Consider the following 288,358-nt stretch of genomic DNA (forward strand, 5'->3'; position numbering starts at 1 on the left):
GGTGGTGCAGTGGTTGAGAATCCACCTGCCAATGCAGGGGACACGGGTTAGAGACCTGGTCCGGGAGGATCCCACATGCCACGGAGTGGCTAGGCCAGTGCGCCACAACTACTGAGCCTGCACTCTAGAGCCCGCGAGCCACAACTACTGAAGCCCGTGCGCCTAGAGCCCGTGCTTGACAACAAGAGAAGCCACAGCAGTGAGAAGCCTGCGCACTGCAACAAAGAGTAGCCCGCGCTCGCCGCAACTAGAGAAAGCCCGTGCACAGCAATGAAGACCCAATGCAGCCAAAAGTAAATAAATAAAATAAATTTATTAAAAAAAGAATAATTCCTACCTCATATCCCAGCCACAAAGAATGAATGAATGAGCCATTTACCACAGAATTGTGAAGGACCAAGATCCTCTCACATTAAACATAAGATGCAGACAATGATATCATCTCGTTAGAGATTTCTGGAAAGGACATTTTGCAAGAGCGCTTTATGCAAATACCAAGACTTGTTTTATAAGCAATGATCAGCATCCTCATTAGCTCCACCTTTGTGGGGCCAGTGATCATAAGGGATGTTTACATAACTCTTTCATATATTCATTTTACTTAATCAGCACAACAACCCTATGAGAGTAGAGACCAGGAATTATTACATTATTAACCATTTTACATTTTTAGGAAGCAGGGATTCAGAATAGGGAAGTGACTTGCCCAAAGTAACCAGGCTGGTCAGCAGCAGACTCAAAGCTGGATCTTCTAATGTCAGATCCCATCTTTCCACCGCATGCCCTACTTCTCCAAGTGAGCTATGTCAAAGGCAGGCTTAGGCATTCTACAAGACGAGAGAATTAGAGGAAAGGAAGGAAAGCGGTGAGGAAATAGAAAGGGACAATGAGAGGGGAAGGAGGTGTTTTATTAGGAAGTGAGTCTAACCACTTTCAATTGCCCCAAATGCCCCTTAAGTGGCAACAGTGCCACAAGTTACCGTTCTCTAAATTAATTCTATGCCCCAGGGTCTACAGCTACTGTTGTTTTATTAGTTGAGAATCATGTTGGAGACTTAAATGTCTAAAACGAAGCTAAAGATTTTTCTCCTCTGAGGTTCTGACAGCCGAACTTAGCCCCTCCCACAAAGGTCCGTGGCCCCTAGATCTCGGTCACATTAAACGCCGTGGGGACCGAAGAAACCGTGAGATGTGGGGAAATGAAGGGAAGAGGGTTTGGGTTGGGGGAAGGGGAAGAGGTTGGGCTAAGGAGAGGGGGAGCCTGCGGTGGAGCTGTGGTTGGGGGATTTGGGCTTTTGTGGCTGAACTCGAACGTGGGGTAGGAAGCCAGGATCAGAGCTGACAGTCAGGGTAGAGTTTAAAGGTTCAGGAGAGCATAGGGGAGCTGAGGAGTTGACAGGACCAGAAAAAGACCTGGGAGGGTGCGAGGCTCGGTGGTCTCCATGGCGCGAGAACCGAGGCGAGGCCCCTCTCGAATGTCTGTGATTGGATGCTCCCTTAAGTCCTGCCTCCCCGGACCCCTCTCCACTTAAGCCCCGCCCATGCCTCCGGGCGCGCGCCTGGGGAGCGGGGAGGGGGACGAAGCTTGCGAAGGGGGGAGGGGGGGGATAGGAGAGACTCGTGCACGCGCCCCACTCGCTGCGGGTGCGCGAGCTGCGCGCCCCCGCCGCCCGCGTCGCCATCTTTTCCCCCTCCGTCTGTCTGTCTGCTTTTGGCTTTGTCCGTCTGCAGCGCCGCCCCTCGGCTCCCCGCCACCAGCTCGGCCCGGAGCTGCCCTCTGCTAGCCGGGGCCCAGTCCAGGAGAGCCCCGGCCCGGCCGGCCCGAGCTGCGGCCCAGGGCCCATTGTCCGGGGGTCCGTCTGTCCGGAGGCGGGGCCCAGGGACCCGGAGCGCCGCGGAGCGCCGAGGCGCCGGGTAAAAAGACCCCCGACTCTTTCCCTCCGGGACCAGGCTGAGGATGCAGGGGCTCCTCGCCCCCTCCCTTGGTCGCCGGCTGTCGGTCGTTTTGTCAGTCTGTGTATGGGGAGGGGAACAGGGGCTCGCTCTGGCCTGGGGGGCGGGGGCCGCCTTGGCTCTGACCCTCCCCCTGCCCCGGGTTCCCGCGACGAGGCCGGACCGGGCTGGCTCCCCACAGCGGCTGTTCCACTTTCCGTCCCTCTGGAGGTCTCGGGCGCGGGAGGGGCGTCCGCGTCGCCGCCCTCCCCGCGTGGGCCCAGGTCGGGCTCAGCCGGGCAGCGCCGGGACGGCCCGGGCGTCTGACAGGCTGGGCTGGAGCTGGGGGAGGGGGAGGATGGGCGTGGGGGCGCCGACCCGGGTGTCAGTCCCGAGTCGCCTTCTCGCAGGGCTTCTAAATTTAGATTTCTGAGAAGACTGTATTGTCTGAGGGTTTGAGCCGCCTCGGAAGACCTCTGGCTCTTGTCTGATAATTCCCGGGAATCTACCTGTGGTCATGCTTCAGGAAGCCAGAGGGACCGTCTCGGCTGGTTATACACCAGGGAACAGGGTGAACTGTGAGGCGGCTACGTGACCAGCTTTCCTGTCCTCTCCTTTTTGGCAGATACAGATACCGGGGATTCAGGCGAGTTTACTTTGCTCCGTGGGAACTGCACCAGAACTGGAGGTGGGAGTGCACCCTCTTTTCTTAAAGCTTGGATTTCACCCGTGTTTTCTTGCTAAAGTCTGTGGTGTGTCCTGGAAGCTGCAACCTAACACCTGTGGGAGAGCAGGGACAGTGTTAAGGGGAGACGTTGGCCCCGCTCCCAAGTATTCTTAACCTCATTCTAAAGATGGACAAAACTGGGCTTCTCTGGTGGCGCAGTGGTTGAGAGTCCGTCTGCCGATGCAGCGGACACAGGTTCGTGCCCCGGTCCGCGAAGATCCCACGTGCTGCGGAGCAGCTAGACACGTGAGCCATGGCCGCTGAGCCTGCGCGTCCGGAGCCTGTGCTCCGCGACGGTAGAGGCCACAACAGTGAGAGGCCCACGTACCGAAAAAAACAAAAGATGGACAAAACTGCCTCCCTTTTTAAATAGAATCCCTTGTAGACCTGAATCTCACCGGTTACCTTTCTTCCCATCCTGTTTTTCTTCCAGATGGTGATGTTCAGGCTATCCATTTACATTTTTGTATCGGTTTCAGATTCAGGCTTGGGAACTGAGGCAGTGTTGAAAGTAAAACTGAGTTAGTGAACTTTACGGCAATGTGTCTATGGATTTTATTAGCTTTTACTGCTATAAAACAATTGTTTAACCTCTGAGATCTTGTTGTGCAGTCAAAAATGTTATCTGCTAGTGCTAGTTTTTTATTGTTAATTAATTACATAATTAATTAACTTACTTAATTTCAAGAGTCCACGACCCCACAGGCTTTCTTTTTTTGAGGGAGGAAGAGTATTTGCTTATGTTTTCCCCTTAATCCCTCAGGTGTGAAGTCCCATTGGGTACCATCTGGTTGGTTCCCCATTTGGCCACTAGGAGGATTGTGAGATGCAGTGGACACTGGTGCTTTAAATATGCCAGATGTTGATTTCTGTTTCTGACTTGTAGCTTTAGTATTGAGCTGTTGCCTCACCAAGATGATCTGAACAGAGCCTGTGTCATATTATTTGGCCTTCATTCAGAAGGATCTTTATTACCTTCATCTCACAGTTTCAATTTCTGATCATAATAGAAAGAAAATTTAAAGATTAGTTAAGGTTTCATTTTCTTCCTTATACAATAGAGAGCTATAGCTCTGCAAATTTTAGAAAAAAAAATGATAGGCAACCTGCATTTCATTCAGCTTTCCACTTTGTGATTCCACAGACTTATAGGAAAAGATCCAAAGTGTAATATTCATTCACTGCTTCAATTTGTAAAATAACTACTTGATTAGAAAGAAATGATCTACACAAACAGAACGTAGAGAACACGTTTCATTAGCATTAGCACTCAACATACTACCTTAAAATTGATTTTTACTGTATACATTTGGAGTTTGTTTTTTTTTTTTTTTTAATTAAAGGTCTGAAAAAGAACTGTGTTTGATATGCAGATATGATAGAAGACTGCCTGAAAGCTGCTTCCTTTGCCACTTCCTGTGGAGGCCTGTCTTTGCCATTTGCGGTTTCTTTCTTCTTTTGGTAAGGGGAGGCAGGATCTGATTACAGGTCTGAGGTCCTTTCTAGCTACATAGAGGAGTTAGTTGGCATAACAGGAGGTGAGTCTTCACTAACTGGAGTGCAAAGTGTAGATGGTAGTAAGTAGCCTCTCATAATGCCTCTTAAGGCAATAAACTACAATTTTATATTTGCTTATTAGTGTGAGTACAATTTGAGAAGGCAGGAACTGAAAGAAAAGTTAGAGGGTGACCAGATCCATGTTCTCATCTTTGGTAGGAAAGAGAATATCTCCTTTTAATCTATGTCTGTTTATTCACTCTGTCTTTCAAAGAAAATTCACAGCTTCCCCACTACTAATCCATTTCGGACTCTCTAACAACACTTAATGCTGGGAAAGCCTTTCTTATAACTAACCAGGAACCTCTAGGCTTAAGTATCTGTTCTCTCCTATTTCAGGGAAGCAGGTGCATGTCTCTGCAGCACTTCTCATTTGGGGACCTTTTCTCTTTGTTCTTCCCACTCTTTGCTACAAGAGGCTGGATTGAGAAGAGGCACTAAAGTTATTAACTTTGACCACCACTCGGGAGCATGTGAGCAGGGTCAGGTTGATGTTCCACATTGAGGTATTGAATTAGTACCCAACAATGTGTATGGCACCTGGCTCTTCTGGTAAAAGCCCATCTTCAACATGAAGTCTGATTTGCTTTAGTGCCCTGTCATCCACAGTGCCTAGCACTGTGCCTGCATCCCTAGGTAGAGGCTCTATTTCCCATGTTTCATTTACAGATGCCCAGAAGTTTTGAGATATTTCTTGTCTCACAGGGATGTGGTGCCTTCGTCACCTCTAGGAGAGATAACTTCTTGAAAAAAACATCTGGAGGTTCTCATTGGTGCAGATTGCAGGGCTTGACTTCCAGAGGGCATGTGACATATGAGCTGCCACCCTGTTTAGCTTCCTTTGCTTCCTTTTACAATTCATGAGGGTTATCCCTTTGAGCCCATGGTGCTTCTAACGCTGGTTGCCTGAGTTTTTTTGCTTCCTTTTCTACCCTCTGAGCTTCATCATGAACACTTAACAGTATTATGGATTCCAGAGTTGGATTTAGAGTGGAATTCTCTAAATCCTTTGGAATTCTCTCTGAAACTTCTTGGGACCTTAAAGTGTGCTAGAGATTTATTCATTTCTTTCTTTCTTTAAGAAGTTCAATGATTTATAACTGGTGAGTTCTATATATACTCAAAAACTATTTTAAAAAGTCTCTCATCTTTTAATTGTGTATAATGTATGAGCAAAATGACATGTGCTAACATTATCCTTTTTTTTGTAGGTCAGCACCTTGCAAGGAGGTAGTAACATCCAGTCGTGAAACTGGGAAAAGCCAGAGCTCTTGGATCAGGGAAACATGTCCCGTCGGAAACAGACAAATCCAAATAAAGTTCACTGTGAGTACTGGGCTTTTTATTCTGGAACCTGAGAACCCTGAGGGTTGGAAAGGAAGTGTAATCTGAATTTAGGTGATCGACTCACACTAATTTGTAAAGAAAAAAGGGTTAAAGGTGTCAAACATGATGGGTTTAAAGTGTTTCTATGCTGGAGGAGGTCTTAGAAACCTGTCTTAGGAATAGGTGCTCTTGATTCATCCTTAGTATTCACATTAACAAACATTTATAGGATTCCTACTCTGTGCAAAGCCTTGTGCTAGATGCCAAGGCCGTAAAACAATATAAAGATATATAAGACTATAACGTAGCCACAGATATATAGATAGATAGATAGATAGATGGGCATATAGCAAGATAATATATGCTAAGTGCCAAATAGGGATGCTGCAGACTGTGTGTACTACAGAAATTAAGAGGAGGGAGAGGGACTTGCCTTGCGGTCCAGTGGGTAAGACTGTACTTCCACTGCAGGGGCCACGGATTCGAGCCATGGGTTTGATCCATAGTCGGGGAACTAAAATCCCACATGCCCTGAGGCCAAAAAAAAAAAAAAAAGAGGGAGAGAGCTCCATGGACTGAGATAGCCAGGGAATGCTTGATGGAAGAGGCCTTAGACTATGAACTTGAACTGGACCTTGGAAGGTAGAAAGTGGATTCTTTAAAAAAAGAGGAAAGGAAGGGTAAAATCAGGTAGGGGAAAGCAAAGAAACAAAGAGGGAATGCACATGGTATGCTCAGGGGACAAGGAGACTTTGTATGAAGCAGAAGTTGCATTTGTCCAGAAGCCATAGAACATGACATTGGAGACGTTTAACTCTGCATTGTAGAGGCCCGAAGGCCAGGCCAAGTTCACGCTTCATCCTGACTGTAAGGAGCTACTGAAGGTTTTTAAGCAGGGAGAATGGAGTGACATTCAGAATACAGTGTTTTGGGACTACAAAATAGTGTGTGGGATGGATCACATGAAGAAGAGACTGGTAACAAGAACCAGCTATGCACTATTGCCTTGCCTTATTTCTCAGCAGGTTCATATATATGTTTTATTTTAGTAATTGAATTGTAAATTTCTGGAGGGCAGACACTATGTCCCATATATAATTCCTGCTATCCCTCTCTACTTCTAGCACTGCTCATAGTGGGTTTTCAAAAGTGCCTTATTAAATTAACACTAATATATCTATGTAGATTTGAGACAATTAACCAGTTTCCCATGATCTGGGGAGATAAGCATCCTCATTCAAATGTAAAAAAGAGACAAATAGCTCCGTGTTCTTATGGAGGACTGACTACAGCAACATTTGAAGGGAATTCAGTGGTATAACATATGAAAGTTTTTTTTTTTTTTTAAGGAAAAAAACCTACATTTGAGAGGATAGATCAGTCATGGAGTTAATATAAGAGGATTAAAATTTATTAAAAACATACCGTATGCCAGACAGTATGTACCTTATTTTATTTTATTGGGTAATTTCAAAAGTAGAAGAGAAAACAGTAGGTTCAGAGGAATTAAGAGGACTTCAGCATTTTATAGATTAAATGAGATTAGGGTAGCAAACTTTCATATACAATTAATTCTTCAAGTCCTAGAAAAGTTTTATAAGACAGCGCTAGTTGGATACTTCTAGGAGTGTATTCTGGAGTAGGTGGATATGGAAGGCTGCCTAATATAAAGGTGAGTGGTTCAGGAAGGATTTAGAAACTGCTGCTAAAACAGTGAAATTTAGTGGGCCTGAATGTGAGGATTTTCAAGAGAGATAAAATGAAGTATCTTTACCATAGGTAATACAACACAGAGGTTCAGGAGGATTGTCTTCTCCTCTCTGGTTGAAGGTGGATATTGAGAAGAGACACAGATGTGACCCCAAGAAGGCAGGGCAGGAAAGGAACTCTTAGTAGAGTGATGGGTTCACAAATAAGGCAATCACTGGAGTTGGGCATTTACCTCTAAAAGCCACCTGTCCAAAGAGACTGAGGAAAGTAGCTGGTGGGGATGATACTATGATCAGGTACAGGGAAGCTAGTAAATGCTTTTGTGGCCAGTGCCTGCGCCCACATAGCATAAGTCGATAGCTGCATCTCCTCCCACCGTAATCAGTCAAAGCCAAGATGAACTGGTACTGGAGTTGGAAAACAGATGGACAAACAGACCACAGAGAAGGAGGGAATATCATATCCGCAGCTGCAGAAATGCAGTTTCTAGAGTTGAGCTAGTGAAGCTTGTAGTATTGTCGTGGACCGGGTGGGACTTTGCAGTGGTGACCATTAAGAGGGCCGTGAACAGAAATGTTCGGTGCAACTAAAAAGCAGACCCACAGGGAGGGGCTGTTTTCAGTGATGCATTTGGGCAGGGAATTGTGAAGGCATCTCACATGATGGACTAAGAAAGAAGAAAGACACTGAGATTTGCTGGTCTCTGAGGACCTTCTACTTATTTACTATTTGGGGACTGAAGCTGGTCCTACATTTTTTGCAAGGTCATCTTCTCATTGCCCACAATAATGCCAAGTAGAAATAGGTAATTTCAGTCTTCTGACCACGAGCGTCTCCTAACCCCTTGCAGTGAAATAGAACCAATCAAATGTATTGAATTTAATGCTGCTCATCTATTTAAAGTAAACAGAATGAACTCAAGGTCTGGGAGGCAGGAAGGTCTGCAGAAGCTTTGCTTAAATGTCAAAGCCAGTGGCATTTGAGCAGAGTAATGGCTGAGCTCCATTAGATCTGCCTTCTGGGAACAAGAGGATTGTGTAGCAGGCAGCTCCTAAAAGAATATATTAAGAATCCCATTGCTGTAGCCTGGCAGCATCTGTCAGATCCACTTTAGAAGTCAATGGGCAGGCTGCTCTGGTATATACTTGGCTTTCCTCAGGATTGTCTCTGTATCTAAATTACCGTCATGATCTCTCCTTTACCCAGAGTCGTCCAGGCAGACTCTTGTGTTTTGCCCAGTTCCTTAATAGACTTGATGCAGAGCTTTTGGAATAAAAGTCCAGAATTGTTAGTCACAGAGGAAGTGCATATGGGTTGAAATCTCTGTAGACCTCTTCCCTCCCTCCTTCCTCATCTCACCCCCTTCTGAATACAAATTTCTGTAACTGTTTCTAGAGAGGTTGAAAATACAATCGTTTGCACACTTTCATTTGGTGCTTTTGTACCAAGCAAACCACTAAGTAAAGGAAAACTTCCATTTCTTAAGAGAATGTTGTTTTCAGATTATATATGAGACTAAAAACTTTCAACTTCAATTAAAGTTTTCAGCTTTTACAGAGAAGTAGGAAAAAGAAGCCTTTAAAGTCCCTTCTCTTCTAAAAAGTGCAGTTTGTTTTGTCTTCATTCATTGTTAGCATCCTTGTGAGGTAAATGGTTCTGTTCCCAATATGTGATAGCACCTCGGATTACGGAGACTGTCAGCTAGAAAAGGAATCCTAAGTGCCTCACTCCCAGTACTAGCTCATTTTATTCTGAATTAGGCATCTGCTCTCTTAGAATATGTCTCAGCTGCTTTACTTAATTTAAGTCAGCCAGACATTGCATTTATTTAACTGCACCAAAGACTCAAGAAAGAGAATTGTAAAATCTTTGTCTTCCAGTAACTTTCATCTCAGGCTTCTCATCTGTTCTACAGGCTTGTTTGCATGGCTTTGTTCTTACCTGGTCTAAAAAACCTTAGCCAAATCAGACCAACAGTATCTTGATTTCATACCACAAAAAGGAGAGGTAGTACCTTGCTTTTTACTGTTGAACTTAGATGACTTTTTTTCAACTATTAATAGACAAATAAATACCCATGTTAAAGAAGATGGTTGCCCTACATTAATATCTAGAAGACAGAGGATTTTTTTTTAACCTACTCCAACAGTCTCAAGATAGAAGGAAATAATACTGCTACATTGTAAAAGCAGGCAACTGTATAACACTTCTTAATCACTAGTATCTCTATGGATCACATTATACTTGAGTTAATATGACATACTTTTAGCAATTATCACTACCTTCTTATGAAAGGATAATTCTGGACAGTCAGATTTAGGGATTAGGTGAATAGTGACTACTGGGAGATCATTCACATATCTTTTTCTGTGAGGTCTGCCAGAATCCCTCCTTATGGTTTTTATATATTTTGCTTTATGTTGGTATTTAAATAAGAATAGCCCTAAGGAGTAAAGTTTACCTTAGCCTTTTTCCCAAGTCAGGAATGGAATAAAATAGAAGAGCATAGCTTTTCTTTCCAAACTGCCAAAAAAGGAATAGCCCAACTATCCTAGGTGAGAATGCTCCCAAAAGTCCTAGATAGGGCAGCTGTATTGAACAGACTCTTCTCTGTTCTGTGAAGGCTGAAATACTTAGACAGCTTCAATAGGAATAAATTTTTAGCTCAAGTTTGATGGAGACTAGACTGAATTACTAGCTGATCTTGAAAATTACATATCTTTATAGATGTCCTTCTAATACAGTGGTGATTCCCCATTAAGAAAGGGGGGGGGGACTTCCCTGGTGGCACAGTGGTTAAGAATCCACCTGCCAGTGCAGGGGACACGGGTTTGATCCCTGGTCTGGGAAGATCCCACCTGCCGCGGAGCAAACTAAGCCCATGCACCACAACTACTGAAACCCGAGTGCCACAACTACTGAGCCTGTGCTGTAGAACCCGCGAGCCACAACTACTGAATCCCGTGCGCCTAGAGCCCATGCTCTGCAACAAGAGAAGCCACCACAATGAGAAGCCCGCGCACCGTAATGAAGAGTAGCCCCCCCTCGCCACAACTAGAGAAAGCCCGCGCACAGCAATGAAGACCCAACACAGCCAAAAATAAAATAAATAAATTAAAAAAAAAAAAAGAAAGGGGGGGAAGTGTAGATTCTTAGTATGTTATAAACCTAGCTGGTTTCTGGATAGGTTTCTTTAGAGATGTCATTGATGAGAATGGTCTGCCCTTGATGATTATATGCTGGTACATAACTTGTTCCTTAGTGTCATATCTGCCCACAGCCACCAGGTCCAAAAACATGCATTTACCCAGAAAAATTCAGTAACTATTCCAGTTAGCCATGGTCTTGTGGTTACAGAGGAACCAACGTGGAGAAATTAAATATTTTACTCCTGCAAAGAGGGAAGAGGAGGCGCTATAACACGGAATTCATTTTTTGCTCTCCCTAGCGGTAATTTATATCCAGTGTGTCATCCTGAATATTATGAAAGTGGACTTAAAGCAGGTTATTTTTCATTTACTTGAGGGCTGGGTGGCTAGAAGTACACTTGGACTCTTAGCACCTCTATTCCCACTCATAGTGTCAGTCAGAATAGCCATAATATTACTCTAACCCAGGCATGGTAACTCATCACATGGAATCAGAACCATAAAAATGATGGTTCCTTCCGTCAGTCTTGGCCTTGAGAACATTATTTTGGTATTTGAGTTGTATATATCAGTTTCTGATGGTAGGAAGGTAACACACTAGGATCAGAGCTATTCTTGTCACACAGAGACAAGTGTTTGTTTTCAGTAAAATTGCTCTAATGAACCCCTTAAAATTCTGTTTACAACTCTGCTAGAAAGCAACTGAAAAATATGGTAATTAAGGGTTGGACAGACTGGGGTCTGAATACTTTGTTCCACCATAGACCTTAGTTTTCTCCTAAGTAAAATATGGATAGTAATACGTACCACATAGAGTTTTGCAGAGAATTAAGGTGAGGTAGTAACTATAATGCACTTAACGTAGAGCCTGGAACTAGGAAGTGCCAAATAATCACTATTATTAGCATTTGGCACTTAGCATATAGTAGATGTTCAATGAATATTTGCTGAACAAATACCTAAATGAATCACATGAAGCCTACTTCACATCAGTTCTTTCACTGCCCAAGGACTAGTTGTACAGGTCAACTGACCAGTTCATTCCTCCTACATCATTGTATCAGCCTCGGAACCTGAGCCTGTTTAATTTCCTCTCTCTCTTCATTAAGAAAACGCCTGGTCTATTGTCAGACATTTCACTAGGGCTTTTTATTATTCTCTCTTGGTGGCTGGAGAATGGGGACTGTAGTTTCCACTCTGACTGAGATAATGGAAACCTCAAGAAACCCAATTCTCTTTTCTCCTTATGCCTGGCCTCCTGGAAATAAAAGAGCACTTAAATGTTAACTCTTCAATAACCACACAGATCCCAGGCAGAGTTCCTCACAGTAAATGCATAATCAAGGATGGGTCCAGGGCTTTTGGATACTGCATACAAAGAAGAAAAAAGAAAAAAGACCACACTAAACCAAGGAGACTAGATGAAATATTACCTGTTGCAAATTGGTTGGCATGTTTCAGGAAGTTTGTTCCTCAGCAGAAATGAATTCACATATTATCTGTTTTCCTTTTAATCCATTATTTTTTATTTGCTCGTGGCTAATTCTAATAGATGTGAGAGAGTAAAGGAAGAACTTCTAGAGTACGTCTTGTAAGGAGAATGGATGAAAGATGGGGTCATAGATACTGTTTCAGTTGGATTATTTGAAGCACTTGTTTATAGTCAGAGGCAGACAGAATCAGGACCATATTGCTAATACATTGAGATTCAGAGATTGTGCCCAGATTTTTTGCCCCATCTTCATTCCATCACTTTGCCACTTGCCTCTGTCTCCCCGGTCCTGATAGAAGGTTATAAATAGAATTGAGATTTTGATGTTAAATTGGTAAAGTAGCAATTGATCACCTTTAAAAGGAGTCAATATTAGGAGGATTTAAGAGAAGCAAATGATGCTTTCTAGAGCATCTGGCTTGTTGCCCAAGAAGAGTAGCTGTGCCCGGAAACCACTGGAGGCAACAAGCTGACTTGGAGATGAATGACCCCACCACAGGGTACCTGCCTGTCTCCTACCTTTGAATGGTCTGACTTTCCAACCAGCTTGCCTGGGGATGTACTGCCCAGTTGGTGGCCTGACTATTTTTCCTTGTGACCACCAGGGGATCAAGTATTTGCTGGGCTAGAAGAGCAAGCCCGCCAGGCGATGATGAAAACTGATTTTCCTGGAGACCTTGGCAGTCAGCGACAAGCTATCCAACAACTAAGAGATCAGGACTCCAGTAGCAGTGAGTTCTGCACCTTCTGGTAATGACTCAGGGCAATGGGAGAAGAATTATCAGAGTGTGTGTGCTCTGGGGATTATGCATGGGGGTTGGGAGGAAGACATGAAGAAGGAGATTTGTGGATCCTCAGTGTTCCCAAAGGTGTTCTAAGGTGTATGGGCATATGTTTGTCCAGAGAGAGAACAGGTTTTTTTAACTCAAGGACTGCAGTACTTGGCATAGTGCCATACACAGATAGATTTGTGATGACTGTGATAGACAGGGGCATAGGAATAATGAGTGCTCAAGCAGCCCCTGGGCTAGGTCAAATGAAAAGAAAAAAATCCCTGTCTCTTAGGATCTGTTTATTCATAATTAATAAAATGTAAGAGTGGTATTAACGAAAGTTTTGCTTGAGGACCCAGTTTTAATGTTTTATAAGAGGACTTGCTTACCAGTGAGATTATGCAGCATGTAAAATGCTAATGTCGAGGTCTTCCCACACCAAGTCCTGAGTAGATCCCTTTGGTTAAGAGATTGAAAAGACAGTGGCTGGTAACTGGTTGAGCCTCATGGATTGTCTGTTCTGTGACTTGCTTGAACAAATACACTTTGAGATGTGTTATTTCCTAGGATGATTTCCACATCTGATCCATCTGATATTGGTTATTATTAGTGTCGATTCATATTGACATTTCTGATTTTTCTCCATGTTCGGGGTTGTAAAAGAAAGAAGAGGCAGAGAGTTCTGTACCTTCCAGGAACTACATTTTCTATTTAAACTAATACTCTAGCAATAAAAATAATAATTTAGCAAGTAATTGCTCAGGTACAGAAAAGTGAACCAAATATTTCTAGAAAATCTGTGGGAGCCACCAGTTTGAGTAATAGGTAGGAATGGCAATATCTATAGAAGTCTGATAGGTTTCCATTCTGGAAAAGTTGCATCATCCCTCTGCATGGCATACTTATTCTTTTTTTAACCTTTCTAGTAGAGAGATATATTTGGATTTTTGATGAATTACAAAAAGTGTTTGATACAGTGTTGTCTTAGACTACAAGTATTCCAAATAAGCTGGTGAGAAAATATAGTATGATTTAATCTGTGCCAACCCTTATTACTGAGATGGATTCACACTAAAGCTTTGGACCAAGGAATAAGGCGTACTGTAGATCTTTCCAGGGCCCAAATCCAGTCCACCAACCAAGTGAAGTATCTAACAGAGACACATGTATCTACTAGCAGATGATTTGGTTAGATTTTCTTTTGAAGAAAGGGAATGTAACCAGTTTTGCCCAGTTCTTGGTAGATTTAGAAATTATGTAAGGGACAGTAGAGAGAAGATAAGCAGCACACTGTTAGCTAGGACAGCTGAGTCTCACTGCTGATGCTGAGAGCCTGGTGAAACTCTATCCTGTATTTCTCTTGCTGACAGTCAGGCCCAGGAGTCCAGGATCTAGGTGGTGTTAGGATGGGACTGGAGTCTGACAGCTTCCCTAGGTTTGGCTTCCTCTTGTGATCTTCAAAGTACTAGCACTTTTTTTTCCTTTCAGAAAGAACTCCCTATGTTATTGTGTTTTTTAAAAATCATTTATTTTCCAATTTTATAAGTAACAGAGGAAAGAAATCAGCACACACAAACCTTGCAGATCCCCTAGCCACAGGCAGACCTCTGCACGGCCACATCTTGCACCCTGAACTAAAACAAATCAATTCTTTCTTTAGCCATGAGAAATTATATTTCATCCTAAAGTAAAGAATGTCCTGTTCCCTCCGCTTGATGCATTCAATAATCCATCAGATAATCCAAAGAACCAACAGAAACAATGGACTTATTTAACGTAGAATGCTGAGTTACTAGCAGGGTAAGAACGCTGTGAGTCAAATACCACGACAGAATGCCCGAGGTTGGTTGCTGTGCTAACTTTTCCACTGTACTGAGCTTTTTCCCTATAAAGTGACATTTTTACCTAATTTCCTACTGCCTCCTTTATTGATAAGAGGAAAGAAAAACTTGTTGGTGTTTCTGTAATCATGCCTTGGGGTTTGTTGGGAGAGAACAGATTAGTGGGTCTGAGAATAGAATAGTGTATGTGACACCATGGAGAAATTGTGCAGGGAGGTTATGGAGAAAAGTAAGTAATAAAGTCAGTGATAAGCATTGGTAAGTCAGAAGTGGTGTGTTGGAATGAGCATGGTGTGAGGTGCTTAGGAGGTGTGATTTGAAAGTGTGAGATATTTGGGAACGCTGTGTAAGAAGTTATCATTTTTATGATAATATACAGGACCTAATAACCATTTTCCAATACAGTTTTGCCTCCGATTTTCTCTTTAGTGTGTATATGGTAATATAAACAATTATAGCTGGCTTCCACTTAATGTGATTTGTACCCAAATAAGCCCTGATACAAACTATATTATGGAAGATCTGAGAATGTTTTCCATTTTAGCTGCAAACTTTAGGGTGGAAAGCAACGTAAGATGTATTCATGCAAAAATCAGAACAAGTGACCAGTTTGTGTGTTCCAGGTGACAGTGAGGGTGATGAAGAGGAGACCACACAAGATGAAGTCTCTTCCCATACATCAGAGGAAGACGGAGGGGTGGTCAAAGTGGAAAAAGAGTTAGAAAATGCAGAACAGCCTGTTGGTGGGAACAGTGTGGTAGAGCATGAGGCAAGTGACAAATGGCTCCTGAGTCCGGGAACCTCCTTACCCTTCTACTCTGCCCAAGATGCCTCTCTTCCACATGTAACATTCTTGCCTCTGAGGGTCTCCTGGGCTTCATATGAAGCCTGTCTTCCTTCCCAACATGAGTTACCCAAACCTCAGACACACAGTTCTCTTCACACCCAGCTTTCCTTTTCCACCCACATATCACTTCACTCCCACACAGCTCTTCTTCCTAAAGCTCCCCACTTCTTCCCAGCAGCACATCCGTCTTTGCAGAACTATTAGTTGACTTCCTCGGGTGTACTCTTGAATATGCTTGCAAATTTCAGTCAAAGTATTAACTGAGGTGCCATCTTTTCACTAAACTGTTTCCTAAGGATTCCTGCAAGAGGCATGGCAGTAGGGAAAGCTGATCTTCTCTCTACAGAGTTTACCTTAGGGGAAAAAAAAAAAAGATAAGCTCTCTCTGGAGTAATACTGTGTCTTCATGGCAGGAAGCCTTGGAGAAAATGAAGATGGGAGCAAATTTAATTCCCTTTCCCCTATCACTTTTTCCTTCGACCCACAATGGGAACCTAATAATAACATATGATAAGAGGTCGTGTTCCTTTTAACAGGATACCCTTTTAAAAGAAGTAGGGGCAGGGAAGAGACTGGTAAACTGTGTTCAAAGGGGCAGGGAAGAGACTGGTAAACTGTGTTCACGAATTGCCTCCTTGTTAAATTGCAGGTCACGGAGAATTTGAATTCCGACCCCTCACTTGGACTCTGCCGGTGTCCCCTCTGCCAGCTGGACTGTGGGAGTCGGGGGCAGCTGATTGCGCATGTGTACCAGGTATGGCGTGCGGAGCCGCATGCTCCAGAACACGGGCGCCAGCAACTGGTGTAGCCTTTGCCTCCAACCCCGGAAAGAACCTTGGGTTGTTGCTTCCACCAAGACTCCACTCCAATCCTCAGAAAATTGTAGAGAATAAGTGGGATATGTTGAGTGAATACGTGCTGGGTTCCCAGGCAGACACACTGTGAAAATTAAGTATCATTTTTTTTCTAAATTACTTAAGACATATTTAAAACAGTGAAATAGAAACTGGGCTTTGTTTTAAAGAAGAAAAAATGAGTTAACATAGGTGTTTCTGAAGTATTGGAGAAAGATAGTGTAAACCAGGGGATCAGAACTAGACAAACCTTTGTTTCCTTTTTTTTCCCGACCCAGTCGCAGAACATGTGCCTTATGCTCTGTATTGAACAGGCATCAACACACATGGCAGCCTGAGTTTTACCATAAAAATAATTGGTTCATGAGGAGAAGCATTTCTTCAGGACACTGATTTTAAAAGACTGAAGAAAAGGCAGTGCATTTAAATACCTTTTGGATATCAGTCTTTCCATCCAGCTTCTAGACTTGACCTTCATTGCTCCTTTAAAATGCACTTGTGGGCTTCCCTGGTGGCGCAGTGGTTGAGAGTCCGCCTGCCGATGCAGGGGACGCTGGTTCGTGCCCCGGTCCGGGAAGATCCCACATGCCGCGGAGCGGCTGGGCCCGTGAGCCATGGACGCTGAGCCTGCGTGTCCGGAGCCTGTGCTCCGCAATGGGAGAGGCCACAACAGTGAGAGGCCCGTGTACCGCACAAAAAAAAAAAAAAATGCACTTGTACCTACACAGCATGTGGCAAGCAGGCCGTGAGAAATTATCCTGAGCAAGAATTCTTCTCAGGCTATGGAGTCCCATTGTCCCCCAAGCCAGCCACGTGTCCCAGTACGTAGTCAGAACTCAAGCTAATGAAATCTGAGTGATGGTCTGGATGGCCTTGCCCTTCTGAAGGCCCTTTAACACAAGAGACTCTTACTTTTCCAGGTGCTAGATAGGGAGAATAGTTGCAAGTCCTTGTTCTAACACTAAGGAAAGGGGACATTTCCCAGAAAGTAGTTCCTAAGTGGGTACAGATTGTCCTGGAGCTGGTGTGAGTTGACAGATTAAGGCTCTCTTTTACAGCACACTGCAGCAGTGGTGAGCGCCAAGAGCTACATGTGTCCTGTCTGTGGCCGGGCCCTTAGCTCCCCCGGGTCATTGGGTCGCCACCTCTTAATCCACTCGGAGGACCAGCGGTCTAACTGTGCTGTGTGTGGAGCCCGTTTTACTAGCCATGCCACGTTTAACAGGTTAGCCGGGCAACTGACCCTCTGTGCTGGGAACAAATTACTGGGTGTGGGTTCTGCTTTCCCAAGTCGAAGTGAAGGTTAGAGATGGGCAATGCAAAGGGAACTGACTCTTGACTCTTTGTAAATACAAGTAATGAGGCTAGTAAATATGTCCATTCCATTAGACATCCTCAAAGGGAAATGAATTCTTATTTCTTTCCTCGATCAGAATATCTTCAACTAGAAAGAGATGTGGGGAAGACCAAGACCATTCATGAGAAAGAAGTTACAAAAAAAAAAAAAAAAAAAAAAGAAAGAAGTTGCAGGGTGCTGAGAGGACCCTAATGTGAGGACAGAGTCTCCACTGTGTCCCAGGAAGACTGGAACTGTGTAAATTGTGTCTGAGTCCCATTTGCTAGTGTACAACGCAGGGTCGGCTGGGAGGAGGTGGAGCCAGTGGACTGGACCTCCCCTGAAGGCAGCCTCCGCCTCAGGGAGGACTGCCCTGCACAGTTCCTACAAACACCATCAGTCCGGCTTGAATGGAACTGCACATTGTAAGGGCTCATCCGATTTCTGGTGGCTTGCTATGGTGGTTGGCTCAGCCCCTAACTCCAGGTGGGCTTTAAGACTTGGTAGACAACCTAGCCCAAAGAAGGGCAAGGGTGGAAAGGTAGAGGAGGTCTCCCAAGCACTCATACTGACCCCTAGTGGTGAACTTGGAGCAGCTGGCCTGGTAGGACAGAGTAAGTCAGGGCTGGATACCCGAGCCTTGTTAGACCGTGGCATTAACCATTTAAACTTTTTGCTTTCCAGTGAGAAACTTCCTGAAGTCCTTAATATGGAATCCCTACCACCAGCCCACAGTGAGGGCCCCTCCAGTGCTGAGGGGAAGGACATTGCCTTTAGTCCTCCAGTGTACCCTGCTGGAATTCTGCTTGTGTGCAACAACTGCGCTGCCTACCGGAAACTGCTAGAAGCCCAGACCCCCAGTGTACGCAAGTGGGCCCTGCGTCGACAGAACGAGCCTTTGGAAGTCCGGCTGCAGCGGCTGGAACGAGAGCGCACAGCCAAGAAGAGCCGGCGGGACAATGAGACCCCCGAGGAGCGGGAGGTAAGGCGCATGAGGGACCGAGAAGCCAAGCGCCTGCAGCGCATGCAGGAGACAGACGAGCAGCGGGCACGCCGGCTGCAGCGAGATCGGGAGGCCATGAGGCTGAAGCGGGCCAATGAAACCCCGGAGAAGCGGCAGGCCCGGCTCATCCGGGAGCGGGAGGCCAAGCGGCTCAAGAGGAGGCTGGAGAAAATGGACATGATGTTGCGAGCTCAGTTTGGCCAGGACCCTTCTGCCATGGCAGCCTTAGCAGCCGAAATGAACTTCTTCCAGCTACCTGTGAGTGGGGTGGAGTTGGACAGCCAGCTCCTGGGCAAGATGGCCTTTGAAGAGCAGAACAGCAGCTCTCTGCACTGAACCACACCCTCCTGCCTGCCTTCCCACTCAGCCGTCCCCAGGGTCCTGTCCTTGCTGCTGGAGGCAGGCCCGAGTTTGTTGCAGGTGGACCTGTGTACCCCTTGCATATGGGAGCAGGATGATGGGGTCAGGAGGGACCCAGCTCAAGGCAGCTCTGGATGAGGGAGCAGGCACTCCAGACACCTTGACTCCCCAGCCCACTGCTGCAGGGCATGAGCATAGGACTCTGGGGCCCTAGTGTGGCCCACACCCACCCCACGGAGTTGTGAGGGCTAATAAATTAATTTTATCTTTACTGGCCCTTTCCTGCTTTTCTCTCGACTTCATTCTAGCAAATCTAGGAGAGACATGGATGGAAGTTTTCAGGCAGGGACGTCTAGCCATTGTCTTTTTCCGAGGGAGGGTGCTCCTCACCAAAGGCTCTCCCGGCAGAGATCCCTTATTTGGCCCTTCACAAGTTAATGACATTAAGGAAGAACCGATGCTGACTTTGTGAGGGTGCATGCCCACAACACTAATGAAGATCACCTGTGGTCCCAAGAGCTATTTCAACCCAGCTTCCTTTTCCAAACTCAGAAGTAGACGCCTTTCCTCATAACTGGCATTTCTAAAGAGGATGACGCATTTGGACCAGGTACCAGCTACTTTTCCCAGTCTGCCAAACTTTTAAAAATTCTACCCTAGACAGCACTCAGTTGCATTCAGGAATACATTCATAGAAATAGCTGCAATATTAAGGTTCATAGTGCCGAGGAACTCATGTTTGAGAGAAGAGGTAAAAACCCATCTTTTTATTTATTCCTCAGAGCCAAGGTAGGATAATAAAACCCACTGAGGAAAATCCAGAATTAAGGTGCCATGAGAGCTCAGGTCAGTAGCGGTCAAGGCCAGAGCAAAATAACGACTCTGGCAGTATGTATGGCTGCCAAACCATGGAGGAGACGAGCTGAGGTCATTTCTAAAAAGGTTCTGTGATGGTACACAACAAGCACAGAACTTTCCTTAGCCTGCACCAAAGGTTGTATCCAGTTTAGATAATTACAGATCTTGAAGTCCAGAAGGAAGTGCCCTAGTTAAGTTGTAGCCAGAAAAATAACTATGCCAGGAATGTGGACCTCTTCCAATATCGTAACGAGGAAACTTGGACTCCTCTCTGACCTCCACAGGTTCAAGGCTATTTAAGAGTGTTAACTGACCCCCCACCAAACCAGGGTTAATTCCCACCAGGCAGGCCGAAATATTTGTCTTGAAAAATACAAAAATATTAATAAGCTTATTACAAAATACTGGACATTTAAAAGAAAATATTTAACTGAGCCAAATGGCTTTTTCTCACAGAGCCCACATGGAAGTCCTACTTGGGATGTTTCAAAATGGTTGAGCACTCATTATGTGTCAAAGATTGTTCTGAGCACTTTTGTGGATTATCTCATTTAATTTTTACAACGAACTGTGAGTTAATGCAAACTCAGGAATTAGGTGCCTGGATTTAACATTCTGTACTGCTAATTAATAGCTGTGTAACTTTGGGTCAGTTACTTAAACCTCTTGGTTTCCCCACCCACAAAGTGAAAATAATAGTACTAGCAACAAATGGTTATTAATATATAATGCACCTAGGCTATTTTGTGGCATGTAGCAAGTGCTCAATAAATGTATGAGTAACTATCATGTATCTGAGTGCTTCACCTCTTACTAGTGGCAAGCTAAGTTCTGGAGCTGACTTATTCCAGAAATTTCTGGCAGTATTCCTGAGAAAAGAATTGGAGAAAAGGCCAGCAGTGAGGGCATCTACAGGTCCTTGTGACTGATTGTGCTAGAACAGTATCTGAGTCTACAGGTAGATTTCTGGGTCCCTGAAACACACACAACAGAACACACAGACCATGCTTCAGGACTAGCTCGTGCAATCTGCCCCCAGCCCACCACATGAAGATGGGCACCATTTGCTCTCTATTTCAAGCTCTGCCGCATAGGCCTTCTATCCCCCACCCCATGGCCACCATCTAAGGCTGGGATACGAAGAAGGCGCAAACACCAAAAGGAAAAGCTAGTAGTTTATATAGATAGATATATAGATATATAGATATTGATATATATTGTGTTTACATAGTCCACAAGTTAAATGCAGGTATCCATAAGAAGAGCATTAACAATAAAAATACAATCTGTGTGTAGCCAAGTACAGAGACTTAAAATGGTAAAACAGCAAAAAGGATCTCACAAAAGTACAAATATACAGTACAAATTGATTTATTTAAAACAGTTACAAAAAAGCACAACAAAATAGAGATTATCCTTAGAATTATTAATGCTTTGTTAAAGATCAGGTAGGATTAGAGGGTAAGAAATGGTATCGGGTGGGGGGAGCACCTGACTAGTTCTAAGGCTTTAGATACAATGCAGTTGATTACATATTAATTTAGCCATTACATACTGGGGATAGTAGTTGGGGGATCAGTAATTTATCTACAGGGAACTCCTACACAAATCAGATCCATCCATCAGACCTCCCCAGTGCCATCCTTCTCTACTACTCCTGAGGACCCTAAAGCCACCTGGATGACAACATTACCATCCTTTCTCCACCCCATTCCCTATCCATATATTCTTCCCTCCCCTAAGGTGCTGTGCAAGCTGAGAGCAGTCTGCTCTCTGCAGCTGGAACATATACTGTTTTGGCTACAGGGATCCTGTGTGTGACTAGGAAGGTTGTAGGGGACAGCCTTATTTTTAATACTTCAAGTTTGCCACGAGTCTCTTCCCCAACACAAGCTTCTCCTGAATGCGAGTGTCACGCAAATGAGGGATGAACCCTGCCTTCAGCAACATCAGCAATGCACTAACCACTCACAGCTCACAACTATGTGCATACTCCCTGTCTGGGGAGTGGGTGTAAAACCACTGTGTCATCAGCTTGTTCACACTCGCGCTCGCTCGCTCTCTCTCTCTGAAGAACCTCAGTCCCCATGACAGTCATAAAGACAGAAATAAATGCTTGAAAGTTTGACAATAGGTAAAGGCACATGGGCTGCCGCCACACACACTGTAGACAGGAACCCAGTTTGAGGCCATCTTCACTGCTGGGCATTTGCAGCAGAATGGCTTGGGGGTCACACAGACTTTGAATTTGCAGTCTACCAGGGGAGGATCTAGGCTTAACAGGAGAACGAATAAAGAAACCTTAGTGTGAAAAGTGCATTTATTACTACTGTTCCTGCTGGGGAGGCTCAGCAGGGTAAACCGCACCACCTCTCCTCCTTCCGCCCCAGGCACTGTGCATAGTCTGCAGGTAAGGAGAGAGTGCAGTCAACTCTAGCATCTCAAGGGCCAGTGTCATCCTAGGCCCAGACCAGGATTCTGGCCCAAAGATGGATCCTAGAGTTGAAAGAGCAACTGACAGCTGCAAGGACCCAGATGCTTATTTTATTATTGCATAATGTGGGAGGACTTCCCTCTCCCAGGGATGCTGGAGGGTGAAGGCTTCCCGGCAAAGGGCTAACAGGTTCCTGGTCAACATCCAACCTAACACGGTTCAGCTCTTCAACTGTAGTGTACACTTTTTCCCATCTGGAAAGTATTGTAGCTTCAGTGTGGTTTAGTAAACAGCCCTAGGAGGCCAAGAAGTCTCCCTAAAACTTGGCCTCTGCCCTATTTGCTTTGTTTTTAAGACTGTGACTTAATCTCCCATGGCCAATTCAACCAACCTGGTTATCTTTACTCCAATGGACCCAAGCCCTTGCCCAGTGAACCCACGTCCACCCTTTTTCTCCAGTGTGATCACTCAACTCTTCAACATGCCTGCTTGTTGCAGGTTTAAATCATACCACCACCCTGTGCATCTTCTATGGCGCCCAGTGGTAAAAATAAAACTAAACCCCACCTGAGGGTCTATTTCAAACTTCAAACGCTCCCCCAACCCCAGAATCCATTTAACTGGAGCCAGATGAACCTCCCTGGGATGCTGACACAGGCCCTAATCTGGTTCCCCATCATTTAATTTTTAAAACAGGACACAAGGTATCATAAAGGAAAGCAGTTAATACAAAGAAAACACCCACTTATAGGACCTGCTTGTCTCTCCCTCAAGAGAGTCAGATATTTGGAGCCAAAGGGCTCCCAACAAGCACTGAAGCCATATCCCTTTGGATTCACCAGCCCACCAGCAGCATTTCATACTATCCCTACTCAAGATGACTTTGTTATAAAGTAACCCTTGCACATGTAAGGATGGACAGGATGCCTGGATTTCACCTATATGGCCAAAGACACAGAAAGACAGAGAGCTATAAAGGGCAGCAAGCAGGACAGTGAATAGACAGCAGCAGTGGCAAAGCAGCACAGACCACCTGGGACCAAGAGTGTAGAAGGGTCAGTCCAGATCTACTGGGGTCCCTCCCCCTTGGGTACGAGTGCTCAGCTCTGACCTCCCAGTCTCCCCTTCCCCCATGCCACTCCCCCTCCTCTGTGTACACTAATCTTGATAGGAATGATGATCCAAGACGGATGTATTACCGTCCTTCACCTGGTTCCCCTACTCCCAAACTGGTATAGGCATTTCTATTTAATGCCAGAGTTAGCCATCTTCCTTTCTACCCCTAAGCTCTGGGACTGTCCTACTAATGACATTGGCCTTCTTTAACTGCCCATTCCCCCAAAAGCTGACAGCTTCCCTCCAAAATGCTGTCTCAAAACTGCTCTTACACCTCTTATAATAACACTTACGAAATCTTTAAAAGGAAGAATGGACACACCATAGGTTACTCTCATTCCTCATGCCTGGAAGAAAAGACTGAAACAGAGGGAAAAGGTAAGGGGAATACCTCAGCTCTGACCAAGATTTAGAGCACAGCTTCTTCCCCTGGGAGAAGACACCTCTGCAGCACAACAAAGTCAAGTATTAATATATTACATACGCATGGCACAGTATTACAGGAAGTGCTGGTGCTGCTCCACCAGCAAGAGACAGAAGAGGAACAGCAGCAGAAAGTTCAGGGCCCAACTCGCCAAGGTGCACAAGATTTTCTCTTTCCAGGATTAAGGGGAAGTTACCAGGCTGAGCAGTGAGGGTTTCTTGTATTTAAACTACTTGGCCTGTATCTGGTTAGATACAGGTTTGTTCCCATAAGGAGGAAGCTCGGTGGGTGCCCTTGGTGGATATTTCTTTAGTGTCCACTGTGTGCCTGTCGCTATATTCAGTTGATGAGCCTTCCTAATGAGGAAGGATGTTTCTGAGAAACCCGTGCATGAGAAACTAGGAATGAGTTGCTCATGGAACAGCCAGAAACAAGGCCTTCTCCGAGGGCCGTCCTCTGAGAGGATTCCTCAAGACTCAGCCCCACAGGCCCCCAACTGTGGGAAACAAGCCAGAGAAAGCAGCATTCAGAGAGATAAGGGGACAGAGAAGGGAAAAGACATGATCCCAAATGTGTACAAGGTTGAGTGTTCACCAGACACGGTTGGTATTTGGTTCTGAGGTGAACTGGAGACTTACATACTTGTGGTCAGGTCAGCAGCTTCCTCTGGACGGGCCTCCAAAAGCTGACTGACCAGGTAACTGCTCTCAAGGAATGAAACAGTGGAGTGTAGGGCTTGCAGCGAACAAGCCAGTCTCAGTCACTTTGTTCCCCCAGGAGAACAACCTTTAGCACCTGAACACTAAGAAGGACTCCATTCTCAGAACTCCCCCTCCCCCTAGGAGGTAGGTAAGATTATTTATCCCCATTTGGCAGCTGGGGAGGAAGTGAAAGAGCGAGAGGTCACAAGGCTTGTCTAAAATCTCTGACAGAGCAGAGATCAGACCTCAGAGGTTTGGGACTCCTGACAACAGGCTAGGCCTTGGCCAGTCCATCTTGAAAGGAAATGCCAGGGTCATACCCCAGGAGAAGCCTCATAAGAGAGCTGAGTGGACAATACCCTGAGTTGTTCAAGAGTCTAAAGACCCCCCAAAAAACAAACAAAAAACCCACCCACCCACCTGAAAGCTGAGGGGGGAAGCCTAATTCTCAACACCCACTGGAATCCCACAGTCCGAGGTGATGCTGAAAGTCGTGAAGAAAAAGTGGGCTTAAGATACAGGGGGCAAATGCAACTAAGATTGAAAATACTCTTTGCAGAGGAATACTCTCCACCATGAAATGGAATCTAGGAGACTTTTCAGGTATTGAAACATTATCAAGACTATTCTAGGGAATTCCCTGGCAGTCCAGTGGTTAGGACTCTGCGCTTTCACTGCTGAGGGCCCAGGTTCAGTCCCTGGTCGGGGAACTACGATCCCACATGCCACATGGTGTGGCCAAAATTTAAAAAAAAAGAGTATCCCAAAACCTTAGAGCTGGCTATGGGAGGAGACAGCCTGGAGAAGCCTGAATGCTGGGAGGAGTGGAGTAAGATGGGAGGGACTCTGTAAAAGCGCAAGGATGGGCACTGCCCAGCCAGCTGTACTGGTCCCAACCCGGGGCATAGTTCCATTCGTTTCTCCACCAACTGGTTCAGCTGCAGAAGAGGAGAGGACATGATTCTGAGTTTTTAAAAATAGAGAATAGAACTGAAAGGGAAACCAGAGAGACCCCTACACACCAAGAACTAGAGGTCTTGGTCAGAGTGGACAAAACCAGTTTTGCAGAAGGGGAAAGGCAGTGCAGCTACAAATAGGCCCAGGTCAAGACACCATGCAGACAGGTTAGGTCAGCAGAAGGGTGGGGGCAGTGCAGGCACTTAGGCACAACATAGACAGACAGAGGACCAGGTGTAGGGGCCTAGGGAAAAGGGTCCACTGGTTCTTTCAAAAGTCACCATTACCAACTAGAGATTCAGTACAATTTCAAAGTGGGTCTGGCATGCTGAGTAGGAGGAGCCTTGTTAGGTCAGCTACCTTTCCAGAAGCCCTGCCTACAGCCCGGTCAGTCTGGCCATCGGGTCTTTCTCCCAAAGTCCCGTGACTGGGTCCCCGCCAAGGCAGTACTTCACTGAACCCTGGAGCGGCTTCTCTCTCCTAATGCTAGAAGCCTTGTGGGAGGAATGATGGGGAGAGATGGGAAAGGGCTGAAGCAGAGGATCAAGCAGAGTCCCCTGCACACCCAGCCTTAGACATCTGTAACAAAACTACCCTTTAAAGTGCACAGCTCTCAAAAGAAGAGTTCTGGGTGGGAACCCTCTTATTTCCAAGCATGGGGCCTCCTGCCCTCCCATCACAAAAAAGAAAGGAAAAAAAAAAACAAAAACAAAAAACTTCAGATAGCTGAACTGCTACTATAAGCTGTGGATCATCATTTTTGGCTCTTTCTTTGCTCCCTCCCTCTGCACCTGCTCCCAAAGCCTGACCCTCTCCTTGCAGGAGCTAGGGATGAGGAGGAAAGAACAGGGAGGCCCTGATATTTGGAATGTTTCTTATCCTGCGTGCACCCCCTTCCTTCCTTGGCCCGGGCCTGCTGCTCCCCATCACAGCACCCTCTGGGGCTGTTCTGAAAAGATGCCATGGGGTAATGGGCAACAGACCATGCCTTGGGAGGCTGCCTTCACGCCTTCTCTTCCCCACTAACCTCACTGCCAAGAGAGCCATCCCCTGCTCGGCATGTGCAAATCCTCTGCTTGCTCACGGTGAGGCCCAGCTCTGGGGTAGCATCCCAGTCCAGGTCTGGGAGAGGTTCATTTTCCTGCATTGGAACGCCCTTCAATGGACAGCTTTACCTCCTGTGGAATGAAAGAGGGACGGAGCAGCGCAGCCCGTGTCTCCTCCCCTTGCATGCCGTATCTTTGGAAGCTCGGGGCTGGCCAGCAGGCCTGAGCACCAGGCTCTGGCTGCAAGGGCTCTACCATTCGGGAGCCCTCGCCTAACGGCTGGCTTTTCCCATCACTGTCACATTGCTCTCGGGGTCCCAAGACTGTCCTCTCAGGCCTTTCTCGGGGAGGAGCCAGCTGGCCAGGGGGAGCACAGCTGGACTGAGAAACTGAGTGACTGTTCAAGCTCTGTAAACTGATAGAGATGCAGACATCTCCCACCTGTAGCCGATGGCAGGGCAGAGAGAAGAGCTGTGCAGTCCGCCCAGGGCTGCAGGAGGACCAACCCTGGCCATATACAAAGAAGGGGTGCTCGGGGGGCACCTCGATGCTCACTTTGCTCTGCTGCTCACCCACCACAAAATGCAACAAGACAAATCCAGGCCACCGGCTCTCCTGAATGTCCACGACTGTGCTAGAGTCAATCTTCAGCCCCCCGCTCACTTCGGCACTGCGCACAAAATCCTGGGTCTGGAGGTCCTCCACCCGCTTCAGCTCCCCTGTAGCCAGCTGGATGATGGCGCCTTTCATGAAATGGGAGGGCAAGTGGGAAGAGGTAAAGGGGGGTGGCGTTGACTCCTTGTCTGGGAAGGCGGCTCTGGCCTGCATGTCCAAACTTGACGCCACCAGGATCTCCGAGCCCATGGGTAGCAGGCCTGGGTCAGTTCCAGTGGGCACCAGGTTGCCATTGGCTACAACCATTGCTTTGGGTAAAGGTCTATGTTTCAGGGGCTCCTGATGGGATTGAGGGTAGAACCCTCGGGCCTGATTTTTCTCGGCCATCTCTGCTGCGTTCCGGGCTGACCCTCGCCCCTCACCCTGATGGTCGGGGTTATGATGGGACAGGTTGAGGGGGCTGGGCTCACCCTTCCTCTGAGCTGCCACCACACGATAGTCCTGAGAAGCTAAAGCACCAACCACCCGCTGGACCTCGAGGTCGGTGTCTGGGGTCCCTCGGTGTGCTGGCACTGCCACCTCTACCCGCGCAGTCTGAGAACCTGAAAACAACTGTCCATCCACCACACATTCTACCACTGGCACCAGTCCCTGGCCCTCACCCTTGCTGTTGGGGGAGTCGAGGGCTTCGCTTTCCCGTCTCACTAAATTTCGCTCTCGTTGTCTCTGTCCATTGGCAGCGGCTGCTTCCAGAGCAGACTGGCCCTCCTGAGGGGTAAGAACTGGGCTGGCACCTGCTGGAGGGGTTTCATGCATGGTGTACCCAGCAGGCAGCCTGGACATCTGATAATAAATGGGCATCCGGCCTGGAGCGAGGTCCAGTGGCTGAGTACTCGAGTGATGTGGCAACTGCCCAGGTGGGGAGGTGGCAGAGGGGGCTTTGTTGAATGAACGGGCCGGGGATGAAGCCTGGGGGGGAGGAGTGGCTCCTTCTGCCAGGAGTGAGGCATATGGCACAAAGTGTGGAAGGTGAGAGGTGGCGAGGTTGGCAGAAGGAGAAAGGAGGGGACTCGGTAGGAAATTAGGTGGCACAGCATAGGGAAGGCTATAAGGAGACCCGATAAACTGCAGAGAGGTGGACGGGAGCTGAGCATAGTGGATTGGGGGATAGTGGATTCCTGGATGTTGAATCAGTGAAGACGCTACATTAAATGTGGGGGGCAAGGGGCTCATGTTCACCACAGACGGGAGGCCAGTTGGGGAGAAGGTGGCAGGTGGCACAGCCACCTTATACAGCATGCCATACTGGTCCACCGTCAGACCAGTGATGGCCTCAGCTCCATCACCCCCCAGGCTGACTCTGGCTCCTGCCTGGCTCTGCCCGGCCACCACCACCCCTCGGGACCATTCAGAGGCATCACTGGAGGGTGTGTGGTTAGTTGAGCAGCTGGTAGTTCTCCCCATATCCTCGCTGGTCACGGGGAGGTCTCGTTTCTTTGGTGGAAGGCATTCCTGACTCCTCTCATGAACAGGTTTCATATTGCTTTGTGGTGTTCCTGGAGCCTGGAAGGGGTCGGCTTGCTCCTTGGGGCATCAGAAGGGGCTTCTTTGTGGCTCCCCTGCACCCCTCTCTGCTGCTGGCTGGGGCGCCCACATCTGCTAGGGAACAAATCAGAGGCAAAGAAAAGTAACCTAGGGGTAAACCAAGTCAAAGGAAAGAGCAGGAACTGTGTCCACGGAGGAAGATGTAACAAAAGGGACTGCTGGAAAAAAAGAGGAATGAGAAAGGAGCAGACAAAGATGCTACCCTTCTCGCTCATCCAGCCTAGGACATGAAAGAAACAATCACGGAAACCACAAAGAGGTACAAGGACAAGCATTCAACAATGCATAAATAACCTGTGGGCTCCACAACCCCAGGGAAACCAACAGCTTCATGATTAGCTGTTCCTCTGATGGGGACCTTGACTATTCTAAGCCTTTTCCCTTAAGGGGGATTTGAACACGTGGTCTTTGCTGCTGGTTCCTTTTCCTAACTTTCTCCTTTTGCCACCAAACACTACCTTGCTATCTTCTTTCCTGAACATATGATCTCATCTTTGCTTCCTTTCCCCAGCCTAATTTGGGTTATTATCTCACCTATCCCCATCCCCCCCACCCCAGGCCTGCCTAAACTCTCATCCTCCTTTGCCTCATATCACCACTACCCCAAGGACCCAGGGGTCAGTCAATAGGTCCTGAGGTCTGCACGTCTTGTTTTTTTTTTTTAGAAACGTTGTTCCCTAAACATGTTATGAAAGTATCTTCTTCACCCCATGAAATACTACATTCAAACTTGGGCCCTATGGGGAGGTGATTGTACTGGTGTTTTCTACAGTTTATTTATTTCTCCTCTCCAAAGGGCAACAAAACTCTTCTGACCTCCCATAGATTTTGTGTTCCCTAGTTTGGCAAGACTTCTTTTCTTCCCATTGACCACCTTCAATTGGCCTTCTTCATGCATTCCCTTTCTTTTTTGTTTTGCCAATGGCTCCTTTTCCATTGTAGGTCTGCTCTAGGCACCACTTCTTAAAATTCTGGTTCTATTCCTCCAAACATGCCTGTTTATTGCTATCTCAGGTCTATATGATTCATAAGAAAGTTCTCTCTCCCCTTTCTCTATCACCTTTCACACATGCTTTTGTCCATTTTCATAAAGTATCTTTCTGGTCTGAACATTTCAACACATACGAAATTTTTCACCTATTTCTTCCTATCAGGCTTCAGTTCTTCGGATCTGAAATGAGATTTCTATGATATTACACTCTGTTCTGTTTTTCCACTGCTGAATTCCAGATGTTTTTCCACAACAAGGTATCCAAAGCGCCTGTATTACCTGAGCTTCCAGTGGTGCTTCTGAGCAGCTGTAATAAGAAGCAGTGTCCTCCCCACTGGCTTGGGAGCCTAGGAGACAGAAATAGGAATAGAGTAAGCAGGAACCTAGCCTCTGATCCTCCCCAGGATCATCAAGAAAGGTAATTCCAAAACCACAAAGACATTAAAGTCCAGGAGTCCCTGCCTCCTACTCTTCTCCAGAGGTAACAACACATTAAATTCTAATTTGTAGGACAACATCTCTGGAAAAAAATTTCCATGTGTCAAACTTCATTGTTTTCCTTAACATCATATTCTTCGTTCTCTACCTGTACCTATTCCCCAAAGGTTAAATTTACTTCCAATCCCAATTTCAGGTAAATGTACAAATAAACGTGGAAGACTCAACATTGTCCCCATGTGAACAAAGGGAAGCAGGAAAAATCAGCCTCACAGATTTCACTTTTATTCAGGGCTGATGAAAACACAGATGTGGAGGTTATTTAAATGAGATAAGAGGCACTAGAGGAAAAAGAACAATTATTTATGTTTCTGGGGCAGAAAAAGAGGTCAAGGGGGAGTCACTCAAAGGGAAGCCTTATTAGCAGATTTCCAGGGTAAAAAAACAGGCTCCTCTGTGTGTGTGTGTATGTGTGTGTAAAATTTTCTAAGTGACAACTTTGTACCACGTGCTGAATCAGGTGTGACAGTAACTGAAAACATTCCCTTTGTCCTCATGTAGCCTACCAGTGGGAAACAAAACTCATGCTAAACTGTCAATATCTGAATCTACACATGCCAGAAACGTTAAGCACTGAAGAACAGAGCCTTAATCTCTAAAAACAGAGAAAGTACTACTGATCAGTAGTCAGAGAAACTACTACCCACTGCGCTGTCCAAGTCCTAAAGAACACTGCACGCCTCAAACCAAACTGAAGACACTTCCCTCTTAAGATCAGCAAGGTGCAGATGTACAAAAAGAAAAAAGTGACAAGATAGGAAAACAAGGTGGAAAGACAAATTCTTGGTTCCATAAACACAAATTTACACAGTGGGCACAAGTCTTGCATCCCTTCTTTGCCAGCAGTTCCAGTGACTGAAAAGCAGTTAGATTTCTCTCTCATTCCCAACTGAAAATGGGGTCACAACTTCAATTTCAGAATGATACTTGCTTCTCACAACTAAAGCATTAAAGAAAACCTGCCTCTAGGTCACAGAGGGGTTAGCCAAACACAGGCTAATAGAAGGACTGAAAGAGGCAAAAGGTCTGCAGGAATAACAAAGAGCCAAGCCTGTGCACTAAGTTCCCACAACGCAAAACACATTTCGGAATCTGAAACTTCGGCCTCTGAAGAGGCTCAATGAGGATTTCTCCAGGGGAAGACGCAGCTTGTGACCCCAACCGAGCTAACGGGAAAGGAGGACCATTCCGGAGAGCTGCCAGCGCTGGCAGCACAGCCCGGAATCAAGAGGGTGAACCCAGCCTCGGACTCGAATTCGCTGAGGGCGAGAGGTGCGCCCGCCAGAAAGACAGGAGCTTAGAAGAGACGGGGGTTATGGCTTCCCTTGATCCCGCAATCCTTGCCCCAAAGGGGGTAGGGCCCGAAATTGGAAACTCTGCATTTAGAGAGTGGGGGGTCGACCTTTCAAGCAGAGGGGTAAGGGCGAGGCCCCGCAGGCGCTGCTTCCTTGTTTGGGGGCCCCTTCCCGCCCCGAGGACTCGGACACCCCGGCCCGCCAGGACACAGTCGCGGGGGAGCAGGAACCGGAGGCCTCTCTCTGGGCCGGGCCGGTGAGAAGCGATCGGGGGTCTAGGCGCGGCCTCTTTCGCTCCCTCGGTCCGCGGGGCAACGGGCTCTGGGGGGCCACTTCCTCCAGAGCTCCGAGCCCAGGCCTGCTTGGCCCCAGTGAGGCCGACTCGGCGTCCTCCATTCCCGGCGACACTCACCGGCCCATCTCACGGCGCTCCCTGGGCTCCTCCCGCTGGTCCCGGAGCCGCCGCAACGGCGGCCGCCGCCATCCCCGGCCCCGGAGCCGCCCCACACCCAACGCCCCCCCAGACGGGCGCCCGAAGATGGTGTCAAGCGCGTACCGCCCCCGGCGCGGGGAGATTGCGTCACGGCCCTGGGCCGGAGAGCGACGCCCAGGAATACCCGGGAGAGGACTGTGCAGGCTGTCCGACCGTCGCCCCCAGCGCCCCCCTCTGGTGGGAAAACGAACTCCTCTCCCTGGGGCCGGGTCACGTAAATAGGACTGGGCCCGGCCCCCTCACCCTGACCCCACAAGGACCCTGATATCTGTCTACTCCAGTAAATTCTGGGGGTTCCCAAACACAGCCCTGAGGCGTGCCCATCATTTCCTGGACTTCGGGACCTGACTTTGTGAAGACTTCTTTGGGGGACCTCGGAGAGCTCCAAGGCGACCCCGGCCCAGGAGGGTAATGAGATACCCCTAGAGACCCAGGATGGAGATGGAGCTCTTTAAGAGTTGAGAAATCGCTCTGAGGGGGATGAGAATGGGCCGGAACCAGGACCTAGGGGAAAGTGAAGCTAGTGTCTTGAAAGTCTGTGAGGAATGAGAGGATGGGGATTAGTACAATGGGAAGCAGCTTAGTTTAGAGGGAAGAGGGCTTGACTACTTGATGAACTATGAGGTCACCATTCATTGCCAATAAACTAGCTGACTTTATTGTAATATGAACATCTGATTAACTTAAAGGAAAAAAGGGAATTCCCTGGTGGTCCAGTGGTTAGGACCCGGCGCTTTCACTGCTGGTCCCGGGTTCAATCCCTGACCAGGAAACTAAAATTCCACATCCCTGCAAGCCCCACAGCTCAGCCAAAATAGAAGAAAGAAAAAAAAAAAACTAAGTGAAAAAAAATGAACACCAATTGAATTTATGCTTTGATTACAACTATGTTAAAAAGTAGTTCTGCATACAGACAAAAACTGAACTGAGAAAAAAGTAACTTTAACTATTGGAGAGATTGGATTCTGAGCAGATTTTTCCCTTTTCAGTTTCTGCAAACTTTGTTCAATAAATAATCATTGATTTTTGTTTGATTTTGAAAGTACTACTGGCTGGGCTCTAGCTATCCAGCCTTTGGAAAATCGTTTTACTACTTTATACTTGGGTTTCCACTTCTGTGCAATGAGGAACTTGAACTGAATGAAGGAGTGGGGGTGAAATGTAGATAGGAGAGCTCTCAAAACATTTTAAGTGAAAAAATAAGCACATATATACAGTGTGAGATCACATATTTGTTGTTAAAAGACATGTAATATTACAGTTGCATATATTTATGTATTTGTAGAGAAAAGGAGTGGAAGGATATGTAACAACTAGCTAACATTTGTTATCTCGGGAGAAGAAAGTGGAATTGGGTGGTGGCCAAGAGGAACAAAAGGGACTTATGTTACTGTTTGGATTTTTTATGGAGACTATTACCTTAGAAATACTAAAATGAGTAAGTTAAAATACAAATAAAGTATATGATCTCTAAGATTCTTTCTAGAGAACCCTTAGACCTCCACTTTGATATTTTCTCACTTGGGTGGGAACAGAGACTTATCAAAATTATTGAACACTGCACAGACACACGCACCTTGCACCAGTGGGTAAAATATAGTGACACTACTGATTTGTAGCCATCTAAATCAACAGAGAACTTTGCTTTGTGAATATTAATATTATTTATAACAGTTGTCTTCTCAGTTTGTCCAAGAAGGAAGTCCTGTGGTCGCTCAGTGGCCCCATTTTAGTACTAACTGGCAGAATGGTTTCTAGTTCATTGCTTAGCTCACTAAACCGGCATTAAAACTGCCAAGATAGAGACCATCCAGGTGTATTCAAGGATAACCAGTTTCTCCCAGATCAAGATACACCCTCAGAGAGCTGGTTTTCAGGCAAAGTTGAAAGAGCAGACACTGGTAGATGCAAACAAAAAGTTTTTTGGCTACCAGACATTAACATCACTTGGTGCAAAGGTGTGTCTAATTTTTTTAAAAAAGGATGTTCTGATTGGTGAAGCACTGGTGACTTCCTGGTTTGGTGCTGCAGTCCCAAAAGGCTGGGTCATATCTTCTGTATCCTCTTCTAGAACTCTTTACTCTAAGCCATCCGCATTTCTTTGGTTGTACATATTGATGGTAGGAAGCCCCATAGTGACAGTTTGACAGGAATGTTAGTGACAAGTAAACTAATACAGTTTTAAATTTAAGATACTTAAATAACCCAAAGTTACCTCACTTCTCTAAAAATCTGTATTATTCTCTGGAATGTGGACAATTCCCTATTAAAGTTTTTTAAGTCAACCTAGGGTTTAAAAAACTGTAATTGGCTCAATAAATAGTCGTTGAATGAAATTTCACAAAGATATCCCCAAATGGGAGACTTCCCTTGCTAATTCTTTTGCTCTCATTTCCTCGTTTCTATTCTCATCTATTTTGCCTATTGGCTTTTTTTAGTCTCATCTGAAAATCCTTCATTTCTTTCACAGCTTTTTTTTCTTAAATTTCCACAGAATTTTAAGAACTGATGCAGTGAAAAGAGATTTTTAAAAGGTATTTGGGACATTTGGGGACTTAAAAATTAAACTTTAGTCTGCTTTGTCCACGTTTTCCGTTTCCCTGGATTCCTATTAAATTTCTTTGATGTGTGTAGGTTGAATTTGTATGATGAGAGAGCTTGAGCTACTCTGCTGGACAGAAAATAACAAGGACAAAACCCTGCCATGCTAGTTACTCTGCCTAAAAGCAAGCAGGAGTTTCAAACCAGCTCTATGTTTGCTTAGTTCCTAGTTGGCGATTTTTCTAGACATGTAGTACAGGCAGGGTAAGCTCAGACAACTATCCAACTTTTTTTGACATTAAGGGATCAAACCAGAGAGAAGTGCTGTTAACTTGGGAAACCATGTGTGTCATAAGAGGAGTAGGTGGCTTTTTTCATACTGTCATGTCTTCCTGCTTGTGTGCTTTAGCATGCCAAGGTGTCATTTTAGGAAAGGAACTTTTGTCTTTATATTATTATTATTTTAAATTTTATTATTATTTATTTATTTTTGTCTGCGTTGGGTCTTTGCTGCTGCGCGCGGGCTTTCTCTAGTTGCAGTGAGCGGGGGCTACTCTTCATTGCGGTGCGCGGGCTTCTCATTGTGGTGCTTCTCTTGTTGCAGAGCACGGGCTCTAGGCGCCAGGGCTTCAGGAGTTGTGGCGCACGGGTTTAGTTGCTCCGCAGCATGTGGGATCTTCCCGGAGCAGGGCTCGAACCCATGTACCCTGCACTGGCAGGTGGATTCTTAACCACTGTGCCACCAGGGAAGCCCCTGGAACTTTTATCTTTAGATCCAATGGCGGAAAAAACAACTAATCTCAAGCATACATTAAAATTATAGAAATCCTTAGCAGATTTAGCTTTCCCTAGAAACGTGTTGGTTCCTGGTATTAAACTATTTTTCAAAAGTTTTCTAGCTGGCCAAATATAGGAATGTGCAATTTTCAAGCTTCTGTTTTATCTACTTCTCTGTGTTCTCATTTGCATATGCTTTTAACGTTATGCAACCTCTCCAGATTCCAATGGGGATTTCCCTTTCAAATTCATAAATATTTTATTTAGAAGGAGGTTTTATAACTTCTCCGTAAGTGACTATTATGTTCGTTGGGGAGGGGAATCTCCCTCTGTTGTCTACTTCCTCAGACACTTGCCAAAGACTTTCATTTTTGTCAGAAACTTCCTGCAGAACTCTCAAAAGTTGCAGTAAAAACACTGACAATTGGAATAAACTGAGAGAGATCTAACCCTTATTTGAATCACAAGAGTTGTATCTGGGGAACTGGTCCACAGAGAAACAAGTGCATTAAGGCCAGTACTAAGCAGCCAGGAATTCCTTACACGGGATTTGTTGAATAAATAACGTGGATGTGGAAAAATTAGAGCCTCTGATAACTCTCTTTGGCTGGGGAACTTCTCAGCAAGGTGATTTGCGAGCTGCTGTGCCTTGTGGTGAAATCATTTCAGCTCTTCCTTCAAAGCTGATCCCCTTTGCGTCAACTTGCCACTGGTTGTCAACCGCTTAAAATTCCTGGAAAAAAAAGATAAATGAGTAAATTCTCCAGGCAGCACAGCAAGCTGCCTCTCAGATTCCTGTGCAATCCTCTGTGCCACCACCTCCCAGCCCCATGACATATCTCCTAAGACCTTACTTAGCAACTCTGGAATTTAAAGGAGTGTTTCTGAATTGTGGGAATGATTATTACAGTGATCAAATCATTTAAAAGTTTCCAAACACAGTTCTGTATCTTGACATTCTGTATCTTGACAGTTCTGTGTCAATACCAGTATCTTTAGTTTTGCAAGATATTACCACCAGGGAAAACTGGGTAAAGAGTACCCTGGGTTGTTCTGTATTACTTTTTACAAACTGCATGTGAATCTACAATTATCTCAAAATAAAAAGTTTAATTTAAAAAGAGGTTTCTAGGGAATTCCCTGGCGGTCCAATGGTTAGGACTCCATGCTTCCACTTCAGGGGCCACAGGTTCTATCCCTGCTCAGGGAACTAAGATCCCGAGTGCTGCCTGGTGCGGACAAAAAAAAAAAAAAGAAAGAAAAAGAAAATGTTTCCAAAGGTTTAAAATGTAGCATTATGTCCAAATTACTGGATTTCTCTCCACCAAAGCATAGAACTTTATCTAGCCAAGCCTTTTTAGATGTGCAGTAGCTATTAAGTTTGAGCTCCCGGGCAAATATTTCTGAAAGAGCTTCCTTAGCTTTTTTCAAACACACACAAAAGATGCTATTTCTTCTATCACATGACAGCTCAAGTAGTGTCATACCCATGAGCAGGAGTAGCTGATGCCTGTTGTCTTCTTGCTGTAAGTCCAACTTATTTTATGTTGCCTTTTTCTCTTTCCTTATTCCAATGGATCACATGTGGGATGGACCCCTCAATAAACTGAGAAACATGATCTCTGATTATGAGGAGGGTTCAGGTGAAATACGTATTTCATGTAAACACAGTTTTCCTAGTGCTCCGTAAATAGCACTATTTATTATTGAATTACTATAGCCTATTATAGTAGTAGAGAGGCAGATGTTACCCAAACTTCCAAACTGATTTTGGGGCATTCTTTAGCCAAATCTTGCAGAGGGTGTTTGTGCATTACTTAGATAACAGGAGCCTAAGGAAAGTACCCAGAACAAATGAAATTTAGGGAAAACCAGTGGTACCCATTATGGTTACCATGAACAAAGAGGATGACATTGATGGTGTACATAGAACTTGTGAATTTTAAACTGCATGCCCATGTGTTCTTTTATTCGATTTTGACAATCAGGGATACATATTATTATTCAGATACATTTTATCCCCTTCTTACAAATAGAGAAATTTAAACATGGAATGCCTGAATGATTCAAGATAAATAAAGCTAATGAGTGCTCTCTTAACTAAATATATTCTTTTTTAAAGGGAGATGATAATCTTGACCTTCTATCACTCCAGGGTTCTATTTATAATACAGATTATAACCTGGGCACCCAATAAATGTTTGCCAATATTAGCACTTGTGTAACAACAGTTCAGCATTTATCTGAAACAGTCCAGTTTTACTGTGATTCCTCTTCTCTGTGATGTCCAGGGCAAAGGCCATTTTCGTACTTTGAACTTAGCTAAGCAACCTTCCAAGTACTGAGCTTTGCATTTATTTCAGATTCAAGTACAGTCTCATGTCAAGATTTTTTGCAATGAAAGAGTAACTCTTCTATTCATGATTAGAAGGTGAGCATCACTTTTAGGGTATGGCAGACAGGCAGAGTGTATGATTTGCAGGCTCAGGTTTCCCCGACTCATGAAAAGCCTATTTCCCCAGGCTCAGTCATCAGTTGATAGCTCAAGGTAGTAAGACTTCCCTTATCGCAGTGGATTAATCTGGGACAGGTTACATTTGTTACATCTCCAACATGACTTGACTTGTTCATTCTATGGCATAATGTGGTAGAAAAGCATAGGAATTTGCAGCCTGAAGATTTAGTTTTGAGTTCCAATTTGACCAGTTACTCCTAGTCATGTGAACATGGGCAAGCCATTTAATCTCTCAGAATCCCAATTTTGTCAGCTGTAAAATGCAGATAACATGCAAACCTCACACAGGTGTTACTCAGATCAAATGGAACTGTATATAAGAAAACATTTTTTAAAATGCAAACCATGACGTGCACTCTCATTTTGAAAATAACTACTCTTTTTATTACAAAAATAATAAATGTTCAATATGGAACATTTTAGAACATAAAAGTAACCTGGGGCTTCCCTGGTGGCGCAGTGGTTGAGAGTCCGCCTGCTGATGCAGGGGACACGGGTTCGTGCCCCGGTCCGGGAAGATCGCACGTGCCGCGGAGTGGCTGGGCCCGTGAGCCATGGCCGCTGAGCCTGCGCATCCGGAGCCTGTGCTCCGCAATGGGAGAGGCCACAACGGTGAGAGGCCCGCGTACCAAAAAAAAAAAGAATTTTAATATATTCCTTTCAGTCTATATGTCTGTATGTATCTATGTGTGTGTATATATACAGATATATACATATAGGTTTGTATTCTAATTTAAGTTTTTAAAAAAATTTTATTTAACATTATATTTTGAGTATTGTCCGTGGGGAAAGAGGGAAACATAAAGCTCTGAGATTTTTATGTTTCCTTTAAGAAACTGGATTCTGGTCTGTCTGAATCTGTATCTACACTAATCTGGGTAGCTTCTCACCTCCAGTCAGAGGTGCCTGAGTTGAAAATAGTTGTTTGACTGTTTTTAACTGCCTGTGTCATGACATAGGTGAGGGTATCACTAGTATTACTTGCTTGGTGTTTTAGGATTAATTGGAGGATCCTTTTTTCTCCTAAGGGTTAACCAAAGAAGTATTTTCTTCTGTTGGTCTTTAAGTGAAAAATACTTTTTTTAAAAAAAAAAATGGCAATGGCAACAAATAAAACAAAACTTGAAAATGGGGGGGGCTTCCCTGGTGGTGCACTGGTTAAGAATCCCCCTGCCAATGCAGGGGACACAGGTTCAAGTCCTGGTCTGGAAAGATCCCACATGCACAGAGCAACTAAGCTCGTGCACCACAACTACTGAGCCCACGAGCCACAACTACTGAAGCCCATGCGCCTAGAGCTCGTGCTCCACAACAAGAGAAGCCACCACAATAAGAAGTCCGCGCACCGCAAAGAAGAGTAGCCCCCGTTTGCCGCAACTAGAGGAAGCCCGCACCCAGCAACAAAGACCCAACACAGCCAAAACTAGGTAAATAAATAAATTTATAAAAAAACAAAAACTTGAAACTGGGTTTCTTTTGTGAGGGTTGGGATGTTATAATTTATCAGGTGTTTAGAAATAGAGATTTTAAGTGTCACATTTATCAGATACTTAAAAGCAAAGCACTTGTTTTATTGTTATTGTTGTTCTGAAGCTAATAGAACATAATTCCAAAGAGGTAACATGAAATTAGTTTTGCTATTTTGGTGGTTCTTCATCTAAAGCAAATTTGCCATAACTTGATGAATTTTGCCTTTCTTTCTTTCTTGGTTTTCTGCAGGTATCTAATTGGCTGTGTAAAAAGTACAGCTGAGAATTATGGTCAGCTGTGTCAAAGCAATGAGATTGGAACTGTCAGCTCTTGGGTAGTACCATTTCCAGAGACACACATTATTTTTTAAACCAAGAAGTCTGGGAGAAGCAAATATGAGCAAACTCAGATCATATAATTTTGTACAGACTGAAAGATGTTTAGAAATAAGTTTTGCATTAGAGGCAGCACAACTTTGAATAAAGCTTTTGGACTAGAAAACTCAGATCTTTATCAAAAAGCTAGAGTCAAGAAAACTGAGCTGATTTCTTTATTAAGAAAGCATACATTTTCCTAAATGTAACTGGCCTATAATATGAAGGAAGTTAATCCAACTTAGAAGTTTCAACTTTTGAACATCTTAATCATGACCACATACATAATTCAGACAGACATTCAGTTGGGACACGGGCATGTGGCCACAGTAGTTGTTTCAGGCTGGTGGACACTCTCATCATTCAGGGTGTCCATTCTGATTGGATAGTGCCTTGTTGAATATGTTGACTATTACCTCTGACATAATTCAAAATGTTTATCATGAAATCAGAATTCTTACCTCAAAATATTTTTTCTTGTTTTTATACTCTTCCTCTTATTCTACTTGGTTCCTTTGCCCTAGGATAGGCTGTCTTATGAAACAAGCAGGGCCCCTCCTTGTTGTTGCTAAATTACACATCTTTTAAAAATTATACATCTTGGGACTTCCCTGGTGGTTAAGAATCCGCCTTCCAACGCAGGGGACGTGGGTTTGATCCCTGGTCAGGGAACTAAGATCCCACATGCCACAGGGCAACTAAGCCTGCGCGCCACGACTACTGAGCCCACGTGCTCTGGAGCCTGCACCACAACTAGAGAGAAGCCCAGGTGCCACAAGAAAAGACCCCGCATGCCACAACTAAGACCCGACACAGCCAAATAAATAATAAATAAAAAATAAAATAAAATAAAAACAAATTATACATCTTACATAACAGAGACTAGAAAAATGAAGTACTATGATTCAAAAGTGAAAGACCACTTAAACCCTTTTTGTTTCTTATGCTCTTTATTTTGCAGCTAATGTGTAAATTGAACGTAAACACTCTACCCCAGGTTCCAGTGGAAAAGTACCTAATAGAAATGGCTAAGAACTATAATGGCCCGTATAAATCCAAAGCAACCTTTATGGTCAGTACTTTCAAGAAGAGAGAATTGACTTAAAGCAGAGATTCTTACTGTGCACCAGAAGATTTTTTAACTTAGGTATGTGGCTTCCACCGTAGCTCTGGCAGGATTGTAAACAGGTGACATCTGCACCTTTTCTCCACCCACATACCTTTTCTAGCAGAGCTGGACTTCTGTGGTCAGATAACCCTTTTAAGTTGTTAGCAATAGAGTGGAAAACAAAGATGAAGTTACCTGGTGTTATACCTAGAAGCGTATAAAATGTTTTTAGTTCTTAAGATCTCAGCTTTATCCGAGGGTTATTTTGCATTTTAATAAAGAGCTCTTGGAATAAAGGCTACAAGATCCAAAGGCACAAGGCACCATCATTTAGCCTTGTTTCACAGTTTGAGTTCAGTAGTGAAACAACCCATATTCAGATCCTAGCTCCGCCATTTATTAACTGTGAGACTTCAGGCAAGTGGCTTACCCTCTCAAAGACTCAGTTCTCTGGACTGTAAGAAGGGGGATAATAACAGTTAAGAGTTACTTAAAAATCTCATAAATTTGTTGAGATGATTAAATGAGCTAATACGTACAAGGAATTTATATGCAGTACCTGGCACATAGCAAATATAATCAAGTTTTGCTTTTCATGCTCATCATTATCACAGAGGATGGATGAAGCTTCCAAAAGTGGTCATGAATTGTTTTAGGGCAAGAGAAATTTCTCCCTAATGCCCTCAAGTTGGCAGCAGGTACCATGTTGGATTGTGATTAAGGGCACACCTGTCTTTTCTGATGCTTTGCTCTTGATGGTTTCCTGAAAGGGACTCTTTTTTTCTTTTCCAAAAAGTATGTGGTTTGTTGAAAAATGACGTGTTGTAAAAAAAATTTAGACAATACAGAAAGGGACTAAGAAGAAGTAAAAGCCACATGAAATGCCACCAGAGTTGTGCCTAAGAGCTCAGTCTCTGGACCACTTCTTCCCTATTCTCTAGGTGATTTCATCCAACATTGTAGTTTTTAATCCCATCTTTGTGGTGAGGACTTCCACATGTTTATCACTAGCTAAGGCCTCTAGGCTGATATGAAATCCAGGCTGATGCATTCACCTGCCTTGTTTTTTCTTCGTCTTCTTTTTGGCCATGCAGCATGGCCCGTGGGATCTTAGTTCCCCGACCAGGGCTGGAACCCGCGCCCCCTGCATTGGAAGTGCGGGAGTCTTAACCACTGGAGCGCCAAGGAAGTCCCTCGCCTGCTTTCTTGATATCTTCACTAGGATGTTTCAGATGCATCTCAAACTTACCATGTCCAAAAGTGCTCTCACCCTTTCCAAGAACGTACTCATTCTATAGTTAGTGGTAATTCTACGCTAGGGGAAAATCTTGATATCTTCCCTTTCTCTCAACCCCTAGCCCAACCAATCTTAAACAAATCCTGGTTACTCTACCTTCCAGATTTCTGTCACTTCTCACCATCTCCACTGACAGTACCACGATCTAACCTGCAATAGTCTCTGGTCTGAATGATTGCAGTACCCTCTTAACTGGTTTTTCTGCTTCTACCCCTTTTCCCCATTAACTGATGTTCAATGCAGCAGTCAGAGATCTGGTTAGTACCTAGGTCAGATCATGTAAGTCCTCTGCTTTTAAAACCCTCCAATGGCTTTTTATTTCACTTAGGATAATAGGCAACAGCTTTCCTATGACTGAGGAGGCCACCCACACCTACTGTCACCTCTTCTCTCTCGCCTCACTCCCTCTACTCTCCGTGTGTTTACTCTGCCTCAGCCACACTGGCCTCCTCGTGCTTCTTCAAACACACACCTGCTCCCTCCTCAGGACCTTTGTACTTTGGGACTCTGTGTTCTCTAGCTCTCCGCCTGGTCCCTCCCTCACTTTCTTCAGGTCTGTATTTGAGTGTTCTCTTCTCTGCAAAGCCCTTCCCAGCTACCTTCTCTTCCCTCTTCACTGTTTTATATTTTTTCTCTATCAATCTTATCTCTATCTAACACATTGTTATCATTCACTTAGTGACCTTGTTTCTTATCTGTCTCTCCCCCTGCAATATCAGATCCACGAGGACAGGGACTTTTGTCTGGTTTGTTCACTGTGGCATTCCCAGCACTATGCCTAGTTTATATTACAAGGTCAATAGATTTTGTCAAATGAACGGATACATCCAGAGTTTACCACTGCTTAAAGTATGATAAACTTTCTTGTAGACATATCTATGCATATTGACATCTAGCTCTTTTTTTTGACATCTAGCTCTTAATCACTGGTGTACCACAGTGTCTGACCTCATAAGCACTCAAAACACAGCCCTTGAAACAGAGAGAAAGAAGAAGTATGTGGGCCAGAAAGCCTGAAGTTTGCTGTAACTGTCATTGACTTACCCTGGACTCTAAACTTCATGAGGGCAGAAAGCACGTGTCCTTGCTCGCTGTTTCTTCCCCCGGATTTCCAAGAGTGCTTGGAGTGTAGTAGGTATGCAGTGAACAAATGTGTAGTAAATTGAGAAGCCAATGTGATTCTTGCCTCAGGCTGAAGCCCCAGCAGGCCCGGTTAATACTGAATTCACCGAGGATGTCAAGAAAAGTGCTCTTTGCAGAGGAGGTGGAACTGTAGCAGGAACGGGTGATCCATTTGGGGCATCGCCAGTATTAGCAGCAGGGCCCTCACCTGTGTCATCTCCAGCCCCTTATTTCTCACCCCTTTCTCCTGAAAGACAGGTCAGTATGGTTAGAGAAACTGAATCTGGAATGGGACTCCAAGCAGCGCTAGAACATATTTCTAAATGGGCTTTTGAATAGTAAAATGATCTTTGTGAAGTTTTTTTTAAAGCCAGGGAGCATATTTGCAATCATTTAGCTGATATTTGATGTGTTTTTATGATGAATTCATGAGAAAATAGGGCTGTAGTCTTATATCTACCTCTTGACAATACCACAGTGTAGACTGCAAAGAACATTTTTAAGAGCTGGTCAATTTTGAAAGTCTTTAATGTGTAGTGATTTAGAGTAGATATATTTAATTACTATGTAGTGAAAACAATTTTCTCTTATGTTGAAAATAGTATAAAAATCTCATAACTTTGTGTACATAATTCTGGAGAAGTAAAAAAAAAACCTAAAGAACCATATGCATTAATTATTTTTACTCTTTGTTCCTTCGGTATGAAGTAAAGAGAAATTGTTTTATTCTTTTCGCCTTCCTAAGCATTTCTGACCTCGTGAAGCTCTTTTTTAAAAGATTTTATATTTCAGACATAATTTTTTTAAATTTATTTTTGGCTGCGTTGGGTCTTCGTTGCTTTGCGCGGGCTTTCTCTAGTTCTGGCGAGCGGGGGCTACTCTTCGTTGCAGTGCACGGGCTTCTCATTGCGGTGGATTCTCTTGTTGCGGAGCATGGGCTCTAGGCACGCGGGGTTCAGTAGTTGTGGCACGTTGGGTCAGTAGTTGCGGTTCGTGGGCTCTAGAGCGCAGGCTCAGTAGTTGTGGCGCACGGGCTTAGTTGCTCCGCGCACGTGGGATCTTCCCAGACCAGGGCTCCAACCCATGTCCCCTGCATTGGCAGGTGGCTTCTTAACCACTGTGCCACCAGGGAAGTCCTCAGACATAATTTGACTCTGATTTTCCTTGCTGAAATGTTTGTCTGAACCACCTTGTGTATTGCTCAGCTTCTAGGTATTCAAGTCCTCTGCTTAAAAATAAAACAAAGAAAACTTTATTATGAAAAATTTAAACATATACAAAATTAGAGCGAATAACATAATGAACTTCCATGTACCCACCCCTCAGTTTCAACAGTTATCAATATTGTGCTGCTTTTATTTCATCTACCTATCTCTTCCTATTTTTCTTTTGATACAGAAGGAATTTAAAGTAAATCTCAAACATTATGCCTATAATTTCATCTGTAAATACTTCAGTATATATGTGTAACACATACCTTTTACTTTCATAATATTAAACAATGTCATTATGGTTCTGAGGAAGTCGATTTTGAAACTCTTAACCGAGACTTGAAATGCTGATGAAACCACCTAATTCCTTAGTCCTGGATTGACTATTTGTTTGGTAATCAGGGCTCTTGGGCACAAATTTTAATATGGCCACCTGTGTGTGGGTCTGTAGTTTTCTCATTTACAATATCTTTCATCTCCTAAACTTTATGGTTCTCTGTCTGCCTCTCCTTGGGATAAGGCACCACACCCTGGCACCTGGCATGTGTGAATAGCTTGGCAGAGGAGTTTGGTGTTCTCCGAACTGGGTACCAGGAACTGGCTGCCCCAGTTACTGCGAATGTCCCAACACTTCTTGGACTTCCCAGGCTAATTTTTTTTTTTTTTTTTGCGGTACGCGGGCCTCTCACTATTGTGGCCTCTCCCTTTGCGGAGCACAGGCTCCGGACGGCCCCAGCCACTCCGCGGCATGTGGGATCTTCCCGGACCGGGGCACGAGCCCGCGTCCCCTCCGTCGGCAGGCAGACTCTCAACCACTGCGCCACCAGGGAAGCCCCCAGGCTAATTTTAAAGCAACTTGTAGGACTGACTGATTTTAAAAGAACAAGGATGGGGCTATGTACTTAAAGGAAAAGTAAACCATTTTACCGTGAATCCTTCCAGGGAAATGACAGTGCACATACTAAGGAAATAAAATAACTTGAGTAGGAAACAATGAGTCAGAAGCCCTGCTCTGTTTCTGGATGGTGCATCCTTCTCTGGTGGCCTCAGTTGTTCTTTTTCTTCCAGTTTATCGAGATATAATTGACACACAGCACTGTAGAAGAATAAGGTATACAGCATAATGACTTGACTTACGTACATCATGAAGTGATTATCATAAGTTTAGTGAACACCCATCATCTCAAATAGGTACAAAGTTAATTTTTTTTTCTTGTGATGAGAACTCTTAGGATTTATTCTCTTAGTAACTTTCATTATCATGTTGTACATAACATCTCTAGTACTTATTTATCTTATAACTGGAAGTTTATACCTTTCGACTGCCTTCATTCCCCCCTCCCCTAAGTCCCCCTCCTCAGTTTTGTCTTCCTAAACAGGAAACTGGCACCATTTCCTCAAGTTAGGGTTTGAGGTGGTTGCAGTCTCATATCTGGTAAGATTTTTCACTCCAAAGGTGCCAGCATAGTATAGAATCATTTACACACGAAGTACAGCTACTCTAGAAAAAACAAAATATTGTGACATAGAGACTTCCCTGGTGGCGCAGTGGTTAAGAATCCGCCTGCTAATGCAGGGGACACGGGTTCGAGCCCTGGTCTGGGAAGATCCCACATGCTGTGGAGCAACTAAGCCCGTGAGCCACAACTACTGAGCCTGCACTCTAGAGCCCGTGAGCCACAACTACTGAGCCTGAGTGCCACAACTACTGAAGCCCGCACACTTAGAGTCCATTCTCCACAACAAGAGAAGCCACTGCAATAGAGTACCCCCTGCTCGCCACAACTAGAGAAAGCCCGTGTGCAACAACGAAGACCCAATGCAGCCAAAAATCTAATTAATTAATTAATTAAAAAAATATTGTGACATAAAACATCTCAGATGGCCTCTTTTTTTTTTTTAAACAGCAGGTTCTTATTAGTAATGGGTTTCCTCTTTTTAAAAAGTCTTTAAAAAGCTAAGAGGAAGCTTGTCAGAGCCTCATATCCTCTGGGCTTTGGTCTTTACTTTGAAGGAACATATAGCAGATTTCTAATGCTCTTGGTAGGAGGCCAAAGAGTGTATGGAGTTAGCTGTTGGAAAATTAATTTTTACATCATTTCTGGGTTTTGTTACAACTGTAGGATTGATTCCTAAAGCCTTTTCTCAGGCCAGGATAAATTGTGCTTAGGGGCCACCCTTAAAAGAATTGTAAAAATGCTTTTTGTGCAAACATTACATAGAAAACAGAGGGACTAATTTTACTCTGTCTCTCAGGCTTATTTATAGATTCAGGTGACTCAAAGGATAGCAAAACGGGCCAGTGGAACTGCCTCTTTGACTCACGTCAGTGTATTTCCTCCAGGGTTGCATCCCTGCTTTCCTTTTCTTTCTAGGCTGAGGGCTCTGGCACGTGGAGAAGCAGGAGGAGTTCCTTGTGAAAGACGCTGACCACGTTTCTGTAGTGAGAGCTTTCCCCATGCGCTGCAAAGATCATATGGCTTCAGCTGCTGATACTGAGTCACTTAAGAATCCTGCTGCATCTAGGCCCAAGAGAACAGGTCCCCTTCTAGTACCACAGATTCCAACTGACATGCCATGTCTTCCAAAAACCATCTTTCACTGCTCTGGTGCCCAGTGACCTCTCATATTTCTGATTTTGGGGAACTAGGACTTATCCGCTGAGTAATAATATCACTGATATTTTTCTGGATTAAAAAAAATCCAGTTTTCCTCAATGAGATTATAATTATCTTCAGGGTAGCGACTGTCTCTTTTGCATTGTCTATTACATATTCTGTGCACCCAGGGCAGTGTGGTGTAGTGGAAAGACTCAGGCAGTACATTCATTGAATGATTACTGTATGGACTAAAAGTTACATTCAAAGTTGGACGATCTAGATTTGAATCTGATCTCTGCTGTTTGAAGCTGTGACAAATCATTTAATTTCCCTGACCTTCTGTTTCCTTGTATCTAAAATAGGGATGATAATATTTATCCTAAAAAGAGCTAATGTCTATTGAGCCCTTACTTAGTGCCACCTGCTGTTTCTAAATACTTTACGTGTATCAGCTCATTTAATGATCATATCAGCCTTAAGATGCTGATGATACTTTTTTTTTGGCCATGCCACGTGGCATGTGGGACCTTAGTTCCCCAACCAGGGATCAACCCCATGCCCTCTGCAGTGAAAATGTGGAGTTGTAACCACGGGACCATCAGGGAAGTCCCAAGATGCTGGTGCTACTATTAACTCCATTTTACAGACGGGTACACTGAGGTTCAGAAATGCTCAGAGATGTTAGGGAACTTGCTGAAGGCCACGCAATGAAGAGAGGAAGAGCAAGTTTAAATCCAGGCAGTCTGGCACCAGAAAACAACACTTTTAACTACTATGCTATAGTGCCTGCATAGTTTACAAGCTCATGGTGGGTGAGGAGCAAATGAATCAATATATATGAAAATATTTTTGTAAATTGTAAGACAGAACACACTACTGCACCAGTAGTAGGCAATCAGTAAATGATTTGGTTGAATTGTGAGGTGGCACAAAAAGTGTTTATACTTATATTCTCATGATGCCTGATACTTTTCAAAGTGCTTTCACACATTTGATCCCTCTGGATAAAGCCACTTAGAATCCATTTTGGAATAAAGCAAGTCATAAATAAATATTGGACAGCCGAGGAAACAGGTTCAGAGATATTAAACACTTTGCTCAGCGCACAAATTCAGTTAAACCCAGCCAGGACTGACATCTGAGTAGTCTGACTCCTGGAGATGCCTCTTCAGTTTGTTTTTGGTTTTTGTTGTTATTATTTGTTAAATTGAAGCATACTAGTTATCAATAATAAACAAAACCATAAAAACAATGATCTTTTTTCCCCAACCATTATCTATTGCTAGAAATTTGTTGAATCCTTTCTGGTTGTTGCTGTTTTCAAAACAAAAATCTGGGACTTTCCTGGTGGCACAGTGGTTAAGAATCGCCTGCCAATGCAGGGGACATGGGTTCAAGCCCTGGTCTGGGAAGATCCCACATGCTGCAGAGCAACTAACCCCGTGCGCCACAACTACTGAGCCTGTTCTCTAGAGCCCATGAGCCACAACTACTGAGCCTGTGTGCCACAACTACTGGGCCCGTGCCCCTGGAGCCCATGCTCCGCAACAGGAGAAGCCGCCACAATGAGAGGCCCGGGAACCGCAACAGGGAGTGGCCCCTACTTGCCGCAACTAGGGAAAGCCCACGTGCAACAACAAAGACCCAACACAGCCAAAAATAAATAAAGTAAAATAAATTAAAACAAATAAAAACAAAAATCTCCTTTAGTATTTGGATCCATAAAACTACATTATCTTATAAGGACTTTTTCCCCCCCAAAATGTGAAAGTCTTTTTTTCCAAGTAAAAATACAGTATACTTATTGCAAAAAACAAAACGTAATAAAGAAAATAAAAGTCCTCTATAATCCCACCATCCAGATAATCATTTTTACATTTTAGTTTTATCCTTCAACATTTTTTCTGTGTATATATACACTTTTTACAAGCTCATTTTATTTTATTTTATTTTTTGCGGTACGCGGGCCTCTCACTGTTGTGGCCTCTCCCGTTGCGGAGCATAGGCTCCGGACGCACAGGCTCAGCGGTCATGGCTCACGGGCCCAGCCGCTCCGCGGCATGTGGGATCTTCCCAGACCGGGGCACGAACCCGTGTCGCCTGCATCGGTAGGCGGATTCTCAACCACTGCGCCACCAGGGAAGCCCTATAATACTATTTTTTAAAAATTTATTTTAGGAGGGACATGGGTTCGTGCCCCGGTCTGGGAAGATCCCACATGCCACGGAGAGACTAGGCCCATGAGCCACAATTACTGAGTCTGCGCGTCTGGAGCCTGTGCTCCACAACAAGAGGCCGCGATAGTGAGAGGTCCGCGCACCGCGATGAAGAGTGGGCCCCACTTGCTGCAACTAGAGAAAGCCCTCGCACAGAAACGAAGACCCAACACAGCCAGAAATAAATTAAAATTAAAAAAAATTATTTTATTTATTTCTGGCTGCGTTGGGTCTTTGTTTCTGCGCGTGGGCTTTGTCTAGTTGTGGCGAGCGGGAGCGACTCCTCATTGCGGTGCGCGGGCTTCTCATTGTGGTGGCTTCTCTTGTTGTGGAGCACGGGCTTTAGGCGTGTGGGCTTCAGTAGTTGTGGCTCGTGGGCTCTAGAGAGCAGGCTCAGTAGTTGTGGTGCATGGGCTTAGTTGCTCGGCAGCATGTGGGATCTTCCTGGACCAGGGCTTGAACCCGTGTCCCCTGCATTGGCCGGCAGATTCTTAACCACTGCGCCACCAGGGAAGCCCTATAATACTATTTTGTAATATGTTTTTAAAAATCTGCCATACCCTGCTAATAAAGATAGAGGTGTAGCTTCATTTTTATTGGCAGCATAGTATTCTACTTTATTGATGTGCTGTAATTTAATTTGAGGTTATGTTTGAGTAGATGGGCAGTAAGTTTTCCCAAACTTTAATAGCCAGCCACAGAAACCAAAGATCCTATGATAATAATGATTATGCTATATATTGGGTCAATTGCTTTTAATTTTCAGTTGCATTATGAGAGGAGCTTAGTAATTATAAAGATAAATATAAGTAAAAAAATACATGAAGAGGATTTACATTTTATAATGTCTGTCATTTTCTCTTTAATGTTCTGCCACTTGGCATGGTAGAATCCAAGCTCCTCCCTGTTTCTTAAGAAGATAGTTTAACTTTTCTTTTGTGGTTTGCAATGGTAAACACTTAAATTCGACTTCTAAGCAAATTTTTGTGACTGGCGAACAGAATGCTGTAGGTAACTGCTTTGGAACCTGCAAACTCCTTACTTTTACGGGAGCCCCATACTGTACTTTAGCATGTATAGCTATACCTCAGTGAAATCTGCGTTATGGCATTATTATGGTGTTCTAGTTTTACACTTTACTTGCCCTGTGATCAAGAGCTGTACTATACAGTAGCGCATGGAGGGAATATGAAGTGACTGAATTCCATAAGCATTCTGCTCCCCAAATCATTTGCTCTCGGTTGATACCACTCTGAGTGTGGGGGAGGGTGAGTAGGTACCTACAATTTTCTAACTCCTAAGGTGGTACCACATAGATGAACCCCAGTGGGGGAGGAGAGAGGGAGGGTCGTTTAGCAAGTTACAGCTTCTCTGAGCCTCAGTCTCCTTATTTGTAAAACTAAGTTACTTATGCTTATCTAGTCTGACTCAGGAGGTTGTCACGAGGGTCAAATTAGATTACATATACGAAGATGCTTTTATAAACAATGTGATATCAATATTTGATAATGAAAAATGATAATTACTATTATTACGCCCTTGGCCTCCTTTCTTTACGGCCACTTGGCATGCCCCAGTAGTTCAAGAACGAAATTGTACAGGCGGGCCTACTAAACTCAATTTTTGTAAACTGTTTTGAAATCCCCTGCATGAAACCCGCAAAGTAAAAAAGTACAACCTCCTGCTGATGACAGGTCCTAAACTCAAGATTTGTGGTTAGTTCAGTTCTCTTTGTCATCTAGCTAGGTGCTCTGCTTTATTCACTTTCAGGGATGCTTTATTGCCATTTCATCTGAAGGAATGGTAGGTCACCTTTCATTTAAACGGGCCAAGATATCTTGGCTCTCTTTACATAAACATGGAAAATATTCGTGTCAGGTGTTAGTGATTATTTATCAAGCCAGGACCTGTATGGTTGGACTGTTTTGGCTCAGGTCATTAGTGCATGGAATCAGTCAGAAAGTCCATTCTGGAATGGTTTTAGCTATCACTAGTCCAAATCCTCTCTTTTTACATTTGAGGAAATTGAAGCCCAGAGAGTTTAAGTATCTTTTTCAATGCACAGGTTGAAAGGTGATACTGGGCTTGGAATCTATTCTTCTGTGTCATCCTTTTTATTTTTATAAAATACATTGCAAAGATGCCATAAAAACCTCAGAATCCAAGACCACTTGGAGCATGTTCCTGAAGCTAACCTGAAGAGAAAGCTAAGGTCTCAAACTTGATGGGTGAGAATTTGGGGTTCTGGTGGGTTAGGACCGACACAGCCTCTTTCAGTGCTCTCCGCCCCCCTCTGCCTCGCCTCCCCACTTCCTTCGCTACCTTGCTAGCCCCACCCTCTTCAGGTGGCCCCGCCACTTCCTGGTAGCCCCCCCCAGCCCCCCACCAAAGCGGAACCAATGTCCGTGGGCTCTGGGGTCGACCGGATCTTTCTCGCTCAGACTCTTCGCAGCGGTGACTCGGCAGCAGCGTCTCGCGTCATCAGTGACAGCCCCGATTCTTGCTACGCTTTGCGTCGCTCTGCCAGGAGCAGTAACCTCCTCCTTGGCAAATAGTTCTCGGTGGGGTCCGAGTTCTTGGTTATTAGGAGAGGGGAGGCACGAGAAGTTGCGGTCAGGGGACGCGGGATCGACAAGCAGAGGGAGATAGGGACCGAAGTTTCTGCGATAGTGTGCAAAGTTAGTTAAAAACTCCTTCCGACCTACGGATCCCTCCGCCTGCAGTAGCGGTGGTGAGGCCGAGGGAGCCGCCATTTTGGATGTTAGGTTCCTGCTGCCCCTGCTGCCACTGCTGCCGCCGCCCCCGGAGCTGCAGGTTTCGTTCGAGGTTTCGGGCCGGTGAGTGTCACTCGCGGCGCAAAGAGCATATTGCCTTTTTTACCCCGCGCCTGCCGGGAGCGCTCGGCCAGAAGCTTCCTGTCAATCCCAGGTGTCCGGTCCCAGACCGTGGGGGGTGAAGAGAGGACAGAAGCTGGGCCAGGAGGGGCCCGGAGCTCAGGGGTTGTTACGACTTCTTGAGCGCCGACCCCGAAGCGTCGGACCGGGAGGGTCCGCGCGCGGCTGCGTTCCTTGCTGTGGCGTTGCCCGGCCGGTGCGGGCCTCCTTGGACCCATTGATTTTCTCAGCCTGCGCTCCTCCTTTTGGGGCTCATTCAGAGAGCCTAGGGTTTGCGGGGCGGGTCTCACCCCCGCGTGTATTCTTTATGCCACGTATCAGCGTTCTTGTATCTCGTACCTGGGTCAGGTCTTCCGTGGAACTCTCCTCAGCACTTCCAAATGCTCAGTTGAACGTCGTCTGCACCTGCATTGCCGTTGTTTTCAAACTGGACATTGGCCTCGCTTTCTCTCTAGCCTTCCGACCAACTTCTTTCCCAATTTTCCGGGCTTTTTTTTTTTTTCCTCTCCTCTATTTTCTTAAACTCACCTGCGAATACACTGCTTACCCTTCTCTCAAACTCCTGATTCTGCAGGCGTCGATAACTAATAATTCTCCCGATCTTCTTGACCGCTTGACAGAGTTGGGACGTTGGTTGTGTTTCCTTGTTAGGTGTAGGAGATTCGTCGAACCGCTCGCTCAGAGTGTACTTCAACAGTAAATGTTTATAAAGTTCATTAAAGGGCTTTGGGGGGGGAAGGTGGTAGGCAGAGGCTGTCAAATGTTTTCTCATTTGTGGATTCCCTTTTCTATGCTGAACACTTAGCTTTTGGGTACTTTTTGACACTTAGTATTTTTCTTGATGTATATCCCTAACCATGGAAATCTGCCTGTGAAAAAGAATTTTTATTTTTTGAAAAAGAATCTTAATCTGACATTGGTAGAAAGGAAAGTAACTTTTTTGGCTGCTGTAGGGATTAGTTAACAGAAGAGAGGAGTGAATGAAAATTTCTTAGTGATTTTTAACTTTCAAGTGGTTTGTACAGTAGTGTTCTTCGTTGACTAACTCCAAAAAAATACTTGGATTGACTTCGAGTATCGGATTTTTCTGGAGATAGTTGGATTTTAAATACTTATTTTTACTGTTCTCCATAGTGCTTGTCAGACTGTATACCCCTTAACTTTTGTTTTAAAAATACAGACTCTCCAGGTACCCATAATTTCACCACTTTTATTCTACTCTTAACATATGTTTTGCAGTATAGCATGCTTGAATAAAAAGCATTTCACTGCAATTCACTGATTATTTCTTACATTTCAAGTTAGGTGTGATTGAGTCACCTCTATTTCACCTCAGCCTGCGTTTTAACATCTGCAAAAGAGAAATAACTTATTTGAGATTGTAGCCTAGTGACTGCTGAAACTTAAATTTATAACTTGAACTGGATCAAATCTTTTAATACTTCTAATCCATGTATAAGTGCGTTGTTCTTATCAGGTTATTATCAGGTAGATAAATTCCTGTACTAGTCTTATGATGTCTTAGTAGAAAAGTGAATGTTTTCATTGTAAATAGTGTTCTTGTTATTTGTTTTAAGGAGACTTTTCAAAAATATATTTACTATTTGTGTATTTACTCTGAAGCTATGGAGTTTTCTCTTTTGGTTTAAAAAACTGTCAAACAGAACATGTATGGAATCCTCACTCATTTACTAAGTATCCCCTTGTAGTTGTTACTGAAATGTTCCATTTCTGAGATACACTTTTATATATTTTTAAAATTTTATTTATTTTTAAAATAAATTTATTTATTTATTTATTTATTTCTCTTTGGCTGCATTGGGTCTTCGTTGCTGCGCACAGGCTTTCTCTAGTTGCAGTGAGCCGGGGCTACTCTTGGTTGCGGTGTGCGGGCTTCTTATTGGGGTGGCTCGTCTTTGTTAAGGAGCACGGGCTCTAGGTGTGTGGGCTTCAGTAGTTGTGCACACGGCTCGCGGGCTCTAGAGCGCAACCTCAGTAGTTGTGGTGCATGGGCTTAGTTGCTCCACGGCATGTGGGGTCTTCCCAGACCAGGGCTCGAACCAGTGCCTTGGCAGGTGGATTCTTAACCACTGCGCCACCAGGGAAGCCTCTGAGATACACCTTTAAAACAAGGTATTGGAAGAGCTATCAGATAGGTGTTATTTACTCAGTTCATTTCATGGTATTATGTACTGGTATTTAAATGTCATTCATTCTTAGGTAGTTTGCATTCAATTGGAGAAAGCATCCTTTGCCTTGCAAATGATAAGTAAAGTGTTTATTTTAGTGCACATTTAAAAATTTTTTATTATTATTTATTTTATTTATTTATTTTTGGCTGCGTTGGGTCCTTGTTGCTGTGTGTGGGCTTTCTCTAGTTGTGGTGAGCAGGGGCTACTCTTCGTTGCGGTGCGTGGGCTTCTTATTGTGGTGGCTTCTCTTGTTGCAGAGCATGGGCTTCAGGAGTTGTGGCCCGCGGGCTCTTGAGTGCAGGCTCAGTTGCTTAGTTGCGTAGTGCAGGCTTAGTTGCTCTGCGGCATATGGGATCTTCCTGGACCAGGGCTCGAACCCGTGTACCCTGCATTGGCCGGCAGATTCTTAACCACTGCACCACCAGGGAAGCCCCTATTTTAGTGCACCTTTGATTGATCAGCACATACTTGAATGTCTACTTTGTCTGAGGGGTTGTTGGGATTATACTTGAAATAAACATTGTTTAGGAATCCTCAGTTTATTTTCTTTTGGAGCAGTTACTTGTTCTTTGATCTGTTTCACTGACAGCAGTTCTAGATTTGAAGATGAATTTTAGAGTGAAACTATAAAGTACAAAAATTGTCAGCAATGCCTTGGTGATATTTCATCTCACTATTTTTAAAGTAGTCTTGAAATCAGTCGTGTACAAAAACAAAAACTCAAGTTTTTATGTGATTTGTAACAACTCTATGCCAATTGAAAAAGTTGAATATTTTCCAAAAGATTATTTTTTAATTAAAAAAATTGAATTGGGAAAATACATACCAAAACAGATTTTCAAAATGCTTAATCCCCTTATTTGCATTTGCTGAGAATTTAAAAATTTTGTGTATACAGCAGGATTTGATATAAAAACTTTAAAACTCTTATTTAGATTTAGCTTCAGAAAATCTAAAACTATTACCTTTCTTCAAACTGCAGCAACCTGTTTATCTGTTTTAGGTGCTTATCATTCAAGTCTTGCTTTATGAATTGTTCTCAGTTGATTTTGGCGTTCTTTCATCCCTTTGTTACTTACATTCAGTTTCTTTCATGCAGGATTGTATTAAAGTAGCAGTTTTAAAATTAAGGGAACATACAGATTTATCTAAGTTCTTATGTTTCTTGGTTTATAGGTTTTGAGAATCATCTTTGTTAAAAAGTATTAGGATTTTTCCATTTGCTTTTCTAAAAAATTAATTTATTTTTGGCTGCATTAGGTTTTCATTGCTGCATGTGGGCTTTCTTTAGTTGCATCGAGCGGGGGCTACTCTTCGTTGCGGTGTGTGCACTTCTCATTGTGGTGGCTTCTCTTATTGCGGAGCATTGGGCTCTAGGTGCGTGGGCTTCAGTAGTCGTGGCACGTGGGCTCAGTAGTTGTGGTTCGCGGGCTCTAGAGCGCGGGCTCTAGAGCGCAGGCTCTGTAGTTGTGGCACATGGGCTTAGTTGCTCCGTGGCATGTGGGATCTTCCCGGACCAGGGCTCAAACCCATTTCCTGCATTGGCAGGTGGATTCTTAACCACTGCGCCACCAGGGAAGCCCTCCATTTGCTTTTTGTATAGAAAATTTTGTATCAGTAAAGGCGTCATTTCTACCTTCAAAGTACATGTAAGGTTTTTCTTCACTGAAGGAGTAACATAAAACGCTTAATTTGCCATGAGTTCTGCTTACTGGAACAATCTCTTGTCAAAGTTTGAAGAGTCCAAAAGTGGAAGAAAAAAACCCCCACACTTGCCAAACTTGTTGAGTCAGTATTAACTAACACTTTTGTACAAAAAAGGGCAAGGGTTAGGATAATATGATTAAAACGAGAAATGCTTTTTTCACTAGGTACTTGGAAATTTTGCCTTTTTTGGGGGGGGGGGCTTGTTTTGGCCTACTCAGACCATTGGAGAGAGAAAATTAATGAGTTATAAGTATTACCAGTGAAAAACAGTCTTAGAAGGAAAAAAAATTGTTTTTTCTTTTTTTAAAGATGGAGAAAACATATGTGACCTTTGTACTTTATTAATAATTAAAGACATTTTAAAGGCAAGTAGTTTTTACCCTCCTTTCTCTGTTGTTACAGTGCAGAAGTCACAGTGTAACCTGATATGCAGTTGCTTTGCTCACTCCAGTTTGCATGTAGCTGATTGTGTTGGGCTGAGCATCCTAGGCTTTGCAGCTTATCTGGCTTTGAGGTTAATGTTATGGATTCTTGGGAAGAGCAAATATGAGAAAGACATGAACTTAGATCTTTGGAACTGTAAAATATTTGCACTCCCCTCCTTATAAGCCTTTGGGTTAAAATTAAGACTGTCAGAGCATAGATGATGTACACTACTTGGTTATAAGATGTAACTTTTGTAAATGATCACACAGTTGAACAACTCAAATTAAAAGAAGTTCCATCAGTGTTTTTGCAGCTCAGTTTAGTAGCTACTTACTAAACCTCAGTCTTGGGAAATTGTTCAGTTTCAAGCTGAAGAAAAGGAAGGGAAGTTATTTTTTTTAATTCCTTTTTAAAGTCTGCATGAAAGATTCCCTTCCCACTTTTTGAAAATTTTCATAACATGATACTTTTAAAATATGGTGAAAATACTCGTTTGAAATAAATGGGGAAACTAACTGAAAAAATAGGTACACTGTGTAGAGTTAATTGAATCTTTGTAGATATTAGGGTTTTTTGGGTATGATTACCGAAGAAAAACTGTTGTAAGAAGAAGCAGTCTTGAGCTTTCTCTGGTGGTCCAGTGGTTAAGACTGCATGCTTCCATTGCAGGGGGTGTGGGTTCGATCCCTGGTCAGGGAACTAAGATCCTGCATGCCACTGTGTGTGGCCAAAAATTTAAAAAACAGTCAACCAAACAAAAAAGAAAGAGTCTCTTTTTCTTTTTCAAAAATATTTACTTATTTATTTATTTGGCTGCATGGGGTCTTAGTTGCGGCATGAGGCTCTCTGTTGCAGCACGTGGGATCCATCTCCCTGACTAGGGGTGGAACCCTGGCTCCTTGCATTGGGAGCATGGAGTCCCAGCCACCGGATCACCAGGGAAGTCCCTGAGCCTCTTTTTCTGATAGTACTCAATAAATATATTTGATTTTTTTAAATGTGTATTTCTCTCTGTCAGTGAAGACATGACCTCTGTATTTTCTTTAGAAACTTTACATGATGAAAGCTTAATAGATGGTGTTGATTATTTGAGAAAGTAGAATGAGGAAGTTGCTTACAATTTGACTTTACTAGCACTTGGTTGTATTATTCTATTTACACACACTGAACTTTTTGCTGTTCCTTGAATACTCCATGTTCTTTCATTCATTGTACCTGTTCTGCTTATACCTGGAATGCTTTTCTTTCTCCCTTCCATCTGGTGAACCTATTCTTCCTTCCTCTCTACACCAGGCAAAGGAGTATAGTACTTTTTTTTTTTTTTTTTTAGTATTTGTTGAATTGTTTGCTTTTCCTGAGCTTCAGAGGACAAGAACTATCTAATTGATGGCATCCCTAGTACATAGCACAGTGCCTGGCACTTGGTAGCTACTCTGCAGAATAGATGATATGAATGAAAATAATATGGAAACATGTTCAGGTCCTCAGATATACGGTAATTGGTCAAGCCAAAAGCAGTCAGGGTCCTAAGTGAGCTATGGAAGTTTACTACAGGTCATTTACTTGTGACCGACAGAGTTGATGTTAGTGAAGTTTATTTTCAGGTTTAGAACATATACAAAACCTTATCTCCGTGTCTTTGAAAATATTATTTAGATGTTTAATTCTAAAATTGATATTATCCTTTCCTCTTTGCAATTTGTTCAGACTCTTTCTTATGCAGAAGCTTCAAGTGACAGCAAAGAAATCTACTCTTCCTGCCATCTTTTTTCTTTCTTTTGAATACCTATTATGTAATTCATTATACTGAAGAAACTAATAGTAAGTTGAGAACTTCAGTCTTTTCCCCCAAAATGGAAATATGTTGATAGTTCAGTGATTTGTTACTGACTCTCCTTTTGTGTTTTTTGTTTTTTAACATCTTTATTGGAGTGTAATTGCTTTACAATATTGTGTTAGTTTCTGCTGTATAACAAAGTGAATTTTTTTTTAATATTTATTCGGTTGCACTGGGTCTTAGTTGTGGCATGCGGGCTCCTTAGTTGTGGCATGTGAACTCTTAGTTGCGGCATGCACGTGGGATCTAGTTCCCTGATCAGGGCTTGAACCCAGGCTCCCTGCATTGGGAGCAAGGAGTCTTAACCACTGCGCCACCAGGGAAGTCCCTCTCCCCTTGTGTTTGAATAATCTACTTTAATAGTGCTGAGGATTTTTAGAAGTCTTTAATTTATTTAATTTACAACATCATAGAGGTCCATTGTAATAAATGAAAAAAATCTAAAGACATACTTCTAAAAAAGCTGTTCATTTCCCTAATCCCTTTGTTATTACTGCCCAGCCATTTTACCAGGTTATGGGTATACTTCAACATTTCTCTCCATGCTTTGTTAAGTACTATATATACAACATAAATGTGCATATATAGGGATTCTTTGTCTTTACAAAAGGTAGAGCATACCTTTTTTTTTTTTGACCATACTTTTTATGTTACCGTGTAACAAGGTTTTCTTAACACATCATAGTCAGTAAATATAATTCTATCTTGTTCTTTTAAATATCCCTATTATGTCTCATAGTATGGATGTACTCTACGTAACTTATTCAGTTATTTTCTTGTGGACATTTGGGCTGTTTCTAGATTTTGCCACTACAAACAGCGCTACAGTAAACATCCTTGTACATGTCACCTTATTTGCTGATGCTATTATTTCTACAGGCTAGAATCTCCAAGGTGGGATTTCTGAGTTAAAGGAATTATATTTTATTTTATTTTATTTATTTTATTTTTTAAGGAATTATATTTTAAATGTTATTATTGCCAGATTACTCTCTAAATAGGTTGTCATAATTTCCATCTCCACTAGCAGTGGGTTCTCCATAACATCACATCATTAGACGTAATTACTTAATTTAATTTTTGCTGCTCTGCTAGTTGGTAAATGGTTTCTCAGTTTTGTCTTAATTTTATTTCCTTGACTATTGCTGGAGCTAGCCTCTTTTGATATGATTTTTGGCCTTTTGGATTTCCTTTACTGAGAATTGTCTATGTCCTTGGTTCATTTTTCTTTCAAGTTATTTTTCTCCTTATCTTGTAGGAACATCTTATGGTACATTAATTCTTTGTTGTATAACACATGCGTTTATTAATCTGGAGTTAATTTTTATATAGTGTGAAGGGATCTTATGGTTTTCCTTTGTATAAAGAGCCAACTATGTCTAGACTAAATAAACCATCCTTTTCTCAATGAATTAAATGCCACCTTATCATATGTAAAGTTCCCATATATGTTTGCTCTATTTCTGGATGTTCTGTTTTATTCTTCCTGTACCATTATTTTACTGTTTTGTATATCATAACTTTATAGAAACTTACACTCTGTTAAGAATAGCTCCTGTCACTGTACTTTTCCATTTTCTTGACTGTTCTTAAACATTTATTCTTATATCTGTATGGGTTGGAAATAATTCTGTTGAGTTCAGAAAACCTCAGAAAAGCCCAGTGTTTTTTTATTTTTAATTAATTTTTAAAAATTTATTTTATTTATGGCTGTTAGGTCTTCATTGCTGTGTATGGGCTTTGTTTAGTTGCAGTGAGTGGGGGCTCCTCTGCAGTGCGCGGGCTTCTCATTGTGGTGGCTTCTATTGTTGAGGGGCATGGGCTCTAGGTGCACGGGCTTCAGTAGTTGTGGCATGTGGACTCAGTAGTTGTGGCACGTGGGCTCTAGAGCACAGGCTCAGTAGTTGTGGCAGACGGGCTTAATTGCTCTGCAGCATGTGGGATCTTTCTGGACTAGGGCTGGAACCTGCGTCCTCTGCATTGGCAGATAGATTCTTAACTACTGTGCCACCAGGGAAGCCCAAGCTCAGTGTTTGGAATTGCACTGTATTCATATATTAATTTTGGGAAGCCTGACATTTTTTTTTCTGACATTTTTTAATGAGGATAACTTTTCCTTATGATGTTTCCATTTATTGAGGTCTTATTTTAGTTTTAGGTTCTTCAGTAAAGGTTTCATAGATTTAATACCTGTCTTCATCTAGTTCATGTACCTTTCTTGCTAAATATATTCCTAGATATTTTATAGTTTTCGGCACTGTTGTAAGTGGGACTTTCCCCCCCTCTATTTCTGACTAATGTCAAATATAGGTTAAAAATGAATCTTTCATTTCTTACAGACCAGAGCCCCTCATCCCCACCCCCTTCTTGCTATCCCAAATTAACAGAACTTGGATTCATGAAGAATGTGCTAGGGAGAATTTGTTATCTTAGTATTAAATCATTTTCTCATAACTTTCTAATGTCACTGTGTAGAAAAATGCCCATAGATAACTGTGACTCTGTCCTTTTAGGATGAATACCATCTTATTATTTTGAAAGTTTGCAGTTTTGCTTTATTTATCCATTCTTGTAGTTTTTGTTAATTTGTTTGGCTCTTCAAAGCAAGAATTCTCAAATTATGCATGTTCATTATATGAAAGATATCAAAATATACAGAAGTTAAAAATGCATCTATATTAACACTAGGCACAGATATTTCCCTTAAAATTTATCTTATCCTTTGGAGCATATCTTTAAGAAAATTAAGATTTTATTTAGAATTTTGTGACAGTTTTTGATAATTGAGGACTCTAGGATATCTTTGCTAAAATCAGGGTTAGGAGAGTGAAAAATTGCTTTTTATTTTATTTGTGTCAAATTTGATGTTGATCATGTTCATCTATCATTGTTTATTGGGCCTTTTTAAAAAATGAATTTATTTATTTATTTTTGGCTGCGTTGGGTCTTTGTTGCTGCATGCGGGCTTTCCTCTAGTTGCGGTGACCGGGGGCTACTCTTTGTAGTGCCCGGGCTTCTCATTGCGGTGGCTTCTCGTTGCAGAGCATGGGCTCTAGGCCCACGGGCTTCAGGAGTTGTGGCGCATGGGTTCTACAGTGCAGGCTCAGTAGTCGTGGCACACGGGCTTAGTTGATCCACGGCATGTGGGATCTTCCCAGGCTAGGGTTCGAACCCATGTTTCCTGCATTGGCAGGCGGATTCTTAACCACTGTGCCACCAGGGAAGCCCTATTCGGCCTTTATTGCTTTTCATGTGAATTAATGTGATCGAATCGTTCAGTAGACATTTGCATTTACATACATCCATTTTTAAAATCTCAGTTTTGGTTATGGATAATTAAGCATAAAAGAAGATTCCTGTAACACTGTGGCATTTTAGGGAGAATTGAGCTTAAGATCTCTCAGAGGGATGCCGACTGGCTGCCTAGACAGGGTGTGGTGGTATCTTAACGTGGTCACTCGTTTCACAGCGTTAGCCTTGAAGATCCAGAAATTCCATTTCAGTATTTCACCTTGGAATGATTTATCTTGATTGAACTCACTGATGTGTAAGTTAAAATAACAGTGTTGTAATTCATAAGGGGTTATGCTTTTCTACTGAATTACCTGTGTCTACTTTCCAGGACATTCTTCTGTTCCTTGTATGGAGGTGTTTGGGAGGCAAGGTACTTAAGAAGGTGATTAATAATCAGAAAGCTGCATTGTGAGCCTGAAACCAGAGCATATAAAGTTGGCTGGTCTTGAGTGTTTCATCATTCTAGGCCAGTGTGAAACTTGATGAAAGAACTGTCCCTGTCCCACAATGGTGTTTGCCTCTCCAGAGACCAAAATACTTATCCCCAGATTTAATCTCTTTTATTCAAACAATGATGTACTAACACTGGTCTCTCCTTTTTCTTCACTCTGTAGAACATTCCCTTCTATGAACACATTCTTCATACAGGAGAAATAGATGTGCACTGCCTCCCCCTCCCCGCCCACTTTCCCCAAAAGAAAGAAAACCATAAAAACACAGTGAGAAAGCTAAGTCATATTAATGACAGGTGGTGTCTGTAAGATATATTGGAAAGTAAAAGTCTGATTGAAGCATAATACTGTTGATCAATTTGGTTTAAGTTTCTTACTATTAAGCATTCTTACTGTTTTGGTCATAGTATTTTGCAAGTTTTAAATGCACTAAAGCAATTCAAATATACATACAAGATAAAAATCTGAAATAGAGGTTCTGAGGGGAGCATAATTTGAAATTATAGGCCATATGGAGAGTATGAGAGAGAAAGCAGAGTAACTTCTTTTGGAGGGTTTTGCCCAGTATTAACTTAGGTCCCTTGAGTATTTTCAGCCATACTTAGAAATCTGTGACTGGATTGTTACACAGTAATGAGTGGTAAAGTTAACTGAGATCTAATTTCTGATTGTTTAGCAAGAAAGACTTCAAGTATAGTGAGTGGATAGAAAAGGAGATAATTTTAATATTGAAAATCGCTTTTAATTTAGGATTTCTTTTTAGATTTAGAGCTCAAATCTAAGCTTTAAGTTTAGAGGAAGAAGGACCAAATAGCAAGCAGGAGCCCCAGCCTCTTGGTTATATGCTTTTAAAATAATAAATAAATAAATTAAATAAACAAGTACATTTATTTTTTTATGGCTGCGTTGGGTCTTCGTTGCTGCACACAGGCTTTCTCTAGTTGCGGCGAGTGGAGGCTACTCTTCGTTGCAGTGCGCGGGGTTCTCATTGCTGGGGCTCTCTTATTGTGGAGCACAGGCTCTAGGTGCCCAGGCTTGAGTAGTTGTGGCATGCGGGCTCAGTAGTTGTGGCGCACGGGCTTAGTTGCTCTGCTGCATGTGGGATCTTCCCAGACCAGGGCTCGAACCCATGTCCCCTGCATTGGCAGGCGGATTCTTAACCACTGTGCCACCAGGGAAGTCCTGGTTATATGTTTTTGACTGTTGGCTCACAGCCCGGGAGTGAGGTCAGAAGTAGGAAGAAAGTTAACTGAGCAGGGTAGAATAGAGGACTGGGTTGAGTCCTTTCCCATAGGTGTTAGCAGCCAGTGCACTTTATTTTGTATGCTTTGGAAAGGACAAGTGTATTTTCTTTAGATAAGACTTCTAGCCTTTAGAATTCAATAAATACGGTATTTAGTGAGTTCCTACTCTTTTAGGCAAGAGGAATACAAGGATGAATAAAACAAATAAGGATCAGGCTTCAGGGAACTTACATTTGAGTGGGAAAAATAGGTATTTCAAAGGAAAAAAAGAGGAGATTATGGCTTGGAGGTGGTATTGATGTATGAGGAAAATCTTTATCCCACAAAGGGATTTGCAGAGATTTTGGAAAATAACAATTTTCTCCATTTGGGGGATAAAATTTAGGAGAATTGGAACATATGCAGTCATTTTTTTTTTTTCTGGTCTCTTATACTGTTTAAAATTTTTCTTTCCTATATGAAGCATTTATAATTTTGATTACTTTGGGTATGTAAAGTAATCTAATTTAGTTTAAGCTCCAAAACCTAATTTTGTTTAACCATTTTGGATAGAAATTTTTCCAAAATGAATTTCACACTTCCTTTTTTCTCTATATTTTTCATCATTATTTATCATAACCATTAATTAAATAGAATATATTTAACCACAGTCCTTGTACCTTAACAAGTCAGACTTTTAATTTTTCTGTGTTTCCTTTCTGTCCTTGTCCTAGTGTTTTACTTTTTATTATTAGTTTTATAAAAGATGACAAAGAAGGACATTTTATTTTGAAAAAGTGTACAAGCATGTACATATAAAATATATAGACATTTAATCATTGGCTGAAACCACTGAAATACTAAATGTAGGTGGTTAGATGTAAAAGGAGAAGTTGACAGGCACATAGTCATGGTAATAGACTTAAATATATCTTTCTCAGCCTTTGATGGGTCAGGTAGTTAAATTAATAAGAGCAGACTGTATCTGAACTACATAATTTTTAGAAATTGGTTATTCAGTGGATACTCTTTATTTTCATGTAATTGTTACCTTTATTTTTTAAACAGCTTTATTGAGGTATAATAGACAAAATTGCACATATTTAATGTATCATTTGATGAGTTAGGATATAGTTTTATATTCAGTTTTTTCTGCCTTCTACTTTAAATGTTGATCTTTGTGAACCATTCCTTGATGAACCAGGGCCTTATTATAAAAATGGATTATGGTACTGTTTGTAATTTGTTAATACCCTTAGGACTATAGGGAGACTTGAAGACTTTTTGCTAGCACACTTAAGTATCATCAGACTACTATGCTCTGTGTGTGTGTATGTGTGTGTGTAAGATAAATACTTTAATTGAGGATATTTTTTAAAAAGCTGTAAATTAAGGTAATTATTGTGGAAGTCAAAGGCAGAGATTTTTTTTTTTTTTTTTTGCGGTACGCGGGCCTCTCACTGATGTGGCCTCTCCCGTTGCGGAGCACAGGCTCCGGACGCGCAGGCCTAGCGGCCATGGCTCACGGGCCTATCCGCTCCGTGGCATGTGGGATCTTCCCGGACCGGGGCACAAACCCGTGTCCCCTGCATCGGCAGGTAGACTCTCAACCACTGCACCACCAGGGAAGCCCCAAAGGCAGAGATTTACCAGTGATTTGATCTTTTCCTTTTTGATTAATCATTTAACTTCTTTTAATGGTATAGAAGTCAATCAAGTAAGGGCACAAACTTTACTTTTTAAATTGTGGTAAGAATGCAATAAGAGCTATCCTCTGGACAAATTTTCAGTTGCACAGTATAATATTGTATAGGCACAGTGTTGTTATAGCAGATCTCTAGAATTTATTAGTCTTGCTACTATGCTTTTGAATGCTTTTTTCTGTTATATGTAAGTTTTATTTTTTTGTTTTGCTACCGTTTTTGTTTTTTCCCTTGCTGTTAGGTGACACTTTAACTACCATCAGTGTCCTTTCCCAAAACAGCTTCTTTCTCCTGGCCCCAACCTCTTCAGTTGCTCTAGTTTTCTAATTTGTTCTATTCTGGAAAAGGCTGAATAAGAACCTGCAAATACAGTAAAGTAGATATTCTGTGTAGATGTGTGTTGATGTGATGCTCTCTATTGGCTGCACGAGATTGTGAAAATGTGTTTTGGATTCTCAGCTATGTTCCATATAGCTGAGTCATTACTATATACATTATATTCTTACAAATTTTTTTAAAAAGCATAAAGTTTATTGTTTTTTATGATAGGTGTTTAAGCTGTTGTATTTTAAGGAATCTCATGGTTTTTGAGTATTTTGAAAAGCAAGTAAAAACTTTCAAAAAATAAGGAAATCCTCAACACTGTAATAAAAGTATGTTACATAGTCTGCAACATTCATTACATAGATTAGATGTATTTGAATCTAATTTTTAGAAATGTTTCAGATATAAAGCATTTGGAAAATAATAAACCTTCACTTACCTGCTACCTAGTCTAAGAAATAAAACATCACTAGTATAGCTGAAGTTTCCTGTGTATCACTGCCCCTGATCATATTCCCCTCCCTCCCAGATGTGCCGCTGTGTTGGATTTGATCGTTATCTTTTACATTCATGTTCTTTCTTATTCTCTTACTGCATTTTTAAAATTGAAGTATAGTTGATTTACAGTGTTTCAGGTATACAGCAAAGTGATTCAGTTATATATATACTCTTAATGCATTTTTGTAGTATCTCTAAAGAATAGGCACTTTCATGTGTTTTAAACCTTTATAAGTATTGATACTGTGTATCTTTCTTCAACTTATTTTTGCTCAGTTATTTTATGCAAGAATAATTTGTTCATATAGCCAACATTATGGCCAACATTTGTTTAGTGATTACTGGGTGCCAGGCACTTTTCTAAGAATTTTACATGTATTCTAATTTAATTCTTGTAACAATCCATTGAGGTAGGTACTTCACACACACTCCCGCCCCCCATTTTGCAGATGAGGACACAACTCTGAGAGGTTAAGCCATTTACACAAGGACACACAGCTAATAAGTGGTGGAGCTGGGGTTCAAACCTAGGTAATTTTACTCCAGGGTCATCATTTTAAACAATGACAGGGTCATTGGATAAGGATAAGGATGCACAATCTCTTAACAGTTCTGAAATCCCCAAAATACTGAAAACCAGATGTTCTTCATAATTCTTTTGGTGTTAAAGTCTGATCTGACCAGATATGAGGCTGTTTATAATATTTATTTCTCTCATTTGGTGTGAATATTCTTATGTGTTACTGCAGAAATATTGTTTGATAATGGAACTATGTCTGCTGCTCCAGACATAGTGGGCAAATTATGACATACAGTGTCATAATACAGTGTAGGTACTGTATTACCTTTCTAAAATTCAGGAAGTTCTCAGTTCTCCCTAAAAGGTTTTGGATGAGTAATTGTGTACTGGTACTGTGCTACAAATATCTTTCTGTATGGGATTTTGGATTTGTTCGGCTGAACCAGAAATCACTAAATTTCACAAAAGAAAAAATTTCTAATTATACTGAGTTTGGCCATGACAAAATTTGGCTTATACAATTTTCTGTTCTGTCATTGATTAGCAATTTCTGCTTTTTATTGTGTGGCTGGAATTTAAAAATCTGTTTTCCTCAGTAGACTGAGATCTTAAGGACAGAGACTGTGTCCTTGCCAGTCCCTAGCACCTATTGCAATGCCTGGCATAGAGAATGCTCAGCAAATATTTGTTGAATGAGTGATTGGCACTTACTGGTATAACGTGTTTCCCTTACGTGTTACTTAGGTCATCTCTGGGGTAGTGTGACTAATTGAATTGAACAAGGAGGAAAACGAAGAGGTGCATGAAGCTAACTTCTGATTCCAAAGTTTTTACATTCTCCCTTTCCAGTTTGAAATGGATTTAAATGATGCTAATGTTGATGTCATTTATGATGTTGTATTCTCTGTTTTATAACTGTAGTCTAATGGGCCCTGAACTGTTAAATTTTTTTTTTTTTCATTTTCATTTTCTGATTAAAGACCTTGATCCTGCTGCTTTCTGAATTCAAGATTTTCAAACTTAATGGCTGTATTTCAGTTAAGTATAGTATATTTTGCTCCTTATTGGAGTTTGGTTTAGTTTATTATCTCCTTGTACAGAGATGCCTGTACAGATGCTTTGACTGTACAAACAGTCAAATAAAGGGAGTACCTTTGATTTATAAATAATGATACTTTTAAAATTGACAAACTGAGAATAGGATGATATGTAATGTGATCATCAAATATTTGTTCTCATAGATTTTTTTTTTTGAAAGAGTTGTGAACTTTCTCCAACAGCCCTTTTTTTTTTTTTTTAATTTATTTTTGGCTGCATTGGGTCTTCATTGCTGCATGCACGCTTTCTCTAGTTGTGGTGAATGGGGTTACTGTTCTTTGCGGTGTGTGGGCTTCTCATTGTGGTGGCTTCTCTTGTTGCGGAGCATGGGCTCTAGGCAGTTTCAGTAGTTGCGGCATGTGGGCTCAATAGTTGTGCCTCGTGGGCTCTAGAGCACAGGCTCAGTAGTTGTGGCACACAGGCTTAGTTGCTCTGCAGCATGTGGGATCTTCCCGGACCAGGGCTCTGACCCATGTCCCCTGCGTTGGCAGGCAGATTCTTAACCACTGCACCACCAGGGAAGTCGCCCACAGATTTTTAAAGCTGATTCGATACCCTTATTTTTTAGTTGATGGAACAGAGACTTGGAGAAGTCAGGCGGTTTTGCCCTAGGTAGCTTGGCCGACAATGGTGGTTGATTATTAGGATCTTTCTTTTATTGTTTTGGTGCTAACATTTCTTTTAAATATGTTCTTTGTAGAAACAGTGTCTGAGGGATATTCAACATGTTAAGAGTATGTATTTGAAAGATTTAAGAACTTTGTCATTCAAAATCTTCATTCAGAATATAAAACCATAATCTCTAAGGTTTATTAATGTAAGAAGACTTGGGGAGGAGGCCAGAGGAGAGGCTACCTTACTAGGCCCAATTCTGTAGCCCAGTGATTTTTCCTTCCATTTGTTAATTCTTTGACTTTAATTGCTACTACTTCCAATGCATAGTTCCTGTGGTGTGCCTCCCTCCTTTCAGTGATTTGGCCAAAACATAGACACAAGCTTTTTTTTTTTTTTAATTTTATTTATTTATTTTTGGCTGTGTTGGGTCTTCGTTTCTGTGCGTGGGCTTTCTCTAGTTGCGGCAAGCGGGGGCCACTCTTAATCGTGGTGCACGGGCCTCTCACTGTCGCGGCCTCTCTTGTTGTGGAGCACAGGCTCCAGACACGCAGGCTCAGTAGTTGTGGCTCACGGGCCTAGTTGCTCCGCGACATGTGGGATCCTCCCAGACCAGGGCTCGAACCCGTGTCCCCTGCATTGGCAGGCAGACTCTGAACTACTGCGCCACCAGAGAAGACCAGACGCAAGCTTTTTGATTTTCTCTTTTGCAGGATTTGAAATGGCTGGAATTTTAGAATAGACTTTCTTACATATCTAAGGTAGAAATATAGTTTTGTTTATTTATGTTTGGCTGTGTTGTGTCTTTTTTGCTGCACGCGGGCTTTCTCTAGTTGCGGTGAGCTGGGGCTACTCTTCGTTGTGGTGCACGGGCTTCTCATTATGATGGCTTCTCTTGCTGCGGAGCACGGGCTCTAGGCCTGCAGGCTTCAGTAGTTGTGGCATGCGGGCTCAGTAGTTGTGGCTCGTGAGCTCTAGAGCGCAGGCTCAGTAGTTGTGGCTCACTGGCTTAGTTGCTCCGCGGCATGTGGGATCTTCCTGGACCAGGGCTTGAACCCGTGTACCCTGAATTGGCAGGCGGATTCTTAACCACTGTGCCACCAGGGAAGCCCTAAGGTAGAAATAAAGAGAAATACAAGTTCTCAAAGATTTGTCATTGTCCCTCTCCATGTAATTAAAGCATTATCCTCTTTTAGTCTCAGTTCACCTGTTTAGAAGTCCAAAAGGGATATAGCTTAACAGGCTTAACAGACAGCTTTTCTGACCTGCCTGTGTTTGGAAAGCACTGCGTTTCAACATGCCACTCAGGAACTCCTTTCTAGACAGCTTGACACCTTCACAGCTTCATGGGGGTTAGCTCAGTAGAGCACCTTTTAGTTCCCTGTCACCCATCCCTACTTTACTGGCAAAGAACATGACTTCATCTTTCAGGTGAGACCTGCCTTCAGCCACCCCTTAAATAAGTGTTTGCTATTATCTTTTATAGGCTGAACAGTTTTGTTTCATTAGCAGTTAAATGTGTCTTAAAGCAGGATGGAACAATTAGTAACTTTCTCACTAGCCTACTTAATATCCCAAGTGTATATTATTATACCTGGTCAAAAAGGTCTAAATTGTTTAATTGAAGGCTTTTTTGTTTACTTTTTAAAAACTCTAATTTTTTAGTTAACATACGGTAAAATTGACCTTTTTTGGAGTGTACAGTCCTGTGAACTTTAACACATGTATAGATTTATGTAATAACCACCACAATTAGCATACAGTTCTATCATCTCAGAAAAACTTCCACAGGCTGTCCCTTTTTAGTCTCCCCAACCTTAACCTCTGGCAACCATTGATCTGTTCTCCATCATTATAGTTTTGTCTTCTTCAGAATTTCATATAAATGGAATCATTCAATATGTAACCTTTTCTGAGACAGTTTTCTTTCATTAGGCATAATACCTTAGAGCTGTGTAATGCCATGTAGCAATAGTTTGTTCCCTTTTAAATTGCTACATAGTGTTCCATTTTTATGGATTTACCACATTTTATTTCCAGTTTTTGGCAATTATGAACAGAGCTGCTATAAACATTTATGTATAGGTTTTTGTGTGAACAAAAGTTTTCATTTTTCTATGATAAATTCCAAGTTGTGGGATTGCTGGGTCATATGGTAAGCGTATGTTTTAAGTTCATAAGAAACTGTCAAACTGTTTTCCAGAATGGCAGTACCATTTTGCATCCCCTCCAGTGGTGTATGAGAGTTCCATTTGCTCTGCATCCTCCCCAGCACTTGGTGTTTTAGCCACTCTAATAGGTGTGTAGCAGTATCTTACTGTGGTTTTAATTTGTATTTCTCTAATGCCTAATGTAGTTGAGCATCTTTTAAATATGCTTATTTATTATCCTTATACCTTTCTGGTAAAGTATCCATTTTAATCTTTTGCCTGTTTTAAAAAATTGGGTTGGTTTGTTTTAACTGTTGTGTTTTTTTTTTTTTTTTTTTTTTTTGCGGTACGCGGGCCTCTCACTGTTGCGGAGCACAGGCTCCGGACGCGCAGGCTCAGCCGCTCCGCGGTATGTGGGATCTTCCCAGACCGGGGCACGAACCCGTGTCCCCAGCATTGGCAGGCAGACTCTCAACCACTGTGCCACCAGGGAAGCCCTAATTGTTGTGTTTTTAAGAGTTCTTTAGGGCTTCCCTGGTGGCGCAGTGGTTGACAGTCCACCTGCTGATGCAGGGGACGCGGGTTCGTGCCCCGGTCCGGGAGGATCCCACATGCCGTGGAGCGGCTGGGCCCGTGAGCCGTGGCCGCTGGGCCTGCGCGTCCGGAGCCTGTGCTCCACAACGGGAGAGGCCGTGACCGTGAGAGGCCCACGTACTGCAAAGAGTTCTTTATATGTTCTGAATACATAACATGTCCTTTGTTGATATGTGATTTGCAAATATCCCAGTCTCTGTAACTTGTCTTTTCATTTTCTTAGTAGTGTTTTTCATAGCACAAAAGTTTGTACTTTTTATGAAAAAAAAAGTACAGTTTTATCATTTTTTTCTTTTGTGGGTTGTGCCTTTGGTATAATGTCCAAGAATTCTGCCTAACCCCAGGTCATGAAGGTTTTCTCCTATATTTTCTTCTAAAAGTTTTATAGTTGTATGTTTTACATTTAGATCTATGATCCATTTTGAGTTAATAGGTGTGAAATTTAGGTCAAGGTTCTTTTTTTTTTTGGCATATGGATGTCCAGGTGTGATGTGCATTGAGTTGTTCGTACTATTACCTAATTATCCTTCTAATGTTTGTGGTGATATCCCCTCTTTCATTCCTAATAATTGGTAATTCGTATTGTTTCTGTTTTATCGTCTGGTCAGAGGTTCATCAATTTTATTGGTCTTTTCAAAGAACCAGGTTTTGGTTTCATTGACTTGATATATTTTTTTGTTTTTAATTTAATTGATTTCTGGATTTTTAAAAATTATTATTATTTGCTTTTTTTTTTAGTTCGTTTAGGTTTATTTTGCTATTTTTCTAGTATTGGTTTTTGTTTTTTTTTTTTTGCTGCACCGCACAGCTCACGGGATCTTAGTTCCCCGACCAGGGTTGACCACGGATGACCTGGATTGAACCCGCACCCTCAGCAGTGAAAGCTTGGGGTCCTAACCACTGGACTGCCAGGGAATTCCCTCTAGTTTCTTAAAGTAGAACCTTATATTGTCAGATTGTTGACACGTTTCTTCTGTTCTTATACAAGCATTTAATGCTGTATGTTTCACACTAAGCACTGCTTTAGTGTATAACTCAGATTTTGATGTGTGTTTATGTTTTTGTTCACTGTATTTACGAATTTCCCTTGATATTTCCTCTTTTACCCATGGATTATTTCGGAATGTATTGTTTAATTTCCAAGTACACAGAGAGTTTTACAGTTACCTTTTTGTTACTGATTTCTAGTTTAATTCCCTTATAGTCAGAGACCATATTTTGTATAATTTCCGTTCGTTTAAATTTATTAATGTTTTTTTGGCTGCGTGGCTTGCGGAATCTCAGTTCCCCAACCAGAGATTGAACCCTGGCCATGGCAGTGAAAGCACCGACCCTTAACCACTGGACCGCCTGGGAATTCCCTTTTTTTTTTTAATGGCCCAAGACATGGTCTATCTTGGTGAATGTTCTGTAATTGAGAAGAATGTATATTCTGTTAGATATTGGTTAGATATTGGTTAGATCCAGTTAGTTGACAGTGGCATTCATGTCTTTTACACCTTTGCTGATACTCTGTCTATAGTTGTATTCTTAGAAAGCATGTTGAAGTCTCTAACTATAATTGAGTGGTGGTTTATTTTTCCTTTCATATCCGTCAATTTTTGCCTCATGTATGTTTTAGCACTACTGTCAAATATGTTTGCAATTAGGATTGTTGTATTTTCTTGGCGAATTCACCCTTTATCAAGCAGTGGGAGGATAGGGAGTGACTTACGCCATGCTCTTAGGATCACAGCTCCTCTGGTCAGAAGAGCAAAGTCTCCCTTTCCCCGTTTCTAGGTGCCTGCCTGGCTGTTACTGCCATTGCTTTTCTGCCACAGCCAGCACCGTTGCAGTATTGCCTAGGGGCACGGGTGGAGTGAAGGACAAAACTAAACAAAAGAGAGCCTTTTCTTCCACTGTCGTTTATATTTCTTTCCCTGCTCCTTGGACCAGAAAGAGAGGGTTTTTCTTAGAGTTCCTTCTCTGTACCCAGTGAGCACTTCTGGGTTTTGGGCTGCCCTTGGGTACAAGCTGGGCAATACTGGAGGAAAATGATAGATTTTAGTCTGCTTGCTGTCATTTATTTTTCAGAGTCCTCAGGTAGCTGTGGCATGCATTTTGTCGAGGATTTTAGTTGCATTCAGAGGAGAGAGAGGCAGGAGTCTCCATGGAGTGTTGTTTATACCCATCTTCACTGGAACTAGAACTTTTTGTTTAGTTTTGATCTTAGAATATATTCTGAAATATACTAAATATAAACTAAATTCTGTACTATGTAAATAAACTTTTGTTTTTCATTCATACCTATGTGGACAAAAAAAAAATGTTGCCTGCCATTTCAGTAAACAAAGAGCGTTTCCAGCCATCAAGCCATCAGCCACTGTTGCCCCTGCAGCCCCTCAGTGGTGCACCCTGAAGGGAATTCAGGATGGAGAAAAACAGGATACCAGCCCTCAGTAGTTAAGATGCATATCAAAGGAATGATTTCAGTAAACCTAGACTCTTGCATTTTCCCATACATAGAAAAGCACTAAAATCATTAACTTAAGATGTTGTTTTTTGTGATTAACATCTTTTTTTTTTTTCTTTTTACGGTACGCTGGCCTCTCACTGTTGTGGCCTCTCCGGTTCCGGAGCACTCTGGACACAGGTTCAGCGGCCATGGCTCACGGGCCCAGCCGCTCCTCGGCATGTGGGATCTTCCCAGACCAGGGCACGAACCCGTGTCCCCTGCATCGGCAGGCGGACTCTCAACCACTGTGCCACCAGGGAAGCCCCTGTTGAGGCTTTTTGACTTTTGAAAAGCTTTTGTTTATGAACAATTTCTAATACACATGAAAATAGAGAATAATATAATATACCATCATGTATTTATCGTATACCTTCATCAGTGATCAATATTTTGCCCATTTTGTTGCATATTTTTCTCTCCTATTTTCCTTCCTCAATATTTTTTCCCCCGGGAGTATTTTCTTTTTTTAATATTTATTTATTTATTGCTGCATTGAATCTTAGTTGCAGCACTTGGGATCTTCATCGCGGCATGCGGGATCCTTCTTTGCGTGCGGGCTCTTTGTTGCAGTGCTTGGGCTTCTCTCTAGTTGTGGCACACGGGCTTAGATCCTCGACCAGGGATCAAACGTGCGTCCCCTGCATTGGAAGGCGGATTCTTAAACCCTGGACCACCAGGGAAGTTCCTCCCTCGGGAGTAGTTTAAAACAAATCCTAGCAATCATATTATTTCATGTATATATAATGTTTATTTATTTATTAAAAAAAATTTTTTTTTTTGGCCTCACCGCACGGCATGTGGGATCTTATGTCCCCCTGCATTGGAAGTGCTGAGTCTTAACCACTGGACTACTGGGGAAGTCCAATATAATGTTTATTTTTGAAGTATTGGGAAGAACTCTTGGAGTTTTAATACCAGGTTCAGGTGCTAGCTCTGTCAGCTACCGCCTTTGTGACGTTAAGCAAGTTGAATAGTTGCTCTAAGACCAAGTTTCATCAAAGGCAAAGTGGGGATAATGATTTTCTGCCCTTACTTCAAAATGATCTAAGGAACAAATGAGATGATGAAGATAATAAATGTAGAAGTGCTTTGTAAACTACAAACGCTAGACCCTTGAATAGTTCTTTTAAAAAGTAACAAAACAGGGGCTTCCCTGGTGGCGTAGTGGTTAAGAATCTCTCTGCCAGTGTAAGGGACACGGGTTCGAGCCCTGGTCCGGGAAGATCCCACATGCCGCGGAGCAACTAAGCTCGTGCGCCACAACTACTGAGCTCTGCACTCTAGAGCCCACGAGCCACAACTACTGTAGCCCACGTGTTTAGAGCCCATGCTCTGCAACAAGAGAAGCCACCTCAATGAGAAGCTCGCACACTGCAACAAAGAGTGGCCCCTGCTCACCCCAACTAGAGAAAGCCTGCAGGCAGCAACGAAGACCCAACACAGCCAAAAATAAATAAATAAAATAAATTTATTAAAAAAAAAGTAACAAAACAGCCTTATACAGGTAGTTTTGCATAGTTTAGGACACACAATCTTAAGAGGGCCAATATACCAGAGCATATCAGTACCTAGGGAACTTTTCTAAATTCCTAATGTACTATCCCTACCTTGAGGATTGATACCATAGTGAACTGATTGGAGTGGGACATCCTCCTGGTATATTAGATTAGAACAACATTGAAAATCATTGGTTTAGGATTCCACAGCTAGTATGTACTGAAGGTGATTGTAATGATTATCTAATTCTATCATTTTTCTTAACTTTGAGGTATAATATGTATAAAATAAAATGCAACTGTTTTAAGTATACAGTTTGGTGAATTTCAAGAAGTGCATATATCCATTTCTATCACCCCAGAAGATTTCCTTGCATCCCAGTCCAGTCCCTGTCTTTATCCTCTCAGGTAATCATTGATCTCTTTGCCATCACTGTAGGTGAGACTTGTCTTTCTTAGAGTTTCATATAAGTGAAATCATACAACATGTACTCTCTTGTTCTTGTTTCTTTTGCTCAGCAGAATGTTTTTGAGACTCTTGTATGTTGTGTATTGGTTCTGTTTTATTCTGAGAAGTATTCTTTTATAGGGGTATACTGATTATGATTCACCTGTTTATGGACATTTGGGTTGTTTCCAGTTTGTGGCAATTATAAATGAAGCTTCTTTGAACATTTGTGTACATGTCTTGGTGAGAATATATATTTTCATTTCTCTTGGGTAAATACGGAGTGGATTTGCTGAATCATATGCCAAGTGTATATTTAACGTTATATGAAGTTGCCAAACTGTTTTCCAAAGTATTTGAACCATTTTACATTCCCATGAGCAGTCTGTGAAAGTTCATTTGTTCTATATTTTTGCCTACAATTTTAGCCATTCTAATGGTGTGGAGTGATATCTCTTTATAGTTTAATTTGCATTTCCCTGCTGACTGATGATGTTAGCATCTTTTCATGTGCTTACAGCCATTCATATACCTTCTTTTGAGAAGTGTCTATTCAAATCTTTTCCCCATTTTTAAGTAAGATTGTTTTATTTTTGAGTTGTAGAACTATATATTCTAAATACAAGTCCTTTGTAGGATAGGAATTGTATTATTTCTCTTTCTGTGGCTTGCCTTATTTTTATAATGACATCTTTTGAAGGGTAAAAGTTAAAATTTTTTATAAAATGCGAGTTATTAATTATTTCTTTTGTATTTTTTGCTTGTGTATGAAATGATTGCTTAAACTTACATTTCCAAAGATTTCCTTCTGTGTCCCATTTTGAGTTAATTTTTGTATATTGTGTGAGGTTAGGGTCCAGGGTTAATTTTTTTCTTCTCATGTAGATATCCAGTTGTGCCAGCACCATTTGTTGAAAGACTATCCTTCCTCCTATTGAATAACCTTGGCCCCTTTGTTGAAAATCAGTTGAACATATTTGTGTAGGTCTATTCCTAAACTTACTGTTTCGCTCCATTGTTCTCTGTCTGTCCTTAAATTAAGTTCCACAGTGTCTGGATTACTGTAGCTTTGTAGTATTTCTTGAAATTAGGTAGTGCAAATTCTCCACCTGTGGGGTTTTTTTTTTTCGTAATTGTTTTGTCTATTATAGGTCCTCTGTTATTATTATTACTTTTAAAAATATTCATGAGAATATGACACCAGTAGTCTTTTGGACAAAAATTTGTCACCTGCCATTTCAGTAAACAAAGGATGTTGTAGCTGTGAAACCATCAGCCACTGCAGCTGTCCCGCATGGTGCACCTTGAGGGGAATTCGGGATGCAGAAAAACAGGATACGGGCCCTAGATAGTTAAGATGCATATCAAAGGAATGATTTGAGTCAGCCCAGACTCTTGCATCTTCCCATACATAGAAAAGCACTAAAATCATTACCTTGAGATGTCTGTTTTTGTGATGTTCAACTACATGTTTTTTTTTTCCACAGCAAAACCTCCTGTATATCCTGACTTCTCCCTTACTTCTTTGGAAGAGCTATCTGAGATGCTGTATCCTGGGCATCAGTAATGCCCTGAATAAAACATAGTTCTCAGCTCTTAGGTTGTGCGTTTTTTTCAGTTGACAGTTTTGTATGCTGAGATCAGTTTATTATTTTTTTCCTCGTCACATTTTCAAAGAGTACCTAGGATACTGAGATGATTATGCTTCTTGGAAAGGTGTTTAAATCTGATATTTGGTCTTTTCTCCTAAACTTTCATTTTGTTGAATTGAGCTTTAATTATGATCATATTCAGTATTTCTCTGATACTTTGTTGAGTTTAACAACAGTTGAGCAGAAAATATCTGTCTTCTTAAAGGTTAGGCATAGGCCTTTCCTTAATTTAAGGATTGCCTAAAGATTTGGGTTGAGTTAGTTCCTAAGATAGTTTGATATTAGTGATAGGCTTTACGTCATTGGTGTATTTTATGTCTTATTTTGCTTTAGTTAATACTTAACATTTTTATTTGTGTTCTTTCCAGAGGTTTAATGAATTGAGGGGTTTGTATGTAATAGCTTTGCTGGAACTTTGTGTTACTGGACTCAGCAAGTCTTAAATTCTTAAAAATCAGAAATATGTGTGGGAAGTTGTGTGAATGGTTTTGGTAGTAAAAAATGTGAACGTCTTTATTTAATGTCTTTCCATATCCAGAGGATGCCAGCCCCCATCAGATTGCGGGAGCTGATCCGGACCATCCGGACAGCCCGAACCCAAGCCGAAGAACGAGAAATGATCCAGAAAGAATGTGCTGCAATTCGGTCATCTTTTAGAGAAGAAGACAATACATACCGGTGTCGGAATGTGGCAAAATTACTATATATGCACATGCTGGGCTACCCTGCTCACTTTGGACAGGTAGGCTGGGCTGAGACCACATCTAGCAAGGGTACTCTTATTTTAATGTCAATAGGTCAGGGATTGTTAGTCTTTCCTGTTGGGGAGGACAGGCTATTTTTGATGTCCTTGTAGTCTGATTATTGTGGACTGAGGGTAGAATTGAGAGAGAAAGCTGCAGACCTGGGAAGGCATGATATTACCATCAATTCCTTTCCATTGGGAATCTCTCATTATGTGGATTAGGGTATGTTTTAATGGTGGCAGTGAGTTTAAAGATTGACTGGGATTAACCAGTAGATTGTGATTGTTCTGACAGAGGGCCTGGACTATAATGAGTATACATTTAAGAAAAGTTTGCTAAATGTTTTCTTATTTCCTCAGTGCAGTGATATTATGAGGAACACTCCAACAGATGTTTTTAAGTAAAAGAAATTAGGTGGTTGCCAAGTAATAGGATTTAAGGATTTTGTCCTAATTACCTCATTCCTTGATAGCTATAACCACTGTACAGGTCTGCCTCTTGATTTGCTCCCACATACAAACACATACAGCCAGTCTGGGCATGATATTCTTGGTGATAAGTGCTTTCTTCTTTCCACGTTTGTATGTGGTAAGGGAAATTGAGTCACAGAGAAGGGTATAGTGGGTTGCTTTTTAATTCTTATGAATGCTATTAAATTTTATTTCACTTAAGAATTTAATTATATGCTAAGTAGTCTTTTTATGGAAAAGACTGCAAAGTCAAAAGAAGCAATGTGCAATATTAGGTACAAGTAGAAAAAAATACTACCCATTATTCAGAGATAATGTTGTTAATGTTTTGATGTATTTATCAGGAAAGATGGTCATCAGTTTATCTTCTGTTCAGCTCATTAACTTCAGTGGAAGGAAATTCCCTCACCCTTAGGTTAAAACAAAAAAGTAATGGGATTGGGCTTCCCTGGTGGCGCAGTGGTTGAGAGTCCGCCTGCCGATGCAGGGGACACGGATTCGTGCCCCGGTCTGGGAGAATCCCACATGCCGCGGAGCGGCTGGGCCCGTGAGCCATGGCCGCTGAGCCTGTGTGTCCGGAGCAAAAGTAATGGGATTGAATCTTACCAGGCTGACCTGGGTTACTTTTATGCTCATTTTGGGGCAGGAAATGAGATCAGCCTCTCTAGAAATACATGGTTGAGAGTGGGAGAGCATTAATTCCCCAAAGGAAAATTGAGGCGTTAATATCAGAGGAAAGGACCAGATACTAGGCAGTCAAAAACAACAGCTGTCTTCTATAAATAAACGTCATATGCTTTTACTATATCAGAAATGGATCTAGGTGTGGTTATGCATGTAGTATGTGACATAATTAGTATAAAGCAAGTAGATATTCATATATTCTTTTTGGTTGATTTTAAGTAGACTCATTAAGTTAGATAGTCAAGTGAAGGGAAGACTCCTGATCCTTCCACTCAGAGTGTACTGCTGTTAACATCATGGAAACAGTAGATTTATATACTCCAAAGGGTGTACTTTATTTATTTATTTATTTACTGATTTTTGTGATACGAGGGCCTCTCACTGTTGTGGCCTCTCCCGTTGCAGAGCACAGGCTCCGGACGCGCAGGCTCAGCGGCCATGGCTTACAAGCCCAGCCGCTCCGCGGCATGTGGGATCTTCACAGACCGGGGCACGAACCTGTATCCCCTGCGTCGGCAGGTGGACTCTCAACCACTGCGCCACCAGGGAAACCCCAAAGGGTGTACTTTAAAGACAAACTCTTGAATTTAAAATCATAGGATAGACTTTGGTGATATTTCATTTTGTAAAGGAGCTTTCTCTATATATCTCTAAGATTTATTTTTATAACATGTTTAAATAAAACTGCTTTTCAGGTCTGTCTAGGTGTTTTGGAACTTAATTAGATAAAACATTTAAGTCTTAGGCGGAGAGTGTTCACATTCAAGGAAAGTTTTGATACAAAAAAAATAAAGATTTTTCTGAGTGGGAATAGGAATCATAATTTTAAGGCCCTCATTCTGTTTGGATAAGGGAATAAGGGAATTCAGACATTCCCTCTGAATAAGTCACGGCCCTATCCGTATCAGTAATTTGGTACCCTACCCATTGGAATTGCCTTTATTATGTACCCATAAAAAGGTTCCTATCAAGATTCTCTCTCCTGCATATATGAATCACAGTGTCATTTTCATTTAATTATGTGTAAAAACAGCCAGCCTTTAATTACATGTTATTTGTTAGATGTGCACTGTTCATTATGATAGCCACTAGTTGTGTAGCCAGTGGTCTTTGGAAATGTGGCTAGTTCAACTGAGGTGAATATTAAAGGAAAATAAATTTGGGGTGGGTACTTGATGCAGTTATTGGAAAACTTTTAAATATGTTTTAAAACTTGGGTATGTGAATCTATTTATCAGTTGTGAGTTTTATGAAATCTAAATACAGTTCACATATTTCTGATGGATATGTAGTGTACAAATTAAGATGTGCTGTAAGTGTAAAATACATACTGTATTTAGAAGCCTTAGTACAAAAGAAAGATGTAAAATAGCTAACAATTTATATGCTGATTATATGTTGAAATGATATTTTAGATATATTGGGCTGAATAAAATATATTATTAAAGCTAATTTCACCTGTTTCTTTTTCACTGCAGTATCTAACATGATACTGTACAACAGAAATTAAATATGAGCCAGATGTATAATTTAAAAATTTCTAATAACCATATTTTAAGAGTCTTATTTAAATTTTGCAATAAAACCCATGAGGTAGATAGTATCCTCATAGTACAGATGAGGAAACTGAAATTTAGAGTTTAAGTGACTTGTTTAAACTGAAATTTAGAGTTTAGTGTTTAGAAATTTAGAGTTTAGACTTAAGTGACTCAACCTTGTATAACTCTAAAACCTATTCATTCTTTGTGTTTAGTTTAAATCTATAAATAGCTATTTGTATTAAGTTAATTATTTTAGCCCTGCCTTGCAGTAAAAAGGATTTGAGATGGCCTATGTTACCAGCATCTATTTAAAAGGGAAAAAGAATAGTAGAAGGTAAGAGTTAGGAGAAGGAAGAATTCAGAACACAAGGCCTGTGTAGTTGCTGTTAGGGAGGCAGCTCAGGCAAGAAAAAAAAGATTCAGTTATGTGGTTGTTATTACTAGAATTTAAGAGCACAGCTGCGGGAACCAGACTACCTCGATGTGAATTGGCTTTGTTACTTTGCTCTCTGTGTGGTTTAGAGCAAGAACCTATTAACCTTTCTTGTTTCCTCATATGTAAAACGGGGATATTCGTGATACTACTTTATAGGGTTATTCTAAAGGTTAAGTAAATTAATAAATGTTAAACATTTATGTTTTGTTCTTAAAAAACTGTCAGACATTACCAATTTTACCATTTCCTAAGGGACAGCAAACAAAATTTAGGAAAAGTACTGAATTCTAAAAGGGATGTTCTTTCGTGGGTCTTTTATTTAGGGCTCTTTTAGTAAGGTAAGAGACAGTATCCTCAACATTTTTACAGCAAAAGCAATGATAGATTTCCTGTAGGGTGTGTAACCTTTCACGTATCTGGCTTAAACACAACCCAGAAATAAAGTTGAATATCTGAAGAAGTGGGTAGATTGCAGGAGTAGAAAATGGTGACTCAGGGCCCAAATTCTTCACAGATGTATTTTGTTTGTCCTGCACAGTACTTAAAATTGTTTTGAGTTTGCTGCCTATGTATAAAAATCAAAGAACTTCTCATGGAAATCTGGATTTCTAGTTTCTCTGGGAAAGTCAGAGGATTTGGCAACACTGGATCCACATTTTCACATGGTAGTAGTAGGCTAGGGACCTTCTCCAGGCTGGGCATGCATTCTGTTTCTCCCCAGTTCCATCCTGGCCTGCTGTACCCAATTACCTGTCTGCAATAGTCTTCCTCTCCATCAATATAGTATAGTATAGCATTTCACTTCCTTAGGTTCTCTAATAAAGTTTTACAGTATTCTCCATAAGGTCTTACACATCTTTGGTGAAACTTATTGCTAGGTTCCTTGGAGCTCTTGTTCCTATTGGAAATAGCATTCTTTAAATTTTTTAATAATTATGTTGTAGGTATATAGAAATATAATTGATTTTTGTCTATTTATCTGCCTAGCAACATTACTTAGTTCTAAGAGTCCCTGTGGACTCTGTTGTTTCCATAATGGTCAACAATACTGTCTGCAAATGATGGCAGTTCCCTTCCTTTTCCATCCTTAAACATTTTCTTATTTCCTTATTATACTGTACATGTAGAACAATATTGAAAAGAAGAGGTGATAGTAGGCATCCTTGCCTTGAGCACACTTAAGCTCAGATTGTGGTCTCCAAATACCCTTTTATTCTAAAAGGGTCAGGCCCGTTAGAAAGATGGCTGATCCCAAATCTGGGGCAGGAAATGTACAAAATAAGCTTGAACTGTTGTACTGCACCAGAAGTCAAGAAAAACTACAGAGATCATTTTAAAAGGATATGGTAGCCACAAGAGGAGGCTGTCATGCCTCAAAATGAGAAAGTTTGAGCTTTTAATAAAAGTAATAATTGTAGTTGAAACATACCAAGTAAGTTTATATCAGTGAGTTCATAATAATTAAAAAAATTTTTTGAAAACTTCATTGGTCATCTTTGGAGGATACTAGGGAACTGACTCATTATTTTGGAAACTGATAAATGAAAGAAACAAACATTTATCATGCCTTTCCTTACCAGTAGTTCCTTGTAAAGGAATTATTGCTAAGTTCCTTCTGAAGGAACTATTGGTGATCCAATGGTATACATAGAGAAATTGCTCCTTAGAGGAATAATCCAGCTAATGAAGAAGGAATGGAAGAATTAGGATATTACCATTTTGCAATTCCTGATGATCGTCGGTGCTGCTCATGTCACAGGAGAGACAACCACCAGAAATAATTATATGCCTCCTGATGAAAGTTCATACCACCACCTGTGAATTATATTTGCTAAATCAAAACAAAAGAAAAACTGATAAACCTGAATCTGATCAAGCCTCCTTGTCTGTTTAAAAAGAGACGTTTTATAAGTGTCCATTGTAGTTTTGTTTCTGTTAGGAAAGCATTGGGAACAATCTGTATCTCCACAAAAAGAGTAGGTAAGTTGGGCTTCCCTGGTGGCGCAGTGGTTAAGAATCTGCCTGCCAATGCAGGAGACATGGGTTTGAGCACTGCTCCGGGAAGATCCCACATGCCACGGAGCAGCTAAGCCTGTGTGCCACAACTGCTGAGCCTGCGCTCTAGAGCCCGTGAGCCACAACTACTGAGCCCGTGTGACACAACTACTGAAGCCCACGTGCCTAGAGTCTGTGCTCCACAACAGGAGAAGCTACGGCAATGAGAAGCCCGCGCACCACAATGAAGAGTAGCCCCCGCTCGCCACAACTAGAGAAAGCCCACGTGCAGCAACGAAGACCCAACACAGCCAAAAATAAAATAAATAAAATAAATAAATTTATTTTAAAAAATGAATAGGTAAGTTGTATATTCATACCTGGGATACTCTATAGCAATGAATATGACTGAATTAGAGCTTCTTGTCTGGATGTGAGTAGTGCTCAAAAGATGTTGAGTGAAAAGAGCAGGAATACAATATGATACTTTGTGTAAAGTCTAAAACATTCAGAAACAATTGTCTCTACATGTATAGCTAAGGACATGACATGACAATGATCAACAGCAGTTTTGAGTTTTGGTCAGTCCTGGGATAGAGAGAGGGATATTCAGAGGGATTCAGTTGAATTTGTAATATTAAATTTATTAAAATAAATAGGGTAAAATGTTAAGATTTGATAAAGCTCGTTGGTGGGTCAAATTTTTGAGTAAAATATTTCATGATAAATTTTCTCAAGAGAAAAAAAAAATGGGATACAATAGGAATGTTAATGCCAGAAGAATGAAAAAACAGGCTCTGGTCCATATAGATTTTATGTTGCCAAGCTACACAGTGGTAAAGCAGTTATAATCTTGTTCTTCAAAAATTGTGTGTGTGTGAGTGAGTGTGTGTGTGTGTGTGTGTATGTGTATAAACTGGAAAGTTATTTCTGAGCATTAAAATGAAATACAAGTAACTAAGACCTAACCAATCAATTGCAGATTGGTTAATGTTTACAATATTTTAATTGCATCTTTTCATCAAGATGATTGTTCACATCATAAAGCTCAATGTTAAATTAAAAGCAAATGTATATGTGCATTTGACCTTTTGGGAAATTGTTCTAAAAGCTAACAAAATGAGTGCAGCTTTTTCTAAAGGGCAACCAGATTAAATGCTGATAAAAGGCAATATATTTGTACTTGTACAATATATTTGTACTTCAGAAAAATGTAACAAGGCCAGAAACTTGGTAAAGTTCTCCTATTAAAAATTGCTTTGAAATTCAAGGAAAATTGGAGCATTGAGTCATCTAGGAAAAGTATGTAAAAATTAAGTTGTTAGGCTTTCTCTCAAATCTACTCCATCAGAATATCCTGGGGGTGACATATATATATATATATATATATATATATATATATATATATATATATATATATATATAAAAATCTTAGAACCCTCCCAGGTGATTTTGATTAGTGATTTTTAAGGCACTGTATTTGTTCTAAAGGAGGCTGATAACTTCAGTCCCTTAAGGCTTGTTGCTTATGGCTTTCTGGAATGCTTCTGCTGAGAAAATATTCTGAGAAAAATTCAAGGATCAGCTGGAGAGAATTAGGGACGATTTGCCTTGGAAGACATGGAGTGTAGGACAGCTGTTAGGGCGCTGTCTTCCATGATGTGGCTGTTACCTAAGTGATAAAGAAACTAGGCCCAGATTGTTGAAATAACTCACTTAGGTCTCTTAGCTAGAACCAGGATAAGAGAGGCAAAGCTCCTAACTGGTTTCTTTCTGTTCCACTAAGTGTTATATAAAGAGATAGAAACCTTTCTCAGATGTTTTCTTAGTTTCTAACCTGAATTGGGTGCCCTTCCTACTTTGTTTTCACAGTAGCTTGTGCATGACTGTCACGGTATATATCTATCATATTTTATGATAAATATTCAAATGCTGGTTTTCTTTTATGTGTCCTTCTGTGTGTCAGTGAGAATGACTAGCACATTGGTTTGGACACAGCAGGAGCTTTCTAAATTAAAGGAAAACCACAGTGTCTCAAAACACTTGGAAAATAAATATAAAAAAATCAGTGAGTAGCAAAGAGTTACCACAGTCAACCCTTTGGGATGTAGGTGGGGGGAGAGGGAGAAGGTTGCTGTGGATAAGCAAGTATCAATATATTAAGACCTGTTGTTAAGGAAGAAATCGATAGTAGGTGAAGAATACAAAATAACTGTCAGCAGAAAAGAGCACAGCCCTTGTGGGGAATAGAGATAAGAAGGGAGCATACTACTTAACATGTTCCTACGGCATCGCAGGTATGATAGAATAACACAGTAATTGCTCATTATGAATTTAAGTTATCTTTAAAAGGTAGTTTCCATTTACTGAGTTATATTTTCATATGATTTTCTTAAATTTTTCAAAGGCTTTTTCATGAAATGATTCCAAGACTCAAATGCTTTTTTGCTGTTTCTTGAAATATATGTTTAACTTTGGAGGGGGAACAAATTATTTCAGTTGTTTTTTTCCTTTTTAATTATAATATTATTGTATTAACTTTTCTAACTACAAGTTAGATGTAAGTTCTCTTTATTCTGCAGTTTTTTCTCTCCCAGCCCAATATTATTTATCTTTGAAATAAATAATGACAGTTCATCGATGCAAAATTTAAAGGATACAAAAGGATATATGATGAAAACTCTGCTTTCTATCCTCTTCCAATCACTTAGTTTCCTTCCTTATAGGCAACTTGTGGTATTCATTTCTTGACTATACTTCTAGAGACATTTTATACATCTCCAGGCAATGGACATGTATATTCTCGCCTCTTCGAAAAATATATTGTAACATACTGTATGCACTGTCCACTTATTAATCTGTCTTGAAGATTAACCCATACCAATATATAAGCTTTCTTGTACTTATTTTTTTCCAACTTTATTGACATGCTCATGGTAGTAAATACAGCATAATATTCTGTTACATGTGTGAATCTATTTAACTGATGTCTTATTAATGGACATTTGTTTCCAATCTTACTGTTTAAAGTAATACTACAATGGAATAATATCCATTATTTTGCTCATGTGTGAATATAAATGCATTGTAAGTTCCTAAAAGTGGATTTGTTGAGTCAAAGGGTATGTGTGTTTGTAATTTAAATAGACCAAATCTTTCTTACTGCATCTTGTGCCAGTTTATACTGCCATTACTAATGTCCTTGCACTGTTACGACAGTTTTTTATCTTTGCTAATATAATAGGTTAAAAAGTGGTATCTCAATACGGTTTTGATTTGCATTTCTTTTTCTTTTTTAATAACTTCATTGAATCATATTTTGCATATCATATATCACACCCTTTTCAGGTGTACAGGTCAATGATGTTTTAGTTAATTTTCCTAGATGGGTTTGCATTTGTTTTATGAGGAGACTGAACTTCATTTTGTATGTTTGAATTATTTCTTAGTTTGAACTGTCTGTTCAAATTCTTTGACTTTTTATATTCGTTGTTGGTCTTTTTTTGGCGATACGCGGGCCTTTCACTGTTGTGGCCTCTCCCGTTGCGGAGCACAGGCTCTGGACGCACAGGCTCAGCAGCCATGGCTCACGGGCCCAGCCGCTCTGCAGCATGTGGGATCTTCCCGGACTGGGGCACGAACCTGTGTCCCCTGCATCGGCAGGCGGACTCTCAACCACTGCGCCACCAGCGAAGCCCCATTGTTGGTCTTTTTAAAAATAAGTTTGTAGAATCCTGTTGTATAGGATTTCGTGTCTGTGAAATGAGTTGCAAATATTTTTTCCAAGTTTGTCATTTATCTTTTGCTCACAGAGTTTGGGGTAAAAGCAAAAGTTTTCTGTTACCTTGGTGGTGGACTGTTTATGGTGGATTTAAAGCCAGATTTGTGGGTTAGCAGTGTTTCAGGTGGCAGTTTCAAGTAGCTTTAAAGTGAGGAGCAGTAGTACTAGATGGAAGTTGAGGTTGTTGTCTAAGGGGTAGATACATTTAATTGGTTACTATTTTTTTTCTGTTCTGTAACTCATGTAAGTGTTGAGTTGTGTTTTTAGTGATTGCTGCTCAAAAGTGGATGCCCTCTCCTCACATTTACTGACATCCCATTGTATTCTCCTCCAATCATTTTCTTTTTCAACATTTGAAAACCTTGATAACACTTTTAATGATGACACGTAGTACAGTCTGAGCTCTGTTTACTGGCCACTGTAAGTGTGAAGTGTGATCAGAGTTAATCCTTCACTGGAGTATGTATTTCAGAGGCCATTTCCAGTATATAATCTTGTATTTTCCCTGCAAATTTGTCACCTTCAAAAAAAAACAGCAGCTCATTCTTAGAGCAAAGTCACTGTACCAACAGGAAATATTAGAAAAGAATTAATTTAGTATTTGTCCCTTTAATTTTAGTTTTTCTTTTGGCTATTTAGTTATTAGGTAAGTTTTAACAGCTGTCACAAGAAGCAACAAGTTGTACTCACCAGTCATCAATGACTTTTAGTGTGACTGTCTTAAAACTTGGCCTTTAAAAATATGAAGTAAGGGCTTCCCTGGTGGCGCAGTGGTTAAGAATCTGCCTGCCAATGCAGAGGACACGGGTTCGAGCCCTGGTCTGGGAAGATCCCACATGCCGCAGAGCAACCAGCCCCGTGAGTCACAATTACTGAGCCTGCGCGTCTGGAGCCTGTGCTCCGCAATGGGAGAGGCCACGATAGTGAGAGGCCCGCGCACTGCGATGAGGAGTGGCCCCCACTTGCCGCAATTAGGGAAAGCCCTCGCAGAGAAACGAAGAGCCAACACCGCCAAAAATAAATAAATAAATAAAAAATTAAAAAAAAAAAAAAATGAAGTAATATTAATGCCTGAGTGTCCTTCTCATTAGTTCACCTTAAGAAAAAAAAATTTGGATAGTTTGTGTAATGCTTGCTGTTTGCCTGAAGCATGATTCAGTGAGGATGATAAACATTTCAGTGATACCTGATTCTTAGAACATTTTCTTCTACTGCTAAAATATTTATTTATAGAATGATTAAATGGGAAGATTTTAAAACCTTCAGTTTGAAAAAGAGAAAGATTTTTCTAATAACATTTTAACTTGTGATTTTCTCATTCACCTCAGCAGTAATTTTTCTGCTGACATTGTAAGAATGACTATAAACATCTTCTATTTCAGAAGTTGTTTTTGAAATTTAAATTGAATGTGTAGACGGAAGGGAAGGGTTGTTAGATAATCTTTGTTGATCTCAGAGGCATTTCAGTTTTCCTTGGGATCCTGGTTATTCTCCCTTTGAGGCTTCTTTGACTTGCTCATGATGGTGTAGTCATCCCACAACCTTTAGGTGTTTTCATTGTAGGTACATTGAGAGAGCAGTTTTTAGATAGCTCGAAACAGGTTTATTTGTAAACTCTTTTACATTTCTCAGTTTGACTTTCATACTTACAGGCAGATTCGTATGGGAAGTAGTCTCATGTGATCTTACATTCCTGTCTACACCAGTCTGCATCTGAGCCCCTTTCCTTGGAATACAGTGATTCTAAATGGGAGCATAGTTTGAAAAACCCCTCTTGAAGAGTCTAACTTGTGTATGCCCTTTGTAAACCACTGCCCGAGAGGGAATGTTTGGCCTCTTCCATGTTAGTCAAGATGGAATGATCAAGTATATCAGAGTGACTGTGATGTTCAAGAAAGGCTAAGTAGACAAACTGTTTAAATACAAGGACTCTTTTTTTTTTAATTGAAGTATTCTTGATTTACAATATTGTCTCAGGTGTATAGCAAAGTGATTGAGTTTTATATATATATATATATTTTTTTTTTTTTCAGATTATTTTCCATTATAAGTTATTACAAGATATTGAATATAGTTTCCTGTGCTATACAGTAAATCCTTGTTCCTTATCTATTTTATGTATAGTAGTTTGTATCCGTTAATTACTCCTAATTTATCCCTCTCCCTCTCTCTTTCCCCTTTGGTAACCATAAGTTTTCTATTTCCTGAGTCTGCTTCTGTTTTGTAAGTAGATTCATTTGTATTATTTTTTAGATTCCACATATAAGTGATATCATATAACGTTCGTCTTTCTCTGACTTACTTCACTTAATATGATAATCTCTAGGTCCATCCATTTTGCTGCAAATGGTACTATTTCATTCTTTTTTATGACTAATATTCCATTATATGTATATATACATATATATTTTTATACACATACACACACCACATCTTAAACCAGTCATCTGTTGATGGGCACTTGGCTTATTTCCATGTCTTAGCTATTGTAAATAACTACACGGATTCTTAAGCTCTGAGGATTGTGTAAAGAATTATGTAAAGAAGAAATCATATAAAACATTTTAGGTTAATTCCATTACTGGGTTTTCCTCTGGCTTGTGTGTGTTTGTTTACTTCTATATTTGATTTCCAAAACCTCACCTCTCCATAGTACTTGGTTCGAGCCCTAAATGTAGCACTTTCCACATTATGTTAAAGTTAGTTATTGTCTATCTCTTCTTCAGTTTACATTTCTGGTGTTTAGGACACTGTTTGGCACCTCCAGTTAACTGAGTTTTTGATACTCACAATAGGAACCAGACGTTAAATACACACATGAGCTTGGTGCTCGTTTAATATAACCTGGGAATTAAATTAGGAATTAGGTTTATTAAAACTTTATGACAACACTTTAGTAGTTTGTATGAATATGTAGATCTAAGGTAAACTTCACAGATTATTTGGATGGCAGATACCATAGGACCATGACAAGATGATCTATTCCAGAACTTGATTATTATGATCAAGATATTGAACGATCTTAAACCTTTGCCTTTTATTTAGGTGGTTTGATGATACAGGTTATAACTATGTACTTTAGCTGACCATTGACTCTGGGTTAAAAACATTGCTTTCCTGATTATGGTAGCAATTTCTTAGATTTTTTTCGTTTCCTTTTTTCTTTCTTTCTTTTTAAAAATTATTTATTTATTTTTTATTTGTAGTTGGAGTGCCTCAAGCTTATCGCCTCTCAAAAATTCACAGACAAACGCATTGGCTATTTAGGGGCAATGCTGCTGTTAGATGAAAGACAAGATGTCCATCTTCTCATGACCAACTGTATCAAGAAGTAAGTCTTAATTTCTTTCTTCCAATAACTACTTTGTACTTTTAGGTCTTTTTATAATAAGACATAAAAAGCTTCTATTTATTGATTTTATATTTATTGTCTAGAATGTATTTGAGCTGCTTTTGGTTCTATAGCTTATATGTAAAGAGGCTAAGCAAAGGATTAAAACTTCTGTAGGGGATAATTTAACTGAAGGTATTGCTGTACATCTTGAGTCATAACAACTATTTAGCCATGAATAAGCATTTGGACTTTCATAGAATAGAAAGAGCATTGGTAAATGTGAGCTTTCTTATCATATATTTTTTTGAATACCATGAGTAATGAAACACTGTGTTTATTAAATAATTACCAGTGTATATTCTTAATAAATACCATTTAAAGGTAAAAAGAGAGGTCTTGTTTGTCAGCAGTCTAATCCCAGATTTCAGTTGCTGGGAATTATATTTAGCCCTGTGAATTTTTGTGTATAAGTCCTTTTTTCTCTAATGGGTGCTTTACTGATTTACTAGTCCAGTTATGTGTTTAACTTACAAAGCTAATGCTTGCCATTCTGGAGAAATTAGAGGACCTGTGAGTAGGGAATTAACAGTTCTCAGTATCTCTCTCTTTTTTTAAATTTATTATTTATTTATTTATTTATTTTTGGCTGCGTTGGGTGTTTGTTGCTGCACGCGGGCTTGCTCTAGTTGCAGCGAGGGGGGCTACTCTTCGTTGCAGTGGGCGGGCTTCTCATTGCAGTGGCTTCTCTTGTTGTGGAACACGGGCTCTAGGCACGCAGGCTCAGTAGTTGTGGCTCGCAGGCTCTGTAGTTGTGGCTCGTGGGCTCTAGAGCACAGGCTCAGTAGTTGTGGTGCATGGGCTTAGTTGCTCCGCGGCATGTGGGATCTTCCCTGACCAGGGCTCGAACCCATGTCCCCTGCACTGGCAGGCGGATTCTCAGTGACTGTGCCACCAGGAAAGGCCCCTCAGTATCTCTCTTATAATAAATTTCTCTTAGAAAGTTATGGAAGTTTTAGGGTTTCCCTGGTGGCGCAGTGGTTAAGAGTCCGCCTGCCAGTGCAGGGAACATGGGTTCGAGCCCTGGTCCGGGAAGATCCCACATGCCACGGAGCAACTAGGCCCTTGCACCACAACTACTGAGCTTGCATTCTAGAGCCCGCGAGCCACAACTACTGAAGCCCCCATGACTAGAGCCCATGCTCTGCAACTAGAGAAGCCACCGCAATGAGAAGCCCACACACCATAATGAAGAGTAGCCCCTGTTCGCCGCCAACTAGAGGAAAAGCTCGCGCGCAGCAAAAAAGACCCAACGCAGCCAAAAATAAATAAATTAAGTAAATAAATTTAAGAAAAAAAAAGAAAGTTATGGAAGTTCTGATGGCCATATTGATTAAAGGTACTTTTTGGTTTGTTTTGATTTGGTTTTGATTTGTCTATTGGTTTAATCTCCTTTTTTAGATTTCTTTTTCATTTATAGTATTTCTGTATTTGACAGAAAGTAGAATCAGGAGGGTATAGGTAATCAATTTGAAGACACTGAACTCATGTATTTTGCTGTGGTAAAAATTATAATTTAAAATTTCCCAATGAATAATGAAAAATTTCAAAATGAAAATTATGATTGCTTGTAAATATAGAGTGTGTCATGTAAATACATTGACTCTGTGACTTAACTTGGGAGAATCTTGTTCTTTTTGCCCTTGAAATAAATATTAATAATGAAAATACTAAGTTGATTCATTTATTCAACAAATATTTATTGTATACCTGTTGTATGCCAGGAGGTGTTATGAGCTTTGGGGATGGAGAATGTAAAAAATGGACATGAATCCTTGGTGTCATGGAGGTTACATTTTAGATGTTTAATGTGACTTTACATATTTATTCTGGACAGGCCTCTGAAAGTTTCTTTAATTTTTGTTCTTGCATGCTCTGTGCCCTTATTGTTCAAGCCTTCAATCATATGTTGATAATTTGGCAGTTCTGCCTAGCAGCAAGTTCATATTAGAGACTTAATACCAAACTCAAGTATAGGTTTGTAGCTTGATGAAAATTGAAGAATAGGCATACAGGCAAATAAGGAATCTTCATGTTTAATTTTCATGAGACCCAGCTAAGCCCCAAGTGAATTTAGGAGAGAGCTAATAATAGTTGGGAATTGATCTGGCACTTAAGTTTAAGCTCAGTTAAAGGGCTTCGGATAATTCATTTTTTTTTTTTTAATTTATTTTCTTTATTTTTTTGGCTGCGTCGTGTCTTAGTTGCGGCACGTGGGATCTTCGTTGAGGCATGTGGGATCTTTCATTGTGGTGCGGGATCCTCGTTGTGGCGTGTGGTCTTCTCTAGTTGTGGCCTATGGGTTTTCTCTCTCTTTCTCTCTCTAGTTGTGGTGCATGGGCTCCAGGGTGCCTGGGCTGTGTTCTTTGCGGCATGTGGGCTCTCTCATTGAGGCACGCAAGCTCAGTAGTTGTGGTGCATGGGCTTAGTTGCCCTGTGGCATGTGGTATCTTAGTCCCCCAACCAGGGATTGAACCCGCGTCCCCTGCATTGGAAGGCGGATTCTTTTTTTTTTCTTTTTTTTTTTTTTTTTTTTTGCGGTATGCGGGCCTCTCACTGTTGTGGCCTCTCCCGTTGCGGAGCACAGGCTCCAGACGTGCAGGCTCAGCGGCCATGGCCCACGGGCCCAGCTGCTCCGCGGCATGTGGGATCCTCCCGGACCGGGGCACGAACCCGTGTCCCCTGCATCGGCAGGCGGACTCTCAACCACTGCGCCACCAGGGAAGCCCATGTTTTTTTTTAATCTGTTAATGAATGGGTCTTTTTATTTGTGAGGTTTTTTGCATTTTGCTTATGGGGCATCATATGTACCAATAGTTTTCTGTTTAATGATGAATGTTTACCTCATTGTTCATTGGCCTAGAAAAACTCTGACATTAATTATCTTGGAATTAAATCTTTAAAAATTAAATATAATACTTTAAGAGCTTGCATTATGCAAATATTCTTAATCATTGAAAAATGAAGAGTCAACTAAGTACTCTTGGGAACTAGGACACTAAATGGTAAAGCCATAGTTAAGTTAAACTTTATCAGTAATTTTTACCTTAAATACTCAAATTGGTAGACAATAGCAAACCTGACTGATTGACACTTTACCTTCTGTTTCCTTTCCTTTCTTTGTTCTTCAGGGAAGCCTAAAACCATTTATTAGTTCATTTAAAATTACACCCCCCAAAATAAATAAAAATAAAATGACCAGTAATGAACCCATTACAATGTTAACAGAAATAAATTTTTTTATGAAAAACTATTTTTCAGAACAAGAACAATTTCAGTGAGAAGAATGGCATTATTTTACAATTTTGTAAATCTCTTTAATATCTAACCTAATGGAAGCTAGAAGCTAGATGCTCATATTTGCTTCTGCATTCAGTTTCTTATGTTACGTTTTGATTAAGTATATGAAGAAGATCTAGCCTTTCACAGATAATGTAGTTTAAAAAAGAAAGAGGACTTTAATAACCTTTCAGATTAACTATGGATAATGTTCTATGATAGTATATCACAACTCCATAAGTGGTAGTTTCTTTAGGGTTAATTACAATGTGGAGTCTGAAACCATATCAGTGAAGTTTGGTTCTTTGTTATATTAAAACCCATTGGTCTGTCTTACACTTTGAATGAACCTTTTACTCTTGCATGCTTTTTAAACATCATGCTTAAAGCATTTGGAGAAAATTGGTTCACTGAGTTTTAAAGTATTGATAGACTGTCAGGTTCATGGTGGCAATAAAAATATTCCAAAATTCTAATTTTCACTTCAAAGCTTAGATTTTATCATTGGCAACAAATATTGTCACTTGTTGCTCTTGAAGTGATAAGGTTACTTGGCTCTTCTTCAAGAAAATGTTTGGCAAATAATCACATCTTAATAATTATAGTTGTCAGTTATTTTTCAAATAAGAATGATGTTCATTTTAAAAGTAGCTAGTTTGTAGTTTAGCTTGCAAATGAAAGAAATACACAAGTGCTTTTCTCTGAGATTGCCACTTTACTCCAGTATGCATCAGAAGTACTTTATGCATACTTTCCATTTTGTCACGCAGAATGTTAAAAAATGTGCACTCAAGAGTCAAGGTATATGGGAGTTCCCTGGTGGCCTAGTGGTTAGGATTCTGGGCTTTCACTGCAGTGGCCCGGGTTCAATCCCTGATCAGGGAGCTGAGATCCTGCAAGCCGTGTGGCGTGGCTTAAAAAAAAAAAAAAAAAGAGTCAAGGTATAATAAAACTAATCATTTTTACTGCTTTGTCATGAGCAGTATTAAGTGAAACTCCCTCTGTCCCTCCCTTCTTTCACTCTAAGTGTGTGGCAGTGTATTCAGTGACTACTATTATTTGGTGCCTCTGCCCTGATTTGTGCTAACATTGCATAGTTTTTCCCACCATTGCCTTTGCACTGTCAGTGCAGGTGTCAGTAAAGCTGACAAATAATGAGTTAGTATTGTGAAAATAGTTTGTATCTCGTGGACCCCCTGAAACAGCCTTGGGGACTTCCAGAGATTCTTTAATCACAGTTTGAGAACCACTGAGCTAAACGATTTTTAAATGCTCTTGAAGCTGGTGGAAGTAGCATAACTCAATAATTCAGCTTCTGAATGGTAAGAGTTGGTTATAATATATAAATGAGTTTAGTGGTTCAAGCTTTTAATATTTCAGCTTTTCTGAAAGTATACTTCAGGCTGGTTTAGAAATAATTTTGTACAGTAATCAATGCCTGTTAGAAATAGAATTTTTTGTATCTGTATCACTAGATACTGAGCCTCACTGTAAACATCTAGCTTAGTTTATGATGGTTTAATTAGCTATCTTTTTAGTTACTAATTTTTTCTTCTTTTGAATAAATAGTGTAAAAATTAATGTAACATCAAGGTTAATACTATATCATAAGATCAGAGACCTTATGGTATAGTATTTAGAGTATACAGTGTTTAAGTATAGAGTATATATTTATTTATTTATTTTTGGCTGTGTTGGGTCTTCGTTTCTGTGTGAGGGCTTTCTCCAGTTGTGGCAAGCGGGGGCCAGTCCTCATCGCGGTGCGCGGGCCTCTATCGCGGCCTCTCTTGTTGAGGAGCACAGGCTCCAGATGCGCAGGCTCAGTAGTTGTAGCTCACGGGCCTAGTTGCTCCGTGGCATGTGGGATCTTCCCAGACCAGGGCTCGAACCCATGTCCCCAGCATTAGCAGGCAGATTTCTCAACTACTGCACCACCAGGGAAGCCCCAAGTATAGAGTATATAGTATAGAGTGTTTCTGTTGTGATGTTTAAGTCATCTTAAATGCTCTAGCAGTAGAGATTGTTTTCTGATTTTTTTTAAGGTTTTGGTTACTGTATTACTTTTTTTTGTGGTTAGTAATAGAGCATATTAAAATCTTTTAAATATACAGTTGTGCTTCGTATTCTGTCATTGCTAGTTTTTACTTTCAGTGGTTTGCTGAGTTTCCTAAAGAGAGTTGTCTTTTAACATCCAACAGATAGCATGTTGTCCAGTTTATGTTGCTTTGGTATTTGGAAACATTGGGTTGCAAGCATGTAGAACAGAATGTCAGTCAGTTTCTTGTGTTGTAATTTGTAATAAAGTTAGAATAAACACTTTTTGCAAAAATAATCCTAATAAATATTTTCCATATTAGAGAAATCATGAATCGTTCAGAGCTACCTCGTTAGATTGTGAAGCTTCTTCATGGGGAGCACCAGGCAGGGCATGTTCATTTCTGCCACCTTCTTTCTTTTGCAGTGATCTTAATCATAGCACGCAATATGTACAGGGGCTAGCACTTTGTACCCTCGGCTGCATGGGCTCCTCAGAGATGTGCAGAGATCTTGCAGGAGAGGTAGAGAAACTCCTGAAAACCTCCAACTCTTACTTAAGAAAAAAGGTAACTTTCCATGAAACCGAATGTATGCGTTTGGATTAGGGAGTATTATGGAGATGAGAAGGCAGATTATTCATATTTGAAAGCTCAAATGATAATATAACTTATCTTTCCCTGTGCAGTAAATGTATTTTAAATGATTATATATGAATCAGTTGTTTATAAATCAAAATCTTTTTTTTATACTAATTTTGGAGGTGATTTTTTTTTTTTTTTTTTTTTTTTTGTGGTACGTGGGCCTCTCACTGTTGTGGCCTCTCCCGTTGCGGAGCACAGGCTCTGGACGCACAGGCTCAGCGGCCATGGCTCACAGGCCTAGCCGCTCTGCGGCATGTGGGATCTTCCTGGACCGGGGCATGAACCCGTGTCCCCTGCATCGGCAGGCGGACTCTCAACCACTGCGCCACCAGGGAAGCCCGGAGGTGATTTTTTTTTTTTTATTGCTATTTAACTCTCCAATTAATAAGTGATTGTGAACACTTTAATTCTCTTAATTCGTCATTTTTCAAGGAAATGATTTATAAACAAGCAAATGTTATTGGACCCTAGATGGCATACCTAATTACTTCCTAAGTTACCTGATTCTAAACAGTATTAAACAAAGTGATAATGAACAGATCTTTACAAATTTATTTTAGTGCCCATGTCTTTGTATTAGGGCCTTTGAATCTTGGAAGTGCAGTTCCATTGGGACCTAGATAATTATTAGGGAATGATTTAGAACATACTTCCTAAAACTGATATATCTAAATGGAATAGTAATGGAAGACAGTGATCTTATTCACTTATTTGCTTTTATTTGTTGATATAAACATTTTGTTGTTATTTCATTGTGCTTGAATCCTAAAACCTTCATAAACAAAGGGTAAAATTTAGGACTTTAGAAGTGAGTCACATAATATTGTCTGGTTGGTGTTTATTGTGCCTCTGTATTAATGGTGTGAGACAAAGCTGTTGAAAGGGCCAAGCTGTTTTCCAGGATCATGTACTGTTAATGATGGCTATAGACCAAAGCCAGTCTTTTCTCTTAAAAAATGTGTGGGCTGCTCTTGTTCAGAAAGATTAAATAAATATTAATAAAGATTAACAATTATTAAATAAAATAATTCCTACAGATTAGGAAAAAAATTGTTTCCCCCAACTGTAGCATGGGAAGAATTAGCTGAAATCTTTTCTTGTTAATGTATCTAAACTTTTATGTTATTCAATTCCAACAAATAGTAGTTATGGTTCCTTTTGCCAGGGGTGGGGGGGTTTAACCAAAATCAGTCTTTGAATGCCTTTCTTTCCTGTGAACAAGTTTCTTCAGTAGAGACTAGCTAACTGAGAGGCGTTTAACTAAGATCCTAAGTAACTTTCAAATGATTTTCTTGATTTCAGTAGAGAGTGAATTGGGGAAAGTATAGGTATTATTAAAAGCAGCAGCAGATTTAAAGCATCTGCAGTATATATATCTTTCATTTGCATAATGTTTTTATAAAACCTTTTGGTCTTTTTACTCAGAAGAATGATTATCACAGATGGAAGTCTTTATTTTTTACTTTGCAAAACTCCACATAAATTATGTTTAGCACGTTTGATAAGTTTGTGTTTAACCATGGTCTAGTCGAGAAAGCTTTTGTCTACTTATTTGGTAATATATGACCGAAGAGACAGGTGAGTTAGAAGTTCTCGTTAATGCAGTAAGCATAAGTTGGAAAGCCCTAACCAGTTAATAACTAATAAGTCTGATAATGATAAATAATAAATCTGATACCTAAGTCCTTTCTTTTTTCATGTAGGTGAACTAGTTGATAAGGTTTTGTTGTTTATAAGATTGGTTGTCCTGACTTAATCGAAATAAATCTTCTTTTGTCCTTTTTATGTTTTTTATAGGCAGCACTTTGTGCTGTTCATGTCATCAGGAAGGTTCCTGAACTTATGGAGATGTTCTTACCAGCAACAAAAAATTTATTGAATGAAAAGAACCATGGTAATGTGATTTAGATGCACTCATGAAGTACTGAGGGAGAAGGGGAAAGAGAACAGGCTTCAGGCAGTGTTGGCCTTCTGTCTCATGCAGTGGACTCACCTTTCTACTGTGCTTGGACACTTTTCCAGGAAGGGCTAATGGGTTGAATCTCTCTTCTACTCCCATATCCTAGTTTTTGTAATTAGAGATTGATTCCTTTACAGTAAGCTTGTTGTTTTTCATTTCTGGTCCTCTTTTACTATATTAAAAATACTATATTAAGTAATAGTGTAATTACAAGTGATCCTAGCCTTGATTTTCATGTGTAAAACCCTTTGATTTCCTGGCTATTTTATAATAGAAGAAAAAGTTATTTTTTTATTGCTTTGCCATAGTAGTGTAAGAGTTGTGAAACTACTTTTAGGTTACTTGTAACAGGAGTTTGTAATGGTTACCCAGATATATTTTTATAAAGCTTGAGAGAAATTAAATGAAATGTGGCAGTTCTTTACTGAGCATTTTATTCTTATTTTGAAGTCAGTGAAACAAGTTCTGAGTGAAGAAAATTCTTGTGTCCTAAATGCTAAGAGAAAAAATGTTAACGTGTATTTAATTTGATTAATGCAGTCCAGTGCCTAGAAGACTCAAAATATACTTGTTGAACAAATGAATGTTTAGGGTACTTATTTATTATTTAGTGAAAAGTATGGTGTGATTCTTTTCACTCACTCTTGACCAAGCAAATTTACTTTGTCATTCACAACTACCTTGGGTTTTTCGTATATTTTATCTGGAAATTTAAAATCTTAGTAAGATTTTTCTTCTTGAAATATCTATCAAAACTCAGCTAAGAGCTTATTAAGTCTGGAGCAGGTGATGTCCAGTTTATATTGACTAGGAGCATGTCTTTATGGATATTCTCAAATGTAGAGACATGTGTATTGGTTCTCATTTTTTAGCAATTATTTTGGTCATATAACTTTAGAATATTCTGTTTTGATTGACATCACCAGTATTAAATCAGGAGGTATCTATTAATACCTTCTTTGTATTCACCTCAATGCTTAGATTCTTTGAGAGATTAAAAAAAAATAGCAGCTATCCTTTTGGAATTGACCTTCAAAACTCAGAGCCCTGTACTATGAAGTTGAATAATATAGCCTCATTATTAGTTTTCATTGGTTCTTTTCTTTCAGGTGTCCTTCACACTTCTGTAGTCCTCCTCACAGAAATGTGTGAGCGAAGCCCAGACATGCTTGCACATTTCAGAAAGGTAGGTGCCATTCTGTATATCTAAGCCTTTCTTGATTGAAAATGGCTTTCCTGAAAAGTACATGATTTTCTCACCTATGAATTTTCTTTTGAAAGAAAGCTGTGGAGCTGAATAAAGGACTTAAACAGCCCTGCTGTGTGGTAGGGCTGGAAGCCAGATTTAGGCATATAAGAACTGGCAATAGTGCAGTGTTTTCCCTTTCATAATAGAAGTCTTCTCTCATTGTTGGCAGACACACCAGTCTCTCATGTGCTTTACCTGCTGTTTTCACATTGAAGTTAGGAAATGTAGCCTGAGGTCAAATTACACACAGGAAGTGTGTGTGTGTGTGTGTGTGTGTGTGTGTGTGTGTGTATGTGTGTATGTATGTAGTTTAAGGCAGGTAATTTTTTTTTTTAAAAGGTGAAAACTGCAAACTGAAATTTGACATTACTTTTACCTAACATAGGGTCCCCCACTATTCATTTTACGCTGTGGTGACTCCAGTGATGGAAGTCTCTAGCTTTCTTAAGTCCCTCCCTCCCTTTCTTAGAGCATTCTAAAGTGGAAATTTTTTTCTCCACTTATGTTTAGAAGGGACTAGTAAGGAGGACTCAGAGAAAGACTGTTCTCTGGGTAATTACATGCATTTCAGTTCCTTTTATAGGGTGCTGATCACTCCATAAATTGGGCTTACTTTGTACTTTAGATCTAGTGAAGCTCTAATAGCAGCTCTTTTTTGGGGAGGCTTTTTTGCCCCCTTAGATGTTCATGTATTGATTAAATTATTATAAAATAGTATGAGGCCCGTATCTGTCCCTAATGCTTGCTTTGTATGTTTTGTTCCTGTTGTCTGTTTGGAATCCTGCTGTATGTTAGAATGAAAAGGTAAGAATTAACCCTCTTTTAGATGGTGCATGCTGGCATTAGGTCCTTAGTGGCTTTTGTGTATCCATCCACAAATGTGGCTTTTAAAAATTTACTAATGCTGAAGCTGTGCTTAATACTATGTAATTTGTCCTAGCATTTTTGGCTAACTTCCTAGTCCAGGTTTTGTCTTGTCACTTAAACTCCTGACTCCAAAGTCAGCCTTGGATTTCAGTTGCAGCCTTTCCTGATTTGTAAGCCTCCTTCTCTGCCTTTCCTTTGTCTTCACTTGAGAAACTTTGAGCAGTTTCCCATTGGTGATGGCAGTTCCAGATTAGTTTGGATCCTTGACACCAAACACTGCTTCTTCTTGAAGCAGATATTTTAGAGCCGTGTGGGTAACCCCATGCTTTAAAAAGCTCCGTACGTACTTCTGAACTTTCAGTTCAGACTTAGAGCTTTAATTTCCCCCTTACTTGCCCTCAATCTTGCCTTGAAGTTTTGGAATATTAAAATTTTTTTGAGGTAGACTGGGTGGGCATCAACTGATTTTCATGGCTGCAGCCTTTCCCTTTGTCATTTTATTTTGTTTGTCTTGTCATCAGTTTTAGTAACTTGCATTTTTGTCGGAAAAATAAAGCTGGGTTCCAGGAATTTGTATGCAGAACACTTAGACATTTGTGCTTTTTGTCCCGGGGTGCTCTTATGTGGTGTGAATTTAATAGCTGAAGGAAAAAGGACTTCTCTGAGAGAGAAACCAGATTTTTAAAAAAAAATAATTAATTTTTTTTGGCTGCGTCAGGTCTTAGTTGTGGCACGTGGGATCTTTCTTTGTGGTGCACTGTCTCTTCATTGTGGTGCATGGGCTTCTTTCTAGTTGTGGTGTGCGGGTTTTTCTCTCTCTAGTTGTGGCACGCGGGCTCCAGGCTGCATGGGCTCTGTAGTTTGTGGCATGCGGGCTCTCTCATTGAGGCACGTGAGCTCAGTAGTTGTGGCACAGGCTTAGTTGCCCTGCGGCATGAAGGATCTTAGTTCCCTGACCAGGGATCGAACCTGTGTCCCCTGCATTGGAAGGCAGATTCCTTACCACTGGACCACCAGGGAAGTCCCCAGAAACCAGATTTTAAAAAGTAATTGAGGATATGGGTAGTACAAAAAAGGAGACCATTGGGAAGTATGCAAGGCGAGCTACTTTTTGTGCAGAGCTTGGTAATTAGATGATCCTGGTTTTATTACATTTTAAAGCAGTTTATACAGTTATATTATTCTGACCTCTAATATGAATCTGTCCACAGTTGACAGATTTAATGAGGATTCTGTTTAGAATTTACAGGTCATTATAGCTTAGATTTGTTTTAATCTTGGAATTGTCCAAATTAGATTTTTGTTTAGGTGACTTATGAAGTGCTTAATTGAAGTGTTATGGCCAAACTTATTTAAATTCCCACAGATTATGTTGTCTTGTATTTAGCAATAGACTTAGTGTTGTAAATGTTTTGAGTGTGTACCTTGGGCAGAGCTTGGCTTTTGTTTCAGTCTTGATCCCCTTTTAGAATTGGAGAGTAGGGAGGAATCCAAATACGATGAGAAAAAAATAATTGAGTTGCAGCAAAGTTGGGGCTGTTTTGACTGCCTCCAAAAGAGATAGGATTCAGTTTGCTTTGGACACTTCTTAATGTTAGGTGATTAGAATTGTTTATATAGCTAAATTGAGTTTGAAGTTAGAGACTGGAAATGTTCTTATTGTGGAAAACATTTTGGAATAGGGTTTTAACCTTAAATGATTGATCAACAGAGTTTGAAATGAATGATAATATTTAAAGCATTTTTAAGTTCAGCTTGGCAGTAAAATTGCCTCTACTATGTGCTGTCAGTCAGTCTAATGGACAGAGTAAAAAGAAGAAGGGCAGGGCTTCCCTGGTGGCGCAGTGGTTGGGAGTCCGCCTGCCAATGCGGGGGACACGGGTTCGAGCCCTGGTCTGGGAGGATCCCACATGCCGTGGAGCGGCTGGGCCCGTGAGCCATGGCTGCTGAGCCTGCGCGTCCGGAGCCTGTGCTCCGCAACGGAAGAGGCCACGGTAGTGAGAGGCCCGCGCACCGCGATGAAGAGTGGTCCCGGCTCACCGCAACTACAGAAAGCCCTCTCACAGAAACGAAGACCCAACACACCCAAAAATAAATAAATAAATTTAAAAAAAAGAAGAAGGGCATTCTGACCATAGGGAATGTATAGTTTCATCAGTGAGATAAGACAGGCAACAAATGTATAATTAGGTGCTGAAATTAAATTTTACCTAAAATTGTGTCATATGAGTTAAGAATAGGAAAAGGACGTTATTCATGGCCTTGCTGTCTTCCTAAAGTGAAGGATACAATTTTTCATGTGTCTTTTCCACTTAGTCAGTGTTGGAGGCTTTTGTATTCCCTGTTGTTTGTTCAAAAAGGATATAACTAGCCAAATATTAAGAGGGGAGAATTTTTTTCTCTATTTGAGATAGTTTGTTTTAAGACTATAATTTTAATAAAATCACCAGTATTTTGGGTGTGGTAACATTTTATATCCACATGTGTTGAATGTATTAAAAACTGAATATATTTGTGCAACCTTGGTGTGTCAAGTCCTATAGAAGTAGAAATGCAATATGCCCCATAGGTACCTGTTTTACTTGGTTCTCAGAGGCTTTCTAACCTACTGTTATTTATAGTACCTTTGCATGTATAACTCTGGAGTAAAAATATCTGGTTTGTTTTTAATTCAGATATTCCTTCTTGAGTTCTTGGCCAAAATGCTCCTAAGTTATATTTATCAAACATCAACAGTATACTAGTATATTGTATCAGTAGAATTTGCTTGGACTCAGACCCTTGCATCCTTTTTCTAAGTCAAATTACCTGCCTATTCATGAGAAATTCTTTGATGTTCACTGTTTTTTGATGCATCTCTCTTCCCCCCAGCTTGTGCCCCAGTTAGTTCGTATTCTAAAGAACCTCATCATGTCCGGATATTCACCAGAACATGATGTTTCTGGGATCAGTGACCCCTTTTTGCAGGTGAGGTCGAAAGAAAGTTTTGGATAAATGATATATTTTGGAATAGATTTTTCCTTCCTCTTATGTTTGTGTTGGGTAGAGATTTGGTAGTTAATTGATTAAACTAATTACATTAACAAATGAATAGTGACACAATTCTGTATGAGATTAATAGGGTAAAATTATAGTTGTAATAGTCAAATCGTATACTACATGGAGACTTGATTTACCAATATAATACAGCTCTGCAGGTGGTGGTATCCTCTGGCTGTGAAGTGTCAAAGTGTGGGTTGTCTAATAACTTCACTAAGACATAGAACCATATATAACTTCTCTAAAGATAATGTTTAAATTTCTTCTGTTTGAATTTTACCATTTCTATTGGAATCTAAGACTTCATTTAAGTTATTTGAATTTCATATCAAGCAAAGTTCCTTTGTGCCAGGCGGAATTTGTTGACATTTGTCGTATTTTGCATATTAGGTACGAATTTTGCGGTTATTAAGAATTTTAGGACGAAATGATGATGACTCAAGTGAAGCTATGAATGATATATTAGCACAGGTGAGTACTTAAACTTGCATTTAAGTAAACACTCATTTTAGTAAAGCAAGGAGTAGAATGATTGTGAGTATGTGGAGCAGTTTTTATTTGTGTTTTCTCATTGGTGGCTGTAATCAGTCACAAAATGTCTCCTGTTACCTCTGGATATTTTTTGGAAGCATTGTTTTGTCACTTTTGTAACACCCTCTGTGTCTTTTCAGGTTGCCACTAATACGGAGACTAGTAAAAATGTAGGAAATGCTATTCTTTATGAAACGGTTTTGACTATCATGGATATTAAGTCAGAGAGTGGACTGCGAGTAAGTCTTTTTAATCTTTTCTTCTCTAAACGTTTTATTTAAAATAATTGACTTGGATTTTGGAAATGAATTCCATTTGGAAATTAACTTTAGTAAAGAATGATGCAGAATGTATAGTGCTTTTTTTTGGTATCTGAAGTATCATTTTCTCCAATGAAGGCTTAATATTGATTATAATAGAAATTGGAAGAGCTTAGGTATGGTTAGATACATAGACAATGTTAAGTGAAGGAAAAATTTCTTTCTTTCTCTCTTTTTTTTTTCTTTTTTGACCACACCATGTGGCATATGGGATCTTAGTTCCCCGACCAGGGATGGAACCCATGTCCCCTGCATTGGAAGCGGGGAGTCTTAACCACTGGACCGCCAGGGAAGTCCCAAGGAAGCATTTCTGAATGAGCTTTTTTTAGAGCCATGATTTGAGTTGGGCTCAATCACTTCAAATAAGACATGATATTTGAGTTAATTCATTTCTCTAAATTTTTATTTGAGAAATAAACACAAAGTAAAAGAATTCAAACAGTACAAAAGGTATGCAGGGAGGAAGATGTCTGTCTGTAGCTTTCACGTGTAGACTCTCAATTTTTCTAGTGGGAAATACGGTTACCATTTTCTTTTTTTTTTTTAACATCTTTATTGGAGTATAATTGCTTTACAATATGGTGTTAGTTTCTGCTGTTTAACAATGTGAATCAGCTATATGTATACATATATGCCCTCCCTCTTGTGTCTCCCTCCCACCCTCCCTACTCCACCCCTCTAGGTGGTCACAAAGCACCAAGCTGATGCAGCTGCTTCCCACTAGCTATCTGTTTTACATTTGGTAGTGTAAATGTGTTAATGCTACTCTCACCATTTTCTAATGTACTTTTTTTTGGAGATATTTTATCCATATTTAAATGTGTCTGTACATGTGTATTTCTTGTCTATCCCACTTTTAAAAACTTTTTATTTAAAATAATTTTAGACTTACACAAAAGTTGCAAAAATAGTTCAGAGTCCAATATTACCGTTCACTCAGCTTCCCCTAATGTTAGCATCTTGTATAACTGTAGTATAATTATCAAAACTAAGAAGTTAATATTGGTTCAGTACCGTTAACCATATTACAGACCTTATTCAGATTTCACCAGTTTTTCTACTGATGACTAATCCTTGATCCCACATTGCATTTATTGTCATGTCTCCTTAGTCTCCTCCAATCTATGACATTTCCTTCGTCTTTCCTTCATTTTTGTGACTTTGACACTTTGAAGAGTACTGATCAGTTACTTTGTAGAATGTCCCTCAATTTGGCTCTGATATATTCTTTTTTTTTTTTTAATATTTATTCGGTTGTGCCAGGTCTTAGCTGTGGCATGCGGGCTCCTTGGTTGTGGCATGCGAACTCTTAGTTGTGGCATGCGTGTGGGATCTAGTTCTCTGATTAGGGATTGAACCCGGGCCCCCTGCACTGGGAGCACGGAGTCTTAACCACTGCACCACCAGGGAAGTCCCTGATATATTCTTTTTTTAAAAATTTTTTCTAAATTTATTTTTTGGCTGCTTTGGGTCTTTGTTGCTGCATGCGGGCTTTCTCTAGTTGCGGCGAGCAGGGGCTACTCTTCGTTGCGGTATGCAGGCTTCTCATTGCAGTGGCTTCTCTTGTTTGGAGCACGGTCTCTAGGCACGGGGCTTCAGTAGTTGTGGCACATGGTCTCAGTAGTTGTGGCTTGCGGGCTCTAGAGCGCAGGCTCAGTAGTTGTGGCAAATGGGCTTAGTTGCTCTGCAGCATGTGAGATCTTCCTGGACCAAGGCTCGAACCCGTGTCCCCTGTATTGGCAGGCGGATTCCTAACCACTGTGCCACCAGGGAAGTCCCCCCACCCCGATACATTCTTTTTTTTTTTTTTTGCGGTACGCGGGCCTCTCACTGCTGTGGCCTCTCCAGTTGCGGAGCGCAGGCTCAGCGGCCATGGCTCACGGGCCCAGCCGCTCCGCGGCATGTGGGATCTTCCCGGACCGGGGCACGAATCCGTGTCCCCTGCATTGGCAGGCGGACTCTCAACCACTGCACCACCAGGGAAGCCCCCGATACATTCTTATAATTAGTTTGAGGTTATGCTTTTTTGGCAAGACTACCACAGAAGTGGTGTGCCCTTCTCAGCTTCATATCAGGAGGTACCTGCTATCTGTTTGTCTCATTACTGGTGATATTAAGCTTGATCTTTTGGTTAAGGTGGTGTCTCTCCACTGTATAATTGTTTTTTTCCCCTTTGTAATTATAATATTTTGGAGGAAACACTTTGACACTATGCAGATACTCTGTTCTCCTCAGACTTTTACCCACCATTTCAGTACCCATCAGAGGATCTTGTCTGCAACAGTTACTAGGGTGGTGTTCTAATGATACCTTTCTATTTCCCTCATTTTTTCCTCATTAAATAATTGGAATTCTTCTATAAGGAAAAACTCTCCCTCAAGAATTTATTCATTCTTTCAACCATTTATTAGTATAATAATTGCTAAGCCATAGCTTTGTAAGAAACAAATTTACTAACTACACTACAGTATTTGTGTATAGTTCTTTTTGTCATCTGGGTTGTTCTGCACCTTACACATTTCATGTTAAGTGAAAACATTATGTTGGAGCTAGTTTATATTCATGTATAGAGACCATTCTCATTTTTAAAAAGGTTGTAGTAGAATATTCATAACATAAAATTTATCATTTTAACCATTTCTAATTCTGTAGTTCAGTGGCATTAAGCACATTCACATTGTTTTGCAACCTACACAGCCATTTATCTTCAGAACTGTTTGGCCTTCCGAAACTGAATCTACGTACCTATTAAACAATAACTCTCCCTTATTGCCTGTCCCCAGCCCCTGGCAACCACCGTTCTACCTTCTGTCTCTATGGATTTGCCTGTTCAGGACATTTCACATAAATGGAATCATATAATATGGGGTGTTTGTGTCTGGCTTATTTCACTTAGTATAATGTCTTCAGGGTACATCCATTTTACAGCATGTGTCAGGATTTATTCTTTTTAATGGTCGCATAGTATTCCGTTGTATGGATGTGCCATAGTACATGTAGCAAATTTGCTATTAATGGACTCTCCTATCATTTGTGATTATAGATGGTGTTGCAGTAGATTTTTGTGCATATGTACAAGTACATTTGTCAGCTAAATTCCTAGAAGTGAAATTGTTGAAGCAGAGGATACAGTTTCATTTTGTAGCTTTTATTTATTTATTTGGCCGCACCATGTGGCATGCGGGATCTTAGTTCCCCAACCAGGGATCAAACCCATGCCCCCTGCAGTGGTAGCATAGAGTCCTCATCACTGGACCACCAGGGAATTCCTCATTTTAAATATTTATAGTTACTGCCAGGTTTCCCTCCAGTGAGGCTGTAACAATATTATTTTTCTGCTAACGATATAAAAACTTTAAAACAATCTTTCAGCAGAAGTAAAATATGGTTTTAGGAGTTTACCTTCAGAATTTTTTTTTGGCTAGCAATCTATAGAAGTACTAACTAAACTACCACCTTTAAATAGTTTGCACCTATCAGAGGCCAGAAAGTGACCCTTAAACAATATAGATATTTGATTTTCCTAAATTTTTAAGTTATGCTGTTTCTCTGTAGGTCCTAGCCATAAATATCCTGGGTCGTTTCTTATTGAACAACGACAAGAATATTAGGTAAGTCAACTGAAAAACGTCTTGTATCTGGCTATTATAAACTCAGTGTACTCAAGAGTGACTTTGCTCAAGATCACACATGTATTGAGTGACATATCTAGAACTTCAACTCAGGATTTTTATTTTTAGTCTGGTCTTAAAACCGTTTTGATAAGAATTTAAGTATTTGCCTCATGAGTTAATTTTTAGTCCTCTTTATACTTTAGCATTAGGAGTCAGCAAACTTTTTCTGTAAGGGACCAGATAGATGGTCAGTATTTTAGACTCCATGGGCCTTAAGGTCTATTTGGCAACTACTCACCTCTGCCTCTTGGTGTGAAAGCAGCCATAGACTGTGTAAATGATGTGCATGGCTGTATTGCAATAAAAATTGATTTACCAAACCAGACAGCAGAGGGCTGGGTTTTTGCATATAGGATGTAGTTTGCTGACCCCTGCTCTAAATTAAGAAGAAAAATATAACATTTCAGTTGCAAACCTGGAACATGTTTGTGAACTCCAGCTACTTTTTTAAAGTGGATGAATTTATCAGTATTACCTTCTATTCTTTCTTGTCATGTTAACGATTGAAAAAATGTGGAAATAATCATTATGGTACCCTAAATTATCTTCTCCTTCCAGAAGAATTTTTAAATACTTGGATCATAAACTCAAATTTTTGCAGGGGCAGTTTTGGTACTGGTATCAAACAAAAGCAGAGGAAATATAAATGGTAAAATTGAAATAATTTCCTCTTGTGTTTTGGGGCTCAGACAGCCTGAAAAGGCATACTATATACTTATTTTGTTGTACTATTTGAAAGAGTTTGGAAGAATCAAGTCAGTCACTTTTAGAAGTTTAAATGGAATTGACCATGAATACAAATCTAAATCCAAGGCTTCTGGTTGCCACAGCTTTAGATTATGGTATTTTTTATGGCTTTACTGTGTTTCCATTTTACTCACTAATCTGTCTTGTCTTTTAAATATTTAACAATGTATGCTTTCCCTTAGTCATTGGACATCTTCTTTGTTGTTAAGCAGAGAATTATCCTGAATTTTACATTTTAATTCTGTTCTTCTGCAACTTTATGTCATCCAGATATGTAGCTTTAACATCTTTGTTGAAGACTGTGCAGACAGATCATAACGCAGTACAGAGGCACAGAAGTACCATTGTGGACTGTCTAAAAGATTTGGATGTCTCAATAAAACGGTAACAGATTATTGAAAATTCTGCTCCCCACCCATCACCTGATAACTTTGTAATAGTTTTGAGAGGGAGAATGTAGACATTTATGTATTTAGTCATTATTTTCACAGAGTAAATCCTTTTTTTCGAAAGGATTGGCAGGGAGAAGTTTAGATTAATGAAAGAGGCCAGTACGGAATACTGAAGTGCACACTGAAGTTGTCCTTGGTTCTTTGATGAGTAAAACAGGTACAGATAAGCTGGGCATATGTTTACTCAACAGAGGTACTGTGTTCTGTGTGTTGGAGGATGAAAATACGGAGTGATCCATCGGCTGAGTGTTTTATCACAATGCTGAAACTCAAATTGCTGACAGCACACGTTTTCTCACAGTACTTCAAGATACTAGAGGCGGCCGTGTTTCTTAGAACAGTGCATCTAGGAATGACTTCTAGGCAGCACATAGGACTTAGAAAAGGCATGTATATTTTTTCCTTGATGTAGTAATTCTACTGGTTCTCGTCTTAGAATAACTGTAGTTGTTTGTAAAACCTAGTTATAGTTGGCCTCAGTGAACTTTTGGTTTACTGTTCAAACCAGAAAAAATTAGATTTGAAATGATCTCTGAAACTATTCACTTAACAAACATTCATTGATAATTGTGTTCCTTTTATTTGCAGAGAACAGGTGCTAAGTGCTTGGGCAAACTAAAGATAAGACCTAGAGTCAGTAATAACAACTTTTACATAGTGCTTTGCAAAGAATTTATAAGCACTCTCAGTTGGTTCTCAGAGCAAGCCAGTAAGAGAGACTAGGCAATTACTTCCATCCCCAATTAACAGATTAAAATACAGTACCAAAGGAATCAAATGACTCACTCCAAACCTTACCCCTTGGACATGGCAGACGTGGGAATAGAAATCAGACTTTCTGACTTCTATTGTGTTGTTTCTGTATAGCTCATGACTGGGCTTTGCATTTCAAAAGTAAAACCTGGGTCTCTTTGACAGGCTATATAACAGTAGGTGCTTAGACTCTGGAGCCAGAAAGCCTCATTTCAAATCCTAGCTCTGCCCTTAATAAACTTTGTCTAGTTACTTAGCTTTCCTGTGCTTCAGTTGTCCCATATGCAAAATGTGGATACAAGAGCACCCACTTCAAAAGGTTATGTGCAGGATTAACTGGATTAACATATGTAAAGTACTTAAGCACTGTGTAAGAATTAGTTATTATTGCATTTCTGTAAGGATTGAGTTTTTGTTGCTTGTAGATTAACTAAGATGAAAGTATTATTAAATTGGGATTTTTGAAAGTTAATTATATGCCATGTTTGACATTATTGACCAAATGTGAAAAGATGCCTGTAGTAACCTTATAACTTTTATATGTAAAACATGTCCGTATTTGCCTTCATTGCCAAATTTGATAGGCGGTTTTAGAAACTCCTATTTGCTCTCATAGCACATACCCTTTTTTTCCTTTTCATGGCTCTTATTCTCTTTTTCAGTTTTTTTTCCAGCTTTATTGAGATATAATTGTGTAAGTTAAAGATGTCCATCACATTGACTTGTCACAGTTATCTATTGCAAAATGATTATCACTGTAGCATTAGTTAACACCTGCATCCTATCACATACTTACCATTTCTTTTTCATGGTGAGAATATTTAAGATCTATTCTCTTAGCAACTTTCAAGTATATAATACATTGTTATTAACAATAGCCATCATGCTATACATTAAATCTCCAGAACTTATTCATCTTATAGGTGGAAGTTTGTGCTCTTTGACAAACATCTCCCCATTTTTCCCACCCCTCAGACCCTGGCAACCACCATTCTAGTCTCTGTTTCTATGCATTCAGCTTTTTTTAGCTTCCACATATGAGTGATACTGTACAATATTTGTCTTTCTCTAACTTATTTCACTTAGCTCTCAAGGTTTGTTTTTATTCTACTCTTCTATGTACCTTTTGATGTAAACTATGTTACATCATCTTTGGACTAAAGTGGATGTAATAAAAGGAGAGTATGGTGACTATATATCATGTTTTTAATGAATAATGCAGAGGTATTATCATTGGGTAATAATTTTGTTGCCTCTCTTTTTGAGCCTTTTAAGTATTCTAAATTTCAGCTTCATAGAATAGATTGCTGAAGTCAAACTGCATTTTTGGTCTTTAGTAGTATATCTCTTGGGGATTTTTGAAGAAAAGTGTTTAATGAACGTTCAAAATAAATTTGATAACTTTGGTTATCTCATGTGCAAAGATTGGGATGATAAGATCATGCAAAGACATCAATACATCCACTAGTGCTTGGTGTTCAAAGACAACATACTGGGTCTTTGTTTCATTCCCACTGTAAATATCATAACTTTTTTTCCCTCCCCCCTGCAAGGCGTGCAATGGAATTGAGTTTTGCCCTGGTAAATGGGAATAATATTCGAGGCATGATGAAGGAATTGCTTTATTTTCTGGATTCATGTGAGCCAGAATTTAAAGCAGACTGTGCATCTGGAATCTTCCTTGCTGCAGAAAAGTAAGATTTAATTTTTATATTCATTGGTAAAAAATGCTTGGAACTTTTTGGAAAGCATCTTTAAAACATGGGGGAAATGTTGTAAACATGTTTAAACATGTAACATTTATTTCAGGCTTCCCATTAGAAATTAGGTTTGAGAAGGCCATTCTAGCCAGTATCTAATGTTAAGCATTATGCTAAGACCAAAATAATCCCACTTTTATAAAATCTCCTCTTTTATCTGTTCTTTAACCTCTCATCTATGATGTCCTTTTGATGAAAAGAATAGAAAAGTTACAGCATCTGGATGGTGGTTCTGTGTAAAACTTTTAGGAAGAAGTACCTCAAGATTTTGGTAGTATGGTTGTTTCACCTCTTTTCACTGTGAATTTAAGGGAGCAAGTTTCTAGTCCTGGTGTGCCTGGGTCTCGGAAGAGTCCCTTTTCTTCTTTCTTCTCTATCCTCTCCTGTCCTGACTTTATGATTTATTTTCTGAAAAACTGGAAACAGAGTCCCCAGTTCTCAGCTCAGCAACTCCTATCGCATATTACATGGAACATCTGAATTTGACTATGTACCACTTCATCACCCTTTGAAATGGGAATTGCTGCTAGTTTTGAAGGTGAAATGGGTCCAGATATAATCACTTAACCTGTGAACCTAAAAAATGCTGTAGGACAGGATTTTTGAAAGTCACTGAGCAGAGCTTAGTTTATAGGTTCCAGTGTTTTCACCTAGTGCCATTATTTTCTCAGGTATGCACCTTCCAAACGGTGGCATATAGACACAATTATGCGCGTTCTGACAACGGTAAGTAGTGTTCTTAAGTCAACATATACTAAGGGCTGGATGTGTCGATTAATGAGTCAGACAAAGCCCTTGTTCTCATGAAGCTTATATTCTAGTGGGGGAGGTAGGAAATTCATGGGGAAATATGTAACACTCTCTTGTCAGGCAGGGGAAAATGCTATGAAAAATACTAAAGTAGCATATGGGACTATATTGATGGCAGAAGAGGATGGGATATGGGGCAGTGGGCCAGGTGTCTTAGGTAGAATAGGGCAGGTCACTCAGAGGAGGTAACATTTGAGTAGAGAACTTGGTTAAATGAGGAGCTGTGCAAAGATTTGGGTGAAGAGTGTACAAATCAGAGGGAGCAGTAAGTGTTGCAAAGCCCTAGGGTAGCAAACAAGCTTGACCTGTCTGGAGAGCATCAAGAAGGCCAGTGAAGCCAGTAGAGTGACAGAGGCAGAGAATGGTAAGCTTGATGCAGGGGCTAGATTCTATAAGGCCTTACAGGAGTTAGGATTTTATTTTGAATATGATAGGAAATCATTGGAATGTTTTGAATGGCTAAATTCTGGATTTTAAATTATGATTTTATAGAATATCCTTTCTTTGGTAGTCTTCCAGAATTTTGGAGCTTCTCAGTTGATCAATTAATAGACAGGGATTAGAGATTTAAGAGTAAAAATGAAAATGTAGTGGCATAACTATCTATGTCTAATTATGTCACCAGAAGTAAAAAACGTTGACAGAGTTGACCACATTAAAATTTAAAACTTGTATAGCAGAAGGGAAAAAAAATCTACAAAGTTAAAAGATGACAGTTAGGGGAAAGACCATTGTAACATATGACAGTGTGTTAATATTTTTAATCTATAAATACTTTACAATTAATAGGAAAAAGTGAAACACTAAAGGAAAAACTGGCATTTGAACATACATTTGACAAAAGAAGAAATGACTAGTTAACAGTGAAAAATACCCTTACTCTTAAAGAGATAGTAAATAAAATAAAAGTGAGGTGTCATTTTTCACTTGTCATACTTTTTAATCTAATTCCTAGTGCTAGTTAGAAAATAGAGAACAGGCAGTACTTTATTAATTATGTTTTTAGGACTTTCTGCTGGAAAAGTAAAAGGACACTGTACAAAAATGTATATTATAGAAGTGTTCATCCTAATCTTATTTATAATAGGGGAAAGCTGGAAACAACCAGGAGTCTCCAAATGGGCATGGGTTAAGTAAATTATGAAACATCTGTAGGAGGGAATGATACCATTGAAATTTAAAAAATTTCAATTAAATAGTTTACCTACAATGAATTAATTTTGTAAAAGTTTAAAAGTCAGTATACTTAATTGGGAAATTATATTCTAACAAAAAATACGATGGTTTTTGTAAGGCTCAAAAGAAGGGAAAAATTAGAGCTCCTGAAGAAAAATGTTTATTGAAATCAAAACCTTTTTTAAAAAATTGCTCCAACTTTTCGGTTTTCCAATCAATGTTCTTTTTATATGATCATATGATTTTTCTTCTTCAGCCTATTGATGTGCTAGGTTAAGTTAATTGATTTTTTTTAAAATTATTTATTTAATTGAAGTATAGTTGGCTTATATTAATTGAATTTTGAATGCTGAATCAGCCTTCCATATCAGGAATAAATCCCACATGGTTGTGACATATAGGTTTTTTAATGCATTATTGTTGTATTTGATTTTCTAATTTTTTTAAGGATATTTGCATCTGTGTTCATGAGAGATGTTGGTCTATAGTTTTCTGTTCCCGATGTTTTCTTTGATCCATGTGTTATTTAGTAGTGTGTTATTTAATTTCCAAATATTTGGGGACTTTTCAGCCATCTTTATATTACTTATTTCTAGTTTAATTTTGCATGATTTCTATTCTTTTATTTATTTATTTTAAAATATTTATTTATTTATTTTTATCTTGGTCTGCATTGGGTCTTCATTGTGGCACACGGGATCTTTTTGTTGTGGCACAGGGGCTCATCATTGCGGAGCTTGGGCTTCTCTCTAGTTGTGGCACAGAGGCTTCTCTCTAGTTGTGACGTTTGGGTTTTTCTCTCTCTAGTTGTGGCACGTGGGCTCCAGAGCATGTGGGCTCTGTAGTTTGTGGCACTCAGGCTCTCTAGTTGAGGTGTGCAGGCTCAGTAGTTGTGGTGCGTGGGCTTAGTTACCACGCGGCATGTGGGATCTTAGTTCCCTGACTAGGGATCGAACCCGTGTCCCTTGCATTGGAAGGCAGATTCTTTATCACTGGACCACCAGGGAAGTCCCTCTGTTCTTTTAAATTTATTTTTAATGGCCCAGAATGTGATCTGTCTTAATGAATGTTCTGTGTGAGCTTGAGAAGAATGTGTATTCTGCTGTTGTTGAATGGCGTGGTCTATAAATGTCAATTAGATCATGTTGATGAGTTCTCTTATTTAAAACACTCTGCTTGTGCTTCCCTGGTGGAGCAGTGGTTAAGAATCTGCCTGCCAATTCAGGGGGACACTGGTTCGAGCCCTGGTCCAGGAAGATCCCACATGCCATGGAGCAACTAAGCCTGCGAGCCACAACTACTGAAGCCCCCGCGCCTAGAGCCCGTGCTCTGCAACAAGAGAACCACCGCAATGAGAAGCCCGTGCACCGCGACGAAGAGTAGCTCCCCACTAACTGCAACTGGAGAGAGTTGGCTCGCAGCAATGAAGACCCAATGCAGCCAAAAATAACAAATAAATACAATAAATAAATTTATTAAAAGAAATAATAGAACAAAACACTCTGCTTTTTCCTAGTAGGGAAGAATGTAAATATCTAAGTCACACCACTAATTACCTGCTTTTTAGCTTCTCACCTTTCCTTTTTGACCATTTCCCTAAACTTCTCCCTCTGTCTTTGTGTTTCTTTTTTTTTTTTTTTTTTTTTTTTTTTGCGGTACGCGGGCCTCTCACCATTGTGGCCTCTCCCGTTACGGAGCACAGGCTCCAGACGTGCAGGCTCAGCAGTCATGGCTCATGGGCCCAGCTGCTCCGCGGCACGTGGGATCCTCCCAGACGGGGGCACAAACCCGTGTCCCCCTCATCGGCAGGTGGACTCTCAACCACTGCACCACCAGGGAAGCCCTGTCTTTTTGTTTCTTAACAGGAGTGGGTATCCCAGCCACCTAGGATTTTTTCTTTGTCTTTTTACTCTCTAAAGTACACATGGGTAGGCCTGGTCTCAGTCTTGTAAATCCGATCAACTCTTCTGTCCAGTAATGGGAGATTGACCAAGGTGGGCTGATATTAGGCACAGGTTCCACTGTTTATATGTCCTTTGCAGCCTGGTTATCATCATGCTCTGATAAGGCCAAAATTTAGTTTCCTCATAGGTTAAATAGCTGTATTTTGTTTTTGTGGTTGTAAATCTCAAGATTCCACTAGTCAAGAGGACAATAAAGAGATCAAGGTTTTCTTTTTTTTTTTAATGTGGATAATTAAATACAAAATATTTCCTATTCCTGGGACTACTTATTGGTTCTATATTTATAAACTAGTTTTTAAAGGAGTGTGAATAAACTCAGGTATTTTATTTGTTTGCTTATTTATGTATTTATTTGGCTGCGTCGGGTCTTAGTTGCAGCACACAGGATCTTCTTGAGGCACTCGGGATCTTTCGTTGCGACGTGTGGGCTCTTCACTGTGGTGCAAGGGCTTCTCTCTAGTTGTGGTGTGCGGGTTTTCTCTCTCTAGTTGTGGCACGCAGGCTCCAGAGTGCGTGGGCTCTGTAGTTAGCAGCATGTGAGCTGTCTTGTTGAGGCACACGGGCTTAGTTCTAAGCCCTGCAGCATGTGAGGTCTTAGTTCCCCGACCAGGGATCGAACCCACGTCCCCTGCATTGGAAGGCAGATTCTTTATCACTGGACCACCAAAGAAGTCCCCTAAACTCAGGTTTTTTAAAAGTTACTATTTATTTCAGTCTCATCTTATTTAACAAGCCTTTTTGAACTGTTCATGTATACTCCTTTCTCCATCCCCCAGAGTAGCGTGACTATTATAGCTAGCTCATGTGATTTTAACACCTGTGTTGGGGAGTTGTGGGAAGGGAGAGGTTGTTGTAATTAAGTTCCCAGTGAATGTATTTCTTAAATTTTTGTAATCGTAGACCTTACCTGTTTTGAGTAGAGAAGGCTTCTTAAATTTTAAACTTTTTTTTTTTTTTACTTTGGACAAAGAGAAGTTTTTATTTTTTATAAAATCTTAAAACTTTAGAATATTCATTTAAATAAGACTTTAAGGGGGGAGGGATAAATTGGGAGATGGGGATTGACATATACACACTACTATATATAAAATAGGTAACTAATAAGAACCTACTGTAGAGCATAGGGAACTGTACTCAATACTCTGAAATGGCCTGTATGGGAAAAGAATCTAAAAAAAGAGTGGATATATGTGTATGTATAACTGATTCACTTTGCTGTACACCTGAAAGTAACACAACATTGTAAATCAACTCTACTCCAGTAAAAAAAAAAGACTTTGAAGTTTGAACTGCTTATGAACATGAGAATTGGAAACGACTTTATCTTTGAGGGTGTTTTGTAGTAGTCTCCTTTGAACAGCAACAATACTAGCTAACATTTCTTATTATTACTGTGTGTTTCTAGGGGTAACTGTCCGCATTTCCTTTTAGGCAGGAAGCTATGTTCGTGATGATGCAGTTCCCAACTTGATCCAGTTAATAACCAATAGTGTGGAGATGCATGCCTATACTGTCCAGCGCTTGTACAAAGCAATTCTTGGTGATTATTCTCAGGTAAGTACTTTCACTTTTGGGGGGAAATTGCCCTTTATTTTCCTGATATGCTCTTACTACTGTCACTCTAGAGGTGCCTCAGTTTTGACCTTTATGATGAGATGACCTGTGATTTGTATTAATCCTTTAAAGGACTGAAATCTTTGACAAACGGTGACTTTCTTTTGACAGCAACCTTTGGTGCAAGTAGCTGCCTGGTGTATAGGTGAATATGGAGATCTTCTTGTGTCTGGCCAATGTGAAGAGGAAGAGCCTATTCAGGTACCCTTTGTCACTCTTGGTTAAGGAGGGGGAAAAACAATGTTTTTGGTTTTAAGAGAGTAGTGTTTAATCAGTTGAGATTGATTCCTTGAAAACCTTTTTTTTTTTTTTTTTTTTGCGGTACGCGGGCCTCTCACTGTTGTGGCCTCTCCCGTTGCGGAGCACAGGCTCCGGACGCGCAGGCTCAGCGGCCATGGCTCACGGGTCCAGCCGCTCCGCGGCATGTGGGATCTTCCCGGACCGGGGCACGAACCCACGTCCCCTGCATCGGCAGGCGGACTCTCAACCACTGCGCCACCAGGGAAGCCCCCTTGAAAACCTTTTAAAGAAGCAATTCCAGAATTACATTGGAAAACCTGCTGATTTTTGAGTTGGAACTTACTGGGCCATTGTGAGATATTAAAACTGCGTTTAGGACCTACCCTCCATCCCATCAGACTGACTTACATTGTTTCTCTTACCCTCTGGCTGATAAGAAATGAGAGTGTATCCATGTTTCCATTTGCTCATTAAAGGACTGGATTTCAGAGAAGTTGTGGCAACAACACTTTAACTCTATGTATCTTTTCCCTTTCTTCCTCTCCTTCTGCCTTTGAAAGTCATAAAATGCCTCTCAGCCCCCAATGGGTATTTTCCATCCTTTTTACCTCCTCCTACATGCTTCTGGTTGGTGGGTTAGGTTGTACAGTTACCCTGACAAAGCACAGATTATGTTAGAAGCTTTGGTAATGATGATGGCAGGATTGTCTTTCTAGTGACATCCTGTGACTTAATATCAGATGTAGATATTTACAGTTAAAATTCATCTTACATTGTCTTTTTTTTTTTCTGCACAGGTAACAGAGGATGAAGTGTTGGATATTTTAGAAAGTGTCCTAATCTCTAATATGTCCACCTCAGTGACACGAGGTTATGCCCTCACTGCCATTATGAAGCTTTCTACTCGATTCACCTGTACTGTAAAGTGAGTATGGAGAAAAAGTAGGGTGAACATGTTGTTTTGTAATTTTTAAAAACTTTATTATGGAAAATTTCAAGCAAAAGCAAAAGTAGAATAGTAAAATCAATTGCATATACCTTTATTCCTCAATAACAATCATCATTTCATGGTTAATCCTTATTTTATCTATACTTTGCTCCCTGTCATCCCCCATGCCTGTTTTCTCTTTTAAAGTAGCGAAGTTATTTTCCCATATAAGGGTTCTGGTTTATTATAATATTTTGAGATGTCTGAATAGGAAGAAAATTGTGAAGGTTTTGGTGTTTAACTCTTTAAAATTTTGCTTTTTTTTTTTTTTTACTATTTTGACGAAAAGTCAATTCTTGGATCAGTCTCCCAGCCAAGCATATTTAAACTTAGTTCTCTTAGACCTTCTGCTTTAATTTTTTTTTTTTTTTTTTTTTTTTTTTTTGTGGTACGCGGGCCTCTCACTGTTGTGGCCTCTCCCGTTGCGGAGCGCAGGCTCAGCGGCCATGGCTCACGGGCCCAGCCGCTCCACAGCATGTGGGATCTTCCTGGATCAGGGCGTGAACCTGTGTCCCCTGCCTCGGCAGGCGGACTCTCAACCACTGCGCCACCAGGGAAGCCCTCTGCTTTAATTTTTAATGTTAAGCCTTGTGAAGAATGGTATTTTTTACTATTTAAATTGTGAAGTAGAAGAATTTGGTGTCAGGTAATGACCTTTTGTTGAAAGAAGTCTGATGCCATGACCCATTTGTTGATAAAAGCTTATTTTAAAGTTATTAAAGAAGAGAGTGAACACTATAAATTTATTCTTTTGTAGCAAATTAATAATCGGTACTTTTGTCTAGCAAATTTTAGGGTATGAGATATTTAACAGACAAAATCTAGTATTACAACTAGAATAAGTATGATGGTAATAAGTATGATCGTCTTGAGCTCTATGTCAGATGAATGAACATAAAGGAAAAGTGTTTTGTTTTTGAAAAGTTATGTACATTAAGAAAAGAGCATTTCAAAATTGTAACCAGAACCCTCTGTTTCAAACATTATTCTCTCTGCTTGTTTATGAACTTTCTTTTGGGTATTTGAATTTGTTTGTCATTTTATCCCAAAGCCGAATTAAGAAAGTGGTTTCCATCTATGGAAGCAGCATTGATGTGGAGCTCCAGCAGAGGGCAGTAGAATATAATGCACTTTTTAAGAAATATGACCATATGAGGTAAGTAAAAGAAAGTAAACAATGCATGTGCCTCTTAGCGTCTCAAACAAATTGTCACGATAAACCGGTAAAGGAGATTCATCCCTCGTGCTTTATTAGCTGGACTTCACAACTCTGTTTAGTTCTAACTGCTTGGCCCCTTGTGTTTTGTCCATCTTCTATTCTGCCTAGCCTCTAAAGAAATAAGTGAACTATGTTCCTTTAGTCCCCTTCTCACCTTTCTTTTGGTAGAGAAAGTTTGCTTCATTTTCCATTTTATTTGGTGAAGAAGTGGGAGTTGTTTTTTTCTCAAGAGAATCGCATTCAGATATCATTACTATTAACATTTTGGTGTGCAGTGTCTTCCGTTATGCAGTATCTTTTTTCCCTCTTCTGTTATGCAGTATCTTCTTTTTTTTTTTGCGGTACGTGGGCCTCTCACTGTTGTGGCATCTCCCGTTGTGGAGCACAGGCTCTGGACGCGCGAGCTCAGCGGCCATGGCTCACGGGCCCAGCCGCTCTGTGGCATATGGGATCTTCCTGGACCGGGGCACGAACCCGTGTCCCCTGCATCGGCAGGCAGGCTCTCAACCACTGCGCCACCAGGGAAGCCCCAGTATCTTCTTAATTGGAAACTTCTAATACGTACTTATTTGCTGTTCTTTCATTCCAATTTCTCTATTACTGAGAATTCCCAGTGTCTCGGGATTTAGAGGGACAGTTTGTCCATTCATTGTTTCTTGCCTGCCCTTAATCCAGCCAGGAATTTGGGTCATGTATTCTTGTAATCCAGCTTCTATTTTAGTGTCTGTGTTGGGATGTGGGGAGGGGAGATGTCTCTACATGTTTGGCTCCAATATAGTTACAGTGATTGTTTTGGGTAGGGAAGCTAGGTTAACTGCCTAGAATTTAACCACTTCAGATTCTTTCAGGTCTGCTCTGCTTGAGAGAATGCCTGTCATGGAAAAAGTAACCACAAATGGCCCTACTGAGATTGTGCAGACAAATGGAGAGACAGAACCAGCTCCTCTAGAGACCAAGCCACCACCCTCTGGGCCACAGCCCACCAGCCAGGTAGCTTTTCCCTTGCTTATCTGGGGATCTTCATGATCTTATAGTTCCTTAGAACCTATCTCTTAGCTGATACCTTTCAGTGTTCCTGGATTGATTGATGGTTCTCTTCCTTATTTTTAAGTGTTGAAAGGGCTTTGCATCAGATACAGATAAGGCAATGACTAATGAATAAGACTTTATTTCCTTGTTTAGGCCAATGATTTATTGGATTTGTTGGGAGGAAATGACATAACACCCGTTATTCCAACTGCACCTACAAGCAAACCAGCTTCTGCTGGTGGAGAACTTCTTGATTTGCTGGGAGACATCAACCTTACAGGTGAGGCCAGACTAGAGTTATTTCATGCTTTGTTAGGGATAAGGGCCTTAGGGAAAAACTGTACTGAACATAGCCTTTCTATCTAGCACATGAAACAGTTGAAGATGGGAGAGGCTAAGTGAAAAGCAAGAGTCTTCACAACATCTGGGATATGTTGCCATACTAATACTCTGGAGATAATTAATAGGGACTCCTTAAAGTCTAATTTTTGATTTTTTGGAGAGTAAATTACTCATAGCATTTTAAGATAGAAAGGACTGTCTCAGGTTAGAAAAGAAATACATCCCAAGAAATACATTACTTTTTCTAGGTTTCTTTCTACTCATGGTTAGTTTCCAAGAACTGTGGCCGTTCGTAGAGAGTGGAGAGATGTCAACTGTTTTCCTCCTTCCCTCTCTCTCTCCGTCTCTCTCCTTGGTATTAAAGCAATGGAAGGAGAAAGTCATCCATGGTTATAATATTCAAATATAACTTTTCATTTGGGAATATCTTTTCTTATCTTTATTTATATGTAGTAGACATTTGTAATTAATGTGTTCAGAGATATTGTGAACACAAGAGTTCAAGAGAGTCCAAGAGGGCTTCCCTGGTGGCACAGTGGTTAAGAATCCGCCTGCCAGTGCAGGGGACATGGGTTCGAGCCCTTGTCCGGGAAGATCCCACATGCTGCAGAGCAACTAAGTCCGTGCCACAACTACTGAGCCTGCGCTCTAGAGCCCGCGAGCTACAACTACTGAACCTGTGTGCCACAACTACAAAAGCTCACATGCCTAGAGACCATGCTCCACAACAAGAGGAGCCACCTCAATGAGAAGCCTGTGCACCGCAACAAAGAGTAGCCCCCGCTCACCGCAACTAGAGAAAGCCTGCGTGCAGCAATGAAGACTCAACACAGCCAAAAATAAATAAACTAAAGAAAAAAAGAGTCCAAGATTATCACTGTAGCATATAATTTCTATCTTAAGTGACTTCTTTAAAAGTATAATGGAGAGTTACAGCATACATGACCTTACGTAGAAAACAGCCATAGGATAAAGTTGTTGAATGCTCATCTAGACTGGCTATCATAAGCTAAATGAATTTTTTCCTAACGTAGCAGCCTCCCAGAGCTTATGGTTTATATTTGTCTTAACAGAATTTAAAAATGTTACTTGTCATGTACTTAGAGCCATTTACAAATAGTCATTTTCAAATCTTGAGATGCCAAAGCTATCCTAGATATCTGGAAAAACAAAAACAATCCCATGTTTAAAACATAGTGTATGGGGAATTCCCTGGCAGTCCAGTGGTTAGGACTATGTGCTTTCACTGCTTAGGGCCTGGGTTCAGACCCTGGTCAGGGAACTAGGATCCTGCAAGCTGTGCGGCATGGCCAAAACAAACCGTAGTGTATAGATGATATGCTTTATTTATTAACATAATAGCCTTTCCATGTTAGTACATAATCTTACCAATTATAATTTTAAATGGTTGTCTAATATTTCATTAAGTGTGAACCATTATTTATTCAGTTCCTTACTATTGGGCGTTTTGTTTGTTTCCAGATTTTTCTTATCATAACTGATGCCTCAACATACCGTTATTACATAAATTTGTCCAAATTTATTTTGGGTTTACATTCTTAGGCTAAGTTAAGTTAGGCTTAATCTGTCTGAATCTGTTTAAAGTAAGAAGGATAAATACTTAACGTCATAGGGTATTGTGAGGAACAGTGACTTAGTACATGCATGACACATAGTAGGCACTTGGTAAATGTTATTTATCGTTTCCTCAATGTATATGGCCATGAGTTTCACTGTATAGTCATAAATATTATCATCTTTTTTAAAAAGCCCTAACAGTTGAAAGATTGATGCTATCATTTTGTTAATTTTTATTTTTTCATTCAAGGGAATGTTTTATATTTATCCATATGTGCATTATACATGAATTTCCTTTTCGTACATTCCTTTTGTATCCTTTAACTCATTTATCATGGGGTCTTAATGTTTTGTTTTTGTTCTGACTTTCTTGTTTTTCTAGTCTTAAATGAAAAAGTAAAATGATAAAATGTTAAAAAGTCTAGATTTTACTTTCCTTATTCATAATGAGTTTAAACACGTTTTCCCATTTTTTTAATTTTTAAGTAAAAAAATTTTGAGTTCTAGATTCTGTAAGCCATCATTACAGTCATATCGCAATGCACAGTAATTTAAATCAGTAGAAAGTAGGAAATAAATTTAGTATGAGCTTTTAGACGAACTGGATCAGTGAGTTTCTGTTGTTTCTCAAAACTACGTATTGTACCATTGCAGGAGGAAAAAAGCTAAAATTTGGAGGACTTAGGGACTCATATGTTGCCTGTGTGTCTTGGGTAGCCTGTGATTTTCCATGGGAACACGTTTCTAAAATTGTTTTGAAAATGGAAATTGTGGGAAAATTACTAGATTAGATTTATAAAAACTAGGATAACTATATGAGTATTTGTTTATATTCTTCATTGGTAATCTGCTTGACCGCACATCCTGTAGTGTCCACATTTGTTTTAGCTCCTTGTGCTTTGCTTAGCCCTATGTATTTCTACCTTCCTTGCTAATTTTTAGTATGCGATTTTTTTTCGAGTGTACTTGGGCATTATTTTTTTTAAGCTAATTCAGCCTTTATTTCATTTTGTGAATTTTTTAAATGGTGTAATTTCAGTTAATTTTATAAGTAGTTTGAAATCTATTTAAGCATAAAATGCATTCTCTTTCTTTTGCTGAATTTTCTTATGCCTCTTCTTAGAATCTTGATTTCTGTTAGTTCATGATCACGTTCTATCCCTGGCCCTCCTTAACTTGTTCTTATTTGGAAGGATCAAATAAGTATGATAATCTGATGATTTCTTTCCCCCACTCCACACCACCTCTCCCAGGGTGTGTGTGTGTGTTAAAATTAATAAATGCCTTGATCTCCTTAGCTTGTAAAATAAAATGTCACTAAGAGAGTTGACATTCCCTGTGTACTGCCCCCTTATCTCCTTCCCTCTTGGTCCCAGAGGTAACTACTATCTATTCTAAACTAGTGTTAGCTTTGGTGTTTACCATTCATGTGTATTTCTAGAATGATACAGCGTGTAGTATTGTTTTGCCATTTTTTGCCTTTTTTTTTTTTTTTTTCATTTTTTGCCTTTTTAGAACTGGTATCCAACTGCATGAGTACTTTTATACCTTGCTTTTTTTTTGCTAAACATTGTATTTGTGAATAATCCATGCTAAGTGCATTTCTAGTGCATTCACATTTTTACTGCTGTATATGTATAGTATTTTATTTTGTCAGTGTACCGCAATTTACTTACCCATTATTTTGATGATGGACATTTTATTTCCAGAATTTCATTGTTAGAAATTATCTTGCTATGCACACTTTTTGTAACATGTCTCCCTGTGTAAATATGCAAGAATTAATCAAAGCATTCTTTCTCTTGTGAAATGCTTGTTCATTTCTCTTACCACTTTTAAATTAGGTTAACTTTTTTCCTTATTGATTTGTAAAAGATATAGTTCTAGGTAATCATCCATTTGTTATTTTGTAGCATACATTTTCTTCTGCCTTTGGTCTATTTTTTTTTTTTTTTAATTTATTTATTTACTTATTTATGGCTGTGTTGGGTCTTCGTTTCTGTGTGAGGGCTTTCTCCAGTTGCGGAGAGCGGGGGCCATTCTTCATCGCCATGCGCAGGCCTCTCACTGTCACGGCCTCTCTTGTTGCGGACCACAGGCTCCAGACGCGCAGGCTCAGTAGTTGTGGCTCACGGGCCTAGTTGCTCCGCGGCATGTGGGATCTTCCCAGACCAGGGCTCGAACCCGCGTCCCCTGCATTAGCAGGCGGACTCTCAACCATTACGCCACCAGGAAGCCCCTGGTCTATTTTTTTATGGGTTTTTTTTTAATGAACAGAAGTTATTCATTTTAAAGTATTTGGATTTTTTGTTATTTTTATGGTTTATGATTTTTGCATCTTGTTTAAGGCATCCTTCCCTTAATTTGAGATCATGATAATTTTCTTCCATATTTTCTTGGTGAGATTTGTCATTCTGGCTAAGATTGACCTAACTTTGGGATGTTTCATTTAGGTGCTCCAGCTGCTGCTCCCGCCCCTGCCTCAGTCCCACAGATATCCCAGCCCCCCTTCTTGTTGGATGGGCTTTCATCACAACCTCTCTTCAATGACATTGCTACAGGTACGATCACTGGTGTTATCATCATTAGAGCAATGAGAGATAGTTGTTGAAGAAAGGAAGTAATAATTTTGGAAGCATTAGGCTGACTACAATTAGACTGATCTCCCTGTGCTTTCCCAGGCATCCCCTCCATCACAGCATACAGTAAGAATGGCTTGAAGATAGAATTCACCTTTGAACGGTCAAACACCAACCCCAGTGTCACAGTGATAACGATACAGGCCTCCAACAGCACAGAGCTGGACATGACGGACTTTGTTTTCCAGGCTGCAGTACCAAAGGTACTATAATTGTCTTCTTGGCCTTTTTCCTTGAATTAAAAATTGGCTGATTATTTTTTATGTATTTGGTAAGGGATATATTTTAATGTTCAGAGATCAAACTAAATTTGCAGATTTAACTCAAACTAACAGTAATTAACTATTATGGTTCATTAAAGCATGTTTTTTTTTTTTAACTAAGCATGTTATTTTTAATGAATACTTTCTGCTTAGTCAAAAATATTCTTACAGTTAGTATTGTCTACAATGGATAAAGGAAGGGCAGCCTAATAGCGACAGAGCAGAATTCTACAAGGTGATTCATTAATGCTCAGGGCACTGAGGATAGGTTGGGATTCAGTAGTACAGTGGTAAAGACCTAAAAAGCACAAATTGTAATGTGGAATTAAAGTTCAATTGAGATGAGAGACTTCATGTATTTGATATTCTCTTCTAGTCACTGGATCAGAATTAAAAGTTTTTGCCTCTTGATAATGTGAGAGAAACATTCCTCCTTCATTAACATCTAGTTTACTATTGATGCAATGACTGCTTGTTTTTGTAAATTGAAGTTTTGTTTATACCAAATCTTAGTTTAAAGAGTGTTTATGTTCATCATTGAATAATGAAAAGTTTTGAAAAAGGAAAATGTAGAATGAGGAGTGGGCAAAATTTTTCTGTAAAAGACGAGATAGTGAGTATTTTAGGCTATATGCTGTCATAGTGCCAAAACTGTCATGGGCGATATATAAAGATGGTGGCTCTGTTCCAATAAAACACTTACAGAAAGAGGTGTCAGTTCATTCTTGGCCCATGGACCATATTTTACCAACCCCTGGGATAGATTAGGCTAATCTGATCTTTTCAGTGACATGTGAAGTATGACATTCAGACAACACAATTTTGGAAATTGAAGACCTTTTACTTGTGGTTACTGCTGACTTTGCAACCTTCTTTACTTGGATTTTTAGGAGTCAGAATAATGTAGATGTTTTACAAGCAGTAGTTAGTGGTTTCAATACTAGTTGTATGACATTAAGCAGGTTACTTAATCTCTATGCCTCAGTTTCTTCATTTGCAAAGTGGGTGTGTCATCGTGATATCTAATTCATAGGGTTCCTTTGAGGAATAAATGAGTTTTATGTGCCAGGTACTGTTTTAAGCACTTTTCGTATGTTCGGTGCTCAGTAAATGTTAGGTGCTACAACTTAGAGTTTTATACTTACTATTTTACGCTGCGGTTCTAGCAACATACTGTCTCTGCTTTAAAGTATGGCCTTCTTCTTGGTGTTGTACTACACAATGCCTATTTGCATATCATGATGTATCTTGAACTTCAAAACGTTGTATTTCTTAGATTCTACTAATACTATTTTTACTTTTTGTTATTTCTGAAATTGAGGTACATTTTAAAATTGATACCCTTGTCATAGTATCATTGGCAGCCTATTTTCTTTCTCAGTGGTATATAAAATAATGGTGTGAATTACAGTTGATGCCATCTAACATTTAATGAAATAAATGTAAATAAATGAATTTTAGCTTACATAATTTATCTTGACAGTAGACTTATGAATAAGTCCCAAAGTAATAAACCTGTGCATTGAGATTAAATTTCTGCTCTTATAATTTTTGGCCTTAGAGAAGACCTAGACCCACGAACCTCCTTCCCTCCTTTCTTCCTTTCCTCCCTCTCTTTCTCTCCCCTTTGCCCTTCTCTCTTTTCTCTCCCTCCATCCCTTTCTTTCTCTCTCCCCCTCTTCTCTTCTTTCTCTTTCTCTCTCTCTAATTCTCCTCTCTCTCTAATATTTTAGGAGACTAAACTTTCAGGAAAATTTTTGTAACCCTAGTCTGTAAAATAGCTGCATACATACTATATAGTGCTAACTATGACTTACCTGTCTTGCTCACAGCACTTTTATCTCTCTTCCCTGTAAACAAACAAAACAAAATCCACCAGCACTCAATAAATTATGGTGTTTGGCTTTTCCAGGTCTTTTGCTGTATGGGTTAGTTCTGCACATAATTTTTCTGTTAGGGCTTTGTGCCCCCAATGTAGAGATCCTGATGTGTTCCACATACGTATTAACAAACTGGCTTTTTTTAGCTTTTCCTTTACCTCTGTCCTGTAGGAGTAACCCTTGACACATTCCAGATTATATAGGCTTTAGAAAACAAAGGTTCAAGTCTCTGATCCCAACCGTCCAAATACACAAAAGTTTGAAGGCATGTAGTTGGTGACTAGTGTGCTGGTTTACTATTTTTAGAAAGCTTTTCATTTCTTTCTAGTTTTTTTTTAACCGCAGGGACCCATTTTTTTTGTTGCTGTTGTTTGTTTTGTTTTGTTTTTTTAGTTACATAGTTGATCAGTTACTATTAAGTGAGGTTGCCAGAACAAGAATTGGTTACTTTTTGAAAAGTGGTAGGCTAAAGTTGCTTCTACCAGGAAGGAAAGAGTAGCTCATTGCTATAAACAATGGCGTTTTATAAATGCCATGAAGTGATAGCCCACATGCTGTGAATTGCTGATACCTGAAAAACAAATAGAATTTAGTAGTAGGTAAATCTGGTAATTGAACCATCATCTGCGTGTCTGACTGTATTTGTTGACATCTCTGACATAGTGTTAAGTGTATTTTTCTGAAGAGTGCCCTTTGTTCCCCCCAGACATTCCAGCTGCAGCTTCTGTCTCCTAGCAGCAGCATCGTCCCAGCATTTAATACGGGGACCATCACACAAGTCATTAAAGTTCTGAACCCACAGAAGGTGAGTAGCACATTTGAAGACATTATCTGAGCAAGGTGTAAGCATATTCCCTGAAATAAAATTTGCTTTGTTTCTCAAAGCTTTTTCTGACTCACAGCAGAAAAGAAATCTTTTAAAATGTCTGGTCTAACCTCCTTGTTCTTTTGTAGATAATGAGTGAAGCCCAGACACACAAAATGGTTTAGTGGCATCTCATTAAAATGCACACTTAGAGGACTTCCCCACGGTCCAGTGGTTAAGACTTCACCTTCCAGTGCAGGGAGTGCGGGTGTGATCCCTGGTCGGGGAGCTAAGATCACACATGCCTCATGGCCAAAAAACCAAAACGTAAAACAGAAGCAATATTATAACAAATTCAATAAAGACTTTAAAAATGGTCCACATCAAAAAAAAAAATCTTTAAAATGCACATTTAAAGAGTTCTCTATTTAGAGGCTTAAAAGTCTAGGTTTTTGCATGGGGAGGGGGACAAAGCAACCAGTATATCTGAATGTAGAGCATAAGATGAGTACGTTTACCTCATTTTTCTAGAAAATTGGATACAAGGGTTGAATCTTTGAGAAAAGCACTTAGCAAATGTTTCTGTGAAAATGCTCCTGAGTGGTTCTGTCCTGTTAATGTGGTTCTAGGATTGAAGCCAACAGTGAGTTCTGGAGATGCATTTTCTCTACTTGACTGCATGATGTTGGCTAATAGCTAGAGTATTAGGTGGTTTTTGTTGTTGTTTTTTGCCTGTGTTTCATTTTTAAGAGTTCTGCTTTAAAATAATGTGTGTTTTCTAAGATTAAAAGTCTATTTGTAGACTGTGCAGATTCTAAAGATTTTATTTCAGTGTGTAATTTTTTATTCCCTTTTCTTCTGACAGCAACAGCTGCGAATGCGGATCAAGCTCACATATAATCACAAGGGCTCAGCAATGCAAGATCTAGCAGAGGTGAACAACTTTCCCCCTCAGTCCTGGCAGTGAGGGTCCAGCACCATTCTCATTCTTATCCCACTCAATCAAAGGAACTCTGGGAAGGAGATTATGATCGCTGCAAGTCCCCCCCAACTGTACCATGGGCATGAGGAGCTGAAGAGAACTGTTGAGGAGGATTTTCCTAAAGTTATTGCTGACCTTGAAGCGTTGTTAAAGACTAATCTCTTCTCCTCCACTGTTGAGGCCGGCTGCTTCTGGAGGCTACTTTGCACTCTTCCTCCTCCTCTCCTTTTTCTGCACTTCTCCACCCCTCCTACATTTACAGCCAGAATCAACATTCCCTGAGCCCCTGAGGAAATAAGCAGCTGGTCTGGAGGAGAGGACTGGAATTCATGGCAAGAAGACACTCACTCTGTCTCTGCAGCAGAGTTGCCCCTTCCTTTTACTGTGTTTCTCTGTGGACTGGGCGAGGTGGGGTATTTACTCCTCACTAGCTGGGTTACCATCTTCAGGCGCTTTTTACATCTGGCATTGAGAACGGAAATGTAACGGTGGACATCAGGGAGCCCTGCCTTTTTCTACTGGTTCCCCCAATGTTTGAAAGAGGCATTAGGCTCCTGGTAGCCTTTTCTGTGCATTGCTGTATACACACAGACACACACATGTATGTATGTTTGTTACCAAGAACTGGTCAGACCTTGAAAGGTTATTTGTAAACACTGGACAGATGCAGTTAAAAAGAGCTTTTGTTTAGATTTGGCATGAAGGATATGGTGCTCTATTTGTAATAGAAACTTCAAAGGCTCTTCCAGCCCCCCTTTCTCTGCATTCTTTAGCTGTAGTCATGAGTACTCTCCATGATTTTCAAAATTGATTCCCCTTAAAGTGCAAAGTGGACAACTTACAAAAGGTATATTAATAGTTATTAATGCCCCTATTCCCACTACAAATTTTAAAGTTTCTCCCAAACCCATGACTTGCCTGAACTATGGTAAATGGGTGGTAAGAGGAGTTTGCCACTTTTAAAGTACAGACTCCTTAACAAAAAGCACCTTTGCCCACAGGAAGAGTGAGTATCTGATTCACTCTAGAGCATATTGGAGTCATCTTCTCCATTACTCAAAATCTCCCTTTTTATTTCCTGAGCCTGGCTTGGACCTTGGCATTCCGTTTGAATTCCTTCTTCTAACTGGAACATTTGTGTTGTATCTGTAACACTGGCACTGAAATAAAGACCACGCAGTTAAAGAAATCTTTCCTATATCGTACTTTATGGTGTTGGAATGAAGCCTTGTAGCTTCCTTGCCCCCTATGTCAGAGGAAGTCTTATAGACACCATAGGGTAGGAATATCCTTTCCTGAGTGCGAGAAGTTGGTCTTTCAAGAGAGGCCAATCTTATGAGTATCTGCATCAAAGACTTGAGATCTGGAGCTTTTTAAACTAGTGAGAGTGCCGAGTGCTTTTAGAAAGGACCCTCATGTTATCAAACCTTAACACTGAGTTGCTGGCATGAGGTAAGGTGACTCTCCTGTGGCACGTGTTGAATGTACTGTGTATGTTCAGGTGCACAGGTGCCATGTCTGATGTACTAAAGAAAAGGAAAAGTCAGGCCCACCTTGCTCTTAAAACATTTGCAATCATTACTGTATTGAGTACAGTATAAGGACCACTTTGGCTTTGGTCTTAAAACTGGATACAGATATCCATTTCTTCCCCCTCCATTTCACCAAGCCTTTACTTAAAATCTTCAGTGTCTTGTCAAATCTAGCTCTGTATCAGATGCTAGATTATTCCTAACATTTGACAAACTGGAGTTGAACTAAAGGCTCCAAAGGGGGAACTTTCTGGTCTTACTTTAGTATTTAAGAGCAAGATTTGCTAAAACTTATTCTACTGGGTAAATGGTTGACTGAGTCAAGAACAGGATATTACCTTGTGCGTAGTTTTCAGTAAAGTAAGTGTGGTCTAGTGTGTGTTTCAAACAACTGCTCTGCCTGTGTGATGAAAAATAGTCTTTAAAGGTTTCTTTGCAGACTGATTTCATTCGATGGATACTTAATGCTGTGAAACGTGATAGGATTAACATAATATTGGTGGATTTCTTGAATAGAATTTGTCTAACATTCCTCTTGTGGTTGAGGCTTTATTTTCTCTCTCACATTTATAGTTAACCAGCTCAAGTTTCTTTAGTTGAACTGATTTGAATCTCAGAAATCTGCTGAAGATCATGCTATGAGACAGTGCTAGCTAATGGGGCTGGAAAGGGTCTACTCTCAGAACAAAGTGTCTCCTTGGGTGAATGTAGTTTTGAGGTAGAGTTATGTGATCATCCATAGCTTTGTCTAGACAGAGTAAAAATCATGGCCTTAACACAAAGGGTGCTGTGTAGAATATGAAATGATTCCAGAGAGTGAACCTGAGCACCGTATTGAAGGACTAGCAGCCAGGTAACTAACTGCCTAGGATACTGATGGTTGTGAAGACTGTTTCAAATGATTGGATCTTTGAAAGCTTCAGTGTGCCTTAGTTTCTAGGATCAGAATTCGTTCTCCTCTCATTTGGCCGTGCTGCTAAAGGAGAAATCTCTTAATTTCTATGAATACTTGCACATTTCAGTTATTTCTTTCCCTAGTATAACCATTCATGGGGGAGCAAAATTGTTTAGATTTACAACTTCAGAGCCATTGTGAGGAAAGGGTGATTTCCATGGCTGTTTTCATAACTCCAGGGTGATAAGCAGTGAGCCTGAACACACTTACTTGGACAATTTCACATGCACTTTTACCTCATTATTTCCCCTCTTCCAGAGTAGTTTTTATTCTGTACTCCCTCCCCACCCCCACAGTAATCCTAAAGGAGAATTCGTCTAAGTAATCTCAGAAAACTGTAGGAAGGGTGCTCTACCCGAGAAGAAGCTTCTCCCACTATGCTCCGGTGCTGTTACCTCGAGGTAATTTGGACAGCCATGGAATGTTTCATGCTTTGTATAGTGATTATCTGTTCATTATAAGGTCTTTCTAATTTAAAGAAACATTCCTCACTGTAACATTTGGGAGGGGATTCCTTCCCTCTTGTAGATTAAAGATGTGCTTCGTACCCCTTTTTTGTCCCATTTATATAAGAAAACTGTCTAGCACTAACGGTTTGAGTATTTCCGTCTACTATATAACATGCTTTCCATTTTTATGTTGTTCTGAGAGGTTGGAAATTAGGGGATACTGTTTTCAAGGTTCAACTTCATTATCTTCTGCGTTGGAAAATATTTGGGCTATGAGAACTAGGGGAAGGAAAGTTTGAATGCGTATGTTTTTTTCTAGTGAATGTGTATTACCCACATTGTCCTAAACAGAGAGTGAGCTAGAGAGCAAAAAGTGGATACTCACGAGCTTTGTGGTTGGTGGAGAGGTGGTACACGTCTGTGCACTCAGGAGTTTGGTAATGGGGAGGATCACTGAAAAGAGACGTGCTCAGAAAGTCCTGAAGTTTAAAAAGCTTTGACCAGCTCTGGCTCAGGAGGGTGGGCCTGCTTGTAGAACTGGAAGTGAATAACTCTTTTTCAAGCAATAGCAGTGAGTGGGTCCCATCTACAGGGTTCCAGGACCTGGAACATTCAAACAGAAGAAAAGGCTGAAGCAGCATGCACAGTTGCTTCTTGAACTTCCACGAGGCTGATTCTGACTTCAACATGGAACATTGGAGTTTTGTTTTTGTTTTTGTTTTTGGAACCTGCTGTTGCGCTTTGTGTGTTTTGTTTTTGTTTTCTCTTTGGGGGCTTCATGGGAAAGAGCTTCTGAAGTCTTTCCTTTGTGAACTCCCACTGTGTCCCTGTATAGTCCCTTTTCTTTCATAATGTTGTAAGTTACATTTTCATTAAGCCCCATCACATCTTCTTTACTGTAAAGATATTAAAAGGCTGTTTCCAAGCGGGACGGCTAATGAAGTTCTAATTATTGCAGACATATTTTTGAGATGTAAAAAAAATTTTAAATTAAATGATAAGTCTTAGAGGCGAGAGGAATAAAATGGATGTAAACATTTACATGGGATGCATTAGAATTCTGCTGTGTGTATTGTCTTTTGGTTGAAACAAATTATGAACAGTGACTAATAAAAAGTCAATACTCAATGATTTAAATTTTGCTTCCTCACTTCTTACAAGTGGATTAGAGAAGCCTTTGATGAGTTCTTATTCCAGAGCTTTGAGCTAAACTTGCCTGTTAATGTTCCTTTTACACAGAAATCTCACCAAAAGAGGAACTTGAACAAATTTTTAAAAACTTGAAGTTACAGACAGTGAAAAGTGCAATTGGAAATTTTAACTAGTGATTGTTTCCATGCTGGTATTCTCTACATGGGTGAATTCTCAAACAAGGCAAATAAATCATGTCAAGATGAATTGTGTGTTAGAGGTGGTCATGAGCTTTTAGTTTAAAGCGTCTATTTGTGATTTGTTCAAGTTTATCTGTGTCTTAAGAAGAGGAAGGCTTGACCAGCCAAATGAATTCTGTTTCATGATCTATTTTATATGAACTCTTCCATAGAAGTGAGAGTGGTTGAAAGTTGGGAGCTTATGTGTTCTAGTACTCAGATGATCCCTGATAGTCCCTTATTGAAAAGAGGGAGAGTGTGATAGTTCGTCCCCTGAGAAGTAGAAGGAAGTAGGCCTTGGCAATTATCTAATTTATGCAGAAGTGCCCTTTGGTGCTGTTTGATAAGTGACATTTCTGTAATCTTACATGTGGCTTAGTTAAAATTCATCTTTGTTTCTAATATTAAATTTACTGGACACCTTCATCTCCATGTAACGAGAGGAAAATATAAACGCTGCAGTAGAAAACGCTGGCCAGTAATAGACTCTAGACATTTACTTAATACAGCGAATAGTGTTCAGATTTGAACTTCCATCCAGAAGGACCAAATTAATTTTTATCACTTTTTTATTTTGGGGTACGCGGGCTTCTCACTGTTGTGGCCTCTCCCGTTGCGGAGCACAGGCTCCGGACGCGCAGGCTCAGCGGCCATGGCTCGTGGGCCCAGCCGCTCCGCGGCATGTGGGATCTTCCTGGACCGGGGCACGAACCCGTGTCCCCCGCATCGGCAGGCGGACTCTCAACCGCTGCGCCACCAGGGAAGCCCACTTTTTATCACTTTTTAAAGTATTTTTCATGCTATTTCCTTCCCTAGTTCAGTTGTCCCCATATTCAACAATACAAAAGTGTTCAAGGAAAAAAAATCCTTCGAACCTGGAAGCCAGGTAAATACAGCCTGTTTATTTGAAACTAAAATAAGGAATATCTAAATCTGCTCAATCTGTGGTAGAAATAACAAAGGATTTAGGCCTAAAGATGACTTGTGATCATCAAAGGAGTGGGAACTAGCTATAAAGAAGCAAATGTAGTAAGCTCTTATGTCTCCTCTACCAAAATCTTACAGACGTGAACTCTCCTTCTCCAGACCTTCTTTCCATTTTGTAGTGAAGATTAGGAAGAGCTCCTGGGATAAAGTGTGTGTGTGTGTGTGTGTGTCCCTCCCCAACCCCTTCCAGGTGGAAAGAGAGGTATGCACTTACAGGAAGGATACAGAAAGGAGGGAGTCTAATGACTTCTCTGTCTCTTGGCTTGATTCAAACTGATTTTTGTAATGATGAACCTGCAGTGAGGGCAGATGGATATTTGCACAAAAAATCCCAGAGGAATTTATTTTTAGGGTTAGTCTGAGCTGTTTACCATTTCTAGAAATTGTAGTTACATAACCCTAGGCATACGTAATGCACACTGCCTTGAACTGGGGGAGAACATGAATATGTGACCTTTGAAACAGTATAAAATGTTAATGGCAATACATGATCTGAAAAGAAAACTCAGAATCAACTGGTTGTCACCACTTAACTGAATTGGGTCTTAAACCATGGAGACCTTTAAAGAGAGCTGCGTCATAAATTATCCCCTGCAACACCTGGGCTCCTAGCTTTTTTCTCTTTTTGAAAGAGGTACTACTGTTGTTGAAGAAGTAGTAAATACATAACTTTTAGCATATGCTTGTATTCTGAATTGATGCTTTAGCCCACTGTCCCATTAATTACAAAAAAAAATAAAAATCATCTACCACTGCTCTTCCCCAGCATGAACTCAAATGCTGGTCGTGTGACAGGATCCTTCCCCTTCAGATGATAAACTAATAAAGAGCTTCTGCTCATGAGATCTGGAAAATGTAATGTGTAGTACCTCAAGAAACAGGCTTTTAGAAGCACTTAATTCTGAACCACATTTTCATTCTTTTCTCTGCCTGTCTGCCCTTGGTCAACTCCACTTCTGTCTCCATATTGGTGCTTACCCCTTACATACCAGTGTTCTTGCTGGAAGAAGTTACCCAATAAGCACTGAAATGGGAATCCAACTACTTTGAGTAGCTTTCTTGAAAGTAATTTCAGGGTAGAAAGAAAACCCAGGAGGTAGACAACTTAAAGAGTTTTTTTCACTTTACACCAGACTCACAGAGACATCATTTTAAATTCACTAAAATGAGACAAAGAAATGAAGATGACTGGAGATTGGAATTTTGGTATATACAAAGTAACTCATGAGAGGGGAGAAGGTAGTGACCAAACTTTCACAGAAGAAATAATTTGTACAGAGTCAGAATCTTTGCAAGAGTCAAATTTTGTCTTGGAATTTAAAATATCTATAAACGCATACATAGAAGAGGGGAACAGACTGCACTGACAGATGTCAAACTCTCGTTCTAAACCTACAATTAAAATATTCTTAACATATAGTTGGTCTGTACTAGGCAAGCTGAAGCAATGGTTAATAGGTGATACCAATTATTCAAAGCACAAGAAATTGTTTTTTTTCTAATTCCTTAGAAGTTGCCTGAAGATTCAACACCTGTGTAGCAGGGGGAGACCTAAAAATCCAGAGGTCTAGAAGGTTTCCTAAGACAATTTAGAGCAGAATTAACAAGAGGACTCTAAGGAATTGAGTGTCTCTTAAATTTGGAAATTCAGAATAATAGTGACACTTATGAATCACTACTATGTGTCAAGCACTTTGTATGCATTTGCAAAATCTTCATAATAACTACTATACAGACTAATTTCTATTTCACAGCTAAGAACCAAAGGCTTAGATAAAATAGCACAAGGGTATAGATCTAATAATAAGAGGTAGAGCTGAAATTTGGAATCTGGCTGTCTGATTTGGCCCACTGACCAGTCACAAAACTATCACTGCAGGAACTAAAAGAAAATAATAAAAATTTTCTGAACTAGAATTGCAAATAATAAAATGGCTTTCAGACCAGACCACATTACTGCTTGAAGCAGAGAACAATATTCTGATAATTTTACTAAATGAGGAGAAATTAAAATGTGGCTGGGAGATGAGATGACATTTTGTACGTGAGGTGGGGTCGAATTTGCTGAAGAAGGCCGTGAGCATCTCTAATAAGGAAGAGAAAGGGCCTTGCTAAGGTGAGTATTCTCAACAACTCGTTCAATGGTTTTGTACGTGAGGGTGACGGTCCAGTTTTTTTTTTTAATTGAAGCATAGTTGTTTTACAATATTGTGTTAATGTCTGCTGTACAACATAGTGATTCAGCTATAAATATATATACATTATTTTTTCATATTCTTTTCTATTATGTTTTATCATAGGATATTGAATATAGGCATCCGGTTTTGAAGTACAGAGGGAAGGTCTGGGAAAGGTCAGTTACAAGAGGCACCCTTGGCGGAGGGCAGCGTCCTCGCGTCACTACTGACAGGTGCAGCCCTCCACCCCCCCTTCCTTGTCCAGCCCGTACTTCGGAGGCGGGGACAGCAGCAAATAATCCTCCCTGTACCTCAGTCCTCCAAACCGAGGGCGGCCGACAACGGAGGCCCAGCCCTGCGGTGGCGCCGGGCTCCGCCCGCGAGGTCCCCGGCAGCCCGCCCAGCGGCTTGCGGCTCGCAGCGCCCAGGACGCATCGGGCCCGCGGCTACGCAGGGCCGAAACGGCTGCGGGTGGGGCGGGGCCGGCGGGGCGGCGGGTGGCAGGGCCGGCAGGGCGGCAGGGGGCGGGGCCGGCGGACTGCGGGGGGCGGGGCCGCAGGCTGTTCGCGCTCGCCGCCGAGGCTCCGTGCGGCGTAGCGCCGGCCGGGCGTCCCTGTGCAGCCTCCACCAGCCGCAGATGGGGGAGGTGGAGCCGGGCCCCGCGGGCCCGCTCGAACCGCCGGAGCCGCCCGAAGCGCCCCCGAGCCGCCGGCCGGGCGGGATCCGTGTCCTGAAGGTGAGGTGGGCGGGCGGGTTGGGGAGGGAGCGAAAGCGGGCAGAGGCCGCCCCTACCCCGCGCGGTGGCCGAGGCAGCAGGCGACCCCCACCTCGCGTCGGTCAGTCAGCCTTGCGGCTCAGTCGAACCCAGAACCCGGCTGAAGGGGCCGCGGCACCCGCGGAGGCCTCTGCAGCTGGCCCCCGCCGAGGCCGCGGCCGCCTCCGTCCCCACCGCTGCCCATCCCTGGCCGCGTGCCACCCGCCTCGCAGGCCCACGCCTTGGGGCCGGCGTCCACCCGGTCGCCGCCGCCACTCGGCTCCTTTGGGACCCCGGGGCCAGCCTCTGCCTCCCCCGGTTGCGCACGGGGCCCCAAGGCCGGCGGCTCCTGGCCCGACAGCGGAGCTGATAGTACGCAGGGCTTTCTCCCCGGACACCTGAAGACATCACCCCAGCGGGAGGATGGCGGCGGTGATTGGCCGGGCGCTGCGGTGTGCTGGGACTGCGCCGGCTGGAGTGGGCCGCCTCTGCCCTCGGAGCTTACCACCGAAGTTAAGACCCGCTTCTCGCTCCGGAGCGCGGGCCTGGAGGGAGAATCCCCGGAGGAGCTTAATCTCGGGGAATCGCTGGGCGTGCTGCAGAAGGGAGGAGGGGTTGGACAAAAAGGGGCATTCCTGCTGGCGGGAGTGGGGCTGACAATCCAGAGAGACGGTGACGGGGGAGCAGTTATGCAACAGGCAGCTAACGGGGCTTTTGGCAGGAATTGGGGGGGAGTAGGAGGAAGTGAAGGCAGATGCAGGCAAGGGGGGGAGTGGAGTCTTGAAGGTGATGACAAGAAGTTAAAATGCACAGGAATGTAGGGTGGGAAGGGGACAGTGAAGGTGGTTAAAAGGAGGGGTTGTGGGAGACACACTGGATGGAGTTTTCTACTAGCCTTCGAAATAGTTGGAGAGAAATTTTTCTGTAGGTCAGATATGTAAACTAGGTGTCCTGGAGATGGAGTGGAATTCCTTCTAAAGTTCTAGAAGAGGAATCAGCAGGCTTTAAAACTTGCCAGAGAAAAGGAAAAGAGAAAAGAAAATTTAGATTTGACGTGTTTCAAAACTACTTTGCAAAACAATGAAAATACATAATGTTTAAAAATTCATTAAGTAATAGTTGTTCTTTGGGATTGAGGGTGCGACTGTATACTCGCTACTAAGATTATACGTAGGGCATCACAAAGAAACAACAACATTGGAAAAAAATAATAGATTTGAAGCATCTGGTGAATCCATGAAACAACATAAATTAGAACTCTAAAATATAAAACTTTTTTTCTGCTGCTACCTCCCAGTCTTAATGCAGCAACTAAAGAAATAACTTTTCATAGTTTATCTCTACTTCTGCATAGACCTTATACATATTTACTTTAATCATGTTTTATATTAAATATAATTACATTATATTAAATATAATTTATATTAAAATTATATTTTAATTAAATATAATTACTCAAAGGCTTTTGGATATTTACTTAAAACTGTAAGGTCACAAAAATGTAAATTGTGAATGAACTTAATAAAGTTCTGCTGGCCTGGCTTATCAGGAAAGGGCAGGTCTGAGAGATAGGTAATGCCCTCTGGCCTAGAAGGTAAACAGCCTTGGCTATTTTTACAACTATTTTTTGGTGAAGAGAGAGTGAGTTGTGGGAGGGAAGGAATTGAGAAATGAGGATCTTTTTTGAAGGGTTCGACCTTCCTGCACTTCCAGGAAGTGGTCCAACCTACCACTGGTTCCGTGGGGTTCCAATCTGGGGACCATTAGAAAGAGTCCAGAAATTAATCTTGATTATAGTGCTGAGCTGGTGATGTGGGAGGCTAACAGTGTCTTGGACCTTTGCATCCTTGCAAATGAATGGGATCGACTATGAAGAATAGGTGCGGTGTGTTCTACAGACAGAAGTTCCCTTCAGTAGCTGAGTGGTTGAATTTTGTGTCAGGTGAAACTGGAAAGGAATATGTAAGTAGAAGACTTTCAGAATCGGGAAGAAAGCCATAGTTTCCTACATGTTCTTTTCTGAAAACCCTTTTAAAAAGGCTTACCATTCTTTTCTTTTCTGTAACTCTTCTATACTTAATACCAAATCATGAACATCATTATTGTCAAAGAGTATAGATCGTCATAAAAAGGCTAATATAGCTAAACTGGTGTAACTTTAGCCAGATTAGATCTAGGTCCACCATATGGCCTACTGGAAAATTTGATTCAAAATCTGCCCCCAGATTTATTTAGCAGATTGCTATTTATTTATTTAAACATCTTTATTAGAGTATAATTGCTTTACAATGGTGTGTCAGTTTCTGCTTTATAACAAAGTGAATCAGTTATACATATGTCCCCATATCTCCTCCCTCTTGCATCTCCCTCCCACCCTCCCTATCCCACCCCTCTAGGTGGTCACAAAACACCGAGCTGATCTCCCTGTGCTATGCAGTTGCTTCCCACTAGCTAGCTATTTTACGTTTGGTAGTGTATATATGTCTGTGCCACTCTCTCACTTTGTCCCAGCTTACCCTTTCCCCTCCCCGTATCCTCAAGTCCATTCTCTAGTAGGTCTGCATCTTTATTCCCGTCTTGCCCCTAGGTTCTTCTGACCATTTTCTTTTTTTTTTTTTTTTAGATTCCATATATATGTGTTAGCATATGGTATTTGTTTTTCTCTTTCTGACTTACTTCACTCTGTATGACAGACTCTAGGTCCATCCACCTCACTACAAATAACTCAGGTTTGTTCCTTTTTATGGCTGAGTAATATTCCATTGTATATGTGTGCCACATCTTCTTTATCCATTCATCTGTTGATGGACACTTAGGTTGCTTCCATCTCCAGGCTATTGTAAGTAGAGCTGCAGTGAACATTTTGGTACATGACTCTTTTTGAATTATGGTTTTCTCAGGGTATATGCCCAGTAATGGGATTGCTGGGTCGTATGGTAGTTCTATTTTTAGTTTTTTAAGGAACCTCCATACTGGCTGTATCAATTTACGTTCTCACCAACAGTGCAAGAGGGTTCCCTATTCTCCACAGCAAATTGCTATTTAGAATATAGTCCTTTATAACTGTAGTTGGAATATAAGTATGAGATTTTTAATACTCTTTAAGATTATTAGGAGTATCCTTGAAGCAGAAATTTCCAGATGTTTGGAAATTTGGAGAGGTTTTTTTTTCTTTTCTTTTTTACTCAGTCTGTAGAAGAAATGAAGTTATAATTAATCTAGTCAGTGGATTCTGTGAGACGTGTTTTTTCAATAATAGTTTCAGGTTTTTATCAAAATAATGTGTTTGTATGGTTTTTAAAATCAATTACTACCAAAAAGATTTTAATGAACTGAAATATTCTTCCCCTCTTTATCTCATCCACCCCTTCCAAAATATTCCTTAGCATGTATATTCCTAGAGATGAGCCCATATTCTAAAGTTTTGAATGCAGAAACATATCTCCTACTTCAGGATATTTCACAGTCTAGTAGAACTCACTGAGTATGAAGAGTTACTTCAGTAGATCCTGTTCTACCATGCATACCTTAGAGTTAGTTCATTGGGCGTTTAATAGTTTATCACCTTTGAACTGATCAGAGCCCTCATTTTTAGAGGGTTAAAAGTGTAAAACTGAAGTGGGTACTTAAATCATGGCTTACTCTGAAGATTTCGGCTTTCTAGAAATATCTTTAAGTCTTAAATGTGCTCTTTATACACTTGTTTGATGTGAGGGTGATTATAGTTATGTTCCCTTTTAGAGAAACTTGTCAATAGTTCTTATATAAGAGTAAAGGGAGGAAATAAAGTGTTCTCCATCTAGCATTTCCAGTGGAATAGTGATTCTAAAAGCTGCAAGCATCTCAGAGGACAGAAGTGACCTTTCCAACATTTACCTGATGGTTTAGGCAGTGGAGAAGGAAGCACTAGGTAATTCAGCAGTAACTAATGATAGCTAAACAGTCCATCTAGATTGTTGCCAGAAGGCTATGCTTGCTTGGTATCTAGGCCGTTAAATGCCCATTGAACAGGTTTAAGAGAATGATATCTACTAAAGTTCTAACTCAGCAGTTTATTTTCATGGGGTGGAATATATCATATAAACAGGAGATACATTCTTTGACCAACAACACATGGGTTTCAACAGTGTAAAGTTCTTAAAACTTTATGTATAGTCTTTTCTTTTTTTTGCGGTACATGGGCTTCTCACTGCTGTGGCCTCTCCCGTTTCGGAGCACAGACTCCGGACGCGCAGGCTCAGCGGCCATGGCTCACGAGCCTAGCCGCTCCACGACATGTGGGATCTTCCCGGACCGGGGCACGAACCCGTGTCCCCTGCATCGGCAGGCGGACTCTCAACCACTGCGCCACCTGGGAAGCCCTATGTATAGTCTTAAGGGAAATAGATATACACATTAAAAAATGACTGTTAAAAATCCTCACAGAAGAAAAATCATGGACGGACTAATGTAATACTTCCTGGGGTCTGCCTTGACTTTTCTAAGATTGATAAGGTTAGTGGGATATTATTTGACCTTATAAAGTTTTTTTAAAGAAACTTTTTGGTGGATGTGTGGAGTGGTGTCCACTGGCCCTCTCTTAATAGCAGTGAGCAAAATTTCTCTCCACTAAGTGCAGAATGCAGAGCTTCCTTGTATAAATGTTACTGCACTGTATAGAATACTGTTTTCAGATGGTTCAGTTGACCTTTACCAAAGATTAAAAAATAAGGAATATTTAAAATCACTGTCTAATTATGCAGTGGTTAAGATTATTTAGTGGTGCAAATATGATGGTCCCTGTGTTTATAAAATGTGCTCAAAAGCCCTTTGTTAATTCTGAGATGTTCAGCTTTGAGAAAATGCTCTTTATGAGAAGAAAGACGCCTAGTTCCCACTTGTAGCAGGGGTTTATCCTATTTATCTAAAGTTAGAATCAGTAATAATCCTCATGGTTTTGATTAGCTGTACTTAAATCCCTAAGATCTGTAAAATGATCGATTCACCTATTATCATAAATTTAAACAATGAAGCCATTCTCGATTTCTTGTTTTTCTTTTTCTCCATGCGGGGAATACCTTCTAACTTTTCCTTCCCCTTTCTTTATCATCTTCAGAGATTTAATTTTAGGCGCTACAGTTATCCTCAAATATTTAATCTCAGTAATTACAAAAATAATATTTGCTTTATTTATAGATATTTCTGTTTTCCAATGAGGAATAGTAGCAAAAGTATTTTATTTACTTTGTGGCTGATACAGAGGAAAGGTGATAGGGTTTCCTATAAAAATGGAGATTTTTTTTCCCCAAGTTTGTTCAACTTCTTGCTAAAGCTAATTAGGCTAAAGTACAGACTGGGAATAAATGTCTGTGACATCACTGAGTTCTGCATGCATCTCTGGGCCACCCAGGTGCTAAGGTACTGTACTAGGTTCTCAGTGTATAAGAGAAGAAGAAATACCAAATAAATAATTAAAAACTCATTGTGATTTACATGGGAATGGAAGCATGTTTAAGGTGAAGAAGTTCTGTGGAGGAGAGTGTAGAGTTATTACTTCTTTTTAATTAGTAGGAGAAAGCAGGGATGGGAGACATGGAAAGCTCCACAGAGAGGGTGACGTTTGAGTAATTTTGAAGAATAACTACTCAGATGGACAAGATGGAGAAGGACATTTCAGGCAAGTCACAGAATTGTGGAATAGTTGGTGTGTTCGGGGAGTTGGATATGACAAACAGAGTGAAATACAGTGGGGAGTGGCCCTAGAAAGGTGGGTCAGTGTAATTGTTTGTGGAAATAAGTTTTTTATTAATGGGAATAGAAATGGCCCATTAAAAAAAAATAGAGCAGGTAAATATTGATCTTTAGAAACTTGTTATATTGCTGTAGCAGTTGTTTTTGCTCTGAGATAATGTGACTTCACAATGTATATGCATACCTAAGTTATCAAATGCAACAGTAATTTTTCTTTTGAAACAGGATAATGGAAAGAATATTTGTGCAGTATTGTGTTGATTCTGTAGTTCCTTATTTGGGATATGAGGCAGAGGACTAGGACCCTAGAGGAACTTTCGGTTTGCATATGGAGACATACAGAAATGTTTATTGCAGCATTGTTTCCGACACTGAAAAATTAGAAACAAACTAAATGCCCTCAGCAGGAGAATGGATAAATTTCAGTGTATTCGTATAATGGAATGTTATTCAAGAGAATGAGCAGGGTGTATTAATCATAGATACATCTCTAAACCAATGTTGAATCAAACAAAAAAAATTGCAGGGTGAAACATAAGTATGTTAGGTTTTAGATAAAGTTTTAAATCATGTAAAACAATACTATATAGAGTTTATAGATATATACGTATATGGCAAACACAAAAAATACATGGGAGGACTTCCCTGGTGGCACAGTGGTTAAGAATCCGCCTGCCAATTCAGGGGACACGGGTTTGAGCCCTGGTCTGGGAAGATCCCACATGCCATGGATCATCTAAGCCCGTGAGCCACAACTACTGAGCCCACATGCCACAACTACTAAAGCCCACGCACCTAGAGCCCGTGCTCTGCAACAAGAGAAGCCACCACAATGAGAAGCCCGTGTACCGCAACGAAGAGTGGCCCCCGCTCGCCACAACTAGAGGAGGCCCATGCGCAGCAACACAGACCCAACGCAGCCAAAAATCAATCAACCAATCAATCAATAAAAATCAGAAATTAAAAAAAAATGCATGGGATGATAAACACTGTAGTAGAGTGTTTATTTCTGGGGAATGAGGGAGGTGAATGGGATTGTTTTAGGTAGTAGGTGGCTTTAGCTATATATGTAAGGATATATCATATATATGTTCTTTAGAATAATGATCTGAACTAAATATGGCAAAATATTAAAGTTTGTGAAAATTAGATAGTAGGTACACTACTGTTCTTGACATTTTTATGAAAACATAAAGAAAAAAAAAGGTCAGAAGATGACTGACAGGGACTTTCCTGGTGGTCCAGTGGTAAAGAATCGGCCTTCCAATGCAGGGGACATGGGTTTCGATCCCTGGTTGGGGAATTAAGATCCCATATGCCACGAGGCAACTAAGCCCATGCGCCTCAAACTACAGAACCCACATGCCCTGGAGCCTGTGCGCCACAATTAGAGAAAGAAAACCCGCACACTGCAATGAAGTTCCTGTGTGCCGCCACTAAGACCTGACGCAGCCAAAAATCAAAAAGTAAAAAAAAAGTAAAAGTAGAAAAAAAAAGATGATGGACAGAGACATGAACAGCTAGCAGTAAAGAGAATGAAAATTTTCAGTTTAGGGCTGGGCATGGCAGGTGCAGAAGGCTCTGTGAGAGGAGGCGGTACTGAGTCAAGTATTGGTGACTACGGAGTGGAAAGGTGGGCTGAGGACTGAATGTGTCTAATTCAGTCAGACATTTGAGCTAATGATTTCTTTTTCCTGACGTTTTTAGAGAACTATGAAACGCAATGGGAGCAGACATTGTCTGAATAGGAGAAGTAGGTTTGGTTCTCGAGAGAGAGACTGGCTGCGAGAAGATGTGAAGAGAGGCTGTGTTTACCTGTACGGAGCAGACACCGCCACGGCCACTGCAGCCAGCGCCTCCGCCACTGCCTCCTCCTCCTCCGACTTACATCTTGTCCTTTGCACAGTAGACACGCCAGCGTCAGAAATTTGTGCTGGAGAGGGAAGGGAACGTCTTTATTTGCAGCTTCATGGAGACCTGGTCAGGTGAGGTCAGAGTTTTACCACTAATTCTCCTGCAATATAAGTCACATGTGTTTCTGCTTGGAAGTGGGCTTTAAGACTTCATTCGTGCTGGAGCTGATGATGGTTATGGGGTCACTAGGCTTGAAAAAAGATTTCTCCCTGGAATGCTGACATTAGGATTCTTGAATTTAAAAACTGTCAGTTTTTAAAGGAAAAGGAAGGAAAATTTGATAATTACTTCATTTGAATTATATCATAGGTCAGATATCTAAATTTAAAATAAATTAAAAAAAAATTTTTTTAAACATTAAATTTATTTATTTTTGGCTGCATTGGGTCTTTGTTGCTGTGCGCGGGCTTTTCTCTAGTTGCAGCGAGTGGGGGCTACTCTTCGTTGCGGTACCCGGGCTTCTCAATGCAGTGGCTTCTCTTGTTGTGGAGCACGGGCTGTAGGCGCACGGGCTTCAGTAGTTGTGGCTCACAGGCTCTAGAGCACAGGCTCAGTAGTTGTGGCTTGCGGGCTTAGTTGCTCTGTGGCATGTGGGATCCTCCCGGACCAGGGCACGAACCTGTGTCCCCTGCATTGGCAGGCAGATTCTTAACCACTGCGCAGCCAGGGAAGCCCTGATTCAGCTTTTTAAAAAAAACTATTAGTTCTTTGAGTTAGACCTCAAATAAGAGCTCCTTAAGTGCCTGACCACTGACTTTCTCTCCTCCCCTTTCCCTGTAATAAATAAATGTCTCAAAACAGAATTCAAAACTGTGGATTCAGTACTGTTGAAAGTGAGAAAGGAGGCTTCCACTTACACCTAAAAATGTGGCAATGATAGTAACACCTTTAGCTGAGCTAAACATTGATATCATTTTAAAGTCTAAACAGGGGTTTATTATTATTTTCCTTAAGGATTTGGACTAATTCCTGAAAAAGTAGACTAGCACTTGAATGTTTTCCTTGTTCACCAGTTAACTACATTTCCTAAATCCATTTGTAAAACGAAAGGATCAGACTGGGTGACCCTTAGGCTTTTCTAAATCTTAACACTGATTCCGATCTAATTTTATCAGGTGGAAAGCCTTGACCTACATTATAGCTGGTAGTGATTGACGGAGTTCAAGTATTTAAACCTAAGACTTATTACTCATCTGTATACCAATGTGTGTATACATAAAAGTACTAGAAAAGTGGAGAAAACCCCACTTGAATTGACTTGCTACTACTAGTTGTGTAGTTAAGAATCCAAATGTGATACAATTTACTTTAGTGAATCTAAACTGTACTTAAAATGGAGAGTTTGTCTCTTTTTAGTCCTGTAGCCTTGATAATTTCTAATGAAATAGCTCTTTGAAAACATAATTGATTATAAAATAATGAAAACACTGTTGAACTGTGGTTTGAAGATATGAATATATTTTCTTTTTTTAAAAATTTTTAAAAATTTGTACAATTTTTAAAGGTTACACTCCATTTGCAGTTATTATAAAATATTGGCTGTATCCCCTGTGCTGTACACTACATCCTTATAGCCTGTCTGACACCCAGTAGTTTGTGCCTCCCACTACCGCCTCTACTCCCCCACCCCCCGCCCCCCTGCCCTGGCTGTGTTGCTCCTCCACCCCCCACTGGTAGCCCCTAGTTTGTTCTCTATATTTGCAAGGCTGCTTCTTTTTTGCTACATTCACTAGTTTGTTGTGTTTTTAGATTCCACATAGAAGTGCGATCATACATTATTTGAGATCCGAATATATTCTCATTGCTGGAATAGGAGCTCAAGAAGCCTCAGCCAGCCAAAGAAATGATGATATATTTTAGCTAACATTAAGTGCTTTCTTTTGCTAGTTAACGGGCTTACTGCTTTATGCACATTTTCTCATTAAATCCTCACAGTAACTCTAAGAGAGGTAGGATTATTCCTTTCCAATGAGGAAAATTGAGGCTCTTCGAGAGGTCCAGTAACTTGTTCAAGGCCAGGCAGGTACTGCCAAGCAGTTGGAATGTTGACATCATTCATGATAGATGGTGGACTTCCTTCCGAGTAAAGGCCCTCCCGGAGGGGAACTGGCACAGTGTGCCTTGCTCAGTTTCACTATTTAATCATAATTGTTTAAAGATCATTTTAGACCTCTTACTCAACGGTTAATTGCTTGAGTTCAGTCTTACGTTTATCGCATCAGAAGAATAGGTACTTTCTTTGTAATAGCCCTTCATAAGATAGTTGACAGTCTAACACAATATCTTTTTTTAATAACATTTTTTGCTGCTTAATGAAGTGTGATTTATATTCATTGTAGAAATTTTGGAAAAATGAAAAAGTATAAAGAGAAATAATTTTCATTGCTTATGCTTTTTGTAGATTATCTCACTTAATCCTCATAACAATCTTGTGAGGTAAATACTTTCCCTATTTTATAGATGAGGAAAATGAGTCTTAAAAGAGTTAATCATCTCACCTAGAATCACTTGGCTGGTAAGTGTAGAGCTGGAATTTGAACTCTGGCATTCTGACACCAGATTCCATATATTACCTCCCCCTTCCCCCGCCATGCTGACATTTTTTTTTTCCAGATCTTTTTCAAAATAAGTGTGTGTGTGTGTGTAATTTTTTAAAATTACGTATTTGGACCCACACCATATATTCAATTTTATTTACTGCTTACTTCAGTTAATTTCCTTGTATCATTAAAAATTCCTTAGATACCAGTTTTAATAACTACAGAATATTCTATTTTATGCATATACTATAACTTGTTTAAAATTTGAGAAATTATGTGCAGTAATGGTGTAGAGCTTGGATTCTGGATTGAGAGTGTGTGTGTTCAAATTGGCTGTGTTACTATGCAAGTTGCCTAACGCTTTGTCCTCAGTTTACTAATCTGTACAATGGAGGGTGATAATATTTACATTATAGAGTTATCACGAGGATTAAATAGATTATACATGTTACGAAGATTAAGTGAATTAATACTTGTAACGCTTCTTAAACTCGAATGTCCAGCTGGGGAGCTTGTTAAAATGCAGATTCTGATTCAGTGGCTCTGGGGTGGGGCCTGTGGGTCTATATTTCTATTAAGCTCCTAAGTGATGTGCTACACTTTGAGGAACAAGGAAGTAAACTTCTTAAAATGATGCCTGGACCTAGTAAGTGCTCAATAAGTGTTACCTGTTTGGGTTGTTTCAAGTCACTCAACCCTTAGAAGTAGTGTGATGACTAAACCTTTGCCCATGACTCTTTACATTGTTGATTTCCGTGAACTAGGTCCTAGAAATGGGATTACTGGCACTAAAATTACCCCATGTTTTTCCTAAATCATCCATGATTTCCTTCTTTCCTTACTCTTTTTTAATCATGGACTTGTCACTTGAATTTAACAGAGGGGTTACTAGTTTATAGAATTTTAGCACTTGAAGGAACCTAAGAGAGATGCCTACTAGCAGGGGTCTCCAACCCCTGGCACTGGGCCGCACAGCAGGAGGTAAGCAGTGAGTGAGTGAAGCTTCATCTGCTGCTCCCCATTGCTCACATTACCGCCTGAACCCCCTCCCGCTGCCCCCCACCAGCCTCCCTGCCACCGGTCCGTAGAAAAATTGTCTTCCACGAAACCGGCCCCTGGTGCCAAAAAGGCTGGAGACCACTGCCTACTAGTAAAATGAACCCAACCTACCAACCTCACCATCCACTGCCCTTTCCATCCGGAAATACATGTGGGGGCAGGGCTTTTGGTTATCACAACTACAGGGGAGGGTTACCAGCATCTAGGGTCAGCATTCAGGACAGGGAGCCTTAATGTCCTCAATGTGTGGGACCATCTTGTACAGCAAAGAATTGTCCTACCTAAAAGGCCAGTTACTTCCCCATGGGAATCACTGAAACCATTTTCTTTCGTTTTATGGATGTGAAACAGAGGCCTGGAGAGGTCAGGTCCAAAGCACATTCCTGCAGCTGCCTGGTGCTAGTGCTCTAGTTGGAACACAAGTATCCTGTCTCCCAGTCCGGTGCCCTTTACATGATACTATTTGGTCTGTCTGTTTTATTGGACTGTTAAAGTGACAGATGACTCAGTAGTGAAGCTTAGTGTAGTCATTGCCTTCTCTTTGAAAAGTTGTAAAAATATCACATGTAACAAAATGAAGTGCCCTTTGGCTCATGGTCATATTTTTACTTTTATTTTCAGTCATCAAAATGACTAAGATTTCTGTGGTTGATACACTATCTTTTAAGATAAGCTAAGAATAGATAAAATATATCTAACAGAAAATTATGCCCTCAGGATTTGGGATCCTGAGTTCTAATTCCTTTACTATCACTGACTTGCTGGGTGACCTCTTAACAAGTCACTATAGTTTTGTTTTACCATATTTTGATATTGTAAAAGTGGAATGAAAAGTCCTGTTTCAGGATACATACTGAGCTGATTAACCCTGAGGAAGGAAAAGGATTATTTTTGTTTTGTGTTTCATATTTCTGTAGTATTTTAAAGCTTTAAAAGAATGTGTTACACATTAAGTAATTTGTTTTTATTAAAACTTTGTTTTGTTTTTACATTTTAATACTTCTAAAATCAGTGTGTATCTTACAGTTGTTGGTAGGTCATAGTCTAACTGGCAGTGTTTTTTCTTTCTTAATGGTTGTTACAATGCCATCTGGTTTACTGCAGTACAGTTCTGACACTAACCACGCAGAGTTTGCACAAACTTCCTTCACAGGTTAAAGGACATTACACCTGAGACTAACACAACGTTGTTAATCAGCTATACTCCAATATAAAATAAAAATTAAACAAACAAACAAACAATTTAAAGGGCCTGGTCTCCAACAAGACCGCCCTGACTTTATGCTCTGGTTGCATTTCAGGCCAACTGGATAAAAATTTAGGGGGCTCCCATGACCCCTTCAGGTTCAATAATTCACTAGAATGTCTCACAGAACACAAGAAAGCAATATTTAAGATTACAATTTTCGTATAAAGGATACAAATCAGGACCAGCCAAATGAAGACACACATAGGGCGAGGTCTGGGAGCATCCGTGTTACCCTCCCAGCACATTAGTGTGTTCATCCATCGGGAAGCTTCGGTACAGAATTTTTATTGAGGTATTATAGGGTAGGCTTGACTGATTTAGTCATTGATCAGGTAGGTGCTTGAACTCAAATCTCCAGCCCTCCCCTCCCCCAAGGTCGGGCTCACTCCAGGCCCCAGCCCTGTCTTCACGTGGTTGGTCTTTCTGGTGACCAGCCCCCATCCTGAGTCAGCTCATTTCTTAGCATAAACCTAGGGGTTATCCAAGGGGCTCATGAATAACTAAGACACTCCCATTACTCAGGAAACTCTGAGGATTTAGAATCTACCCCACAGGAACCAGGGACCACGAAGGCTAGAAAGACTCTCATACAACAATGATGCATAAAAGTAGTCTATCTTTCAAATGATGATGTATTAGACTAATGACGTACAGTAATTTTAAAACATAACTTTTTATGTTTCTTGATGTAAGTTAACATATGAAGTGCTTTGAGCTCTCTTCTGCATACATTTTAAATCTACATTTAGAAAATAGTATTGTTTCCCTAAAGGAGGCTAGGCTTTGTAAGGAAACCGACACAGGTTCAAACCCTGATGCCATATGTACTAATTGTGTGACTCTCTGAACCTCATTTTTCTTATTTCCTAGTTTTGTAAAATGTGAGATACTTCCCAGCATAGTGTCAGGTATGGGGTAAACATTCATCGAAGTATCCTTGTTGTTTGTATCGTGATCTGTATTGTCGGTCTTCAAATTTTGCAGATTTTACCTTTATAGATGGCCAGAGATTGAGTTTTAACCTGACTTTGTTGTAGAGAATGCTGCTCTGCTTTGTTAGGGTCTTGGATACAATATGTTGGGGTTTAATAATGTATACTTTTGGGCTTCCCTGGTGGCGCAGTGGTTGAGAGTCCGCCTGCCGATGCAGGGGACATGGGTTCGTGCCCTGGTCCGGGAAGATCCCGCATGCCGCGGAGCGGCTGGGCCCGTGAGCCATGGCCGCTGAGCCTGCCCGTCCGGAGCCTGTGCTCCGCAATGGGAGAGGCCACAACAGTGAGAGGCCCGCATACCAAAAAAAAAAGAAAAATAATGTATACTTTTGCCTCCCACTATTAACTAGAATTCTTGTGAAATGATACCTGGAATGAAATGTACTCTTCTCTTACCTCTAACTTAACTGTGGGCGCTGTTCAGATTGGCTAAGAGCTGCAAACACTGTTGATAGCATTACTGTATTGGTTGGCTGGTTTGGAGAAAAATAACCATATGCACATATATTCAGATTTACAAGGACTATTGTAGCTCCTTGAAGCATTAGAAGCAAACTAAAACTGTTAACAATAGTCATATTGTCTCTTCTTAAAGCGCAGTGGAAGTATTTCAAATGCTGAATGGAACCTTTCTTTGCTAACATACTCTCTCCTACACCTGTTTTGCAGTATATATATTTCCTTTGATTTGTGAGAGATTTAACACACAGCTAATTAGCAGCCTGTTAAACTTTTGGAACTTTGAAACACAAAATTGATCCGTAAGCATATTATAGCATTTCCCTCCCCCATACTCTACTCTCTTAAGCAGATGAGTTTAATGAGTAAATGGAATTAGTCCCTCGTTTTACTTGTTTTTGCAGTTCTTGAACTATTTCTTGTTTGCTCATTTATGCTAAATTAATAAGAGCAGATGTTGAGATTCTCTTGATTTTTTTTTTCCCCGTCCCACCAGGGAGAATACTTTCTTTAGGTGGAAATATATAAAGAGGTTTTCCAAAATCTACAGAGCCTTTTTAGACCAGGACATTTGATCAGGTAAAATATGTCAGAATTAGGATATTTCCATTTCTCCTGGCTTTCCAGAGAGAAATAGGAAAATTGAGTCAATGAGCTTTAGCCTGAAAGTATTGATAATGTTTCTTGGTCTTGAATATGTCATCATTATATGGAATTATATTTAAATACATTGATCTCTGTATCCAAAAATAATAGCAGTGTTCACGTAGAATTTGTATTATATTAGCAAGGTGTCTTAAATACCTGAAAGAGCCCTGAATTTTAAAAGATGCTGAAGATCATCTGGCCCAACTTGTTTCTTAGAGGAGACTCGTCTAAAGTGTCCGTGACAGAGGGCTCTCTAGCTCTCTGTGAACTATTTTGAGAGGTAGTCTGTTTCGTTATTGGGCTTCTCTAATCATTAAGGTTTTTCCTCATTTTTTAATCAACTCTACCTGTGCAACTTCTCCTTGGTCCTAGTCCTATTCTTTGGAGCAATCTAGATAGAGTAAGTCTAATCCTTCTTGACATTGGAAGGTAGAGAGGGCTCTTTATGCCCTTGGTCACCTTGTCTTCAAGTTAATCCTTCAGTCAGTCTTCCTATTACATGGCTAATTGACCCGTCCAGGATATAGTTTATTAGAAGTCTCTCTTAAAATGCATCCTTCTTAGAAGAATTCTACCATTGTACTGGGAAGGTGCCTAATTGTCACAGCCCTTTGTGGATTTTTATTTTATTTGGCTAGAGATTAATTGTAACTGATATTTTTATTCTGAAAAGTTTATTTTCATTTCTATTAAATTCAATATTTATTGGTCTTTGTAGGCTTTTAGTTCTTTGGTCATTCCCCATGTAGTAGTTCTGAGCTGATGGAAGCTGAAAGTCAGAACTGAACAGTCAGGAGGGGCCAGGAGGTGGTTTTACTTTATTTTTATTTATTTATTTTAGATTTTAAAAAAAATGTTTATTTATTTGGCTGTGTTGGGTCCTAGTTGCGGCATGAGGGATCTAGTTCCCTGACCAGGGATCGAACCCTGGCCCCCTGCATTGGGAGTGTGGAGTCTTAGCCACTGGACCACCAGGGAAGTCCCTATTTTTATTTTTTACTTTCTGTACTCATCAATATGATTTCCATTCCTAAATTACCATATTTTTACAGTTGTTTATATTCCACTTTGTAGTATTCCCATTTCATGTTTTTTTAAATTAAAGCATATTGCCAACCAGTATTTTCTAGTTCTTTAACCACAAAACACAGAGTTCTTTCATATCTTTTTGCCATGATGGAAGGTTTATCATGTTTCTTCTGATTAATACAAGACTTAAGTTTTCTAAACAGAATCCTTTTAGGATATGAATAATGTTCTTCAAGATCTTTTAAACATACAGGCTTTCCTATACTTGTTTTTTGGTTGTTGTTTCAGATAGGGGAGACATTTTATTTTTATTCTAATTAAACTTTTATTCCATTCCTAAGACTTTTTTTGAATAATGTCAGTACATTATTGAACACTACTACATGCCAAATAATTTGCTAAGCACTTTATATACTATGTGATATCTTCTTGTAAGCAAATAAATAAATACTTCTAATAGCAGCTCTGTGAGTTAGGCACTACCCATTATACTGACGAGGAATTTAAGACAATGAGGTTAAATAACTTGTCTAGGGGCATACATGCATTTGATAAGTGGCAGAAGTGAGACTCAAACCCAGGCAGTCTGACTTTTGGAGCTCATGCTCTTAGCTGGTGTATTTATGACTCTTTGCTTTCTGATGAAAGAATTGTAAATGAGCTGCCTTAAGTCTGTGTGATTTTAAAATATGCAGTGTCACCAGAAGCCACAAGTGATTACTAACATTCTGGTTTTACCTAGCTTTCAGTCAGAACCATGTAATCTAATGATTTCTGGGGAATTACTGGGCAGTTCATTCCTAGTTTTTATGGAAAAATCATCTGTGAAGCCAGAGGAAATATATAGGATATAGTCAGCAACCCAAAGTCTCCATTTATAATTGTGTTGCAGCTTATGTGAAATCAGTTATGGCCAGATACAATCTTTTATATCTCATAATTTCAATTCGATGCCTTTAAGTTTGAAGCGGAGGTTCTCAAAGGGCCCTCTGGGGGTCTCTGAGACTTTTTGAAGAGGTGCATGAGGTCAAAACTCTTTCATAATAATGAGGTATTAATCTTCTTTTTCACTTTCAGTCTTGTAAGTATACAGTGGAGTTTTCTAGATGCTACATATCTGAGAATCTAGCTATCTTCTATTAAACCAGCTGTTAAAGAGATTTATAAAATATACAATAATGCCAGTCTTCTCACTAAATTTGTTTTATTCTGAAAATATAGTTTTCAAAAAATATTTGTTAACATGTAATGTGTTTATTGTTGTTATTTTAAAATGAATAACTAAATATTTAGAAATTCTTAAGTTCAGTTTCTCATTCAGTAAATGTCAATAGATACACCCCGTGTAAACAAAAGCTCTTTGGGGGCCTCAAAAACTATAGAGGGATCCCGAGACCAAAAACTTTGAGCACCACTTGTTTAGATTAGTTGTATCATGTGATATTAGAGAAAATCTTGATACAGAAGTAAAAATCTAGCACGTATTAAAAGATTTTAAAAATCGAATGAAGTGTGTTTATTACTTAACAAATATTTTTCTTTTGAATTGTATAAGCAGGAGACTGGAACCTACTGAACGACCTCTTCAGATTGTTTATGATTACTTGTCCAGGCTGGGGTTTGATGACCCTGTGCGCATACAGGAGGAGGCGGCAAATCCTGACCTTGGCTGTATGCTTCGATTTTATGGTGGTAAGGATTTATCATGGCTGTGTGTATACATTAATGACTTTTAATTGATTATTTGTACCTCTGTCTGTCTTCAGCCTTTTAAAAAGATTTTATCCAAAGCCATTTTTAAGCCAATTTACTAATGTAGTTAGAAAACAACAGCAAAAACAGCCTTCCCTTTTTATTTTTGCTCTTTTTGTTCTGGTGTTTTGCTGACTTACAGAATTGTTACGTACTTTTGCCAGCATCTTGATCAAATCATAGCTTTAGTATCAGTTATATTTTCAAGTTCTTTATAAAGTCCATGAACTTCTGGATAGTTCGAGAATGTTGAGAAGTAGGTGGTTATTATCATATATGACTTAACATTTGATGAACACATCAGACGTGTATATTGTTGAATTTAGTAAGCTTTAAATCTTGGATATTTTACATGCTCTTCTCTTTCGGTGCATTTTTTCCTTATTGACTATTTTTCATCTGATCACTTTAGTCATAAAGTTAGCCTTAAGGAAGTCAGAATATTTCTGAATATTACTCTCCAAATACACATCAATAACTAATAATACTACTGAGTACCATTTTTTGAGTGCTTACTGTGTGCTTTTATGCTTGTGAATTACCCAGTTTACTCAGTATAGCCACCTTATGCTCTAGGAATTGTTGTCTCATTTTACAGAGACAGAGAAGTTAACTTGTTCAAGGTCATACAGCTAGTAAATAACAGAGCTATTTAATACCTAACAGTTTTGAGTTAATATGACCCATTTATCAAACAGTTGAACTAGTAACTAAGTTATTAGTGTATGTAGGCATAACCATTTACTAAGATTTCCTGCTCTCATTCCTCAAATTATTGATTTAATCTGAACTCTTGTGACACGTCACAAGCCAGTTTTATTAAATGCACTTCACAAAAGATTTTATTTATAATTTTTCACCACAACAATATTTTCTGACGTGTCCCTTAAAAGTTGGTTTCAAAAAAAAAAAAAAAAAGTTGGTTTCATTTTATTTTATTTCCATTCATTTCTCTCCTTTGTTAGTTCATGGAGGGAGAATAGTTGCTAGGTTGATGTTAAATCTGAGGAAAATCTTTTAAGACTAATTTGAGGAACACAACCGATCTATTACTGTAAAGCTTGGTTAAAAAATAACAATAAATCTTGGATAGTAACATGCTCTTTATATGTGGTTGCACATAAGTTCTTCACTCCATGTTTTCATTCTGGGATGAAAGCTGAGCCTTGAGATGCTGGCGAGCTCCTTTATAACCAGTGAGATTGCATTTGAAGTCAGTTATAACACAACAGTTGGCATGATTGCATTAATTTATTAATAACACCTGATAAATTGTAGCATGCCTAGGATCTTAATACTCCCTTCAGAGGATATTTCCAGTAAAGTCAAAAAGAGTACCAGTTTGGGGGGCTTCCCTGGTGGCACAGTGGTTAAGAATCCACCTGCCAGTGCAGGGGACACGGTCCGGGAAGATCCCACATGCCGTGGAGCAGCTAAGTCCGTGCGCTGCAACTACTGAGGCTGCGCTCTAGAGCCCGTGAGCCACAACTGCTGCAGCCCACATGCCTAGAGCCTGTGCTCCGCAACAAGAGAAGCCACCGCAATGAGAAGCCCGCGCACCGCAAGGAAGAGTAGCCCCCGCTCGTGCAACTAGAGAAAGCCCATGTGCAGCAGCAAAGACCCAACATAGCCAAAATAAATAAATTAAAAAAAAAAAAAAAAAAAGAGTACCAGTTCGTAGTACTTACTATATTTGCGGGGGTGGGGGAGTCATTAACAGAGAACATTTCCAAAAGTGAGCTCTTTTAATTCAGAGAAGCTAGTATGATTTGAGTGAGAAAATTACATTTGAGAAAGAGGTTTTTAAAGCTAGTTACTTTTGAAAATAGGCAATATATGTATATGGCACCAGAAATAAAAGGTTAAAAAAAGTATGTATGTGTGTGTAGGTAGATAGATAGATAAGGGTATTTTCTGTTGGCTGTGTAACAAATTGCCTCAAAATTTAGTGACTTAGGACTTCCCTGGTGGCGCAGTGGTTAAGAATCCACCTGCCAATGCAGGGGACACGGGTTTGATCCCTGGTCTGGGAAGATCCCACATGTTGCGGAGCGGCTAAGCCCGTGCACCACAACTACTGAGAGTGTGCTCTAGAGTCCGCGAGCCACAACTACTGAGCCCACATGCTGCAACTACTGAAGCCCATGCGTCTAGAGCCCATGCTTTGCAACAAGAGAAGCCACCTCGGTGAGAAGCCCATGCACTGCAACGAAGAGTAGGCCCTGCTTGCTGCAACTAGAGAAAGCCCACGCACAGCAGTGGAGACCCAATTCAGCCAAAAAATAAATAAAAATTTAAAAAAAAATTTAGTGACATAAAATGATATTAAATATTTATTTTTAAATTTATTTTTATTTTTTGGCCGCGCCATGTGCAGCATGTGGGCTCTTAGTTCTCTGACCAGGGATCAAACCCACGCCCCCTGCAGTGGTAGCACGGAGTCTTAACCTCTGGACTGCCAAGGAAGTCCCGATATTATATCATACAGTTTCTATGGGTCAGAAATCTAGGAGGAATTAGCTGGATGGTTTTGGGTTGAGTCTCAGTGAGATAGTACTCATTATATTGGCTGAAGCTGCAGTCATCTGAAGGCTTGAGTGGGGCTGGAAGATTCACTTCTAACATGGCTCACTCATATGGCTGTTGGTAGAAGGCCCCAGTTTCTCACCAGTTTTTGGCAGGAGATCTCAGTTGCTCGCTATGTGAACCCTTCTCTAGGGCTGCTTAAGCGTCTTCACGATGTAGCAGCTAGCTGCCCCCAGTGATGGGAAACACACACATTCACATGTGCACGCAAACACATAACACACACACATACATACACACAACACACAGGCTTAAGTGTTTTTTATGACCTAGCCTTATAAGTCACCATTGTTTTCACCACTTTCTATTAGAATTGAGTCACCAAATACAGCCCACACTATATAGAGAAGGGAAATAGCCCTCACCTTTTTTTTTTTTAGGCCTCTCCTTTTGAAGAGAGGAGTTGTAAAGAATTTGAAGTATTCTTTTTGAAGCAAATAGCTTAGCAATCAGCTTTCAGTATTTCTTGCATAGAGTCTTTGGTGCGTTAGCTTAGCATATACTGTTAATGAGGCCAGGGTCAGAGGGCCTAAGTTCAAACCAGTGTTTTGCTTTGTTTGCTGGATATGAAACGTCTCCGGTACTCCAGGGGCCATTGTGCAAATGCTAGTTATCAGTCTTTCTTGGGGGGTGCTGGGGGAAACTGATTGGAGTGACTCAGTACAGATTCATGATATAAAAGCCTTGAAAAAAAAAAAAAAGCCTTGAAATAACATATGTAACTAAAGATGAGTGGGTAGCATGATCAATCACAGAGATTAAGAGAGCCCATTAATCAACTCCTTATTATGTAAGAGGAAGTGGCATCTAGAAGGTGTGATTTGCTAGTGATGTTGTAGTTCTGGGGTTGAATAGCTCAGGTAGCATAGCACCCAGCCTGAGCATTTCTTTCTGTTTGGTATTCTCTGTACACGTTGTTTGAGACAGTTTCATCCAAGGAGCATAAACACAAACAAAAGAAACCAGATACAAAAGAATTGCATATATAGTATGTTTCCATTCATTTAAAGTTCGAAAACAGGCAAAACTCAGCCGTATTGTTTAGAGATGTGTGACAGTACCACTCTCTGTCCATCCAAAGCTGCTCTTTCCTTCCTCTGTTATAAGACTTAGAGGTGGGCCCATGACTGCCCAGCTACATCTCATTTCTCAGTCTTTTGTGCAGTTTGGTGTGCACCTGTGACAAAACTTTCTAAAGTGGTATGGAGTGGAATTGTTGTGTGCCACTTTCATACCTGGTTCCTAAAGCCTCCCATGCATACTTCTTGCTCTTTTACTCTTCTGTAGGGTAGGCAGGCAGTCATCAAGAGCAATATTGAAGTCATGTGTTGAAAATGGCAGAGCCACCATCAGCTGGAGTTTCTCAACAGAGTTGACCCCTGGGAACCCAGACTGCCCACCCTAGCAGAGAATTACATTTATCTTGTGTTTGGACCAGTATATTCTTTTTGTTACAGTAGTTAAAAATTGCTATAACTAATACATGAGTAGCAAAAACATAAAGAAAACAAGGAAATTACTATTATAAAAGTGAAGAGAATGGCTGACCTCTGGGGTAGAGGGAGGAAGTGATTCCTACAAGTAGAATTTTTGAGTTAATACAAGTATATACCGATAGTGGTTATCTATTAAGCAGTGATATATAATGTGATAATTATGATGTAATAATCAACTTGGTATATACCCGTTGAGAATTTTCTAACTTTTATTCCTATCTAATGTGTATTTGCAGAAATATATTTTGTTTACATAAATGCTGTCATTTGGTGTTAGTCTTCATGCTTTTTTTCTCCCAACAGTGTTTGGAGGTCTTTTCTTAACTATCTTCTATATGCATTTCTTTATGTTGCATACTATTGGATGTCATGTATGTATTATAGTTTATATAACAATTTCCCTAGTGATGGACTATTACAAATAGCACTGTAGTAAAATTGCATCTTTGTGCACCTGTGTTTCTTTTTTTTAATGATGTAATCAGAATTTTTATTTTATTTATTTTTAAAAATGTATTTATTTTTGACTGCATAGGGTCTTCATTGCTGTGCACGGGCTTTCTCTAGTTGCGGTGAGCAGGGGCTACTCTTTGTTGCAGTGTGCAGGCTTCTCATTGCAGTGCCTTCTCTTGTTGCGGAGCACGGGCTCTAGGTGCACGGGCTTCAGTAGTTGTGGCTCACGGGCTCAGTCATTGTGGCTTGCAGGCTCTAGAGCACAGCTTCAGTAGTTGTGGTGCACGGGCTTTGTTGCTCCATGGCATGTGGGATCTTCCCAGACCAGGGCTCGAACCCATGTCCCCTGCATTGGCAGGCGGATTCTTAACTACTGCGCCACCAGGGAAGTCCCTGCACCTATGTTTCTTCAGGGTAAATCTCTAAACATGAAGTTATTGGGTCATAGGATATTTATTCTCATTTAAAATACTAATAGTTACTACTGCAAAACGAATGTATATCCCATCAGTATATCAGAGTACCTCTTTGCTCACAATATCACCTTTTAATATTATTAGCATTTAAAACTTTTACTAATCTAATGGATTAAATGTTGGTCTCGTTGTTTTGATTTTGTTTTCCTGATTACTAGTATGGTTGAATATTGTGTCATATTTACATTGATCTTTAAGTTTTCTTCTCCTTTGAATTAACCCTTGATATTTCTGTTGTTTATCCTTTTTCATATTGATCAGAAGGACTTTTTTTTGTGTGTGTGTGTGGTACGCGGGCCTCTCACTGTTGTGGCCTCTCCCGTTGCGGAGCACAGGCTCCAGACGCACAGGCTCAGCGGCCATGGCTCACGGGCCTAGCCGCTCCACGGCATGTGGGATCTTCCCGGACCGGGGCACGAACCTGCGTCCCCTGCATCGGCAGGTGGACTCTCAACCACTGCGCTACCAGGGAAGCCTCAGAAGGACTTTTGTATATATTCTGAATATATATCCTCTGTGTACTGTATTTGTGACACATTTTTTTTCCAACCTGTAACTTGTTTTGTAGTTTTGCGTATTGTTTTTTATTGTGCAGAAGTTTTATTTAATCAGATTTAGTCAGTCTTTTCCTTTAATACCTTTACGTTCCTTCCCTATCCTAGGAAATAAACATACTCTATATTTTCTTCTAGTACTTTTATATTTTTAGAATGTGATATGAGGTAGGGATCTAACTTTACTTTTTTCTCTGTTGATAGCCAGTTGTCCCAACAATACTTATGAAATAGCTCATCCTTTTCCTGCTGATTTGAAGCATTACCTTTATTATTATTAAGTTCCTATACAGGTGGGGGTCTGTTTTTGGACACTGTCCTATTACATTGATGTCTTTGTCTTATGCTAATACCAATGCTATTTTTAATATACCTATATGATAGATTCTGATAGTCGATAAGGAAGTTCTCATTCACTTTTCTTCTCTGAAAAATCAGGGATATCTCTAGAATCAAAGAAATCTTTCTGAAGATGTAGTATTCGGGTTGGTTCTTTAAAAATCAACAGAATTTCAGTAATCAGAAAGGAAAAGGAGGACAGAGGTGGGGTATTAGGAATTTCAGTGCATGTTCTGTGAATCACACACACAGATAATTTGAGTTCAGATTGTTTTGGGCCTTGAGTGCAATATCAGGAATTTAGCCTTCATTTGGCAGATGGTAGCAGAAGTGATGGGATCCAAGTGAGCCTGAGAAAGATGAATCTGGCACCAGAGTGAATAATAATTCAGGCGTGAATTAGTAGGGATCTGAACTAGGGAATGGGAAGGAATCATTCGTATAGAGACTTTTTGAAGGAATAGTCAGTAAGTGTTGATGGTTGATTGAAAAAAGGAGTTGAGGAAGAGAACCTAAGAGGCAAAGCTGGCTCTGAGGTTTTGAGGCTGGGTGGCTTCCGGAGACTGACAGGACTTGAGCTGTGAGAGCTGTGAGAAGGATCTGGTTTGCAGGGATGGTGATGACTTGGTTTCAGGCATGTTTAATTGTAAGTGGTGGTAGACATCCAGTTGGAGATGTCTGGCAGGTAGTTGGAAGTGTGAAACTAGGAGCTTTGGAAATACAAGTCTGGGAGTCAGGTACATGGGAGTGTTAAATCCGTGGAAGTTGTTAAGATTATCTTGAAAATAATACTTAAATATAGGAAAAGAAGGAGGCTTAAGGCAGAACTTTCATTATAACAACTAGCATTTGTTTTATACCCTTACTATGTGCTGAGCATGTACTAAGGTGCTGAGCACTCTATGTACCTTTTCTCATTTAATCCTTACAACCATGTAGGTAGATATTATTACTCTGGAGAGGTCTTAACGGGTTCTAAATCTCTTTTTTTTTTTAATTAATTAATTTATTTATTTTTGGCTGAGTTGGGTCTTTGTTGCTGCCCGCAGGCTTTCTCTAGTTGTGGCAAGCAGGGACTACTCTTTGTTGCAGTGCACTGGCTTCTCACCGCGGTGGCTTCTCTTGTTGCGGAGCACGGGCTCTAGGTGCGCGGGCTTCTTTAGTTGTGGCTCGTGGGCTCTGGAGTGCAGGCTCGGTAGTTGTGCCGCACCAGCTTAGTTGCTCCGCGGCATGTGGGATCTTCCCGGACCAGGGCTCGAACCCATGTCCCCTGCATTGGCAGGCGTATTCTTAACCACTGTGCCACCAGGGAAACCCTAAATCTCATCTTCTTAACCTCTAAGGTACTGTACCATATAGTTGATGGAGAAACAGTTTAGAAGAATAAGAGGGATCCATAAAATGTGAGAACTGAGAAAGACTAGGGATCATCTAATCCAACTCCTTGGTCTTAAACTTGGGAAACTAAGGCCTAAAAATATGGAACTTGTTCAGGGTCACGAAACCAGATTGTGGGATCGCTTACCCACCACTGCTTCACAAGATTTTCTACTGAAATACTTCAAATCAGAGTGTGTTCTTGTGTTGGGTGGGGGGGGGGGGTGGCTATTGCGAGTTTGAAATTTGTTTTGAGGTTTCCTGTTTTACTCTTTAAATGTAAGTAAATGTTTCATTTTTACCCCAAAATATATCAGCCAGTATTTATTTATTTGTCTGTCTAACTTTTTATTTTGAACTAGCTTTAGATTTTCAGAGCAGTTGGAATGATAGAGCTCCTGCACACACTTTATACAGTCATTTGAGCCGTTGTTTCCGTATAAATAGTGCTTCATCTTTCTCTGGCTTCTTTAAAAAGTTTTCCTTTGTCTTTAATTTTCAGCAGTTTGATTATGAAGTGTCTGGGCTTGAATTTCGTTGAGTTTAGCCTGCTTGGGGTTCACCAGTGCTCCAGGTATTCTGTCCAGGTTTTATTGGTGAATTCAGTGGGAGACACAGGGTAGAGTGGGCTTTCTCTGTTTAACTCAGAACCAGAACCTTAATGGCATCTTTTGATTAAAAGAAGTATTTCATTTTGATATAGTCCAATTTAACAGTCTTTCCCTTTATTCTTTTCTAGAAGCCATATTGCTTTGCCTTTCAGATTATATTCACAATCTGTGTGACTTCATTTTTTATTGTCTGTTTTGAGTTATCATCATGAGCTCATGGGCTTATTTATATTTGTTTCAATTCATTTGCAGCCATTTTTCTTTGTGATGCTCAATTTGTCCCATCTCAGCTAGGGGGAGCTCTTTCAGGTTGCGTTCTATGTCCTTCCAACATGACCCAACTACTGTCTTTGATAGCATTCTAGATTTTCCATTAAGTTCTTGATCTTTTCATCATCTGACTCACACCAGGAAGGACTGGTTCATTTTAATGAAAAATGGTATTTAGAGACTATCCTATGGGCAATAGACGTATTCATTGCTACAGGGTTGTCCTTGATGCTTTGTTTTCGAAGCTCTTTTTTTTTAATTATAAAAGCAATCCATTTTCTTTATAGAACATTTCAAAGTATAAATGTATAGGGAAATTAAAATTATCCCTGATTTTCCACTTAGAACCTTGGCTTTCGAGATTATAAGTCTGTTTTTTAATTAGAACTCTTAGACATTCCAAACATTTATTAGAACTTCCTCATTCTGTTTTTTACCACTTTCAGAAGATCAGAGACTTGAGGCATTCTGAATATCTAGCAAATGCTCCATAAATAATAATAAACAGCATGTTATTTCATGTATAAATAACTTATCCTCCCCAAATTGAATGTTCCTTTCTGAGAGTGGTGATGGATAGATTTAGATGGATAGATTAAATATAAAGAAATAAGGCCAAGGAAAGAGAGACTCAAAGAATTGTACATCCATTGATTTAACATCTGTTTCATGTAAACTTCAAAAGAGACTATTAGACGATTTGGAAACATGAGAAGCTGTAATGAAGTCCCATTTTTATTTGATGTAGCTAACTTTGTAATATATCATGCTGTTAACCAGGATGGGGAATATAAATGCAATAGCAAGTTTCGGAAAAATGATGAGATTAAAAAAAACCCAGCTTCACCGAGATATAATTCACATACCATAAAATTCACTCTTTAAAAGTGTACAATTCAGTGCTTTTTAGTATATTCAGAGAGTTGTGCAACCATCACCACTATCCAATTTTAGAACGTGTTTATCACTGTAAAATGAGACCCCCATATCTGTTAGCAGCCATTCCTTACTTCCCACTCCCACAACACCTGGCAACCATGAACCTACTTTCTGTCTATATAGATTTGCCTATTCTGAACAATTGATACAAATGGAATCATACATACTTGGCTTTCTGTGGCTGGCTTCTTGTACTCAGCATAGTGTTTTTAGATTTTTTTTTTTTTTTGCGTTACGTGGGCCTCTCACTGCTGTGGCCTCTCCCGTTGCGGAGCACTGGCTCCGGACGCGCAGGCTCAGCGGCCATGGCTCACGGGCCCAGCCGCTCCGCAGCATGTGGGATCTTCCCGGACCGGGGCACGAACCCGTGTCCCCTGCACCGGCAGGCGGACTCTCAACCACTGCGCCACCAGGAAAGCCCTCAGCATAGTGTTTTAAGGTTCATCCATTTTGTAGCATGTATCAGTACTTAATTTCTTTTCATGGCTGAATAATATTCCATTGTATGCATATACCACATTCTGTTTATCCACTCATCAGTTGATGGACATTTGTGTCGTTTCCTCTTTTTGGCTATTATGAATAATGCTACTGTGAACATTCATGTACAAGTTTTTGTGTGGACATATGTTTTTAGTTCCCTTGGATGTAGATGTAGGAGTAGAATTGCTAGATTATATGGTGACACTATGTTTAAGCTTTAAGGAACTGTCAGACTGATTTCCAAAGTGATCGCACCATTTCATAATCCCCCCAACCATGAAGGGTTCTAATTTCTTTACATTCCCACCAACACTTGTTATTGTTTGTCTTTTTTGATTATAGTCATCCTAGTGGGTGTGAACTGGTATCTCGTAGTTTTCGTTTACATTTATCTAATAACTAATGAGGTTGAGCATCTTTTCATGTGCTTGTCGGTCTTTTGTATATCTTCTTTGGGGAAGTACCTGTTCAAATCCTTTGCCCAATTTTTAATGGGATTATTTGTCTTTTTATTGCTGAATTGTAATAGTTCTTTATTTTGGATACAAGTCTCTTATTAGGTATATGATTTGCAAATATTCTCTCCTGTTTTGTGAGTCTTCTTTTCACTTTCTTGATGGTGTCTGTTGAAGCACACAGCCTTTTATTTTCAAAGTCCAGTTTATCTGTATTTTCTTTTTCGTCACTTGTGCTTTTTATGTCAATATCTAAGAAACCATTGCCTATTCTAAATTTACAAGATTTATTCCTATCTTTTCTTTTAAAGTTTTATAGTTTTCATTCTTACATTTAGGTCTATAATCCATTTTGAATTAATTTTTGTATATGGTGTGAGGTTAGGGATTCAACTTCTTTCCTTAGCATGTGGATATCCAGAATTCCCAGCACCATTTGTTGACAAGACTGTTCCTTCCCCATTGAATTATCTTGGCACCCTTGTCAAAAACGAGTTGTCCATAAAGTAGGGGTTTTTTGGTGAACTCTCTATTCTATTGCTTTATGTCTATCCTTATATCAGAACTGCACTTTATATGCCAGCTCCTTACTTTGTAGTACGTCTTGAAATTGGGAAATATGAGTCCTCCAATTTTGTTTTTCTTTTTCAAGATTGTTTTGAGTTGAAAAGCCTGTTTTCAACTGTTCAAGCTGTTCTGAGTCCATTGCATTCTATGGGAATTTTTGGATCAGTTTGTCAGTTTCTGTCATGAAGTTATCTAGAATTTTGATAGGGATTGCATTAAATCTGTAAATCAATTTGGGGGGTTTTGCCATCTTAACAATATTAAGTCTTTCAACCCAGGGACACTGGCTGTCTTTCCATTCATTTATGTCTTTTATAATTTCTTACAACTATGTTTTATATTTTCAGTATACAAGTTTTGTAGTATTTTCATTTTATTCTTTTTGATGCTATTATAAATGCAATTGATTTCTTAATTTCACTTTTGAATTGTTTATTTCTAGTGCATAGAAATACAACTGGTGCTTTAAAAATCTTGTATCCTGCAACCTTTCTGAACTCATTTGTTAGTTATAATAGTGTTTTTTTGGTGTGGCTTACCTAGGAAGGTAATTTTCTATATACAAGATCATATTATTTTCAAATAGAGATAGTTTTACTTTCTTTTCAGACTCACACCAGGTTTTGATACTGGTTTTGTATCTGTAAAATTTTATGTTTTTGAAGTATAGTTGATTTACAATGTTTCAGGTTTACAGCAAAGTGATTCAGTTTTATGTGTGTGTGTGTGTGTGTATTCTTTTTGAGATACTTATTTTGGTGGTGGTGGGGGGTGCCGTGCCACGTGGCTTGTGGGATCTCAGTTCCTTGACCAGGGAGTGAACCCTGTGGCCATGGCAGTGAAAGAGCCAAATCTTAACCACTAGCCCACCAGGGAACTCCCCTCAGGTACTTTTCCACTACAGATTCTTATAAGATATTGAATATAGTTCCCTTTTCTATACAGTAGGTCCTTGTTGTTTATCTATTTTATATGCAGTGGTCTGGATCTGTTAACCCCAAATTCCAAATTTATCCCCCCCCTGCCCTTTTCCCCTTTGGCAACCGTAAGTTTGTCTTCTGTGTCTATGAGTCTATGAATCTGTAAATTTGAGGTGAATGGGGACATCTGTTGGACATGTCTAGCAGGCAATTGGATATATGAGATCAGAACTAAGGGAAGATTGGGGCGGGAGATAGAAATTTGAAAGCCCTTATCAACATATGAATAGTGTAGTTTTTGGGAAGTGGAGGCCAGATTGAAGTAAATTGAGTAAATAAAAAGGTGAGGTAACAGAGATAGCTAATATAGAAGCACAAATGAGAAGAAAAGAGCCTCAAAAGGTTAAACTTATAGTTTCTTAAAATATCGTTTGTGGGCCATCTGCATTTAAATTACTTGGGATACTTGTTAAAAATACATTTTCCTATGTTCCATCCCAGACCCTCTGAATTAGACTCTCTGTGGGTAGGTCTTGGTGTTCTGCATTTTAAACTAATTCTTAGATAATTCTTGGGCACATAGGAATTAGAGAATCCCTCAACTAAAGGAATTCTGTTGAGAATGAGAAGGAATGGGGGAAAACTTGAGTGCTTTTGTAGCTTTGATAGAAACAATAGGGAGGGTGGAGTTGAAGAGTGAGAAGAATGAAGAACCAAACTCCCCAAGGAAGGTGGAATTTAGAAAAGAGATGAAAGGATTGGCCTAGAATAGAAGGAGAAATGACTCTTCCATACATCTGGTGTTAACATACAAAGTTTTAAAAGCTTTGAAGTAAGCTAGCCCATTTCTTCGTTTTTTTTATATGGGAAAAACATAGTTAATAGGGCAAAGCAATGCTCAGGGTTCCATAATCAATTATGTAATAATACTGAGTACAACCCAGTTTTCTCAGTTCCCCGTTTATTGGTGTTTGCACAGCCTCGTACTGTTGCTGATCCTGTTCATTTCTTTGTAGAGTTACTGTCTGTTTCTAGTAGTGCTTTAACCAAGAACATCTCTTCTGTCATAATTCTCTGTTTTGTTCACTATACCTCAGTCATATAAAGATTTCTAAAGGGTGGCAAAAAATAGAGAAGCTCTTGCATGCATGTATTGCTTCTGCCACCATGATTGGGATAGTTGACTGAAATATCAGCCGAAAGCTTTTCTTCACAAACAGCAGCAGTACCCTAAACCGTCCCCGTTCCCTAACCCTAAACCTAACCCCAACCCTAACCCTTAGGGGGTTCTGTGTACAGAACTAGTTGTTCATTTCTTCATTCTAGAATAGACTAAGCACAATAGTGGCTGTCACTTATTCCATACTTGTTTTGTATCTAAAACTATGCTTAGTATTTTACATTCATTATCTTAATTTTTTATAAGAACCATGTGAAGGTAGATAGTATTAAGATCCAAACTCTATAAATGAGGAAAGTCAAGGTCAGTGAGATTATCTAGTTCAATGAAACAAAGTGAGTGGCAGAACCAAGATTCAAACTCAGGTTTGAGTGTCTGACTCCCAAGTCCATGATCTTAACCACTCTGTCATTCTGTCTGTCTTTGTGTACATGGGAGATATGACTGTTGGAAGAAGGATTAACAATGGCATCCAAAATAACATGTTGTTCCCTAGACCACAATTTGTAGTGCTCCCATTATATAACTTAGGGATGGACAACATTTTAAGACTGAGAGCTTATTTTGTAATACTTATATTGCTTGGTTACTTAAATCTATACTAGGGTTGCTGAATGTTGACGTGTAATACTTTCTTTTTCCCTTTCATTATTTTTATGCTACTTTAATGGTGGCTTTTGAAGTACTCTTTTCTTTTCAGAAAAACCATGCCAGATGGATCATCTGGATCGAATCCTTCTGTCTGGCATCTATAATGTACGAAAGGGAAAGACCCAGCTGCATAAGTGGGCTGAACGCCTGGTTGTTCTCTGTGGCACCTGCCTCATCGTTTCCTCAGTGAAGGATTGTCAGACTGGAAAGATGCACATTTTGCCTCTGGTTGGGGGAAAGGTAAGACTCACAAAGATGAATTATTCTTCCTCTAATCATCTTAATTAAAAAAATATCACATATGCTTTTCAGAGCTTTTTCCACATCTTTTCAAATAAACCAATATGAGCATTATTAAAGATTATGTCACAAAGTTTTTGTGTTCTTAGTTTTAAACAAAACCACTCAGGCTAATTTAAGCATAAAACAAGTTAATGTACATCACAGACTCCCTGGGAGGTCCAAAGACTATCCATGCCCCAAATTCTGCTGCAGGACCCGTCTGTTGGAGAAACCCCTGCGTCCACTGCTAGGCACTAAATGCTCTCTCATTGGTACCACCAAGAGTAGACAGAGGATGCTACCACTAGAAGCTGCCTTTGTAAACTAGAAGTAGCTGTTAGCATCCCCTCCAAAATAGATTCTTTCCTGTTTCTCTTTTTCCCCCGTTAGACTGAAATTCAGAGTCTGGAGTGGTCATAAGCTCCTACCCAGCAGCCAGAGAAACCTGCCATTTCTTGCATCTGTACTAGAGAATTCCCCATCATAGGAAAGGCAGTTCCACATAGCTGGACTTAGGAATGTGGAATAGAAATGTAAGTGGTGAGGGCCTACTGGGCTCTGGGTCTGAAAGGTGGCAGCCTAGGGGTTTAGCTCCTATAAGTATCTGGGTCTAAAAGTACTCTGGTTATGATGGGGGACCTGGCCCAAGCTTATTGCTGGAAGCTAGGAAATGAGTGGTATTCTTTGTTCCTGATAAAAAGCTGGAAAAAAACAAAAACCCAAACAAAAAACTTCTGTAAACCACTGACTGGAACCAAGGCTTGTTCCTGGCTGCGGTTCTAAACAAATGGGTGGACCCAGTTGTATGCCCTGTGACTAGGAAATGAACAAGCCCCACCTGGCCTAATAAATGAATGTGTGTCACTCCAGTACCATCCATGGAGCAGGAACCCACTACTACCAATATGAGACCTGGTTCTATTATTGGGGGCTGAAGGATAGTGAAGAAAGTAAGTGAAATTTCTCCAAAGGGAGAAGGTGAGTGAGGACAAGGTTGGAGGATTGGCGGAGAGGAAGTGGGAAACAGAGCAAGAAAGAGAAAGAAAAACAAACCTCCCATTTACGTAATTCTTGTACGGTCTCTCTCTTCCCTCACTAGTAGAATAGAATTGTGTTCAGGGTGGTGATGTGACCAAGATCAAAAACTCCCCAGCCTCCCTTGTAGCTAGTGGTGGCTAATAAATATAAACAGAAGTTTGCAGGTGGGACTTTTGGGAAAGGCCTTTAAAGTGGGAGAGACGTGGATGGCTTGACCCTTTGCCCTGCGTTTCCTTCCTTTATGGAACATAGTCTCTTGGTATTGGAGATGGAGCAGTCATATGGTGGCTGGAAACTGCAGGCATTTGCTGAGTGTGGCCTTATGGAAAGCAGGAGGCGCCTGGGCCCCTGGTGGCAGGGCAGAGCTGCTGTAGCACTCCTGGACTGATGCTGTGTTTTTAAGTCACTACTTCACAGCTGAATGTAATGAACCAACGAACGTACTGAAGAATTTCACAGATAAAACGTATAAGAGAGCCCATAAGGGAGGGTCCAGTATACATCTAATAGCAGTTCCAGAGAGGAGAGTAAAGGAGAATGGATAAGCAATATCTGAAGAAATAATGGTTGAGATTTTTCTAGAAATAAAGACAGACATGAGTGTTCATATTGAAAAGACACTGGGTACTGAACAGGATAAATAAAAATAAGTTGACACGTAGACATGTTGGCAGAACATGAAGGAGCAAATCACAGAAGCTTCCAGAAAGAAAAGGTTACCTGCAAAGAATTGACAGGCTGACAGCAGCTTTCTTTTCATCAACAATATGTGTAGAAGACTATTTGCAAAATTGCTGAGAGAAAATAAATGTCAACCTGTAGTCTATATCCAGCTGAATTACTTTACAAAAGTCAAGGCAAAATAGGACATTTTCAGACGTATAAAGACTAATGAGGGAGTTCCCTGGCGGTCCAGTGGTTAGGACTGGGTGCTTTCACTGCCGCGGTGCAGCCAAAAAAAGAAAAAAAGACTGGTACTTCCCTGGTGGCGCAGTAGTTAAGAATCCACCTGCCAATGCAGAGGACACAGGTTCAAGCCCTGGTCTGGGAAGATCCCACATGCCGTAGAGCAACTAAGCCCGTGCACCACAACTGCTGAAGCCCGCGCACCTAGAGCCCGTGCTCCGCAACAAGAGAAGCCACTGCAGTGAGAAGCCTGTGCACCAGAACGAAGAGTAGCCCCTGCTCACTGCAACTAAGGAAAGCCCACGTGCAGCAATGAAGGCCCAATGCAGCCAAAAATAAATAAAAGAGTGGACATGAATTTCATTTAAAAAAATTAAAAAACAACACCCCTCCAAAAAACAAAAAAAAAGAAATAAAACAACAAAGGAAAGTAAATTCAAAGGGAAGGCATGAGATAAATAGATGATGAGCGCAGACACTGACAAAATATGGTAGTAAATTTAATATTGATTGTAAAAACGTTTAAAATTTTTAATATTTTAAATATAAATTTAAACAACTAAAGCTCAAACTATCCTGAACAGTATTCAAGATGTGGTAGTGTGTTCAGTAAGGAAAGTGTGATGCAGTTTTGGGATAAGTGATTTATGAGTATAACTTGGAAGTTTCCAGCTGACTCACCAAGATTCAGTAGCTATGACATACTAAAGTGAGATGTCAGACAAAGATGTAAGTGGTTCCATAACTATAAAAAAACTTCATCCTCATCAAAGCTATATAGGTTGGGTTGTTGAAGAGAGCTGTTGTGCAGTGAATCCCTGCCACCACCCCAAATGGTACTGAGGGAGGTTTCTGCCTCTTTCCTCAAGCCTAGTGAAAGAGGTTTCAAAAGGACCCAAGAGAGCCTGATATGGGTCCCCTGCAGTGAGGGGGACGTAGTGCGCTGGTGTCCTGCCTCCTAACCAGGAAGTCTTGAGGACGAAAGATAAGCTGCCGGCTGCTTTGGTGATAGAGCAAAGCGCCTAACTCATGTGTTGGGATCACTGTGTACTCTTTGGGTTAGTATGTGACCCAGATGGGTTGAGAGAGAGCAGGAACCATTGGGTAGGTGGGTGGATTCTCTTAGAATATGTCCAGTGGGGCCACCTGGAGGGGCAAACAGACTTCACTGGAGGGTGGGCTGTCAGTGGACCACCAGATTCCTTCAGGTCTGAGGAGGGAGTGGTCACCTGCTAGAATAGCATGCATTAGCCTGGTCAAGGGATCTGTACGTGAGAAGCCATCATTGGTTGGATTGGGGGGACCAGGTATCCAAAGAACCCTCAAAAGGACCTACTGAGGAAGATCATCCCCTTTAAAATCTGGTAGGCCCAGAGAGTGTGAAGTTAGGTTATGACTCTACTAGTCTAGTAAGAAGCTTTGGGCTTGTGTCTTCCCTGTCCTTCCTCCTGCCCCACTTCAATGATGGAGGGAGTCAGAAATGGCTTCTATCCCAGCACCTAGTAAGTAAGGGGGGAGGTGAGTCCAAAAAGTAGGCCAAGGTACCCCTTGCAGGCAGGCAGCTACCTCCAGTGTGTCGCAGTGGTGGGGAAAGGGTTGGAGCAGTCTTACCCTTGAAGTGGAAACTTTGGCTTTTATCATGTGGGCCTGCAGACTCTCCTGTTCTGAAACAGGCATGCATTCTTGCATTACCGGGACTTATACTGACTGTTGCTAAGCTGGGAATGCTCCTTCCCCAGGAGGTTTCCACACCTTGCTCCTGAATAAAATAAAAGACTTGTGGGGTCTTTGCTCACATGTTCCCTCCTCAGTGAGTCCTTCCTTGACTGTCCTATTCATAACTCAGATCACCTACCCTGTTCCCCTCCAAGCCTGTACCCTGCTTTATTTTTCTTCATGTTACTCATTCTGTATTTTAGCATATTATGCTATATCATGTCACCATTATTTATTTATTTATTTATTTGTGGCTGCATTGGGTCTTCGTTGCTGCGCGCGGGCTTTCTCTAGTTGTGGTGGCTTCTCTTGTTGTGGAGCACAGGCTCTAGGTGCGTGGCACATGGGCTCAGCAGTTGTGGCTTGCGGGCTCTAGAGCTCAGGCTCAGTAGTTGTGGTGCATGGGCTTAGTTGCTCTACAACATGTGGGATCTTCCCGGACCAGGGCTCGAACCTGTGTCCCTTGCACTGGCAGGCGGATTCTTAACCACTGTGCCACCAGGGAAGCTCTCATGTCACCATTTTGATATATAAACTCCATTGAGGCCAGAGGGTTTGTTAATTTTTTCTCCTGTTATGTCCCCAGCACCCACAATAGTAAATAGTATTCATTCAGCAGATAATTATCAAACTGAGATTGTTTTGTGATTTAAAGAGTAGTAAATAAATTTACTTATGGCTATGCCCTATGAATCCTACTTCTTCAACATATCTGTTAAATAAGTATTCCTTTGGTTTTTTCTCTTTTTTTTGGCCGCACTCTGCGGCATGCGGGATCTTAGTTCCCTGACCAGGGATCGAACCCGTGCCCCCCTGCAGTGGAAGAAGCGTGGAGTCTTAACCACTGGACCACTAGGGAATTCCCCCTTTGTTTTTTTTTAAACAGCTTTATGAGACAGGATTCATATAGTGTACAATTAATCCATTTAAAGTGTACAATTCAGTGACTTTTAGTATATTCACAGAGTTGTACAACTATCACCATAATCGATTTTAGAATACTTTCATGACCCTTTGAAAAGAAACCCTGCACTACTTAGCCGTCATCTCCCCATTCCTTCTCTAGCCCCAGGCACCCATTAATCTACTTTCTGTCTCTATAGATTTACTGATTCTGGACATTTCATATAAATGGAATCATATAATATATGGTTCTTTGTGACTGACTTCTTTCTCTTAATATAACGTTTTCAAGGTTCATGCATGTTTTAGTGTGTATCAATATTTTATTCCCATTTACGGCTGAGTAGTATTCCATTGTATGGATGTACTACATTTTGTTTATACATTTACCTGTTGATGAACATTGAGGGTATGTCCACTTTTTGACTATTATGAATAATGCTGCTAATAATTCACATACAAATTTTTGTGTGGATACGTCTTTTCTTGGGTATATACCAGGAATGGAATTGCTGCGTCGCATGGTTGCTTTTGAGGAACTGCCAGGCTGTTTTCCAAAGTGGCTGCACCATTTTACATTCCCACAGCAGTGTATGAGGGTTCCAGTTTCTCTGTATGCTTGCTAATGCTTGTTACCTAACACTTGTTAGTATCTGTGTTTTTTATTTTAGCCATCCTAGTGAATGTGACATGGTACTTCGTGGTTTTGACTTGCATTTTTCTAATAACTAATGATGTAGAACATCATATCGTCTGCTTATTGGCCATTCCTCTGTCTTCTTTGGAGAAATATCTGTTCAGATCTTTTGCCTATTTTAAAAAATTGAGTTGTTTGTCTTGTTATTGTCCTTTGATTTTTGATTGGGATTGTTTACTTTAATTGGTTCCGGTTTTCTCCCCTTCTCTTCTTCAGGTAGAAGAAGTGAAGCGACGTCAGTACTGCCTTGCATTCAGCTCAGCTGGAGCCCAAGCTCAGACCTATCACGTCAGCTTTGAGACTTTGGCTGAGTACCAGAGATGGCAGCGGCAATCATCCAAGGTGATAAGCTGTCAGATGTCCTGATGTGGAGATAAGAGCAGAGAAACCCAACAGAAGTGTATTTTGAAACTGAACTTACTCCCAAGAGATCAAATTATAATTCTTATGCACATCACTCTAGGCCTTTCTGAGTACATAGTGAATGAAATGGAATTCTCCCAGATCCTTAACTTATTATTTATATTTGCATAGTACAGAATGCTTACAAAAGTGTTTTCAGGTGCATTTACCTTTATACCATCTCTGTGAAAAAGGTAGGGCCTTGAAGGATTTGAGACACAATGAAATTCAAATGACTCTCCCTCGACCATAGTGGTCAATGATAGATGGAGCTGTTCCCTAACTCGTAGCCTAGTGCATCTGTATGTGTTTAGCACAGCTTTGATGAACCACTTTAAATTTGAACTTATTGATGGGACATGGCCTGTGATCCTGTCACAAACCATTATTCCTGTATGCTGAGGATAATTGGCTTTTTAGCATAATTTCTGCTTTCCTAGCCTTTAAAGATGAAGTGCTCTAAAATTGTATTTCATTTTCCAAATTCTCTTGTTTTCCTAGCCATCTTTTCAGAATTTAAACGCATTTTTCTTTATGGAGCTAAATAGCTTCATGAAGGATTGTTTCAGTATAATGACATGCCATCAAAACATGAATGACTTTTGCAGTGATATTTTGTTTGTTTTAGACCCATTTTCACAGTCCATGTTGTATTAGCCTACTATTATAGTAATATAAATCTTGTTTTGGCTTTATTGGATTTTCTGTACTTGTGGTGGTATAAAATCTTTGAATAAAACTAGTTTCAATTTTAAATAGCTATTTCATTCTTCTGCCCTTGTAAAGAGAAATTAATATTTTTTGAGCACCTTTTGCATGCTAAGCAGTGGTGCTGTGTGCTTGGTTATTTAATTTTCCTCGTGACAGATGAAGAAATTGCACAAGTAAGGAACAGGGCTTGTGTGGCTGCAAAAGGCTGTGTCTTTCAGTATCACACTCCCTCCTAAAGTTTTGTACAGTTACTTTGAATCATCCTAACTTCCTGCATGAACTGTTAACTTCCCATCTTTATGATTTGTATTTTTTTTTTTACCTTTTACTTGTAGACACTTTACAGCTTATACCTTTCTGTTTTTCAAGCATCTCATCGTTTTAGGAAAAAGTAAAAATTAACTGTTTCTTATAAATGAATAATCGGATCTCATGACCTTTCTTTTCTTTCCCATCTTACTTTTTTTAATAAATAAATACATTTATTTATTTGTTTATTTTTGGCTGCGATGGGTCTTCATTGCTGTGTGTGGGCGACCGAGGGCTACTCTTCATTGCAGTGCGCAGGCTTCTCGTTGCAGTGGCTTCTCTTGTTGCGGAGCACGGGCTCTAGGCACGCGGGCTTTAGTAATTGTGGCACACAGACTCGGTAGTTATGGCTCGCTGGCTCTAGAGTGCAGGCTCAGTAGTTGTGGTGCACGGGGCTTAGTTGTTACGTGGTCTAAGGGCTTCTTCCCGGACCAGGGCTTGAACCCGTATTCCCTGCATTGGCAGGTGGATTCTTAACCACTGCGCCACCAGGGAAGTCCCTCCCATCTTTTTAATCGGTGCCTTTTTGTGTCAATGCCGTTCCGTCCTCTGCTGGGTGGGAAACATTTGGGGCTGGCTCAGATGGCTCTTCTCTTTGACCTTGTCCAGGTGGTGTCCCAGCGTATCAGTACCGTGGACCTCTCGTGTCACAGCCTTGAGGAGGTTCCTGAGCATCTCTTCTACAGTCAAGATATCACCTACCTCAACTTGCGACACAACTTCATGCAATTAGAAAGACCAGGGGGCCTTGACACTTTCTACAAGTATGTGGGGCATAGGTTTCCAGACTAGCTTACTAAAACTGAATTGTAATCAGTACCTATAAGCAAGCATGTTTACCATCATATATATATTTGAAAACTTCCCCTCCATTTTGAAGAGGAAGTAAGAATTGTTATTAACAATTTTCCCACTCCCCTTCTCCCCTCTGTACAAGAGAAGGTAGATGCACAGTTTCTGTTACGGAGGCAACATTGAGCTGCCCTTGGTTTGGATAATCCTTTTCTGTATGTCATTGACAGCAATGCGTGATCTGCCTCCAGGGTAAATCGAGAGATTCTGTATATGGGAAGTTTTTGAATCAGAAGTTTCAAACTTAACTGACTTAAAGGAAATAGGCCAGATTTCAAGAATTCCACTCCAAGGTTAGGGCTTTTATCTTTCCTTTGCACCTGCTACTGCCAACTCTGAAGTCTTTTGTCAGCTATGAAACCTCTCTCTTCTAATACAGGAACCATTTCAGTCCTAAGGGGCAATGACCCATATATTTTCCCATCTCCTTTGTTAGAATATATTCCCCATTTCCACCCTCCACCCATTTCATCTCCTTCCTCCCTTTAAAAATGGACGGAAGTGAATAAATATATGGTGTAAGTAATTGTCTGGGCTTCTTGTGGGGAGGAGAGAAATTGGAAATTAAAGTGTTCAAATTATATGGTGATTAAAAAGATAAATGCACATTGAAATGACATACTTTATATACTTAGTAACTAATATTTCTAGAATAATTTTCAGAAAGCATGATTTTTACCTCATCTGAAATGTTTTGCAAAGGTTTTCAAATATAAGCCTATATTTAGTAATGAAATAATTATTTTAATAATATTGATATTTAAAAATAAAAAGCTATAATTTTAAGGAAGTGGGTTTCTAGTATTTCCTTCTGTTTCTATGAAAAGAGGGTTAATCTAGTTTGAGGGCTGGATTAGCAATTTGGAAGTCAAGGTGCCAAGCTGAAGGAACAATCAGTACTCAAGCTGAAATTTTGGAAGAGGAACATTAGAGAGAGGTACCAAGGATTCAAATCTAGAAGCAGATGATATAGTTCATCATCGTGGAGAACACCACCTCAGCCTTACCGTCTTGTAATAGTACAGTAATGAAGTATAATACTTCTAAGTAGACTTACAGGAGTGGATCCAATTTATGATGATACTATCTCTCAGTGAGACATTATATAGATACTGCTACAAAAAAAAATTGAAGCATTAAAAGTTAGTTCATGTTGTATATCATCACATTACAGTAAAACTCAGTATCACCTACATATTTTTAAGCTCTAACTGGCCCATTCATTTCAAGTGACTTTTGAGCCAGCATAGTTTCAGTACAAAAAAAGAAATTGCTTATAATGGGACTTGATCTGAAGGTTTGTTAGCTATTCCTGTGTCCATAGGTTGATTAATTATTGTTAAGGCTTTCGTATATCGCACATAGAAATTTAATAAAGGAAAAGATTTGAAGCATATCAATAATGATTGATTCACTTTGATAGAAGATAATTGTACCAATATGAGCTTTTCAAGATTTTCTGCATTTTTAAGGAGAAGAGAGAACAACTCCTGTCGCACCAGACCTGGTTTTCTCAACAGCTTGCACTGGGTATTAGTTATCTTAGTGTCTATGCGACACATAACGTTCGGCACATACTGAGTGCTCAGTAAATATTTGCAGAACAAATTCTTTGATGGACATTTAAAATAGATCACTTTTTCATTCAGTACTATAATATGCCTTTGCTTTTTAGATTTTCTCAGCTTAAGGGCCTGAACTTGTCCCATAATAAGCTTGGGTCATTTCCTGTATTGTTATGTGAAATTTCTACCCTGACCGAGCTCAACCTTTCTTGTAATGGATTCCACGACCTGCCGAGTCAGATTGGCAATCTGCTGAAGTAAGTATCTGACTTTTACTAGATTTGTCTTTTCCTGTGTTTGCAGAGTAAGGAACTTGTCTGGCATTTGGAATGAAGGTAGTTCCATGAGCTCTTGCAGTGAAATAAATCATGTAATTATGAGGATTCTGGTCAGCAGCAGCTACTTGCCTACAGAAGTAACTAGTCCCTCAGTTTTAACAGCAGAGGCTCTGATTACCCTTGATGTTAGAGGGACCAGCTGTATTTCAGTTATCTTAGTAAGACTCTATTTAGATAGACCTAGGGCATTTTATCATTATTGGATTCATAATAAGTTAATGACAAGTCAAAATCCATAATTCTAGTTCTATCCATTCCAGTTAAAACTTTTCATCAAGTTTTGTTTCCTTCCTGCAGTCTTCAAACCCTCTGTCTTGATGGCAACTTTCTGACTACTTTACCTGAAGAATTGGGAAATCTGCAACAGCTTTCCTCCCTGGGTATTTCCTTCAACAACTTTAGTCAAATTCCCAAGGTTTATGAGAAACTCACTATGTTAGATAAAGTGGTTATGGCAGGAAACCAACTGGAAGTGCTGAAACTGGAGGTGCTGAACTGTATGAGCCACGTCAAACATGTGGATTTGAGGTGAGGTCATTCTTCACCGTGCCTTCCTTTCGCCTGACCTGTAATAGACCTTTACGTTTTCTTTTTATGAAGACTTTTTAAAACATTAGGATTTTAGAACACTGTATGTTTTCAAAGCTGTAGTTAAGCTTCATTTTTCATTCAATGGCAGAGAGATTATGAATGAGGTAGGTGTACCATGTGGTAGAGACAAAGGTTGTTCTGACTTACCCTCCCAGCAATGTTTTATGAGAACTCCGATGTCATCACATTCCTATCACGTTGGATTTTAGCAGTGTTCTTCCTTGTCAATGTAGTAGGTAGAAAATAGTATTTCATTGTTTTAATCAGCATTTATGGTGAGTGAGCTGAGTGTCTTTTTGTATACTTATTGGTAGTTTGTATTTTTCCATAAACTTGACCATTTTTCTATTGAATCATTGGGTTGCTTCTTGATATCTATTGTATTATAATTAAAATGTTAACAGTTTTACTACTAACAATTTTTAATAAGAGTTTTATTCCCTTTTAAAATATATTATTTATTATTTATTTATAATCTTTTCCTAAAGGAAGCTAGTAAAACACGCATACTGGATGTTCTGTCATTTACACTAAGTCATCGATGTCCCTTATAAAGACATAGTAACAGAAAAATTTATTGAAATGCAGGAAAATGAACAGGCCTGCATGCATTAAATCAGATACTTATATAGAAGAGAACAAAGAAGTCATTTTCTATAATTTGCCCTTGAACTATTCCATATTGATACAGAGTATTTTCCTCTTCGTTAATTGAGGTAATGGGAATCTTAGCACTAGAGAGAGTAGGCAGAGCAGTGAGAGGAAGTATGACTGCTTCCTCTTGCTCTTACCTGGTACTTACTCCGTGAATGCCTTGCTACTCCTAACCCGACAAGTTATGTTCATCTTCTTGTTCCTTTGTCCTATTCCTTCATCCCTACCTAATGTACTTGGTATTTGGGTGCAAGTTTTAAACTCTTCGTGGGCATGGTCCCCTTTCCTTTCTCTTTATTTAATTTGTACATGTATTTGCCAATCTGGATTGTCTCTAACTTAGTTTATAAACAAAGAGCTCAAGGTACAGCTATCTGTGGTTATTTACTTAGTACCTTGCAAAATGAGGCAAGTAGTGAAATTCTTATGCTGTTTAGGAAAGAGGAAAAAGGATCATACTTCTATTTTTCTTTTGGTCAGCACATTTAGTAAAATTTATTTCTAATGATTTTCTTATTTCTGAATATTAAGGATGAACCATCTGAAAACCATGGTTATTGAGAATCTGGAGGGAAATAAGTACATCACCCACATGGATCTGCGGGACAATCAGCTGACTGACTTAGATCTTAGCTCCTTGTGCAACTTGGAGCAGCTGCATTGTGAGCGGAACCAGCTGAGGGAGCTGACGCTCAGTGGCTTCTCCCTTCGAACTCTCTACGCCAATTCGAACAGTGAGTTCTCTACCCAGTCTCCTGTATTTCCTCTTGTCCAAGCTTTCCAAGAACAATGGCATCTGGGGTGTTCCTCAGATACTCTGCGAAGCGGAGTTTGAGGTTCACTGAGACCTAGCTTTAAGTTTGCCGTCAACACTTCAGTGGTTGAGATATGCATAAAAAGACATTGCAGGACAATTTGAGATTCACTAAGTGAACATAATAATAAGAGGCATTCTGCAAAATGACAGGAAGTCAGGAGGGTGGGCAAGCACGTTCAAAAGAGAGTATCAGTGATGGTCTAAAACAAGGGTTGTCCAGCTACAGCCCAGGGGCTAAATCTGGCCTACCATCTGTTTTTGTATGGCTCACATGGAATGGGTTTTTACATTTTTTAATGGTTAGATTTTTAAAAAATCAAAGGAAGAATAATTTTGACATGGGAAAGTTATATGAAATTCAAATTTAAGTGAATAAAGTTTGATGGGCACACCCCCACATTCATTTGTCTACATATTAACCACTCTCATGCTACAGTGGCAAAATTGAGTAGTTTTAAGAGAGACCACGTGGCCCACAAAGGCCAAAATATTACTAAATATTTAGCCCTTTACAGAAAAAGTTTGCCAATCTCTAGTCTAAAACCTTGTGCTGCCTCAGTTCCAGAATGAGAAGCCCTTCATTTCAATAGTGATTTGTTTGCCCCAGGAATATTTTTCAATGTAAAAGGCCACGTATTTGTTGAGGCCCTTCTGTTTATAGAGAGTTCTTCTTTACCAAAGAAATTATACAGTTGACCCTTGAACAACATGGGTTTGAGCTGCACAGTTTTCTTTGCTTTGTTTTGTTTTGTTTTGGCCACACTGTGCGGCTTGCAAGGTCTTCGTTCCCCAACCACGGATCGAACCCGGGCCACAGCAGTGAAAGCACTAAGTCCTAACCACTGGACGGCCAGGGGATTCCCTGCACAGGTCCACTTAAACGTGGATTTTTTTCAATAGCAAATACATTTGACCCTTGAATAATGCAGGGTTTAGAGGCACCAATCCTCTAAACAGTCAAAAGTGGGAGTATAACTTTACAGTTAGCCCTCTGTATCCATGATTCCATATCTGTAGATTCAACCAACCACAGATGGTGTAGTATTGTAGTATTTACATATATATATATAAAGTTATATGCAGATTTTCAACCGCACAGAGGGTCAGTGCCCATAACCCCCACATTGTTCAAGGGTCAACTGTAACTACTTTTTCTGTGTTTAAGGAAGTAAAGGAAAAGATGTTTAACTTCACTAAGTATCAGTCAAAGAAATGCAAATTTAGATAATACCATTTTATACTCATCAAATAAAAATAATAACACTAAGTGCTTACTGAAGATGTGGAGAAGCAGTACCTCTCAGACGCTGCCAGGGGGAGTTGGTAAAGCCAACATGGAGAGCAGCATGATGGTGTCAGAGAAGACAAAGATACACAGAGCCCGTGTTCTAGCAGCTTCCCTGCTTGGAATATCTCCCAGACACTCACATAGGAGATGTGTCCTAGAATGTTTATCACAGCGTTGTATGTTATAGTGAAAAAAACTAAAAATATGACTATAAATAGGAAAATGGGTAAACAAAGCAATGATAAATTTATATAATAGAATATTGCACAGCAATGGAAATGAATGTACTAGAGCTTTGTGTATTAGTATGGATAAATCTCAGAAATCTTTTGAGCAAAAAAAGAGTGCATATTTTGATATCCAGCAGTGAAAAGAATGGTCCTCTTGAAACAGAAAGGTACCTATGAATTACTCATTCTAAAAGCCTGTGGATTGGACTTCCCTGGTGGTGCAGTGGTTAAGAATCCACATGCCATGGAGCAACTAAGCCTGTGTGCCACAACTACTGAGCCTGAGCTCTAGAGCCTACGAGCCACAGCTGCTGAACCCACGTGCCACAACTACTGAAGCCTGTGCACCTAGAGCCCGAACTCCATAACAAAGAGAAGCCACCGCAGTGAGAAGCTCGCACACCGCAGCGAAGAATAGCCCCCTGCTCGCCGCAACTAGAGAAAGCCCGCATACAGCAATGAAGACCCAGTGCAGCCAAAAATAAATAAATAAATTTATTTAAAAAACAAAACCAAAAAAAAGCCTATGGATTTAGAATGAGATACCAAGATCTGTTAGCCCTCCCTGGTGTTATTTCCTTTTGGCCAATTGTAATCAGATAATTCTTGGTTTTTCTGACTTTTTAAAATTTTGTTCCCCTTTTTGATACTCTTGTGACCCCTATTGGTCTGATTTTTGGAGAGATTAATTATATTCAGGATTTTATTACTTCGACTGGTGGTCAAGAATAAACATAAATGAGGTTTGCTTTCTTATTTTTAACACTATGTTAGGTATTCAGGAGTCAGTGGTTGAGTACACTATGATAGTTATATAAAATTTTAAAACACATAAAAATGTTGTCTGCTTAGCTCTAAGTGTGCCATGACAGTATGAAAGAATCCATGGGAACGATAAAAATCATATTCCAGATGGTGTTTGCCTCTTGGTATGTGCAGCGTTTTAATTCTTAAAGAGGCTGAAGCATATAAGGCAGAATGTCACGATTTGTTAAAAGCTAGGTGATGGGTGAAAGAATATTCATTACTTTATTCCCTTTTCTGTATCGCTAAAATATATTATTAGGATAAAAGAGAGTTAAGACTTCTCTTTTCATTGCCTTTTATCATGTTATAGAAGCTTCAAATTGTAGCTTAGATTAATTGTTAGGGCTGTTTGTTGAGTCGTGCTGTTTATACATGTTGTGAGATGGTAGTAGTTCTTTTGTCCTGGAAATACTTATTATCAGGCCTAATGTGTATTCTTAAAGTATCTAGAGACTCTGAATGACTGGCCCTCTGGGAGAAGACCCATTGACATACATGTAGGCCTTCTTAGTAGATTCTGTCACAGTACTGTTAATGGGGCTTGTTCTGTTCACAGCATCCTTAAATTGTACAACCTGGAAGAATTCACATCAACACTTGAAGTTTTGACACCTCAAAAGTAAAGAACTCAGCTTTCAGCTTCACAAAAGAATCTTTCCAAATGGCCAGTTAGCATAGGGAAGTGCCATCACACCAGGGTCATCAGGGATATGCAAATTGGAATCTCACTGTGACACCACTGCACACCTACCAGAATGACTAGAATAAAAAAGGCTGAAAATACCAGTGCCGGTTGTTGGGCATGTAAATTGTTGCAACCACTTTGGAAAACTGCATGGTAGTATCTCCTGAAGTCACACATATGCACCCACTGCACTCAGCAGTTCCTCTCCTAAGCTTGTATTCAACATAAATGCTTATGTTAGTCCACAAAAGACGTGGACAAAATGTTCACAGAGGCACTATTCATAGTAACCCCCAGCTAGACAAGACTTAAAATGCCCATCAACTCTACAGTGGGTAAATAAATTGTGGTGTATTCCCAGGAAAAATTTTATACAGCCATGAGAATGGATGAACAACAACCATATTCACTAATATGAACAAATATCTCACAAGCACAATGTTCAACGATGAAGCCAGACAAAAAAATTATATATAATGATGTGTATATTTATATAAATAGGTAAAAGTAATCTGTATGTGGGGTAGTGACTAGAGGGAGGGGGGATGAGGGGAAGTTTCCGGGCAGCTGGTACTGCTCTGTTTCTTGATCTGCCTACTGGTTATACCAGTGTGTTCTTTTGTAAAAATTCATTGATCTATACATTTAAGGTTACTGTACTTTTCTTTATTTGTTTTGCTTTAATTAAAAATTAAGATGTTGGGCTTCCCTGGTGGCGCAGTGGTTGAGAGTCCGCCTGCCAATGCAGGGGACACGGGTTCGTGCCCCGGTCCAGGAAGATCCCACATGCCGTGGAACGGCTGGTCCCGTGAGCCATGGCCGCTGAACCTGCGCGTCCGGAGCCTGTGCTGCGCAACGGGAGAGGCTACAACAGTGAGAGGCCCGCGTACCGCAAAAAAAAAAAAAATTAAAATGTTGCCAGGGAAAATTCAGTTATTCATTTTTAAGGTTAATAAGCTAAGCAATTATTATTAACATTTAACAGCTGCCTGATCCAGTGTGACTCCATTGCAGTACCCAAAATCCTCCAATTAGTTGTTGTATTTGGTTTTCAAATGGGGACCAAGCAGTTTAATAAAGTTAGTCAATGTGAGTTACCCACTGTTTTTTTTTAATTTTAATAGATCTTTAGTGGAGTATAATTGCTTCACAATACTGTGTTAGTTTCTGTTGTACACCAAAGTGAATCAGCCACATGCATACACACGTCCCCAGATCCCTTCTCTCTTGAGCTGGGACGAAGTGAGAGTAGCATCAACATATATACACTACCGAATGTAAAGTAGCTAGTGGAATGGGCTTCCCTGGTGGCCCAGTGGTTAAGAATCCACCTGCCAATGAAGGGGACATGGGTTCGAGCCCTGGTCCGAGAAGATCCCACATGCTGCGGAGCAACTATGCCCGTGTGCCACAACCATTGAGCCTGCACTCTACAGCCCACGAGCCACAACTACTGAGCCCACGTGCCACAACTACTGAAGCCCGTGCACCTAGAGCCTGTGCTCTGCAACAAGAGAAGCCACCTCAATAAGAAGCCCACACACCACAATGAAGAGTAGCTCCCGCTCACCACAACCAGAGAAAGCCTGAATGCAGCAACGAAGAACGAACACAGCCAAAAATTAATTAATTAATTAATTAAAAGTAGCTAGTGGGAAGCAGCAGTGTAGCACAGGGAGATCAGCTCGGTGCTTTGCGATACCCACTGGATTTCATCTTTAGTTCATGTCAGTAGGTGACATCAATTTTCATTAGCTTTCCCCCTTGTTTACTCTCAGTTACATTCTTCTTTGGAGAACGTCACTAACACCAATCTGTTTTCTGATTAGGGCTGACAGCAGTGAATGTCTATCCAGTACCCAGTCTGCTCACTTCTCTAGAACTCTGCCGGTGAGTGTGTCTCATGAGGGTGGTGCTTGCTTGATTCCTGTATTTAAGAGATGTCTGTGGGCACTTTGACAGTTTTGAGGTACAAGAAATGCTAATACATTGAAATATTTGGATAACCAGGAGAAGAGCAAAGGTTGAGTGAAGGAATAAGTTTAATGGCCATGCTATTTAGATAAAGTAAGGTCCTCTTGAAACAGGAAGGTGCCTCTGAATTACTCGTTGTTAAAGTTTGTGGATTTAGCATGAGTTGTAAACAAAGATCTCTTTCCCCTCCATGGCAGTGATTTTCTTTTTCCAATTGGAATCAGATAATTCTTGGTTTTTAGTGACTTAAAACGTTGTTCTCTTATTTTTTTGATACTCTTGTGACCCATGTTAATCTGATTTTCAGAGAGATATTAATTATATTCAGGATTTTATTTCTTCTGTTGGTGGTCAAGAACAAATGTAAATGAAGTTTGCTTTCTTTCCTTCATTCATTTTTAATACTGTGTTAGGCATTCAGGAGTCACTGGCTGAGTTTTACAGTCTAGTGGAGAGTTTGACCATCAGATAAGCAGTAAGAGGGCAGCATCATAAGTGCTGTGAGTATAGAGTGCTAGAAGCAGGTACAAGGGGCCGTGGACAGAGTCCTATATGCTCAGGGTTTTCATAAAGATTAAAGGAGGGCTCCCCTGGTGGCGCAGTGGTTGAGAGTCCGCCTGCCGATGCAGGGGACAGGGGTTCGTGCCCTGGTCCAGGAAGATCCCACATGCCGTGGAGCGGCTGGGCCCGTGAGCCATGGCCGCTGAGTCTGTGCGTCCGGAGCCTTTGCTCTGCAACGGGAGAGACCACAACAGTGAGAGGCCCGCGTACCGCAAAAAAAAAAAAAAAAAAAAAAAAAAAGATTAAAGGAGGCAGTAAACGCAAAATATGTAGCATAGTGCCTGGCATAAAATGAGTCTCTCAAGAAATATTAGCTGTGATAGCCAGGTTTCTTTTTGTTGTTGTTACTTTATCATCATTATTATTAAGCTATTGTTCTAGATTCCCTTCCATCCATTTCTTTCTGTCATATCTTCCCATCAAAACCCCAACATGGATCAAGACTAAGATTGACCTTCCCCACTGAGCTTGATCATTACTGAAGAAGATCATGTATTTAGTTTCCAGCCTCATCTGGAGTCTCTTCTGCCGTCAGCTCCTTCGAGTGTCCTGACATCTGTTCCAAATTGCTTGGCTTCTCTCAGCCCCACTGCCCCTCATCTCCTTGGCTCCAGGGCTCAGTTTCCCACTTGACTGGGAAAATAGAGGTCATCATGGGTGATCTCTCTCAGCTTCCTACCCCTTTGCGTAAATTCATGTAGATTCATATCCGTTCTCTGCTTCTTTCCTCTGTTCAAGGCCAGTCCAGCCATCTGTGCCTTTGATCCCGTGCACTCCCACTGCTCTGGACCTTGCTCTGTTAGTCATCCTCCTCCTCCTCCTCCTCTCACGCGTGTTCGGTGTTTTTCTTTTTCTTTTTTTTTTTGCGGTACGCGGGCCTCTCACTGCCGTGGCCTCTCCCGTTGCGGAGCACAGGCTCCGGACGCGCAGACTCAGCGGCCATGGCTCATGGGCCCAGCCGCTCCGCGGCATGTGGGATCTTCCCGGACCAGGGCACGAACCCGTGTCCCCTGCATCGGCAGGCGGACTCTCAACCACTGAGCCACCAGGGAAGCCCTGGTGTTTTTCTTTTCCTTGGTCTCTACGCACACTCATAGCTCCTGTCTTAACAAACAAAAAATGTTCCCTTTATCTTGCAACCCCTCTAGTTATTGTCTGTTCCCTTATCCCTCTCATCCCTTTTTGTCCAAATTTCTCAAGAATTATCTGCATTTCTTGGCTCAGTTTCCTGTTCCCCTTTGTTCACCCCACCACAACTGGCTTTAGATCTCCTCTTGTGGAACTTTTCTGTATTGACACTGTTCATCTTGTTTTCTTTTCTTCAGATGTGCTGTTTCCTTGGCTGGTTGAGACTGTGATTTTTTTTCATGCTGCTCTAACCATTTCTTCTGTCTCTTCCTTAACTCCTCTTTCTTAGCTAGCCCTTTAAAGGTCAGTTATCCCAGGGTCTCTCTTTGGCCCACTGCACTTCTCACTTGACATGATCTCATTTACTCCCAGGATTTCACTACACTTCAATGTCAGCATCACCCAGATCACCAGTCCAGACCTCCTTCCTTCAGCCTCAGACCTGTATGTCCAATTTCATAACAGATGTTTCAACCTGTACTTCTCCAAGTACCTCAAATATGTGCAAAATTAAATTTATTATCCACCCCTCCACCCATACTTTAACTTATCTTGTTTTCTGTTTTGGCTTTTGGCATTAGCATAAGACAATCAGATCCAGATGGACACCACTGAAATTCATGATTCCCAACCTCATTTGGAGCTTATCAGTCCTTTCTCTGGATAGGATTTCCTCTCTGGTCATCTAGGCTAAAGCCTAAATATCACTTTTGATTCTTCCCTCTGCTCCACTCACATGTCTAATCCACCTCCAAGTCATTTTGATTTTTGTCTCCTACATGTTTCTGGCGCCCCTCCCCTCCCTTCCAGGTGTGTTACTACTCATTGAGGCCCTCATCATTCCCCGTCTGGAATTCTTGTTATAACAGCTTCCTGATTACGCTTCCTTTTACTAATATCACCACCTCAACCAGACCTCCGTGTATGCAGAGAGTGAGCTCTTAAAAGTGCAGAACTGCTCACCAACCCTTCAGTGATCCCCCTACGTCTGCAGGATAAAGTCACAACCTCCTAGACATGATCAGATATTTCTAGCCTTGTTTCTTCCCACTCTGTGCTCCGTATTGGCTGTTCCAGCATCACCAAACTGCTTATTATTCTGTTCTTGCCTCTGTGCTCTAGCTCATGTTGTCACCTCTTGCTTGGAATGTCCACCACACCTCCGGTGTGTACAGCATTCTTCAAATTCTGCCCCAGATGTCGTATTTCTTAGGGAGCTTGCCTTGAAGTGCTTCCTTCACTAAGCAGTCAGAGCAGCATCTACATTTCTCTTACAGCACTTATTTCATTCTGCCTCATCGTATTGATCCATCGATCAGTAGGTACTTTGAGGCTTGAGGAAGCTAAGTAACATCTGAAAATAAATTCCTGTGACTGAATATCTGCCCAGTGCTCTAGTAAATATTTGAATTCACATTCTAAATGATCCGGAACTTTTCCCCCACTAGTTATCTTTTGTCCTTACTTCCTCACTTTTATTCATTTGGTTCATTTTTTTCCCAGAATTTGCTTCTCTTCTCCCCGCATCATTACTTGAGGAAATCCTACTCACCTTTGAAGATTTGTTTAAAATGCCTCTTCTTCCTTTAAGGCTTTCCTCCCCATCCCATCCCACCCCACCACCTATGTGCTTTTCTATACCGAAGGCTTTTGTATCTTCATTGAGCCCGCAGCACGCTTGATCCAGTGTCAGGTATGTATGTGTGCTTGTCGCTCTCCACATTTCTATCAGTGACATTCATTGAGCACCTACTGTATTCCAGGCAGTGCATCAGGGATGCCTTGGAGATAGTGCTTCTGCCCTCAGGAAGCTCAGGGGACCATTAACGGTACATTACAGACTAGTGAAATGGAATGAGTTCCACTCATTATCTTAAATGATGCCTTTTAATTATTTATTTTCTGCAGAAACCTGCTTGAGTGTGTCCCTGACTGGGCCTGTGAAGCAAAGAAGATAGAAATATTAGATGTGAGCTATAATCTCCTGACAGAGATTCCTGTGAGGTATGCATGTGTTAACGTATATATTATGTGTGTATTTAATTAATTTTCCTATATTTGGGTTGCCTTTCAAGGGTACTTAGATTCATTTGTTCAGTAAATATTGAGTATCTGCTAAGTGCAGAGCAGCGTGAGTGCCGTAAGGAATACAGTAACGCCTAAGGCATAGTCTTGGCCTGCAAGGAACTTAGTAAACAGATAGTTGGGTTGACTTGTGCAGAGATAACTGTGATAAAATGTAACAAGAGTTGCTGGCATAGGTCGGTGACATGATAGTGATAATAGAACATTTGTATTGGATGATTTATTATGAACTGGGCAATGTTCTAAGACCTTCACTTTCATTATCTTATTTAATCCTGTATCAACCTTATTTTATAAGTGCTGTTATCCTCCTCTTACAAATAACGAAACTAAGGCTTAGAGTGGGTAGGTAATTTGTCCAACATTGCACTTAACTAGAAAGTGATAGGAGCTGGCATTTGAATGGAGTAGTCATTCTTACTCCAAAGCCTCACCCTTGGTCACTACACTATATAAATAAAATGTTTTAGAAATTCAGAACTTTGGATAATTAGAGAATGCTCCATGGAGAATGCCTGTTTGAATTGACCTTTATAAGATGGTAGGATTTCTGTATGTGGAGGGGAAAGATAAAGGTGTTGGGAGGTGTGGGGGGGTATATTAAAAAGTACCAAGATGTGAAATGTGAGGTTATTACTTAGTGGAGTCTTTAAAAGTAAATTAGAGGGTTTGTAGCATAGTAGGTATGAACACAGCTTTGGAGTCAGACTTTAATCCAAATCCTGACTATACCATTTACTACATTTAATGTGAGATCTTTGGCAAATCAAAGTCACTTAACCCTTCTGGACCTAATAGTTAAGTGTCCTGGCACATTTTAAGAATTGAATAAGGAGTAGTGTTTGTTATAATAAATTTTGTTATTAGCTTATTATAATCAATTATATTAATAATAATAAATTCACTGAATTTTTGGTGCTATCTGTCTAGACCTAAAATCTAAATTGATTTATTACACAAATTGCTTTTTTTGTTTAGATGTGTTCTGGGCTGTGTGCTTTCATTAATTCACCTTTTCCCAGAATGACCTGAATGACTTCCTGGTGGGTGGTGGGTAAACATATGGTTGTGGCTGCTTTCTTGGCTCAGGCACCTGTCAGTGATTATACTGTCTAGAAGAACACAATTCTATTAGTTTACTGATTTTAGTTAAAGAGCCAAGGGAAGACTCGGGAAGAGAGATTTAAGTCCGTTTTTTGTTGTTGTTTCTTTATGCTCTATCCCCCTAGAATCCTTAGTAGCTTGAGTCTTAGAAAACTAATGGTGGGACACAATCACGTGCAGAACCTTCCAGCACTGGTGGAGCACATCCCTCTCGAGGTGTTGGATATTCAGCATAACTTGCTCACCAGGCTGCCAGATACCCTCTTCTCTAAGGCCTTAAAGTAAGTACTGTAGATTTTATTTAGAAGAGCAGAATCATTGGCTAAGCAAATTGCCTGGACTTGTCATTGGAACCATCTTTACAGAGTGTTTATCTCATAATCCAGCTATGGGTGAAGACTTACTTGCAATTTGTATGGAATAAAATATGACACTGTCTTTTTTTTAATATAAATTTATTTATTTAGTTTTGGCTGTGTTGGGTCTTTGTTGCTGCATGCAGTCTTTCTCTAGTTGTGGCGAGCGGGGACTACTCTTCGTTGCAGTGCACGGGCTTCTCACTGCAGTGGCTTCTTTTGTTGTGGAGCACAGGCTCTAGGCGCGCAGGCTTCAGTAGTTGCGGCACACGGGCTCAGTAGTTGTGGCTCACAGGCTCTAGAGCACAGGCTCAGTAGTTATGGCACACGGGTTTAGTTGCTCCATGGCATGTGGGATCTTCCCGGACCAGGGCTCGAACCCGTGTCCCCTGCATTGGCAGGCGGATTCTCAACCACTGCGCCACCAGGGAAGCCCCATGACACTGCCTTATGAGGCAGGAATCTTCAACTCAAAAGGTGAAATAACCATCAAGTACTTAGGAAGTTACAGTGTTGTAAACAGATTTAAAGAGCTTAGGAAGGTTCAGGCTTTCATCTCAGAAAGCCTCTTTGATCTTCAGTTAGAGGTTTCAGCATTCTGATACAGCCTCTTTGGGTACTTTTCAGCTTTTGCATTAGGAGAGACGGGCATACCACTGAAGTTTTTGCTTCTAGCTTTGCTAAGCTATCACTAAGTTATATTCTTTATTTGCAGGGCTTTTTTACTCCCTACTTTGAAAACTGTGCATTTAAAGTTATGTTGTTCCAAAAGTATTATTTATTTTCTCATTGTAAATTAACAAATAGATAGTATGTCTTCCTATTTTAATACCTGTAATCAGGTTTATTTAACACATATGTCACCATTAAATGAAAATTCGTTTTCAATTATAGTTTTCTGCAATATGGAGAAGGCAGTATTGTTCTTCAGTTCTGACGTGGAGAAAGCAGAGAGAAACAGTGGTAATTTAACTGGGCGGCAGGAGGCACACAAAAAGCATTTAGCCCTCAAGTGTCTGGCTTGTTCTCTGGCAGTTAATACATCTATTAATGTGTAATATGCTTGGGTGGAGTTTCCTAAAAATAAAATCTTTGGAAATTCTAAAAAAACATTTGAGGGAAATTTTCTTTTTGGAAAGTTTTAGTGCAGTAACATTTGTTAATTAATAAGTATTTGTTAGTAATGCATTACAGTGCATTTCATTCTGATGACAGTCTGAATAAAATTAGTTTCAGCTCTAGAATCTTTAGTAAGGAAGTTACCTAGCAGTTGTAGCAAATTGTCAATAATATTTAACACTAACTCTGCACGGAGCACTTTTGGGATATATGAAGACACAAACAGACACACAGTTCCCTCAACAACTTAAAAGCTAATTAACAATGTGGATCATACAGTTTGAAGAAGACTTAAGAACACAGAAGTTTAATAATATTAGCTGCCTTTTGCTGAGCATGTTCTGTATGTACCAAACACCATGCTAGGCAGATTTTTAAAATCATACCATGTTTTACTTCTTAGATTGGTGAAGATTAAAATGAATTATGATACTCAGTGTTGACAAAGGTGTGAGCAAATGCAATCGTATATCCTTCTAGTGGCATAGCCTTTCTGGAGTATACTTTGATATAGCCTTTCTGGGGCTCACTTTGGCAGTATATGTATAAAAATCTTAAAGATATATGTAGCCTTTGACCCCACATATTCTGCTTCTGGGAATATGGCCTAAAGAAATAATTGGGTGAGGACTCGAAGGTGCTCATTATAATGTCTATGATGGCAAACAATTGGAAACAGCCGATATGCCCATTATTAGGGGATTATAGGGGGATTGGCTAAATAAATATGATCCTATTAAACTCAGACAAACATTTTTCTAAAGGGTGTCCTCACAGTTCTTATATTTGTGCACATGATACTCAACAACATCGTTTCGGTGGCCATGCAGACAGTAAACCATGAAGTTGGGTTAGAATTAGACCACCACAGAATCCCGGGAACACAACTAAGCCTGCATTCTTCCCTCTCTACTTGGCTTACATGAGTTGAGTAGAAGGAATTTTGTTTGGGTAGGATCAGTCAGAACACTACCTGGAGGAAATTACTGTTGTCATGAGTTTGGGAGCACGGAAAGGCAGTGTTACATACTGAGATGGCATGATGGTTTCCACACAAGAAGGCAACCAGTAGCCATAAAGGAAATGATTTGCATGTGTTCTGTCAGTCTCAGATACTTGAATGCATCTGCAAATAGTCTGGAGTCTCTGCCCTCTGCTTGCACTGGGGAGGAGAGTCTGAGTGCACTGCAGCTGCTCTACCTGACCAACAACCTCCTGACAGATCAGTGTGTGCCCGTCCTGGTGGGGCACCCGCACCTGCGAATCTTGCATCTTGCAAACAACCAGCTACAGACTTTTCCCGCAAGGTAAGCAGACGGGAACTTTGATCGTATCGGATACATAATATGATTCTGCATTTGTCAGACTACATCACAGCTATTTTACTGGGTACTCTTGCTTTATGTTGACCGACTTACTGGCGCTGTGATGCTACTACTTGAATGGGAAAATCTGTACCCTGTTGTTAAGTGTCAGTAACCACAGACATTGTGGTTAAAATATGTTTAATTCTTAGTTCTATTTACTTAATAGTGGACTAAGAATTTTCAACCTAGAAAGTACAGGCTTATGAAATAAATTAAATTCTGAAGATAATTCTTTCTTTTCTCCTTTCAGCACTGATATATAAAATACTGTTGAGTCCATTAATTTGTTCATTTTTATATGTGTTGAATGCCTACTGTATGTCAAGTACTATGTAAGTACTAGGGAAACAGTGGTGATTAAGTTATAGTCTCTGTCCTCAAGGAACTTGCAGTCAAATTAGGGAAATAGACAAGTATATAGGCAGTTGCAATGCAGTGTAATAAATGCAGGATGTTAAAGATATGCACGGGTAGCTGCACTGAAGAGATGAATAGTATTTAGCCAGGCTACATTTATAAGACATAAGAGGGATATTTAGTGTTGTCAAAGTTTTTTTTTTTTTACATCTTTATTGGAGTATAATTGCTTTACAATGGTGTGTTAGTTTCTGCTTTATAACAAAGTGAATTAGCTATACATATACATATATCCCTTGTCAAAATTTTAAACAGTGTCAGTGGAGAAATAAGTATCTTCCAAAATACATTTGATTAAAAAAATTTTTTTTTAGAAAATTTGACACCAGAGGCACTTCCCTGGTGGTCCAGTGGCCAAGACTCCATGCTCCCAATGCAGGAGGCCTGGGTTCGATCCCTGGTCAGGGAACTAGATCCCACATGGCACAATTAAGAGTTTGCATGCCACAACTAAAAGATCCCACATGCCACAACTGCAGATCCCACTCGTGGCAACGAAGATTTCGCATGCCGCAACTAAGACCCAGCACAGACAAATAAATAAATATTTTTTTAAAAATATATTAGGGGGGCTTCCCTGGTGGCGCAGTGGTTGAGAGTCTGCCTGCCGATGCAGGGGACACGGGTTCGTGCCTCGGTCCGGGAAGATCCCACATGCCGCAGAACGGCTAGGCCCGTGAGCCATGGCGGCTGAGCCTGCGCGTCCGGAGCCTGCGTTCCTCAACGGGAGAGGCCCCAACACTGAGAGGCCCATGTACCGCAAAAAAAAAAAAAAAATATTAGGGGCTTCCCTGGTGGCGCAGTGGTTGAGAGTCCGCCTGCCGATGCAGGGGATGCGGGTTCGTGCCCCCGTCCGGAAGGATTCCACATGCCGCAGAGCGGCTGGGCCCGTGAGCCATGGCCGCTGAGCCTCCGCATCTGGAGTCTGTGCTCTGCAACAGGAGAGGCCACAGCAGTGAGAGGCCCGCATACCGTAAAATAACAAACAAATTATTAAAAAAAAGAAAATTTGACACCAGAAAAATCCATTTATACCATAAAGGTAGTCATTAAAAATCATGTTTTCAAAAACTAAGAACATAGGGAAATGACATTTGATATAATTTGAATGAAATTTTATATATATATATTTCATATAAAATTATATCATGTTTGATACAATTTGAATGAAAAGAAAACTGTATTTTTATTCTAATTTTGTTTCACAAATTTTCTTAGAAATGTGTTAAAGTAGAAAAACGTAGGAATTGTAATTTTTGTGATTATAAAATGAGATATTTGGAGATATTGATTGCTTCCTTGAAAGAATTTGAACAATGGCTTTTATTAATTAATTTTTTTTCTTTTTTTTCCGGCTGCATTGGGTCTTCATTGCTGTGTGAGGGCTTTCTCTAGTTGTAGTGAGCGGGGCCTACTCTTTGTTGCAGTGTATGGGCTTCTCATTGTGGTGGCTTCTCTTTTTTTTTGTTTTGCAGTACACGGGCCTCTCACTGTTGAGGCCTCTCCCGTTGCGGAGCCGAGGCTCCGGACACGCAGGCTCAGTGGCCATGGCTCATGCACCTAGCCGTTCTGTGGCATGTGGGATCTTCCTGGACCGGGGCACGAACCCATGTCCCCTGCATCGGCAGGTGGACTCTCAGCCACTGCGCCACCAGGGAAGCCCTGTGGTGGCTTCTCCTTGTTGTGGAGCATGGGCTCTAGGCGTGCAGGCTTCAGTAGTTGTTTCTCGTGGGCTCTATGGCACAGGCTCTGTAGTTGTGGCACATGGGCTTAGTTGCTCCGGGGCATGTGGGATCTTCTTGGACGAGGGCTTGAACCTGTGTCCCCTGCATTGGCAGGCGGATTCTTAACCGTTGGGCCACCAGGAAAGTCCCTGAACAATGGCTTTTAAAGTGAATACAGAATCTTAATTTCAGGTTGTGATAGATCTCTTGAAATCCTATCAGATTAATTCAGTTGGCCTCAAATATGTTCATATAAAGTGCAAATGACGCACCACTGACAAGTTACATTAGTTTATGAAGCTGTTGGGAGATACCAGATGTAATACTCTGAAACTAATGAATTCCACCTAATTTGACCACACTCTTACTGTTGGAGTGGTCAAAAGCAGGCTGATAGAAAACTTAAAACACACCTAAGAATATGCAGCTAAGAAGTTAGAAACAAGGACAAGGATCAACAGGAGATTACACAAAATTAGAATAATCTGAATACAGATGATAAAACTAAATGGGTGACTTCCCTGGTGGCGCAGTGGTTAAGAATCCGCCTGCCAGTGCAGGTGACACTGGTTCGAGCCCTGGTCCAGGAAGATCCCACATGCTGCAGAGCAACTGAGCCCATGCGCCACAACTACTGAGCCCATGAGCCACAACTACTGAAGTCTGCGCACCTAGAGCCCGTGCTCCGCAGCAAGAGAAGCCACCGCAATGAGAAGCCTGCGCACCACAACGAAGAGTAGCCCCTGCTCGCCACAACTAGAGAAAGCCCGCGCGCAGCAACGAAAGACCCAACAGAGCCTAAATGAATGAATAAATGAATGAATGAATGGAATTTAGAGCATTATTTTAAAGAAAATGTATGTTCTGTACTGAATAATAATAAATCTCCTGTCAAGTTATCTCCTGAACAATGTTATAATTGCACAGGCACAATCCCAAGTCTTCTGTTTCCTTTGGACTATTTTCAGAATCTAGCACAGTTCTGGGTGCTCAGTAAGACACTGAATGAGATTCTGCGTTTCTATCTATAAGTCAGAAGGATCCAAGTATGGAATTGTGTAAGAGAAAAGCGTGAAATTTGGACATGGGAATATTTTAAAAATATATTATTAAGTAAAAAAAAAAAAAGCAAGTTATTAAACAATACATATGATAAGCATCATGTTTTAATTCGAAACATAGAGTTTCATGCATTAAAAAGGCCAAGACTACCCTCCACCAAATTGTTGTCAGAGATTAAATCTGGTTGTGGGATTAAAAGTTTTTTTTTTAATGTTCATCTTTATTTTTCAATTTTTTTCAGTGAGTATTACTATTGTAATAAGAAAGAAAACAATTTTACTGAGCTTAATTATTACAAAGTATTTATCAATTTTCTAGCAATGAAAATTATCAATATTTATGATATATGAAAAGGGCAGGATATAAATTTCATGTAAAATCTACATATGAAAAATTTAGCAGGAAATTCAGCAAAATGAAAATAGTAATTTTTCCAAATGGTGTTATCATTGATTTATTTTCTTTATTTGCTAAACTTTCTATGTTACAACAGTTTATTATTTTTACAGTGTTTAAAATTGGTAGATAAAGAGAAATCAGAGCAATTTGTAATAATCTGATAAAGGTGTTAGGCCATCTTAAGACGTTTTGCTTACTGTGTAGAAAACTTTGCTTACTGGAGGGACAGTGTGAATCGCCTGCATCACAGTCCCTAGCACAGCGCTGTGTGCATTCTAGGCACTTGAAAAATGTTTACTGAAGGTGGATTATGTTATGAATAACTGTAGAATTTTTTTTTTAATTTATTTTATTTATTTAGTTTTGGCCGTGTTGGGTCTTTGTTGCTGCGCAAGGGTTTTCCCTAGCTGCGGCGAGCGGGTGGCTACTCTTTGTTTCGCTGTGCATGCTTCTCATTGCGGTGGCTTCTCTTGTTGCGGAGCACGGGTTCTAGGCATGTGGGCTTCAGTGGTTGTGGTATGCAGGCTCAGTAGTTGTGGCGCACAGGCTTAGTTGCTCTGTGGCATGTGGGATCTTCCCGGACCAGGGCTTGAACCCGTGTCCCCGGCACTAGCAGGAGGACTCTGTACCACTGTGCCACCAAGGAAGTCCCTAGAAATTTAAAACTAAAAGGAGGGAATTCTCTGGTGGTCCAGTGCTAAAGAATCCGCCTTCCAATGCAGGGGACGCGGGTTCAATCCCTGGTCGGGGAACTAGGATCCCACATGCCTCGAGGCAGCTAAGCCCTGGCACCTCAGTTAGAGAGCCCGCGTGCCACAAACTACAGAGCCCATGCTCTCTGGAGCCTGCGCACCACAACTAGAGAGATGCCCACGCGCCACAACAAAGAGCCTGTGCATGACATCAAAGAGCCTGCGCAACACAAGAAAGATCCTGCGTGCCGCAACTAAGACCCAGAGCAGCCGAGAATTAAATAAATAAATTTAATTTTAAAAAATAAATTAAAAATAAATAAAACTAAAAACAATCTTAGTGATGATTTAGTACAACTTCTTTACGTTATAGCCAAGGCTATTGATGTCCGCTGACACTAATCTACCCAGTATTTTGCAACTAGTTAGTGGCAAAGCAAGTACTGTAACGGTCGACCAACCCTAGGCTGATGCCAATTCAGCCACTTCCTAGAAGTCAGATAATAGGAAAATGTTCATGCCCTAAAGATCCAGCAGCTGCAGTAGAAGCGCAAGGAGGGTTCAGCCCTTGAAATGCACTGAGAGGGAGGGAGATGCGGCTGAGGCTCGGCGAGAGTGTTTGTTCACCCTCGTGGCTGTTTCATTCTGGCTGGTCATTGGGCAGCAGGTCGGTCACCTCTGTACTCTGGCAGCTGCTCATTTGGGTGCAGTATGGTATTTTGGTGTTTCCTTTACAGCAAACTAAATAAATTGGAGCAATTGGAGGAACTGAACCTAAGTGGCAACAAGCTTAAAACCATCCCCACGACCATCGCAAACTGCAAAAGGCTGCACACTCTGGTGGCGCACTCCAACCACATTAGCATTTTCCCAGAAATACTGCAGTTGCCTCAGATACAGGTACTTCTGTGCGCTGGAGTGGTGTCTGGGGGTGATGGGAGGGGTGTGACTGAGACAGTTCTCTTCTCCTAAGGAAGAGGAAAGTGGCGGTTTGGGGTCACAGTATATTTCATTGACTTCTGAGAAGAAATTAAATTCCCTTTGAGGATATAGTAGGACATTGACCCTTAGGGAGTTAAGAATTAACTTAATCTCTGTGTTTTCCTCTCAGTTTGTAGACCTAAGTTGCAACGACTTGACCGAAATCCTGATTCCAGAGTCTCTGCCTGCTACTTTACAAGACCTGGACCTAACTGGAAATACAAATCTGGTTCTGGAACACAAGACGTTAGACACATTTAGGTACGAAGACTTATGAAGTTGAATCCACATGTGCTGTAACTCCCACCAGCCTTGTGTGGTTCTTCTTAAGGACTGTGGAGACCTCAGTTCATGAAAGGAGTAGAATGAATTAGATCATAAAGCCCCTCAGTTCTCTTCTTTGAGTCAGTTTTCGATGAGTGTTCTGTCCAGCAGTCAGCCCATAGATATTCGAACTCAACATCGTGGGTACTGCTCAGCTGTACCCCAGTATCTTTACAGGGCAGGTGTGGGGCTGTACCCCACAGGCCTGCAAGCCCTGAACTTGCCCAACCTCGAGACCAAAGAAAGAGCCCAGAGTCAGCAACAGAGACATCATGTTTTAACGGGTAGGAGGATCTTACATGTCTGAAGCAAGGTCCCGGAGCAACACCCCACCGTGTGCAGCATCTGGTGGGCAGGACATGGTAGTGTCTTTACTACTGGGGGAGAGGGAGGTTACCAGTTATAGAGGGAGGTTGGCTCATCAGTTACCTGGGAAACGAGCAGAGGCACGCCCCCTTGCCAGCCCTTTGATAAACTCTCATAGTAGAGAGAGTTCTGATCTAAAGATGAAAACTGTCACTAGCTGGGGCCGAGTGAAGTGGGGGTGGGGAGGTAGGTATGCAGGCATTTACCGATCAGGCTCTGTGATTCAGAGGGAAGGTCAGTCAGGCGAGTAGGGTGTGGGTGAGGCAGGCACTGGTTGGGCAGGGTCATACAGAGAGCAAGAGAACAGCCATCCTGAGTGGGTGTGATTATACAGCAGGCATAGGTAATTTAGGTGGCACAGATCGCATTACACTACATCTAAGACAATGCAAGCTCATTCATTGTACCAAGACTTCACTGTATCAAAATACTTAAAATAAGTAGACAGTTGAAACTTAGAAATCTTTGTTGTGCTTAGTTTTTCATTGAAATGAACGGCATCGATTATAACAAAATTGGCCCCTATTTCTTCCTCCTACCCCTTTCCTTTCTCTCTCTTCTTTTTTTTTTTTTTTTTGCGATACGCGGGCCTCTCACTGCTGTGGCCTCTCCCGTTGCGGAGCACAGGCTCCAGACGCGCAGGCTCAGCGGCCATGGCTCACGGGCCCAGCCGCTCCGCGGCATATGGGATCTTCCCAGACCGGGGCACGAACCCGCATCCCCTGCATCGGCAGGCGGATTCTCAACCACTGCGCCACCAGGGAAGCCCTCTCTCTCTTCTTGGCCAGTGGGTCAGCATACTACTTTCTTTGCTCTCTCTGGAAATTAGTCTTGGTCTGTCAACAGATTATTTTTTAAAAACGTGAATTATTGTTGGGATAGCTTCTGTAAAGTACAGAAGCATATACGGTTTAAACTTCCCTTCCTCCACTTCCCACAGCCATATCACCACCCTGAAAATTGATCAGAAACCTTTGCCAACCACTGATTCTACAGTTACATCAACCTTCTGGAGCCATGGACTGGCTGAGATGGCAGGGCAGAGAAACAAGTGAGTATCATGGCCATGGAGACTGAGAAAGTTCCCCTGACATCTGGGAAAGGATCTGGTGCTGAAAGCTAGGCCATGTTGTTCTCCTGTTGGACATAAACAAATCACAGAATGCCAACATCAGATAAGATTCCTCTGAGACCATGATCCAGTAAGACAAAACAAAATGAATGTACAGTCCACACAACACCCACACCCCATCTCATGACTAAGATGGGTGACTGCTACTTACTTTATCAATCACAGCTTTGTCCCCATGCTAATCTTCTTTCCCTGTAGATAAGATTTATTGAGGTACCCAACCATAGAATAGCCCTGCTTTCTGACAGCACCCAATCTAGTATGATCCCCCACTTTGTTAGATCTTCCCCAAAATGACCCAGGCAGACACAAATCCTGTACCAGAGTTTTTCCAATACCCTCTTACATACCCCAGAGTCCTATGGTGTGCTTTCTCTTGTTGCAAGGCATAATAAACTCAACTTCTGCAACCACAGGTATGTTGTGCACCTGGGGGAGTGTTTGGCTGAAGGGTGTTGATACTAGTCCTTAATCACTACGAAGAGAAAACATCTAATTTTCCCAGCCTTCCACAGCATTGCAGAGCTAATATGTACTGCTCCTGAATGTGGCTGAATTCCCCCTTTTCTTATGGCATCAACTCTCTAAGATGCTGCTTACTTATCTTCTGTAACACTTTTTTCATGTGTAGATTAGGATTTACTACTATTCTTCTCCACCCTCAATCAATACTTACTTTTTTAAAGAAGCCTCCCTGGAGAAGAATGCTTTACCACTAACTTTCTTCGTTGTTTGTCTTTCTCCTGTTTCTGTGATAGGCTATGTATATCTGCTCTAGCTGTGGATAACTTTGCAGAGGGCGTGGGAGCTGTGTATGGCATGTTTGATGGGGACCGAAATGAGGAGCTCCCTCGCCTACTCCAGTGTACCATGGCAGATGTGCTTTTGGAAGAGGTACAGCAGTCAACAAATGACACAGTTTTCATGGCTCACACCTTCTTGGTATCTCACAGGTAAGCAGGTGGGTTGAATAATTCCTAACTCGGCCCTGCTTTTGGAAAATAAATCTCACTAAGCCAGAAGGTCAGGGTCTCAGTTATAAGTACAGGGGCAAGGTGAGATCTTGCTCTTTGTTCTGTGACCACTCTCTCCATCAGCATGGAATGTGGGGACTTTGGCTCTTTGAAGAGCCTGTGGAGGCATCTGTTTTCTCTGTTGAAACCGAAGGCTGCTGAGAAGCTGGAAAGCCCAGAAATCATGCGCAAAAGGTTGCGTGTGTGTATGCGCATTTCTGGGAAGGAAGGTGGTAATCCTTTATAAGAGACCTACAAAAGGTTAAGCACTCATCAGATTCTTGTGTTTAAAATACTTATTATTGGGGATTTAACAAGTAATCTCCTCACTGAAATCTAAGCCACTTAAGGGCAAAAACCCTATAAACCAAACTGTGGAAAATCTCTTAGTGGCTAATAGAGCATCTTGCACATCAGGTGGGCTGCATAAAGGGTACATACAACTGAGAGGGTGTACCTTCGTATAATCGAGGCTGAAACGGAACAACCTGGAGCCCGAGGTGGTTTTATCTGTCATTATAACACAAAGATGTTGGGAAAGGATTCTATTTTTCAGTAATAGAATTGAGCCTAGGGACTTGGCAAAATAAAGGGTGTGGGAAAGGAAACTCAGTTTATGAAGCACTTCCCAAGAGCTGGGCACTGTACCAAGCATTTTTCATACTGTATCTTTAATTTTCAAAACAAGCTGTGGAGGTGGGTATTTTAATCAGAAAAATGTCTCGGAGCATCAACTTGCTGAGGATCTATAGCCCATAAATGGCAGAGCTGGAATTTGAAACCAGATCTTCCTGATAGCATCTGCTCTGTACTTAGCATTGTGTACCAAGCGCTGAGGGGGATGGATGCCATGTGTATGGGAGAAATACAAGGAAAATTATGGGCCTTCCTTCAGGGAACTTACAGCCTAAGTAAGTGGTTCACAAAGTGTTCTAGGACTAGCAGCCTCAGCATCACCAGAAACTTATTGGAATGTAGATTATTGGGCCAGCCCCTTACCCACTGAATCAGAAACTCTGGGGGTGGGCCCAGAGTTGTCTTTAACAAGCCCTTCAGGTGTTTCTGATTTGCTACCGTTGGAAGCCACTGAATTAGGTCATTGTAGTCTATGATCAGACAAGCAGAAGCAACAGAGAAAGCCGCACCTTGTCTCCTCTACCTGGATCCTTTTGGTAAAACTTCTCAGCTAAGAGTAGAAGGCAAGGCTGTCTTCACCATCATCACCCACATCAAGAGGCTGCCCTCAGACGGAGGAGGGTGAAGCGGCTTCAGTCCCACGGCAAAAAACGAGGGAGTCATGGACAGGAAGGACCGCTGCTTTCTTCTAAAACTAGCTGCCATGTTTTCATTTTCTTTTCTTTCTCAACAGGAAATTAGGAATGGCTGGCCAGAAGCTGGGCTCTTCTGCTCTCCTTTGTTATATCCGCCCTGACACTGCCGATCCAACAAGTAGCTTTAGCTTGACCGTGGCCAACGTTGGCACGTGCCAAGCAGTCCTGTGCCGAAGTGGGAAGCCACTGCCCCTGTCTAAAGTCTTCAGTCTGGAACAGGACCCAGAGGAGGCTCAGAGGGTGAAGGACCAAAAAGCCATCATAACAGAGGTGAATCTTGCTCTCCACCGGTCACTTCCGCTCCCCGAATCTAATGAATGCTGTTTTGCATAGAACAGTGAACGTCCATTTTCTTCCTATCAAGCCCTGTAAATTGTATCCAATCCTGAAAATAGTAATAAAATCTAATGAGCAGCTAATGACGAGCAGAAAGAAAAAGCAAATTAATTAGAAATGAAAGATCCTAATTTGTGGTCCTTGAGACATATATAGCATGTAAAATAAATGTAAATGTCCTCCTTGGTTAATTTTCATCTGGTTTGTTATTCCAAACAGAAGAAAAAAAGTTTTATAGTTTGACATCCCTGTTCTGAAATGAAAAGTTTCACAGTATTTTTCCTTTTTATATTGTATATGGCTTAGTATACTCTGGTATTTTTTTTTTTTAATGAAGAAGCATCAGTATCTCTATAACTTTTCTCCCTTTTCAGAAGTTAGCATAATGTTTTTTGCTTTCAAAAAGACTTTAGCAATTACATGTGGACATTGTTTACTGCAAAGCAGAATTTTGTTCAGATCTTTTGCCCATTTTTAATTGGATTGTTTGTTTCTTTATTGTTGAGTTCTTTGTGTATTTTGGATACAAGTCCTTATCCGAAATGTTTTGCAAATATTTTCTCCCGGTCTGTGGCTTGTCTTTCATTCTTTTAACTGTCTTTTGCAGAGCAGAAGTTTCTAGTTTAATGAAGTCCCGCTTACCAGTTTTCTTCTTTCATGGGTCATGCTTTTGGTGTTGTATCTAAAAACTCATTGCCAAACCCAAAGTCACTTAGATTTTCTTCCGTGTTATCTTCTAGAAGTTTACATTTAGGTCTGCGTTTTATTTTGAATTAATTTTTGTGAAAGGTGTAAGCTGCTCCGTGTCTAGGTATTTTTTCTTTTTTGGCATGTGAATGTCCAGTTGACCCAGCACCATGTTTTGAAATAGACTGTCCTTTCTTCACTGAATTCCCTTGGCTCCTTTGTCAAAGATCAGTCGACTGTATGTGTGGGTCCACTTCTAGGCTGTCTGTTCTGTCAGAATTCTGTAATAAGGACTATAAAAGATTCCATCCAAGGAAGCACAAAACCAAAAAAAGTATCATTATAATGTGGTTGATGCTATGGAGATTCTGGAAATTTGGTCTTAGGAGAGTCTTTCAGTCAAAACAAATGAAAGATACAAGATAACTTTTTGCTTGATTAGTCTATTACAGAATTTAGATAATGTTCAGATTTTTCTTAGGGAGTCCTGGACAAGTAGGAAACATTTTTATAACTACAGACATTTATTGTTTTCTTATTATCTGCTAAGCATTGTACTTTCACTGTTTTGTTTAAGCTTCACAATAACCCCCATGAAAGAAGTGCTTTTATTTTCATTTTACAGGTAAGGAAAATAAGATTATAAATTTCGAGAGTTTGTGACAAATTCTGATAAATGAGGCAGGATTTTCACCCAAAGAATGACTGCAACTATGAAATTAGTATATTGAGGGCTTCAGCAGTTTTGTTTGGTTTTATCTTGAGAAGAAATCAATATGAAGCATCTGGCAGATAAACATTCCCAGCCTGCAGCCAGGGTTATTCCTTTTCCTCTGAGTTTAGAATTACATCGTTCTTGGTACAACCATTACAGAGTAGGTAAATTATGCCACAGATTTCAGACTTGAGGCATTATTCGGTGCTTTAGCTATAAAAATTCTCTTAGCCATTCAGTACCTTCAGTCCCAACTCTGCCTTTAAATGAGAAGTCATATCTAGTGACCCATCTGAGTTTTGGCCCCTCTAAGAATACTAGTGATGGGGAATTGATAGTTTTGCTTATTGTTTTTCTAACAGATGTTTCTCTATTTAAGAACATGCTGAGGCCTATACTTCATGTTAGAGCAAATACCTTTTGAGACGGAGGTGCCTTTTAGCCACTTAATTTTAATTGGTTTTAACTCAGTCCTCTGAACTATTTGCAGAATAATACCCATTTGATATTTTGTCCTTTTAGAATTCTATACATTTATTTTTCGTAAGTCCACTTAAAATTACACAGATCCTCGGAAAAACCACATAACATGTCAATTCTGTTTTATTGTAGAGCCCTAAGCATTGTGATCTAGAGAGATATAAAATTCGGTGTCATTGTTGCTTGTTTCTCAGAGTTTGCATTCTGCTTGTCTCTAGGACAACAAAGTGAATGGGGTAACCTGCTGTACCCGGCTGCTGGGCTGTACATACCTCTACCCTTGGATCCTCCCCAAGCCCCACATATCTTCCACTCCACTTACCATTCAGGATGAGTTGCTGATTCTGGGAAACAAAGCATTGTGGGAACACTTGTCATACACAGAAGCAGTCAACGCAGTATGCCATGTACAAGACCCATTAGCGGCTGCCAAGAAGCTGTGCACATTAGCGCAAAGCTATGGCTGTCAGGACAATGTGGGTGCGATGGTGGTTTATTTGAACGTTGGCGAGGAGGGCTGCACTTGTGAAATAAATGGGCTCACCCTCCCAGGTCCTGTGGGATTTGCTTCAACCGCCGCCATCAAGGACCCGCCCAAGCCAACCACTCCTTCCTCCAGTAGTGGTATTGCCTCTGAGTTCAGCAGCGAGATGTCTACTTCAGAGGTGAGCAGTGAGGTGGGATCCACTGCCTCTGACGAACATAACACTGTTGGCCTGGACGCTGGCTTGCTTTCAAGGCCAGAGAGGCGCTGCAGCCTCCACCCAACGCCCACATCAGGGGTGTTTCAGCGCCAGCCGTCCTGTGCGACTTTCTCCAGTAACCAGTCCGACAACGGCCTGGACAGTGATGACGACCAGCCCGTTGAAGGGGTCATGACAAATGGCAGCAAGGTGGAAGTAGAAGTAGATATCCACTGCTGTAGGGGCAGGCAGCTTGAGAACTCTCCCACTCTTAGGGAGAATTCTCCTACCCCGTGCCTCGAGGAACGTGCTAGAGGGTTAGTGTTTGGGATCCGAAGACAGAACAGTGTGAATAGTGGCATCCTTCTGCCAGTGAGCAAAGACAAGACGGAGTTACAGAAGTCTCCCTCCACTTCCTGTCTCTACGGAAAGAAGCTCTCCAATGGCTCGATTGTGCCCCTGGAAGATAGCCTGAACCTCATCGAAGTGGCCACAGAAGCACCCAGGAAGAAAACTGGCTATTTTGCTGCCCCCGCTCAGCTGGAGCCGGAGGACCAGTTCGTTGTACCTCGTGACCTCGAAGAAGAAGTGAAGGAACAAATGAAACACCACCAGGAAAGCAGGCCTGAGCCTGATTCCAGCGAAGAGGGTCGGACCGAGCTCGCAGAGGAGTTTGACACGGCGCTGTAGTACTCCCCTGGGGGCCACGGCGCTGGGAAGGCTGTGAGGTGTGGGGTAGGGCACCCTACCAGGGGCACTCTGCCTCTGCATTTCTAAACCACAGATGAGAGGGGGGTAGAACTCGGAGCCAGACATGGTGAGAGCTGTCAAGGTCTTGCTCTGGATAAGCTAGTAAACACCATCAGTGTTCAGTTTCACATTTAACCTGCATTGGGATCCCCAGGGCTACTGGGGAGCAGGCAGGCATTGCCCTGTACCAGTCCTACCACCTGCCATTAACCCTTTCTCTCCTAGGATAATTTTGAGAATTTGCCTGCCTGGGCAGAAAAGGGACTATTTCTGTGGAGGAAATAACTGAAGATTGATTCCCTTTACTGATTGCTGCTGTTGGATCTCTGTGACAGAGAAATCACCTTATATCTCAACCTGACGGGATGCAACGTGACGAGTCACATGGCTTTTCCTTCTTCTCTACGAGAATACAGCCTATCAAAATGATGTTTATTGGAAATGTAGAACCAATCAAACAGATAATTTATGTATGTGATGTAGTGAGAGCACTTTTCATTGACTGTGAACTTTTTATTTTTGAATCTGCACTCGAGCCAGTCTTCTTAGAGGCAGCCCAGCGCCTTTGTCCACAGGCAGGATGATCATCGGGTGTTGGCGCCGGCTGTGAGGGTTCTAGGAGGTTCTAGGAGGGGCCCTGGGAAATTGATTTAACTGTTGGATGTCAGGCTGTGAACGTTCCTGAGACACAGGGGAGTAGGACCTTCTTTGGGGGATGAAGACGGGGAAGGAGTGGGGACTAAGACTACTTCCCCCCAAATCACAAAAAGAGAATAACTCCTTGACAGATGTGACACCTGCTAGGAACCTCCCAGCAGGTCACAAGAGAGGCATTTGGGGATTGGCCTCCTTCCATAACATGTGATGGAGGTGGCAGTCAGCCTCCTAGCACATAGGGCCAAGGCTGCTGCTGCTTACATGCAAGTAACCTTGAGTTATAGATGACTCTGAACAGACTGAGGCCGAACGAGCACAGATGGATGGATGGAGCTTCTGGGTTAGGCAGGTTCCTTCTCTTACTCTAGAGCAGAGAGATGGTTTTCTAAAACATCAGGAGTGAGTTGAGGGTTCACCTCTTAATGTTTAACAGAGTCTTCTCTGAAAATGCTTATCCATCTCACATGGTTTCACAGTACTGGGCTCAATTTCTGAAAGACTTAATTGAGAAAATCCTAAGCATACAGAAAACCTGGTTTACTGATTTTTTTTGCACATTCCATGTAACCCTTGAAAAATGCAGTTCCTTCCATAATTCTGTTCTGTTGCCTTTTCTTTTAGAAGATTTACTTAGGAAAATTAATTCCTCTTTATTCCTGCGAAGTTTTGACATTGCTTAATGTTACCCAGTGGGGAATGTGCTTTGAATTTTTAAATACTTTCACAATTAAAAAGAAAATAGAGTGGAACCATTTTTAATTTGTTTCATGAGAAACAAAATGTTAAAGATACGGTTAATCTACACATATATTTGTCTTTTTTTGGGGGGGGGCAGAGGGAAGTTTTGTTAAAGCAGTGGTAGAAAACCAGATGACCACTCCACAAATGGTTATGTATCCTCATCTTCTCAGAGGCCCCGTACCCATGTGTGTGTGTCAGTGGGGTACACTCTTGGGGGGGTTCCATACCAATGGCTGTCTAGTGTTCAACCCATCAAGGATCTGAATTTGAGTCCCCAAATTACCAGGAACATAGCTTTTCTGTGTCAAACTACTGGTTAGCTACTGCAACATTTTAGAACTCAGGTCTTGATTTGAAGTGGGGAACATAGTGGTTCATGCAGAGTTCAGGTGCTGTAAGAAAGATGGGAACAGTAGTATGTTGCCGCCTTATTTTTTAATAGAAAAATTGAGGGGGGAATGAAAATGACGGAAAAAACCCAAGATGACAGTGTTGGAAATTATTTTGGGAATATACCACTTCAGTAGTATAGTCTTTTAAAAATTATCCTTTATCTGTGAACTTTTCTTGTCTTAGCTTCCCACCCTACTAATTGGAACCACCACAAAACCCAGTTATGAAATGACTTTACTAAAAGTAAATGTATTTACTTTTTAATCAGAAGGACCCTAAAGTTCCAGATGTTCTTTTATGTGGTAGATTTATGTTCAGGAAATGTTAGGTTGTATGAAAACCTTTAATATAGGCTACACCAAAACTGACTACTCTTTTTTGTAACTTCCTTTGATTCATTTCCCTCTATAATTGCTCTTTGTTAAAACAGGGGATGAAAAGGCCATAGCCCATCACCAAGAATACACAGAACTCTTTTGACCTATGAAGTCATTTACAGTTATTGTGTGATCTGATTAGGTTGTCAGGTGGTGAAAGCCAGTTATCTGTCTCCAGGTGAGTGTAATCTACTTCCCAGGACTTCACCTAGAGATGTGTTCCCCAGGTGGGCAGAGGCCCGTTGATCTCTAGCCCAGAGATCCCGGCCTCTGCATGATTCTCAGGTCCTTGTGAGTACCTCCCATTTAATAGAGACATTTAAGAGAATTTCTGAAAGAACATCACTCCTGCTTAATGGGAGCAGTCCAGGAGTCCCATGGAAGAAAGAAAAATACACAAGTCTTGGCAGCCATGGTATTTTTATTTTTATCCAAATGGATCGAAACTACATTTGAAAATTTGAATGCTAGTATGTCATACATCTACCGTGCTACCATAGAGTCATTGAATTACCACTCCTCATTACAAGAGAGGGCTTTATTATACTACTGTAGAGTGTATGTGTGCAATAAGTTGATAAATTCATTTTCCTGGTGTATAGAAGAGCCAACACAAGCAGCTTGGTGATCATTGGGTGCTATTTTCTAGGAGATGGAGCCAGTGAGGTTTGGCTGATCTACTGAATATCAAATGATGCCCTTCTTTCCATGTAGGCTTTCAGCAAAAGCAGGTACTTGGAAGCCACAGGCTCACCTTCTCTATCTACTCAATAATTACTAATGAAGAGACCTCCATAAGGGAGCACTTGGCTGTTATTGATAAATGTACCAACTATTAAATAGTCTCCAAGCCATTCAGTGATGTCCTCAGCATCACTATAGAAACTGTCTTGTGTCACTTTTTACTTCCCTCTGGGTGGGGACTTTCAGACTCCCCCAATGGCAAGTTAATCTTTCTCTCCAGTTAGTGACTTTTGCCCCATAGTTGGGTAAGCACTTCCTGGGTTGAGAAAAGCAGCTACAGTAAATCCTGCTCTGTTTCACTCATTTGATGATCATTCAATCACACATAAGCTCCTTCAAAATTTCACGCACATCTCTCAGAAGCTGTAGGGTTTTCTCTCACTGTTGCCAGTGGATGTCATCCAGACAGTGAGTTCATATCTTATGGTTTTGTGCAATCATTGTCATATTGTAGTCCTAAGACTCATTATAGTGTATTTTTGATATTTTTGAAATGTGTTAAATTTTTTAATTCAATAATATGAGCCAGAGCATGTTGCAGCAAATCTATTGTTTGTAAAAAAATAATAAATAACAATAACAAACAATAATAATAAATAAAATAAAATGGAATCTTTTTCATGGCTTTGTTTTAAAATGGAGTACCTGTTATTTTATAAGTACGTTATTTTAGCATGAAACTGTAATTTTCTTTAACTTGTATGTGAAATTAGTTTCTTAACCAAAAGCACCTTTAGGATTTTTCTGCTTTTTCTTGTTGTAGGGGAAGATAACAAATGAAACCACATTCCATAACACTCTATGAACCTATGAGTTGAGGCAAGAATAAATATTTTTGATCACCATTTAAGCTGAAATAGCAATAAAGATATTTTACATTAAGAAATATTATATTCTAACTTGGTTTATATGTTTAAAGAAATCCCAGAGACAGGAAGCATGGTCCTTATTTCCATGCAGGTTATCAGCTGACTAGAGGGAACTTAATTTGTAAATAATCTACAGCTCCTCTTAAACAAACCACAGAACTACCAGTGATACCGAGGAACTAAGTGGGTAATCTGGCCATCTTGTCTGTCCTAATGGCTTTGGTGTTAGAGTTTAAGACAGTGGTGAGTTCTGGCTCACACAGTACATCTAATCTAGCTAAGCCTCTAAATTGTTCCCCTCCCCTCTCCCCATTGGTTGTTTCCCATAATCTCTGGACTTCCAAGCAAGATTAGCTACCTCTCACTCCAAATAAAGGCCCAGTTGAAATCATTTTGCAGGTTTCCTCCTCGTTTAGCAGAATGAAATTTTGAAAACTTGGTTCACCAACTGTTCCTTGAGCACCTCCAATGTACTGGGCTCAATGCCACCATCTACTTTCATACCTCGGTTCCATGACACGCACACGTGCCTACAGGGTGGCAGAAGTGAACTTCTCTGAGTGTGTTCTCTCCGTGTGATATTGTCTCCCTGGTACATCACACACCACAAGAGCACGTTAGTCACTCAGAACACTTTCCCGTGTGTGATTCACTGGGTCTGAGTTTTTCCTCTGCTACTTAAAAAGATTCGACTTTAGGCAAGTTCACCTCTCCAAGGCAGGTGGTTTTTTCTCGATTGTTAAATGGAGATAATAGTCTCTCTCTCAACAGCTGTGAGCTAAAATGAGATGATGTCAACAAATGCTTCCTTAGCTCAGTACTGGACCCGGCACAGTGAGCACTCAATGAAATGTCAACCATTGGGCGAGCCACTTAGCCTTCTTGAACCTTCATTTCATCTGTAAAATGTGAGTAAGAAATCTTGACCTGCCAACCTGCCAAGTGGTAGTAACTAAGGCAAGTTTTGCTAAGGCATTTTGATGTCGCTACAGTGATTTGAGAGGAGCTGAGCTGGACCAGTGCACCACACAGGGGTCGCAGTGGCCAAAGTCCTCATTTTTCCAAGCCCCGGACCCAGACACGGGCAAAGCTCTACTCAGGGTGTGTTTCAGGGAATAAATCCTAGGTGAGAATAGTGTGTGTTGGGAAGTTTTTGGGGGGGGGCGGTTCGGGTGGGAAATGGGTTGTTTGATTTTTGCTGCTGTTAGACTTGTCTTACCACTCAGTGAAAACTCTGCGGGACTCCAGCCACTGCCTCGGGCTAAGGTGGTGGAGCAGAAGCGGCTTCCCGTGGCACTGGTGTTTGTATTTTAAGCTAGCAGTGTAGACTTCTAGTTGTTGTTTTCCTCCAAGCTTTACTTTTTTTTTTTTTTTTCAAGCTTTACTTTTTGTAAAAGTAGAATCTAGATATTTTCTCATTTCTGTTTGAGGTTTAGTTTTGATCCTTCACCTTGGATAGGTTCTATAAGAACTAGCAATAGGAAGGATTTAAGAGGAGAGAGGAAAGGTAATATATTCCAGAGAAAAGAGTCAGCAAACATGCAGGGGTAAAAATGGCCAACACACATCAGAGGAAAATGACATTGGCTGAATTTTTTTAATAGCCACTTTGGCATACATTGAAACGGGCTTATGTTTGCTGATTTCTTACTAACTGTATAGACAGTCTGAGATTTCTGTCAAAATTGCTGTTTTTAGAAGTGTACTAAAAATTTGGTTTGAACTTATTAATAGTTTAATCTCATTTATAATATGAAAATAAAACAATGTTATAAAAAAAGATGGCAACTAGAAAAACTACCCTTTATAATAAGAACATGTATATTTCTAGTTGCATCTTACATGAATGGAATATCTGAGGCTAGTTGTAAAGTATAAGCACAGCTATAAAACTTTAGGTTAACATTACTGAAAGAACTTTATTTTTGAGATTCAGTGTTAATGATCTGTTACATTATGGAAACAATTCAGAATTGTGAGAGATTACAATCGACCTTTGAAGGCCTACTCTGTAGGGCGCTGGAAGGGATGCAGAAATAAAGAAGGCTCCAAAACGCCTGTATAGTCTAGTAAAGTCAACTGCTTTATCTTTGTACTCAGCTGAATAACACGTTTAAGAAGTTTATGAATTTTATTTCTCACTATTTGGAGGCGTCATATTTCAGGAAATTATAAAATATTTCAGGAAAGTGAATTCCAATCAAATGACTTGAAATAAGAGAGCAACTAGCTTGGAAAGGTGGCAAAAACCATTTTATCTGAGCCCTATCCCAGGAATCCCGAGGAGGAACATGCATGCCAAAAGCACCTACCTGTCTTCAGGTTTCAGGGATCCAACCTCTGGGACCCATACAGTCATGGTATACTGTCGAATGGGCAGGAGAGTTTTCTTCCAGGAGAGAGCCAGAATGTAATTACTCATTTGGAATCTAATCACACAAATGCTTTATAATCATTCCCCTGGGATCAAATACAGGGGGAAACGGCATGTTTTTCTTAGTGACTTTAGTTTGGTCAGGCAAGCTACTTCCACTGTAACACTGGGCCTGCTACCCCTGATGTGTTGTTCTCATCTTTCAGAATTTCTCTGGCTACTCAGTATTATTACCTTACCATTTGGTAAGAGAGTCAAACCATAAGCGTATATGCAAACTTCCAGTGTTGATATTTGTAGCGAAGGTGGAGGTATTTTTTTTCTAGCTCTCAGCCAACAAAGACATTGATAGAAAAATGGGATGATCATCTAGCTTTGCATTGGTGCCAAAGGGAACATTTGTAAAATCAAGTACATGAAAACCACATTTATGTAATGTGGTGTTTGAGAGAAATAAGGAAGCTGCGTTGACTTTTAGGTTCCAGTAGTAGATCTCAGAGTATCCCAGACCACAGGTATTCTGGTGCATCATTATAATTGCCGTGCTGTTCTTGGCTGTCCTTGTAGTGCTTCTGTTCTCGGTAGCTCCGCAGGGCCAGCACCACGCTGGCGCCATACATCACCACGAGAAGACAAGCAAAGGTGGCTGCTGCTCCATCAGTGCCTGCCAGCTGGCAGTTCATCCAGGTGAGACCCCTGCGGGCATAGACCCTCTCTCTTGTCCTGCAGGTGTCTGTGGCATTGATCCGCAAGGCCGCGTGGAGGTAAAGGCCGATGCCTACGCAGTAGCCCAATGCCGCGAGGAGGCTGAAGGCGGCCTCAAAAAGGAGCCACTTCCCCGGCAGTTTGTTTAGACTCTTGGCTCCTTGGAGTAAAACACCCAAGGTGAGGACACCCAGCCCCAGAGAAACAGCCACGCCGCTGTATATCAGGGGCGCCCGGAGGATCGTGTACTGCTGGTCCAGCTGCCGAACCTGCTCCAGCTCAGTGCCCTCAAACGGTGAGTAATAGCCGTTCCCAAAGCCACCGCCGCTGGCAAAGCTGGCACTGAATCCAGCAAGGACAAAGTAGGAGGCCACGATACACATGAGAACCATCCCATTCAATATCACCTCCACTATCTGTATCACACCTAGGAGGAGAGAGATTGGGAATTTAACACTGACGTCACTTACCCAGGAAAGCTCTCTAGGTCAGGCAAGAGAAATACCACCTGATTGTGAGGACATGGTCAGACTCAACATTAACATCCTTGGTTTTTGTTTTTTAATACTCGTGTTTGAAAATCAAAATGCCACTGTGGAAAAACTTTTGGCCGTTACTTTAAAAACTATACGTACATTTACCATGTGACCTTGCAACTGTACCCCTGAGCATTCATCCTAAGGAAATGAAAACTTTGGTCTACACAAAAACATGTACACAGATGCCACAGTAAACCCTAATGCCCTCCAATGGGCGAATGGTTCAACAATCTGGTACAGCCATCCCCAGGGGAAACTCTACTCAGCAATGAAAAGGTATGAGCAGCTGATACTCAGAACTCAGATGGATCTCAAGGGATTCATGATGAGTGAAAAAAGCCAGTCTCAAAAGGTTACATACTGTATGATTCCATTTACATAACAGTCTCAAAATGAGAACAGATTAGTGGTTGTCAGGGAGGAGTGGGATTGGGGGAGCGAGAGGGGGATGGGTGTGACTGTAAGTGGGGAGCGTAGGGAAGTTCCAGTGATGGAACAGTTCTGTAGCTGATTGTGGCAGTGGTCACACGAATCTACACAGGTGATAAAACCGCACAGACCTACACTCACACAGACATGAGTGCATGTAATACTGGTAAAATCTAACTAAGTTCTGGAGAGTGTCAATTTCCTGGTTGTGATTTTGTACTATAGTCACCACTGGGGAAAACCAGGTTAAGGATACACAGGACCTCTGTTCTATATTAGCAACATTTTGTGAATCTATAATTATTTTAAAGTTTAAAAAAAATCAAAATGACATAAAAGGGCATAAACTGAGAAAAATCACCCATGTCCCTGCCCACCCTGTTCTCTACCCCCAACCACTTTCATTATTTTCTGATATAACTTTCCAGCGTTCGTTTATGCAAGTAAAAGCACTCAAATCTGAATTTCATCCCCCCTTTCCCTGCTTGTGTCACAGGGAGGACACCACACACACTGCTCTGCATTGTGCTTTACTCTTCCTGGAGATGTTTTCAGATCAGCTCCTACAGTGTCCACATGCTCTGTTACGTGGCCTCTAAGCCCGCTGTGTGGGTGGACCAGTCTATTCAGCCAGGATCCTACTGCTGGATACTTGGCCTCTTCACTTGGGGGGGGGGTTCTTACAAGTTTAAGGAACCCACAAATGCCATGAGGCAGTGGAAGCCAAGAGGTGAATGGAGATGAATGTCGACTTGTCCAAAGTACCCTTTCATTTGTCACTGACAGGGGCTCCAGCCTCTCGTTAGGCATCTTCCTGGGCGAAGGTCTCCTGTTGTTCTCTCAGGGGTCAGAGATGAGAATTAAGAGAAAAGCATATGAACGTAGAGTGGGAATGCCAGGCTCACATCCCCACTCTTTACTGCCTTGTGACCGTGCCCAAGTCACTGACTCTAAGCCTCAGACACTTCATCTGACAAATGAAGGTAATGCCTCCCTGTCTTATCCCACAGGGCTGGGATGAGGCCCAAATGAAAGCAAGTATGTGAAAATACCTGGAAAATTATAAAATGTTATACAAGTGGACGGTGATACTACCCATTAACATATATAAAATGGAAGGAGAGGGGACTTCCCTGGTGGTGCAATGGTCAAGAATCCACGTGCCAATGCAGGGGACATGGGTTTGATCCCTGGTCCAGGAAGATCCCACATGCCGCAGAGCAACTAAGCCCGTGAGCCACAACTACTGAGCCTGTGCTCTAGAGCCTGCATGCCACAACTACTGAGCCCGCATGCCACAACTACTAAGCCCACATGCTGCAACTAATGAAGCCTGGGCGCCTAGAGCTTGTGCTCCGCAACAAAAGTAGCCATCACAATGAGAAGCCTGGGCACTGAAATGAAGAGTAGCCCCAGCTCGCCGCAACTAGAGAAAGCCCGTGTGCAGCAATGAAGACCCAATGCGGCCAAAAAAAATAAAATAAAGGGGATTAATAAGAGATTTAAGAAGAAAAGGGACAGGGACTTCCTTGGTGTCCAGTGGGGAAAACTCCACGCTCCCAATGCAGGGGGCCTGGCGTTCAATCCCTGGTTGGGGATAGATCCCGCATGCCGCAATTAAGACCTGGTGCAGCCAAAATAAATAAATATTAAAAAAAAAGAAGAAGAAGAAGAAAAGGGACAAATTTATGAAAAGCATGGTTTCCCAGAAGTCAGGAAAACCCTCTGATACACAAGGGGGTACCACAACGTTTATAAACTGGGCAGCTAAAGACCAGTATGTCTCATGTACTTAGGCAACAGCTACTGAGCTTGCCGATTCCATCTCCTGCTGGGCCCACACAAATTCCTAGGAGGTCCACGGAACGCAGCAGTTACGGGCTCTGACAGTTGAGAAGCTACATTCCTCTAATTTAAATCTGAAAATAACATCAGACCAGAACTGCCCACTCTCCTCCCAGGCACCATAAGCTACTGGCTACTCTCTCCCTACAAGCAGCGCAAATTAATTGACCCAGACATCATTCTAATTCACAGGGAGTGGCTATCTCCCCCACCCAACTCCTTTCTCTGCCTTGGTTTTCCTTCTGCATGCAGTTAATCTCTCACCCCCTGAAGGGAAGCAGGGATACCGTGCTACTACAAGATGTGGGCAACCTGAATGTTTCCTTCTGGGACAAGATTCTGCCAAAACAGCAGCGGCATAATCCACGCAGCCCATATCTGCCAGGCTGAAATGTAATATATCTATTGATAGATCTTGTCAACCACTCCACTGACTGCAACAATCAAGAGGAATAATGGTCTGTTGCTGGGGCCAATGATGAAGAAATATGGCCACTGGATATTATCAGAGCACCAGCCAGGCCTGACCTGGCTTTGCTGAAAACATCGAACAGGTTCAAGTATTTCCAAGCATGTTGTTAGTGCAGAAAGATTCACAGACATCAGGAGAAAAGAAAAGAGTGGGCTACTAGAGCTAGCGGTTTATCCCTATGGAGGGATAAACTGTAGAGGGAAGTGGAAACTGAAACAGACAGGAGACTTTTATTGTAAAATAGCATCTTTTGGGGTGAGGCTGCTTTTGTGGCTGATCATTTAATACTCTGCTTAACTAAACATCTACTATCTGCCTTTTCACTGTAAATGTGAAAAAACTGAGGAAAGCAAATCAAATTAAAACATATTTTTCTAAAATAAGACTAAGACATGTGCAGTCAAGTCTTACATAAAATGAAAAAAAATTTTTAATTTCCTCTCCAGAAGCAAATACTGTTAATACATTCTTATATATTCTTCAAGAAGTTTTCTAATCATATACAAGCAACAGTATGTATTTCCTTTTGTAAACCCAAATGGAACTCATCTTTTAAATGTGACAAGAAAATAATATTATAAACATATTGTAAAGAGAACCATCACCTCCAAATTAAAATTTTTCTTTGGATTTTTATTGGAGTCATATAAAGCAAAGAACATATTCACTTGTACCAAGAATATATTATAATGGGCCATAAGTCCTAATTTAACATGCAGTAAGAACCCATGAAGTTGTCTGGCCAAAAGTAGCATACTTATCCTGGGAAAGATTTTACTTTCTTTAATTTTGGATGGATCCTGAATTCCAGATGTCGGGTTGAATGCGTCGTACAATGGTACATTTACAAGAGGTACAAAACACTTATTGAGCTTTCAAGCCCATTGTAAGGGGCTTGTTAGAATACCTCCTTTGCAACCCAGTGAATTAATCTGATTCCTCTTTCCTCAGCCCACATCTCCCTCCAGCTTACATCTTACAGCCACAGTTTCCCAGGCATCCCCATCCCCTGCCATCCAGAGCATTAAGGAAGTGAAGGGCCTAGAGTTCAGTGAGGAAAAAATTCGAGGCTAATCTGCTTAAGACCGCTGTGTTTAGAGAACTTCAGGCTGAAATGTTTTTTCATGTCTGTGTGGCTTTTCGTGAACTCTGAGGATAAGTTTCTTCAAATTCACTTGGTTATCTCCCTTTATTCACTCAAGAAGTGCATTTTGCTGCAGCATATGCCTTTTCCTTGTGGGTCTTGGGCTCTAGTTTCGGTTGTTTTTTGTTGTTGTTTTGTTTTTGTTTTTTAAAGTAATTATGGTTGGTCCCTCGCCAACAGAGGGCTCCAGGACCAGGGTTTATTACATCAGGCAGTGCTGCTCTATGTACCCTGGAGCTAGGCCCAGCAAACTAAAATTGGTCTGTTACTTTCCAAGGGTTGGCAAGTTCTGCAACAAAATATTCCACGAAAGACAGTGGTTCAGAGTAACTTCCATCACTCAAGTTTTTCGGAACTTTTTTATTTTTTTTTTGCAGTACGCGGGCCTCTCACTGTTGTGGCCTCTCCCGTTGCGGAGCACAGGCTCCAGACGCGCAGGCTCAGCGGCCATGGCTCCGCGGCATGTGGGATCTTCCCGGACCCGGGGCACGAACCCGCGTCGCCTGCATTGGCAGGCGGACTCTCAACCACTGCGCCACCAGGGAAGCCCTGGAACGTTTTAAAAAGCCTAAAACTCCAGCATTTCCGCAGGCTTCTCTTTCAGCTTCCTAACCTTTCGGTAACCCCTTATGGCCAGCACGGCCCCCAGGGCAAAGACCCCGATGCCCAGGGCAGCAAAGATTCCAGCACCTATGTCTCCCCCATGGAAATTGCAGCTGAAGCCACTGTATCCTTTCCTCTGGTACAGCGCCTCCCTCTCCTTACACACGGGAGAGGCGTAGGCAGCCGAGAGGTAGTGGAAGTAGAAGTACAAGGCTGGGATGTATGCCCCAGCAATGAGCACGTCCAACAAGCCTTCAATCACCAGCCACAGGGGGCAATGCCACGGGACCCGCAGGACGCCCATGGCGATGAGGAGGCAGCAGAAGGCCATGAGGGCTCCGCTGCAGGCCATTGCCACGGTGACCATGGGCAGCTTTAGCTGGTAGAACTGGACGTCCAGCTGCTGCGCTTTCTCCCCGTCAGCACCATCGAAACCACTGTAAGCCCCTCCGTACTGGTAGTAGTAAATGCCCCCCAGGCTGGTGATGCCCGTGTAGCCCCCTGTGGAACTGTAAGACACAGAGCTGCAGGCCAGGATCAGCAAGTTCAGGAGAACCTCCAGCATTTGGCAGCAGGCTGCAAAAGAAGGGCGTGTTACCATTTTGAGAGATGCTACTTTGCACTTGGAGACTTCCACCTTGAGGCTTATCTTCCCCGTGGCAGCTCACACCACAGCCAGCTCTTTATTCTGCCCCCTGGAAGGCCTGAGCAGCCAAAGCTACATGATTAGCATTAGATGGTAGCAGGGAACTGTGGTCTCCAGAAATGATGTCAGAGGTACTTTGGACTCCAAAGGGTTAACTCTCAAAAGAGCAAAGCAGCCTGCTCCAGGTGGGCTGCAGGACGATGCAGGCAGAAATCAGGCCAGTGAGCAGAAAGAAAGGTGTCCTTTATGGAAGCCAAGAACATTCTCTGCCCTAGCCCTTCCCTGCCAAGAAGACTGAAAAATAGTTATATCCTCTTTAGATATGTTTTGTGGCCATCTTCAGTTTGAAAGAGGAAATTTCTCCAAATTTGAAGGAACTTATAGTGCTTAAAAAATATAATGACGTTAGAAAAAAAGCATGGAAGTTATCCATCACAATGTTAACCGTCGTTCACATATATTAGGGATAGGAAAGGTTAAGTTAATTAAACCTATAAGGCTTACTGAATTAGAGAAACATAATTGGTTTTACTGTTCTTAGACTTTAATTCAATAAGTATGTTTTAAAGTTTAATTTTGTTTTCTTTTCGTTTCCCTAAAGAGCACATCTGGGCTGTGATATTTTTCCAGGGCTGGAGTTTTTCAGGACTCTTGGCTGCTTTATCTTGGACGATGAAAGAGCCCCAGATCTTCCACCAAAGCTGGCTACTTTCCTTAAAGTCAGCTTTACTGTTATATAACTTATACACAACAAAATGACCCGCGTTAAGCAAACAGCTTAGTAAGTTTTGACAACTGTGTATGCCATGTAATCATAATCAAGATATAGACTGTTTTCATCCCCCCAGAAAGTTCCCTAGTCACCCCTTGTGGTCAACCCCTCACCTTCCTCCTCAGGCCACCACTGATCTGCTCTCTGTCATTAGGAACTAGGTTTGTCTTTCTCGAATTTCATGCAAATGGAATCATACAGTTAATGCACTCTTCTGTGTGTTACTTCTTTCTCTCAGCATAATATAAAGCTGGGTGCTTCTGAGCTGGGAGTTGTACGTGCTGACATAGGCTCAGTCCCATAAGCACTGAGTTAGGGTATTAAATAAGCATATAAAAGGGGGAGGGAGAATGCAAGTTGGGGGGCAAAACCCCCACCACTGCCCTCTGAACCTTTTCAGTGTGGTCACAAGTCAATGCCACTGGCAGTGAGAAGCCATCTCAAAACCTAAACCTCCAGGCTCTGAGTGAGAGACAGCACCACTGACTATAGAGATTACAACGTTTGGAGAGAGAATGAAATTAAATTTTTAAGGATGGTTTGCAAGTAAGGGAAACATCAAGCCCTTGCATGAAGCTGAATGCAAACATCACCCTTTTTTTTTTTTCTTCACAATTTCCTTGTTACACTGGCCTAGCTCTCCTTTTACAATCTTCTCCATCATGATTTGAGCACCAAAGGTCTAAAGAAAGAGGAAAAGGACAAAAGGGAAAGCGGAAGCTGCTCCAAATGCAAATCATCGGAGGGAGCCAGGAGGGGAGCAGGCCATGTACCTTCTCCCCAGGGAACTTGTAATTCCTCACCAGTCCCTCCAAATAATAAACCTATAACACAACCTATATATGACAGGATTCCTAGTGATCTGATATGCACATGTGACGTCTGTACTTGCTGTTTATCTGATCTTTATCCTCAGCCTTTAAAGATTTTAGTAGCTGAGGAGTCCTGCCCGTAACCGTGAATTCGGGGCTTATCTATTTTTGTCAGTGTTCCACTGAACTTCCTAAGGGTGACTCGGCCCAAACTGCAGGGTCTCCCTAGGAAGTTAGAGAGAGCCACGGCTGCCTCCCATTTTTGCCAGTTTGCCGGAGGAGGACATGATTTCACTGATGAGGAAAAGAAATCACAAAAGATCTACTCTAAGACGAGGCTGAAAATCTTCAGGTGACCTTTACCCAGGTGTGAATTTCCTGTTTGAGACAAGTTCCCAGTGTTTAATGGCTGTTGCTCTCAACACAACACAGCATTGTGTATTTATATGGGTCCCTGCGTGTCCAGAGATCTTTATAAGCCCTCATTTGTTAGCTTCTGACTGCTGAACTATCCTTTCACTATCTTGACTCAGAAACCCAACATCTAGGCCCAACCAAATAGCCAGAAGCAATCAGAGCTAAATCAGGGGCCTCAAGCTCTGCCCTCTCCTCTTGGTAAATCAGTCGCTGAAGAATACCTCTAGAGAGAAACCTGTTAAAGAGCGTCTGGCTTGTTCCTATTCTTTATATCATCGAGAAAAGAAGGTCAAGCACGTAAACCACTTCAGGCCTTAGAGTCAGGCTCTAACTTTCAATTCCAGCTCTTCCACTTAACTGCTGTGTGACTTTATATAACTTACTGTACCTCTCTGAGCCTCAGGAGTTATTGAGAGAATTAAAAGCAACGGGGTGTGCCAACATACGTAAACTAGAGCGAGGATTCTTGTACCTGGATTGCCTAGAGCTCTTCCATGAAAGTTCTACATAATCCCATAATAATTTATCTCATTGTAATCACTCTAAGAGACATCTTCAGGGGCTTCCCTGGTGGCACAGTGGTTAAGAATTCCCCTGCCAATGCAGGGGACACGGGTTCAAGCCCTGGTCCGGGAAGATCCCACATGCCACAGAGCAACTAAGCCCGTGTGCCACAACTACTGAGCCTATGCCCTAGAGCCCGCAAGCCACAACTACTGAGCCCATGTGCCACTACTGAAGCCTGCACACCTAAAGCCTGTGCTCCACAACAAGAGAAGCTACCGCAATGAGAAGCCCGCACACCACAATGAAGAGTAGCCCCTGCTCGCCGCAACTAGAGAAAGCCCGCACGCAGAAATGAAGACCCAATGCAGCCAAAAATAAATACATAAAAAAGAGACATCTTCAGGTATAAGTTCCATGATTTCTCCCCCTTAGGCCAAGAAGTTTTCCCCTCTTAGTCATAGGTAGCTGAGGAAAATTTCTTACCCAATCATGTGAGCCATAAGGGTAAGATTTTCTTCACCCTGACAAACCAGATTTTCTTCATTGTTGGCAAGGCCAGGCCTGGTGCTAGGATGGGAACTCTGGGAAACCACACTTGGAGCTGACACATGATATTATTTAAGTGTTCTTCATACTGTGGATTCTAATAAGTGTGGTTTTTTGTTTTTGTTTGTTTTCAATGAAATAGAAGTTACTGCCCTTCGTAGGTGATGGCGTGTTGTTTCATGACGCGTGTGTGCACATGTGTGCACATGTGAACTTGTTCTTAATGTGAAACCTATTTCTTACTGTGGGTCTCAGTCAACAACATTTAAAAGCCATAATGGCAGGTTTAGGCATCAGATCTCCTGTCCTGTGGCATGAGCTCAACCTGGCTGCCATCTCCGGTGATCTCTCTTTAACTCGGCCTGCCTTGCCAGAGGGGTCCCCCTCTGACAGCCGGCAACTCAGAGCTGGCTCTGAAAACTGCAGGCACGACTGCCTCACCACATCCGGGCCCATCCGAGGAGAAACACGGGAAACCTAGCTGCCCCTTTCAGATGTTCCTACCCTTCTTTAGAAAGTGTGAACTTCACGCAGGTATGAAAACGAAAATACGAGGAAACCAAAAGGGAAGTCGGCTTGAATTTTTGCTCCATCATCTCGGACCCCGTCCAGAACCACCAGCAACGGTAAGTAATTGGTCAGACTGCCTTCAAAATGGCTCACCTCTCGCGGTGCACAGGTATCTGCACTTGTGGCATTCCAGGAGCCCTTCAGCCTCTGACTGGTAATATTCCACTTCCTGTACTCCAGGCCTGGGGGTCGAAAGCGGATATCTCCCTGAAGTGGGCTCACTATAATCAAACACATGTGTGGCCATTAGCGGGCTTCAAATTCAATAGCTTGTTCAGCATTAGAACTCTGGACACCTCACGCTGGGCTCAGACATTAAAGAATGCACAGAACAGAAAATCTGCCACAGATTTCATATTCCAGAGGATTTTCTGGTTTATTGGCTATACAAGGCCTGCAAACACTTGGCCCAGTTCTGCTAATTAAGCACGTCACTTATCTCAGTAATTCTGAGCCCCGCCTCCCATGCTGGCTTGGCCTGCGGGGGATATCTAACAGGTAGCTGGGAGCCACCTGGGGGAGCTTTTCAGTTCAGTGAGGACTAGGCCCTCTTCAAAACTAGTTTGCATTCACAAGACTGATGCCCAGGCTGGCATTCTCTTCCTTCCCTTGTTACTTTGGAAAAGAGTTGAATCCACAATCATTCTCTAGGCTATGGGTGGTACAGACAACTTTGGACATCTTCACATCTCTCCCTCTTCCTCTGCCAGCCCTGGAATATTCTGTTCCTTCTCCTCACTGCCCCCCCCCCCACCCTTCCCTATCACTTTATCCAGCACATCCTGGGCTTTGTCCAAGATTCAGTGGTGAACGGTGGGGGCTGCATTCTACTAGCTGGGCTCCAGGGATCCTTCTAGAACATAGATCTCACCATGTATTTTTTGCATTTGAAATCCATAAAGTCCAAACTTTAAGCCCGTGCTCATCTCTCTCCACTCACAACCTCATGTTCACAGACCCAGCCATAGTGAACTGCCCCTCTCCCCGCCCCAAAACATGACCTGCATTCCCATGCCTCCAGGTCACCGTGGAAACTACTTCTCTGCTTGAGACAGTCTCTTGCTCCTTCTCCAGAACTCAGCTTTGAGGCTATCTCCTCCAGAAAACATTCCAGAGCCCGGTCAGGGCCCCAGTTCTGTTCTCTTTGTGTCTGTCCCCCCGCTGGAGTGGCACGTTTCACAGGTGCTGCAAATTGGTCTGTTTACTTGTCAGTGTCCTGTGGACACCGTGAGTAGATCTCTGTAGTTTCTGGCCCTACCTCCCATCCATTAAATACATGCTTATTATGTGGAGGAGAGACAGAAATAAATTGCTCTTGGTTTTAAACCACCAACTGTGAGCAGAAGAAGCAAAAGTATTCCCTTCACTAGCTTTGGGGCTTGGCGGGGGTGGGGACAGGGGGGCCAGGACACCAGTTTAGAAGGAAACCTAAACATGAAGCTCTGGATTCTCCCAGGCCTGGCAGTTGCAATGCAGTGTGGCTTTAGGCAGGGAGACAGTAGCCAGTGCCTGTGACTGTAACTGGGCACACCCTTTGTCACAGTTTGGCTAGTTAGTTCTAGATAATGTAACATAAACTCAGGATAATAGCTTTCCCGCTGTGTGGACACAACCAGAAGAGAGACTGGGCTTAAGTCTCCAAGTTCCATAGCAGAGAGGAGCCTGGACTCCTCCTAGGGACGAGGGCAAAAACCAGAAGGCAGTCATCACTCCAGTACCTGCCTGTCTCCTTCTTGGCCTGGCGTCTAATCTGGGCATTCAGTAATATTTGTGGAGTTGGATGGAATGTGCAATGGAAAAGAGACCACTTCCCTAGAGGGGGAGTGGGGTCTAGGACCACCACCTCTCTTTCCTTCCGTCCTTACCCTCTCCCAGCTCAGTCTTCCAGCACGTCACGTTGCTCTCACCCCACAGGCCTTATGGGAACTCTGTTCTACAAGGTAGTGATGGCAAAGTTTGTTCATTCAGGAGGGTGGGGTTTGAAACAATCATGGGGTTTGAATGAGGCTGCCCAGAAAGACCTCACTGACAAAGGGGGAAAAAAAATCTCTGCCCTTTTGTGCAGAGTTTTAGGTACATTCAGTTCTTTGGCTAAAAGTGTATCTTCTCCCAGCTGTCTGGTTTTGAAATGCATATACCCCTGGAGGGGATTACACATTAAACTATTAGCTTTTCATTGGTCTTTTATTAGGCCCGGGCCTCCAGGGAACGGGACTTTGGGGAGGGCTGGTTGTGGAGCACAGGACAAGGGTCTGAAGCCCCAAGGGGCAGTCCTGTGACCACATGGGTGGGGGTCAGAGAGGGGCCTCAGATTAACCCAACCCACCCAATCTCCTTCCCACCCCTTCCCTTTCTAGTCCTGAAGTCCTCTCTTCCTCTTTACCTGGTCCCCGGTCCTTCCACTGCTAAAGGGGAAGTGGGGGGCAGGGGGGTGAAGGGTGTAGGGAGGTGGGGGGTAGGTCTCTGCGTTGTTCATCAGGTTCAGGTCAAGGAGTGTGTTTGTGTGTGGGGGGGGGGGCACTGTAAGGTCTTCCTTCCCTCCCAGGTCACCTCTAAGAGCTCAAAAGGGAAGAATGGCACTTCCTTTAAACCAGCTTCCCAGGACAAGTAGCCGGGACAGCAGAACCGCGCAGAATGGCCTCAGACCCAGGTTTCTTCCGGGGCGAGGTAGAGGGCCCTCGCTGCCCCACCTCACCTTTCTGGTCCTCGGCGTCCGAGGCCCTCCTTCCGCAGGGGCGGTGGCTCCGCGGTTTCCCAAGGCGCGGGCCAGAGGGGCGGGGCCGCGTCCCAGGTCGGCCGCCGGGGTCCGTCCCGCGTCCGACTCTGGCGGGATTGTTCCCAAACTCTTTGTTCACCGCCACGATGGTCCCCGGCCCTGTGTCTGTCCTGGCGGGGTTCCCGGTCCCTCCCCCTATCCCGGTCCTCGTCCCTCCGCCCGCCCCCGTTTCTCTCCCTGCGCCGGTCCCCGGCTCTGTCCCGCTGTCTCTCGGGGTGGCGTTCTCGGTCCGGGCGGGGGTGCCGGTCTGGGTCCCGCTCTCTCGGCCGGGCCCGGGACTCGCGATTCCCCGACGTCTGTTGTTCCATGGCTCTGTTCCGTGTCCCCGCCCCTGAGCGACCCGAGGGCAACAATCCACAAGTTTCCCCGGCAGGTGGCCAAGCCCGGGGGCGGGGCAGGGCGGGGCGGGACGGGACGCTCACCTGCGCGCACGCGCACTAACCCTGCTGCGGGCCAGGAGAGCGTTCACTTGAGCTCGCGCGCCGGCAGGGGACGCTGCTGAGCGCGGCCCGGGGTCTGGGCGCGCGTGCGCCTGGATGGGGTGCGAGCCTGGAGGGGCTTGCTGCTTCACACACAGAGGAGGGGACTCCCGCCCTCCCGCCGTGCCCCGTCGGCCCTGAAGTATCCGCTTCGCGACCCCTCAAGATGGGCTGCCTGGGCTTCCCTGGTGGCGCAGTGGTTGAGAGTCCGCCTGCCGATGCAGGGGACACTGGTTCGTGCCCCGGTCCGGGGAGATCCCACATGCCGCGGAGCTGCTAGGCCCGTGAGCCATGGCCGCTGAGCCTGCGCGTCCGGAGCCTGTGTTCCGCAACGGGAGAGGCCACAACAGTGAGAGGCCTGCATACTGCAAAAAAAAAAAAAGATGGGCTGCCTAGGGAGCTGTGCTCTCAACTTAGCACCTTGGGTATGCTTCCCCAGAGTGTTCACCCATCCGCTCTCTCACCCATCCGTCCACAGCCACCCAGCCGGCCCCCCAGCCACTGTCCGTCTCTTCCTCCCTCTCCTGCTATCCTTACAACAACTATGTTTGGGGGACTTGAGGCCAGTTCATCCAAGAGTCCTGGATTCATAAATGTTTTTTTAAAAAATGATGAACCACACAGAATCGGCAGCCTTTTCTTTTGCCAAGGAAGGATATTTAAAAGCATACAAAATTGCCGTCTATTAATGAATTCTTTCAACGAATATGTGTGAGCCCCTAGCCTAGCAGGCACGGGAGATCCAGCAATGAGCTCTCCTTGTACCGTGCGTCCATTCTACTGTGTGTGGAAAAGGAGAACTGGCAAGAAACAGAGAAGACAATTTGACGTCTAAATTTTGACGAAGCAGGTTTCTTTATATAGATCTGGGAAGGGGACATTTGAGTTGAGTCCTAGAAGAGAAGGAGGCAGCCTTGAGGAGAGCTGAGAGAATGTTCCAGAAAGAGAGAAACCCTGACTTACGCAGAGAGCTGTACAAGAAGGTCACTGTAATCAACTATGCTCCAAAAGTTTTTAAATGAAAAAAAAGAGAATGTCACTGCGAGCAGAGTGAGGGGGCATGAGATGAGGCTGAGAAGTGGAGCAGGAGATGGTGTAGGGTCTTCATGGTGAAGAATCTTCATTTTCAAAGAGCAACAGGGAAATATTGAAGTGTTTTGAAACACTGAGTGGCTTGCTCTGATTTACGTTTTTAAAAAATAAAGATTACTCTGGCTTCTGTGAGGAAGATGGACTACTTGGGCCTGAGAGCACAGTCAAGAGATGAGTTAGGAAGCTACTGAAGAAATCCAGGTGAGGGGTGATGGTGGCTGAGTTGATGGTGAGAAGTGGACAGATCTGGGTTGAAGTTTGGAGGAATAACTTAAAGGATGGGTGGATGGAGGTACCATTTACTGAGATGAGAAGACTGGAGAGAACCAGGTTTGGGGAAACTTGGAGAGTTCCGTTTTGGATGTGTTGAAATCACACGAATTCGTCCCGTGACTTAATGAAGCTCAGGTTCTTTATGTCTCGGCACAGGAGGAATTCAGCGAGAGGCAAAGCGGTAGGTAAGATGTAGATTTGTTAATATAGGATGCTTGTGAAGGATACAGGCGAGCAGGCAAGAGGGCTCTGCCTCGAGAACTAAGTGGGCTACATATTTATAATCAAAGCAAAAGTAGGGAGGGAGAGAAGATTACCTTCTTCCTCATCCTTTGTATAAAGATGTTGCAGGAAAATGGGAGAGGATGGTCATGTCCCAGGTCTCAGGCGAGTTCCTGGGACAGGCCACCAAGTAAGGATCCTTGGCTTAGTGCCGGAAAGAATTCAAGAGCAAGCCATGGTAAAGTGAAAGCAGGTTTATTCTATAGGCAGAATGTAGTCCATCTCAGAAGGAGAGAGCAGCCCTGAAATATGGGGCAGTTAGTTTTTATGGGCTGGGTAATTTCATAGGCTAACGAGTGGGAGGATTATTTGAACAATTTGTGGGGAAGAGGTGGGGATTTCCAGGAATTGGGCCGCTGCCCACTTTTTGGCCTTTTATGGTTGGTCTGAGGACTGTCATGGCACCTGTGAGTGTGTCATTTAGCATATGCTAACATATTATAATAAGCATATAATGAGGCTCAAGGTCTACTGGAAGTCGAATCTTCTGCCATCTTGGGCCTAGTAGGGTCTAACTAGTTTTTGTCATATCCTCAACAGCTATGTTATTCTTTTAAGGAGAGACGGAGTTAAGATAGAGGCCCAGGGAAAACTAACATTTAGAGCTAAAAAGCAAGAGGATTAAGAAGTGAGGAGTGAGATAGGAGGAAACCCAGGTGGGTGGGGTCACCAGGCCTGTCTGCTCAGACACCAACCCCCATCCCACAGAAGCACTCCTGTGAGCTCCAACAGCTTTCTTCCCAGAGTGGAGAAGGTGGGGCCAAATCCTGGGACCTTCTACAAATATTTATTTGCACAAAACCTTGTTCTGAACCCAGAACAACTATGGCTAGAGAAGAGTTCTGTGAACAAGCAGACACAGGATGGTCCTTTCTCTCTCAGACCTTCCCTCTGGGCCTCTGGAACCTTCTTTTTGAGTAAACAAACCCTTATACCAGCTTACCTTTTTGTTTCATTTGCTTTATTTTGTATCTTTACCTTGATAAACATTGTATTTTGCCACATTTGTTCTATCTTTCTCTATATAGCTATAAACTTTTTTTTTTTCAAATCCAAGTTTATTTTATTCTTTTTTTTTTTTTTAAACATCTTTATTGGGGTATAATTGCTTTACAATGGTGTGTTAGTTTCTGCTTTATAACAAAGTGATATAAACTTTTTTTGATGAAACATTGGAGTGTAAGTTCCAGACACATGACTCTCCCCACTGAATACTTACTTACTCAATTTGAATTTGTCTGATCATTTCCTTATGATTAAATTCTAGTTTAATACTTTTGGCAGGAATATTAAAATAGGTGATGTTATATCCTTCTTTGTATGTTCTATCAGGAGGCACAGATGTCAGTTTGTCCCATTATTGGTGATGTTACATTTGATCACTTGGATAAGGTGGTGTCCATCAGCTTCTCCATTTTAAAGGAAACCCCTCCCATTTGTAGTTAATAACTTTGAGACTGTATGTTCCTTCTTAACCTTTCTTGCCTGAATGAATTATTACAATGGTGGTTGCAGAGGTGTAGTTTCTAACTCTATCAATCTTTCTATATTTATTGATTTATTGGCATTCTTCTATAATGAAGAACTTTCCCTTCCATCTTTTGTGATCATCCTGCAGAAGCAGTTTGTACACCCGACCCCCAATTTGGTTCCAATGTCAAGACTGATGATGTCAAAAATGCACCATTGGGGTATGTTTGTTGCTCACATAATGAGGCTTTCTGGTGAGAGCAGAACAGTTTCCCAGGTTGGTTTGAAAATGGCTTGAGAAAGCAGGAAGAGGTGACTAGCTTTGGGGTTTTATTGTAATTTGGGAATAGGACTGGGGTGAAGGTTCTTATGTGTGGGCTAGAACTTGCATGGTGTGAACTTCCTGCCATTGTCAAGGGCGTACCTGGGCTTTCTTATCAGCTTGCGCAGACGTGGGACAGAAGGGGAAGGGGAGTGATGGGGCTTGAAAGATGTCAGCAGTCAGATGTCGAAAATGGAGTCAGACTATTATATTAACTTGATAGATATTAATTTTTCCCTAATAATGTGTTATAATCTATTAATTTTTTTGATACTTAAAATTTCCTAAATTTGGCCAGTGGGAGTCCCTTCAAGCTGCCTCTGACATGCTTTTGACGCCAGGAGAAACATGCTGATATGCTCATCAGTCTTTGTGGTTTCATCTTGTGCCTCATGGCCTGACCTGCCTCTTCCCTGAAGATCTCACTTCCCTTGATGCTCCCTCATTTGGAGAATGCTCGCTCCTGAGCCCCACATAGGAATGTTCTGTTAACTTCCATATTCAGAGTATCCCCTGTTCCTTTGAGGCTTGTCAGAGTTAGGTTATAATAAGATGGGCTGGATGAGCCAGTGACCCAACACAACAGTATCTTAAGCACAATAGAAAGTTATTTCTCTCTTGGAAAAGTCCAAGCCCATTTGGTGGCTCCGCTCTCTGAAGTTCTTGGAAGTCCAGGCTCCTTCTATGTTGTTGTTCTGTCACTCTTCAGATGCTGCCCTCATCTACAAAGTCCAAAATGTCAACACTGTGTTGACATTTCAGCCCATAGGAAGGGAAGAAAATTAGGGATTGGTAAGGGCTCTCCTCATTTCTTTAAGAGTGAGACCAACAAGTTGGAGACATCACTTCTGCTCACATCTTGTTGGCCAGAAGATAGTCACATGACCATAGGTAACTGCAAAGGTACCCAACTAAAAATTTGGGCATAAAGCTGTGAGAGTGAGGGGAAGAATGGAAAACATGCATTTCATCTGTGGGTCTCAAACTTTGAAATTATACATTTGTTTGTGTTGTCTCTTCCTCTCTCTAGTCTGTCAGCCCCCTGGGACGATGTCTTTGCCATTATACATGGCACACAGTTGCTGCTTAATAAGTAATTGTTGAGTGAATAACATTAGTTCTTAGATGAATCTGTGTACTCAGGAAGATGACAGGGACCTTATATTTTCCATAACATCTTGAATAAGGTACAAGATGGCATAAAATGCATTAAAAGTAAAACAATCCTAATGTGTGTAATTTTTAATAAATCCATCAACAACACAGGTAAGGAGGAAATAAGTAAATAAGATATTTCAGAGTTAGAGACCAATGAAAATATGGTGTTTTTATTTAATTTAAAGTTTATGTCCTTTTATTTTAGTTTTTGTAGGAGGTTAGGAACCAATGCCCTGACCTCACTTTTGCCCTGAAAAATGTAACATCTTTTGGTCATTCCACTATTATTCCAGGAATGCTTGGTTAGACGTTATGCAGATGGTAGAAGGTTATAAGAGCAGCGGCTCTTTTCTGAGGAAACCCTTTGAGTTTTCAACTGAAGCAAAGAGCACAGGTAGCAGATGAATGAAGAGGAGGGAAAAGGAAAATACTTGCCATTTGTGTATTAAAGATAATTTTCCAAAAAAAGGTAAAATGACAACTGTCATTCAGATATAAAATGAACACATGCTAAAGATTTTATTTAACTCAATAATCAGTGAGGGAATCAGGCAAATGTTACCGCAGGTTCAGAGAAAACCTAAAGATAGACTCATCATAAATCAGGAATAAGGAAATCAATGTACAAAGGAGGCAAAACTGATTTCTTCCAAAGAGGGAAAGGAAAATCAATTGAACCTCTATCAGACAGGGTAGAATTTGTGTATCTACAGGCAAGAATTTTCTTTTCATCACTTATCAATTACCTGCAATTTACAGAGTTGAAAAACTAGCATCCTTTTCTACTGAAGCACAAACGGAAAGGCATTGCCTTTGCTTAAACTGGAAAAGTGGGATGTTAAATGGTCTTAGAGATTTGGGGGTTTGGAAAAATGTGACATGAGGAGAAATAGTAAAGCACTGGTGCTTCTGGCTTACCAGGCTTGAGGTGGAGCCTGGGCGTCTGCATTTTTCACTCATTCCATGGGGCAACCCATATGCGAACCAATCTGTTAATATAAGTTAACATTCAATTTTTTATCCTAAAGAAGAGCCTAATGTAAGAATAATCCAAATAGTTACCTAATTTTTTCCTTAAAAAATAAACATTTGTATTGGTTTGGGGTAAATTCTATGGCATTTGGTGGCAGAGAGTTTACTTTCCCAGTTGTAACTCTGAGAGATTTCATTCAGCATCCCTGTCAGGGAGATGGCCTTCAGGTGTGTGGATCAGGGGAAATCCTTGTATATTCTCCACGTGACCTTCTGGCTCCCTCTCTCCCTCAAGCTCAGGTGGCAGGGGGCACTTCTGAGCTGGTTAAGCCTGCAGAGAGGGCAGAGCTGGCCAGCAGGGGGCAGCGCAGGCTCAGGCTGGGGCAGCCCACACTATACACCCTCTCCTGGGCCTGGGTGACTCTACTTCTTTCATCACAGGTGGATGGAAAGGATGCAGTTCAGTTTAGTTCAGTACTTTCTGAACTTTGCATACTACATAAATGACCTCGGGAGATTACTTAGCCTCTCTGTGCCCAAGTGTCCTAATTTGCACAATAGAGATCATTATACCCATATCATAAGATTAAATAAAGCAAATATGTCTACAACAAACTTGACTCAGTAGTTGGCATATATTAACACTATAGAAGTATTAGCTGTTGGGCTTCCCTGGTGGCGCAGTGGTTGAGAGTCCGCCTGCCAATGCAGGGGACACATGTTCGTGACCCGGTCCGGGAATATCCTACATGCCGCGGAGCGGCTGCGCCCGTGAGCCATGGCCGCTGAGCCTGCGCGTCCGGAGCCTGTTGCTCCACAGCGGGAGAGGCCACAGCGGTGAGAGGCCCGCGTACCGCAAAAAAATTAAAAAATAAAAAATAAGTATTAGCTGTTATTACTGTCATTGTTATTGTTTATCAGTCACTCTGGACTCCTAAGTGAGCTAGACAGTTTGTTACAGAGCTCACAGCTTAATGAAAGAGGCAGAGAAGTAAACACTGTGTTTTACTGCAAAAGAAAAGATGTGCATGGGGTGTAGGTGGGGTGCGAGGCAGAAGTAACCAAAAAACAGCTTCCTAGAGGAAGGAGTGCCGGATGAGAGCTTTTAGGAATAAATAAGACAGAGGGGCTTGGGGCTTCGGGAGCCAAGGCAGGGGACAGCCTTCTAAACAAAGAGGGCAACAAATAGAAAGCAGACAGACTTGGGGAGCTTTAAGTTCAAATCCTTCCAATAGGACCAAAGCATTAGGAGCAAGAGAGGAAGCAAAGGGAGAAGAGAGAAGAGATAGGCAGGGGCCAGATCATGAGAATCCTTGAAAGTCAGCCATATGTATTTGGACTTAGCCACTGTGGGTCTGTGGTTTCTGAGCAAAGCGCATACAACCTCCACTACAGTGTAGGGAAAGAAATTAGAACGTCTATTTAATTTGTAAATGCCATTTCTTTGGGAATTTCTTTTTCCATATCTGATTTATGATATGTAAATATAAGCAATATATTAGTACAGTGGTACACGGATATAATTTATAAATAAATATTTGCATATTGGCGTGCATGCTAGGTTTGTGACTACAGGCTGCGTGGAACCATGAGAGATGGCTTTTTATCAGGAAAGTACCTCAGTCAAATTTGTTATAGAAATAACCTTCCAGGATGTTTGGGAGGGAAAGCTGGTTCAAGCCAAGGCCTTGGCATTGGGGATGGAGAGGAAGTGGATTTAGGCAATATTAAGGAAGTATATTGTTTATAAAAAAGAAGGGGCAACCGATCAGTAAGTAGTTCCAAGTGGCCGAGAGGATGGTCACTGAATGTTAAATACTCAATGGAAGACAAATACTCAAAGAATGTCAAGTGCTCAATGAAAGTCAGATATTGGTAGCTATAAACATTTTTTATCATAGAGAAGTTAAGTGATTTCAAGATTGGAAAGTGTCCATCGTATTTGGACGGTGTCAGTGAGTTTGGCTAGATCATGAAGTTGCTAACAAGGAACCAGATTGCACTCTTGGATGAGAAGAGTAGGAGACAGGCCACGGCCAGAAGGAAGGGAGGCTATTTTTCGGGAAGGATGAGACTGAATCATATTTATAGGCTCAAGAGGAAGGGGATCAATAAAGGCATGAAAAATAGAAACGGCATCTCTGGTACAGATCTTCAGGGCCTGTTCTCCCAGCAGCACCTCCCCACTTGCCCCCTCACCAGAGAAATCCCTTGTCTTGTCAAAAATACTCATCTTTTTTTGATTTTTTTAAATTGAAGGATAGTTGATTTACAATGTGTTAATTTCTGCTGTACAGCAAAGTGATTCCATTATATATATATATATATATATATATATATGCATATATACATACCTTCTTTTTTTAAATATTCTTTTCCATTATGGTTTATCATAGGATACTGAATATAGTTCTCTGTGCTATACAGCACGACCTTGTTGTTTGTCCATTCTATATATAAAAGCTTGCATCTGCTCACCCCAACCTCCCACTCCATCCCTCACCCAACCCCTTCCCACTTGGCAACCACAAGTCTGTTCTCTATGTCCATGAGTCTGTTTCTGTTTTGTAGATAGGTTCATTTGTGTCATATTTTAGATTCCACATATAAGTGATATTATATGGTATTTGTCTTTCTCTTTCTGTCTTATTTCACTCAATATGACAATCTCTAATTGCATCCATGTTGCTGTAAATGGCATTATTTTGTTCTTTTTATATGGCTCAGTAGTATTCCATTGTATATATGTGCCACATCTTCTTTATCCATTCATCTGTTGATGGACACTTAGGTCGTTTCCATGTCTTGGCTATTGTGAATAGTGCTGCTATGCACATAGGAGTGCATGTATCTTTTTGGATTAGAGTTTTGTCTAGCTATATGCCCAGGAGTGAGACTGCTGGATCATATGGTAATTCTATTTTTAATTTTCTGAGGAGCTTCCATACTGTTTTCCATACTGGCTGTACCAATTTACATTCCCACCAGCAGTGTAGGAGGTTTCACTATTCTCCACAACCTCTCCAGAATTTGTTATTTGTAGAGATTTTTTTTTTTTTTTTTTTTTGCGGTACGCGAGCCTCTCACTGCTGTGGCCTCTCCCGCCGCGGAGCACAGTCTCCGAACGCGCAGGCCCAGCAGCCATGGCCCACGGGCCCAGCCGCTCCGCAGCATGCAGGATCCTCTCTGACCGGGGCACGAACCCGTGTCCTCTGCATCGGCTGGCGGACTCTCAACCACTGCACCACCAGGGAAGCCCCTGTAGAGATTTTGAGGATGGCCATTCTGACGGTGTGAGGTGGTACCTCACTGTAGTTTCGATTTCCATTTCTCTAATAATTAGTGATGTTGAGCAGCTTTTTATATGCTTATTGGCCATAAGTATTTCCTCTTTGGAAAAATATCTATTTAGGTCTATGTCCAGTTTTCGATTGGGTTTTTTTTTTTTCTCATATGTTTGTAAAATTTTTTAACATCTTTAATGGAGTATAATTGCTTTACAATGGTGTGTTAGTTTCTACTTTATAACGAAGGGAATCAGCTATATGTATACATATATCCCCATATCCCCTCCCTCTTGTGTCTCCCTCCCATCCTCCCTATCCAACCCCTCTAGGTGGTCACAAAGCACCGAGCTGATCTCCCTGTGCTATGCGGCTGTTTCCCACTAGCTATCTATTTTACGTTTGGTAGTATATATATGTCTATACGTTTGGTAGTATATATATGTCTATACTCTCTCACTTTGTCCCAGCTTACCCTTCCTCCTCCCCGTATCCTCAAGTCCATTCTCTAGTAGGTGTGCATCTTTATTCCCATCTTACCCCTAGGTTCTTCATGACCAATTTTTTTTTTTTTTTAGATTCCATATATATGTTAGCATACGGTATTTGTTTTTCTCTTTCTGACTTACTTCACTCTGTATAACAGACTCCAAGTCCATCCACCTCACTACAAATAACTCAGTTTTGTTTCTTTTTATGGCTGAGTAATATTCCATTGTATATATGTGCCACATCTTCTTTATCCATTCATCTGTTCATGGACACTTAGGTTGCTTCCATGTCCTGCCTAATGTAAATAGAGCTGTAATGAACATTTTGGTACATGACTCTTTTTAAATTATGGTTTTCTCAGGGTATATGCCCAGTAGTGGGATTGCTGGGTCATATGGTAGTTCTATTTGTAGTATTGTTTTGTTGTTGTTGTTGTTGTTGTTGTTTTTTGCGGTACTCTCAACCACTGCGCCACCAGGAAGCCCTATTTGTAGTTTTTTAAGGAACGTCCATACTGTTCTCCATAGTGGCTGTATCAATTTACATTCCCACCAACAGTGCAGGAGGGTTCCCTTTTCTCCAGACCCTCTCCAGCATTTATTGTTTGTAGATTTTTTGATGATGGCTATTCTGACTGGTGTGAGATCATATCTCATTGTAGTTTTGATTTGCATTTCTCTAATGATTAGTGAGGTTGAGCATCCTCTCATGTGTTCGTTGGCAGTCTGTATATCTTCTTTGGAGAAATGTCTATTTAGGTCTTCTGCCCATTTTTGGATTGGGTTGTTTGTTTTTTTAATATTGAGCTGCATGAGCTGCTTGTAAATTTTGGAGATTAATCCTTTGTCAGTTGCTTTGTTTGCAAATATTTTCTCCCATTCTGAGGGTTGTCTTTTTGTCGTTTTTATGGTTTCCTTTGCTGTGCAAAACTTTTAAGTTTCATTAGGTCCCATTTGTTTATTTTTGTTTTTATTTCCATTTCTCTCAGAGGTGGGTCAAAAAGGATCTTGCTGTGATTTATGTCATAGAGTGTTCTGCCTGTGTTTTCCTCTAAGAGTTTGATAGTGTCTGGCCTTACATTTAGGTCTTTAATCCATTTTGAGTTTATTTTTGTGTATGGTGTTAGAGAGTGTTCTAATTTCATTCTTTTACATGTAGCTGTCCACTTTTCACAGCAGCATTTATTGAAGAGGCTGTATTTTCTCCACTGTGTATTCTTGCCTCCTTTATCAAAGATATGGTGACCATATGTGCATGGGTTTATCTCTGGGCTTTCTATCCTGTTCCATTGATCTATATTTCTGTTTTTGTGCCAGTACCATACTGCCTTGATAACTGTAGCTTTGTAATATAGACTGAAGTCAGGGAGCCTTATTCTTCCAGCTCTGTTCTTCTCTCTCAAGATTGCTTTGGCTATTCGGGGTCTTTTGTGTTTCCATACAAATTGTGCAGTTTTTTGTTCTAGTTCTGTGAAAAATGCCATTGATAGTTTGATAGGGATTGCACTGAATCTGTAGATTGCTTTGGGTAGTATAGTCATTTTCACAATGTTGATTCTTCCAATCCAAGAACATGGTATATCTCTCCATCTGTTTCTATCATCTTTAATTTCTTTCATCAGTGTCTTATAGTTTTCTGCATACAGGTCTTTTGCCTCCGTAGGCAGGTTTATTCCTAGGTATTTTATTCTTTTTGTTGCAGTGGTAAGTGGGAGTGTTTCCTTAATTTCCTCTTTCAGATTTTTCATCATTAGTGTATGCAAGAGATTTCTGGGCTTCCCTGGTGGCGCAGTGGTTGAGAGTCTGCCTGCCGATGCAAGGGACACGGTTCATGCCCTGGTCCGGGAAGATCCCACATGCCGCAGAGTGGCTGGGCCCGTGAGCCATGGCCGCTGAGCCTGTGTGTCCGGAGGCTGTGTTCCGCAACGGGAGAGGCCACAACAGTGAGAGGACTGCGTACCCCACCCCCAAAAAAAGAGAGATTTCTGTGCATTAATTTTGTATCCTGCTACTTTACCAAATTCATTGATAAGCTCTAGTAGTTTTCTGGTAGTGTCTTTAGGATTCTCTATGTATAGTATCATGTCATCTGCAATCAGTGACAGTTTTACTTCTTCTTTTCTAATTTGTATTCCTTTTATTTCTTTTTCTTCTCTGATTGCTGTGGCTAAAAATTCCACAACTCTGTTGAATAATAGTGGTGAGAGTGGGCAACCTTGTCTTGTTCCTGATCTTAGTAGAAATGGTTTCAGTTTTTCACCATTGAGAACCATGTTGGCTGTGGGTTTGTCATATATGGCCTTTATTATGTTGAGGTCAGTTCTCTCTATGCCTACTTTCAGGAGGGTTTTTTTTTTTTATCATAAATGGGTGTTGAATTTTGTCAGAAGCTTTTTCTGCACCTATTGAGATATCATATGGTTTTTATCCTTCAATTTGTTAATATGGTTTATCACATTGATTGATTTGTGTATACTGAAGAATCCTTGCATTCCTGGAATAAACTCCACTTCCACTTAATCATGGTGTATGATCCTTTTAATGTGCTGTTGGATTCTGTTTTCTACTATTTTATTGAGGATTTTTGCATCTATGTTCATCAGTGATATTGGTCTATAGTTTTCTTTCTTTGTGACATCTTTGTCTGGTTTTGGCATTAGGGTGATGGTGGCCTCGTAGAATGAGTTTGGGAGTGTTCCTCCCTCTCTGATATATTTTGGAAGAGTTTGGGAAGGATAAGATTTAGTTCTTCTCTATATGTTTGATAGAATTTGCCTGTGAAGTCATCTGGTCCTGGGCTTTTGTTTGTTGGAAGATTTTTCATCACAGTTTCAATTTCAGTGCTTGTGATTGCCCTGTTTAAATTTTCTATTTCTTCCTGGTTCAGTCTTGGAAGGTTGTGCTTTTCTAAGCATTTGTCCATTTCTTCCAGGTTGTCCATTTTATTGGCATGTAGTTGCTTGTAATAATCTCTCATGATCCTTTGTATTTCTGCAGTGTCAGTTGTTACTTCTCCTTTTTCATCTCTAATTCTGTTGATTTGAGTCTTCTCCCTTGTTTTCTTGGTGAGTCTGTCTAACGGTTTATCAATTTTGTTTATCTTCTCAAAGAACCACCTTTTAGTTTTATTGATCTTTGCAATCGTTTCCTTCGTTTCTTTTTCATTTATTTCTGATCTGATCTTTATGATTTCCTTCCTTCTGCTAAGTTTGGGGTTTTTTCTTGTTGTTCTTCTTCTTTCTCTAATTGCTTCAGATGTAAACTTAGGTTGTTTATTTGAGATTTTTCTTGTTTCTTGAGGTAGGATTGTATTGCTATAAACTTCGCTCTTAGAGCTGCTTTTGCTGTATCCCGTAGGTTTTGGGTCGTCGTGTTTTCATTGACATTTGTTTCTAGGTATCTTTTTATATCCTCTTTGATTTCTTCAGTGATCTCTTGGTTATTTAGTAGCGTATTGTTTAGCCTCCATGTGTTTGTATTTTTTACAGTTTTTTTCCTGTAATTGATATCTAGTCTCATAGCGTTGTGGTCAGAAAAGATACTTTTCAATCGTATCTTTCAAAAGATATGATTTCAATTTTCTTAAATTTACCATGGCTTGATTTGTGACCCAAGATATGATCTATCCTGAAGAATGTTCATGGCACTTGAGAAGAAAGTGTAATCTGCTGTTTTTGGATGGAATGTCCTATAAATATCAATTAAGTCCATCTTGTTTAATGTGTCATTTAAAGCTTGTGTTTCCATATTTATTTTCATTTTGGATGATCTGTCCATTGGTGAAAGTGGGGTGTTACAGTCCCCTACTATGATTGTGTTACTGTCGATTTCCCCTTTTATGGTTGTTATCATTTGTCTTATGTATTGAGGTGCTCCTATATTGGGTGCATAAATATTTACAATTGTTATATCTTCTTCTTGGATTGATCCCTTGATCATTATGTAGTGTCCTTCTTCGTCTCTTGTAACAGTGTTATTTTGAAGTCTGTTTTTTTCTTTTAAAGATTTTTTTTAATGTGGTCCATTTTTAAAGTCCTTATTGAATTTGTGACAATATTGCTTCTGTTTTATGTCTTTTGGCCACGAGGCATATGGGATCTTAGCTCCCCGACCAGGGATTGAACCTGCACCCCTTGCACTGGAAAGCGAAGTCTTAACCACTGGACCTCCAGGAAAGTCCCTTGAAGTCTATTTTGTGTGATATAACTATATGATGGTTATAACTATCACTAAATATTTAACTGCATTTTCCCCATTTTACTGGTAAAAATAGTACTGAAACTGAGTAATGAAAATTTACCTTGTTAGAATTCATTAGAATATTCAGGAATGTAAAAAAAAGTAATAAAAAAAAGAAGAGAGCAACAAAACCAATAAACAAATCCATCAATGATAAGAAGTGCTAAAAACTATACTAAGATAGACATAAAAATCAGAAACTAGTCAGTTGCATACAGCAAACCCCAAGCCTACAGTTGCTCCCAAAGTCTACCGCCTCAATTTTGGGATGATTCATCGTCTATTCAGGTATTCCACAGATGCAGGGTACATCAAGTTGATTGTAGAGATTTAATCCGCTGCTCCTGAGGCTGCTGGGAGAGGTTTCCCTTTCTCTTGCTTCTTTGCAAGCTCCTGGGGTTCAGCTTTGGATTTGGCCCCGCCTCTGCATGTAGGTCGCCCTCTGGTGTCTGTTCTTCACTCAGACAGGAGTGGGTTAAAGGAGCAGCGGATTAGGAGGCTCTGGTTCACTCAGGCCAGGGGGAGGGAGGGGTACAGAATGCAGGGTGAGCCTGCAGTGGCAGAGGCTGGTGTGACGTTCAACAACCTGAGAGGCACCATGTGTTCTCCTGGGGAAGTTGTCCCTGGATCACGGGACCCTGGCAGTGGCAGGCTGCACAGGCTTCAGGGAGGGGAGGTGTGGATACTGACCTGTGCTTGCACACAGGCTTCTTGGTGGCTGCAGCAGCAGCCTTAGCGTTTCATGCCCATCTGTGGTGTCCACGCTGATAGGCTCACACCCTTCTCTGGAGTTTGTTTAGGTAGTGTTCTGAATCCCCTCTTCTTGCGCACCCCGAAACAATGGTCTCTTGCCTCTTAGGCAGGTCCAGACTTTTTCTGGACTCCCTCCCAGCTAGCTGTGGCGCACTAGCCCCCTTCAGGCTGTGTTCACGCAGCCAACCCCAGTCCTCTCCCTGGGGTCTGATCTCCAAAGCCCAAGCCTCAGCTCCCAGCCCCAACCCGCACTGGTGGGTGAGCAGACAAGCCTCTCAGGCTGGTGAATGCTGGTCAGCACCGATCCTCTACATGGAAATCTCTCCGCTTTGCCCTCTGCACCCCTGTTGCTGTGCTCTCCTCCGTGGCTCCGAAGCTTCCCTCCCCACCCACCCACCATCTTCACCAGTGAAGGGCCTTCCTAGTGTGTGGAAACTTTTCCTCCTTCACAGCTCCCTCCCAGAGGTTCAGGTCCCATCCCTCGTCTTTTGTCTCTGTTTTTTCTTTTTTCTTTTGCCCTACCCAGGAACGTGGGGAGTTTCTTGCCTTTTTGGAAGTCTGAGGTCTTCTGCCAGCATTCAGTAGGTGTTCTGTAGGAGTTGTTCCACATGTACATGTATTTTTGATGTATTTATGGGGAGGAAGGTGATCGCCACGTCTTACTCTTCTGCCATCTTGAAGGTCTCCCTCTGATTGGATTGTTTGTTTTTTTGCTGTTGGGTTGTGTGAGCTGTTTTTATATCTTGGAAATTAATCCCTTGTGAATCTCATCATTCGCAAATATTTTTTTCCATTTTGTAGGTTGTCTTTTTTTTTTATGGTTTCCTTTGCTATATAAAATCTTGTCAGTTTGATTAGGTCCCATTTGTTTATTTTTGTTTTTATTTCTATTGCCTTGGGAGACTGACCTAAGAAAGCATTGCTACAATTTATATCAGAGAATGTTTTGCCTATGATCTCTTCTACGAGTTTTATGGTGTCATGTCTTATGTTTAAGTCTTTAAGCCATTTTCCGTTTATTTTTGTGTATGGTGAGAGGGTGTGTTCTAACTTCATCGATTTACGTGCGGCTGTCTGACTTCCCTGACACCACTTGCTGAAGAGACTGTCTTTTTCTCATTGTTGAGTTGAAAATACTCATTTGAAACCATTAAAAACATGTCTTATACCAATATGAAGTGAGTCTTTATATTTGTCAAAGATTTATTTAGCTCATTAATGATAGAACAGGAAGATGAGAAAACTGGTTCAGAGGCATATGGGAGAGACCAAAGCAATTCTGGCCAATGCAAGACAGAATGTTGAAAGAAGATGGCCAAGTCAGTTCCCAAACTGCCTAAGTCATGCAGGTAGAGTAAACAACTGCCCCTGTTTGCCCAGGATGGTCCTAGTTTTAGCACTTGAAGTCCCACATCCTAGGAAACTTCTCAATCCTGGGCAAATGGCAACTGTTGGTCACCCAACACACATGGTAATAAGTTATAAATTTTGAAGTTATTCTTCCTACTAGATAAGAAATCATTTGCATCTTTACTTTACAAAAAATAATTGTAGGGACTTCCCTGGTAGTCCAGTGGTAAAGAATCCATCTTCCAATGCAGAGGAACACGGGTTCGATCCCTGGTCGTGGAACTAAGATCCCACATGCCGCAGGGCAGCTAAGCCCACGTACCGCGGCTACAGAGCCCACGTGCTCTGGAGCCTGTGTGCCACAACTAGAGAGACCCCCATACACCACAACTAGAGAGAACCCCATGCGCTACAACAAAGTGCAGGCACGCTCCAACAAAAGATCCTGTGTGCTGCAATTAAGACCTGACGCAACTGTACACTTGAAACTAACACGACATTATAAACTGACTATACTTCAATTAAAAAAATTTTTTTTTAGAAAGCACTTATAATTGGCAAATCTAAAAGAGCATCCAACTTTACAGAGCCTGAGCCTGAATCAAGAGCAAGTGATAAATCAAACAAAGGTGCACTACCCTAGAGAATCAATAGTTTTGGGCCAGCCTGTTAGTGCTCTGTGTGACATTGAAGACGTACAGTTATTTTCCCCCTTACATCCACGTGTTGAATAATTTTTCTACACCTCATCCACAAATACCCATTTCTCTAGAGGAAAGAGAAGTTGTCAAGGGCAAGCTCAGTCCTTTGAGCCTGGGGGACTCCTCTTGGTGTAAGCCATCCACTGGCATAATTAAGATTTATCCCTCCCCGGGACTTCACTGGTGGTCCAGTGGGTAAGATTCTGCGCTTCTAATGCAGGGGGCCTGGGTTCGATTTCTGGTCGGGAAGCAAGATCCCATGTGCATGCCACAACTAAGAAGTCTGCATGACGCAACTAAAGACCCCGCATGCTGCAACTAAGTTCCCAAGTACAGCAACTAAGACCTGGCGCAGCCAAAATAAATAAATAAATATTTTTTTTAAAAAAAGATGTATCCCTCGCATAATATCCACCATTTCCAAAGGTTGCAATGGCTTTAAACTCAGGCAGGTTAGAGTTCAAGTCCAAAAGACTGGGCCTACCCAAATAATCCAGGATAGTTTCCTTATTTTAAGATCTTTAATCATATCTCCAAAGTCACTTTTGCCATGTAAGGTGACATATGCACAGGTTCCAGGGAGTAGGATGTGGACATTTTTGGGGGGGCCATTATTCTGTTTACCACACTGTGGGTCAGAAATTCAGGAGTGGCTGGGCTGGATGGCTCATGGGTCTCCCACAAGGCCTTAGTCCATCTGCTCCAAAGGTCATTTACTCAGGTGGTGACAAGTTGCTGCTGCTGTCAGGAGGCATCAGTTCCTCTTCAAGTGGGGCTCTCCATAGGGCTTCTTGAGTGTCACCATGACAGGGCGGCTGGCTTTTCCCAGAGCAAGAGATCCGAGAGATGAGGGTGGAAGCTGCATTGACTTTTTTGACCTTTGCCTTGGAAGTCATACATTATAACTTCCACAGTATTCTATTGGTCACACAAGTCTGCCCTTATTGAATGTGGAAGGACCATACCAAGGCTTGGATACCAGAAGGCAAGCATCACTGGGGCCATCTTGGAGACTGGCTATCCTAATGGTTTTCATCACTCATTGTTTGGTGTACGGTATCCTTAAGAATTTTCCCAGATTGTGAAGGCTTTTTCACAGCAGTCTCTGTTTCTAGAAAAAGTCTATAAAAGCATGTGCATATGTTAACTGTAAAAGTAATGTCACATAAAACATAATCCCTCTCCTGACTATAAACTGCTTTTGCTTTTGCATATTTTACTAAGGCTCCATCTACAAAAATATTTTTTGCATGTTTCAGTATTGTTGGAATCATAACTTCAAATTTTGCAGTATGGTGACAAGGTTAAGTGTATGGTCTCTGGAGCCAGATTGCCTGGGTTCAAAGCCTGATTCCACCATTTATTACCCATGTGACCTTGAGAAAATAACTTAACGTTGTTATACCTCAATTTCCTTATCTACAAAATGAGGATAATGATACATCATAGGGGTGTTGTGAGGATTGAATGAATTAACATATCTAAAGCACTTATAACACTATCTGATACATAGAGCTGAATGAGAGTTTGCTGTTATTTCCTTTGACATCCAATCCTATATACTTGCTATCGTGAAAGTGTTTTTAAAGTGCTTTTTTTAAAGTGTAAGGTGGTATTTAAAAATAATAATAATTCATAATTTCCTAAAAATGCTGATTAGGGTGGTCCCAAGTATTCTTTCCTCCAGCCATTCCTGTGCCCATTGGTGATCTGCTTTTGTTTACATCCTTGACAGAGGGGTAGAATTATCTTAGGGTATAATGAAATTTGCAAGACCTAATAAGTCCATGTTTGGCAGTTCCTCTGGGCTGGGGCTGGGGCTCAGGGGAAGAAGGAAGCTGTAGGAGGTGGAGGGTGATGGGAAGTGTCACAAAATCAGATAAACAGCCATGACATGTTGGGTGTTGCAACTCCAAAAAAGTTGGGAATGATAACAGTCTGAAGGCAATGATCCTGTGACAACGCATACATGAGGGCAGCCCTTCTCACAAATCAGTCCCAAGACCACTGCACCTTCTGTGCTGGGCCTCTTCATACCACAGTCCTCTCAAAAGGCCTCACTTTTGAGTTGATGCTTTTCTTAAAATCCAAAATCTAACTTAAAGCTTTATGTTTTAAGTCTTCTCACAGCAGTGCTATTTTGAGAACAAGACTAGCACAGAAACTCTGATACCTTCTGTAGGAACTCCCTTCTTTTGCAGGTGAGGAGACAGGCCCAGTTTGCTCAAGGTCAGCAGCACAGTGTTGACAGACTAAGACTGGAACCCAAATTCTGTGCTATCTTTCCATCTTGTCACACCAACACTGCTGATTGCTCCCTGTTATGGGTTGAATGATATCACCTCAAATGTAATACACTGAAACCCTAACCCCCAGTTCCACAGAATGTGACTTTATTCGGAATAGGGTCATTACAGATGTAATTTGTTAAGTTACTGAAGTAAAGTGGGCCTGTAATCTAATATGACTCATGTCAATATCACTACAGATTCCATGACATTAAAAGGACAATAAAGGTATACTATGAACAACTCTGTACCCCAAAATTTGATAACCTAGGTGAAATAGAGCAATTCCTTGAAGGACGCAATCTGCCAAGAAGAAGATAGACAATCTGAATGGGGCTCTATCTACTAAAGAAATGGACTCAACAATTTATAACCTTCCAAAACAGAAAGTGCCAGGCCCAGATGGGTTCAATGGTGAATTCTACAAAACGTTTATGGAAGAAAATTGTATCGAGTCTCTCCAACTGTTTTCAGAAGGTGGAAGCAGAGGGAATACTTCCTCACTCATTCTATGAGACGAACATTACTCTAATACCAAACTCCGATAAAGAGATTACAAGAAAACTACAGACCAATATCTTTCATGGACACAGATGTAAAAATCCTCAACAAAATATTAGCAAATTGAACCCAACAATTATATAAAAAGAATTATAAACCATGACCAAGTGGGATTTATCTCAGGTATGCAAGGCTGGTTCGACATTTGGAAAATCAATTAATGTAATCCATCACATCAATAGGCTAAAGAAGAAAAACCACGTGATCATATCCATAGATGTAGAAAAAGCATTTGAGAAACTGCAACACCCATTTATGGTAAAAACTCTCAGTAAACTAGGCTAGAGGGGAACTTCCTCAACTTAGAGCATATGTATTAAAAAATTACAGCTCATATCATACTTAATAGTGAGAAACTTGAAGCATTCCCACTAAGTCCCTTCTTACCACTACTTTTCTGTACTCCTACAGATTAGAACCAAGGCAAGGATTTTCCCTCTCACCACTGCTTTTCAGTATCATACTGAAAATTCTGGGACTTCCATGGTGGTGCAGTGGTTAAGAATCTGCCTGCCAGTGCAGAGGACACGGGTTTGATCCCTGGTCTGGGAAGATCCCACATGCCGCAGAGCAACCAAGCCTGTGTGCCACAACTACTGAGCCTGAGCTCTAGAGCCCGCGAGCCACAACTACTGAGCCCATGTGCCACAACTACTGAAGCCCACGCTCCACAACAAAAGAAGCCACTGCAATGAGAAGCCCACTCACCGCAACTAGAGAAAGCCCGTGCCCAGCAACAAAGACCCAACGCAACCAAAAATTAAAAGAAAAAAAAATTATACGGAAAATTCTAGCTAATGCAACAAGACAGGAAAAGAAATAAAAGGTATACATATTGGGAAGGAAGAAATTAACCTGTCTTTATTTTCACAGATGACATGATTATTTATGTAGACAATACAAAAGAATCAAACAAAAAACTCCTGGAATTGACAAGCAGTTATGGCAAGGTTGCAGGATACAAGGTTAATATACAAAAATCAACTGCCTTCCTATACACTAGTAGTGAATAAGTGGAATTTGAAATTTAAACATAATACCATTTAAGTCAGTACTGCAGAAAAATGAAGCAGACATAAATTTAATAAAGTATGTACAAGATTTATATGAAGAAAATACAAAACTCTGATGATAAATATCAAAGAAGAACTAAATAAATGGAGAGATATTCCATGTTCATGGGTAGGAAGAGTCAACACTGTCAAACTGTCAGTCCTGGAACAACTGGACATCCACACACAGGCAAAAATGAAAAGACCCAGTACTTACACCCTTCACAAAAATTAAATCGAAATGGATCACAGACCTAAATGCAAAGTTCAAAACTATAAAACTCTTAGTAGATAACAGGAGAAAACCTAGATGACTTTGGGTATGGTGATGACTTTTTATCATCAGAGGCATGATCCATGAAAGAAATAATTGATAGTTGGACCTCATTACAATTAAAAACTTTTGCTCTGAGAAATACAGTATCAAGAGAATGAGAAGACAAGCCACAGACTGGGATAAAATAGTTGCAAAAAATGCATATGACAAGGTATTGTTATCCAAAACATACAAAGAACTCTCAAAACTCAACAATAAGAAAATGAACAACCTGATTTAAAAATGGACCAAAGACCTTAACAGATATCTCATGAAAGAAGATATACAGATGGTAAATAAGCACATGAAAAAGTGCTCCATATCATGTCATCAGGAAAACGGAAATTCAAACGACAGTGAGGTAGCTCCAGGCCATCCCTACCGTAATGGCCAGAACGCAGAACACTGAACACCAGCTGCTGCTGAGGATGTGGAGCAACAGGAATCCCATGCATTGCTGAAGAGAATGAAAAATGGTGAGCCACTTTGGTTTTGTTTTTGTTTTGTTTTTGCGGTACGCGGGCCTCTCATTGTTGCGGCCTCTCCCGTTGCGGAGCACAGGCTCCAGACGCGCAGGATCAGCGGCCATGGCTCACGGACCCAGCCACTCCGCGGCATGTGGGATCTTCCCAGACCGGGACACGAACCCGTGTCCCCTGCATCAGCAGGCGGACTCTCAACCACTGCGCCACCAGGGAAGCCTGGTAAGCCACTTTGGAAGACAGTTTTTGGCAGTTTCTTACAAGACCAAACTTACTTTTATCATATGATCCAGCAATCAATCACTCTCCTCGGTGTTTACTCAAGAAGCTGAAAACTTACGTCGCAGCAAAACCTGCACAGTGATGTTTATAGCAATTTTATTCATAATTCACAAAACTGCAAGCAACCAAGATGTCCTTCAGTAGGTGAATGGATAAATAATCTGGGGGATATATTCAGACAATGGCATTTTATTCATTGCTAAAAAGAAATGAGCTATCAAGCCATGAAAAGACAGAAAGGAAACATAAATGCATATTAGTAAGTGAAAGAAGCTAACCTGAAAAGGCTACTTTCTGTATGATTCTGACTATATGGCATTCTGGAAAAGGCAAAACTATGGAAACAGTAAAAAGATCAGTGGTTGCCAGGGGTTAGGCGGAGAGGGATGAATAAGTGGAGCACAGGGAATTTTTAGGGCAATGAAACTACTCTTTATAATACTATAATGGATGCATGTCATTATATATTTGTCCAAACCCATAGAATATACAGCACCAAAAATGAACCATAATGTAAACTATGGACTCTGGGTGATTATGATGTGTCAATGTAGGTTCATTCTTGGTAAAAGAAAAAAAATGTGCCACTCTGGTGAGTGGTGTTGATAATGGAGGAGGCTATGCATATGTAGGGACAGAGGATATATGAAAAATCTCCATACCTTATGCTCAATTTTGCTGTGAATCTAGAATGACTCTAAAAAACATAGTCTATTAAAAATATATCAGGAGTAATTTTTGTGTGATAAAAATAGTTGGATTTTTTGTTCACCAAGTCTTTTTTCTCTACAAGTTTCCTTTAGAATACATATTTTAAATCTTTTTTTCTCAATAATGTAAGGTTTAGAACTTTGCTTTTATATCTCCTTTGATATTAAATTGAATTGTCATGAAGCAGTGTATTGTGGGTGATGCATTCTTATTGAGCTAAGAATGCATTCATTCTTGTTGAGCACATACTATGAGCTAAGTGTTGGAGATGCAGAGGTAAAACATGGTTCCTACCTTCATGAGCATACAATTCAGTGGAGGAGACAATGGAAATCAAAGAAATAATCACACCATGAATGTGATATTGCGCTTACAGTTACTGCCAAGAAGTAAACCATAGTGGGAGCTGACATAGGAGATGTCAGGGAAGATTTCCCCAAGGAAGTGGTGTTTGCACTGAGGTCTGTGGGATAAGAGTGAGGCTTAGTTTGATGAAGAAGGACTGGGGAGTTCAAGGCAGAAGAAAAAGCACGTGCAAAGTCCCTAAGGTAAAAAGGAGAATGGGACAATCCCAGAATGATCGGACGACCAGTGGAGTCTAGAAAAAGAAGCTCTACAGTGGGCAGTCAGACAACTCAGGTCTTCTGAGAGAGTGTTAGGGATTTTTTTCTCTTTATCTTAAGAGCAATGGGGAGTCAGTCAAAGATTTTAAGCAAAGGGTGAAGGAGATGAGTGTGACATGATTAGAAAATACCTTTGGACAGTATGAGTGGCTACAATATGGAGAAGAGATTAAAATGAGGGTAGGGACTTCCCTGGCAGTCCAGTGGTTAAGGCTTCGCCTTCCAATGCAGGGGGTGAGGGTTCGATCCTTGGTCAGGGAGCTAAGATCTCACATGCCTCGTGGCCAAAAACCAAAACATAAAACAGAAGCAATATGGTAACAAATTCAGTAAAGACTTTAAAAATGGTCCAGTTAAAAAAAAATTGTTTTAAATGAGGGTAGATCTCCAAAGAGGTGATTACAAATAGTTCGGTCAAGAGATGATGGTAAGGGTAAGCTGGGACGAAGTGAGAGAGTGGCATGGATATATATACACTACCAAATGTAAAATAGCTAGCTAGTGGGAAGCAGCCGCATAGCACAGGGAGATCAGCTCGGGGCTTTGTGACCACCTAGAGGGGTGGGATAGAGAGGGTGGGAGGGAGTTGCAAGAGGGAGGAGATGGGGACATATGTATATGTATAGCTGATTCACTTTGTTATAAAGCAGAAACTAACACACCATTGTAAAGCAATTATACTCCAATAAAGATGTTAAAAAAAGAGAGAGAGATGATGGTAACTAGGGCTAGGAGGAGGTGGTGGAGATAAAGAGAAGGGAATGGATACCAGAGATATATGACAAGTAAATTTGCTAGGACTGGGTGGTTGATGATATCTGAGAGTGAAGAGAGCAGGACTTTTGGAATGGCAGAGTGAGGAGCATGGCAAATCCTCTTTCCCCAAAGGAATAATAAAACTGAGAAAATTGTCAAAAACAATCCACTTGGGGCTTCCCTGGTGGTGCCGTGGTTGAGAATCTGCCTGCCAATGCAGGGGACACAGGTTCGAGCCCCGGTCTGGGAAGATCCCACATGCCGCGGAGCGGCTGGACCCGTGAGCCACAACTACTGAGCCTGCGCGTCTGGAGCCCGTGCTCCACAACAAGAGAGGCTGCGATAGTGAGAGTCCCGCACACCGCGATGAAGAGTGGCCCCCACTCGCCGCAACTAGAGAAAACCCTCGCACAGAAACGAAGACCCAACACAGCCAAAAATAAATAAATAAATAAATAAAATTTAAAAACAAAAAACAATCCACTTAAGGATTCTGAAAGTTGACCAAAGGTGAACAACAAATTGAGAAATGTTTATTCAGGAAAAACTACTCGGCATCAGGTATGAGCAATGAGAGTTTATGACTTTCTTGCCTGGGACAACCCCCACCCTGGCACCCAATTCTTTTGGCTGGTAATTCCACCAGAGTGAGCTAAGCTATAAAGTAACAGCTACCTTGCCAGAGGGGACTGACGTGATTTGGAGCAGGACATGGGGAAAAGCAAATGCCCAGGGGTTTGGTAAAAAACCGCAATGATCTTAGTGGCAGACAAATAAGGAAGGCAAATGCCATAGCTGTCCTGAAGGTTTGGGCAAGCAACAGGACAGTAGATTGGCCAGAAAGTTGATAGGGAGATCAAGGACTGAAACAGTCATAGCGGGTCTTGATGAGCTCCCATGGACCTCTGGTGATCCAGAAGGCCGTGTGCATGAGCAGCTATCTAAATGGCTCTGGATCATTGCTGAGTGTCAAGTTGTACTGATGAAGGGACAACTCCAAGGAAGCCAGACTTAAAAATAGTGAAAAAGAAAGAAAAACCAAAACATGTATAGATATCAGGGGCTGCCCTCTGTAAACAGCCGCTACAGCATTAGTCCAGGCAAGTCACTAAACAACCAAAAAGAAAAAAACACACAGCAATAGCAACAACCCTTAGGGAGAAAAATCAGAATTTAGAGTTGCTACAATACATTGTATGAAATGTCCAGCGGCTGCTGCCATTTGGTCTGACTACTAGGGACATGTGAAGTTTGTTACCTCTGAGATAATCACATGTGGAATTGTAAATGACAGATGGTTGGAAGAAGCTGCAGAAATAGCTTGAGTATCATCAGAGGTCCCTCAGCTTCTGGGGAGCTTCCATTCTAAGCTATCATGTTATCAAAATTCATGTGACATACACACCAACATATCAAATAACTTAAAGTAAGTTTTATATATTTGGGTTGGCCAAAAAGTTCGTTCGGGTTTTCCATAAGATGTTCTGGAAAAACCCAAATGAACTTTTTGGTCAACCTTATACTTTGGCATTTTCATTGCTGTTCCCTTTTTCAATCTGTGATTTAGCCATGGCTTTTAAGAAGTTTGAGAGTTATTTACCACTTACTTAACACCCAGGTCAAGACCACTCACGGTAAAGATAAAGGTAACTGGCAAATTCTTGAAGGGCTTTTTTCTGGTCATATATTAGTGGTTAAGATAGATCTGGGAGCCAGGCTATCTGGGTTTGTATCCCAGATCCACTACCTGATAGATTTGTGAACTTGAGCAAGATATTTATTCTTTCTGGACTTAAGTTTCTTTCAAGGAAATGAAAAGTTTTCCTTCGTTGAAAATGAGCTAGTAATAGAGCTGACCTCATAGGGTAGTTGTAAGAATTAAATGAATTAAGATATAAAACACTAGAATTGGGACTGACATATAATAAGTTCTATGTAAGTGTTAGCTGTCATGTTTATTTTCTCTCTGTCACTTTACACCTGAACCCTCCCATATTTTGCACAGAACCCTCCCAAATTTTGCACAAAATTTTAAAAACTTGTTTTTAAAGAGAAGGAAAAATCATGATAGATATGACTTGAAGATGCATGGAGAAGGACAATTGGAAGTTGGAACATTAGTGTTGTGCTGGAATTTTCTTCTGATCCTGCCTACATCAGACGCAAGTTGTGGTTCCCTGTTGGGGATTGTCAATGCTGAAAAATCTCAATGCTGAAAAACCAAGACATATGAACTTGCCCAAATTGTCATTTTTATTAGTTAGTATGTATATTTGGGTCTGATTTATTTGGCACTTGTAAATCATATTTTTTATGAGTTTAAAAAAATGAAATGTATAAATGTGTTATATCTTACTTCCTCTTGGAAATAAACATTGACCTCTTGATTAAATTGGATTAAGTACTCCCTTGTGCATGGAACTGTCTAGAACTGTATAAAACAAGTTAAACAAATACGGCCCCTGCCCTCAGAAATGCACAAACATGAAAAGAAACAGAGATATATACACTTTCCCGGAGTCCACACTTTGGCACAAGCCAGGAACACATTGATCAAATATTTACAAGACACATAAGCGTTACAGTTAATAATTTTCATGTTAGGGCTCACTGACATCTAAGTGGGAACTTAGTGGTGGTTAAAAAATCAATAGAGCAGTAAAAATCAGAAACTTTTTTTTTTCAACATGTTTATTGCAGTATAATTGCTGTACAATGGTGTGTTAGTTTCTGCTTTATAACAAAGTGAATCAGCTATACATATACATATATCCCCATATCCCCTCCCTCTTGCATCTCCCTCCCACCCTCCCTATCCCACCCCTCTAGGTGGTCACAGAGCACCGAGCTGATCTCCATTTGTAAGCAATTTTATTGGGCACTTTGATAGATTGATCATACATAAAATCTCTTGAGAAAACACTACTGTATATATGTGTGTGTACTTATAACTGTGATTTTATTTTTTAAATTTATTTTAGAGAAAGGAGATAGCGGTTCCTGGGAGATCCCAGAACAGCTAGCATTCACATACCTTGTAGTTATGGGTTATTGCTCTGATGTCAGGCAGTATTCCATCACCATCTCCACAAGCCCAGGGCCCTTGTGGGTGGGAAACTTCACAGCGTTAATCTCCAGCCACTGTTTTTTGGTTCTTTCCTCACTCTCTTTATCCCTTGGCAGCCCCTAGTTATCCCCCACCTCATTTACTAGGATTTAGCTCTGCCTCGACTACCTGATGCTCATTTTGGGGGTCAGGGGGCGGGAGAAGAGATTTATTCTGTGGCACACGCAATAAGGTGCAACACTGAGTCATTGAGTCTGTTTCTTAATATTTGCTCTGGCAGAGATAGGCGGCCAGAGCTGATCTCTTGTTGCAGGGCAGTGAAAACCAATCTGTAAAGAGAGGGGAATGACTCCATCCAGCCTCGGGTCTGGAGGGCAGGAGGTTTGCCTGGAAGTGAGTCCAGCCTTCCTTTGCTCCCACTTGGCAAACTGACTCCTTCATGTTTCAACCCGAGGGTCCACAGAGTCCTCTCTCTTCCTCTCGGCTCATCCTGAATCTCCTTACAGACTTCCATGGTGGCTATCGTTGGTTTACCTCATTTGTGAAACAGGGCTTATAATAGTACCTACCTCGTGTTGTCGTTGTGAGAATTAGATGAGTTAACATTTGTATATAGAACTTGCAAAAGTGCCGAGAATATAGAGGTGCTCAATCAATATTTGGTGATGAATAAAATTATTTTTTTTAAATAAATAAATTTATTTATTTATTTTTGGCTGCGTTGGGTCTTCGTTGCTGCACGCGGGCTTTCTCTAGTTGTGGCGAGCAGGGGCTACTCTTCGTTGCGGTGCATGGGCTTCTCATTGCGGTGGCTTTGCTTTTTGTGGAGCAGGGGCTCTAGGCACGCGGGCTTCAGTAGTTGTGGCACGGGGGCTCAGTAGCTGTGGCTCGTGGGCTCTAGAGCACAGGCTCAGTAGTTGTGGTGCAGGGGCTTTGTTGCTCCGCGGCATGTGGGATCTTCCTGGACCAGGGCTCAAACCCGTGTCCCCTGCATTGGCAGGCAGATTTATAACCATTGCACCACCAGGGAAGTCCCGGACACAGTTTCTTTGTAATATATTTTATCCAGTAGGCACACTCATGCATGCAAACAATTCTGGATTACAAGACTAAAAGGTAGAAAAGACAAGAGCTTCGGGAACCAGAAATAATAACTGCTAACGTTTATCGAACATTTACAAGGTCCCAGCATTGTTTGAAGTCCTTCACACGTATTAATTGACCAAATCGCACCACAATCCCATGATGTTGGTACTATCATTATTCCCATTTTTACCAATGAAAAAACTGAGGCACAAGGATTAAGTAATTTGCCCAGTTTATACAGTTAGGAAATGATGAAACTGAGATCCAAATCTAGCTGGGGCAATGGTCTTCAGGTGGGGATGAGCTTGGCTTGCTCAAGGACCCAAAAAGCCAGTATGGCCAAGCTTGGAGAGGTGGGGGCGGAGGTGTACGGTAGGATGTGGTGTTTTGTCCACAAAGGACACTTCTACTTCCTAAAAGAAAAACAAACCACCCTCCAGGTGATGATATCCCATCTGTTTAATCTGCAAAATTACTTTCAGTGGCACTCTTCTCAGTACAGGTGTTTTGGTTTGGGTTGGGGTTTTGTTTTTTTTTTGTTTTTTGGGCAGTAACTTGGTATTCTCCCTTTTAAAAAGTTAAGGTGTAATTTACAAACAGTAAAATTCACTGGGTTTTTTCTCCGTGTGTACAGTTGTGCAGTCTTTGTCAAATGCATACAGTCATACAACCAGCACCACAAACAAGATACGGACAGTATCCTTCAAAATTCCTCTGTGTAGCCCTCCCTTCCCCAGCTTCCAGCCCCTGGGAAACCTCTGAGCTGTTTCTTATCCCTGTAATTCTACCTTTTCCGGAATATCTTATAAATGAAATCATACTATATGTCACCTTTTCAGTCGGACTTCTTTAACTTATCCTAATGCATTTGAGATTCACTTATGGTGATGTGTATACTGGTAGTTCTTTCCATGTTATTGCTGAGCAGTATTCCATTATATGAACGTACTACAATTTATTCATTCACTAGCTGAAGGACATGTAAGCTGATTCCCATTTTTGACAATTATGAATAAAGCTACTATCAACATTCACATCCAGGGTTTTGTGTGAAGATAAGTTGTTTTTTTTTCCTGTGAGTAGGATGTCTTTTCTTGGTGTTGTATGACTAAGTGTATATAACTTTATGAGAAACTTGTTTTCCAATCCAGAAGACTCATCTTAAAAAAGAGCATCAGTGAAAACTGTTGTTATCTTTATATGTGCTCTCAAGTAGTGGCTGCTAGTATCACGATAATAAACAAATTTGGGTTAATGGATCATTAAATATTATCTTGAAGGAGCATTGAGGTGCTTTTCTTTTTTCTTCTTCTGTGAACTTCCTCTGCCTTTCACTGAGAGGTACCCACTGCACAGGGAAGACCAGGACTGTTACAGCAGAGGAAGGATCTAAGCTCAGCTTCTAACTTCCAAAAAGGATTCTCAAAGTCCATTTTAGACATAATAGCTGTGAAAGCCAGATTTTGATCCTCTTGGCTTTCTGAGAGAAAGGGAAAAGGCTTTTGGCAAATCAAATGAAGGGCCAGGGTTTTTTTGTTTTTTTACATATATTTTATTTTTTTTAACGTTTTTATTGGAGTATAATTGCTGTACTATGGTGTGTTAGTTTCTGCTTTATAACGAAGTGAATCAGTTATACATATACATATATCCCCATATCTCTTCCCTCTTGCGTCTCCCTCCCTCCCACCCTCCCGGGCCAGGGTTTATCTCTAGGCAATGGATTGAGAAGAGAGACAAGAGGAGGAGGGGGTAAGAGTGGGAGGTGAATTGGGTGGGGGGGGGGGGGCGGGCAAGGAGCCAGGAGCTCTGTGGCCCTCTTTGCCTGTCCCTAACCCTCCTGCAGAAGACTTCTCACCTAGAGACTGAACTTGGAGGACCAGCACTTCAGTAGCCAGGGGTGCTCACTATGCCCTGAATATGAGAGATGGGCCCAGTACCTGGGGCAGGGAGAGGGGAAAAGGAAGGAGGGAGGCTGTCTTTGCTTGGAGAATCCCAGCCCCAGCATTTGGATGGGATGCAATCCAGTCATCCCAGGTGATGTCCTTCCATGCTCATGACAGTCTATGACTGCCTAATAATTTCTAAAACAAGAGTAAGATATTTTAAAATAAATGAATATATCAATAGCTTTCCCATTCCTCTTATAAAACCTGTCAGGGTCCTACAGCCATAACCACTGTGATCAAACCATCACTGTGCAGGGCTCTCAGGTGAGGGCCAAGGGAACTGGATGGGAAGGCCCTTGGGTGAGATGGAGCAGGGTGTATGGAAAATCCCTGTGGGGTGGAGTCACTTCCTGGGGGTGGCTGCAGGGATGTCCCCAGCAGAGCCCCAGTTCTCTGTAGACTCAACCAGAAGGATAGCCCCCTAATTCCCATCTGCATCTCTGTCTGGTCCCTCCGGTCTGTGCCCAACAGCCAGAGTGCGGTGACCCTGCTGACCCACCGCCAGCAGCACATGCCTTTCGCAGGTTTTATTTTAGTTTGCGAGGGCTCAGCACTGATGCAGACATGCTCCCAACCCCCCATGTCCAAAGGCATTTATTGATGGTGAGTTGGAGCTAGAGGACCAGTCTGGGGCCGTGAAACAAATTTTCCTATGTTAAACCAATGGCCTATTTAGACCTCTTGGCAGCAAGACTAAAGCACTTTCTCTCTTACTCCATCTCCTGCCACCCTCCACTTTGCTCACTCAGTCCACTGGCCTGGTCACGCCCTAAACACACCAGGTACTACCCCACCTCAAGGCTTTGCCCTTGCCGTTCCCTCTGCCTGGAACGCTTATTCCCCTGTCATCCGCTGGACTCATTCTCTCTCTTCATTCCCATCTCCGTTAAACGTCACTACCTCGGGGAGGGCGTGCGGGATTGTTCTAATGATGATACACAAAATAGCACCCCTTCTAATCCCACACTCTGCTTCATTTTTCTCTGTGATATTGATGCCTCCTGACATATATTTCTTTGTTCCTTACTTCTCTTCCTCCACAGGAATGTCAGTTCCAAGAATGTAGGAACAGGGCTTTGTTTGTTTCCTTCACTGCTGCATCCCCAGTATTAGGAAAGTGCCTGGCTCATAAATACTTATGAGTGAATTTATTAATGAAAATTGGCTGCAGAACTCTTGCTGTGGAAGAGCTTTAAGTGACAAGTAGGCACAGTACCCCACCTCTCCCCATGTTTTGGTTCAAACCTGAATCCTATTATCCTGACTCGTTCTTTTTTTTTTTTTTTTTGAATTGAAGTATAGTTGATTTACAATGTTGTGTTTCTGGTGTACAGCAAAGCGGTTCAGTTTATATATATATATATATATATTCTTTTCCATTATGGTTTATTACAAGATATTGAATATAATTCCCTGTGCTATACTGTAGGACCTTGTTGTTTATCTTTTTTTTTTTTTTTTTTTTTTTTTTTGCGGTATGCGGGCCTCTCACTGTTGTGGCCTCTCCCGTTGCGGAGCACAGGCTCTGGATGCGCAGGCTCAGCGGCCATGGCTCACGGGCCCAGCCGCTCCGCGGCATGTGGGATCTTCCCAGACCGGGGCACGAACCCGTGTCCCCTGCATCGGCAGGCGGACTCAACCACTGCGCCACCAGGAAAGCCCTATTTTATATATAGTAGTATGTATCTGCTAATCCCAAGCTCCTAATTTATCCCTCTCCCACCCCCTTTCCCCTTTGGTAACCATATTGTTCTTTTTTATTCTCTCCCTCCCAGTCCTCCCACTGAGAGAGTTGTGTACCCCGTGGCACTCTTTTCAAGTACTAGAGACTCCATTGTGTCTCTTTGTTTCGTCAGGGTCTTGTGGGAACTTGATGTTCCCAGACTTGGGTAATTACTGTGGTTTGGCCCCCGTCGATGGTCCTCTCCCTTCTGTGGATCCCAGCAGTGAATCTGGATAAAGTTTGCTGAGTTGCGTCACCTCTGGCACTTGTTTCCAGGCAGAAGAGTGAAGGAGTGTCCTTGAGGCCTCATTGGGGGATGGCAGCAACAAACACTTTAACCTTTGGAACATTCTATGCTTCTTGGCTGAGAAACTTCTTCGGAACTGCAGACCCATGGAAATGTACTCGGGACTTTCTGCAGTGCAGAAGCCAGGCTGAGCACCTGCCTGGTCTGGAAGGAAGACCCTTATTACCCACTAAGGCACAGGGCAGGGGATGCTTAAGTCTGTGTTGGGCTACCAGGAGATGCTCTTCCTCATAGAAAGTCTGTCTTGTGACTCAGATCTCTGACTGCAGGAGGTAACGTAGGCTAAAGGATGGGTCTCCTAGGCTTTAAGGATCCCATGGAAGGTCAGCAAGAGAGAGAAACGCTTTGTATTTCATATTATTATTTTAGCTATCATTTTAGTTGGCTGCTCAGAGCTCAGACTTGCTGGGAAGAGAATCCCTTTTTCTCTTTCTTTCCCTTTTATGTATGTGTTATATCTATATCTATATCGCCTACTCCTATCTACAGAACTAGGTAGACATTTACAGGAGGGGCTGAGCTCCTTTTGGGATACCACCACCCATGAAATCGTTCCAGGAAGGACAAGGAAAAAAATGCAAGGATTGACCAATTAATTACAGAGCCCTTGAAGAAGCTATAAAGACCCAATATGTTTGGCCTGGAAAAGAAAAAGCTGACACTTTTCTTCTGCTGCCCTTGTTCTGTCTGTGTAGCCGAATGATCTGTTCTCCTACATGTGCTCTTGAAAGTGGCTTGTGAAAAGTCCTGAAACAGGCGACTGGGGTCCTGTGTTTAAAATGAAATAGAGACAAATGGATGCAGGATGACTTCAAGCTGATGGCTTTCCAGGATTATCCCAATCCCTGTCACTCATAGGATTGTGTGACCCAGGTTAGAAGTTAGAGTGGGCTTTTTGTTGCCAGACGCTTTTGGTTGTCATCTATGGGGTCCCAGCAGGAAACAGAGGGTGCATACAAACTAGGCAATTTGAAGAGAGTATAATAAAGGAACCATATCAAAGGTTTTCTGGCATAAAATAATTTACTTTGGATCTCTTATGGTTCTGAGGGTTGACTGGAACAGTTGGGTGAACCTCTTTTGGGATTTCTCATGCAGTCGTAGTTATCTTGGCCTGGTATAATCTGAAGGCTCAGATGGGCTGGACACCCAGGATGGCCTCCTCACTTACCTACGTGGCACCTCAGTGCTTCCCTAGGTGTCCTCTCTCTCCAGCAGAGTAATTTGAATTTCTTACATGGAGGCTCAGGGTCCCAAGAGCAGGGAGTAGAAGTTGGTAGACCAGTTAAGAACTATACCTAGAAATGGCACAGTGCACTGCCCTCAGATTCCATTGGTCAAAGCTGTCACAGTGTCCAGATTCAAGAGTGTGGAGGATAGACTCCATCTCTCAAAGGAGAAGTGGCAAAGCCACGTTGCTGAGGAGCATGTGAGTGGGAGTATTGTTGCAGCCATTTGGGGGGACTACATCTGCTATAAAAGGTATAAATAGGGCTTCCCTGGTGGCGCAGTGGTTGAGAGTCCGCCTGCCGATGCAGGGGACGCGGGTTCGTGCCCCGGTCCGGGAAGATCCCACATGCCGCGGAGCGGCTGGGCCCGTGAGCCATGGCTGCTGAGCCTGCGCGTCCGGAGCCTGTGCTCCGCAACGGGAGAGGCCACAACAGTGAGAGGCCCGCATACCGCAAAAAAAGAAAAAAAAAAAAAGGTATAAATAGGGTTTAGAGAAACCAACAGGGAAGCTGTCCTCACTGAGGCCTAAGGGGGCAAGGGGAAGAAGTGGTGACAAGAACCTGGAGAGGGTGGCTATATGGAGACAGCCTCCTGATAGTAGCTATGGTCTTCAGAAGATGAAACCCAACCAGAAGGGAGCTGACCTCATACACCCCTGACCCCACTTTGGATCTCCTACCAGTGACCCACAGTGGCCAAGGGATCCCACTGATGGGTCCATGCAAGTCAGGTTCCTGGGGCACAGAGAAAGGAGAAGGGCAAAGAGTGGATCTGAAGAGACAAAGGGAAGATATCCAGCATCCCAGTGGATAACAAAATATCTAGGATATGTAACCCATGGGCAAGAATGAGATTTGGGACCAGAATTGCTCCTCTTAGGACTGGAAGAAAAACTGCCTAATTTTGAGCAGCTTGAAAAATTTCTAAATGCCCTGGAGTGTTGGAAAATAGTGTTAAGCCTTCTTCTTTGGTAAGAAGATGGTGCTACATTTTCTGATCACCTTCTCCATGAGCTTAAGCTGGTCAGAGACTCCTCTGTACTTCCCTAGCCTCATTGTCCACTGCTCCCCTCTTATTCACAGTGCCCCACCACTTCCTCTCAAGCCCCTAGCCCCTCAAGGCTTTCAGCATGCTGGTGTCACAGCTTGGAATCTCTCTCGCTCTTTTCTTCTGGCCAAATCCTTATCTTCCCAACCCAACTTAAACACAGCTTCTTCAGGGAAGGCTCCTTCAACCTCTCTCCTCACTCATGATGTTCTCTCTGCACTTCTCTGGGGCACTTATCCTAATAGCCATTTAAATATCTATTTGTATAATGATTTGGTTAAAGTCTGTCTTTCATTAGACACTAATAGTAGTACCCTGAGAGCAGGGTCTATATCTGTCTTGTTGAACCCTATATCTGTAGGACTTAGAACAATGCTTAACAAATAGTAGGTACACAGTAAGCAGCTGTGAGTCAATTACTGAATGAATATGGTAGAAAAATCAGCAATGATTTCTATAGATGTGTTTTTTTTGGTGTTTTTCATGTATTTGTTTTCAGCGATAGCTGCTGTTGGCTGTTTTCATGGGGCCTGGAGGTAAAACATGAGTGGGGATTAAGAATTAGGAAGATAAGGTATGACGCCAGGAGCTGAGTCAATTGGTAAATAATGAACAGCTATCAAAACACAATCAGTTAAGGAACAACCTCAGTATCTATCAGCTGATGAATGGATAAACAAAATGTGCTGTATTTCATCCAATGAAATATTATTCAGCCATACAAGGAATGAAATCCTGATACCTGCTACAACATGGATGAAACTTGAGGACATTATGCTAAGTAGAAGAAGTCAGATGCAAGAGGCTACCTATTATACAATTCCATTTATAGGAAACGTCCAGAATTGGCAAATTCATAGAGATAAAAAATAGATTAAAGGTTGCCAGGGGCAAGGCAGGATTGAGGGACTAGAAAGTGACTGCTAATAGGTACAGGGTTTCTTTTTGGATTAATGACAATGTTCTGGAATTAGATGGTAGTGATGATTGTACAACATTGTAAATATACTAAAAACCAGTGAATTGTACACTTGGAAAGGATAAATTTTATGGAATATGAATTATATCTCAATTTTTAAAAGCAAGGCCAAAAATAATATTTTTATTATTAGAAAAATAGTGAGAAATTGTAGTCTAGAGATAGGCTGATGGATTGGAGCATAGTTGAGACTAGATTATTCTGAACATTGGAATGGCAAGAACACAGAATCATTTCCCAAGAATCTAAGCTTATTTGCTTGGTGACTCCCCCTGTAAGTACAAATGACACTCTTTCCTGATGAATGCTAAGAATTGGAGTGAGATTGAAGTTCTGGCCATCCTCAAATGAAAGAACTCCAAGTTCTGACTGAAGAGAAATGACTGAGTTAATGGGAGAATGGTTTAAATGATTATGCAAAGCACAAAACAAACAGGATGGTATGATTTGCTAAACTCCATGAGAGAAGTAGCAAGCAGGTGCTTTAACCAGACGCAAGAGGCTACCTACAGATGAAAGCTTTATTTCCTCTTTAACCTTTAGAGCCCTGATGTGAAGTGAGTGGCCATAACATTAAAAGTTCAACTTGTCTTCCCTTTTACCATGAGAAAAACATCATACAAACCCAAGTTGAGGAACATTCTACACAATACTGGCAAGATCATGAAAAATAAGGGAAGTCTGAGAAACTGTCCCAGATTAGAGGAAGCTGTTTGAGATTAGATTAGACTCAGGGGACATGGCCACTACATGTAATGTGGACTCTTGGATGGGACCCTGGAACAGAAAAAGTGTGTTAGTGGGAAAACCTAGTGAAATCCAAGTGAAGTATGGAGTTTGGTGAAGTTTAATGGAACAATGTTTATTTCTTAGTTATGACTAAGAATATGCCATGGTAATATAAGATGTTAAAAACGGGAAAAACTGTGTGAGGTGTATGTGAGAACTCTTTGTACTATCTTCACAACTTTTCTGTAAATCTATTCTATACAAGTTTTTTTTTTAATAAATTTATTTATTTATTAATTTTTGGCTGCGTTGGGTCTTCATTGCTGTGGGTGGGCTTTCTCTAGTTGCAGCAAGCGGGGCTACTCTTCATTGCAGTGCACAGGCTTCTCATTGTGGTGGCTTCTCTTGTTGCAGAGCACGGGATCTAGGCGCACAGGCTTCAGTAGTTGTGGCACGCAGGCTCAGTAGTTGTGACTAGCTGGCTTAGTTGCTCCACAGCATGTGGGATCTTCCCAGACCAGGGCTCGAACCCCCGTCCCCTGCATTGGCAGGCAGATTCTTAACCACTGCGCCACCAGGGAAGTCCCTCTTAATCTATTCTAAAATAAAAAAGTTTACTTTAAATTTAAAAAGCGCAACCAGGTTCACCTATCTGTTCTGATAGCCTTCTATCTGTCTAGCTCACAGGTCTATGGTTTGTTTGCGGGGTTTTTTTTGTGTTTTTTTTTTTAATTACATGAGATAGTGAATGTGGGAACAAACTAGGACCTGAATTCCTCACCTCCTCTTCTATAACTGTGCAAAGGCTTGGGTTTCCTCTCATTTGACCACCTCTCCTGCCATTCCTTTCCCTCTGGTTTATGTACTATTCACTGCCAACTGGCGAGCAAGTATTGAGTATGGCTGATAAAGCCACCACGCCAGACCTGAAGGAGGATGTAGGGAAGTGTAAGGAATGCTCCCCACCTGGTACTTCCTCAGGGAACTTACTATCCACCAGGGGAGTTAAAACATATGCATTCCTCTGTACCCAACAGATGAGTGATCATTGGGAATGGTTCAGGATGAAAAGTTACAAAGTAACTAATTATAAGCAATAAAAGGCAGGTGAATCCTTCATGCTTAATCCACACAGTTCATTCATTTTTTTCTTAAAGTTAGCCCCAGCAACTCTCCATGTTTATTTTTTTTTCTTTTTACTATTTTAATTTTTTTCTATTTAGGAAAGAAAGGACTGTATTTTTCAACTCACTTGGTCCTCTAAAGTGGGGCAGGGCTTCCCTGGTGGTGCAGTGGTTAAGAGTCCGCCTGCCAATGCATGGGACATGGGTTCGAGCCCTGGTCCGAGAAGATCCCACATGCCGTGAAGCAACTAAGCCCGTGCGCCACAGCTACTGGGCCCGCACTCTACAGCCCATGAGCCACAACTATTGAAGCCTGTGCACCTAGAGCCCGTGCTCCGCAACAAGAGAAGCCACCGCAATGAGAAGCCCGTGCACCACAACGAAAGAGTAGCCCCCCTCGCCACAACTAGAGAAAGCCCGCGCACAGCAACGAAGAGCCAACGCAGCCAAAAATAAATAAATAAATAAAATTGATAAAAAATTTTAAAAAATTAAAAAATAAAATGGGGCAGACTTCTGTAATGGGATCTGGAGCTGGATGGCGAAACTGGAACTGCAACTCACCACTCACTACTGTGGGACTCGTTTTCATCTGTAAAGTGGAGGTGAAACAGGCCCTACTTCTGGGATGTAGATGAGGATTATGAGTTGATTTGGGTAGAGCATATCAAACAGTGCTTGGTATGGGATAGATACCCAGTGAGCATAAACTCTTATGCCTGGGTCGAGAAAAAAAGGATGTGGAAAGAGATGTATAAAAATGGGAGACCCTGGGCTTCCCTGGTGGCGCAGTTGTTGAGAGTCCGCCTGCCAATGCAGGGGACACGGGTTCGTGCCCTGGTCCGGGAAGATCCCACATGCCGTGGAGAGGCTGGGCCCGTGAGCCATGGCCACTGAGCCTGCACGTCCGGAGCCTGTGCTCCGCAACGGGAGAGGCCACAGCAGTGAGAGGCCCGCTTACCGCAAAAAAAAAAGGGAGACCCAGGGTTTTAGGCGATCCCGAAAAAGAAATTCAAAAAAATTTTTACAGTCTTAGGAAGATCACAATATCATGTAAAAAGAGACTCGTGGAAAACCAGATTCTGATATAGAAAGCCTGTGGGTGTACCCCTAGGGAAAAAAATATTTCAAAATATTAATTACGGGCAAGATGGTTAACAGTGCTTATCTCTGGGTGGTGTAACTATTTTTAAAATACTTTCCTATCAGAAAATAGAAAGGTAGAAAGTAGAAAGGTGATTGCCAAGGGCTGTGGGGAAGGGAGAGGGAGAATTAGTGTTTAACGGGTATAGAGTTTCAGATTTGCAAAATGAACAAGTTCTGGAGATCTGCTGTGCACCAAAGTGAATATACTTAACACTGCCGAACTATACACTTAAAAATGATGAAGATGGCAAGTTTAACGTTATGTGTTCTTTTACCACACACATAGAAACACTTTTCTATGGCAAACACAATAGTGTTATACTTAAGAACAAACTCAATGCAAGTTTAATTTTTAAGTGAAAGCCTTAATGGCTGGTTGGTGTAGCTTTTAGTGAGTATTTCCACGGTTTACTGGGCCCTGACTGTCCAGTGAAGGTTACCTGGTGGCAGTTAGGCTCCGTAAGCAGAGTTGGGCCTTCTCTTTTGTTTTCCCCCCTAAGCTTTCTATTGAGAGAAAACATGAGCTACAGAAGAAGGGTGTGACCAAAACTTGTTTGCTTTGTCTGTTTTCCCGTCTGATCTGGGTTCGCTTGTCAGCTACTGCATGAGGGCGTGCCGTGGGGATGACCTTCTGATACAGCAGCACCTGTCCCCTTCACACCCCCTCGGCCCTGCTGGTTCTGCGTCAGCTGTACTATTTGCAGGACCACCTGCCCAAACCCCGTGCTACTCGCTGTTCTTTGATCTGTAAACCGGAGTGTGAGCCAGCTGGGTTGAGACAGAGGAGGCTGGGCCAGTGATCTCAGTGCGGCTGTTTTGTTGCCTTGCGGTGGCTTCCTCTGTCCAGGTCTCACCTAAGTAAAAGTTGAGCCCCTGGGCAAGACAGGTGAGGGATGTGAACAGGTAATTCACAACATGAGAAGAGCTAATATTCAATCATGAGAAATGACTGCCCTCACTAGAATATAAAGGAACAGAAATAACGGCAACCTTTAATATCCTTTTTTCCTATCAATCAATTTGGCAAAGATTTTCGTGGAAAATAATTCCCAGGGTTTGCAAACAATTACCGATAGGAAGGTTATTGGCCATTTGGAAAGGAAGCTGCCAATGCATATCAAGAACTGTAAAATTTTTCATTCTAGAATATAGTATTCCATAAAGGGTTAGGAAGATAGAAGAATTTAGTTCAAGATAAAGGTGACATTTCAAATTAACGAGGAGAGACTTTCATTTTTGGTGGTATTGAGGTCAGTAGGACCTGGAAGATCTCCAGTTATAAAAATATCTAAAAATGTTGGGTTAAATATAACAAAATATCTAACTGAGCTCCAAAGATAAAAATGGAATGCCCCAGGGGCCAAGCAATGAGAAGGACTGAAAACCAGAGGTATAGATGAGCTGACACTGCTGCCGCCCCAGGGGGGATTATCAATCTGAATAATCTAAGGCTCCCGGTTTATAATGTCGAGGTGGGAACAGGACATCAAGCCTATTGTCTGTGTGTGTGGGAGGGCAAGTTGAACCTGAGTCTCCAGTGTAGCTGGGATCTTTGAAAGTCTAAACCTTGAGTGGCAATAGCTTCTAATATTGAGACAATCGCATCCTTGCCTGACTTAACTCTTGCAAAGGCCAATATCAAGAGGAGGTCTTAATCGCTGAGATTCTTTCCATCTGGAGAACCACTGCTGTAACACTCAGTTGACTCCCTGTGTCACCTCTCAAGCAGGATATGTTGTTCTGACAGCTGGTCTGAACTCCAAGAGGTTGTCAAAATAAGACATATTTGTGTTGTCTCTTCTCCCTATAGTCTATTATTTGATCAATTGGCAGGTTTATCAGTGTTTGAAATGTGATTCTTCCTCTAGGAAATTATCCCACAAATTACAGGATACTCATAAAAATTCCCAATCATAAATAATGTGTGTTCAATATGATTTATTTGTAATAGAAAGAAACATTGGAAGCTGCCGCATAGCCAACAACAGTGGAATGGTTAACTGAACACTATGTAGCCATTAAAAGGAATTAAGTTGATCTCTATGTACGAAAATGGAAAGAATGGCCACACAACATATAATTAAGACTTTTTAAAAAGCAAGCTATATAATCATTAGAGAAATGCAAATCAAAACTACAATGAGGTATCACCTCACACCAGTCAGAATGGCCATCATAAAAAAATCTACAAACAATAAATGCTGGAGAGGGTGTGGAGAAAAGGGAACCCTCCTACACTGTTGGTGGGAATGTAAATTGATACAGCCACTATGGAGAACAGTATGGAGGTTCCTTAAAAAACTACAAATAGAACTACCATACGACCCAGCAATCCCACTACTGGGCATATACCCTGAGAAAACGATAATTCAAAAAGAGTCATGTACCACAATGTTCATTGCAGTACTACTTACAGTAGCCAGGACATGGAAGCAACCGAGGTGTCCATAGACAGATGAATGGATAAAGAAGATGTGGCACATATATACGATGGAATATTATTCAGCCATAAAAAGAAACAAAAGTGAGTTATTTGTAGTGAGGTGGATGGACCTAGAGTCTGTCATACAGAGTGAAGCCAGAAAGAGAAAAACAAATACCGTATGCTAACACATATACATGGCATCTAAAAAAAAAAAAAAAGGTTCTAATGAACCTAGGGGCAGGACAGGAATAAAGATGCAGACATAGAAAATGGACTTGAGGACACGGGGAGAGGGACGAAGTGAGAGAGTAGCATTGACATATATACCCTACCAAATGTAAAATAGCTAGCTAGTGGGAAGCAGCCGCATAGCACAGGGAGATCAGCTCAGTGCTTTGTGACCGTGTAGAGGGGTGGGATCAGGAGGGTGGGAGGGAGATGCAAGAGGGAGGGGATATGGGGATATACATATGCATATAGCTGATTCACTTTGTTATACAGCAGAAACTAACACACCATTGTGAAGCAATTATTCTCCAATAAAGATGTAAAAAAAAAAAAAAGCAAGCTACAGAACATTATTCAATAGAAATGGAATGCAAACCACATAGTTATTTTAAATTTTCTAATAGAAATATTTTTAAATGTCAAAATAAATAGATGAAATTATTATTATTATTATTTTTTTTTGCGGTACGCGGGCTTCTCACTGCTGTGGCCTCTCCCGCAGCAGAGCACAGGCTCCGGACGCGCAGGCCCAGTGGCCATGGCTCATGGGCCCAGCTGCTCCGCGGCACGTGGGATCCTCCCCGACTGGGGCACGAACCTGCATCCCCTGCATCGGCAGGCGGACTCTCAACCACTGCGCCACCAGGGAAGCCCAGATGAAATTAATTTTAATAGCGTACTTTATTTCACTCAATAGATTCAAATATTATTTAAGCATGTAATCAGTATAAAACTATTGATGAGATATTTTACTTTACAGTATTTATATGTCTTTGAAACCTGATGTATATTTTACACCAACAATACATCTCAATTCAGACAAAGCACATTTCAAGTACTCAATAGCCACTTATGAATAGTGGCTACAATAAGAGACAGTGCAGCTTCAGAATAAACATATAGTATATATATAATTTTGAACAACTCCAAAACCAGGTGTACAAGTATTGTGTAGACACTGAAGACACTTGGAAAGATAACCAAGAAGTGGCTCAACGGGCTATCTCTATGGAATGGGATTATGGGGAAAGAAGGTATTAAGGGTTTAGTTCATAAACATCTAAATTTGAATTTATTATATGATGATATATTATACTTTAATTATTAGGAGAGTAAAAGTAAAAGCAAAATGTTTATTGTCTTCAATTCAGTAAGTTAATGTATAGTAAAATTTATCTTAAGGAGATAGTAAAGTGTATGAACCGATATGTACATAAAATGATACTCTTGGCAGCATTTCTTACAATGATAAAAACTAGACTCCACATTATGTCCAACAATAGGAAAATTATTCAATAAATTCTGGTACTTCTCTATGATGGAATGTTTTTCATAACATGGGAAAATATCCATGATATAATTAAAAAATTCACAATGCGAACACTGTCCATAACATGGCCCAGCAGCTCTATGCCAAGGTACATACCCAAGAGAATTGAAAACATATGTTCACACAAAAACCTGTATACAAATATTAATAGCAGCATTATTCATAATAGCCAAAAAATGGAAACAACCCAAATGGCCAGCAGCTGGTGAATGGATGAACAAATGAAGTATATCCACACAATGGACTATTTTCCAGCCATAAAAAGGAATGAAGTACTGATACACACTACAACATGGATGAACTTTGAAAAATATTTGCCAAGTGAAAGAAGTCAGACACAAAAGATAACATATTGGGGCTTCCCTGGTGGCGCAGTGGTTGAGAGTCCGCCTGCCGATGCAGGGGACACGGGTTCGTGCCCCGGTCTGGGAAGATCCCACATGCCGTGGAGCGGCTGGGCCCGTGAGCCGTGGCCGCTGAGTCTGCGCGTCCGGAGCCTGTGCTCCGCAACGGGAGAGGCCACAACAGGGAAAGGCCCGCGTACCGCCAAAAAAAAAAAAAAAAAAAAGATATAATTCCATTTGTTTGAAACGTCAGGAATAGGCAAATCCATGGAGACAGAAAGTAGTGGTTGTGGGAGACTGGCAGGCGGGAAGTGGGGAGGGGCTAGTTCGTGGGTATGGAGTTTCTCTCTGGAGCAATGAAAATGCCTTGGAATTAGATGGTGGTGATGGTTGCACAATGTTGTGAATGAATTAAAAAAATCACTGAATCCTACACTTTGAAATGGTGGACTTTATGTTATATAAATTTTATCTCAATTTTAAAACTATGTATATAGAACAAGATCCAAACTTTGTGGGGGAAAAGTAAGACTAATGTATTAAGAGTGGTGGTGGATTATAAATGCTTTTAATTTTTTCTGATTTTCTCCAGCACATACATGTTATATTTTACATGTTATATTTTAAATGGCGGCGGTGGTGGAATAAAAGCATTTAGGAAAGAGTGGTCTTCTCTCTTGACAAAATCTGTGTGCTTTGGAAATAACACCATGTTCTCACTTGGCAACTTAACCAAGGGCAGTCCGTGCAGCCTGTGAAGTATACTTCTTTCTGTATAATGTTTCACTGCATTTAGTAAAACAAGCCATTCACCTTTTGCTATAGGGTGCCGAAGAGCAGAGCTGACTTAAGCCTTTCCTTTTCTGTCTTTTTAGATGTTGTAGACATAGCTTTTTGAAGCAGAGCAGTCTGGATTAGCTAGCTCAGGGCTCAGAGCTTCAGAACCTAAATTCTCTTTGACCTGACTGGCTTTCTGCCCTTACCTGGTGCTTCTGCTTCTCCACTGGTGAGATGAAGTGGTAAATGCTCACTTCACTGGAGTGGGGAAGAGAATGCATTAGGTAAGTCTTTCAAAGCACTAAGAGATAGAAGGACCAGAGAAATAAAAGGTTATTCAACCCCACTGGAGACTCAAATCACCGATAAGCAGCTGGAGAAGATGGAGCTTATGTAACAACTCTTTGTCTCTCAATAAATAAACAGATAGGATCTGAGTCATGGGGTCACTGAGGCTCCTCTTAACCCTTGGGTGGGTGGTACTTTTCATAGGCTCAGAGGAATGCTGAGATCTCTGCTGTGCTTGCTTAGCAAAGTTTTTTATTTAGATCTCACCTGACATCTTATTTTTCCAGTAGCTCCACAACAGGAAAATGAAGGAGAATTCACAATTGCACAGGTTTTGGTTGCCTTGGAGACCGTGTACTTTTAAGATATTTATGGAGGAAGCCTTAGTTTACTCTAACTGTGCAGTGTGTTCCAGCTGGAGTAGAACTTTGTGGACTGACAAGGAAAGGAGCCCAAGATGTAGGAAGTAAATAAGCATGCTGCCCCACAAGTTGTAGAGCATGATCTCAGCTGTGTTTTGAAAATACATAAAATTCTGTAACTATGTATCTCTCATCTAATCTATCATCTATCTATCTATCTATCTATCATCTATAGATCAATTGATCTACTATCATCTATCCATCTTGGTGAATGGATAGAAATGGCCAAATCGTTACAACCGCCTGGCCCTGGGAGTGAGAATGGAACATACAGATAGCAAGACTCTCACTTTTTACTCTATACGTTTCTGTACTATTGAAATTTTAATAGGTTGTTTTGTAACAAAAAAGTTTTAACAAAAGTTACCAACTCTAATCCTAACTACGTCTCTGACAGTCCTTTCAAACATCTCACAAAGTACGCGGAAAGAGTTAACACAGAGCCAGTTCAAATTCCTGATTTGGTGGTGGAGGTGGAGGCAGGGTTAGAGGTAAAAAGAAGCAAAAACTGGGGAGGGGAGGGAAGAGGAGGGCTGGCTGCTCAGTTCTCACCTGAACCAATAGCATGAAAGTTTCAGGCCCAACGCCCATTTGTGGGACTATTTCAGGAGTCAGAGGTTGCATCTGAATTCACTGTCACCGTAACTTCCCAAAGAACTAAGACGACTTCCTGGTTTGGCTACTTGGAAGCTGCTTCTCCTTTACCCAGAAGGTAAAATCTCAAGCCTCAGCTAATCTGGTGACGGTGATTTGGAATGCGCACTTTTTTCTTTGTGGTGTATTGACTTCTTTATCCACAGACAGTAAGATGCTTATGGAATAGGGCTTTATTTTTACTAGTGACGATATTAACACTAAATTTCTAACAATGTTGGAATGGTTCTTCCTGGTTCTTCTTTGCACAGGACAAGACACAGTCTGTTGAAGTGTTAGGGAAGGGAAGGAACACATATGCTTTCATTGTTTAACAGTTCTCATGTCATTTTTCCTTGGTTTCACTGAGAGCATGGTTAAATTTTCATGGGGATTACAGTTGCACACAGCGAATCTCACAGTAGGTAAGTATTTGATGGAACGCTCTCAGCTAATATTGTAGAATGGGCTCTTGCTTATTTTCCGTCTCAGGGAAAAGTCTTAAAACTTCCCACATTCATAACAAAGCTACTTTACACGAGAAAGGAGTTTGGAAAGAGATGTCTGGTGAAATCACCCCAATGTTTTGGTCCAACTGTAGCCCCCCCAGGATGATGTCTGTTCTTAGTGTCACAGCGACCCCTTTTTTTCCCCATAGTCTTTGTTAGTGATGGACCCATACATGATTCAGTTGCACGACCATGGCAACCTCCCCTCAGTGCTGGATGTGCATGTCAACATCCCTGGGAGAAGCTCTGTGCCGGGAAAAATGAAAGGCAGGAAGGCCAGATGGTCCGTGAGGCCCTCGGACATGTCCAACAAAACTTTCAATCCCATCCGGGCCATTGTGGACAGCATGAAGGTGAAGCCAAATCCAAACAAGACCATGATTGCTCTGTCAATTGGTGAGTTGGAGACACTTGACCGAGAGGCAGGCATTGTTCCTCCCACCCCCATCCTCATGGGTTGGTTGGAGAGGATGGAAGTGGAGGGTGGGTCTGAGCACAGGGCATGGAAGAATAACCTCTTGGCGGTTCTTTTTTTTTTTTTTCCCATGAAAAGGGGACCCTACTGTGTTTGGAAACCTGCCTACAGATCCTGAAGTTACCCAAGCAATAAAAGATGCCCTTGACTCGGGGAAGTATAACGGCTATGCCCCCTCCACTGGTAAATTCCTCCTGAGACTCTAATCTGGTGGCTTCCAAATCTTTAGTGCTCTTTTTTTTTTTTTTTTGTAATTTATTTATGGCTGTGTTGGGTCTTCGTTTCTGTGCGAGGGCTTTCTCTAGTTGCGGCAAATAGGGGCCACTCTTCATCGCGGTGCCCGGGCCTCTCACTATCGCGGCCTCTCTTGTTGCGGAGCACAGGCTCCAGACGCGCAGGCTCAGTAGTTGTGGCTCACGGGCCTAGTTGCTCCGCGGCATGTGGGATCTTCCCAGACCAGGGTTTGAACCCGTGTCCCCTGCATTGGCAGGCAGATGCTCAACCACTGCGCCACCAGGGAAGCCCAGTGCTCTTCTAATAGGAATACATTTCTAGCATTCTTCTTTGCTTTCCTGATGCATAATTCCTAAGGAGAAGCTAAGATAAAATGGCTGTTGGATTTGGGGAAAGGGGTCTCAGCATGCTTAACCTCAAGCCATCAAGGTCTAACTTCTTTCCTGGCTTCCTCTGGCATTATGGCACCTCCCTGCTCTAGGTTCCCATTACATACTTATTTCTCAAATAACACTCCTATTCTATCATCGCTAATTCTAAACGGAGGCCTTGAGTTTAGCTGCACCTGCTTCTTTACAAAGCCCTCTAGCTCCTAAATTAATTTAATTACTGCCCTGTGTAAATAGCTTCTTGGCCTTATTTCTCCTTCTCTACACATTCAGGGTTTAATTTAATTACGGTCCTAATCACACTCTCAATGTAATTGTGCTTGTTTCAAGGCAAAAACAAAAAACAAAACCCATAAAACCAAGAACAGCAAAGAATGAGCTGACCTACTGGAGGATAGAAGGTTTGTTTAGGACAGAAAGAAATTATTCTTAGGTTTAGGTTTAACTCTCTCCATCTATTAAACATTTCTACCCTAAACATTTTGGTAAAATAAATGATTCCTTGACTTTGTTTCAGTGTTGCACATTTCCCCACTGTGTATATGTGCTCATAGAAACATATTCGTTTTTTTTTTTTTTTTTTTTTTGCGGTACGCGGGCTTCTCACTGTTGCGGCCTCTCCCGTTGCGGAGCACAGGCTCCGCGGCCATGGCTCACGGGCCCAGCCGCTCCGCGGCATGTGGGATCTCCCCAGACCGGGGCACGAACCCGTGTCCCCTGCATCGGCAGGCGGACTCTCAACCACTGCGCCACCAGGGAAGCCCTAGAAACGTAGTCTTAATGCAGAATAAAAATCCAGTTTCATGCTAAAATAGAATTGTAAAAACACTTTAAAGAGATATTAGGGATGTGATTTTTAGGTTGATTATTTACATTTTATGAATTTCATAAATAAAAATCAAAACAAAATAACACCAAAAGTTAAGTTGTAAAAAAAGTTTATACATAATGGAAAAGAATATGAAAAAGGATGTATATATGTGTAACTTAAATCACTTTGCTGTACAGCAGAAATTAACACAGCATTGTAAATCAACTATACTTCAATAAAAGTTTTTAAAAGTTTATAATGACTTTTATATCCAAAGTATTAGGAAACTGACTTAACCTGAAAACCCAAAACCAAGTCTCCATTTGACAAAATGCAAAGGATATGAACACTTCATGCCAAAGGAAACGCAGATAATAATATATATCTAGAAAATACTCTTCTTTATTAGTAATTAAGGAAGTGCTAATTTGTATGACATCAAGAGACCTATCTCTACCTATTAATTTAACAAACATTAGGAAATACTGCCTCTAGTCTTGGTAACTGAAGACAATCTTTCTGGAGAGCAATTTTGTAAAACATAATAATTTGTATGAAACTGTCTATACTTCAAGCTTGTAAACCAACATTTGGAACTATTGTTTGAGAATATAATTTAAAAGAAAAAAATTTTAATTTCAATATAATTTTAAAAATTTATTTTAATTTATATTATTTATTTTTGGCTGTGTTGGGTCTTCCTTGCTGCTCACGGGCTTTCTCCAGTTGCGGACAGCGGGGGCCACTCCTCACCGCGGTGGCCCCCCTCCCCCCGCTGCAGAGCATGGGCTCCAGGCACAGGGCCTCAGCAGCTGTGGCACATGGGCTCAGCAGCTGTGGCTTGCAAGCCCCAGAGCACAGGCTCAGCAGTTGTGGCGCATGGGCCGGTTGCTCTCTGGCACGTGGGATCCTCGCGGACCAGGGCTTGAACCCATGTCCCCTGCACTGGCAGGCAGACTCTCAACCACTCCGCCACCAGGCAAGTCCATCAATATAAGTTAAAAGGAAAAATACTAATACGTATACAGTACAATGTGAAAAAGTTAAAATGGACCCAAGGTAATGAATTCACTAATTACAAGTTTTCAAAAAATATAATACCTGGGGCTTCCCTGGTGGTGCAGTGGTTGAGAGTCCGCCTGCCGATGCAGGGGACGCGGGTTCGTGCCCCGGTCCGGGAAGATCCCACATGCCGTGGAGCGGCTGGGCCCGTGGGCCATGGCCACTGAGCCTGCGCGTCTGGAGCCTGTGCTCCGCAACGAGAGAGGCCACAACAGTGAGAGGCCCGCATACCACACACACACACACACACACACACACACACACACACACACACACACAAATATATATATATATATATATAAAATACCTGGAAGGGATTTAGGAATAATCTAAATCCTAACTAATCTCATCCTATTTTAGATTATTTAATCTAAATTTTAGATTAAATAATCTAAAATAAAATAAAACATATCACAGTAACCAAGATGCTGCAGAGTATTTTATAGTTTGGGGAACTCTTTTTGTTATTATTTATATATTTGTGCTCATTATAAAATTGTAAGATATAAAGTTAATCTCCTTTATCTATAGTGACAGAGAGCTAAACTAAATTGTATGTGCTCTGAGCTGGGGCAGAAGGTAGCCTCGAGGCCCTGTTGACTTAAGGGCAAAGCTGTCAGTTGTGGAATGAACACTTCCAGCTTCCTCATTCTGCTCTCTTCTCTCAGGGTACTTATCGAGTCGGGAGGAGGTTGCTTCTTATTACCACTGTCCTGAGGCACCCCTGGAAGCTAAGGTGAGCCCTAGAAAAGGAACCAGCTTGGGAACAGTATTGGGCAAACTCTACCCTTTTCCTTGTTTCTGTTCCATGAGGAATAAGGGTTTCAAGTGGAACAAAAACTAAGGATAATTTCCCTTTGGCAATTCGAGGACTTTTCATACGGGGAGGCCACTAATCAGTGATTATATTTAATGTCATTATAGTATGATAATAACGTTGCATACAACTCGTATAGTGTCTGTCTCAAGGAGGCTTAAAGGACTCAGAGGTCACCCTATATTTTGCTTCTCTGCAAAAGATCATTGAAAAACAATAATTCATAAACATCAAATAATTGAAATTTTTAATTTTACCAATAGGTCTTTTATGAATCTGTAGCTTCCTTCACTGCCCTTAAGGTCACTTAGATGGGAAGATAGAGCTTCCATGGCATACTGGATGGATGGCAGGGCCAAGTTTAAATGCTACCCTCTGCTCTGTTGTCCACTGGGTGGGGGTCAATATTTCTTAACATTAAGAGGTGCCCTATATCTGTCTTTCAGAAGACAGTCAGGTTTCAAATCTCTGGTCAAAAGTAAATAAATAACCAGGTGAAAAAGTCCAAGGTCATCATGATCTCTCGTGGAGGTCTGCCGAGTCACAACCAAGCCGTCCTTTTTTAAGTGATTTATTTCTCTTAAGTGGCCAACATTTTCAACAACTTTTAGATATGCACATATGTAAACATATTCACTTCTTTCAATTTTGGCTTTGTACATTCCCCACTACTTTACATGGAGTTTGTAAAAATAAGGTTTTTTTTGCTTCCCACTCATTCATCTGATAACCTCTTTGCTCCTGTTGCTGTTGGAACCCCTAACAAAATGAAACTTTTCTGTTCTTTACAGGATGTCATTCTAACAAGTGGCTGCAGTCAGGCTATTGAACTTTGTTTAGCTGTGCTGGCCAACCCAGGGCAAAACATCCTAGTTCCCAGACCTGGCTTCTCTCTCTACAGGACTCTGGCTGAATCTATGGGAATCGAGGTCAAACCCTACAATTTATTGGTAAATGACTTTTAAATTTTAGACACAAGAGCTCAATTACTACTTCATAAAAATATATGACCATTATCTTAGCAGAGAAAGATCTGGAAGTGGGTGGTCGAGGCCACAGGCACATTTTGTTATTTACATTATATTTTTGAGTGAAGTGAGTAGTCCTACATTTTTCAGAATCATCTTAGTCTCCCCCTTTTTTCCTCCCCAGCCAGAGAAGTTTTGGGAAATTGACCTGAAACAACTGGAATCTCTGATTGATGAAAAGACGGCTTGTCTCGTTGTCAATAATCCATCAAACCCTTGTGGGTCAGTGTTCAGTAGAAGTCATCTGCAGAAAATTTTGGCAGGTGAGTCCAGCAGACTTCACTTGACAGGGGAGAGGATGGGGATGGAATCCTTCAGATGTTTCATGGAACGAGAAAGGAGTCCTTCACTAAGTTCCAAGCCTAGGATGGAGGTGGGAGGGCTCCACTGGGGTCTCTAGTGAGTGGTGTGCCCCTGGAAAGGTAGGAATTTCCTGAAAGAAGGATAAAAAGAGGAACTACTTGCCTCTTCACCACTCCCATCATGTGGAAGAGAGGGTTTGAAATATCTAGTTAATTAAAGAGCAAATTTAGGCTCTGTACCCTGGAAGAGTAGTTTATAGTTCTTAAAGAGGAAGATGAAACATACAAACATGAAATGCAAAGTATCATAAGCCCAGGTAAATATTAAATGCTAAGGCAATTCACATTAAAAATGATTTCAGCATGTTTCTCTTATTTTCAGTGGCTGCAAGGCAGTGTGTCCCCATCTTAGCTGATGAGATCTATGGAGACATGGTGAGTCTTGGGTAGGATGCATCACTGCCATATTCTCAATCCCAAATTATCTCATGGCACCTTTAGATGTGGCACCTAGAATAATCAGAAGCAAATCCTAACCATTTCAGTACAGCACTAATCAGTAGTATCCCTGTGCTCTAAACAGATATACAGATAACCAGCCCTTAGCCAGTTTTCCAAGATCCAAAAAGCTATAAAAATCTGCAGATTTTTGGAATTCATTTGGTGGCAAAACCTGACTTGGCCTGATATAAAGCTATTTGTAAATCTTTATGTATCTCACTTATGGATCTATATAAGGGTGTAAGGAAAGGGGCGGAACAGTTACTGTGCTTGATTAGGAGTGCTGTCCCCGATTGGCCTGCAGCTGTTATATAGTATAAGGTACATGTGCTATATAACCTTTCTAAAATCCAAACAGTTCTACATTTTGCAACACACTTGAGCCCAGGAATTTCACATAAGGGATTATGGACCCATACATTATTGTGAAATCTGTAACTCCAACAGTCATTCATTCCCTAGAGCCAAGGGTTGTACCTATTACTGGGCTGGGGTCAGTTTCCTCATTTTAGGCTTCCTTTAATCTAGACTAGATACTGGGTTAAATGTATTTGGGTGTCCCCTCTGAAGCCTCTTGAGATCCCAATCACGCTTCAGGGTAGGAATGAGCCCGTAAATCTGAGACCCTGTCCCTAGTGATATAAGGAAAATTTTGCAAGGCATGGGATTCGGAGGAAAGTAAACCAGAACACAACTGTAACAAGCACCTCTTCTCCTCAGGTGTTTTCAGATTCCAAATTTGAGCCTTTAGCCACCCTCAGTAGCAACGTCCCCATTCTGTCCTGTGGAGGGCTGGCCAAGCGCTGGCTGGTTCCTGGCTGGAGGATGGGCTGGATCCTCATCCATGACCGAAGAGATATTTTTGGCAATGAGGTGAGAGCAATGTGGTGAAATAATATGTCTAATTTAGGGGTGATTATATTTATATATTTTTTTCTAAATATTTATTTATTTACTTTGCATGCACAGTGGTAAGGAGGTAAGGAGTTTATTTCTTTCTTTTCGGCCCTGTAGTTCCGTGTGCCTGGAAAGACACTGGATACAGACAGTACTAGTTATTCCTCTCCAAAACGCAGTTTTTCTGTCTTGGTGAGGAAGTTCCATCCACCTCCAATTTTAGTACCACAAAAAAGGGAACAATAGCAGTAATGATACCTAATACTGTTTGTGGGATTACAATGTGCCAGTGCTTTATGCACTTTATGTCAATTTAATTATCCTAACAACCCTGTGAGGCCAGTATTAGTATTACCTCCATTTCACAAGTAAGAAATATGAGACACAGAGAGGTTGTATAATTTGCCCAGAGTCACACAGCCAGTGCACGGCAGAGCTGGGCTACAAACCTAGGTGGTCTGATCTAAGAATGACACGAGGTACCATCACTTCTCCAGAGATTAAAAACTTGATAGAGGGCTTCCCTGGTGGCACAGTGGTTGAGAGTCCACCTGCCGATGCAGGGGACACGGGTTCGTGCCCCGGTCCGGGAAGATCCCACATGCCGCGGAGTGGCTGGGCCCTTGAGCCATGGCCGCTGAGCCTGCGCGTCCAGAGCCCGTGCTCCGCAACGGGAGAGGCCACAACAGTGAGAGGCCGCATACCGCAAAAAAAAAAAAAAAAAAACTTGATAGAAAGAATTGGCAGAACAAGGATCTCCACAGTGGGGATGCCTAAGAAAAGCTAAATAATGTGTTTGCCGGGGGGCTTTTAGATCCGAGATGGGCTGGTGAAGCTGAGTCAGCGGATCCTGGGACCCTGCACCCTTGTCCAGGGAGCTCTGAAAAGCATTCTGCATCGCACCCCTCAAGAGTTCTACCACAACACTCTAAGCTTCCTCAAGGTAAGGGCAGCCCATGACTTTCTACTTTGGGAGTCAAGGAATGCCACCAGTGGAATTTGAAATAATGGGTCCTCATTTCTGGAGCAATGCTCCATTATGGGGCTTCCAAACCAGGAGGTGGCATCAGTGTAAATATCTACCCACACATTTCTCTAACTTCTGGCAATCCACCCTGCTCCTGGCCAAAAGCTTCAAGTGGCAGAGTTTTTATCTTGTTACCCCTTATGCCAGGAGAGCAAACTTAGGTTCCCTGCCTTTGATGTGGGCTCTCCTTTTAATGACTTGGTTTTTCTTTTGCTTAACTTTTCATCCTTGATGTCTCTGTCTCCTCTCGTAGTCCAATGCGGATCTCTGCTATGGGGCATTGGCTGCCATCCCTGGACTCCGGCCCATCCGCCCTTCTGGGGCCATGTACCTCATGGTGAGTATGTGGGTGGCAGGTAGTTGGTGGTAGGCGGGGGAAGCCAGTCTGCAGGGCTCACAAAGACAACCACATGGGCTCCTGAGCCAGTCAGTTTAGGAACTGCCTTGTTCTGAATTGTCCCAACAATGTGGTTTAACCTCAGTGCTAAAAAAAAAGAAAAAGGAAGAAAAAACCTCTTAAAATGACTTAATTCTTCATACAGAGACTCATTTTATATGTAGATACAGGGATGACATAAGACACAGATAAGAGGCTTTCCACACTACTGTAATTCTCACCTAGGAGAGATCTGGTTCCCTAGGAATATTTGGGGATATATAGGAATTTTGTTTGTTTTCAGAAAGACTGTGTGGGGTGCTATTGGCATTTTGTGGGCCAGGGATGCTAAATATTTTTCAATGGGCAGGGTGGTAGTTCCATGCAATCAAGAATAGCCTGGCCCATAATGATAATAGTGCCTTTTTAAATTTAATTAATTAATTAATTAATCTATTTTTGGCTGCGTTGGGTCTTCGTTGCTGCGTGCGGGCTTTTTCTCCAGTTGCGGCGGGCAGGGCTACTCTTCTTTGTGGTTGCGGGCTTCTCATTGTGGTGGCTTCTCTTGTTGCGGAGCACGGGCTCTAGGCGCGTGGGCTTCAGTAGTTGTGGCATGGGGGCTCAGTAGTTGTGGCTCATGGGCTGTAGAGCACAGGCTCAGTAGTTGTGGCACACGGGCTTAGTTGCTCCGCGGCATGTAGGATCTTCCCGGACCAGAGCTCGAACCCATGTCCCCTGCTTTGGCAGGTTGATTCTTAACCGCTGGGCCACCAGGGAAGTCCCAGTAGTGCCTTTTTTGAGAAACACTGGCATCCTATTTCCAGCTTTCATTTATCAGCATCCAAGAAGGAACCCTTCAGTAAACTAAAACATTTAATATAAATGTGTCCTCTCTTCCCTATGAAAAATTCTGTGAGTTCATAAGAGCAAGAACTCTTAGTTATCAGTAGTGGAGTTCCAACATGTTTTTTAGAGTAGTCCCTATCTTAATTTGTGGCATAGAGAGTTGGCCTGTTTTACCTCCTGATAAATTTGCATCTCCCTGTTATTGGTATAGGTTGGAATTGAGATGGAACATTTCCCAGAATTTGAGAATGATGTGGAATTCACTGAGCAGTTAGTTGCTGAGCAATCCGTCCACTGCCTCCCAGCAACAGTGAGTGCTTACGTCTCTCAGGACACTCTCAACGGTTTCTAGAGCCTCAGGAACTCTCCCTGAGCTGGTCTGTAGCCTGACTTTCTCTCCCCCCAACAAAGCATACTGTCGGCCTTCATATACTCAAGTTCCTCATCCACGGATTCAACCAACTGTGGATGGAAAAATATGAGGGGAAAAAAAATCCCAGAAAGTTCCAAAACTTGAATTTGCTGCAGACTGGCAACTATTTACATAGCATTTACATTGTATTAGGTATTAAAAGTAACCTAGAGATGATTTAAAGTACACAGGAAGATGTATGTAGGTTATGCAAATACTATGCCATTTTATATATGGGACTTGAGCATCCTCGGATTTTGGCACTCTCAAAGGTTCTGGAACCAACCCTCCATGGATACTGAGGGACTACTGTATTCTCTTTCGAAAAGATTCAAACTGATGGGTCTCATGACCTCTATTTAAAATTTGTTTCTCCCCCATCCAGGAAGAAAAATTGTGGTTGAACATTCTAGGTGAGAGGAAATCAAGCTTGTCCCACAAATTCCTTTTAAGATAAATTAACTCAGTTACTGGCTTAGCAGTCCAGTGGTGGGAATTGAGTGAAATGATACCCTTGGGTAAATGGCATCACTGCTTTTTGCTGATTAGGGCCCTGGCCATATTAGGGTGGTCCAGTCCCTGATTCAATTGCTCTGAGAATAACAGGCTTTTGTTTTTGCAGTGCTTCGAGTACCCAAATTTCTTCCGAGTGGTAATCACAATCCCCGAAGTGATGTTGCTGGAGGCCTGTAGCCGGATCCAGGAGTTCTGTGACCAGCACTACCATTGTGCTGAAGGGAGCCCGGAGGAATGTGACAAATAGGACGCAGTCCATTCTCCTGAGTGTGTGTCCCATCGGGGTGGGGAGAGCGGGACTGAGCCCTGCTGCTCCTCAGGTGCCCCTGCTGGGAGAGGGGCCTCACAAATACCACGACAAGGGCTCAGAATTGCTCCAGCTTTCCCCCAGCTGTATCCACACACACACACTCTGAACCCCAGATTTCATCGCATTCTGCTCTGCTGGAGTGACTCACTAATTCATTAATCCACCGCTATGACTTCCGTCAATCCATCCTCCCATATGACTTCCTCCTTTTAGCTTGAGAGTACCAGGTGAACAAAGTTACCCAGGAAACGGTAGAGACAGGAAAATTAAGAACTCAGGATTAGAGAATCAAAAGATTGAGGGAAGTTGTGCCCCCAAGCATTTGCTCTTACTCTAAGTAAGAACACATTCTCTTCAGTCAGGTCTGAAGCCCAACTCTGTTACTGGCTCACTTCAGGTATACGTCACTGTATGCAATAATGCTATAATGAAAGAAGTTGGGGACACATGTATTTGGTTAATTCTAAACACATTAGGAAAGCCTGCCAATTTGAAGGGTCACTTACAGAAACTTTTCGTTTTTTTTTTTGTAGAGAATTATTTTGTGATACAAAGAAATTTAATTGATAGAGATTCTAAACGTAGGTATATGTGTATCAGGCTTTCTTAAAATGACGGCACATCTGTACTAAAAAAAGGAGGAATCAGAGGACCTTCCAGGAACGCTGCTGTGTAAGGGCCAGAATTTTCTTCATTCGTCATTGTTACAGAATCATTATTACTTTTGCTGTAACGTTGATATTGATTTATTGATATATATGTTATATTATCTTTTCATGTTTTCTAAGAAACATTTATATTGAAAAGATCTTTTATTTTGCCAAGGGCATAAATTATTGTTTTCCTTTTTCTTTTTTTTTAAAATAAATTTTACTAAGTATTCTCTTCTGTGATGTCATTTTTCTCCTCTGTGGGGAATTTCTATCCCCAGGTGCTACTTATTGCTCAGTCTGATTGATTTATTACCCACTAGGTTTCATTTATTTCTTTGTAGATGTACTGACATTTGGAGTCACTTAAGAAACACTATTCCTAAAATATTTTATTTGGGAGCTCAACTTCTTGCTTGTACTTACAAACAAGACAAACTAAGAAGCAACATTATAAACACCTGGCCTCTGACTTCACACTTTCAACTTTTGGGATCCCCACTCTCCAAATTCCTACACTTCTCTAGATCTACTAACCACTCATTGGGTAACAAGTTGAACTGGTTCAGCTAACCAAGAGAATGAGGTGTGTCCGGTGTGCTAATCTTTCAGTATGAGCTTTTTGTCTGCAAATCCTCTTAAGCACAGTTGCCTAATTTTTTCCTAACCATTTCCCTTGGAGGAGGGAGCCTGAAGTTATTTTGCAATGTTAGGGGCAGGAATATACCATAATCAATCTGGGAATTCTTCACTAAGGGATGTTTTCCTTATCTAGAATAGGAACTTCAAGTCTCAACTCTGCCAACCACACCCAATTAATTTCCTTTACAAAAATAAACATCAAACATCCCCTTCCCATCTATGTCGGACTTCGTTGAACTAAAATTTACCCTTCAATTTTCTTCAGCAAAACCAAGAGGAATATACAATGATTGGAAAAACATTTGTTTCCTGTATGCCACTCCTGCCGATTTTTCGAAAATTCCTGGCTCCTCTTTTCCTGTACCTCTGGCCCCAACTCCCAAGGATATCTGTCCAGAGATAAACAGGAAGACTTAGTGGTTTACACAAAACGTTTTATCTTCACACGTATGTATAATTCTATCCAGCATTACTGAATCTAGACAGACTTATTATATTTCCAAATTTCCTTGATATCTACCATTTTGGTAAGGGAGTCAAATGAAAATTCAAAGATTTAAAAAACAAAACGGGGACTTCCCTGGTGGCGCAGTGGTTAAGAATCCACCTGCCAATTCAGGGGACATGGGTTCCAGCCCTGGTCCGGGAAGATGTCTCATGCCGCACAGCAACTAAGCCCATGCACCACAACTACTGAGCCTGTGATCTAGGGGCCGTGCCCTAGAGCCCACGAGCCACAACTACTGAAGTCCGCCCGCCTAGAGCCCGTGCTCCGCAACAAGAGAAGCCACCGCATGAGAAGCACGTGCACCACAGTGAAGAGTAGCCCCTGCTCACCACAACTGGAGAAAGCCCCTGTGCAGCAACAAAGACCCAATGCAGCCAAAAATATATAAATAAATAATTTTAAAAAATAAAATAAAATAAACAAAAATACATGCACACTGGACATATTTCAAACGATGCAAAAAAATTTAAAAAACCACTCATTCCAGTCCTTCAGCACCTTTTCTTCTCCCCTGAGGTAATCACAGTAGCAGTTGCTGATCCATTCTCTGAGATTATTCTGTGTACACATAAATGCTTTTGCGTGTGAATTTTTCCTTTTTTTTTTTTTTTTTTCCTTTCTTCGAAGTAACTATTACTCAACTTTGTAATTCAGCTTCTGTGGAAGTCTAAGGAGGGATGACATTTCTGTCCATCATGTCCTTGGTGATTCTGAATAAAAAAGGGACCCCCTGGTCGGGGCTGCTTCCAAACAAGATTAAAATTCCCAAGAGACAATTCCCAGCTGCTTCGCGGAAGGCGGCAGCAGGATGGTGGCTTCCGAGCGTCCCAGGATAAAACAAAGGATGCTTTAAAATGTCGGAGACAAGGGCTCGCAGCTGTGAATTCACCTTTCTGTCTAACCTACGGGATAACTGGCGAGTTACCACTGACCCGGTACCACACACCGTCCCACTCTAGTCCCTAGCAGTCACCAACGACCCAACCCTGCTCTGGGTGACCGTGTTGGAAGAGGAGGGGGTCGGGGGATGGAGCGGTGGGGGAGTTGGGGTGGGGTAGAGCGGGGGAAAGAACCCAAGGCTGCGCAGGCACAAATGCTAATGAGGGCAGCGCACTACTCAGGGCGCATGCGCAGTCACGGGACTACGAGACGCCGCAGACCGTGAGGCGCCGGCGAGGTTGCGTATCTCTGGTGGGAGAGACTACCTTTTCTCCGGATGTTCGGTTTTGTTTCCTCCTTCAGCCTATTTTTCGGACCCGCGCCTTTTTGAGAGATTCCCTTCCTCCTTTGCCCCCTTTTCGGGCCACATCAGGCGGGAGGCTTCCAGAAAGTCGACAAGTCATCTTTAGGTATTGTAAACACCTGTTAACCTTTTCCTAGCTGTGGGCGGGTGCCAGTAAGTCCCATAAGTTGTGAAACAGAAGCAGAAGTTCCCAGGAGCTGTTGTCAGTTTTCAAAAGTATCCCTGGAAATTTTCTTAGAAGAATCGTATCCTTCACGGTCCCGAGTGCATGGCATATATGTTTGGATTTCTGCCGAGCCAGAAAGGTGAATCGTCTGCTGTGCTTCGCGCACACCACACTTTACTGTGCAGGAGGGCCTGTATTTTAAGTACTCTAAAGGTTGAAGTATTGAATCTGTTGGAGAAGTGAATCCCCGGTACATCTTATTCATACTCTTATTTACTTTAAACAGTTTGTGTGTTTACAAACGGGTTTCATAATGGTGTCATAGAAACCGCACATTTGGATGCTCTCTATGGGTCAGATTGTTGCAGAGCACCTTCCAAAGAAACAGTCACTTTCTGACAATCTAATTGAGGTGTGTTATGTAGGAAGCAGGTGATGCTAATTCTGCGAAGAAAACAGTCTGCAAACTAGCAAGTGTGTCTTAATTTTTGTCAGTGTTTCAAGCATAGAAAAGAATTCTTGCTCCTTGAGACATTTACTCATTTGAAAATTGAAATGCAAAGTACATTATGAAATTCAAAGTACGTTATCCCGGGCTTCCCTGGTGGCGCAGTGGTTGAGAGTCCGCCTGCCGATGCAGGGGACACGGGTTCGTGCCCCGGTCCGGGAAGATCCCACATGCCTCGGAGCGGCTGGGCCCGTGAGCCATGGCCGCTGAGCCTGCGCGTCCGGAGCCTGAGCTCCGCAACGGGAGAGGCCACAACAGTGAAAGGCCTGCGTACCGCAAAAAAAAAAAAAAAAAAAAAGTACGTTATGCCGTGTTTAAAAGATAAAGCCGCAGGGAGTTCTTGCTTTGTCAGCACATATGCTAAAATTGGAACAATACAGAGAAGACGAGCATAGTACTAGCAATCCAAATACAACAGCTCATTAAAAAGATTATGTACCATGACCAAGTGGGATTTTTTTGTTTTTTAAATTTATTTATTTTTGTCTGCGTTGGGTCTTCATTGCTGCGTGCGGGCTTCTCATTGGAGTGGTTTCTTTTGTTGTGGTTCACGGGCCCTAAGTGCGTAGGCTTCTGTAGTTGTGGCAGGCAGACTCAGTAGTTGTGGCTCACGGGCTCTAGGGCGCAGGCTCAGTAGCTGTGGCGCACGGGCTTAGTTGCTCCGCGGCATGTGGGATCTTCCCGGACTAGGGCTACAAACCTGTGTCCCTTGCATTGGCAGGCAGATTCTTAAGCACTGCGCCACCAGGGAAGCCCCGACCAAGTGGGATTTATTTCTGAAATATGGGAATGGTTCAACAAATGAAAAAAAAGTCAGTGTAATACACCTCAATAACAGAATGAAGGACAAAAACGACCTGGTCATCTCAGTGATGCTAACAAAACATTTGACAAGATTCTACACTTTTTTTTTTTTTTTTTTTTTTGCTGTACGCGAGCCTCTCACTGCTGTGGCCTCTCCCGTTGCGGAGCACAGGCTCCGGACGCGCAGGCTCAGCAGCCATGGCTCACAGGCCCAGCCACTCCGTGGCATGTGGGATCTTCCCGGACCGGTGCACGAACCCGTGTCCCCTGCATCGGCAGGCAGACTCTCAACCATTGCGCCACCGGGGAAGCCCCCTCTACACCTTTTTATGATAAAGACCCTCAAACTAGAAATAGAAGGAAACTACTACAACAGTAACAGTGGTGGCAAGGATGTGGAGAAATCGTAATGCTCATGCACTGCTGGCAGGAATGTAAGATGGTTCAGCAACTTTGGAAAACAGTTTGGCAGTTTCTCAAAAGGTTAAAAATATAGTTGCCATATGACCCATCCATTCCACTCCTAGAGAAATGAAAACTTATGTCCACATAAAACTTTTACAAGAATGTCCATAGCAGCATTATTCATAATAGCCAGAAAATGGAAACAACCCAGATATCTATCAGCTGATGAATGCATAAGTAAAATGTGATATATCCATCCATGGAATATTACTTGAGAGGAACAAAGAATGTTGCATTGATGCATGCTGCGACATGGATGAACCTTGAAAACATTGTGCTGAGTGAAAGAAGCCAGTGGAAAAGAGCATATTTTGTGTAATTCCATTTATATCAAATGTCCAAACTAGAAAAAAAGAGACTAGTGGTTGCCTAGAGTTGAGTGTGAGGATGTATGTGGTGGGGATGGGTAGGGGGTGGGGGTGGAGATCGACTGCTTACAGATGCAGGGTTTCTTTGGGGGGCAATGATAATATTCTAAAATTGATTGTGTTGATGGTAGTGCGATTGTGTATATACTAAAAACCATCAAACTATACACTAAATGTGTGAATTGTATGGTATGTGAACTATACCTCCACAACACTGTTTTTCTCTTTTTTTTTAATTTTTTTATTTATTTATTTTTATTTTTGGCTGTGTTGGGTCTTCGTTTCTGTGCGAGGGCTTTCTCTAGTTGCAGCAAGCGGGGGCCACTCTTCATCGCCGTGCACGGGCCTTTCACTGTCACCGTTTCTCCTGTTGCGGGGCACAGGCTCCAGACACGCAGGCTCGGCAGTCGTGGCTCACGGGCCCAGTCGCTCCGCGGCATGTGGGATCCTCCCAGACCAGGGCTCGAACCCGTGTCCCCTGCATCGGCAGGCAGACTCTCAACCACTGCGCCACCAGGGAAGCCCCACAACACTGTTTTTCTTTTTTAAAGGTGCAGAGGAGTCAGACTTCAGGAAGACCAACTCAAATATTTGGCACTTAAAGGAATTTCAGGTTTTTAAAAGAAAGGTAAGAAACCTGAGAAATTACCAGTTTCATTCATCTGATCATGGTAGGAAAACAACTTTTTCTCATGTTAACCATATCCACAAAGATTGTGACATCATTTCAGACACTAGCATTCTAAAAGTCAGGGATGGCACCATTTTTTATTAGGGAGTCCACACTTGTAGGAATTACTTACTTTTTAAGTTTTTCCTCAGGACTGAAATTAGATGAGATGACCCCATCATCATTTGTTCATCTTGGGGTACAAAGTGCTTATTTTTCCTGATTCTAGCATTTCATAATGGAAGCAGGGCAAAGCATCGGTGGGGCTTGCACACTGGGAAAAGTAAGAAATTTTTAGAAAAACATCTGGGATGTTTCTATAAATAGCAGAATTAGTTCGTATATTATACTAGTGCTGTTTTCTGTTCATGTGTCCTCTAAAATAATTTTGAACTCTGACTATGAAAATTTTAAATGTGTATAAAAGAAACAATAGTATAGTTAATATCCATATATCCATCATCCATTATCAAGACTTTGCCATATTTCTTCCTTCCTCCTTTTCCTTGTTTTCTTTGTTGAAGTATTTATAAAGCAAATCCTAGGTACATGTCATTTCCTCTCATACCCCTCAGTATGCATCTCCAAAATCCTAATTTCTTTCTTTTTTTTTTTTTTTTTTGTGGTATGCGGGCCTCTCACTGTTGTGGCCTCTCCCGTTGCAGAGCACAGGCTCCGGACGTGCAGGCGCAGCAGCCATGGCTCACGGGCCCAGCCGCTCCGCGGCATGTGGGATCTTCCCGGACCGGGGCACAAACCCGTGTCCCCTGCATCAGCAGGCGGACTCTCAACCACTGCGCCACCAGGGAAGCCCAAACCTAATTTCTTTTTTTTTTTTTTTTTTTTTTAATTTTTTAATTTTTTAATTTTTTTTTTTATTTTTTTAATGGAATGCATTTTTTTTTAATAGATTTATTTTATTTATTTATTTATTTTTGGCTGCGTTGGGTCTTCATTGCTGCATGGGGGCTTTCTCTAGTTGCGGCGAGTGGGGGCTACTCTTCATTGCAGTGCGCAGGCTTCTCATTGTGGTGGCTTCTCTTGTTGTGGAGCACGGGCTCTAGGCGCACGGGCTTCAGTAGTTGTGGCGCACCGGCTTAGTTGCTCCACGGCATGTGGGATCTTCCCGGACCAGGGCTCGAACCCGTGTCCCCTGCATTGGCAGGCGGATTCTCAACCACTGTGCCACCAGGGAAGCCCCCAAACCTAATTTCTTAATTACAGTGCCACATTGCATCAAATAATCAGATCTCTTCAACTGTATACAAAATATCTTTTTATAGTTGGTTCATTTGGGGTAGGATCTGAACAAGGTTCAAATATTACTTTTAGTTTTACATCTCTTAAATTTCTCTTAATCTTTTCATGCCATTGACTTAATTGTCAAAACAGTTGTCTTGTGAAATTTCCCACATTCTGGATGTGGCAGACATTCTTGTGGTGTCATTTAACTTGTTCCTCTAACCCCCAAACATCCATTAAATGGAATTTAGCTCTAGAGCATGTATTCTCAACTGGGGCATTATTGGAAATTTTACATTGTTACTTTTCTCTCCTGATCTTGTGTCTCTATTCCACGTTTTCCCCCAATTTTATGTTAATGTGATACTTCTTTATCCTTAAAAGTATTTTACTGATTATTTTTCTGTGCAACAGAAATATGGACTGACGTGGCAGACTGCTAGACATTCCCCAATACCCATTCTCCCCTTCTTTTCTGGTATTAAAACTCCTGGACTAGGACCACTTTTCATGTGAATTTCTCAGCTTGGGGTCCCAGACCATGCAGGTAGAATGCATTTGAACACCAAATCCACGTAAAGGAATGCCTATGGTTACAGATTCTCACGGGAGAGGTTTTTTCTTCCCAGAGGCCAGACCGAAAGAGATTTCTTTCTTTTTTTTTTTGTATTGCCTGATTGATATAATCTTACCTGTGTAGCTTGTATTTTTTTTTAAACATCTTTATTGGAGTATAATTGCTTTACAATGGTGTGTCAGTTTCTGCTTTATAACAAAGTGAGTCAGTTATACATGTACATATGTCCCCATATCTCTTCCCTCTTGCGTATCCCTCCTCCCACCCTCCCTATCCCACCCCTCTAGGTGGTCACAAAGCACCGAGCTGACCTCCCTGTGCTATGCGGCTGCTTCCCGCTAGCTATCTATTTTACGTTTGGTAGTGTATATATGCCCATGCCACTGTCTCACTCTGTTCCAGCTTACCCTTCCCCCTCCCCGTATCCTCAAGTCCATTCTCTAGTAGGTATGGATCTTTATTCCCATCTTGCCCCTAGGTTCTTCATGACCATTTTTTTTTTCAGATTCCATATATATGTGTTAGCATTGGTATTTGTTTTTCTCTTTCTGACTTACTTCACGCTGTATGACAGTCTCTAGGTCCATCCACCTCACTACAAATAACTCAGTTTCGTTCCTTTTTATGGCTGAGTAATATTCCATTGTATATATGTGCCACATCTTCTTTATCCATTCATCTGTTGATGGAAACTTCGGTTGCTTCCATGTCCTGGCTTGTAAATAGAGCTGCAATGAACATTTTGGTACATGACTCTTTTTGAATTATGGTTTTCTCAGGGTATATGCCCAGTAGTGGGATTGCTGGGTCGTATGGTAGTTCTATTTTAGTTTTGTGTGTGTGTGTGTGTGTGTGTGTGTGTGTGTGGTACGCAGACCTCTCACTGTTGTGGCCTCTCCCTTTGCGGAGCACAGGCTCCAGACGCGCAGGCTCAGCGGCCATGGTTCACGGGCCCAGCCACTCCGCGGCACGTGGGATCTTCCTGCACCGGGGCATGAACCCGTGTCCCCTGCATCGGCAGGCAGACTCTCAACCATTGCGCCACCAGGGAAGCCCCTATTTTAGTTTTTTTAAGGAACCTCCATACTGTTCTCCAT

General features: G+C 41.4%; 6 protein-coding genes and 1 non-coding gene across 11 annotated transcripts; 5 read left to right on the forward strand and 2 right to left on the reverse strand.

Annotated features, from left to right (window-relative positions):
- Positions 1-5,502: 5,502 nt before the first annotated feature.
- On the forward strand, positions 5,503-18,883 carry ZNF821 (zinc finger protein 821). 2 transcript variants are annotated; one of them, XM_065899298.1, is made up of 6 exons: positions 5,503-5,542; positions 12,499-12,624; positions 15,131-15,276; positions 16,004-16,108; positions 17,267-17,433; positions 18,229-18,883. In XM_065899298.1, the coding sequence occupies exons 1-6, from the start codon at positions 5,503-5,505 to the stop codon at positions 18,881-18,883; spliced, it is 1,239 nt and encodes a 412-aa protein (XP_065755370.1). The 2 variants fall into 2 exon arrangements, with proteins under 2 accessions (XP_065755370.1, XP_065755371.1); XM_065899299.1 differs by lacking the exon at positions 12,499-12,624.
- A 5,151-nt stretch (positions 18,884-24,034) lies between these two features.
- ATXN1L (ataxin 1 like) lies at positions 24,035-31,930 on the reverse strand. Its single transcript, XM_065899550.1, has 3 exons — positions 31,860-31,930; positions 29,934-30,001; positions 24,035-28,714 (listed from the first exon to the last, which is right to left on the reverse strand). The coding sequence occupies exon 3, from the start codon at positions 28,595-28,597 to the stop codon at positions 26,531-26,533; it is 2,067 nt and encodes a 688-aa protein (XP_065755622.1). The 5' UTR covers positions 28,598-28,714; positions 29,934-30,001; positions 31,860-31,930; the 3' UTR covers positions 24,035-26,530.
- Positions 31,931-51,674: 19,744 nt separating this feature from the next.
- Positions 51,675-132,740, forward strand: AP1G1 (adaptor related protein complex 1 subunit gamma 1). Of its 2 annotated transcripts, XM_065899742.1 has the most exons (24): positions 51,675-52,008; positions 77,324-77,527; positions 89,645-89,769; positions 95,570-95,711; positions 97,584-97,680; positions 98,856-98,932; positions 99,791-99,799; positions 102,734-102,829; positions 103,292-103,372; positions 103,573-103,671; positions 107,308-107,363; positions 108,444-108,557; positions 110,932-111,072; positions 111,810-111,864; positions 116,520-116,642; positions 116,814-116,903; positions 117,740-117,867; positions 118,982-119,086; positions 119,998-120,139; positions 120,332-120,458; positions 124,552-124,659; positions 124,780-124,940; positions 127,587-127,685; positions 128,551-129,856. In XM_065899742.1, exons 2-24 carry the CDS (start codon positions 77,327-77,329, stop codon positions 128,650-128,652), a joined length of 2,478 nt encoding a protein of 825 aa, XP_065755814.1. In that variant the 5' UTR covers positions 51,675-52,008; positions 77,324-77,326; the 3' UTR covers positions 128,653-129,856. The 2 variants fall into 2 exon arrangements, with proteins under 2 accessions (XP_065755814.1, XP_065755815.1); XM_065899743.1 differs by lacking the exon at positions 99,791-99,799 and having other exon boundaries at positions 128,551-132,740.
- Positions 108,830-108,915, forward strand: LOC136141563 (small nucleolar RNA SNORD71). The gene has a single exon (XR_010657739.1). It is a non-coding gene; the product is annotated as a small nucleolar RNA SNORD71 (small nucleolar RNA).
- A 4,034-nt stretch (positions 132,741-136,774) lies between the features above and the next one.
- On the forward strand, positions 136,775-205,679 carry PHLPP2 (PH domain and leucine rich repeat protein phosphatase 2). Of its 2 annotated transcripts, XM_065898624.1 has the most exons (19): positions 136,775-136,873; positions 144,329-144,606; positions 154,070-154,203; positions 167,670-167,860; positions 173,379-173,504; positions 175,194-175,348; positions 177,112-177,258; positions 177,637-177,867; positions 179,116-179,318; positions 184,241-184,301; positions 187,983-188,078; positions 189,389-189,544; positions 191,845-192,045; positions 197,137-197,299; positions 197,511-197,641; positions 199,011-199,121; positions 199,961-200,155; positions 201,585-201,816; positions 203,983-205,679. In XM_065898624.1, exons 1-19 carry the CDS (start codon positions 136,775-136,777, stop codon positions 205,135-205,137), a joined length of 4,065 nt encoding a protein of 1,354 aa, XP_065754696.1. In that variant the 3' UTR covers positions 205,138-205,679. The 2 variants fall into 2 exon arrangements, with proteins under 2 accessions (XP_065754696.1, XP_065754697.1); XM_065898625.1 differs by lacking the exons at positions 136,775-136,873; positions 191,845-192,045 and having other exon boundaries at positions 144,335-144,606; positions 203,983-205,137.
- Positions 205,680-210,877: 5,198 nt separating this feature from the next.
- Positions 210,878-224,449, reverse strand: MARVELD3 (MARVEL domain containing 3). The gene is made up of 3 exons (XM_065898626.1): positions 224,055-224,449; positions 221,453-221,580; positions 210,878-212,484 (listed from the first exon to the last, which is right to left on the reverse strand). Exons 1-3 carry the CDS (start codon positions 224,441-224,443, stop codon positions 211,847-211,849), a joined length of 1,155 nt encoding a protein of 384 aa, XP_065754698.1. The 5' UTR covers positions 224,444-224,449; the 3' UTR covers positions 210,878-211,846.
- Positions 224,450-268,924: 44,475 nt separating this feature from the next.
- On the forward strand, positions 268,925-280,303 carry TAT (tyrosine aminotransferase). Of its 2 annotated transcripts, XM_065898820.1 has the most exons (12): positions 268,925-268,985; positions 269,598-269,811; positions 269,969-270,073; positions 273,055-273,122; positions 273,995-274,153; positions 274,356-274,494; positions 274,916-274,968; positions 275,755-275,907; positions 276,746-276,874; positions 277,212-277,295; positions 278,392-278,490; positions 279,215-280,303. In XM_065898820.1, exons 2-12 carry the CDS (start codon positions 269,676-269,678, stop codon positions 279,353-279,355), a joined length of 1,266 nt encoding a protein of 421 aa, XP_065754892.1. In that variant the 5' UTR covers positions 268,925-268,985; positions 269,598-269,675; the 3' UTR covers positions 279,356-280,303. The 2 variants fall into 2 exon arrangements, with proteins under 2 accessions (XP_065754892.1, XP_065754891.1); XM_065898819.1 differs by lacking the exon at positions 268,925-268,985 and having other exon boundaries at positions 269,577-269,811; positions 279,215-279,355.
- Positions 280,304-288,358: the final 8,055 nt, after the last annotated feature.

The sequence above is a fragment of the Phocoena phocoena genome, chromosome 20 (assembly GCF_963924675.1).
Source record: "Phocoena phocoena chromosome 20, mPhoPho1.1, whole genome shotgun sequence".
In the NCBI taxonomy this organism is placed as follows: Eukaryota; Metazoa; Chordata; class Mammalia; order Artiodactyla; family Phocoenidae; genus Phocoena; species Phocoena phocoena.

What these genes read in the sequence shown, in the direction of transcription:
- ZNF821 (XM_065899298.1), top strand. Translation starts at nt 5,503, where the DNA reads ATGTCCCGTCGGAAACAGACAAATCCAAATAAAGTTCACT. An exon ending in ACAGTGTGGTAGAGCATGAG is followed by an intron (nt 15,277 to 16,003) that starts GCAAGTGACAAA and finishes GTTAAATTGCAG; the next exon opens with GTCACGGAGAATTTGAATTC. An exon ending in TGATTGCGCATGTGTACCAG is followed by an intron (nt 16,109 to 17,266) that starts GTATGGCGTGCG and finishes TCTCTTTTACAG; the next exon opens with CACACTGCAGCAGTGGTGAG.
- ATXN1L (XM_065899550.1), bottom strand. Translation starts at nt 28,597, where the DNA reads ATGAAACCTGTTCATGAGAGGAGTCAGGAATGCCTTCCACCAAAGAAA.
- AP1G1 (XM_065899742.1), top strand. Translation starts at nt 77,327, where the DNA reads ATGCCAGCCCCCATCAGATTGCGGGAGCTGATCCGGACCATCCGGACA. An exon ending in ATTGAATGAAAAGAACCATG is followed by an intron (nt 97,681 to 98,855) that starts GTAATGTGATTT and finishes CTTTTCTTTCAG; the next exon opens with GTGTCCTTCACACTTCTGTA. An exon ending in GGGAGACATCAACCTTACAG is followed by an intron (nt 120,459 to 124,551) that starts GTGAGGCCAGAC and finishes TGTTTCATTTAG; the next exon opens with GTGCTCCAGCTGCTGCTCCC.
- PHLPP2 (XM_065898624.1), top strand. Translation starts at nt 136,775, where the DNA reads ATGGGGGAGGTGGAGCCGGGCCCCGCGGGCCCGCTCGAACCGCCGGAG. An exon ending in GCGGGATCCGTGTCCTGAAG is followed by an intron (nt 136,874 to 144,328) that starts GTGAGGTGGGCG and finishes TGACGTTTTTAG; the next exon opens with AGAACTATGAAACGCAATGG. An exon ending in ATGGCAGGGCAGAGAAACAA is followed by an intron (nt 199,122 to 199,960) that starts GTGAGTATCATG and finishes TTTCTGTGATAG; the next exon opens with GCTATGTATATCTGCTCTAG.
- MARVELD3 (XM_065898626.1), bottom strand. Translation starts at nt 224,443, where the DNA reads ATGGAACAACAGACGTCGGGGAATCGCGAGTCCCGGGCCCGGCCGAGA. An exon ending in GGACGCCGAGGACCAGAAAG is followed by an intron (nt 221,581 to 224,054) that starts GTGAGGTGGGGC and finishes GTTTGATTATAG; the next exon opens with TGAGCCCACTTCAGGGAGAT. An exon ending in ATACCTGTGCACCGCGAGAG is followed by an intron (nt 212,485 to 221,452) that starts GTGAGCCATTTT and finishes CTCTCCTCCTAG; the next exon opens with GTGTGATACAGATAGTGGAG.
- TAT (XM_065898819.1), top strand. Translation starts at nt 269,577, where the DNA reads ATGGACCCATACATGATTCAGTTGCACGACCATGGCAACCTCCCCTCA. An exon ending in AGGCACCCCTGGAAGCTAAG is followed by an intron (nt 273,123 to 273,994) that starts GTGAGCCCTAGA and finishes TGTTCTTTACAG; the next exon opens with GATGTCATTCTAACAAGTGG. An exon ending in TCCACTGCCTCCCAGCAACA is followed by an intron (nt 278,491 to 279,214) that starts GTGAGTGCTTAC and finishes TTGTTTTTGCAG; the next exon opens with TGCTTCGAGTACCCAAATTT.